General features: G+C 38.9%; 1 protein-coding gene and 1 long non-coding RNA gene across 5 annotated transcripts; one reads left to right on the top strand and one right to left on the bottom strand.

Moving 5' to 3' along the window:
• The first annotated feature begins 10,810 nt into the window (after positions 1 to 10,810).
• On the top strand, positions 10,811 to 16,369 carry LOC134298284 (uncharacterized). 2 transcript variants are annotated; one of them, XR_010005288.1, is made up of 3 exons: positions 10,811 to 12,289; positions 13,160 to 13,494; positions 16,211 to 16,369. It is a non-coding gene; the product is annotated as an uncharacterized LOC134298284 (long non-coding RNA). The 2 variants fall into 2 exon arrangements; XR_010005287.1 differs by lacking the exon at positions 10,811 to 12,289 and having other exon boundaries at positions 12,674 to 13,494.
• A 737-nt stretch (positions 16,370 to 17,106) lies between these two features.
• Positions 17,107 to 235,656, bottom strand: vav3 (vav guanine nucleotide exchange factor 3). Of its 3 annotated transcripts, none has more exons than XM_008109114.3 (28): positions 235,297 to 235,656; positions 188,884 to 189,000; positions 155,492 to 155,550; positions 154,292 to 154,357; positions 152,046 to 152,154; positions 150,469 to 150,561; positions 149,250 to 149,318; positions 144,864 to 144,967; positions 141,488 to 141,587; positions 140,789 to 140,884; positions 134,580 to 134,648; positions 133,947 to 134,033; positions 132,596 to 132,681; positions 128,954 to 129,086; positions 127,087 to 127,196; positions 90,843 to 90,944; positions 87,851 to 87,951; positions 80,317 to 80,339; positions 77,037 to 77,082; positions 56,070 to 56,206; positions 53,372 to 53,437; positions 46,867 to 46,901; positions 45,277 to 45,393; positions 43,503 to 43,590; positions 36,361 to 36,490; positions 31,469 to 31,552; positions 22,786 to 22,937; positions 17,107 to 19,679 (listed from the first exon to the last, which is right to left on the bottom strand). In XM_008109114.3, the coding sequence occupies exons 1-28, from the start codon at positions 235,498 to 235,500 to the stop codon at positions 19,638 to 19,640; spliced, it is 2,625 nt and encodes an 874-aa protein (XP_008107321.1). In that variant the 5' UTR covers positions 235,501 to 235,656; the 3' UTR covers positions 17,107 to 19,637. The 3 variants fall into 3 exon arrangements, with proteins under 3 accessions (XP_008107321.1, XP_062834008.1, XP_003220125.1); XM_062977938.1 differs by having other exon boundaries at positions 31,469 to 31,510; XM_003220077.4 differs by lacking the exon at positions 31,469 to 31,552 and having other exon boundaries at positions 235,297 to 235,645.
• Between the last annotated feature and the right edge of the window lie 8,137 nt (positions 235,657 to 243,793).

Here is a 243,793-nt window from a genome sequence, read left to right as displayed (position 1 = left end):
TCAGTGGCACAACTTACATAGCTATGCTACATTATGTATAGTCTAGACATACTTCTAATGACAGAGCTTTCACCTTTAAAAACATTTGTAAATCCTTCTCTTAGTATGTCTGTTTACAACTATTCTATCCTGGTGTTTGTGTGGGTACTAGATAACTAACCTCATCCAAAAACAGAAATGTACTTTTCCACACAAAAAATCTGACTGATGAGCATTTCTTTTGTGAAGCACGGCCAAGGGTGAAATCTAGATGCCCCAAAGACTAACTCTCCTCAGTCTTTGTTCAGCTAAATGAGATCAACTGCACTTTCTTTATATAAACATCTTTCTCATTGAATCAAAACTATTTATAGATATGATATCATATATCACATACAGTTGGATCTTGTCTGCCTTCCATGAACTTTCTCTTCCCTGTCACCCCTGCCAGATAGCTACAGAATTTCAGGAGAAATCCTGATTACTATGGACACCTTGTGCTGACATCAGCAAAAACACCCATACAAGGAAGAAAGAGTGATTGTATGGCCTTTTAGAATATAAAAACCCGTCTCCTTTCACTTGTGTTGCCAAGCACAGGGAAAAGCAGATGGTGGCAGGAACCAACGTGAACAGTAGATCCACATAGGATCTGTCCACATCAGAGTTTTTCCTGAACTCCTTAGTACAAGATGAAACTTATTTAACTTGGTTTATCCCATGATAAGAAGCAGAAGCCTTTGGACATCATGTAGATGACCAGGAGCAACTTCTCAGACACATCAGGTTTTGGGGCTTATTTAGATGAACCTTTCCTTTCCAGTCCTTTCAAGCATTCAAACTTATCTCTATTGATAATGTAATTGCATTTGATTATTCATGCAACCTACTACTAACACTCAGGCATTTCAGTTTCAGAGACTAAGACTGAGACTAAGGTTCCACGCAGGCCTTTAACAGCACCCTAAGAAACCCGATTGAGTGTGGGTTAAAATCCACACACCTCCCACAAAAACCCGTGCTTTTTTGGGGAGGGGTGTCTAGATGCCCTGCTGGACCTTCCAACAAGGCACCCAGACACCAAACAAAATCCTCCAGAAAAGGTCTAAAATTAAAAATTATTCACCCGCCTGCCACAGTCCTCCTGGCACATCATTTCTAGGCCCTTTAATTGTTAGGCCTTTTCTGGGGGATTTTAGGAGGCAGTGGGTATTGTCTTGGGTTTTCCGGTCTCCAGCAGTCCAGAAATCCCGAGACAGTTGTGTGGATTGGACCCGGGCATCACGTGACACGATCCCCAGGCCCAATCCACACAGGGACCACACCTGGAAAGACCTGGATCTTATGAAAGATCCAGGTCTTTCCTCATGTCAAATTAATTTGAGACAAAGCAGGGTTTTCTGTTTTGTCCCAAATTAATTTGGCTTTACTGGAGACGTTGTTTGAATGCCTCTGGTAAAACCACAGGATCTCCCGCATTATGAACCCTGTTTGGAGGGGCCCTTAATGTTAGCAAGCACAACACCAGAATTCAATGCAGCCTGTAACAATGCAAATGGCATAGGATGTAAAATATTACCCCCCCAGCTTCTTCAACAGTATGGTGATTAACCTCCATCAAAATTTCATACAATCATATAATTGTGGAGCTGAAAGGATCTTCAAGGACCATCTAATCGAGCCGGCTGCCAGTGCAGGAATCAACAGCTAAATCAATCTTGATAAGCAGTCATGGAAAATTTGTTTACAACCATCCAATGAAAGAAGGCCTCCCAAATGAATTTATTCCATTCTCAAACATGTCTTCAGTTTTACACCAGTCAAAAAAAGTAATAATGCAATCCAAAGTTAGTGGTTTTATTGCTTGATAAAATCTGTCAAACATGTCTTCGGTTTTACACTAGTCAAAAAAGTAAACTTTGATAAAGCAATCCAAAGACAGTGGTTTTATTGCTTGATAAAGGTTGCTCTTTCTAGTGCCAGGAACAAAAAGCCCTCAAAGCTACCCTATTAAAACAGTAGTAATTCAAAACAGTATTTACAAATATAAAACTTAATTCTAAGAATAAAAACATAACAAAGAATAAAAACATAACAAGCGTCTTCCCATTTCCCTTATGAAAAGACCAATTGGTAATAATTGATCAACAGCCCCAAACATGTTTAAACAAAAAGCCCTTTGCCTTCTGCCAGAAGGGGTCAATCTAATCACCTGTGGAAAAGGTATGTCTGTGGGGATGATTGGGAAAAGACAATCCCACAATGATCAGGCAGACTCATTGCATGAGTTAGAGGCTTTTAGACAGTAAGGTGTTGAGTCGTCTAGGCCCTAATAAATCATAATCATCTCTTTGAATTGTGTCTTGAAATAGACTGCCAGCCAATGAAGTTGGGGAGTTATAGCTTCATTGCAACCAGCCACAGACAGCAATTTGTACACAGCATTTTGGGCCCTCTGAAATTTCCAAACATTTTCTGCATGCAGCTCTACAGTCATACAGTTCAAATAAGATCTAATCAAGCCATGTGTCATTATAACCTGACACCTCTAGAATGAATACAGCTGGTGCAGTATTTTTAAGTCGCAAACCCATTATTGGCTTACTTACTATATGGTCAATTATATTTAAAGCCATTGAGAAGTCTAGAAGAACCAACAGCTCACAGTATCCAGATCATAATGTACGGCATCTACCAAAGTCACAAGAGTTGTCTTTATCCCTGAAACAAGATAAAATCTATATATATATATAAGAGTGATGGCATCAGGGCAGCGGACAAAACAATAAAACTACAGACCCCCCAACCTCGAAATTTGACAACACAACCCATCGTCCATGGCTCTAGGTTGATACAACAAAAAGAAAAGAAAAATAAAGTCCTAATTAGAGGGAGAGCAATAATTGTTTTTATCCAATTGCTGCCAGTTTAGAGGGCTAATCTCTGCCCACTTGGTCTCCTAGTAACCTATTCAGCCCAGGAGACAGGCACAAGAGTTTGGAGAGACCTCTAAGGGCCATCCAGCCCAACCCTTTCTACTATGCAGCAGGACACAATCCAAGCATTCACAACACATGCAAAACGTATAAATACTATACAATACTACACAGGGACATAGACCCCCACTCTACCGTCACCACTTTCACAGTACACAAACAACCAAATGCATACTCAACATAAAGACAACCATACAACAGACATTCAATACCACCACTACCTCAACAATTTCTCACCAACACCACCAGACAATGCCACAGCAACGTGTGGCCGGGCACAGCTAGTGTATCTATATAATTTTCATCCTATCCAAGAACCCATGTAGCTCTAGAACCCTGGTATAAAAAGGGATATTGGAGACTGGCCAGTAATTATTCAGTAATAGTGGAGTTCAGAAAGCAAGTTATCAGGAAAATCTCATGTCAGCCTCTTTTAGGACAGTCTCCTGCTTTGTTGTACTGAGGTATTCACACAGGGCCCTTTCACACAGCCATATAATCCAGAAAATCAAGGCGAATAATCTGCAATATCTGCTTTGACCTGTATTATCTGAGTCACAGTGACATATAATCCAGTTCAATGTGGATTTCATACAGCTGTGTGGAGGGGGCCACAGTCTTGTATGAGCCAAGAAGGACCCTGGTCCAGCACTCCTACAGTGGCTCTCCTCTCCCCAAGGATCCCATCCATATCCTTCAAGCAGCACAGACTAACCTATATACACTAACATAGAATAAGTAGAAGCCAAAGTTACCAGTGTTGGACCTGTATCAACTGCAAAATTTCAAGTCAGAGTACATGTGAGTATATTTGGCTCTGAGGAGTTTCATTTTCCTTTAAAAGGTTCTAATACTGAGAGAGGAATGCAGAAGTTTAGCAAGAGGCACTTTTACTCAACACTAGATCTATGCTGCTGTTTCTTCTACTTATGTTAGAGTAAAGCTAGAATTCCGTTTGGTGAAGCCAGCAGTTCATTAAAGGAGGGTTTGCCAGATGACAATCTGAACATTTTCTCTTTATCTTTAAATACACCTGAATTGGAGGTGAGAAAGTGATAATTTCTTGTGCCTATCCTTTCATTCACACCCATATACCTCCTGTAAAACGATGGAAGACTTCAGATATAATACACAGCATGTGGAGCCAGAGGGCAGATAAAAGAAACAGAAGGGGGGAAATGGCCAATAGAAGTCACAGTTGCCTCATCTCTGGATGTAGCATGAGAGTGAATGAACCTCCAGCTTGGATCCAGTAACTCCATAGATCTTACCAGAGCAAAAGTGTGCACTGTGCGCAGCAGTTGGCAAGCAGACTCAGCCCTCTAAACGATCATAATGCCTAGAAGAATCTATGGCTTCCCATAACAAAATTGGAAAGATGATATTTATTATGGGGTAGACTGAAAATAAAGGAACTAGAAATACTAGTTCCATCGCACCAAAGTAGAGAGGACCCATACTTGCATCTCCAGAAGAAAGCAAAGTCTTCTCCATGAAAAATTTGAGTCCAGCAAGAGGCAGGATTTTTTGGAGTGGAAAGGCAAAAATAAAGCGTGCTCTTCTCAGTACAGTAGAGTCTCACTTATCCAACACTTGCTTATCCAACATTCTGGATTATCCAACGCCTTTTTGTAGTCAATGTTTTCAATACATTGTGATATTTTGGTGCTAAATTCGTAAATACAGTAATTACTACATAGCATTACTGTGTATTGAACTACTTTTTCTGTCAAATTTGTTGTAAATCATGATGTTTTGGTGCTTAATTTGTAAAATCATAACCTAATCTGATGTTTAATAGGCTTTTCCTTAATCTCTCCTTATTATCCAACATATTCACTTATCCAATGTTCTGCCGGCCCGTTTATGTTGGATAAGCGAGACTCTACTGTATATGTTTTATTTTGCCACGGTTCTGCTAGCCATTGTGTATTATACTATGCAACAACAGCAAATCCTCTTCTTTCAAATGTTCCCACAGCTTTAGCACTTCTGGTGACAAAAGTCTTAATTTGAAAAGAGTGAACATAAAGAAGCTATTAAAAGCAAGAACGACCTCATGGAGCTTTTTCCGCTCAAAGTTTGCTTGCCAGCAGCAGTTGTGGCTGTTCCTTGGCAATGCACACATGTTAACATTTAGCACTGCGCTATCTTCAACTGGCATGCATTCCATCAGATAAAAAGCATCCTTGCAAACCGTCCTCCTTTACAGAACCATTATTTATTGAAGATCTTATTGTTAGACAACTAGACAGCCAACAGGGATGTATGCTCGCTTTCCAACAAATACCAAATGCATTGTTAACCATGTTTCTTTCTCTTCTTACTAGAAACAAAAGCCAGAGGAGGTGAACAGTTTGGGAAATTAGAGGTCTGGGTTCTAATGTGACTGGTAGCTGATGCAAGGAGATTTAACCCAAACTTTTTTTTCTTTATTTTAGGGTTTTTTCAGCACCACCAAAGCCTTGCATGGCCACTATAATCTGCAACTGTAACATGACAAAATTTCTACACATTTTCACTATTTTGGTATATAGTTGGTATTTTTCATTCACACCAGTGAAACAGGATCAGATCACTGAAGTAATAAGTATCACAGTAATAATAATGATGATAATAATAATAACTCATATGAATGAATCATATGTGGCCCGAATGATTCATTGGAACTTATGCCACAAGTACCACCTCCCAGCAGCAAAGAACTGGTGGGATCACAAACCTACAAAGATAATAGAAAATGAAAATGCAAAGATACTGTGGGACTTTCAAATCCAGACTGACAAAGTTCTGGAACACAACACACCAGACATCACAGTTGTGGAAAAGAAAAAGGTTTGGATTCTTGATGTCGCCATACCAGGTGACAGTTGCATTGATAAAAACAACAGGAAAAACTCAGCCGCTATCAGGACCTCAAGATCGAACTTCAAAGACTCTGGCAGAAACCAGTACAGGTGGTCCTGGTGGTGATTGGCACACTGGGTGCCATATCAAAATATCTCAGCCGACAAAATCATGATCTGCCAACTGCAAAAGGCCACCCTACTGGGATCTGCGGGCATCATCCGAAAATACATTACACAGTCCTAAACACTTGGGAAGTGTTCAACTTGTGATTTTGTGATACGAAATCCAGCATACCTATCTTGTTTGCTGTGTCAGACTATGTCGTTTTGTCAACAATAATAATAACTTTATTTTTCTATTCTGCCTCCATCTCCCCGCAGGAATTCGGGATGGCTAACAGAGGACCAGGCTCAAAGAACAAATAATGAGCAAAGTAAAAAGCAACAAGTTTTTTTCTCTCTCTCTCTTTTGTTGCAGTAAGGTTGTAATAGCACAAATAATGCAACAAGCACAAACCAAATTACGGCTGGTATCCTGCATTACTGCTATGGATTTGTAATGTAGAGTTAGGAACTTGTAATTGCTCTATATGCCACTATATACATTCACATTCCCCACACTATTGCCATGTTAGTAAATATCTCACTACAAGCCTGTCTTAAACACAAGGAACAGCTTCTGAGTGACAGTTGCACAATCAAATGTAGTGCTTTGGGATGCTATTTCTTTTTGTTTCCCATCCCTGAACTGTAGGGTGACAAGCAGTTCTGAAATGCTCCACTCAACAATTCCCATGCCTGCCTCACCCAAAATGATCCATAGAGTGTGAAATGTTGTTCCCAGTTACCCACAAGACATTGTGTTAATTGTGAGGGTGCGGGTTGGAGCAAGGACATCTTTCTCATGAGGCTGGTGGACTACCAAGCTGGTTTCTTACTTAGTGAAGCCACAACTAATGTTCTCTATGGGTGGTTCCTGGGTGCAGGACTATAAAACAAGGACTGTCTCTCTTTGGACCTCATCAGATGGGTGGGGGAACGTGGGGAGAATCGTCCTCCTTCATTCCCTTCCCTCTTTCCCTAACCTATGCACATCTTTCCCTGTTTTAAGCCAATTGGAGTTGGGTAACACCCAACTACTGAAGACCACATTAGGGCTCTGTGTCCATGTACTGCAGAAATGGAGTCCCATGGAGTCTCAACTGGAGTGCCCTTACGTCATGGGATGGTCTACGTGGGGCTGCTGTGGGGCTCCATTTCCACAGCGCAAGGAAATGGAGTCCTAAAGCCATCTGATGAGGTCCTTTGACCTAGAACATGTCATTCTGTGCTGTCAAAATAAGTGTGATTCCTATATGGAAAAGGTATATTAAGGGGTCATAATGACTAACAAAATAGAAACTGGAAAAAAAATAAAATGTCCACTCCCTGTTTTGCAAAATGTTATTGTTATTGTTGCTGCTGCTGCTGTTGTTGGAGGGGCAGCGTTTGGTGCACTTGCTACTCTAGTGCCAAACTTTTCCTATCCCTACTGTAAAGTCTCCAATTGCCGAACTTTCAAATTATTGATAGCCATTGAAACCACCACTGAGACGAAACAAAGAGCTCTATGTATTCTTTTTTAGCTCTAAGATGTTATGTGTCTAGATTATAATCACCCCATTTCAAATATGCTGGAAAATAGATCATTATTGGAAACTTGATGACTATGATCACCCTTTATTCTATAAAGTGCATTCTGTCAAGTAGTAATGTTCAGATTTGTTTCACAGAAATATCAGCAATCTTAATCATATTTTCCAAAGTGAATTATCCCTGTTGGTTCCTTTTGTTGAGAGCAAACAATGGTTTGTTATGGCTACCGAAACACTCATTTTTAAGCTAAAATTAGTTAAAGCAGAAACACTGTTTTGCTTTAAATTTAATATGGGCATGGTACCGTAATAATTACCTTTCTACTTACTATAAATGTATCTGTATCCATTATTCTAATAATTATTTTAAAAAGTTTTAAAATGAAAAATAATTCTAAAATATATGCAGATGGGAAACCTAGATTTTAAATCAGACATAAATATGATCAGAGATATATATTTTGTAAGTTCTAACATTGTGTACAAATGCCGAAGAACAGAACCCAAGACTGGACATAAACAAGCTGTGGTCCAGGTAAGTCCTAGAAAACTTTCTGTTCATTAACAGCAGCCTGAAAATAGAACTCTATACATAGAAGAGACATTTCTACAAACATCTGGCTGGGCATGCCTTTCCCTTGTTAACACGTCAATTTTCAATGCACCAGGAAACCTAAAATTTGACATATGTGAAAATAAAAAGTATAAAGGGCTTCCCCGCCATATTGGAAGCTGTGGACAAACATTAAATGAAGGAGTCCTATAGGGACTATCACATTATCATCATCACCACCACCACCATCACCATCACCATCATCATTATCATTATTATTTATACTCCACCTTTCTTCCTGTGGGGTCTCAAGGTGTCTAACAGTCCCAAAGCATTTGTGTAATTACATATTTATAGGAACATACCAGAAGGATCACCCTCAGTATTGCATGTTTTCACAAGACAGCAAGATCTCATTTGTTCTATTATCCCACAGCTGTACTTTCAATTTGGGAGATAACTCAGCCTTTCTACAGTCCTCCTCCTCCATAAAATGTTGATCATGATTATTTTAAAAATAACTTTGCACTTTCATTAAAGTTTAGTTTTATAAAAATGTTTATTCTTTTAATTACATGTGATAGAGACATTAACTATAGATGACAGTTCTGCTTTTATGCCAGTTTGGCACCCTCATGCAATAAAATCCTGAAATAGGGACATGGCAAACGGGCACATTTCTATGGAAGGTTTTGTTAGAAAGCCCTCATTAACTGTGAGTGGGTTCCCACGAACATACTGAGGTTGTCACTTAAAATATTGTCCAGAGTCTTTTTGAGGATGTTCATATATTCACACCACAATTATGGTGCTATGCAGACAGTAAATCCTGACCTAATCTTTATAGAGAAGCAGCCATTGTGATCATCTGGGGCCTCCATTGTGACAGAGACAGAGTGTGAAGAACTATGAACGTCTAAGGTTCTTTCAGGCAGGGGGGAATCTTCTTTTTATCTCACCGCTGCCACCAATTTGTAAAGGAGCTATTTATGATTGCCACCAATTGTAAAGAATGCAACCACCAGAGACTCAGGGAGGAGACCTTTTACTTTTTTTCCCTTCTTATTCTTATTCACTATAAATGGTAATGCAACTTGGTTTATAATATATTTGACAGAGGCTTTGATGTTGGAAAAACAAGAACAAGTTTATTCAGGCACAGAGCTTAGTGGTTACAATGTTGTTACTCAGAGAAATTTTATTTAACATTTACAATACTAGAATGAGATGAGTCAAACTCTCTAAAGTGTCACTTCTTTCTCTGCTACTTTTAAACCGCAGTCACCCCTGTGATATACGATCACAGATTCTCTGTTCCTTACCAGGACACAGACTACATTAAATAGGTCACCAAACTTATTTTAAACTGACTCAAAAGGAACAATTGAGTCCCCTTGATCCCATCAACCTAGGATCAATCTTCCCTGTGCCTCATCAGAGCACAGACTGACTCTCTTTTTTAAACTCTGCACTTCTTCAACAAAATGGCAGTTGTATCCGCCTACTTCTCCATGGCAACCAGCCTCTGAGTGCTGAGAGGCAATAACTGTAATAATTACCCTTTTAAAACACAAACACACAATTAAACATAACATCTGTATACCAAAAATTCGTACTTCATTAAACGGAGTTCTCCCTTCAGTGGAGGATCACTTGCACAAGGTGAGTGGGAACATCAAGCAGTTGCTTCCTGATCAACCTGGAAACCGATTCCCATAGAACACAGTGGCTACTGCCCAGTATATATGGACCAAGAGGCTTTCATGGTTCTTATGCAGCCCCTACACTAGGGAATACATAGGGACCATGAATACAAAACAATTACAATTATGTAATTCTATGGTACATATTTGTAACTACCCAACATTATTCCTACCATAGAGTCCTTCTATTGTGATTGTCTACTGCTACTCCATACTAGAGAATAATTGAGGAGTATGTGGATATTGTGGTCTCATATGATGTGTTTCTATAAACACATCAATAGAGGAAGATGGTTGTTTCCACAGCAACCCTATGCCATAACACATGCTTTTGTCATAGAAGGAAAAAAATTGTAGACTGTCATGCATACATTTTGTAGCTCTTAACCTACTGGAGTGTGGCCAATAAAAAAGAACAGGTAGTGATGCTACTATAAGCAAAAAGGGGAAATGCAAGAATTGCAATATCATTGACCTATAAATTGTAATAGAGTGCAGCATTTGACTGGATTTCTTTGTATCATTCACTGGAAAATGAGAGATAAACAAAAGGGGGGCAAAGGTCGGAAAAACAATGACATTTCAAGCTCTCTCAAATACATTATCAAACGTTTTCCCCTTTCAGGCTCAATTCGTCACATTTGAGCTATTTACATCAACTTGCTAAGAATCAAATGTATAGATAAAAGGTTAAAACATTTGAGTATGTAATCTATTTAACCGAGTCTCAATATTTAAGATTGTATTGCTGAGAAGGAAGGAGGGGAGAGAAAGATGAGACTTTGATTTTCTCTAATTTGTCATACTTTTCAGGAGCATTTGAATGACTGTATCAAGAAGGTCTCCGCATTTGGCAAAAATAAATAAATAGCAAATTAACTTTTTTCACTGTGCATATAACTTGTAGGGTGTTGATGAAACCATAGTCGAGATCTGATATGCTCACTGGCAGAAAACCTCTGCCAACATTTTGCCACAATGTTTTCCATTATACCCCTGTACTCAAACTCAACGAACATTGGTGAGCTACAGTTGTAACTCAGCCATGTTTCGCCCACAGTTTTTCAGCCAGGAAGAAAGAGGAGTGACAGCTGCAAAGTACATCAGGATTATGTTCAGATTTCCTCATGTCTTCCTGACCATCAATTGACTATGGAGGTACACTGGATGCTATATGTGGAGATCATTGCTAGCCACAACAATGTTAAACATACACTGAGAATGGCTTATCTGATTGTGTTTTCTATTCTGTGTAAGTGTACAGGTCACAATTCTGCATTGTACCTTTATGTAAGCTTAGCCACACAAAAGATGCTCTACAGAACACTCCTGGTGAATTGCAGTGATGCATATCAGAGCACCAGCAAGAGGGTCTGTTTGCACATTTAATTCTACTGATACACATCAGAAGCTCAAGTCATTGTCCAGATAGGCATCAAGACTGCCTAAGATGTGCCAGCTCCCATGAGGAGTGCTCTAATGTGCAATGGTTGCTTTTCTGGCTTGCATACACAGTAAAATCACAACAACACCTTGCTGAATGCAGACACTGCAAAACCGCTCAGTTCTATTTCCTGTAGACATAAGCCCACTTACACAGATGCAAATTTCAAACTATATTCAAGTCATTTTTTAAAAAGTACTCACATTGGCAGAACATAAGGTAATTTCCACTAAGTACTTTTTAAAGGTGACCTTCTAAGCTCAGCACAGGAGCCAAAAGTTACAACCCCCATATCATTTTCTGTGACTCCCGGAATCTGACCCAACATCAATCTTTTAAACAACCATTTAGTTAACCACAATTTTATTAATTAAACTGTTGTGTTTGCAGTGGTTGATTAATTGTTTAATTTCTAACATCTATGTTTATTCAGTCTGTGTTCAGTCTTAACCATCCAAGCTCACAATAGAACCATTCACACTGTCTTGTTTTTTTGGGAAACTCTTGGTGATAATACAGTATGAGTGGGCACAGGATGACAACTGGAATGATAATAATGACGAGGATACTTTATCATGAGCATCCGCTATGCAGGCTCTGTTGCAGAGTTACAGGAAAGTATTAGAGGAATTGTCTAGGTTTTTGAAATTTGGTACCACAAATAAATGGGATAACAACACCAACCTACCTTTCCCTCTTAATCCAAAGAAGCTTTTATATGTTTTCATTGATTGGTGCTGGTAATGGACTGGATTAAGAAAAGCTGAAAGTAAATCCAGACAAGGCAGAGGTACTTCTTCTCACTAAAATATCAGATAAGAATACCAGAGAGCGGCCTATTGGGATGGGGTCACTGTCTCATTAAACTTATGGTTCACACTTTGGAAATGTTCCTAATTGCTCAATGTTTCAATTTTGTTCAAGTTGAGCCTAGTATATCAATTAGGCCCATATGTGAAGTGTGACATCTAGGTCATAGTGGCACATGCTGCTCTCACATCAGATTACAGGGGATATGGTCCTCGCCAGACCGTGGTTATGTGAATCCATGGATATGTCCAAACAGCATTAAATCGCCTCTTCCAATTCCAGCATATCACAGAGTTGCATTGGAAGATGTTTCTATTCTTGGTAAGGATTTACTAGGTCTTCCAACTCAATTCTATAGTAATTTCCAGGGGAAGTATACAATAGAATCATCTGGATGATCTAGCAAATTCATAGAAAGACTATTGTTCACTTCAGTACAGGTCAGTGAAATTACAGATATGAGTCCCATGGTTATGGAGTTTGAATATTGCAGTACGTTAGACAGACGATGGGGGCTGCCTTGAAGAGATTTCAGAATGTCAGTTGTTTCAGAACAATGCATTCAAGGTGTTGGCCAGACCTATTTACAGCAAATATGTGATTCCCTGGATCAAATTGTTAACACTGGCTGTTTCCAAGCTTTTCCTCAGCATAAATGAAAGTCCTGGTGATTACCTATGTTATCATAATGGTTTTAGGACCAGGTTACGCAAAAGACCACCTGCTCCCTTGTAAATCTGCCTAAGTGTTGAAATCTTCCAGAGAGGCTCTTTTGTCTGTCCTGCTAAAGTCTGATCTGTGTTTGACAGGAATACAAGAATGGCTTGCCCCCAGGCTGCAGGACTCATCGACGGAAACCTGCCCAGCCTCCTTGTCCATGGACTTCCACCAAGCAGAACAATTCCTGTTAATAGAGATGATTGATCATTCAGCTCAATTATTTCCTCTATTAATCTGTATTTAACCTGTATTTTACTTTAACAATGTTATAATTGCCTACCATCTTTATATGTTGTGGTTTAGTTTTTAAATGGCTATATTGTTTATTACGTTACTGTTTTATTGCGGAATTTACTGCTGCTACTTCTGGGAATATTTTTTTAATGGAAAGGTGAAATAAGGGGTGGGGACGAAAAACAGAGAGACTTTCCTGATGGTGACTTCTTTCTTTCTGTTTTCTCCCTTGGACAGGTAAGGCTGACATCCTGTGGCAGCGAGAAACATTACAGTCTATTAACCAAACATCTGCATGCCCTCTCAAATGCGAGTGAGCATGCTAATGACTGCATTATCATTTAAACAAAACACAAAACAGTCTGGAGCAGTGTAAGATGCAATTATTTCCCCTAATTAGATCTGGTGCTGGTTTCAGTCCTGGATGCTGATGAGACAAGTAGAAGAGTAATTGGGAAGATTAAAATGCAGCTACGACTGAATAATCTGCCTCTTTGGCTAACTAGATCATTTTGGAGCATCCGGCAACAAGCATTATAGAGGGAAGAGGAGAAGTCGTATGCTAAATCAAGGTGTGTGGTAAAGGACAAGCACTTTTTGTGAAGGAGATCATTTTAGCAAGTACTGTTTGATATATCACTGTAGGGAAGAGAAGCATTCAGGGAGACAGTACTGTCAAAAGGGGGCTTGGGGGACTTGAACCACTCCAGGTGATACCATCAGAGGAAAGACCGTAATGTCTAAAAATTTTGTGCAGTGTTTCAGCAGAAATTGGTTATATATTTTTATTTAAAATATCCTGTAATTAGATGTAGCCATAATTTTTATGTATACTGCGTCAGTATATCTGCCGGTCTAAAATTTGCTGATCGTTTTAATGTGCATGTGCTCCAATCAAAATTATCATTATTATCCAATTATAATTACACTTTGAATCATGCTTTGAATGTGATTTTCCTGCTTCTTGGCAGGGGGTTGGACTGGATGGCCCGTGATTCAGTGTAATTCAGTCTGCACATGCTACAAATATCTGTTGTTGTTTTCATTGCTGCTTTTAAAAAATAGTTGATTTTCCCAAATTTACAGGTATTTTGGCTATAATAATATGCTGTGGTATGTTAGGATAGAATGCCCATGTGGGGTGACACCAAACCTAATCATACCAAGCTGCACAGGAGATTTTGAAAAAAAATTATATCTTGGTGTCATCATTATCATCACTAACACCTTAAATGAATTGCAATTTTAAAATCTGCATTCTATTGGTATCATTTTAAAAAAAACAACCATTTTTTGTACTATATAATTTGGTTTTGGATGTGTTGTACCACCGCCTTAAGCAGTTGTACACATAGAGCTGCTTTCACAGTGTACAATGTGTACAATATTAAAGGTAACAAATAAATAAATAATATTTTGCAACCACTATTTCCCTTCACACCTAGAAATGATGATGATGATTTTGCAGTCAAAATTATATATCTATAATCAATTGATTACTTATATATGTGCAGAAGGGCAGGCAGGCAGGCAGGTAGACAGATACATATTTCTTGGTAAAGATATACTATAATCAGTAAAATGTGAACTGACAAAGTTACCAAGATTTTTTTTTATTTCCCAAATAACTTCTGAAATAGACAGCAGGCTAGGAGAAGGGAGCGTGTGATTTCACAAATAAGGGTATGATTTAGGATGATCTGCAAGACACTGCATGTCTTCTTGTTCCCAATCTATTTGTAAATATAATTGGCTCTCATTGGGCTCAGATATAATCAAACTATTTTCTGATATCTTAGGGCAAGAAGTTCCACTAGGCCCAGTTACAAGTAGAGCAGTAGACTATAGACTATACTACTTCACATTAAGGTAGCAAAGCATGCATGTCTGGTTACTCCACACACCACAAACAGTGGACTCAATCCTATTGGGTGCTAGGGTAGACCACCACTGAATCGGTTGTATCCTGATGAGCAGAGATAAATATTACATTGTGTTACACTGTTTGTGATAACAGCAAAGAACATTAGATTTGAATCTTTGAATTAGCTGGCATCAGATTGTAGTGATTACTCAAAAAGACTTACTCTTGGAAATTTAATGAATACTTACATGCAATGTTAAATTTTGGGCATTTAAAAATGGTTTATAAATGTTTGCTACTTTAAAAATAATGTTATGTATGTGTTTATATTGATAAACTTTTATTACATTATACTTTAGGGTTGATATCTGGTTGGTTGGTTGCAATGGACTTTGAATGCGATTTCCTGCTTCTTAGCAGGGGGTTGGACTGGATGGCCCATGAGGTCTCTTCCAACTCTACTATTCTATGATTCTATGACCATGGTTGCTAGCAATGAAATATTTAGGATTGTTGTCAGATTTACTGGGTCTACTCTAGTTGAATTTCCCAATGGGATTTTGCCTACTACTGTCAATAAGTGGCATGTGAGCAGCATATACTACTGTAGGTGAGGAAAATTAGTCACAACTGATTGGCTGGCTAGCCTTCTGGCAATTTCATGGCAAAAATGATCATCACCTCTATGTTAAGTCACAATACAAAAGGAAAATGAATGGGGGGCACTCTGGTGGTTTTTTAAATGTAATTAAAGGAACGCAAACCAAATGAGTGAAATAGAATCAGGTATAGGCAAGAGGGAAGAAGGAGTGCATTGGAAGCCATCTTATTAGGACGATGGCCATGAAGCAAAGGCAGTTTAGCTCTTGAAGGCAGATAAAGTACCTGGATACAATGCAGGATTGATTCTTCAGATCTTGTTCAATCATACAAATCTTTGGAAAATATCTATAACATACTAAGTAATCCATTCTTTTTTCTCTGAGTGCCTATCTTTTCATTTCAATAGTCATTATAAGCTCAAGTGTGAAAACAGTTTTGTCATGAGGGAAAAAGGAAAATTTGAGTGCAGGGCAATGAATATGCAGATGGCATATGGAATCAGGGCTGAAGGAAATTTAGGCTACAATTAGTACTTAAACTGCCCAAAATGCCAGCACGTGCAACTCCTGACAGTTTGACAAAGATATGTGTAGCCTTGCCAATGCCAAGCAGGCAAATGTCATTTACCTCATTATTAGAAATCACCCTTAAGCCAACGTCGTAAGTCTTTTTGACAAGAGGAATGGTTGTGCTTCTGACAATGAATAATTTTCATTTATACTTAGTTTTTTTTAAAAAAGAGATAAGACTTTTTCAATTAAAGTAAGTGTGCCTAAATGAGACTCCAGATTATTAACTGAGACAATTATGCCTCTGTGCAGGTACCTGGGTTATCACTTCATGGCCTCCAAAGGATCATTATGAAAGCTGGAAGTTTGTTATATTTCATTGCTGGAGGGATGTTTATACCTGCTGTCTGCAATGTCTGTTGTGATTATGACTGCTGTATGAAGTACAAACTTAGGTCAGTGCCACTTGAACATCCTGCAGTCACTCTTGATCCTTTGAGTGTCCTATTAATTTGTTATCACTTCGCCTTTCTAACTTTTCTCCATGGAGTACTAGATGGCAAGCAAAGGCCATTCCATGCTCTCCTCAATAACACTAACAGGATGAGGGACAAGGTTTTTTTTAATGGATATATACTGTTTCAACTTAATACTGCAACATGTCTTGCTTCTGTGAAGGAGTCACAGGCACAGCATGACTATAATGTGACAGCTCCTCAAATGAGTCAACTCTCATATTAATCCATGACATTGAACAATAAAAAGGCAATCAATATTGGTGGAATCAGCCAAAGGTCAATGAGTTTCATGACCTATCATAATTGAAACCATTTTCTTGGTCAAATGTAACATATTGCTATGGCTAAGTATTGATATATGGATAAGTTAAGGCTGTTGTATAAACATAGCCATCCCTTGATAGTGATGACAGAAGGTGAGCTACCCTTGAGATCAAAGAAAATGGCAGAGATTATTATCTGAGGTACTGCTAACAAGGTTACTGGTGTTTAAAAATGGTGGAGCAGGAAAATAGGATTCTCCATTGACTCCTTGATTGTATTAGGTATGGATCTAGGCAGCACTTATATGTATAAATATAACTCAGCTTTACTACACACAATATAAATTGAGATTTCTGTTTTAAATGTTTTTAGAAATGTGTAATACATTATGAAAGGTAATATTAAAAAAACTCCATACACCAGCCATTAAACAAGAAATTGACCAGTTTATTAATATATTCACATATTTACAAAATATTACACATTAAAGTAGTGCCTCAGCCCACTGCTTGAGGACAAGGTCTGACGGAAAAAGGGGAAAATATATTGCAAGGAGAAAGAAGCAACGGCTCTGGCGTAATAAATCTTTGGCATTTAAAATATCACATGGTGCAGCATTTAACTTACTTAACACAAGGCATGAAACCAAGACAACACACAGCATGGTTCTCACCCAGATCTCTGTCCACATGCAGGGTTCCAGTTCACATAAGGGAGCCCAGTGTGAGCCTTCCCCAGAAAATGATCTACTGATGCATGGGGATTTGGATTGGATTTCCCAATCATAGTCCCAGAGATCCTGCCTAACCCTGACATGGCAGTAAAAGGTGGCTCAACCTTGGACTACTCTCTTTATTTCCTCCTATGCCCCATAGAGCAGGGAAAAAAACACTTTTTTAACATGTAGAAGGAGATGATGCGATGTGGGATCATTGTACATATAGAGCCCGTGAAAACAGCTGCTGAAAGTTACTTCTCTACTACAGATGTTCAACACAAACAGTGTCTCACGGTTACAAACCTTCATGCAACATTTTGAAAGGGGTGAAGTAGGATGCCTGAATAGCAATAGGAAGAGGGGAGGTATTAGGTATGGCTTGACTTCTCCAACTTCCATTAGCTCCTGAGTTGCAAAAATTAACAAACAGTGACTTTGAGTTATCTAAACTATTGATCAAAACGTTTTGCTGAAAGGCTACATTTCTTAATGGTTATTTGAAGTTCTGCTCACATTTAAACACTGATGAGACAGCACAATACATCTGACAGATCTAGAGACGAACCCAACCCATAAAAAACAGGCAATAAGTCCTGACAAAGGAATTTTGCCCACTAATATCAAGCCTACCAGACAAACGTAGTCATTACAGAAAAACCCCACAATGGAATCTTCCCTAAGACTAACATTTAAGGACAGACCATTTTATTAAATATGCACCTAGAACAACATACACATGCCCACGACTGTTTCTATCAAAATGATGTGATCAATAAATTTAATGTTTTTATTTTCAATAAAATCAAAGAGAATCACAAATCCAAACATGCCTATAGAAGACTGTTCCTGAGACCCGCTAGATTCCCTTCCTGTTTTTGTGAGATGTGAGCTTTAGACCGACAAGCTGCTTGCATACTCTTCTTCACTGCTGTTCAAACTCTTGTAAGAAGCTAATATTCTGTGATTCTGTAACATTGTTCAGTATGAAAAAATTGAGGAATGGAATATAAAGTCTCTTAGTGTCCCAGAGATTACAAGGTGCTTCCTAATTTGTCCTGATACTTTGAGAAAGTGAAAATTGCAGGTGAAATTATTTTTGGAAGTGCTTAAAAGAGTAATTGACTTCATTCAGTGATACAAGCCAGAGAAAATTACACTTCATTTCCAGTTAGATGTGCCTGTATCTGCAACATTAGTCATTTGAATTGCATTTTTTATTTAATGACATTACCTTGTTTAAATAACTACACAACATGACTTTATGCAACTAATGGTTCCACTGAGCTGCAAAGGCAACAGGGGACACAGCTTTCACATTAGAAGAAGTTTAGAAATGGCTGGGGAACTGAATAAAATAATGCTCAAGGCTATATATCGATGAAACCATAGCACATCTCCTAAACACACATTCTCCTATTCCTACTGTCCTGTAAGGAATAACCCATATCTGAGACCTTAAATTGTAAATATTTTTTCCCAGGACTCAATCCTATGCTCAGCAACAATTCATCTTTTTAAGGTGGTTCTTTCACAAATCCTTTTAGCAAAATTCTGAGACAAGCCAGTTAAAATTCTCCTTGAACAAACTCTATATTCCTCTGTATCCATACTTCGACACACAGAAATGACATGCAAAAATAATGTTGAGTTAAGCTTAGCCACAGAATTTTTTTAAAAAAAGATTGTAGCCGTGGTGAATGTGCAGTCATTGGCAAGGTTAATTAGTGCTGCTGGGGATTTCATGACAAATAATATTGGCCACATGACTGCTGGAATGCTCAAACACCCCGGTCCCCCAGGCAGTAGTAAGCAACAACAGAGAAAGCTCCTAATGTTAGGTAACAGGACAACCAAACAGGGAGGGAGTGAGAGGGAGAAAAGGGGGTTAGTAAAATGCTACCTATGCTTAGTATTCATTGCAGATGGAATGAAATGAAGCTTTTGTTAAAAAAAAGAAAAACAAGTCTGTTTTTAAGTGATATTTCAGGAAGGTGAGGTTAGAGTTTTGTACTGGTCCCCAGTGATGGCCTGTGGACAGGTTGCTTCTTTGCACAGCTCTGAGTGAGATATTAATCTGTCAACACAAACTTCTTCAGTAATCCCAGTGTTAAGACTTGAGGGTTTCGACAGACAGAAGCGCTGCAGTTCAAATACTTAAGGAGATGAATAATGCGCTGCAGATGGCTGGGTTTCATTGTCCCTGAAGTTTATCATCAAAAGTACCAACTTGATCTGCAAGTCATTCATCCTCTTCTACATAAGTCGATGGAAACCAACCCACCTAAGCAAGAAGAAGAAAAAAAAAAAAGATACATCATTATATTATACCCATATTCCTTTCACTCAGCAGGAGTCTCCATTCAAAGAGGGAATTATTAAGTATGCTGAAAAAGAAGACAACAACTGTGCTAATTTTTGTTACAGAACATACAGCAGCTCCCAAACAAATAGGTTCAAGTTAATGATCCAATTTGAAAAATAAGAACTTGATGTCTAATAGGAATAGCTGATGAGAGTCAGCATGGTGTAATACTATAAATGTCAGACTATGGCTGAATCTACACTGCCATATAATATAGTTTCAAAAGGCAGATTAACTGCATTCAACTGGATTATATGGCAGAGTCATATAACCCAGTTTAATGCAGTTAATATGTATTCTGAAACTGCATTATATGGCAGTGTAGATCCAGCCTATGACTCTGGAGATCAGGGCTGGAATCCTTACTTACTCATGGAAAATCACTAGGTGACTTTGGGCAAGTCACACTCTTCCCGCCTTAGAGGAAGGCAAAGACAAAGCCTCTCTGATCAAATTTTTGCCAAGAAATCCCCATGATAGGTTCACATTCAGGTCATCATAAACCAGAAACAGCTAGAAGACTCCCAACAAGGGCTGTCAGACAAGTTTTAATTAAGAAAGCCAGAATATTTTAATATTTAACTAAGGCAGAGACAAAGGAAAAGTTAGATGGTGTTAGCTGAAACCAACTGTAGCTCTGCAAATTTGGTACTAGTACCACTTTAAATGGGGATTCACATTTTGTATTGCTTCTACATTCCACAAAACAAACAGACAGCCCTTCTTTCCCATAAATCAAACATTAAAGGGCAAGTTTGTCAAGTCTTCTCATGTAATTTTATGTGCCATGATTTTTTCTTCCCTTGGCACCATATAATCACAGGACCCTCATCCTGCAATGGAAGCATCAAGGAGCTCCTCTGCCAAAACCCAGGGCTATTTTAATAATTTTGGCCACAGTATATTCATTCTTCTTTTGTATATACTTTATGAAATGAGTTGTGACATATTGCCTTTACCCAGGCTGACTGCAAAACTCCAACTTCTAGGAAGTCTAACACACATCCTGCCATTGTTCCATCGATTGTTAGCTTCATGGATGATTTTTACTGGGTTTCACAGTGACACCATTAAAGGAGAACTTGTGGCTGGGTTGATGTGTAGGTTCCTTCCTGTGGTATGTGTGGCCTTACTTTAATTCAGACTTCATAGGGAGCCAGATAGGTTTAAAATAACAGGAACATAAGAGGAAATATATTAAATTTAATAATCTATTCTTTAGGCTCCCCAATACCATCAGTAGTTCTCCCGCCTTCCTTAAATCTAAAACTCTGTCTCTATTATCTCTATTAATTTCCTTTCTATGCCAGAGCAACATTCTCTAAGCCTCAGCTTCAAACCCTAATGGAAGGCCTCCAAAAGCAAACCACTGCCTTTTGATATATTCTGTTCCACCACAACCGTTTTTCACAGTCTCCCTGAACTACCTTGAAGCCAAGGCTACTTCATACCAGACCATTTCCAGATCCTATAAATGGGTTCTTTCTGACTCAATGCATAAAGTTGAACTACCCTGTACACTGATATATTGAGAAAACTGGAAGCAACTGGCAACTCTAAATGGCAACATACCCTTTGGCAGTATGCATCTAAAACACACCTTTAGATTGCTTGTACCAAATTATGCTGCAAATAGACAAAAACGCTAATGCAGGCAAACCTAACCCATATTTATTGCATTAGTTTCACCCTTTTTATGACTGGAGGAAACTTACCACAGATATCCATGCTTTTGCAATAACTTTGGATGCATCTACCCTATAGAAATATTGCAGTTTGTAACCACCTTGCTATGGAATCCCATGAGTTGTAGTTCAGCAAGAACCAGCATTCTTTGGCAGAGGAAGCTAAACTCCTTATAAAACTACAACTCCCAGCACTCCATGCTATTTATCCATGGCAGTTAAAGTCGTACTGAACAGCATTAATTCTACAGTGTAGATGCACCCTAAGACTGATTGCTCCAGTGTGCTTTGTGTGGGTTACCCTTAAGGACAGGAAAATCTTATAGCTGAAGCTGTTCATAGCATAGGGGCCCATGTGACTTTGAACCAAATATTCAAAGTCAGCTCATGTCCATTTCTGGAGCTTCAAGGCTGGTAAGGAGTTTTGCTTTCCACACTAACCAAAAGGCAATCTAGTGATCAGATCTGTCAAAGCCTGTCTTAGAGATGGCCTTCTCTGTGGATTCTGCTTCCAAGTGAGAATAGCAATCTAAGGTCCTCACCTCCTGAGCAGGGCAAAAGAATGGGAAATGGAGGGAACTGTCTTACTTTGCTCCCTACTGCCAAGGTCCTCGTTCTGGGATGGCCACCCATCTCAGGTCCTTTACTCGGCTTTCCCCGGTGGCAGACACAGGTTGTTGTTGTCATTATTGTTGTTGTTATTATAATTATATTTATTATATTTATTTATACCCTGCTTTAACTACCCAAAGGGGACTTAAAGCAGCTTGACATAAAAGCATTACTATACAATTTAAATTATACAAATATACAAACACTAAAACAAAATTAAATACAAAAATGCACCGTTAAAATCCATCACAACATATTCAAAATTCAAAAGGTTCAGATGTAAGTGCCGACATTTAGTTTTGTGTTAGATATATATGGAAAATTCAATACAATGTTTTTTAAAAGAGAAAGCGGGAAGTGAGAGTAGCAATTTTGTGGACTAGGAGTTTCACCCCACATGTTCAAGGTGAGTAATAATAATCTCCCTGCTAAGATATAGTGCCACCCTGGCCATATACAGTGATTTGAAGACTTAATAGTTTTTTTAAATGTGTAGAAAATCATTCAGGTTTTAAAAATTCTGTTCTAATTTTTGAAGTCTCTTTCTTTCATTGGTTAAGCACAACTCTGTTTTTTCTAGCTTGGTTAGACATGCTGCCCACCTACTCAGAATAAGCCTTATTGCACTCAGCCAGATTTAACTTCATAAACTAAAAGCACTAGGTCCTGTTTGCAGGCATACTTAGCAGGCTGACAATTTTACAAAGAAAAAGGTGTGGAAAACCTACCCTTCCATTCACTTCACCTCTCCACCAGCCATTGGCACTAATCTTAGTGTAAATTTTAACAACATCTCCTTTGAGTAGTGACAACTCACGCATGTCTCTTGCACAGAAGTCATAGCGGGCAATAGCTATACCAAGGACCTTGGGACTCAGCACTGAAGGAAAACAGAGGAGAGCAACATTATTAGAAGTATTCTAACTGCACATCCATTGACTAACATCAGCATTTTTTTTACTTTGCATATAATGGTACTACAAATGCAAGCAAAGGTATTCTTTAATGTAGAAATGCAAGCTGGCTTTTTGAAAAATTGCAAAGGAAACACATGAGATTCACTAACTGTTATATATTCTTGAATGGATTACTTTTTCCAATAGTAAAACCTAGAAATACCGATTTTTGAAAAAAGTAGACATTTTCATCAATACACATGACAATACTGGCTGTGATCCAAAAAGCTAAAACAAATCAGGAGACAATGCTAATGTCCAGATGCTAATAGGTAGTCACTTGCTTTATTTGTTTTGTAAAAACACCATGCTTTTTAGCCATGTATAGAGTTGGTTTTTCTCAGGTGCTACACTAAAAATACAAATATAATTTTGTTTAATACAAATGTCTCATGAAAGGGTAGGTGCTTCTTTAGTTAAATATTTAGTAGACGTGTTTGACTAAGGAACAATCCATATCAGATATGCATTTTGGGGTTTCTGGGGAAAGTCCTCAATCACAATATTCCTTAAAAAAAGGAGAGTGATTTTAAAATTAAAGGTCTAAATGAAAATTTGAATTTAAAATCCTCAATCTAAAGAGCAATGGGGAAAATATGACAAGTACACTGAGGCAATATTTAGAATAATTGCAGCAGATATCTTTGAGACCAGTTTCAGAGAAACCATTGTTTTCCCTTTTTCAACTTTACCTATTTGAGTATAAATATACAGGGATGATAGTAATAGGCCATTTCCTTAGACCAGTGGTTCCCAACCTGTGGGTCGTGGCCCAGCAGTAGGCCGCAAGAATGAAAATCCGGTCCGCGAACCTCCTTCCTCTTTATTTATTTTATTTTATTTTATTAATTTGATTTCTGCTCCTTTCCATAGAGCCGGCCATTGCATTGGATAGACCACATCAGCTCTAGATTATTAAATATGGTTTTCTGTGGGCAAGCAGATGGCAACTACTGGATGGCATAAGTTCTGTATCAGAAACTATAGCTGATGTAGTCTATCCAATGCAATTTTCTGAATCAGCACCGTAAATAACCAAACCAAATCTAAAGTTGACCAAAAACTGATTTGTAACCCTTTTGGTATTAATGCTAGAGAGTGGGCCCTGGTAAAAGTGGGCTCTGGTAAAAAAAAAGGTTGGGAACCACTGCCTTAGAGAGTGAATTAAATTTCTGTGTAGCTCCCTTATATTATTTTTAAATCCAGCTCTGTTTCTCATCACTTAATTCTAAAACTTTGTTTAGGGTAGTTTTTGCTTCTGCACTGCTCCCATAGGCAATGCAATGTGTTCCCAGTAAGCCAGAAGTTACATCCAGATTCATTTGCGGCCAAACATTGCCAATGAGCACAGACCAGAAATAGCAAACACACCATATCTAAGGCTGTTTTGGCTGTTTGCGCTACATTAGGATTTTTGAAAACTAAAATATTAAAATGGGGGGGGGGGTCTAACAGACTGTTGGAATGGGTCTGGGAACCATAGGCACTCTATGGGGCAGATTTTATCCATCCCTGGTTTAGAGATTATCACTTGTTCCATTTTTCCCAGTTCATATCTGGCTCCTGTTGCCAACACCAGAAGATATTTTGTTTCTTGTAAAGGTCAAACAGGTCCCATCAGAAAGAGCTTTCATCAAGGCATGAAGAACAGGGCTTCATTGTGCACGTGAATGGGATATTAGTAGTCATGAGAGAGATTATGAATCAGCCTAGATTGTAAAGGAATGACAGAAGACACACTATTATAGTCATCTTTGATGTGACAGCATTTTCAAAGAACAGGCCAAAGAACAGACTCTGAACTCTGCTGAGGAATCAAAAATCATGGATAGCATTATCAACATTGCAGTTTTGGGGTTAACTGCCATGCCCTCTTATGATGGCGGGGATTATCCCATAAATAGTCTTGACACCAAAAGTTGGGCCAATTACTGCTGGAGGTGAAATAACATTTAAGAAGCAGCTATTGTTCTCTTGCATCAGCTTTTTCCATTTCTTTTATTTATGGATATATGAGTTATCGGTCAAAATGCCAGAACTGCGATGGAAGAGTTGAGAAACAATGCAATATAAATAAAACAGGTAAAGCAAATATCAAGAAGGAAAGCAATAAAAGAAATATAAAACTTGTGAAAACTAATACAAAACAGAACATATCTAAAAACAGGCATAACGGGGGGTGCATTTGGAAACCATACATACACTGTACAAATACAAGTACTCCTTTTGTAAATTCCTCTGCTTAATTTCAAGTTACCTGTTATTTAAAAAAATAGTTTCTTGTATTTAAGAAATTTAAAAGGGTTGTCTGAAATCTGAAACAAACACACCTTAACAAGAACCACTGCTAAGAGAAGCCCTGCACAACATATGGCTCATAAGCTGGATGCAGCCTACAAAGGGCTTCCCTGCAGCCCACAAAAGGAGTTCCCTGTGGCTGGTCTTTTACAATTGTCAACTTGTGCAGGCTTGGCAAACGACTTCAACAGACTTCAAAGAATCGTTGGCATGTTTCACTTTGCCGCCCCTTTAAGCACAGAGCACGCCGACTCCCATTACAGAACACACTACTACTCTGGCGTGGCTTTGTACTTAAAGGGGCAGCAAAGAGGAGCACTGTTGTAGCCTGGTCAGATTCTGAGTGCTGAGAAGATGAGGATGCTGGGATAGATTAGGAGGCCCCAGAGGAGGATAGAAGTGGCTTGGAGAGTTGTTTTGAAATCTCCTGGCAGTTCCCATGAGACTGGAGAAAGCAATATCCGTTCTCATGAGAATCTACCAGAAGTGCAGGCTGAGAGAAATGTGGGAGACAAATGTTTGTCCAAATCAAGGCGCTTGGAACTACGGAGGCAGAGTATATAACAGAGACAGACTCACTTTTTCCAGAGGCTTGGAGATAAGAAGAGGAAAATCAGGTATTTGAGGAATTATGTAATGGGAGGGATTGAGGCCTTTTAAGTTTTCTGCTGGTACAATCCTTTGTGAGAGCAATGTTGTATTAAGGTGAACAGCTCTCGGTTCCTGGTCCTACATATTTGGATTTATGTATTCAAGTTTCTAAGTTTTGTTTCTGTTTCTAGTTTCATTTGTGGCACAGGTTGCCTGCCTCGGATACATGATATCATGTTTATGGATATATCTGCAGATTGACTCGTGAAGATTGTATTTGAAAGTATTTTGGAATCTTGGCTATTTTGGAAATAACTTTTTGAACTTTGATTCTCCTTCTTAGATTTGCTTATTTTTATATACTCTTCTCTTAATAAACTTTTACTTACTGGATTACCTGCACAGAGTGTGGTTTGTGGTAAAAAGATGTTTCAGGGCTTTAGTGCAACAAGCATGCTGACACCCTGGCAACACTGGAGTGTGTGTGTGTGTGTGTGTGTGTGACGTTTCTCCCTGTGGGATTTCCCGGCCAGCAAACTGGGTGATGCAGTGCATAGGGCAACAGGTTCCCCACATCCCCTGACAGCGGTCGCTAGAGTATTCAATCAGGACTTGTAAGATCAAAGTGTCCACTGAGTTCTGAGTTTTTCTAGGTGACTTTGAACTTATCTATTTATTCCCTCTGATCCACTTTTTTTCTTAAGGTTGTTGTGAAAAGGAATTAGGAGCTCAGGCAAGACAAAGAAACCCATGACCATTCCTACCTAAACACTGGAGCTAGATGTAACTTTTTCAGATAGTCATGAAAAGATGCAAAGATAGGATCAAAATCAGGGAAATTAGGAATGGTGGTGATGATGATAATGCTGGTAGTGATATTAAGGTTATATTTACTACAGCAAAGCTATCCCCATGCAAAAATCGTAGGCATTCTAATCCTGCCTCACTCGTTCTTCATTCAATATGCCTTCAGAGACAGCAAAAATAGCTCTTCCCAATTTAAAGCCAGGATATATATAAGAATGCCATCCAAATGAGAAAAATATATAGACAGCTATGATAAAGATCACCATTTACGTTCCAAAATTGCTGCACATGCTTTTGTGTCAAATTTTATTGTAGACTCATGTGGTACCAAAAGGCAATATTTTACACATTGTGATAGCTTTCCCATAACAGGAGCAGACACTATGCTTTGAAAAAATAATAACTATACACACTTCAGTGACCAAAATTGAAATGCCTAAGATCAAATCATCACATGAAAAATGAAAATCCCTTATTTTTGTCACTATAGTGCCTAATGCATAATCCTATTAAGCAGCTAGTAATATAAATATGCTTATCGGAGTACAAAATATTGGGAGACGAAGGGAATGAATAGAGAGTAAATTTGCTATTTGATATCGGATTACATTCCAGTATGTAAATACTGTCTACCAATGGCCAGAACTGCACATAAAACAAGCCTTTCTGCCAAAGGTGTCAAAACCCACAAATGTCGCTGTGAGTTTTTCAGGCTGTACGGCCATGTTCCAGCTGCATTATCTCTTGACATTTCACCTGAATCTGTGGCTGGCATCTTCAGAGTTTCTGTTGGCAGTGGAGCAAGTGGAGTGTATATATATCTGTCAAATGTCTTGGGTGGGAGAAAGAACTCTTGTCTGTTTCAAGCAAGTGTAAATGCAGTAATTAGCAAGCTTGTATAGCACAGAGTAGCCATGAAGCGGCAAAGTCAATCATTGAGTGTGTCTGCATAGAGGTAGCCTAGAGGCATCCTCTGTTTGGGAAGTGTTCCCCTTTTATCTCGTGAAGAAGGGTGCACCTACTAAGGCAGGAAAAAAGCATCAAGTGTCAAAAAATGGGAACAACAGGCATGTGTATTTTATATGATGTTTTATGATGATTATGTGTTTTAGCTATGTTGTAACCCACCTAGAGCCACGAGGTGAGTCAAGACTCACCTGTATATATATTTATTTATTTACAGTATTTATATTCCGCCTTTCTCACCTTGAAGGGGGCTCAGGGCTGATCACAATGTACACATACTTGGCAAACATTCAATGCCATATTTACATAGAGACAGAGACATAGAGGCAATTTAACATTCTCCAGCTTCCAGCTTACTGAGGGTATGCTCGATTCCGGCCATAGGGAAAGCAGCTGCTTCATCATCCACGGTGACACTGAGTCCTTTATGGCTACTTCCTCATTCCAAATGCTGCTAGATGATTTTTATGGTGTCGTAAATTAGTTAAATTAGCCTCCACACATAAGCGGTACCTAAATTTCCTACTTGATAGATGCAACTATCTTTTGGGTTGATTAGGTCAACAACTAGCAGGACTATTTTTTTAATGGTCAGGTGCTCACTCCGTCACGGGCTGGATTCAAACTCATGACCTCTTGGTTATAGTGATTTATTGCATTAGGCTACTAACCAGCTGCACCACAACCCAGCCTTTTATTATACAGTAGAGTCCCACTTATCCAAGCTAAACGGGCCAGCAGAACCTTGGATAAGCGAATATCTTGGATAATAAGGAGGGATTAAGGAAAAGCCTATTAGACATCAAATTAGGCTATGATTTTACAAATTAAGCACCAAAACATCATGCTATACAACAAATTTGACAGAAAAGGTAGTTCAATATGCAGTAATGTTATGTTGTAATTACTGTATTTACGAATTTAGCACCAAAATATCATGATATATTGAAAATATTGACTACAAAAATGCCTTGGATAATCCAGAACCTTGGATAAGCGAGTCTTGGATAAGTGAGACTCTACTGTATATACAGAGCCTCAGCAACAAGAATGCCTATGCTCATATTGAGAATATAATTTTATTTGAGCGATTCAGCCTCCTATTTCACACTATTGCCAGTGAGATAGTTCTAAGAAGACCGTGTTCAATCTCTCAGAAATATACTGGCCATGCACATTTAATTAAGATGGCAGACGGTCTAATCCATGAATTCATTAAATACTCTTCTACTGTTACTGGTTACTGGACAGAAGAACATCGATTTCTTCACAGATTTCCTTCCATGTATACAGAGGAGCTCTTCTAGTGTGTGAAAAGGACAGGCCCATCAGTAGGCTTTGGCACATTAAGTGGAGTGGGAAAAACAACGCCGCCGCCCAAGGATAAGTCAACCAGGTTTTTCATTTCGGTTTTTTAAGAATTAAAATTTCTAGACTTATGCAGTATATACAGCAGGATATCCAGTGGGTTGAGATCTCCAGTATCCTTCCACCTTGCCATGATGGAGTATTGTTGGAACTAATTTTAAAAAATGGCAGGAACAAAGGTATATCAGTTTGGCCTCTCCTCTATCTCCGGCCTCAGTCAATGCGGGCTTTGCGACATCCTCCTCTGCCTACTTAACAATGTGTTGGCTGAGTAACTATTTTTTTTAACCTACAGTTACTCAGTTTCATTGGTATACATAAGTTTTACAATAATTATGAAAAAAAGGAATTAATGTGGCACTTTAATTGTACAATATGCTCCATATGAATTTGAACTGTGGTTAATTAGTTAATTCTGGTTAGTTTCCTTGTAGTCTCACAATTATTTGATATTTGTTCCAGTTTCCCTAATAATTTGCACAAGTTACACAGTATTTCTATTGATGTAACTACAGTAGGATCTCACTTATCCAACGTTCTGGATTATCCAACACATTTTTGCAGTCAATGTTTTAAATGCATTGTGATATTCTGGTGCTAAATTTGTAAATACAGTAATTACTACATAGCATTAATGTGTAATGAACTACTTTTTCTGTCAAATTTGTTGTATAACATGATGTTTTGGTGCTTAATTTGTAAAATCATGACCTTTTTTGATGTTTAATAGGCTTTTCCTTAATCTCTCCTCATTATCCAACATATTTGCTTATCCAACATTCTGCCGGCCCGTTTATGTTGGATAAGTGAGACTCTACTGTACTCATATTTTTAAAAACATTCTTTAAAAACATATTTTTGGAACAAATGTAGAACTATGTTGTACCTGCAAATAATGAAACGGACTTGTTCATCAGATTTACTCAAACCTGAGAAAAGGTTTTCAACACCTCATTCTTAAATATTTTTGAAATGTTGTAAATTTGCGTTCTCCCACGGACAGTATGAAATCCCTAATTATTCCTGATAAACTCTTAATATATTGCTGAGAAGGGACGGGGGGAAGTCAAGCTAGAATGGGTTTGGTTTTTCTAATCTGTTGTCAGTGTTTTTTTTTTTTAAGATCACAAGGGTTTTTCCACCAACTCAGTATTTTTTAACATAAATGATAGGCTATTCTGGCAGGGATGATGAGTACTGTAGGTTCGCCTTATCCTTTTTACATTTTTACTATCAATGGCTATTTTTTTATGTATGGCATGTTTTCCAGCTTTGGAACTAGAACTGAAGTAGCTGTGATCCTTCAGCCCTTTGAGACTCCAAATCACATTAAACTTGGCTAACAGTCAGAAATTATGACAACTGTAGTACAACATAGTCTATCAGAGCACATATTCCCCATACATGTTCCACTGAACTGTTATACAACACTTGGACTCTAGAACTGCTGAGCTCCACACCTGAATGGACATATATAGCAAGAGTCACATCCATAGAGCTCTCACAGCTCTTAAAGTCAAGAAAAGAAAACTGAGTTCCTCTGAGACATTAAATGGCAAATGTTTATGACATAACAAGAAAAGTGCAAAAGGGAGTAAGGAAAACCATAGAAGTGCATTAGAAAGATGGATAAAATCAACTTGTGGACAACGCGCATGCAAAATGAATTTTTCATTTTTTTTCAGAATGAATGGGTTATCTAGCAGAATGGTGTTGCAATGTGGTTTCATTTAGGGATGGGACGAATATTTGAGTCACAAAAACATGATTTCTCAGTTTTTGAGGCTATTTCCAATCAGAAAACAGAATAATATGATAATTTAAGATCTTCGCATCCATATATTTGATTTAGCTTGGCCTTGGCAAATTTCACTCAAATTCTGAAAGCTTGTTATTGCAGAATCAATGGGAACACCTTATTTATGAACAGTTCTGGCAGAACAGGAGTAAAATTATAGGACAATAAAGTGTTTTAGTGTGATAGACACTTAAGAATGGGCTTCCTCATTTTGAGGGAGATTTATAGTTTACCTTACACTGTACAGTACTGAGAATGCTCTGCTAAAGAGCTCCAGTCTTGTAAGTCAGGGTTTGGACTATAATTAAATATGGCATTCTAAGTTTGGCACCAAACTAGATACCGCAGAATTTTTGTAAGACAGAGCCATGGCAGTAGTATCAAATTGCTTTAGTGGTGCAATGTAGACAAATTCTTGAACATTCTTACATCCATGCAAGAACTGCTCAGAAATGTAAGTGGCTCTCCAAGCTAGAAGAATACAATTCTGTGTTGGGTTAAATTGTGTGCATAGGATATGTATGTGCACAGAATCCGTCCCTTCCCTAGATTGCACTGCACATGGAAAATTTGGATGTGCAAAACAGAAGCATATGGAGAAGTAATATAAAAGCAGTAAAGCAGTACCTGACCAGAAAGGAGTGGAGGAAGGGGGAACAAAGCTGTAGTCTGGAGAAGTTACAAAAGAAAACCCACAGAACAAAGAAGGGGCTTAGAGAAAGAAGGGAAAAAAGAGAGAGAAGCAAAATGACATTGAAATACTGGTTTAAAAAGTAATATCAAAATAGTAATCTTTCAACTTAAGTTTCTGATAATAAGAAGCAAAGTTATCTTGAAGAAATGTGGTAGCAATGGGGGTTTCGCCCCTTCCCCACATTCACAAATCTGTACCTTTGCTCTTGTGTGTGCCTTCAAGTTGCCTATTAATTTATGGCAACCCCATGAATTTCATAGTGTTTTATCTTACCTGAGCAGAAATACAGAGGTTGTACACTTTGATAATTTCAATCCCCCATTTGTTGCTACAAACTCAGGACTAGTGTGTAATGTTGTGCAGAATGAAGCAATTAACTCTCTATCCTGCTGATGGTGTCTCCTATGCTGGTACAGTAACCATTAGAAAGCCAGCATGGTACAACAGTTGGAGTGAAGGGCTGAGATCGTCATTCCTCAATGAAATCAAATGTGCCAGTAACTACCTCTCAGCTATCTCACAGGAAGAAATAGTGGGCAAGAAGGGGAAGCCATGAGTAAAGCCTACATTTTTTGAAAATGGATGGATTCAATTTTGTTGTCTTGGGCTTCTTACATCTGGTGGACTGATCTACAGCCTATAAAGAAGGGCAGAGGGGAATTACAACCACAAGGCATCCCTGTGATGCCAGCAAAATGCAAGGCCTGCAGAGAGCAAACATGTCTAGAACTGCATCTACAAAGCCACATAAATGCTGCCAACTTTTGACAAAAAGGAAGACTGCTCTGTCCAGCAGGAGACATGTCATGAGGCAGTTTTTCTCCTCGCAGTCAATAAAATAATTGGGAGTTTACAATGATAGGAAAAGTGTAAAAATCATATCTAATTAACTCTATTTTCTATTTTGTTTGAATAAGTAAAAAGGTAAAGGTTTCCCCTGACGTTAAGTCTAGTCATGTCTAACTCTGGGGGTTGGTGCTCATCTCCATTTCTAAGCATTGTCCATAGACACCTCCAAGGTCATGTGGCTGGCATGACTGCATGAAGTGCCGTTACCTTTCCGCCGGAGCGGTACCTATTGATCTACTCCCACTGGCATGTTTTCAAACTGCTAGGTTGGCAGAAGCTCGAGCTAACAGCGGCCACTCCCACCGCTCCCGGGGTTTGAACCTGGGACCTTTCGGTCTGCAAGTTCAGCAGCTCAGCGCTTTAACACACTTCGCCACCGGGGCTCCTTTGAATAAGTAAGGGATGGCTAAAACCGCTGTCTTATACTGAAGGTGCTATCCATAGCTTCCTACTTTGTATGAAACAGGAAACCACAGCTGGAGGCTTCCTGATTGTATAATGTGCACTATAAAGCTAGTAACTCTTGTTTTTCTATTGGATGAAACTTCTATTAATTATAGATTTGCCGACGTGATTGTTTGGAGAATGAATGGAGAAGCAAAGGGCATTTGGGCAAGGTGTTTGTTCATAAATCAGCTTACTGAGCAAGGACACAATTTTCTGAATGTGGTCTGTTTGATTGCACCCATCCATAGTAAGATGGTTCAAAATGGGCAGGGTCTCACAACTATAATACTTAAAGGTTCCTTGTGCTTCTATTGACGCAGAATGCAGGACAAGCTTTGGACTTTCTTCTTCCCAAATCAGCCACAAGGTTTGCTACAGCATAATGCCATATCAATTTTGCTGTGGCAGCTACATAATCAAGGGCTGTAGTAAACTTCATTTTGCTACTCCTTGGAACCCTAATCATCATATTAGACAATAATCAAGAACATTTTGAATAAAAACAATTGACCAACAGCTAAGAGCCATCCCGTCGAGTTCAATACAATTTCCACTCTTTTCACCACAGCTGAACAATGGAGACTGGTAGCTCTGATATGACTGGAGCAGTGAACCTGCTCTGAGTGCTACTTTGAACTTTAAACAAGGTATCTGAAGTGCTGAGCCCTGTCTCTGAAACAGGCCCAAACTATTTTCATTGCTCCACTGGCATTAACACCATTAGCCTCCATTTCAGCTGAGGAAGGAAGCCCAGGGAAATCCATTTCCTTTTGACCATTTATGGCACAAAGTTGTTTTGGGGTTATGACTGCGGTTCTTAAGTAAACTCTTGATCAACTCTCTTCTGTTTGTGTGAGGTAAAAGAGACACAAGCAGGTTAATTTCTCTTCTTTTTAAAACCTCCATATAGAGATTGAAGACAAAGAAACAAGAAAATGATGGTTCTTCTAAAAGCACAATAGCCTTGACTCCAGGAAGACAATAGCTCAGGTTTCTTGCCACCTACAGATTTTAACTGATAAATCTGGCAAGGGAATCAAAACCAGGAAGACAGATATTGTATACACGTTGTGGCAGAAAAAGTTAAATACAAGCCATGACAGAACATATCAAATCTTTTCATAGGCAAATAAACCAGAATGGTTCTGATTTCTTGCACAGGTAAGACTATAGAAGAATCTAATCTCCAAAAAAGAGAAGGTTTCCTGGTTAGTTAGGATTTAATAACCATGTGAATATGGGGGGAAATGGCAAACAGTGACTTTGAGGTTTTTAGCTTTTTAATTGATGCAGTATCTTAATAAACTAGGGAGCCTTTCAAGATAGGGAGTAGCGACAGATTATCCATTATTACAGTAAAGTATAAAGATAGAAGTAACCCAGTAACCTAATATCAAACATTATGGACTACAGGTTGCATGTAGTCAGAAATAGGCATTAATTTAATTCAAACTGTGGAGAGAAGTTTAAAAAAAACCCCAGCAGTCATTCATTCCTATTATCCATAACATTGTAGTTTACAATGTTGTTGATGGGAAATGGGGAGGGAGAGAAAAGAGAGGAAAGTCCTGATTGGTGTTCCACTGTCTGCAACCAAACTATTTAACAGCCAGTTTGCTGCATCAATGCACATACTTGTTTGCAGTACTCCTGCAAAGCCATAAAACACAAAAGTTAACTTTAGCTGTACTTATTGCTAAGATAGATGTAGGGATGATATTTGTGTTTACCTCTATCTAAGAATGGTTAGCATTTTTTGTAAAAAAACAACAACAAACAAACCCAAAAACCCAGACAATTTGAGAAAGGTTTGTAATTTGCCTATGAAGTAAAGTGACACAAGAGAAAGGCAAGGGAAAATGTAAATGCAGAGAAGGAAGAGCATGGAAAGAGAAATGCATGAACATTAACTGAAAACAAAATCATTAGAGAATTGGGAAGAGAAAAGGCAAAAACATAGACAAGTCCACAGCACAAGCATACATGTTCAAAAGGAAACAGAAAGAGTGAAAAACATGATGGAAAGAGATTTTAAATTAAGAAATATTAGGATTTATAGTACTAACTCAGTGAGAGCTGTCATATCTGTAAACAAGCACAGGCTAGACGTGTTTTCATATGTGAAGCTTCAGATCTGAGTCTTTCTCTTGCTATTTATGCCATCTGATCCCTTAAAATGCAAGCTGTTGAAATGTAATGCAAACACAACTACTACATTCACATCTCAGTGATGGAAGAATGGGCTGGTTCTCACAGATGAGAGCATGCAAAATGTTCTTCCACAGAAATGACCTTCTAAATGAGAACCAAATGTGTCTGGGGGATAAGAATAGGTGAAGTGATGAAACACTAAAATGAAAGAAAAGTGATCGACCAGTCAACATACAAGCCATGAGTAAATGGAATGTCCTTTCTCAGTGTCTACTAGCTGTTACAGTTTTCAGTGGGTACAGATGGCTGCAAGGATGGTAGTTCTGTTGCAATCTCTACTTACTACAAGGGTAGATTTAGCCCTATTATTCCAAGTTTAAAAGATGGCAGCTTAATCATTTCAACTGAAGACGAAAGAGGGTTGGATGTGTGTGTGTTTGGATCCACCCAAATTATTCATATTCAGGGCTAAACAGATGTATTACAATATTACCCATTTGACATTTTAAAGTCCACTAGAGATTGGAGGTTATAAACTATAAACAGTATTCAGAAGCACTTGCCAAATGGATGCTTAAACCTTTTCCAGTTCCTTTTTTGTTTATTGATACATTGTCTGCACCTCTCTGTCTGACTTTTTTTTTTTTGCATTGTTCAGTGATTATTAAACTTTCTCCACAAAGATCTCCTGCTGAATACACTGGCTGAATCCAGAAAAGAAGTTCTATAGTGGGACCTCCAGATCCATAGGTTCAAGAACCAACATTTCAATCAGTCATTGATTATCATATTATTAAGTGGCGGCGATGTGAAAATGCACATGCTGAAATGACCACATTCATGTCACCACCATTTGATAATATGGGGCATGATCATCCACATTTTTGTATCTGTATGGGTGCTGGAGCTAAATACTCATGGCTCTCTGTACTTGGGAACCTCAACAAGCAGCAGTATAAATGGAATTGCAATGAATCTAAGGTTCTCCACAGCAATTCCACTTTACTGTCTGTTATTTTAAATCAAACCAATAATTCATTTGAATGCCAAATGCAAGATTAGAACTACATGTTTATTAATTCATGCTGCCGAAAACAGCACAACCAATGCAAAATGTCTGTTTACAAATCAATCGCTCACTTACATTTTTAATAGATGTTTGAATGCTGATTTGATTTAAGGACAGGCAGTCAGGAAGTCTAACAAGACCTGTTCATAAACCTGTCAGCAGATCTTGATTCTGCTTAGCTGCAGAAGAAAATCTAGCTAAATGCATTATCATATTAATTGGTTATAAGTCAAAATGCAAAATGGGAAAGGTTTTTAATCTATTGCTGTTCTTTTTGTTATTAGAACGATGGCAAATGGGAATACTCACAGTTGGTGCTTGCTCTGTTACTCCTTTGGTCAAGCAAATTTTCACATTCTTTGTATGGGTATTGAAGAGTTGTATCCAAACTTCTGAAGCCTTCTTTAAGGGAATGATGTTTGTAATACTCCACAAGTTCCTAGCAGAAGATATAGGGAAACAGATAATAAGTTTAATGTCTATTTTCTTTGTACATTGTTTGGTTATAGCAGCTTTAGAAAAGGTAAATTTATTTCACCAGATGTAATGAAATACTACTGGAAAAACAGCAGCATTTCTTTTTATTGTTATTGGATAGATACTTGCTGAAAGTGACATGATTGAACAGAGAATCTGTTCCACATTACAAGAGAATAAATTCATCTGCATGAAACATGTGTGTTTCAGTTACACACAGGTAGCACTGCTTCTTCATTCATTCAAAATGCAATGTTAAAGATACCTGATGTACAGTAGAGTCTTACTTATCCAACACTCGATTTTCCAATGTTCTGGATTATCCAACGCAATCTGCCTTTTTAGTAGTCAATGTTTTTGTAGTCAATGTTTTCAATACATTGTGATGTTTTGGTACTAAATTTGTAAATACAGTAATTACTACGTAGCATTACTGTGTACTGAACTACTTTTTCTGTCAAATTTGTTGTTAAACATTATGTTTTGGTGCTTAATTTGTAAAATCATAACCTAATTTGATGTTTAATAGGCTTTTCCTTAATCCCTCCTTATTATCCAACATATTCGCTTGTCCAATGTTCTGCCGGCCCGTTTATGTTGGATAAGTGAGACTCTACTGCACTTCCAACAACAACAAAAGATAATGCCTAAGCTGTACTATCTATCTTATACCTGGATTAATGAACATTTCTACATAGCCAATTCCATGAAGCAAACTTGCATGTGGAAACATTCCACTTAATGTTTCCACATCAAGTTACATACTGAGAAGGGGCAAAGTATAGTACTTTGAAAGCTGTTCCTAGCATTCCTCTCCATTGGCTAACTGACTAGGACTGCTGAGACTTGCAGTTCAAGAACATCAGGAGGCCCACATGCAGCTCAGCCCTGGATCTTAATTACATTTCAGCTGAAAATTATGTTTATATGATCAGACCACCAGAGCAAGCAGACTTCCATCAGGCAGCTACTGGTGTCAACTCCTTACATTGATTTTTTTTCCAAGTGTTCTATGCTCTTGCTGTTCAATATGCCTGATAACGTGACATTTGTGAATTCTAGCACAAAGTGAGCAGATCTGCACCTATCAAATTAACAGGTGACTGAAGATTTAATCTTCCAGTGGCTTTCATGAATTTCAGATGCCATTATCAGCTTAATATGCATTTAAAAATCTGTCTTTTGAAATAACAATATGTTTTGGAATACAAATTTTGAGAGGAAATAGGCACTGAAATCCTTATTTAAATGCAAATTTTCATGTGGATTGAAAATCAAACATTTATGCAGACTTATGAACAAATATATGCAAAATGAACATGGAAATATATTCTTTCTTCCATCCATAACTGGATGGATCCATTCTGATTAAAATCCTTCCCCTGCTCCTCATTGTTGTTGTTTGATGAATGTGCATCTTCAAGGGGCAATAATACGCACACCCACTTGCACATACAAAGAGAAAAGGTGATGGTTTTTTGAGCCCTAATATTCCTTACCAACAAAGTCCAGAAGTAATAAGCCAATTCCAAATTAAGCTTACGGAAGCTTCTAATTATCTTTGATCCTGTCATATGCTAGAATCTGAATAAATTATCTTTTTATAAACCAATAGTTATTGCTCTAGACATGCATATAATGTTGAAAAATAGACCTAGTAGCGTCTCATTCGCAGAATTCAAAACAAGTGCTTTGAGAATGGCCAGAATTAAGGTAAACATTATCTGTACTTTTGACATTTCACTGTCTTCTCACCTCACTGTTTCCTACAAAGATGTCTAAATAAATTTCATTTGTTAAATTGAACCATGGTCCATGAATATTTACACCAGAATTAAGTTGTTCATTTTTAAGAGGGAACAAAACTGTTTGTTTTCACATGCATTACAAATGGGTTCAAAACAAAATTAGTCCAAGTCTCACTTTAAGTCATCCACTTAAACCATAGATTTCCAAGCCATAATTAACAGTCAAGTATGATCGAAATATATGATTAACAAGTCAAGCACATGATTAAGAAACTCGTTGGGCACAACCTAAAAGCTGGTCATATATAATACATGATCTACAGTAGTCCCTACACTTTTGCTGGGATTAAGGGCACAGGATGCCTACATGAGAAAAAAAACTGTGAATACATTTTTTTTAATCTGAGGAAAACATCTCTAGGAATCTTTGGGTCTTTGTGGGTGACTATATAAATGCTCTATCAGTGTGACTGACTACTACTGTTTTTAGTATAGCTGCTGCTATTCCTCTTCCTCCAAATGTCAAAGCTATCACAACGCAAGCTGCTTTAAGTCTATTTTGTGGAAAGAAAAAGTGGGGTATTAATAAATATAATAATAATTGTTCATGTTTTACCTTAATTTCCAAAATATGCCATTGTGTATTTTCACATTGGTGCAATTATGTGTGCATGCATGATGTCTATTATAAATTCCTTATTTATAAAATGAAAAGAGCAAATTTCAATTCCCCCTTTAAACAAGTCTTTGCTTTTTCCAGTAATACAGCTTGGATCTTTCTCGTGCAACTAGAAATACAGGGTGAATACGTGTCACAAACCCCCATCTCTTCTCTCCTCTCCACTCCTCTCTCTTTTTAAGACAGAAAAAAATTTGCTTGCAAGATTATTTGAAAGTACAGAAGCATCAGGTAACAGCACACCCTTTGCCCACAACATTGACTGGCTCTCAAAGGTGGAGATAAGAAGCTCTTTGTATTTAATCAGATGATATTAAGAGCAGGTCAGAGCAATTTGTCCTGCTGTCTTCGGAAGATGTAACAATGTACTTTCAAAAGCCACATCTAAGTCCAAAGGTGCATGTAATATAAAATGGGATGACAGAACTCAAGTGTCAGAAAATGTCAGAGGATCAATATACTCAGGGATCTTCCGCTGGCATGAGATAATCATAGTCCTTATGTCTTTTCTTCATGTCAGATGCACTTATTATAATTCACTGCTATTGAATTGTCATGCAAAACCAGATAAAGTTGTGACTTCCAGGAGCCCACCTGTACATTTCACAAGAAATGAAAACAACTTGCTCCTGAATACAGATCTTAAATTCTCCTTTGACAGTCAATGTGGGTGAGTAAATGCACATTGTTAAGACCAAGGACATCTGAGTTTCAATCCGCAGTTAACTGTGAAGCTGACTGGAGGCTTATTTACACTGGTTGCTTATTACGGGGCCAGTTAGGAGCAGAGATGCTTCGAACTGGCCTCAGAGGCTACCACACACTCCCTCCCCAAACTGCAGAAGTTGTGGAGTTGACTCTACACGGACCAACTAGGCTGAGATCACTTTGGCCCAACTGGTTGGTCACTTTACTGTCCCTGTCCCTATTGCCAATATTAGGGAAAATAGGGCAGCAGCAGAAGTCTGTGTGAGCAGCAGACCAGTTAGCATTAGACCAAATCACTGCCCGAACTGTAAGGCTGCTTCAGAGTTTCAGCCAAATTTCATAGTATTTTTTTATTTTTCCTTAATGCAGAAAAATGGGTTAACCCAGTTTACCTCACAATAAGGACAGAAGTCCTTAGATATCACAAAGGTAGCCATGAGGGAATCTGTATAGGCTGTTTGGTCCATGTATACAATCCCTAGGTAAGCCTCAGGGGGTTCTGGAGGATAATGGAAAAAACCTTGTAAATCTCCCTGATCAACTTCAAGGAAAGGCAAGGTGAAAACCCTGCTGTTGATCTGATATAAATGTTAATACTACAGAAAGAAAAGAAAAACCCTGTTATATCCAGGCCAAATGCTGATCTAGTCCATTTTAGTCGCCTTCTACATTGCCATATAATCCAGATTATCAAAGAATATTATACACATTATCTGCTTTGAACTGGAATATATGAGTCTACACTGCCATATAATCCAGTTCAAAGCAGATAATCTGAATTTTATATCGCAGTGTAGAAGGGGCCATAGTGCTTCCACAACGTCAATTCGTTCCTGATAAGCAGGATATGAATTGCAGCTACAGTTGCCATATTTGCAGCCACATATTTTGCTTCTGATGCTAGGGGTGATAGTTATCCTGACTTCCATGCCTTTCATGGTTCTAACCGAACATGAACTGGCTGAATCCATCAGAGTTACAGGTCATCAATACGTCTTGGAGCAGTGAGTTCCACTTCTTGGTGAGTTCCACTGGTAATATCTAGTACAACACAATTATTCCAGTTAAAAGTAGTATAACTGTGATGTGTGAAAGAGAACAAATTTACACATTTGTAAGCCTTGCAGCACTCAAAAGATCTTACTCCTAAACAAACAGAGGCTTAGCACATAAAACGTATTGAGTATTTACTAAACAATAGCTATTGTACCCTTTGCAACAACACCTTTGAACTTGATAGCACACAACAACAAAGGATTGGCTGCCAAGTTTAAATTTAACAAGTCAAAGCATTCTGTTATTCAACTAAGTCAGGGACAAAGGACAAGTTAGATGGTGGTTCACCTTAAGGCTACAATAAATCAGAAATAGTTTATAGGCACACGACAAAGAACAAATGGATCATGACCTAATCAAACTTGAAAGTTTGGTCAGTCCTGAGGTTATCAAGTCACGTTTTTAAAGTTTCCCTTGAGCTAGAAAGGACAAAATGAAAACTGGCCAAAACACGGAGGAGCAATCATTATGAAGCTTTAATAAGCGCCTTACTGGTCCACTGGTTAACAATGATGCCTCATTTGGGGACCTCTTACTCCAGATTAGAATATAAATCAAATACTCTGATTCCATAACATTAAAAAATTCAGCAAAATGACAAAAGTCTCCAGATAACTTCACAGAGATTTATTTTAAGACAGCTTTATTCTTAGAAACTTCTTTTAATTCTTAATTCCTTTACATAAGATACGGTGTTTGTCAGATAAACACCTCCTGGCACAACTAAACAGAAACTTCAGAATGTGGTCCTGCATATGACAGCATGGTTAGTATCGATGCCAAAGAGATAAGGGGACAGAAAAATATGCAAGATACAGATTCATAAAACCATGACATTTCTTTCACAAGGAGATAAGAGCATGCTGTCTTTCTTCTCCAAATCTTGATTGTGTAAGTCTAAAGAAATCCTTAAGGAGTCCTCACATACTGAGAGTGGAGGAATTAGGTCCAAATATCAAAGTACAGGCATAACATCCAATTATTCTGCTTTCTCAAGTCACTGCATTTTGAATTTCAAAATGAAAACACGAGCTGACTGTTTATTTACTCTAAAGTTCTATCTCATCAGCAATTCACCCAGTATTTTATTCAGTCATACTAATGTTTATCAAACCAAAATCAATTAGACAGTCCAAGCTTCAGCCCAAAAGTTATTTATAAAACACAAGCATTGCCAAGCTGGGCCAACCTCTAAATGATCATTATGGCTCAGGGCCACTTTAGAAGCAATAACTTTAATGGCAAACATGAAACTTTGGTAACTATTGCCATTTCTTTTTTAAATCTTTATGTCCATCAGCTCCAAGAGCAGGCAGACAAACAGAAACATAACTCACTCAAACTTCCTGCTTGGCCTGGAAGTCCGCACATCTGAGTAAAATAATAACTCAGCAGAAGCAGAAGTGTCAGAAAACCCATTAACTTGCTAGTGAAACAGTGAAAGAAATAGAATATAAATAATTTGAACTAGGAATATAAGAGGGGAATGCCTGCCAAGGGCTATAACAGCTGAAAACAAACATGCAAATACCTAGAAATATGTCTGGACAGTTCATCAAGACACCCATCGCTACGTGTTCATTTGCAGTATTACCAAAAACAAATAAGCAGCAAAAAAAGACTATATGATCCATATCTAGCGTATTTGAGGGTGACTATTTCTGAAGGATTCTGAGCCATATAAATAAAGGAATCTATCCACCTCTAACTCAAAATCAGGCATACTGAATACTGACCTCCAAATATGTTATTTACAAAGCAGGAGAGGGTAAAATGTGGTCACGGGTCACATGTGGTCCTCAGGGCTGTTTCGTGGCCCCACAATCATTTTTATTTTCAAAAACTATCTTTTGTTCTGAAATGTACCAAAATTATTTCCAGGAAGTGTGGAGGCCATTTCCAACATTTTGAGGGTCCCTTTGAACTCCCCAGAGATTAAATCAAAAAACAATTTGCCTCCAAATTCCTCCCAGGGACCAGAAAAGTCTTGAAACATGATCTCAAATCTCCTAGAAGGCATTTACAGAAAAAAAAGTTGATTTTTAGTGAGAGCAGATACTCCCAAGATCTCTGGAAAAATGCAGCCCTCTCGTCTTCCACAGTTGCCAGTTCCTATTATAAAAAGTCTATTTGTGTGCAACTGCCCTTACATAGTGGGATTTTTTTAAATTGATATTTTCCCCCATGGATAACTGTTCTAGTTGGGTGACAGCTTTATCACTTTAATTATTTCTATAATTGTGAATGTATTTATTTATTTATTTATTTATTTCCGATATTTCTACCCCACCCTTCTCCCCGAGGGGACTCAGTGTGTTAAAGAATAACACATTGTAAAGTCACCTTTAGTGTCAACATTTAGCAGCCAATCTGAATAGGATAACTTGAATACAGACAAAGTGCAGAAATTGTTACAGTCTTATAGCCATCTCTCATAATCCTGTAGCCAGTTACTAAGGCAATTAGCCATACAGTCTGACAAATTATTTTAGTCATCACTGCAAAAGTAACTTCCCCCATTTTTAAGCATTGACTCCCACCACATGTTCCCCGGTCACTGATTGTTCTCTGTATGAACTGAACTATTGGTCTGACAGGTACTTGAACTGCTCCAACAACATCCTTTTTGTGTTCTTATGCATCACACTAATAAGAAATATAGATGCTTCAATATAATACTGCTATGATATTTTCCTGTAGAACATCCCTGTAGAGCATCTATAAGCTCAACTTAAAAGAGATCTCAAGGGTGAGAGGAGAAGAAAAAATAAAAACATGCTTACCATTAAACTTCTAAATTTCCTATTTTCTGCAATGTGAAAAAAGCATTCTCTTGTGAAAATCTTGATGTGCTTCACTTCGTTATTGTACCTGTGGGCAACGAATAACTTATGAATACAAATGTATTTTTAATCAGCAAAGATCGATAATTACTTGAGGCCATGCCCCGCCACTAGATGAATAAATTCTTAAAACAAAATATAGATTCTTGCCAATACACTGTTGACACCTAATTAACAAAACACATTTACTAAGGTCTGGCTGAAAACACAGCCTTAATTCAGATTTTAGAAAAGCCCTCCCAGCAAGATGTAATCATGGGATTTCATAATAATGACTGCATTCATGTTCACATTGACAAAACAGATTAGCAAACTTTCTTTTTTTTCAAAAAAAATATTTATAGATAACATGCAATTTAAAGGAAGGTAAAATATGGAGTCAGTTGGTAGTCAAATCAGTTCTAGTTAAAATGCAAATGGAACATTAAATCACCTTATGCTAACCAGCATAAAGTCATTTGTGCCTCAAGTCAGAAAAGCCATTAGTGAAGTTTCTCTAGGGATGACTTGCAGAAAAAAGGATGCCTAAAAGAGAATGGGTGTGATTGTCTTCAAGAAAGAAGTTAACGGATGTGTTAACTGGATTCCTGGGTTAGTTGGATTCAAAAGCTTCTCTGCCAATGCAGCAGCTCCTTCAACACATCAGAAACTAACATCTTCCAGAATTAGTAATTTAAACATTTCTTCCAGCATTAATGATCACTCTTCCACCAGAATATTTCTAACTGTTGAACCAGAAATTTCCAAACAGTTTGTTCCAACACATTAATGTGTCAGCTGCAGTGTGCAGGTGTGTCAGATGAACACACTCATAAATAACAAAAATCTTGGAAATGTATGCTATTATCTTACAAATCTTATTTATAATATATATATATATATATATAAATGAAAGGTTTTCATGAGATACGTGGTGCCCCATAAATCTAATTATTACAGTTAATGCATGTGTCCAAATCTTTTACAAGGGGTTGTCTTAACCTTCGGTTTGCGAGTAAAATGGAATTACTGTGTTGTGAAATAATGAATGTCTAAAACGTATTACCAACATGAAATGTTTGGAAAACTCTGTTAAACTATTATCGCCCCAGGTGTTTTTGATACCCGCTTCCAGAAGTCTCAGCCAACCTAACAGATAGTCAGAAACCTTTGTCCAGAGGAACAAAGATTGAAAACCACTCTAAATCATGTATTTTGTATCTCAGAATGTTGTAGTGGAATGGAGAAGAGGAGAAACTTCCAATTCTTCTGGAACTGGACTTCAATGCAAAGGAATTCTATGTGGCTGGAGAGAGGGGTGTCCAATGCAGCCCCTAGTCCCCAGATCCCTCAAATCCTCAAATTTTAAAATTTTTCCAGTTAAAATTGCCTCTAGGAGGGTATTCAGGTCTGCCTGAATACCCTCTTGAAACAACTGTAATCTTGTGTAGTTAAGACTGGACGTTACAAGAATTCAGTTTTGTCCCCTTCGCATAACGTGAAACCCACACAGAATTAGGAAGTGCCCAAATTGCCTCTCCTCCCCCAATCTGCAATGTCAACCTTCAATTGAATCACTTGTTATATCAAACCATTACAGATAAATATATAAAAAGTGGAAATCTAGGTAAGTGAAACTGACAGAATTTATCATAGCAATTTGTAAACATTTACACATCCATTGCAACAATAACGACATAAAGAAATGTATTTCCAGAAAAAATATCCTACTTACTTAATGCTAATGGCGTATTCTCCTGATTCTTTTGTTCTACAACGCACTAAATACGTGCTATTTACCCGGTTAATAAGTTCAGTTTCTGCTTGAAGCCTTTCCATTGTTCCTGCATACCTGCGAAAAAAGAAAGAAAGTCTCCCGTTATCAATTTCCTTTCCCGCCCTCAGCATGGAGGGTGGGGAAAGGCTTTGCTCTCTTCCAGTGAAGGGAGAGAAGGAAATAACACTGAGTTGCAACTGGGAACCATGGTGTCTTGCCCTTGTTGGAGGATGAGTTGGTCTTGATGGCCACTGGCTCGTTTTATTACACACCAAGGCCAAGTACAAGTTCGTGGCCAAGGTCAAGTCCATGTTCATGCCCTTAAATTGGTTGGTAGATCACACAAAGATTGATTGGTAATATATAATAAAAGTTGCCCATAGTTAACCCACACAGTGTGTTGTCTCATTATTTCACTGGTTGGAGAGCAAACCATCTGCCAAAATGGACACTCAGAACATGAGCTAAAGAAGCAGTATTTTCAGGTGAACAAACTGACACATAATTTTGTGGGGTAACGAGATCATAGTAATGTTTTAAAAAGAAAAATAGTGTCTGATGATGATGTCTTTAGTGTAATGAATAATGTTTCCAGGTTACTCTTACAGTGTTGTCATTTTTGAACATTTTGGAAAAAAGTAACTTAAAAGTAAGACACTGAGTAACTTTTTAAAAACCCACAAAAAAAATCCACACGTTTTTATGTATGGAGACATGTATGACAAAAGACACATTCCAAAAGTAGTATACTGAGTGAGAACAAAGTTTCCTTATTGGTGTAAGAGGTTAAAAAAATAGTGGCTTTCCAAATTTATTTTAAAGTATACATCAAGGCATTTTTAGCAGTACTTTGATCAGAATTTGCCAGGTGTTTTGCAATTCTCTTTCCAACTATACAGTATTTCTTAGTGAAAAGTGGCCAGCAATGTGTACCTTCAATATTGCAACAAGTAAAGAAAATTGGAAGGAATTATAAAAATGAATTATGTGTAAAAATAACTTTTCAAGATTTGCCAAAAGCCTTCTGCATGCATGTTTTAAATTCAACAGCACGATGCACTTATAAGATATTGGTAAAGGTAAAGATTTTCCCTGGCATTAAGTCTAATTGTGTCCAACTCTGGCGGGTGGTGCTCATCTCCATTTCTAAGCTGAAGAGCTGGCATTGTCCAGAAACACCTCTAAGGTCATGTGGCCAACATGACTCCATGGAGTGTTGTTACCTTTCCAGCGGAGTGGTACCTATTATCTACTCACATTTGCATGTTTTTGAATTGTTAGGTTGGCAGAAGCTGGGGCTAACAGCGGGAGCTCATCCCCACTCTCCAGATTGAAACTGTCATCTTCTCAGTCAGCAAGTTCTGCAGCTCAGTGGTTTAACCCGCTGCACCATTAGGGGACCGAAAATATTGGTAGTCCATGTATATTTTCCACTATTACAACAAGTTGACATCAAATAAAAAACTATTTTTACAATTTCCTATCTCAGGCTACCTATTCAGGAGCCAATCAAAACTGAAATTGCCCATGAAGGTTGAAATGACTTACCATGTTTGGGAAGAGTAGTCCACAGGTTTAGGAACCTAAGAAGTAAACAAATAAACAAAAAAGCAGAAAGCAAATTATAATTAAATGTTTACAATTATCACATGCCAGATAAATAGTGGTGTGCTAGATTAGTATTCCCAAACACCAATACATGAAATATCAGCCATCTACATCTTATAAATGAATGATAAAAACACGTACACTACATTATTGTGGGAATCATGCCAAATAGAGGTTATTTCAATCAGGAAAATTACCTCTTAAAACCATATAACAGGTGATCCTGTAGAACAATACGTTTTAAATATTTATTGTAGAAATCTGCATAAACTACTTTTAATAATAGATTTCCCCCTTTACTTCATCACAGCACATAAAATACCACTTTTTAAACATTCACACTTCCACGCAGAGCAGTATTCAACAAAATAAAATTATATCATACAGAACAGACAAAATGTCTTTGAAAAAAAGAGAGATGCACCTTCTCATTATTCTTTTTATCACAGAAACCCCTAGTGGTACTCTTTTTTCTTCAACACATATGCAACTGACACTGACAGGCAATGAAATCAAGTGGAGCTGGGAAACTCAAGAATAAATTTTATTTCACACTAGGGAGAGAGGCTAAGAAGAATTAAGATGCCATTTACAGCTGAAGTCACAAATCTGCACATTTATCGACTGACTACCTCCAATCACTATGAGCACAAATACACAGAATTTGGAGAAACATGCGACTTAAGGTTTACATAAACAGTTCTGAGATGGAATTGGTCCCAACTATTTACATGGTCATCTAATGTTTGCCATACCAGGGCAGCCCAGGAATGTGACATGATGCTTATTGTCCCCTCTCATTCTCCAGGTCATGGCAATCTCTAAGCACGACATGGGTTCTGCCAGTCACTTGTCAGCTGTAGTAACATTGGCCTTAGGATATTAACACTTTGCGATTTAGCCAACACAGTGTTCCCTCACTACTTCGCAGTTCACTTTTCACGGATTTGCTGTTTTGTGGTTTTTCAATAAACTCTAAAAGAATATTATAAATCATAAAATTTTACAATTTAGAGCCTAAGGAAGGGAGGAAGGAGAAGCCAAAGGGAGAGAAAAGGAGCCCAAGAGGCAACGGGAGGAGAAGGAGGCGATTTATCAACACACGATTGGTTGATAAAGACTTAAAATAGTGTATAACTACTAAAATAATTCATAAATATTAAAATAAATATAGTGTTGCTACTTTGTGGATTTTCACTTATTGCAGGTGGTCCTGGAACGTAACCCCCATGATAAGTGAGGGAACATTGTATACAGTTGTTTGTGCCCTCTGTTTTTGAATTTTTCACAACAGCTGGCACAGAACTGATGGCTTTTATTTGAATAATTATTTTGCAATATTTTAATAGTGCATCTATGTATTTGTAACAGAGTGCTCTGAATGCAACTGCATAAGGATAAGGTGTGAATATTATTTAGATTATGTTTACTGAGCCCTTCTACAACACTCTTTCCCTCCAGAACAAAAACAATGTGCAAGGGTAGGTAAGGAGACACCTCCAAAGATTATTTTTGCTCGCCCCCCTGCCCAAAATTATGATAACAAACCACTCTGGTGTTTATAGGGCCAAGCATCCATATGAGTCCATCCCAAACACATGCAAACTGAAAACAAAATGGGCAGGAGGGGAAGTATGTTATCTATATTACTCATTCTTCTTCTGGCCTTTTTGAATGTCTAGGCAAGTAAATGATGGTGCAGGTACAGAATAACTTTTGACTTATTCATAAGACACATCAAAATCTATAATTTGGGCCCCAAACCTGCCCTCAATTTATATATGGGGTAAATGTATACACAGGTACATGCAGTAAGCTAGAAAATTACTTTTTGGGGGCACATTCGCAACTGCAGACAGAAAAATCCTATCACTACTATCTGGGAAAAAGCAAACTATAAATATTCTAGGCCTCAAGACATTTTTCATCCAATATTTACTCATCTTGCATTGTGATAAATGTATTTTATGCTGTTTCTAGGCAGTTTTATATGGACTGGTTGTAAAGGCTGTTATTTGATAATAATAGAAAGCTATGGTGCTTCAAAGAGTTGATGAATGTATTAGTACCTCCAAGTCTTATCGTTTGTCATAAAACAATGTTTATATTTTGCCATTCCAGGTGAATGGTAGTGAAGCATCAATTTATCTTTCTAGTAACAATGTGTCTCTAATATGCTGAGGATTGATGTTTATTCATACTGCAGATTCATGCAACATAACTATGCTCTGATAAGAAAGGAACATATTTCACAGCAACTCACATAATTCATTGGTAACAATCAGTCTTCTTTCAGATATTTTAAATTCCCATCTCTTACTTGAATAAAAAATGTGATTGGCACATTTGACAATTTGTATGTGATATCTGTTGATTGCCCTATGTCATAGCATATGAATTATGTCAATTGTAACCATGAAACATTACAGACTAAATCCAATTCCAAATAGAGAAGTGCTACTAAAACAAATGGAACCTATTAGGTTCCATTGATTTGAATATGTTTACTTCTGTTGGATCTAAAAATGAATTTAGCCTGCTGTACCAAATTTAGGAGGAAACACAAAGAGTGACAGAAGACACATTTGGCTACAAGTTAAACATGCTTGTGTCTAACCTGGATATCAGAAAATTTTGAAGTATTAAATTTTGAATTAAACATTACAATGACTGCATGATCATATTGAACGTATCTGTATTTGGTTTTCAATTACAGTAGAGTCTCACTTATCCAACATAAACGGGCCGGCAGAATGTTGGATAAGCGAATATGTTGGATAATAAGGAGGCATTAAGGAAAAGTCTATTAAGCATCAAATTAGGTTATGATTTCACAAATTAAGCACCAAAGCATCATGTTATACAACAAATTTGACAGAAAAAGTAGTTCAATACTCAGTAATGCTATGTAGTAATTACTGTATTTACGAATTTAGCACCAAAATATCACAATGTTTTGAAAACATTGACTACAAAAATGCGTTGGATAATCCAGAACGTTGGATAAGCGAGTGTTGGATAAGTGAGACTCTACTGTAGTTGCAAAGATCCCATTGAGGTGGAACCATCATATGTCCCATGTCTAATCTAGCCATTTAATCTAGGGCCAATCTGGAGTATTATGTTCTTGAGTGGCCCCAGATCAACTGGAATGGCAGTCACACATATCGAGCCACATCTTCTGCAATGCTGTGTCAATATTCTCTCAGTCCAGCTGGCCTGAGGCCTCATCTGACATGATGGCCCTTGATCTCCATGTCACCCCTGCCACTTTACACTGGCTGCAGGGCTACTGTGCTGAAGTCAAATGAGGTACCCATATGATCAGCAAGGATGGGGCAGAGTGAGTCACTCTTTCTTATTAATGCTCTGTTATGAATTCGTAAGATGCAACCATAACAGCCAGACATTCAAAGAGGGTGCTGTGGCCAGAAGGACTGCAGCAGCTAAATGCACATTTCACTGATCAGAACAGGAAAACTGTGATTGCAACGGTGTACATGTGGACAACAGATCGGACTGAATGGCACTCCTGCAAACTCCAGAGACACACAACTTTGCTTAGTGCAAAGCAAAGGTTTGTTAAGAGCTAAACACTCTAAATACTTAGCTGAAGTCACCATACATCAGCATCAGTTTCAGGATAATGCTTTTTAATTCATGTAGACATGACCATGGGGACAGGAGTTAACCTTCTTCAGCAACATTCTGTTCTCAGTGACAAAACAACTCCTACATAAGGATATCTGAACCTTATGGAAATCTTGGGTTTAACCTTCTGAATACTTCACCTTACACTACCTATTTTATGATGGGACAATTGCAATTAAAGTGGGATATGACACTATAATTGGGTAGTTTAAATGTCTCTTGGCTATTTTTCCACAAGAGACAGACACTTTTAAATATGACTTACAAGTCTGTAATAAGTTCTAAACAACAACAGAACATGTATTTATTCCAGCTTCAAGGTGCCCGCAATGGATTTTCCAAGTTGCAAGTTTGTCCATTTTAGAAGTGACAAACAATGATGGGACATATAGTTGAAAACATTGAGGGAATGGCCATCTCATCACTATGAAAGTCCAGGATCTGAGGATTAGCTATTCAAACTTTCCACAATTTCTGCCAGAAAAATCGGTTCACAAGTGAACTAGGATAGGGGATGAAGAAAGGTGGATGCTGACAATGCGCCAATTGTGTATTTATATGTATATTTTTTATCAATGTTTAATGTATTTAATTTTAATTGATTGAATTGTCTGTAATATTTTTATATTGTGTTTTATTGTAAGCCACCCTGAGTCCCCTATGGGTGAGAAGGGAGAGATACAAGTATTGTAATAAATAAATAAATAAACTTTCCCTTTCCTTTGAAGTAGCAATATAACAGGCTGAGTAACTGTTGTACTACTGGGTAAACCCATGAGCAAGCAAGTGGGAGTAGAAGGTGCAGCTCAACCAGAGATGGGGATAGAGATATCTATTATTCATATATTGTGAAGTTTTTGTTTTGTTTTGTTTTGTTTTTTTAAAAAACCCTTTCCTGTACAATTGTTAACCGAATTCTGTTACAATTGTGAACAGAATTTCCCCTCTGCCAAATACTGTCCTAGCCAAGACTGCTTTTACTTGGCTTTTACAGCTGATCATTCCTGAAGAATGTAGCTGCATTCCATGAGACTTGTTTAGATAAAACGCACACATTGCTTAAACATTTATGCAATTGGAATGTATATAGGGCCTTTCCGAGAAACTAACAATGTGCTTAATTTATAATGCAAATTGATAAAAATGTGTGCTCACACACACACATACAATAGTAGACTTTAGCCAATGGGGGAAAATAGTGCTAATTTAGTAAACCGAATAAATAAATTCATAAGCTATAAAAACTATTTAAAATTGTCTACAACAAAGAACCAAAAAATCTAACAGTTTAGCATGAAGTCAAGGAACAAAATGTGTATGGGATTAACAGAAATGCTATATGAAATCAAAAGTGAGAGATGTTTATACCCCTAGTAGTAATGTGGTCTTTGGTTAAAATAAAGAAGTAAATCTTTGTTTATTTTGTTTTCATATTTAAGAATCAGTGATTTCACACCCTTTCCCCTACTGGACTTGCATTTAACTAGAGATTATGAGTTTGATGCAGGTTTAATCTCGATTTTTAAGACTTTTGTCATATGTAATTCTTTTTGTAATTCTCTCCATTTTGTAAGTCACCTTGTGTCTCACAGTTTGGACAAAAGATGGTGTATTTTAAAAAGGGATGGGTAAGTGAAGAAAAAGAGAAAGATTCTTGTAAATGTGTGAACAATTTTGCATGCTTTGGGGCCTTTTAACAAAAATAATTCTTGCACGAAGTTTTGTGTGAAATTCACAACTTTCTATGCTAAAACACTGGAGTGGTTTTTGCTCCAAAACAATTTTGTGCCAGGAAATTTTTAACAAAATATTTCCACATGCAAAATTATGCAACAAATGACAATTTCCTCAGCATAATGTTTCAAAATCTCATGATATGTTTTTCATCAAAAATAAGAAAATATGCCTAAAATCTCCCTCTAGCACTGTGAAATCTGAACTCTAACGGGAGCGGGGATGTTGTTGAAAAATTTAGTCTTAAATTAGGAAATTGGAACCATTGCCTCTAGAGTCTTGGTCTGACCATGACTGAGCTTCTCATATAGAGTTTTGCTCTTAGACCTGTAATTCCCAACCTGTGGGTCCCCAGTGTTTTGGATTTCAACTTCCAGAAAGCCCAGCCAGTTTACCAGCTGTTAGGAAATGTGGGAGCTAAAGCCCAAAACACCTGGAGGTCCAAAGGCTGGGAACCATTGCCTTAGACCAAACTATGAGCATACACTGCAACCTGATTTACATGTTGATACTCTTAAAATATTCTGAAAGTATGCACAGGAAAGAAATTGAAGAGTTCAAGAAAAGTGAAAGCATGCAGACATACGACACAACAAGCTAAGAACTTTGGTTTAACAGCTTTTGTATTTTTAATATCAATTTCTGGAACCCTTTTTGTGATCTAATCTTTCTCTATAATTCAGTATGACTAGAAAATGTATTAGAATCAGAACATTCCAACATCACTCTTAAGAAAGCAGCCAAGTGCTTGCACAATGAATTTACTATAGACTTAGACTGTATTTAATTTGAAATCTAGTTAGAAAATTTCACTTACTAATTTTGAAGACGCATTTCTTGTGGAAATGTACTTCATAGCTCTAATTTAAATCTAATAGCCAAGAACCTTACAATGACAGATTCCAAAATAACATTAAGAATAGCATTCAAACATGTAAACATTACAAAAATAATGTACATTCCACAAGGCAGGTTTAATACAAATGAATCACACCAGCTCACTGCAAATGTTTTTATGAAGTAATTATACTGACAAACACTATTCTGTAGTTCTACTTACGCATGGGCAAGGTTTTACAGCATCACTTGGAAAGAAACCAAGCTCCCGGGTCACCAAATTTCTACCCTAGAATGACACAAAACTATTTTGTTAGAAAAAAAGTTGTTGTTATGTGTCTTTAAATCAGCGCTAACATATGTCAAGCCATTCATCTTGGTTTGGTTGTTCAGGTTTTCCAGATTTTTTACCATTGTATCCTCTAAGGTTGAGTATGACTTGCTGAAGGTTCTTCGATGGATTTTCATAAATAAGTGGTGATGGTCTTTCATAATCCTAGTCCAACACCAAACCACTGGATTTAAGGATATTGAAACACACACAGAGAGGTCTCATTTAAATGGGTGTTTCTTAAATTCTGTGGTGTAGAAAGAACTGATTGCAGCATTGGACCCTGCCTGATAACAAGGAGAAATAGCCACACTCCATTAAAAACCTGGATTTAGCCATGTACCATTAAAATTGTGCTTCTTTCATACCTCCAAACATATTCAATATATGCTCAACATATAGTGTTCCCTCACTTATTGCGGGGGTTACGTTCCAGGACCACCCGCGAGAAGTGAAAATCTGCGAAGTAGGGACACTATTATTATTTTAATATTTAATATTTATTTACCCCCATTGCTGCTTCTCCTCCTCAATGCTGCCCCCTTGCTTTGTGCCGGTCATGTTGCTCTGGCTACCTCTGCGAGCAAACGAGCGAGGGACGATGGGTGAGAGAGGGTGGACGGCAGCAGACAGCAGCAGCAGGCAACAGGTGGCCAGGCTCCTGTTTCTGCCGCTGCTCCAGCCGGGCCAAGCCGGAAACGTAGAGGACTTGTAAGAGGGGGCAGGACTCATGGAGGACTCTTCCAGGCTCTTGCCGCTGCTGCCGCCCGCCCTCACTCTCTCTCACACACCACCCTCCCTCACTCACTCGCCCACTCACCGGGTGGAGCGGTGTTCCTTCTTCCCTGGCTGCAGGCGCAGAGGCAGCCAGAGCAACATGTCAGGCACAAAGCAAGGGGGCAGCCCTGAGGAGGAGAAGCAGCTATAGGGGTAAATAAATAAATAAATAAATAATTTCCCCGCAAAAGTGCATGTCCATGAAAAGTGAACCATGAAGTAGAGAGGGAACTGTATACTTAAATGTATCAGTTTCTATCTGGTAGTATCCAAAACAATGAGTGCAGCTGTAAATTAATCCCTAAAAACATAAGGCACTCCCTCCGACAAATTAGTACCATCTCTATCAAATCTCACATTCTGAAGAAGCAATCCTGAAGAAGAATGTTAGTTCATGTGCCCTCTGAAAAAAACACAACTGGTATGAGGGGGGGGGGGGGAATCAACTTTCAAGGCTCTTGAATTGACACTTTTTAAGCTTATAAAAATCTCTGAAATCGAAGGATGTCCTGACCTACATTCACAAAATTAGGGCCCATGTAATCAATTAGATTTCTTAAACAGCCATTTTGGAAAAAGTGGTAACTTCTCCCTTTCACAGAAACTGTACTGCTTGCCAGCTGCATTATCAGAGACTCCTTCAAATGCCCTACAGACAACTACCAATTCTCCAGGATCAATGTGAAGCTCATAGATGGCGTATAAAAAAAACCATCCACAAAGAAGAGCTTGAACCTGCATACTCAATGTCTTCATGCAGGGAACATCTTATGGAAGGAATATTTTCAAAGGAGATCAATCCCTCACATTTTTAAAGACTCTGGTCCCAGACAGGATCCATCATATTACTTTTTATCCTGTTGTTAACTGCCACCTAGTTGAGTTCACGTTATGGCAACCCCATGAATTAGAGACCTCAAAGTCAACCTATCATCAACAATCCTATCATCAAGTATTGGGGACGTGGCGTTGTGGTTTCCTTGATCCACCTGGAATGCCATCTTCTCTTTTCCTATTGTTTTCTGTCTACCAAGCATTATTGTATTTTCTAGTGAAGCATGTTTTGTCTCAGGCTAGTCATCTTGGCATCCAGGGAAAAATTCAGGCTTGATTATCAGACTTAATATATTCAGATCTTTCTCACTACCAAAAGATTCCTAGAGGAGATGAAGTGGTCAGCTCATACAAGCACTATGAACATCTAACTTAAATTGGCAGTAAAATGACCTAAGAGAGTCAACTTAGTGTAGCTAAGAATTGGACAAAGACACTGGAGAAGACACTTCAAGACTGATACTGCAGATTTTTTTGCTGTAGAATATATGTAGAAGGTTGATCTGGATCATTATTTTGTAATATAAATTACTAGATCAAGACTATGATGTGAATTATTTGTTAAAGACCTAGACTGACAACATGGAAACAAATGAAAATACAGTGCAAGAAAATCACAGTTATATTACCACAAACTGATCCTCAATATTTCATGAATTTTCTATAAAGGATTATCTAGTCTCAGTAAGTTTTTAGAGGCTGGGCTAGACTCCTTTCAGCTAAATTTGGTTTGTGCTTGGGGTGCAGATAGATCGAAATCTATGTTAAAGACTGAGGTTTCTTTACAAGGGATGTTTATCAAGCTAATTGGCCAGAAGGAGATGCCATTGGCCAAAACCTCTATAGAAATCAACTGCATCAAGTTGTTTTAGTTCCACTCTTCCCAATCTGGAACTATGATGGAGGCATTAGTTCAATATACCAGGAGATCATGAGACTAGGAAGGCTCTTTCAGCTATTTCTGTGTCACATACTTTACCTGCCAAAATAAGCTGTGTGCATCTCCTTTGATGAGTTCAATGATGTCTCCAACCTGGATATGTAGCGGAGGGCCATCGTGTGGACTTGGTTGTGGTACCCCATTATAGTGTCTAATTACTTGCATTTTTGGTAAACCTGAAACCATGAAAAGTAAATATGATTTATGTTTGGTTAGTTTTACAGAATAAAATAGTTGGACATCACATTATGCCATTCAAACATATATATCCCAATCTTCTCAGTGACAACTCTTAGCTGTTTAATCAGAGCTTGGAAAAAATTCTAGAATATTTTTGGTACTGGTCTTGGTAGCAATTGAAGATTTTAGGATTGTACTCCCAAAAAGTAACTTCTGCAAGCTCTTGGAATTCAACAGGCCTACTTTAGAATCTACTCCACCCCAACACAATTCTGCCAGGTATTTTGAGTTTTCTGCTGGTGCTTATTTTGGAACACTTATGCTGTCACTATTATGCCATATATTGTTGTTGGTTTTTAGACTTATTTTTGAATGTGTTATAAGGATTTATTGTTTCACATGTTGTTCCTATCCCAATGACTATTTTATTGAAAAGCAACATATACATGGAAAATACAAGTTGCAAAAATGAAATAAAAAGGACAAAATAATCAAAACATAAAAAACAAAAACATCATCAGGGTTCAGATAATGAAACTTGAGAGGAAAATACATGAAAGCTTTAAACAACCTGACTGCCTCCCCAGCAAATGTTTTAGGGTGGAGAAATGGCTAAACATGTTCCAACAGCTCACTGTACTTGACATATGAACTAACTAATGAAATAAGGGAGACTTCTCTCTCCCTGGACTTCTCTGTATCATTATTATGAGGGTGGGAGATTGCTCAAGAAAACAGTACTTTTCTTTAGGTTGCTGCTTGGTTCATAAAAGCCCAGCATGCACAGTTAAATGGAAAAGAATCAATTTTGTCATCCGCTCATTCCTGTCCTCCTATTAATTCTCTCTTGAGGCACTAGTCAATTTCACCACCATGGATGCTCATCCTTTTTTGAGAGTGTATACAGCTCAGGCCCAGTAAAAATCTATATCTTAAGATTATCGTTCTAATTTTAGAGCAAAAGGAGGGGAAAGAGAAAAGTGACAGATGTGATGAAGTAATGCTTTAGATGCTCATATACAGAAATTCTGCAGGTTTAGCATCAGTCTTATTCGTGTCCTGCCAAAAAGCAAACATGTTCTAGACAATGGGATTCACAAACAATTCTGTATTTCTGATATAATCTTTTGAAAAGAAAATCTCATTTTTCTTAAGTGTTATTGGATTTAAACTGTGATTCAACCTTTCAGTTACACTCAATAAACAAAACAACTCCCCCACAGTACCATCTGCAGTAAGTACAGGATAGACTCTTCAATGAATTATGAAGCTGAAATGGCATCTTCTAACACAGAGACTTACAACCTCAGCAAGTCTGGGGCCAATTTCCTACCTTTGGGGCTCTATGGGAACTATACAGATTGCCTAAAATAAAAGAAACAAAACCAGAAGTGGTTGTAACTTTACTACTGGTTTTGAAAAATAGTGATGTGAAATGTGTAGGGCTATGACCCATTTAAACGTCCTAAAGACTAACAGAAGAGGCAGTTTACCCTTCTTGTCGAGTAATCTGGAATTAGGTCAAAAGCTGTACTGACCCTAAATCTGTACTAATGCAACAGAATTCTTCATACACTCACACATACTTTCTGATTCTTCTGAAATAAACCTTCCCAACAACTTTTATAAGTAAGGAATTTCCTTTCATACAAGGTTATGGTAAGTTATCAAACCATGTCTAATCCTTATTTTGTTTTTTCACGGGTGTCCCTTAAATGCCAACCCCCTTTCTTCCCAAATCACTGGCAACCAAAATCCTGTTATTCATAGATAATATGGGAATGAGACACAAGTCTGCATGTTTCTATACCCTGATCACAGCATCCCAAGTTTGGATGGAGAGGCCTTCAGCACAAAGAGGTGCAACAAAATAATTTTGGAGATAAGGTTGTTAAGAGACTTCAAGAATCATACAAAAATGTACATGCAATCGTTTGGAAGATAGAATTTTTCAAATTATTTCCCTAGAGAATTAACTTAAAACCTAGCACCGCTTTATGCTGTTCCCCATTCAGAGACCAATAGGCATTCATTTTCCACAAAAGTGTTGATTATTTCACCTTTGAAATCAATTGCTCACCCCATTCCCTAGGCTCAGGAGTGATAATCAGATGACTTTTATTCACTTCCTCCATATCCTCAATCTGAATATCAGGTTTAAATGGGCAACAAATGCACATTTGCATCAAGTGTCTGAAACATCTCACTATATTCAGGACAAGTATAGTTTTATCCCACTCTGGATAACATGATGATGCTTAACTGTATACTTCAAATATAAGGTCTTTATGGCTTCATCCTATTCTGGGTAGAAATACTTAATTGGACACTTTTAACAAAGTTAATGAACATGTGAAGTTAAGCACAGAGATAGGTATATATGTGCCCTTCAAGGAGTAAACAGCTGTGTGTCAGTGTGGGTGTGTTACCCTAGCTGGGAACTGCCAGGATTCAGTGTATTATTCATTTAAGAGTTACATGAATACTTGTTCTTGAGTTCACTGCTCCCTGATATGTTAGTTCTATTTTTATATACACATTTTCATATGGAGAAGTAAGAAAACACAGTGCTAGTCCAAAATATAAAGTATGGACATGGGATATGAAAATCTGTCATGGTCCAATTCAGCTAGATTCTCTCCCTTCACCCCCACTCCACTAAGTTCACTTCATCCTAACTGTATAAAATTGCAAAAAAAAAAAAAAAAAAGAAAGAAAGAAAAAAAAGAAAAAAGAAAAAAGAAAAAAGGATATTTTAGTGCACATATGCAAAAAGGACACATTTTTCAGCTGTACATTTTCCCCCCAATTTAATACTTTTGAAAGCTATTTTCCATTAAATATAGCACTTTTGTGCACCACTTTAAATACATTTATTTATACAATCTGTTTTAAGTGTATTACTTTCAGGGCACCCTTTTTAAAATGTAACTGTTTTGTGCAGATTTCAAATACTTAACCTCATTCTGGTTCATGTGAAGGACTAAGAAGTACACAAGACAAAGAAAAACATGAATCAAAAGTAATTTTTAACCATCCTTGTGAACACAGAACTTAATTAACTCGCCTGTCATTTGTGAGAGCTAGGCTGGAATTTGTAGCCTAAACTAAGCCACACTAAAGTGTTCCTTTTTGCTGAACAAAGGAAGGTCACATCAGGTGATGTTTTACCTGAAATGTTGACAGTGTGCGTGCAAGACGTGCAGAGACTCATTTGGAAGTCATTAAAGAACATATGACCAAGGGTGTAAATGCTGAGCGGATGGCAAAAGTTGTTCATGAGTCATTGTCAACCCACCAACCTCCCCTGTGATAAGATCACTGCTTAAAATATTCTACTGAATTCGCCACCGTAATGTGGGGAGTCAAATGAGATGTGACGGCTTTTACAAGAGTAGCTTCTGTTATGATTGTTCATCAGGGGAAAGTGCCCTTTACCTGAACACCACCACAATTTGGACAGCCTTGAAGGTGTCTAAGACTCTCAATTGTTTTTGCTACTGTAAGTGGATTCATTTAGGAACATGGTCCCCTTGGGTAACTAATCAGCAAATAAAAGGCCCAAACATATGGTTTGTCTACATTAGCCGAAAACCCTGGGCAAATAGCTTTTCAAGACAAAATGGGTAAAGATATCACAAATAATTTTTGTAACTGCTTCTACGCACTCTGCAATTCACTTCACAATTTATAATAATGGCTTTTTAAAAGGCTTTAAATTCATGGAGGGTTATAGTATCATTGGTTATTCAGGGTGATCTTATGTTACTTCTAGTATGAGAGTTGACATTCCTCTGTATTTTAAGTCCTGGAGAATGTGAACTGAAAGATGGACTTTCCTCATGTGCTCCTGGTTTTCTATAGCCATCTGACTGGCAACTGTATGATAGCCATGTAATTTGCTTCTTGGAGGATTACTGAACAACTAAGTTCAGTAATTTTCTTCTCACTGTAAGAAAGTTGTCAATAACTGCAGTTTCTGATGAATATTCACAGTTTTTATTCTGTGCAAAATTCACTTGTGATTGTTTTACATCTAAATGTCATTTTCTACATAGGAAACAGCATATTTTTGTGCAGAAAATTCCATTTTTTTTGGACAAAAATGCTGTTTTCTGTCAAAACAATGTCTTAATTATTTTATGAAATAAGTCCTGAACTGCAAAGAGTATTGTCAGACTAAATTTTTTCTGATTACGTTTTCTCAACATGTTTTTGACTTTTTAAACTATATTTTTGAATGTTCTTTCAATTTTTACTATAAGAACAGAATGCTGGATTAGGACAGTGTTTTGATTCACCATGTCTCTTCCTATGGTATTATGTCAGACATTTATTTGTACAGTAAAATGTTAGTGTATATTTTCTTTTTTACATATTTATATTTGTGTGCGTGCATGTAAATTATACAAAATTATATGCACACATACATATATCTATAATTTATATCCCTCCTTTCTCCCCAAGATGGGATCCAAGGCAGACTATATATAACATGAAACAAATAATGTGTGGTATAAACATGTAGAAAACTGCTCCATGTACCATATTCAATCCAGGTTGTGAAAGATGTTCTACAAATATATTTTGGTTGACCTGTTTCATCTTCAAATCCAAGATCATTCAATAACCTCCACTCTCAAAATTGTTAAAGATCCTATAGTAAACAGAACATTTCTGACTCATCCACTTCATGCACCTGAAATTTCATCAAACACAGACATTTGGAAATTGCCTTTATTGATTACAGAAGGAGAACTAGCATTTCTGAAAGTAACATACATTATTAATGATTGTTAAAGTTTCAGGGCTGTGTGTGTGTGTGGGGGGGGGTTGATACTCAGCTTTGTTATGTTAATGAGAAGCCAACTTTCACTATTTTAGTGATGACAGGACCCAGATGTAAGTTATGGTATGGTGACACATTTAGCAAACACCTTTTGCTTATTAATTTATTAAAAAACAGTCATGCTTCATTGTATTAATGCACACTTACTGCACATATTAAATGAACAGGGAACGGAAATTGATTTCATCAGCACCTTTGAGATTTAACAGGTTTTTTCCAGCATGATTTTTTTTTGAGATCCAGCCATTTCTGAGATGCACTGCATGGACTGATATCTATGAAAACTCATGCTGAAGTAGGCCAGCTATTCTTCAAGGTGCTGTTAGTGTACTTTATTTCTAATTGGAAGTCAGTAGTAAACTTCCACAGGGTGAAGCGCCCATCAGAAATCTCTATGCTGCCTCAAAGTGGCCAGGGTTTGCCGCTGCCTCCACTGCATCCCATAAGGGATTTGAGCATCTGCCATTTTCAAATTATACGGGGAATCCTGGAATCAATCCCATTGTGATGTCTCATGGGCCTTGTAGTCCCGTTCCTAGTACTATTGTGGCAGACGAAGAGGAAAACATGGGTTTTCCACCGGTTCAGTCAGAATCGGAGCCCCTGCACCTGGAGGATGTTTGCCCTCAAGAAGTCAGCCAAACAAGCCTTGGGCAGAATTCTCCCCCGTTTTCCCGGAGAGACAATTATAATAGAGATAGAGGGGCGAGGGAGGCTAATCGCCGGTCTCTCAGAATCGCTGCCAGACAATTAGCTGATTAAGTCTGCTTCCCTTGGGAAATTCTAAGGAGTCATGCATCTGGACACAGTTTGGGTTTCACTTCTTGTTCTCCAGGGAAAGTGTTCTGGCGGGAAAACAAGATCCTATATAGGGGTTTTGCCGCAAGGGGAACCTTGCGGAGTCAATTCGTCAGCTTGAGGAGTGAGATCGTGTGTGGACTACGTACCCCAGTTCCCTGTTCTTGGATCGAGTTTTCAGCCTTGTCTTGTTTCACGGATCAAGTTTCCAGCCTAGCCTTGTTTCACGGACTTCTTTGGACTCAGTTTATATTTCTTGTTGCCTCGTTTCAAGTTTGTTCTAGCCAAGATTCAAGCCTATTTTCCAGCCTTGTTGTCAAGCTACCTTGGACTCTAAAGACCCTGTCATTCCCCACACCATTGCTTGGCAAGGTGTGTGTTTCGGTCAAGTGGATTATAACTTTGGACTTTAATATCTTATATTGGACATTATTTACCTGGACTATATTTGACCTTTCCTGAAAGGTCTGCTTCTGAACTATATTCTTCACTTGTTTTTATTGACTTTATATATTCCTTAAATAAAGATATTAGATAGAATCTGGCCTCTGCGCATGGTTATTGGTGTTCTGTAGCCTGGGTCCTGACACCCATGCAGATACCAAGAGCTCTCTGTATGTAAATAAACTTTAAGATACATTGTTTCTTTAAAATCCATATTAACTATTAGAAGAGAAGGGAACAGAATGAAATCAGGGTAAAAATGTATATTAAGATAAGCCAGGAATGGATACATTCATTGATCTCTATGACTTGAACTTCAGCCATTCATGAAAGGTTAATGGTTCATGAAAGAGTACTCATGACGCAACTCTGCTTTTCAAGAGACTGCTTTATCTACTTAGACTGAAGACTGCTAGCCTTGTTAAGCACCTTGTGAGTGCAGAAACTATGAAAGCTAGGAGCAAACATTTAGTGAACACCGTAGCACTAATATCTATTCAAAGAAAAGCTTATAACTGGCAGAAGGTGAAAGGTTGCATTCCACAAGCAAGTGAGACTTGGATCAGAGTCAATTTTCCCCCCATAAATCTAATAGGAATAACTAGATAGACACAGGTTCACAAGATGAACTATGGACAGCACTTAGATTGACTGAAGCCCATGTTTAACTAAACTAATATTTACTCCAGAAATTATTGATGTCCCATTGCCTTCTGTTTTCAACCAGACAAAGGAAACAAAGAAAGGTCATTGCGGCACACACACAATCATACCCCCAAATCTCAGAAGAGTTAACCTTTAACAGTGCAGTTTTGCCAATTAAACAAAAATACTAATTATTTCCAATAATTCCATATAGTTTATTTAAAACCCACAAAGTATTAAATATCTGTATCTTGAATATTAGTATTGTACTGCTTCTATATTTCTGAATACAAGAAAGCATACGTAGGGAAACTTTGTACTGAAAGTCTGGGGCCAAATTTACCATTTCATTTATTATATATGTGTGTAAAGCTTAGGCCCCTTCTACACAGATGTATAAAATCCAGATTATCTACTTTGAACTGGATTATATGGCAGTGTATAATCATTTGGGAGCCTCTCCCTTCAAATGGCACTCTGTGGCTATAAGGTGAAGAGGGGGCAGCCAGGAAGACACAACTCCATCATGTTTCGTCCACCAGCAGTTGGGGTTGAGCCCCAGAACTGATGGAAGGACAAGTGACAACTTATAGGGTCACAATGGCTAGTATGACACTGCTGCAAAATACATTTGCTAAAATACCAAAGTCAAAATATTATCCGAATGTAAGCTATTCAGCTAGAAATGGAAAAGAATAGCACAGGATAATATATTTTGACAAATGGTAGATTTGCGTGAAACCCAAAGGGTGAATCAATAACAAATTGGATAAAGGAACAAAGGAATATAGCAGTGTAGACTCAAATAATCCAGTTCAAAGCAAATAATGTAGATTATCTGCCTTGATATTCTGGATTATATGGCAGTGTAGAAGGGTCCTTAGACACAATCCCAGTGCATTATCTGAGTAAACATTATCTCAAATATTCCTCTAGCACCTGCAACATATAGTAAGATTGAGCAATGTGCCTTAAAAGGCATGTGGAGAAATTTGCATGGAACCGAATATCTTTCTACAAACCAGTATCAAAAATATACCTATTTTAGTAGAGAAAGAAGGAAAACTAAAAAAACTTCTTTTTACATATCACAGTATTTGTTTTCTGTGCATATTTTGAACCATATGCCTTATTCCATTAGCAATATTTACCAGATATGATTCATGTATATATTGTTCTCTTTACACAATTGAAAATTAAAGAATAATTTGCTCCTTGTGCCTTACCAAAAAAAGGTGTGGTTTATCATAACTGACAACATTTTGATAGCAATGGTTGACACATTCTTCAGGCACTAGAAAACCAAGTGAACAGGGCTGAGCCAGCATGTCTTATCTTAAAATAGCCTATAGACAGATTGTTAATTTATACATAAATTAAAAAGAAAAATTGTGCTGATTTCAGTAGAACTTTGAAGTGCATTAGCATTCCATATTTTTTTTCTAATAACAAGATGTAGTTTCCACAAGTCAGTTGCACCGAAAACAGAGGGAAAGCCATATTTTTGCACAAAAAATATCATATTTACTCGAATCTGATGCTCACCTTTTTTTGGCTAAATTACCTTTTCAAAATTAAGATGTGCATTAGAGTCGTGTAACATGGTAATGAGCCAATGCAAAAAGGAATTATAAGCATGCAGCCAATATAATGCACATCTATTTGGCCAAATTACAAAGAGTGAAGTTTTTGCCACTGCACATTACATTCACCATTACATTTGAGTTTCAAGGTTTTGAAAATTGAGATGCTCACTAGATTCGATGGCACATTAAACTCAAATAAATACAAGTAATTCTTTACCCCAAATATCCCAAAATCCAAAGAAGTTCAAAATCTCTTGAAAACTTTTTAAAATATATTTGTTATTTCTTGTGAGAATGAAAAAGAGATAATTGATAACCGTAGCTGGGAGTTGGGAAACAGATCTCTGGGGAGTGCGAATTAAACCTTCTCTCATCCAAAAGCAATCCTCTAAGACTATTGATTCCTCTGTGCTATTAGTGGTAGAGAAACACTAATCTTGATTGGGAACCATTGATGCTGCCAACCCCAGTTAATCTATTCACCATGTTCTGTAATCAGCTTCTCTTTACTGAGATTCTAAGCAGCCTTATGTGCAAAGGCCGGTGACTACTAAGAACATGTTGGATGTGGTACGGGAAGGCAACAGAAGACATTTATTCATTACATTGAGCCATGTGTCATTAATAATTCAATGCTTTATAATGGAATAGCGTATGCTATAATAGCGTATAGCATAAACGTATGCATTTAAAAAGATATAAAATGAAGAAAGATTATGACTTGGGTTGGCTTATAAGAACTCCAAAATCTTTTATTAGTCCTTTACTAGGACCAATAAAAGTATACAAAATTGTTAAAAGGCTTTGAGATTCCCAGATATCTTTAATGGGTAAGATGCTACCAGAGCCAGTGTGGTGTAGTGATTTGAGTCTGGAGGATCATGAAAATACATTGGGTGACCCTGGGAAAGTTTCTCAGCCCTAGTTTGCTTTAGGGTCACCATAAGTTGTAAATGGCTTGAAGGCACCCAACAACACAGATTGTCATAAAAATGGTGAATAGGAAGACAAATGGGAAAATGGTGACTTGTTAAGTCACGAGACCTGTTTTTAGGCCTTATTGGATGCTTGGCAGACCAGTTAACTCCAGGTGCCCTGGAGTCTCATGAACCAAAGTGAGGAGGGATTGACTCTCCAAAATGAGCTTTTAGAAAGGAGGCAATGTTCTTGCTTATTCCAGAAGCCAACCATGGGCAGGACTGCCCGAACAAAGAATCACACAAAAGCTAATTTCCCCTAGTTTTAGAAAACTCAGATTTGTCACCAATCATAGAAGAAATGAGCTGATTATTTAGTTAGTGCATTATGTTAGTGCATTACATTATTATATTATATTATATTATATGTTACAAAGTCTCCTGTTCCGAACTCCAAACCTAGTGGGAGCTGCAGCCAGGCCCCTCTTGCCCTTCCTTGCTTGTTCTGAATGAAATATATTAAAAGTGAATGAGCTCTGTAACACTATAGATCTACAAAGTTGCTTAAGGAAATTCATGCTTCCAGAAGGCTTCCTTAAACGCCAGTGCAAAATTGCTGCCGGGTCTGTATTTTGCTTCTGTTTGTTTTAAAGAAAAAGAAAGAAGCAAGACATTAAAGAAAGAAAAAGAATACCCAGGCTGTGGTGGTTAAGTAACAGGTAAAACCCACATTTAGAGTTCTGGAGAGAGGAACATCCAAGAGCATTGTTATCCAGATAGGAAAAGAAGGAGCACCATATAACTATTAGACTAAAGAGAAAGTCATTCTTTTTACAATCTGGGCAATTGGACCTTGACACACATCAAGAATGACTTCCTCACAGCAATCTACTACCTGAGGAAATTGCTAGCGAGTGAAATTAGCTGAAACTTCCATACTACACAGTGGGCAAAAAAGTCACAAATGAGTTTAATGTTTTAACAATTTTGGGGAAATAAAAATTGAAATATATTACACATAATGTAATTTTATTTCCTATATGTATTTTATATGATGATATGGTATTTTAAATGTTTTTTTTTAAAAAAAAGACTAAATATTAAATATTGAAACCCCTTTGTGACTTTTGCCTCACTCTGTATTTGTCTTCAAGAACAGACTATGTGGGAAAGCATTAAAGTAGTCTAGTTTCAAGTTTGTTTGCCCAAGAGTTGTACTTTTATAGATATGAGAAATTAAACATTAAAAATGTCTGATCCTATGCATTTCAAATAGGGCATACTCTATGTGTAGTAACCTGAGAAACTGGTGAAAAGGAAACAATATTTCTACAATTTCCAAGAAGTTCCTAATAAATTTTGTTACTCCAGTTAAAGATTAATCAAAAAGTAAATATGATTATGTAACATAAAATGTTGACTGTTCTAGAGAAAGTCTTACAAAAAAAAAAAAACCAACACCTTAACATGTTTACTATAAAGCCATGATCCAGGGCAATCCAATAGAGCTTTGATGTCCCAACTACAGTTTTGCATGTGATTTACATAGCAAGAAATAATCAAAGTTGATGTTAATGAAAAAGTTCTGGTGGCACACCCACACAGCTTAAACGGCCAGCCTCAAAATGAGCCCCATTGGGCCAGCTATCTGGCTAGCAATTACTGCCACTATATCTGACCCATTGTCACTCCACAGTGAGAAGTAAGACGACCCCAGTAATCTTGTGTTGCCACTATTAAGTCAGCAGTACATAAGGCCATGGTGGCACAGCAGGTTAAACCACTGAGCTGCTGAACTTGCTGACTGGAAGGTCAGCAGTTCGAATCCACAGGACGGGGTGAGCTCCTGCTGTCAGCCCCAGCTTCTGCCAACCTAGCAGTTCAAAAACATGGAAGTGTGAGTAGATCAACAGGTACCGTCCCAGCATGAAGGTAACAGCACTCCATGCAATAATGACCTAGGAGGTGTCTACGGACAATGCTGGCTCTTTGGCTAAGAAATTGAGATGAGCACCACCCCTCAAAGTTGGATTCAACTAGACTTAATGTCAAGGGAAAACCTTTATCTTATAGGGTGCTGTGAAGCATGGAATAAAGGTTCGAGATAGCTCAAGAAATTCCAGGCTTCTCTGTGCTGATACTAATAATATGACAGCCAAAATAATTTTTATTTATTTACTTCCTTACTTTATTTATTCCTTGCCTTCCTCCATGAGGGGATTCAAGGTGGCTAACAGTCATACACTTTGATTAATTTAAAACAAAACAAATACAGTATTGTGTGTATTAGGTTAAAAACACAGTTCGAATACAATAAAGACAATTAAAATAATTAAAATGCACTTTAAAACACCCAAGCTCTGTCCCCTTCCACAAAATAATCCCGCCCACAGCCTCCCCAGCAGCATGCCCTTTATCCTTCCCCAAATGCCTGCTGGCAGAGGATGGTCTTGACTTGCCTGTGGAAGACCAGCAGAGATGGGGCCATTCTGGTCTCTCTTGGAAGGGAGTTCCACCATCTGGGAGCAGCCACCGAAAAGCCCCCCCTCCCTTGTTCCCATCAAACATGCTCGGGTAGGTAGTGGGACAGAGAGAAGGTCCTCCCCAGTCAATTGTAAATATAAGTGTAAGTTCAAAGATATGGTCCTTCAGATAACATGGACTGGAGCCATATAGGGCTTTGTAGGTCAAAACCGGCACTTTGAATTGTGCCCAGAACCGTGTTGGCAGCCAGTGAAGCTGCTGCAATGGAGGAGTTGTCCGCTCCCTGTAGCCAGCCCCAGTTAGCAGTCTCGCTGCTGCTCTTTGGATTAACTAAAATAAATAGAAGCTCAGGTAAGCATGGGAAGGATAGAAGATGACAATGAGTCCATCTACCTCAGTCAAATTTCTTTTCTTTTCCCAATATAAATTACAACTGGAAGGAATAATTAAGATCAGGGTCTTTTTGCGATGCAAAGAGTTTTTGTTTCCATATGAGAGAAAAACCAAAAATGTAGCTACGCACTACATATTAAAGTTAACATGCAGTTTGGCTCTTACTCTCTAGAACAGGGGTCCCCAAACTAAGGCCCGGGGGCCGGATGCGGCCCTCCAAGGTCATTTACCTGGCCCCCGCCCTCAGTTTTATAATATAATATTTTTATATCAGTTTTAATAATATAATGTATTGTATTTATATATAATATTACACAATATAATTTACAATAATATATAATTACTAGCTGTGCCCGGCCACGCGTTGCTGTGGCAAAGTGGTGGTGGTATTGGTTAAAAATTGTTGTGTAATTTTTATTTGACGTTATTTGTATTTTTTAATTAATTGTATTGTAAGTTATCTTTTTATTTATTATATTTTATTATTTTATTGTATTAATTTTTAGTGTTTTAAATTATTTTTAGTGTTTTTTATTATTTTTATTAGGTTGCTAGGAGACCAAGTTGGAGGAGCTTAGCCTTCTAACTGGCAGCAATTGGGTAAAAGCAATTATTCCTCTCTCTCTAATTAGGACTTTATTTTTCTTTTCTTTTTGTTGTATCAACCTAGAGGCATGGATGATAGGTTGTGTTGTCAAATTTCGAAGTTGGGGGGCCTGTAGTTTTGTTGTTTTGTCCGCTGCCCTGATGTCATCACTCTTTTATATATAGAGATAACACATTGTATATACATATAATATTCATAATATATTGTAATACAATATAATACTAATAATACAATATAGTATTATTAATTATATATTATATTTTACATGTAATATTACTAATAATATTACAATATATTGACATAGTACAATATAGTAATTTATTGCCAGTATTGTACTATGCTAATAATATAATATTGTATGCAAATTTAATTTGTAAGCCACTCTGAGTCCCCTTAGGGGTGAGAAGGGCGGCATATAAATGTAGCAAATAAATAAATAAATAGTTATACAATATAATACAAATAATAATACCATATAATAATATTAACTATATGTGATATATTACATATAATATTACAATATAGTGGTATAGTTCAATATAGTAATATATAATGCTAATATTGTGCTATGCTAATAATATAATATATTGTATGTACATCCAGCTGCTCTGAGTCCCCTTCGGGGTGAGAAGGGTGGGATATAAATGTAGTAAATAAATGTAGTAAATGAATAAATAAATAATCTTAGACTTAGGCTTGCCCAAAGTCTTAAATGACATGAAGGCACACAACAACAACAACAATCCTAATTAACCTGACTATCTCATTGGCCAGAAGCAGACCCACACTTTTTATTGAAATCCTGATAGGTTTATGTTGGTTAAAATTATTTTCATTTTTAAATATTGTATTGGTCTTTCATTGTTATTGTTGTTGTTTTGCACTACAAATAAGATATGTGGACCTTATTTGTTCGTTTTCTTTTTTCAAATAATAATGTGGCCCCTCAACAGTCTGAAGGATTGTGGACTGGCCCTCTGCTTAAAAAGTTTGAGGACCCCTGCTCTAGAACATAATGCAGCTGCCATTCTGCAAAGTTTCATCAGCAAGCAAATTAATGAAGCAGTTTTTTTTCTTTCTCTCAATGAGAGATAGGATCATTTAGCCTTCAGTAGTTTTATAAAGGCTTCCTAAGCCTTTGTGGAAGCTGTACTTTGAAGTAGCAGTTAAATTACTATTGAGTTAAATGAATGAGTCAGCTTTTGGAGGGAAAAATCCCTTTTGATTTATGCTAAAATTCAGTATCAGTATCATCATCATTGCAGTAATCATACCTCTGAGAATGCTTCTAATAATTAAAAATAGTCATGATCATTTCAGAAAATTACTGACAAGGGGCAAAACTAAACATTGGATCAGAGTTTTGAATGGGAGATTGAATTCAATCAAAGTCATTGATAGCCTCAAGGAAATTAATCTTCTTGAGCCAACCCTATCAACTAATCTATATGTTCAAACGAATTGTGTGATACTTTTTCTCATAATCTGCCATTTGTTGTTGTTGTATGCCTTCAAATCATTTCTGACATGGCAACTTTAGTCAAACCTATCACAAAGTTTTCTTGGGCTGAGAGATGTGAGAAATGAATTCTGGTCACAGTCCTACCCTCAAACCACTGCACGACACTGGCTCACATATTAGAACTCAAATCAGGGTCTAAAATGAAAATTTCAAAGAATGACAAAGAATAGGTGTTCCTTCTTCTGGAAACTTATGGAAAGGGCATTTTACTATGCATTGGTCTGCATAGTAAAATCTCTTCAGCGACAGTACAAAACATCTAAATGGCAAATTTCTACACTAGGAGAAACATTTTGAAAATGTAAATCACAGCTCTGAATCACTTATATTTAAATGAATTGGGTGGTGGAAATGGTTGTGGGTATGACACAACACAGAACTGATTTAGGGAAACTCTACAACCAAACAAGCAACAACAACAAGATAAAGGGGGGGGGGGGGGTAAGAGAGGCAAAGCTTCAAAACAACACATCACAATGAGTCTGACCATCTGACCATCTTGACAAGGAGGTAATTGAGAAAGTTAGCACTTATTTACAAGATAGACAAATACAAAGTTTTTATCAGACCTAAACTATTTACTTTTTTTGGATGCTAGCCTCTGGAATCCCTAAAGTGTCATGATCATGGAGATTCTGGGATTTGCAGTACAAACCATAATCAAGCTTATAGTAGACCCTGAAGTTGCTGTCATTATATGACTGCCAACACACTCTATTTACAGGAGTGGAATAACAACAACAACAACAACAACAACAACAACAACTTTATTTTTACATCCTGCCTCCAGGCCAGCTAACATGGGGCCAAGCCTAAATAATCACAATAAAACAGAATAAAATACATACATAAATACAACATCATAAACAAAAAACATATTAAGACAAAGCAAAACATTTGTACACAATAACATAGCAATAAGGGCTCGGGCTGTGGCGCAGGCTGGAGAGCAGCTGCAATGAATCACTGCAATGAATCACTCTGACCAGGAGGTCATGGGTTCGAGGCCCGCTCAGAGCCTATGTTTGTTTGTCTTTGTTCTATGTTAAAAGGCATTGAATGTTTGCCTATATGTGTAATATGATCCGCCCTGAGTCCCCTTCGGGGTGAGAAGGGCGGAATATAAATGCTGTAAATAAATAAATAAATAAATAAATAAATAAATAAATAAGATAAAATTGAAAGGCCACTATTTAAAAGCAGAACAAGATTAACCTCAAAACAAACTGGGCCAAAGTGCAAGGAGTGTATATTGTAAACCTGAAGGATGAGAAAATACTGCAGTATTTAATGGAAGAAATTGGAGTTGGGATAGGCGGTGAAATTATTACCAGTTAATGGAACAGTGTAAAAATGTGTCGGGCAAAGTGATTGTCAATGAGGTGGAACCTATCATTGGGATCAATTATTTGAAGGTGTACTGGAAAAGCCAAGTTTAAATCTTTCTTGAAGGCTGACAGGATGGGTGCCTGCCTGATTTCACTGTGAAGGGAATTCCAGAGCCGAGGGGCCACCACGGAGAAGTCCCACTCCCTCGTCCCCACAAGTCGTACTTGTGATGGAGGCGGGAGCAAGAGAAGCACTCCCCCCCCCCAAGGATCGAAGCGATCACACAGGTTCATAGGGGGAAAGGTGATCATGAAGGTAGACTGGTCCCAAATCGAATTGGGGGGGGGGGGAGAGAAAAACCAGTAAAACTATTTTTCACCAGTAACAGAGCAGGTCATTTGGTGCTATAGAACTCATACACATCTAAGCAATAAGGGGATTCCCAATAATCTAAGCAATAAGGGGATTTTCTCACCATGTGCTTGCCTGGTTGTAAAGTAGAATGAAACAATCTTTTTTGGGAGGGGTGAGATATTTTGGTCTGCTTCTCTATCTATCAGCTAGAGTCCTCCCAAGGTATTTTACTGTTCTGGAGCAGAAAATGATCCCCTCTCTATGGCTCACCAATACAAGACAATGCCATATGGTAACAAATACACTCATTGTGACAAGGAGCAACATAGAACAGCAAGAAACTGCTGCCCGAGGCAGTAAAAGCAATGGTTTTGAGTACTCTATTGTTTTGTCAGGTTTAAATCCAAGCAGTTGTAAACATAAAATTATAAGTTGAGAACAAGATAAACATTCCAAGTACATTTCCATATGCCTTTGAAGTATCCTGGCTAAACTGGACCACTTTGACCCTACAAGTCACAAGCAATAGACGATTTTTAAGAAGTTAGTTGTAGGCATGAGACATGCTGACTCTTGTCCTTCAACTCAAAGTCAATGCATTCTTTTGGGGAGAGGCACTGTTCCTGGCACCTCTGCTACAATTTAATCTTTGCTTCCAAGTATTAAACGAAGAGGATTAATGGGAAAAAGAATATCAGATGGGGAAACCACAGAGCTAGCTAACTGCTGCTGTTGAGTCATCTAACCTGGCATCTAGTTACCATAGCTGGCCATACAAACGATAACTTCTAACCCGTAGGGCTCAATCTTATTAAGAGAGACAATCTAACTGTTCAGTTTGAAGCTTGTTGGTTCAGTTGTTATTTTTTTACAAGCCTTCTCAGCCAGTTTCATTGTGGGACATAAGCTACATGAACCATATGAATAATGAGAGCTATAAAAACAAATTCTGGAACAGAACATGGGTTGCATCATGAATAATTATTGGCCTGGGCCTGTGCAGTCAAATTCCCGTTGTGCCTGGCAGCATGAATTCTGTCAAGAGATAGAATTACTCTTTTGGCATCAGTCAATGAAAGGGAAAACAGGCTAGGCTGAAAGGAAAGAGTAAGTTATGTTCTCAAGAACTGTAGCTCACCTCTGTAAGAGAGACAGGCATACAAGAAAATACTAATGGGGTGGCACTGCAGCTTCTGAAGAGGCAACCTTGATCTCAGCGCACACAAATGATTTTAGAAAATTGTGGAAGCAATTTAGAATGGAAGTCATGACAACCCAATGCATGGTACACTTTGATAGCTATCCAATATATGTTAGAATAAAATCACTCCACCTCTCTGGCCAACTTTGAAACTAATCTGGGAACACATCTGGAAGAAGCTAAGCCCAAACTTGATCCTCTTGTCTATACCATGCAATAAGATTTTAGCATTACATGCCAGGTCGGCTATCCAGGAGTATAATTTTAATTTTGGAACTTAATATCAGATCATTCATGTAAATAAATGATCAAACCTCCAGAATTCCCAGAGCTGGGAAAAGAAGTCAAAGGAGAGATGAGATCTATTTCTATTACTAGATTTATCGCATTCCCTTCCCTTAGCCCTTCTGCCCTCCTTTCTCATTCTGACACACCCAATTGCTGCCTGAACATACTTTGGCAGTCCTCCAATGTTCCATCAAAGACATATCAAGACAGCTCAAGTATATCTGAAAATCAGAGTTCCAAGAGATACAGAAAACAAACGTTCAAAGGTTATAATGCTTTACCCCCACGATGAGGAAGAATCAGAATCTCCTATGATACCTCTTAGGAGAAGAGGCTAAAGCCATTCAAATACATAACTACTATAGCACTGTGATTTAATTTTCAGTGCTGAATAAAAGTCTTAACAACTGACATTTGCTCTTTTAAGAGAATTTGACCTGTTGCCCACTGTCACTTCGTACCGCAAACCTGACTGAATTGGGGAAGTCGTCATTGTTAACGATTTGAAAAGATGGGAAATCCAGTCATTGATATATTCTTCCTCAACCCATTAAACCTACTGTGTCTTCAGCACAACCCACACCATTAAAGGTTTAACTAGGATAACTCTGGAGACCATATTTCACTTTCCTGGGGATACTTTATTTCCTAATCTCTGTAGCATAATAACTTAAATCTCTTTGGCATGAAAACTAATGTTGGAGCACAATGAAGCAATATTTCACTAAAGGCAACAGCTTTATTTCTTCCAATACATTTCATACAGTGACAGTTTTAAGGGAGTGTCTAGTTTAAAAAACTTTCAACTATTTGCATTATAGCTCCCACATAACTAAGCAGGATTATAGTTCATAAACCTCTTTTCTCTAAAGATATTTCTAAGTGCTTAGTTGCAGGCTGCAACCCTATTTTCAAATAAAATGCAGCTTCTTAAGTTGCATGTTAAGCTCTTACATTTGGAAACATTAACCAACTCATAGCTTGTCTGAACCCCTTTCTAGTGAAGTGTGAGGAAAAAGGACACACGCACTCACAAAGCACTTGTTAAACAATAACTTCCAAGTGGCATTTTTAAAAACAATCCTGTATTACAGAAAAGAAAAGAAGTCTTGGAGTATTGTGTGGTTTCCAGGCTGTATGGCCGTGTTCTAGTGACATTTTCTCCTGATGTTTTGCCTGCATCTGTGGCTGGCATCTTCAAAGAATTTTCGGAGCATCCTCTGAAAATGCCAGTCACAGATGCAAGTGAAACATCAGGAGAAAATGCTACTAGATCATGGCCATACAGCCTAAAAACTGCACAACACCCCAGTGATTTTGGCTGTGAAAGCCTTTGACAATATAACAAAAAGAAGTTTTGTGTGTTATATTTATATACACAAAGGACTTGAACTATGCTGCCTCTGAAGCACAAATATAGTGCGGAGGTTGTGAGGAGGGTGAGAAAGGGATTATGTATTTGTCTTCCTACACAAACATAATTTCCCACATCACTGAGGGCTAGAGTTTCAAAACACAACCTGCCCACATGTTGCTCAGATGGGATATGCACCATTATACCAGATATCCCCCAGTCTTTGTGTGTGTGTGTGTGTGTCCTTTCACATATACACTTGGCAATTATGACTTCAAAGTAGCAACTTATTAGTCATAATTATGTATTCAAAATTAAGTACACACTACTTCAAATGCAAACCTCAGGATTACAGCTACTATTAGACTCTAGAAAAACAGCAATGGTTGAGAACAGGTACTCTGTCTTGCAAGATTAAACTCCAAGGTTGCTGCAGTGAAGCAGCAAACACTGAGGGAGGAGTTAATCAAAAGCCCAGAGGCTTCTAGATATGTAAACAAAGTTTATGAGTACGACTTATAAAAACAAAGCTCCAACGTACACAGGGAGTTCAGCTTGTCATATGACTGTACCCTTGAAAATATGGTCAAGAAAGTGATTAGCAGGTCTGACAGGTTCTTTCAGCCTCAGCTGTAGAATTCAGCAAGACTGAAACACTTCCCATCTTGTGAGAAAAGGCCCTCTTACTAAAATGATCAGAACTGAAAACAGGAGGTTCACTACCTCAATACTACTACTAGGAGAAATGCACTAACAGTTAGGGATGAAAATAATATTTGAAAATATTTGGGAAATGATTTTTAAAAATCCCAACATGTTTGTCAACTGTTGAGAAACACCAATAAGAATCTTTAGTTCTGTGAAAATTTCACACTTGCGTATTTTGTACACAAAACAGCATTTTCCGTCAAGGAAACAACATTTTCTTTGCATATAATAATATCTAAATGCAGAAATAGCAATTCCTATGTGGAAAATGTTGTCTTCTGCACAGAGAATGCACAGGTAATTAATACTAAATAAAATTCACACTTAGTGGATTTGCTTAGAAAACAGTGTTTTCTGTGCAAGAAAATGACAGGAATTAATATTGTGGTGCTGAAATATTATTGTGCACAGAGAAAATATGTTTTTCTATGAAGAAAAAGCTGTTTTCTACTCAAAATGACAATGGGCAAATTTTGCACAGAATAATTGTGAAGTATTGTGAATAATTTATTAAAACTCCATGCTTTGGACCCTTTCTTGCAGCAGAAAGAAAAATGTTGAAATTGCGGATTGCTGATTTTGAAAAGAAACAGTTTGAAGAATTACATCCCTACTTTTTTCATGTCAGGAGTGACTTGAGAAACTGCAAGTCGCTTCGATGTGAGAGAATTGGCCGTCTGCAAGGACGTTGCTCAGGGGATGCCCGGATGGTTGATGTTTTACTATCCTGTGGGAGGCTTCTCTCATGTCTCCACATGGGGAGCTAGAACTGACAGACAGAAGCTCACCCCTCTCCCCAGATTCGAACTGCTGACCTTTTGGTCAGCAGTCCTGCCAGCACAAGTGTTTAATCTTTGCACCACCGGGGGTTCCAACATCCCTACTAAAATCAAGAGAAAGCACTGAACCTGTTTCCATCGTCACAACAGACAAGCTGCCATCCATGGTAGAGTAAATGTATACTACAGCTAGCCATGGCTGATCTGAATTAAATTAGTTGCCTCCACATATAGGAAATTGCAACTATAACAGTACCTACAAACAACTTTGCTTGTCGTAGTAAGAGATGACTTACAATGATGGTTAGAAACAACTGGGTAGCATATAGTTATTTGCTATGTCTGTGGCATCAGAGCATAGCAGATTTTTCAATCAAAAAGCAAGCCAACGCTCATCCATGTATTGTCAGATAGTTTGTAAGTTAGATTTTTTGGCTGGCAGTATGAAGGTGTTCCAATTTCCCCAATGAAAGAAGTGGTGCAAATGAAAATTTAGTCATGGAAGTTCAACCTGTTATTGTCCTGTAGAAACTCAAGAAATTCAATGATAAAAAAGGGTGAAACAAACCTGGATCCATGTGCCTAGAGCTCTTTCGAAGTCCATTCGGTCGTTTCTGTGTATTGGAAAAAAGAACACATTAGCAGACTTGTTTCAAATCCCTCTTTTGTCAAGTTATGGCCCACTTACAAATATGATTGTACTTCTCGCAGCTCACTTTGGAGAACAGACTATAAAAATTCACTCCTTTAACTATAACTCCGTTAACAGTCCATGCTTAAAGCATGTTTTTGCCTCAAGCAAAGTTCAAATGGTGCTCCTCCTCTCCTCAATTCTGGAGAGCCTTGTTGCAACCCCCTGACATAGATTTCAGCCTACATATAAACACCTAACCCTGGCACTGCCTGAAGCTGGCCATATCACCCAACTAACTGGCAAGGAAAGCCTGGCTTTCTAGATGCTTCAAAAATCCATATAATGTTTTGATATGTGTAAAATCATGGAACAGCAATTACATCCTAAGTTCACCACATGTAAAGGCCTAATTTCTCATCTCACAGAGGGGATTCTCATCAACAAAAGGTCACTCTGGCTTCACTTTGTTTAAACAGTAAGGATCAAGAGTTGGTATCAAAAAAAGCATGTGAGGAAACTGTTTTGTTTTGATTGTGCATGGCACATATAACAATGAACTACCCGGGTGGTGATATCCTGGAGAATAGGAAAGTAAAATCCCAGCACAACTAGTTTTGACAGGCCTGCTGGCTACTTGGAAAGATAACCAGCATATTTCTAAGGAGAAAGAGGAGAATATAACACTCAGGTAGTTACCTTCATATTTGATTCCACTAAAAACTGTTCAAGCTTTTAATCTGCATACAGCTAAAGCTATTTCATGCCTTAAAAGGAAAGTCTGTTTTTTATTTGCACTGTAAATTTTATAGTAAGAGCCACAGAAAAGCAAATGGTATCACAATAAAAGGTAATTCCTGCATCCCTCTTAAGTTTCTTGGGGAAAATGGAAGAAAATGGACAGCAATTCCAAAAAGAGGGTCCTTGCTATTTTACATGTTATGTGACATAAGACTCTGTGTGTACATGTTTCTATCCCTATTTCTCTGGCTTGATTTTTCCATTGTCAATAAGGAACACCATTCCAATTACACCACTATATATAATGGAACTTCAGCATCCAATTTGTTTTTGATATCTGGAGGGGAGGAATCCTAGAACCAAACCCCAGTGGACATCTACAGCCCATTGTATAGTCTTAGATTGTAGAGCAGTGGTTCTCAACCTGTGGGTCCCCAGATGTTTTTGGTCTTCAACTCTCAGAAATCCTGACAGCTTGTAAACTGGCTGGGATTTCTGGGAGTTGTTGGCCAAAACGTCTGGGAACCCACAAGTTGAGAACCACTGTTGTAGAGCATGGGTGGAACTATATATTTTGAGACTGTAGAGCAGATATAGTTGGACTGTAATTCCCAGCTGTGCAGGTCAACTTAGCAAATGCTGAGGAATGCTAGCTGCAGCCTAATATCAGAAGAACAGCATAATTCTCAATCCTGCCGTACATAGATCATCTAGTTTTTAAAATAATTTTCTAAAGAAATATATTTATGAACAGGAACCAGTCTGTAACACATTAATACAAAAGTTTCCTGAATCTTCGTAATCAAAGTATCACATAGTTGAAGAAATGAGTGTCCCAATACAAAATGACTCATGCATTTGTGATTTTTATAGTTTATTAATGATTAACTGGTTAACAAGTTATCTAAGAAGTAGGAATTCCCGAAAGCAGTCAACCAGCGTATGTCACCTCCATGAAATTCTCACCACCATTCACTTTTTTTGCATAACATTGTATTTTTCCATCTTCTGTGTATTATCTCTCTAAATATGTCACACTGCTTTACAGAGCATGGATAATGGTGTGCAAAACAGGGAAACTATATTTTTCTAAAAAGGAAAAAGTTTTTCTAGTTTAAAATTTCTAAGAACTATCTCTTGGTGCCCAGTCACTACTGTATATATTCGTGTATAAGACTGGAAATCTTAGTCAAATAATCAAACCAGAGAAATGTGTCCACAAAGCAATGTACTATACCTTAACTTATATACATAACAAAGGAACCATCTCTTCTCTGAGTAGAGTGGTGAAAAGCAAGACCCCAGTCTGTCCTGGGAGGATCTAAAAGAAGCACTGACCTACCCATCCTTTATTCTCTCTGCCATGGTGGTATTTTTGGCATCTTTAATCCCTGGATGGAAAAATGGCAGTGGCAATGGCTAGAGGTGGCTAGCCATATCAAAATCTGTAATTTTGTCCCAAAACCTCACCTCAATTTATATGTGATGTCAACTTATGCACAAGTATATATGTCAATTGCCAATACAAAAAGAAATTCCCTGTGTTACCACTTCAAAATATATTGCAAAATAATGCTGTAAAGGGGGAAAACCATGCTTTCAACCAAACTCTAAAGTTCCTAGTATGCATGAAGGATATTCCAAAAATGGTTAGGACATGAAATAATAGACAGTTAAGTAATACAGGCCAAACGGCCTTTTCTTTTAATGCAACTTTTTCTTTTTCAGCATTAAATAAAAAGCTATTTGAGACTGAGGCCAGCAAATCTAACCTTGGTTTGCTTTCTATCACACTGTCAAGATAATGTCCTAAGACTAACACCATCTCACTGAATAAGTACCCATTTACTGTTACCATCCAAACACTACATTAAGGGCTATGAGAAGGACTTGGGTTCTTAAATCAACATTTGGCAGTGGGCTGTTTTAACTCAGCACCCAGATTAAGAACTGCTGGATTCTATTCATATAAAGTCTAACACATTAGATCCAATTAAAGATATGTAGACCAATAGTAATTCCTTCACTGAATCATGGGTTAGCCCATAAACATGAATTTAAAAAGTAATTTGCTTAATTTTCCTGTACATTTTCTATTAATGCCTTTGCCAACTATGAAATTTGAAGAAAACTATAATAATCCCCTGGAATTTATTTTAAAATTGGAACATGATCCAATTTAGCCCATTTAATCCTTATTGCTTTTGATGTGGAAGCTATGGGTGCTAGACTTAATTTCCTCCTTACAGAAATCAATGGGACTTAAAAGTGTTGAATCTTTTACCTCTTCTTTCCCTTTGTAATCCATGTTTGTCAAAGCAATTCAACCGTGAAAGCATGAACGGCTTCACAGATCACAGCAATGACTACTAAAAGAAAGGGTACCATCTTCATTGTACTAACACATAGCACAATGTCTCAAAAATAGTCATTTTGCATCAAATCTGAAGTTAAGTCTCAAAAAAGGTACACTTACCTCATGCTTCAGGGTCCCGTGTTCTGGAACAAATGTAAAAGTTGGCATGGTTAGTGACTGAACAATCGCTCCGTTCAACAGTAAGCCCTTGCTCTCTGATATGGTGAGAGTACACGGAACTGCTTTGTTTTGCTAGCTGATACCTGTTTTATGCTCCAGTAGCCTGGGGCTCAGCTAGTTGTTTTGCAAACTATGTTCTCTTAATTTTATTGGCTCAAGCTGAGAAGCGGAAAAGCTATAAGAAACTTCAGGTTTCTGCTTACTTCTGTGTCATATAGCTTTCTAATGATCCTTTATAAAGGTACATGCAAGATGTTTTGGATCCTAAACTTTCTGAAACAGTGTGAAGTCAGTGAGACCCCAGAAAGGCAATACCCAGAATTTATATTGCATTGCAATTTAAATCTAGTGTACAATACCAAAGATTGTAGTTTCTCTTCTGCTATCTATCTATCTATCTATCTATCTATCTATCTATCTATCATCTATCTGGAATGTGTTAGGTTAGAGAACCAAAAAAATCTATGTGGATTCTGCATTCTGATGTGGTTTTTAATTTATACATTTTATATGCTGTTCAGACAAAGAAAATATATATTATAATGTAAACTGCTGTAACTTTTGTTAAAGTGCAAAAAAGACTTAGCTGAAGCCAATTCACATCTGCACAATAGTGATCTGTACTTGTGAATCATAGGTCCTATGCCACAGACAGGATTTTTACAGTGCTTCACATTACATTATATCAGAGTCAGTAGCCTTGGTCCAAAGAACAGCACAAATTGTTCTGTACCCTGAAGGAAGAGCTAATGCAACTGGAGTGGATACAGTATAAAATTGCAACATAGAATGTTTAAGTACAAGTCCTCACTGATCCATAAAAGCAGATGACCTTTGGTCACCCAGTCTCTCTTAGATTGACCTACTTTGGAAATGCACTGTAAGCATAAAGTGAAATGCAAGAGGAGCAGGTATGTCCCCCTAAGCTTGTTTGTTGAAAGATGGGAAATAAATGCAACTAACGAGTAATAAAAGAATATATTTGGACATAGTTTCTCTGCTAAGCAGAGTTATAAAACCAGATTGTGCCATAGAAGAGGAAGGAAAGACTTTGGATGTCAAGAATGGAACAACAACTGTCAAAGAATCCAATGGTAAGAAACCAAACATGAGCCACATAGAGGTGAATCGGCCACAATTTCAGCATGATTGTATGTTTTTTATACTTCTATATTCATAACACAGAAGATGAAATTAAAATTTGATTTTTATGGTGCCCATTTAAAGATGGGGGGGGGGGGGGCTAAACAATGTTTAGCCAAAGTACAGGAGAGATTAGGTTAAGAGGTAAAAAGCACATGTTAAAAAGGTGTGCTTAAAACATGATTCAGCCTGAAAAAAGTGCATCTTTTATCCCTGCAGTCACGCAAAGCACGTACTTTCCTTCCCTCACTCCTGTGTAGACTGCTCCAGCACACAGTATGCTTTTTAAAAGCTGATCAGCTGGTTGGGTTGTCAGATGGAAGCTTTTTTTTATACCACTGTTATGTGCTGCACCTCATATGCGCACATGTAAATCTGTGCTTATATTAAGATATTTGCATGTGTGCATATACGGTTCAGCACATAACGGAGTAATTTTTTTTAAAAAAACTTCCACTGGATGTCCCCCATCCTCCCTCCATTTTGATCCACTACAGAGGAAGTCTATGAGGATAGTAGGAGACAATGTCCTGGAATTTACAGGTCTGTGTGTGGACCTGCTGTCAGGTCCTAGGGCATTTTGACTCAGTTCTGAAAGGCAGATTTTGGCACAGTATGAAACCGCCCCAAAACTCCAGGAAATAAGGGTTAAAATTTCCTCTTAACCACAGAAAACTACAGGGCAAGTCAAACACCATCTAAGAGGAAGGCAATGTCAAATGTTCTTTGAATAAATTCTGCCAAGTAAACTGAATTATAAGGTCTCCTTAAGTTGGAATCAAGGTGAAGACTTTATAACAATAAGTACCTGTAGTTTAGTGTTTGGAAATTGTTCAAAAATATTATTCTTAAAGGAAGCAATGAGACATTTGAGCAATTTTCTTCTCATGGTGAGGATGTCTTCAAAAACTGTAGTTTTCATGTATAGTAATTTAAGACATGTGCAAAATTCACTTATGATTGTTTTGCACAGAAAACTGCATTTTTATTTGCAGGGAACAATTGCTTTATGTGCAGAAAATGCTACTTTGTGGTTGTTTTGGACAGAAAGCTGCATTTTTCTTTTCAGGGAATAATTGCTTTAGGTGCCAAAAACACTACTTTGTGCAAATGTTACTATGCCCCCATTCTTTGCCTCTATTGTGCAAATAGACAAATACTACAAAATGCAACAGAAAAAGCTTGTTGAGGCTTGTGAAGGCTCTGAGGATGAGGACCAGGATTTTCTGGTTGAGCCTGGTGTTTCTGTGGGGAGAAGCAAACATGTTTTTTGAGACAAAGAGAATATTTTGGGTAGATCTGTTATTGGGGAAACAGTCAATGATTCTCATGAGAATCTGCCAGAGACTGACTCTGAAAGGAACATGGAGGAGACAGGGGGGTTACAGATAACCTAGTGTTTACAGATCAGAAGAGACAAATCCAGTGTTCCCAGAGACTGAAAGATAAACAAAGAGAACCTAAGTGTGAGAAAGAGTGATGTCATGGGTAAGAGAGAGTATTCTTAAGGAATTGGAGTCAACGTTCATTGGGGAGATCAATGTTGGATTTTCATGTGTCAAGTTGCCCATCTTGGGAGCTCTGAGTAAAGAGTTCTGTTCTTGAGTCTGAATCTTATTTTCCTGTTCCATGCTTCCTGTTTAGATTATAAATCTTGCTTCAAGTTTCAAGCCTTTGGGGTTGTAGTAAATTCAAGTATGAAGCCTTTGGTTTATGATCATGTTCATGCTTCCAAGCTTTTGGATATAATTCTAGTTTAAGTGCAACAAACCTTAGATTACAGTTTCTTGTTTTTGCCTAGGGTGATTTTCGGAATTCCTGTTCAGAGTTGGTCATTGCATTTTTGTTAAGCTCCTGGAAATCTAGCTCATGGAAGTATTTTGAAACTGTTTGCATATTAGATACTCTTTTCTTAATAAACTTACTGGGCCGTAACAAAGCCAGTCCTGTTAGGCAAGAGGAACTCCTGCTATGTTCAAATGAGAGCTTAGTTTGCAAACAACATATTTGGGAATTGAGCCCTAATACTCTCTTCTTGAAAGATGATGGGCCATGCTAGCCTACTACTATTTGACATAAATGAAACAAAAGGCTAGGGAAGAAACTAAAAAATAATCATGAGTAATCTGGACACTCCTATGGGCAAAGTTCAACATGGTATTTTATAAAAATGTGTACTCAACATTTCATATTATCCATGGCATAAATGGGCCAACCCTCCAGTTTGTTTGAATAGCTTATCATGAAATGACCATCAAGTCATACCATTTGGCATAAGAAAAAATGCAATGCATATGCTGACTCTACTGATTTCAAGAAAAGTTCCCAGGTGTTTTTTTAGTCCAGCATTTTGCCTCAGAGAAAACTGAAGCACTCAATTTCTAATCATAGCCAGCTACTACAGAGCTTCATTTTAAATGGATTATAAATAGATTTTCTAATGTAGTGCAACACAAACAGCAGGATACTCTTTAAAGCTCATCTTCCGGTTGTTAGAAATGCCCAGACATTGGATAATACTGCAGATCTAAAATGCTAACCAAGCTGAAGAGCTAATTAAGAAACAGTGTGATGAAGAGACAACAATAAGTTAGAGTTCCTATATGGTTAGGCGATGTGTAGCTTGTCTTAACCTGGATGACAAGCCATATATTCAGAAATTCATTTCTACACAATTATTAAAAAGAGCAGGCACCCTGTCCCTCTTTGAGTTCAGTCACCCTATTATATGTTAGCAGATTCTTCCCATATCCTTTTGAGGATATCATAATTAAGCCATTTCTGTTCAACTGCTAGAGGCAGAGATCACACACAGACAACTTCATGGATTAATGAATTGAATAAATTATCATTTTATAACATCAAAGATGTAGGGTGTTCTTTTCTAGTTTTTATTTTAAACCCCTGGCCTGATTTTCTAAAATTAGAAATGCTGTGCTGTTTTAAATGACCTAATCATGAACATGAATGCATTGGTTTATTCTCTTTTTTTCCTTTTCAATTCCTCTGTGGAAAATATGGCAGTTTTCCAAGTCTCTCATACAATCTGGGTAAGAATTAAAGTCCCAAAAGAGCTCCAAATAATACCACGCCTTTGAAATATTAATTTCAAACAAGATTTCCAATTCTTTGCAAAAGAATGGCACATAACTATACTCAAAATTTTCTTATGGCCCCATGTAAGCCGCCCCGAGTCCCTTCGGGGAGATGGGGCGGGGTATAAAAATAAAATTATTATTATTATTATTATTATTATTATTATTATTATTGCAGAACAGACAACCTGTGGTGGTTATCCAGTTTTTACTTCAAATTTATATTGCGTGTGCATGGGCGACATGCCTCCAGCTGACAGCACCAAGAAAGATACAAACACAGGATTGGGATAAGAAATGTCCACAACTTGTTTACTGATTACAGGAACAAGGGTTGGTAAGCATGCATGGGTCCTGGATCATGGATCGGGGAGCCCGCTGCTGACCAATACTGCTATCCTCGCCAGGGTGCGGATGACACCAAATTGGGCCATAGAGACCGCTGCACCGCTGGAAACACTGAAAACTCCCCCCTCCTACCAATGGGGGGGGGGAGTAAGCAAGCCAGATCCAGGGCCCATGGCACACGCTAACCAGGAGTTGTGACAATGAACAGCAAACTGGAAACACAAACATAATGCTGGGTGAGAGGGAGAAACAACTGAAGCAGGCCCAGTGCCTGCATTGGCCAAGGGCAGCCTTAAAAAGGCTGTCCCGGCCCTGGCCAATCAGGTGGCAAGGCCTGGCCTACTGCCGATTGGCCAGTTGGCCAAGTGGTGGGAACCTTTCCCGCCACACAGGGGTCTTCTGGGAAGAAGAAGCCCCCTGCAGGCACCATGTTGGGAAGGGGATGCCCAGCACCGCAACAGACCTTGCCTGGTAAGTCGGGCAAGGCATTTTGTGTTGGTTTACAATATCCAGCATCCCTACTCAGTATAGCCCAATGGTGCAGAATACTGGAGTTGTGATGCATCTGAAAGGTCACAAATTATAGCACAGTTTATTTTTTTTTCCTATTTAAGGATTTGTTGCAAAATAGAATCTGAATAAATGATTTGAAATGATTTTGAAAATAGATGGTGGCTAGATGGTTAACAAAACATGGCTATCTCTCTATACATTCATCCAGCTAGTAGAGCTCAGTTTAGTAAGCTATGATTTGCCTTTATAACTAGGTCTAAGAAATTAAATGAGTACTGACCATGCTTAGTTGGTCTGCATTGTAAAAACATTACATCAGACCTTAAAAAGCAAACCTAGAAACAGGAGCCCATCATATGAATTGATTTATTGCACTGTGATTCCATTTTAACTGCCATGGCAACATTTTATGGAATCCCGGAGTTTGTAGTTTGAGAAGGCACTTGAATCCTCCGGCTGAGAATTCCAAAAACTCCTCTCTAAACTTCAAATGCCATGTTACCATGGGATGGAACCACTGCAGTTAAGGTGGGATTGTAACATTATAATTTTCTAGTGTAGATGGGCTCCAGGATTTGAGATTGTTGTGGACTTCAGTTTACAACTTGAGATCTGGACAAATTAAGGTGGCAAACCTAGTTGTAAAAAATATACATTTGTGCTTGTTGTTATGAATCTTTTCTGAAAGTGAACACATAAGGACCAGTGCTTACTTGGACCTCAGGAATGTAAAGGGAATATTTCCAATATTACCCACTGGAAGAGGTAGAACCTATATTTTGTTTAGGTCAGATTGTTGGCTTTTCTGTGGGGAGGGGAACCACTTTGGATATGAAAACAGCCTCACTATCCCAAAGTACAAGTGTTCACATACTGGGTGGCCTATACATCACACAACAACTCATCCAAAGATAATATCCTTTTAAGGGAAAGTGATGACAAGGTCCCGTGATGACAGTAATCTCAAAACTCAGATATAGAATAAATTATGGTATTTTAGCTCCCAGACTAGACAATACATTAAAGTCATGCATTTCTAATGTCTAATTCCCCCTGTGGTTTATTTCTTACTCTGAATTTTCATCTCTGTTCCTTTTGTTCTACTGATATGAATCACCTCCCAAACAATGTATACGCTATTTCTCTTATACACTTTAACTGACAACCTTGACTTATTCTATGCACCTTACTGTACAAACTAGGGTTTCTACATTTTGGGAGATACTGTCTTAGATTTTGTTCTGTAGAGCATCAAAAAGATATCAAATGCTTTAGAAATTAGTAGCTACAGTATAATGGTGTTAAATGTTTTAAAGCTGCATTCAGAGTATTTTCCTTTTTTACTTTCAGAATCCTAAATGTCTTTGGTCCCCACAACATTAGAGTTCACTTCCTACTATATGGGCTTTCCAGTGCATTAAGACTATCTGGTGGGACATTATTCAAGTACTTTACTATCTTGAAGCAATACTAATTACCTCTTAATAGGGACTTTTTGTTAGTAGTTCCATCTTGGTCTTTAGACATTTGTCATCTTGCTTTTGTGTAGTAGATTTCATGGCCTATTTCATGTTACTGTTCCTATCTTACAACTTCAATATATTGTGCTGAATTTAGAAACAGATTCTGTGTATGAGTTTTATATAACATATGAGATTTTATGAATAAAAGCTGCCTGAGGCATCTCTGATAAAATGACCACTTTCCCAAACAACTTTTGGAACAGTCAACAGCAATAGAAACTGTTCTTAAATAAACTAAAGGCTGAGCAACAATTAACCATGTTAGATAATGATGAAGAAAGGCTAGAGTAACAGGACTCTTGTTGAACGAGTGTGTGGATTGAGTCAATGAGACACTTAGAGGAAACACCAAAGCTATAGGTCTGTCCCACCATTGTTCTCAGTGAGTGGCATTCAGGTGTACTATCTTGACTAATAACTACTGACACCTTCATTTTCCATATTAACTAACTCAAAGAGCTTAAGAATGCCTATTGGAATTTTTGACTAAGGTAGCTTTGAACAAGGACATCTAGTGTCCCTTAGTTTCAGAAATAGTTTATTATTAAGTATGAAAAATTGTGAAGAAAAACTGCTTTTCAGCAAACATATAACTAAAAAAAATAAGTTCCTCCAAGTGTGCAGAACTACTAATGCTGTTCTTTGGATCTCCTTCACAATTTTATATTGCAACAAATTTGCAAAAGTCATGATGACTTCAACATTCAGATAGAATTGTGCTTATAAATGACCCCTGTAATAGTGTTGGTGACACAATGAAAATGAATTGGAGAGAAATTAAGTCTTAATTCTATCTGGCAAATGTTCATAGCCTAATTAAAAGTGGTATCCCAAACAATAAATATGACTTACCACCGAAATTAGCCCTGCCACAATGCTCTAGTCTTCCCAGACATTCTTTGTGGACTCCAGCTCCACATTTTGAACATAAATAGCCTTGATAGAATGTTCCCCTGTAATAAGCATTCAATAATGGGAAAATTAGAGGATCAACATTTTGTGTACAACGAAGTATCAAGGGAAACACATTCCCCAGTGACCACTCTGACTATTTTTAGTTCCGAGTCAGACTTTATTGCAGAATATACAAGTAAAACTCTCCCTAAACAGCTCGGCAATGCTTCTGAATAGGAGACATGTAGTACCATTACTGAAAGAATGGCCTGGGTGCCTATGAGTTGCTCAGCCAGTATATAAAACCTTAAAAAATCTTACAGAGTTTGAATAATAGAGATGTCACCTTTTCCTTTACAGACCTGTTCAGACCCTGGATGTTTCTTGTAGTGACCTCTACTCAACAGTTGTGCAGAATAGGACTTTTACTGAGGCCAAGGCCAGCTCTACTAGTAGATATTAAGGATCTGAGGGCCATCCACGTATACAGGCACCTAAATCTGAGGCTGCTCTGAATTAAACCAGTCCCAGATTGTGCTGAAGTGTTTGCACTTCTCTGCTGCCAAACTAAGGAGCCCTGACTGTCCAATTGGGCTGAACCAAGTGAAGCCCGATATGACCATCATTATTACCTTTTACATCCTTTGCCACCACAGTGATGGCCATGGACCTCAGGAGAGCCCCTGGTCTTTTCTGGGTGCCTATGCTGGTGTCAACAAATGCAGCTTCATGACTTGAAGACAGAAGGGGGTGGCGAAGAAGGAGAGCAATCCTCTTCCCTGCTCTAAGTCAAAAAGGTGCCCATGTTCAATGAAAACAACGCTACATGTGGATGTATGAATATCCACATGGATTATTCAGGGTATATCACTCTGCTCCTTTATTAAGGAAAGGCACAGCTGCATTGTGAGGCACAAAAAAGACAAAGAATGAGTCTAGTGATGCAGAGGAATAGCAACAGCTCAATTCACTTCTTGTTGAATCCTGTTGTCTGAGATGCATGCCTCACCATGCCGTAACTGCAGGGCCAGTTCTGGTATTAGCTCCCAAACTCTCAGCTCTGGTTATCAGATTTCTGAATTACTTTCAGCAACCGAACATATTACAATATAAATACATTTTTGAAAGTGCAATAAATCTTTCAGGGGCAATGAAGAAAGAAGAAAAGGTTTACACAAGACAAAAATAACTTTATGGCTCATTAACAATAAAGGCTTCTCAATGTTTGGAGGGATATCCAACTGAGTATCGCATTCAGTAATAGCCACATGTTGGCTCAAATTGTTCAAGAAATGAAGTTCAATGGCTTTTCATTTGTATTGCTTTTAACCAACAGAAATCTTATCATGGAAAGTTAACCTTACAATCACCTCGCATTCACAGAAGATTCTCTGCATTCTCATCTTAATACAATTCACAAGAGAGGAATTTCTTTTGGATGTCTTAAGGAGCTATAAAGAAAGACTGTGGCTGACTATAGTAAACCAACTGTCAAAATATTAACTCCAGTACTGCCATGTAAAACCTTTTAAATGTAGAAACTGAAAGAAACAGAGGGAAACAAATATTTGGATCCCACTAAGTTATTCATGCACTGAAAACTGAGTTATAATTTATTACCATCTGTAGAACAAGCCATTCCTGAAGCTCAAGAATAACTTGACTCTTTAAAAGTTCAAAATGAGTCACAATAATTCACAGACTTTTGTGATTATACAACTCATATCACTTATTTGGGTATCAGACTCAGTGAGAATAATTATATCCATCACTATATTTCTTAAAGTTTTATAAAAGCTTTATTTTCTAAATAATACTTTTTTCAAATTATGTGGGATATCTTATCTCTATGAAAACATGAGAGGAATGCCAGGAGTTATTAAATATGACTGAATTGTTTTTAATACTAATGATGTTTAATACTGATTAGTATTTATATTTTAAATTGTATGGTAATGCTTTTACTGTTAGCCACTTTCAGTCCATAAGGAGACTCAAAGCGGCTAACATTAAAAGCATTACAATACAATTTAAAATATAAATACTAAAACAGTATTAAACATCATTAGTATTAAAAACAATTCATATTTTAATAACTCCTAGCATTCCTCCCAGCAGGATATAAATAAACATAATAATAATAATAATAATAATAATAATAATAAGAAGAAGAAGAAGAAGAAGAAGAAGAAGAAGAAGAGGAAGAAGAAACCAGTGCAGGTGGTCCCGGTGGTGATGGGCACATTAGGTGCCGTGCCAAAAGATCTCAGCTGGCATTTGGAAACAATAGACATTGACAAAATTACAATCTGCCAACTGCAAAAGGCCACCCTGCTGGGATCTGCGCGCATCATCCGAAAATACATCACACAGTCCTAGACACTTGGGAAGTGTTCGACTTGTAATTTTGTGATATGAAATCCAGCATATCTATCTTGTTTGCTGTGTCATAATAAAATAATAATAATAATAATAATAATAATAATAATAATAATAATAATAATGTTACACAAACTAAATTTCTTCCATTGGCCATAGCTAGACTAATGTAATTTATCCTGCGGCAGAACTGTCCACTTTGCAACAAATAATTAATCGCATATATGTTAACCATGTGAAAAACAGATGAAGAGGAGACATTTGGGTAGACAAGATGGAAGCAGAGGTTTTCTGTTGCAACTCTTTGACCTGGACACATTTTCTTTTGCTGAGACTCTAATCTCACTTTGCGATCAACTGGTATAAAACCAGAGAGGGAAACAGTCTCTGACCTTCTTTTCCCTCAGTTGAAAATTCTACATCTCTTACCAAACATGTAGTTCAAGCACTGTAACTACATTTGAATTTCTCATCCTGCCAGTTTTAAATATGACACATTTTTAAATATGCAATATAATAGTTCTTCCAGATTTTAGTGTCATTCTTACTATTCATCCCATTTCACACTCACCTCAGAAGCATCTGACAGACTTTGCAGGATGTGACACGAGTAAAAGTATGCATTTTGAAGTCATGGGTACTTGTTTCAGAATAATGTGGCCTTATGTTGGATCTTAAAAAAAAACAACAAATGCTTTTGTTAGCACAATAACAATAAATATTTAAAGACTAGAGCAGGGGCCCCCAAACTTTTTAAACAGGGGGCCAGTTCACGGTCCCTCAGACCATTGGAGGGTCGGACTATAGCTGGAAAAAAAAATATAAATAAATTCCTATGCACACTGCACATCTCTTATTTTGAAGTAAAAAAACCCAAACAGGAACAAATACAGCCTCAATGTTAATCATAATCATAATCATAATAAAAATAATAGAAAGGGTTGGATGCATCACACAGCCCTAAACGCTTGGGAACTTGTGATTTTGTGATACGAAATCCAGCATGTATATCTTGTTTGCTGTGTTATACTGTGTCTTTGTGTCAATAATAATAATAATAATAATAATAATAATAATAATGAGGATTGGAAGAGACAACTTGGGCCATTTAGTCCAGCCCCCTTCTGCCTTTGTGCACCAAAAGCACCAGCAAAGCACCCCCTTGATAATTAATTATTAATTAAATAATAATTAAAATACCATTATAAACAAGAAAAGCTCGGGAAGGCACGCACCAGGCGAGGGAGGTGGTGGGGGCTGGATAAATGGCTTCGATGGGCCGTATGTGGCCGCTGGGCATTAGTTTGGGGACCCCTGGACTAGAGCCTAAATTGGTAAAAAGCCTTTGTGGTGTACTCAGACCTCACTTGGCCATGAAAACCCAACGGATGATCTTAAGCAAAATACGTATAGCAGTCACCCCATACTAAAATCTTCCTGAAACAAGCAACATCTTGTCTTCTTGTGCACATAAAGTTAACAAATGTTTGTATTGCACCAATGACCTCATCAGATGGGCCAAATTTGGCAGTGTAATCTTCACTTTTGCCATGGAGCCCACCAGCTCCCATCCCATGATGTACATCTACTTCCGGTGGGACTCCGTGGCACAGCTGAAGAGGAACTGGTGTACAACAATGCAGCAACATGGGGGGGGGGGGGGGCGGGCTATGGACACTTCCTCCCATGGGATGGGTAAGGGGTTAAGTCAGGTGATGTGGGGAATAGGGTGACAGGTTCCCCCTGATGGGCACAGCCAGATTTGGCATGATCTGTGGCAATTCCGGCAGATAATGTGATGAGGTCCCAAGACTGCTATAGCTAGATGTCAAGAGTTTTAATTATAAACAGTCCATGAACAATCTATCCTCACACTACTCCGTTCTTTTTGCCCCTTGTGAACCTTTCATATTATCAGGTCATGATTTTGGTGCTTGCCATAATCAGTAATTTTCTACTCCATAATGTTTAACATTATAAGAAGGACATCATGAAACTTTTTGTCTGTCAAAAAAGCATGTCGCAAAAAAACAAAAATTATAATAATGAGGGTATTTTTTATATTGCAGGTTAAATATCTCTATTTATTTATTTACTACATTTATATCCCACCCTTCTCACCCCTAAAGCCCCTAACTCAGAACGGCTTTAAAATAATATTTACATACAGTGTATTATATCACTAGCACAGCACAACACTAGCACTATATACCAACATATTGCACCATACCACTATGCTGTAATATTACCAGTAATATTACATGTACTAAATAATATATAATTAATATTATTATATTGTATTATTATTAGTATTATATTGCTTATGTAAAATGCTTGGGACCGGAAATGTTTTGAATTTAGAATATGCATATGCATAATGACATCTTGGAGATGGGACCCAAGTCTAAACTCAAAATTCATTTTACATTTCATATACATGCAATACACATAATATGAAGGCAAGTTTATTCACACTATACATCTGATATCATTTAAATATCCCTTGTTCCTCTTAAGTCAAATTAAGGCCAATTGCATTTCAGTAGTTTATTGGTTTATCAAACAAGAATTTTAAAAACCCACAGAAATTTTATCAGTTACTTGTCATTTGCTCCTTTACAGATTTTCTAGAAAAAGCTATATTTGCTGAAACTGTCATCTGTGAACAGACTTGTCTAAATAAGCAATTTGAGATGAACACAGCAGCTGCTAATGGAACACATTACCCTTACGTGTGTGACCTACATGTGCAATTTTTAGAATGCCAACATTGATTTCTAGTCACAGTAAAGTGCAATTTGTGTCACAATGTGGTACATTTATTTTATAGTTTTGTGTTTAGCCTTTATCATATTAACAAGTAAAACAGAAATATTAAAAAGTATAAAACTTATAAATAGTTCACAGAAAATTAATTTTCTCCTATGCTTGTTAGGCACATGTTTTGCATTTACTCCAGTTAGAAAATTTAGAATGAGAAGAAGGAAAACAAATAGATATACCTTTGTATTCAACTCAGAGCCGGCCCTAGATAATTTTCAAGTGTAAGCGAACAGAATTTTGGTGCCCCCTCCCGAATTTTGCCATCCCCCCCCCCCGAATTTTGCCACCCCCCCAAAAAACCGAATAGCTCAAAAATAAAAGTATAGCAGAGTCTCACTTATCCAACGTTCTGGATTATCCAACACATTTTTGTAGTCAATGTTTTCAATATATCGTGATATTTTGGTGCTAAATTCGTAAATACAGTAATTACTACATAGCATTACTGCGTATTGAACTACTTTTTTCTGTCAAATTTGTTGTATAACATGATGTTTTGGTGCTTAATTTGTAAAATCATAACCTAAATTGATTTTTAATAGGCTTTTCCTTAATCCCTCCTTATTATCCAAGATATTCGCTTATCCAAGCTTCTGCCGGCCTGTTTATGTTGGATAAGTGAGACTCTACTGTATTGCTACATTCACACTTGCCTCAAACAGACAAGAACTCTTTCTCCCACCCTGGACATTATTCCACAGATAAATAAACCCCACTTGCCTTTCTTCCTGAATCCTACAGACCAGAAGTAGGGAACTTTATTTTTTGATTTTATTTTATTTTTACATTTTCCCCCTTTTTATTTTTTCTCTTTTTCTTTTGTCTTTTGGCATTGCCATTTAAATATTTTAAAAGAAGAAGAAGAAGAAGTGGTTTGATAAAGCTATATGAAGTTATCTGAACCAACTCTGTACCCACATATTCAACCATCAATAGCTTGAAAATATTTTTTCAATCCAAAAGGACATCATTTCACTAACCCACTGGAGACATGATAGTTACCTTTATGCAGGATGACTTGAAAGAAAAGAAGAGGAGAGACTTGAGAGAGAAAAAAGGACCTGTCCTAACAGATGACTATCCAGCCTCTGCTTTAAAAAAGCACCAGATAGGCAGATAAGCAGACTCCCAGGCAAGGAGATACAATTAAAACCCTCCCGACAGATGGCCATCCAGCCTCTGCTTTAAAAAAACACCAGATAAGCAAACTTCCCCAGATTCCCAAGCAAGGAGATACAATTAGAACCCTCCCAATAGATGGCCATCCAGCCTCTGCTTTAAAAAAGCACCAGATAAGCAGATAAGCAGACTCCCAGGCAAGGAGATACAATTAGACCCCTCCCAATAGATGGCCATCCAGCCTCTGCTTTAAAAAAGCACCAGATAAACAGATAAGAATACTCCCAGGCAAGGAGATACAATTAGAATCCTCCCAATAGATGGCCATCCAGCCTCTGCTTTAAAATAGCACCAGATAAGCAGATAAGCAGACTCCCAGGCAAGGAGATACAATTAGAACCCTCCCAATAGATGGCCATCCAGCCTCTGCTTTAAAAAAGCACCAGATAAGCAGATAAACAGACTCCCAGGCAAGGAGATACAATTAGAACCCTCCCAATAGATGGCCATCCAGCCTCTGCTTTAAAAAAAGCACCAGATAAGCAGATAAGCATACTCCCAGGCAAGGAGATACAATTAGAACCCTCCCAATAGATGGCCATCCAGCCTCTGCTTTAAAAAAAGCACCAGATAAGCAGATAAGCATACTCCCAGGCAAGGAGATACAATTAGAACCCTCCCAATAGATGGCCATCCAGCCTCTGCTTTAAAAAAAGCACCAGATAAGCAGATAAGCATACTCCCAGGCAAGGAGATACAATTAGAACCCTCCCAATAGATGGCCATCCAGCCTCTGCTTTAAAAAAAGCACCAGATAAGCAGATAAGCATACTCCCAGGCAAGGAGATACAATTAGAACCCTCCCAATAGATGGCCATCCAGCCTCTGCTTTAAAAAAAGCACCAGATAAGCAGATAAGCATACTCCCAGGCAAGGAGATACAATTAGAACCCTCCCAATAGATGGCCATCCAGCCTCTGCTTTAAAAAAAGCACCAGATAAGCAGATAAGCATACTCCCAGGCAAGGAGATACAATTAGAACCCTCCCAATAGATGGCCATCCAGCCTCTGCTTTAAAAAAAAGCACCAGATAAGCAGATAAGCATACTCCCAGGCAAGGAGATACAATTAGAACCCTCCCAATAGATGGCCATCCAGCCTCTGCTTTAAAAAAAGCACCAGATAAGCAGATAAGCAGACTCCCAGGCAAGGAGATACAATTAGAATCCTCCCAATAGATGGCCATCCAGCCTCTGCTTTAAAATAGCACCAGATAAGCAGATAAGCAGACTCCCAGGCAAGGAGATACAATTAGAACCCTCCCAATAGATGGCCATCCAGCCTCTGCTTTAAAAAAAGCACCAGATAAGCAGATAAGCATACTCCCAGGCAAGGAGATACAATTAGAACCCTCCCAATAGATGGCCATCCAGCCTCTGCTTTAAAAAAAGCACCAGATAAGCAGATAAGCATACTCCCAGGCAAGGAGATACAATTAGAACCCTCCCAATAGATGGCCATCCAGCCTCTGCTTTAAAAAAAGCACCAGATAAGCAGATAAGCATACTCCCAGGCAAGGAGATACAATTAGAACCCTCCCAATAGATGGCCATCCAGCCTCTGCTTTAAAAAAAGCACCAGATAAGCAGATAAGCAGACTCCCAGGCAAGGAGATACAATTAGAATCCTCCCAATAGATGGCCATCCAGCCTCTGCTTTAAAATAGCACGAGATAAGCAGATAAGCATACTCCCAGGCAAGGAGATACAATTAGAACCCTCCCAATAGATGGCCATCCAGCCTCTGCTTTAAAAAAAGCACCAGATAAGCAGATAAGCATACTCCCAGGCAAGGAGATACAATTAGAACCCTCCCAATAGATGGCCATCCAGCCTCTGCTTTAAAAAAGCACCAGATAAACAGATAAGAATACTCCCAGGCAAGGAGATACAATTAGAATCCTCCCAATAGATGGCCATCCAGCCTCTGCTTTAAAAAAGCACCAGATAAGCAGATAAGCAGACTCCCAGGCAAGGAGATACAATTAGAACCCTCCCAATAGATGGCCATCCAGCCTCTGCTTTAAAAAAGCACCAGATAAGTAGATAAGCAGACTCCCAGGCAAGGAGATACAATTCTCTATAGATGGCCATCCAACTTCTTTCTCCCACTCTGGACCTTCTACAGATATATAAACCCCACTTACTTAGCTTCCAACAGACCTCAAAACCTCTGAGGATGCCTGCCACAGGCCCCTGAGGGCGAGCGAAGGGCCTGGAGGCCGGGAGAAGGCCCCGTTGGGTGGATCCAGGCCTCGGAGGCCGGGAGAAGGCCCAGGAGGGCGGATCCAGGCCTCAGAGTTTGGAGAGAGAGAGAGAGAGAGAGGGGGGGGAGAGAGGAGAGAGAAGGGAAGAAAAAGCCATGCCTGCCGCTGCCAAACATGGAAGGCTTCAACTGAGGCCTATCGCATTAGCCGTCGACGGAGCCAGTGGTCCCCGCGGGGGGGGGGGGGGGGCGCTCAATGGCGCCCCTGGGGACCTGCGCCCCAAGCGGGGGCTTCATTGGCCTCCATATTGAACCGGCACTGATTCAACTCTTTTGGGGGGCCTACAACATTGTATATGAGATCAGTGGAAGAACAGCTTAGGTTCAACTCAGAGTAGAAGTATGCCAGTGTGGCATTCTCTTAGGTAAAAGCCTGAAGTATTAAATCTTGCAAGAGAAATATGCATTTTTTAAGTTTAAAACTTTTTAAAATCTCTCACAACAGCAGAAATGTTCCGGCACATTTCAGCAAAATCAAATTATCAATAGCAAAATGCCCTCCACCATGTGCCTAGATCACAGTAGGACAGGCAGGCCTGTAGCGAGGGGGGGGGGTTAGGGGTTCAACCCCCCCCCCCCCCGATGTTTTTCAGGTTATAAAAAAAAACCTGGTTTACTCATGAATTTTAACTGGTTAACCAAATCCCCATGCTAAATCTATGAGACGCAAAACATTAAGAGTCCCTCCAGTCACTATCTCAAGCAGATATTGACAGGTTTGTAGCGGGGGTGGGGGGTGCTAGGGGTTCAACCCCCCCCCCAAATTTTCAACCCCCCCCCCCCCCCCGAAATTTTTTTCTGGCTAAGGCCCTGAGGACAGGTATGGGCAAACTAAGGCCCGGGGGCGGATGTGGCTCCCCGGGTGCTTATCTCAGGCCCTACTCATTTTCTCTGTCTTCTCACTATAAAGACACTGTGGTCTGCCACATCCTATGCAGAAAGACTGGGGGGGGAGGCACGCAGCAGTTCAGAGTCCTCTGGAGCACTCTCAGCCACTACATGTCTCGCCCTCCTACCGGCATAAGGACGGTGCAAGCGGCCCTGTCCTTATGCCAATAGAAAGGCCTGATGAAGGCATGCAGCAGCTAAAAGCCCTCCGGAGGACTCTTGGCCATCATGTGTATCATCCTTCTCCATGCATAATGCCAAGAGAACAGCCCGAAGACCAGGGGAAGAGAATCAGGGCAGTCACCGCATGTCTCATTTTCCTTCCAGCATAAGGACGGGGCAAACAGCTTCATCCTTAGATGAGGAGGACAACTTGAAGATGACCCGGGCCCTGACCTGACCTGCCCTGCCCCCTCCCAGTCCTGCCCCCTCCCAGGCCGTCTCCCTCCTGGGCCCATCCCACCCAGCATGTTACTGGCCACCCTCCTTCCCAGTCCAGCCCTCTCAACCAGGCCCACAATGCGGCCCCAATACAAAAAAAAGTTTTCCCATGCCTCGTCTAGGTGTCACTATAAATCTAGATGTCACTGAAGTAGTAAACCTATGTCTCAGATAACTTCAGAGTAATAATGAAAATGAATTCTTTGGAGATTAAAAATGTAAACTTCTCTCTTAAACTTGAGTCCTCTTTGTCTGAAATGAACTACAAGGTTTGTGTTTGCAAGACTATCTTCAGCAAACATATAGGTCTAAATCCAATTGCTAGTGATAACCAGTGCATATTCACTGATTGAAGGAGTGAATAACTCAGCAGTACTTTGAATCAAGTATCTCTTTGATTTAGTTAATCTTCACAAGCTGGAAGTAGCAACAGGTATTAGGTTAAAGTGCACATGTCTATCTGAAATACATGACTATCAGTTATTTCAATATGAAATTTCTCCTGGTGAGAAATTCTGTTTTATTTCTGCATATTGCCATATTTCTGGATGGCAAGATGGATAGATGGTATCTTTGCAGTGACTGGCTTGACCTTGAAGAAGTTGTGGGTGGCTGTGTGTGTGTGAATGCGATTTCCTGCTTCTTGGCAGGGGGTTGGACTGTATGGTCCATGAGGTCTCTTCCAACTTTACTATTCTATGATTCTATGATTCTATTATTCTAACGGCTGACAGTGAGCTCTGGTGTGGGCTGGTCCATGAGGTCACTAAGAGTCGGAAGTGACTGAACAAATAAACAACAATTCCTGCATTTGTTGAGTTTCTTATTGTAAAAAAGGTAAAGGTTTCCCCTGACGTTAAGTCCAGTCATGTCTGACTCTGGGAGTTGGTGCTCATCTCCATTTCTAAGCCGAAGAGCCGGCGTTGTCCGTAGACACCTCCAAGGTCATGTGGCCAGCATGACTGCATGGAGCACCGTTACCTTCCCACCGGAGTGGTACCTATTGATCTACTCACATTGGCATGTTTTCGAACTGCTAGGTTGGCAGAAGCTGGAGCTAACAGCGGGCACTCATTCCGCTCCCGGGATTTGAACCTGCGGCCTTTCGGTCTGCAAGTTCAGCAGCTCAGTGCTTTTTTCTTATTGTAGAGTCCAGTTTTCTCCAAATGCAAGACTCAAACTAGCTCACACAAAATAGATTTAAAATAATCATGGATGAAAAACAACTATTATAAGGGAGTGGGGAGCTATCCCAGAAATAAAATAAAACAATACAAATTTAAAACAGTTTATATTTAAAATAACAAGAATAAAACACAATCATTCTCTCTTAAAATGATCTTCTCAAGCAACTAGCTAATAGCTCAAACCAGCCTGAATTTTAAGAATAGTCTTTGCTAGGGAGATGAGAGAAGCCTCACACAGGATGGTAAAACATCCAGCCGTCCCCTGGGCAACATCTTTGCAGACGTCAAATTCTCTCACGCCAGAAGTGACTTTGCAGTTTCTCAAGTCACTCCTGACATGAAAAAAAGCAGAAGGGGAGTAAATGATTGGAACAATCTAGTGTCTTGAATTAATATCCAAGAAAACCCAAGCAGAAGAAACAAAAAGGTACCAAAGGCTGGGGGATCACCAGTGGACTCAGGTTTCCATTTTACCTCTTCACTACGGTTGACATTGACTGGGCAGGGCAGGCAAAATCAACTGAACCTTGTTCATACAGGACTTACTGCAAGCTTAATTACTGCATAAAAGAAGATGGACTCTATGACTGTGCTTGAAGACTCAAGATGAATACAGAGAAGAAAACAAAATTTGCCCACCTACCCACCCTTTTTCCTACAAAAGGAAGAAGGAAAATCCTTATCAAAACAATATAATGCTGCATTAAGCATGGATTTGAAAACTCCTTTCCTCATTTCAATATTTGCTCAGGCATTATGCATTGTGTCACAGTAGCTTATACAGTCAAATTATATGTCACATCTGATGAGATTGAAATAATGTGATTTGAAGCAAAAGAGTAAGATGTGTCAAATCATAAATCTATCCAAGTATTACTTCCCATTGGGAGGGCTTTTTGGAAATGTTCCTCCATTTCAATATTTTTTCCTATGTCATTTTCACTAATTAACTTTTCAACATTTCAAATACTTTCTAAGCCAAAATTCTTAGGAAGGGTAACTATTAGAACTTCAGCTAATTTGGTTAGTGGATATAAGAGAATGATGGAAATGGGGTAGGGGAAAATCACCTATTCTAATATGCATACATGTCCTAAATGACCTGAGGCTGAAGATGTCAAGTGTCACCATCCAGCAGCACTATGCACTGATGCTCAAGGAAACAAAAAAACCCACATATCAGTGACACTTACTGTATGATACTCATTATACATGTTACAATGCTGCAATCATCAAGTGTTGAACTAATATGTGTGGATGATACATCACCAAAGATCAAAGCTACTGTAAATACCTTCTAATGGACTACGCAAACACAAACCATAGATAAGAGAATTGCCTGCTTAAATGCAGTGGCATCTAGTTGTTCAATATTAGTAGTGCTGCAAATTTGCTTTGAGATTATTTAATTATTTGAATATTTAGATCTTACTCTATATACAAAGAACTCAAAGTGGCATACAATAAAACCAATAAGAGCAGAAACAAGAACAATTATTTAACCAGACATAGAAATATTTGACATTTGAAACATACATCTCTTATAACTAGTTAAAACACTTTAAGACAATTTAATACTATGCACATGCACAGATTTTAGTTCCAACTAAACTATTATTTGTTTGTTTGTTTGTTTGTTAACCGCATTTGTAGTCCGCCTTTCTCCATCCCGAAGGGGACCCAAAGCAGCTTACACAGGCACTTGTTCAATGCCTACAGGAAACATATCTGACATACATTTAAAATATCATAGAATTAAAATACAAACAATAACATTAAAAACTTGACAATCAATTAAAATCATGCCATCCGAGAGACATAGTCCAAGCCGTTCCATGATCATTGCACAAATATACATGTATTATTTCACTACGTTCTTATCCAAAGGCTTGATCCCAGAGCTAGGACTTCACTTTCTTTCTGAAGGCTAGGAGGGAAGGGGCAATCTTATATCGCTAGGGAGGGAGTTCCACAGTTCCACACAACTATATATCAATATGCCAATCACCAAAACCTTGATCTCCCTAAGATGTTCAAACCCATTAGATGTCCATATAATGTTGTTACCTTTTTGCCAGTCAGCATTTTGGGATAATTCTTTTGCATTACTTGTGGGGTGGAGGGGCTTATCTGTTATGCATGAATTAGTGCATAACATGATTAGTGCATATTAGTGCTTATCTGTTAATGCACTAATATTTGTAGCCTGAAATGAGCCCTTAGGATATTGCAATAAAAATGTAAATTGCTATGTTGAACAGGAGAAAAATAATGTTTCTGAAGAGGAAAACCATTTGATGTCTTAACCACCCTACCTGAGGTAATGTATAAGTTTAGAAATGTATTATCATGAAGACTTAGGGCTCATCTACACCTACAAAATATCCCAGGGCAATGTTCCTAATTGTTCCAGAAGTGTCCCCACTGGACTATCACTTTAACTTTCTTGTCCACTTTCCCACTGCTGGATGGCCCCGATCTCCAGGTGAGCTCCTGGCCAATGTGGGATGCCTTTGCTGACAGCTGGTGAAGGCCAAGATCTCTGTAGCAGTCTGTTGTGGCAATGGGGATGAGGGCATCACAGGTCCAATATATCCACTATTTCTCTGTGTTTCCAAACCCAGAAAAAGGTGACATGAAAGCAGACCAATTAGCATGGAAGCCAGTCATGCTCACCACACCCAAAGTGAAAGGCTGTTCCAGAGTTTCAGTGAAACTTCCAGTCCACTTTGGATTTTAGGGCCAATGTTGACAAGTTCTTGGATAAAGGTGCAGTTTCAGTAACAGCAAAAATATATAAAAAGGAGGATAGAGGTGTGATGTTGAAAGAAGCACATGGTTTAACTAGAAATTGACAGAGGTGCTTCCTGTGTGATGCAGGTTAGTAAATTATTATTCTTCTTTCAAGATAGAAAGCCATGGAACATGACAGAAAGAAAACGCTACCGTCTACTCCCTGCCCACCACTCCCCTAGTGTGATGAGCTCCTAAGTTCCTGGGCACCAGGATAAAATATAGTAACATTTTTGTAAAACTGGAGGCCCTTCCACACAGCTGAATAACATCCCACATTATCTGCTTTGAACTGGAATATATGGCAGTGTGGACTCAAATAGCCCAGTTCAAAGCAGATATTATGGGATTTTCTGCCTTGATATTCTGAGTTATATGACTGTGTAGAAGGGCCTTAGGAAATCAGTTTGGTTGCCAAACCTGATTGATCCTTTTAATTCAGAGTGCGGCCTACTGATATCACCAAAGAATATGGTTCCACATGTTGTCAAATGTATGCTTGTTCTGCACTGTTAGCATTTACAAAGAGATTAAACCAGGAAGGAGCAGTGCTATCATATGTAACAGTCTGTCATTATGCTCACCTCTCAAGCACCTCATCCAAATACTTCAGTATTTGATAGTTTGTCCAAGGAGGATATATTAGAAAAAAGTTGTGGAGGAGAGTACAATGGATTTTCATTCTTTTGGGAGGTATGACATTAAAATTCTCTTCTTCCCTGTAAAAGGTCAAATTGCTAAATATAAGGGAGAGGGGGAGTCCATCTCTCTACATCAAAAGATGTACAGTATGAAAAACCACAGTATTTCAGTTAAAATGATTGCTAGACAAAGACATTTACCTTTCCTGAATGTCAACATACAAAATTTGTTTAAATAAATTTGGGTCTGATGTGAACAAGGGTTTCTGAAAACGGGATGGTATAAAATAAAGAAAACAAAATCTTGCACAAGCATCCCTTATGTTAGGCCATTAGTTTCAAGCTAAAATCATACCAAGGCTGACTGGTATGAGCAACTGAAAGCCCTACATTTTGTCCTCGATAATCAACAATTGGATTTTAGAGCTACAATTACCAAATAAAGATACTATGGCAGTGTAGCTTTGATAGGTTCTATAGATTAAAGGTTCCTGTGACCATAAGGCTACAGTGAGAGAAATACCAGTATCTTTTCTTTTTAGGTAAGGCATTTGGTTTGCAGTTCCGTAGTTTATTGTTCAGGCTTCAACTGACATTACTTTTTAAAATAACATTTACTACTACTGTGTGACCATATACAAAAAAGAGCCCACATTACAAGTTCAAGGCCAGTCTTGGAGAATAAATCCTAATCCCCGAAACAAAGGCATGAAGAGACAGACAACCTTTCAAGGATAATACAGACAATCTTTCAAATGTATCAACAAACATTTGCTACCTATAAAGGAAAATAATCTTCTTCTCCCTCCTGTAGACTGTTATATAAGAAATGTGTGCCTTAGGGAGTGGGAAAAAAACATTACTACTATTATGGGCAAATTGTAAACTATCTTGGGTCCCATGTCAGATTGTTACAGGTCAAATTATTCAGTTGCCAACTATGTGACCTGAGAATATACCTTTAGAGTACAAAAATGTGATTCAGTGCTTCCTATAGAGTAAAAGATGTAATACAGGAAGCTGTGTTTAGGTATCTGTTGAAAATTGGGATCACTTTAAGACTGGGAAAAATGTTTATTGGAATGTAGACAAAAGAAGAGATGAGGACACCAGAGCTTCTAGTCTCATCCTGTGAGACATGAGTAGAATGATCTATTACAACCCTATGTATGTACCCAGTAGATAGAATAACCCTTCTAGTGCTGGATGATTCAACCAAAAATGGCAGGCAATGAGAAAACGTCTATGGTGCACTGACTGGAATCATATATCTTTGTTTTGATTAGGTAAGTATAAACAAGAAATAGTGAACACCTTTGTTTTGACTGGATACATGATAATCTGGCCAAAACTAAGGACAGAATAAAAGCACTGAGCAATTTTGATAAAGCATTTGATCAGACTGTCTTAGTAGCACGTATCAAATGAGGACTATTGCTGTCTCAGACAATCACAGTGTTTCTGATATGCTAACAGACTAATAAATTATCCTAATATGCTGGTATATGCTGGCACTGGTAAGGCTATGTTAACACAGATAGATATATCTCATTCGGTTTGTAATGAATGCCTACTAATATGCATATAATGTAATGTTAAGATGTAACACTAATCAAGGAAATAACCTTGAATGTCTTTTTAGATATGTGCAAGGCTTCAACAGATGGTTATGGAAATGATATAAGGCATACAATTATGTGCACATGAAACCTTTATGGCATATATGAACAAAACCTTAATAGACACTAGGGCAAATATGAAATAATCTGATGGGGTTCATGATCGCAATTGATAAATGACTAAATTTTAGTGTTTAAGATGATAATGCTGCACTATGTGATCTGAAAAAGTCTGTTAAAGAAAGAGAAAAGCTCAAGTTTTATAAAAGTCTCTATGAAAGTCTTATATCCTAATGGTTATATGATGCTATATAAAGCAAGTATGATGTCCTACATGCAATTCAATGTAATGAAGCTCACTGCCAAGATTTTGTTATGACTATGTTTTTCCCTGAATGGATAATAGGATAATATATATGTTGTATATCTAGAAGTGCATATATTAAGTTGCCTAAAAGCATACCATGAAGCTTGTTAATTTCCCATACAAATATCCTGAGATTCCAATTATTAAATATGTTTAAGCAGAATGTGGATATCTGGTCAATCCGCCATCATGATTGGGCTGCTCAGGTGACTATGTTGATATTTCAAATAACAACCAGAGCACTTTTGACAGAATCAATAACCAAACATGCCATTGTGGATGAATGGTAACAACTTATGCATGCCATTTCCTTTAAATCCTAGGATTTATTTTTATACTTATCAAATTAAGGAACAAATTCATTAGCACCATTCAATGGACTAAATTATTTCATTTCCTGATCCTAATGAAGGTGAATTAATCTGTCAATTTCTAACAGTCAACATTAACAAACTGATTTTCAAAAACAACATTCCAAACTCCGTTGCAGCCAAAGAGAAGGCCAAGTCCAACTTAGTAATGCCTGCTTGCCTTGCTGCCTCCCTCGAGATGGCTCTTTTTTGAACTTTGGGACTGGGTAATTTACTATTTATAGTACTTAACTGAGGCAGAATACTTTAATGCTCCACAGTTGTTCTGAGGGGAATGTTAAAGAGGTTTTGTTTCTGATATTTATGATATGTTTTATTCCAATTCCTAGTTCCAATCAATGGTCACTAGGCTTATGGACTCATAGTCACCTTTGACCTAAAATACATTCCTCTCTCTATTAATGTTTCCACTGAAAAATTTGCAGTGAGCAGCCATGCACACTCCTTTCCCCGCTAAACTAATGCTTCCTCAACAGCTACTCAATACTGGTCAAGTTTCAAGCAATTAAAACCCATGCACATTCTCACCTTTTTGCATCAGGGCCACTGCCGAGTCATTGCTTAAACCCATTACAAACATTTCAATTAAATCTTGAAAAATTGCTTTCCTAGGGCACTTAATTAACAGCTCACCTCCTCCCATCCAGATGCCAAGTAATTTCAATTTAATTAATTTCCTCAACAATAAAAGGAGAAAAACTATGTATATAAAGGAGAAAATACCTTTCCACCTAAAATTCCAGCGATAAGGGATATGTTCTTGCATTATTGTGGGGTGGGAGTGTTGGTTTTACAAAAAATGTGGCTAAACTTTAGTCCAAATGGATACAACAAATATTGTACAGGCAAAGTTAGGTCTAGTCAAAACAAACTATAGATCACATAAGGAAACTATTCCTGGAACATATCACATCAAACAATACATGGAAGAACAATATGAATATACATATCACATTAACAAATGTCAGCATCCTAGGACACTACAGGGCACTGGAATCACAGAGCTTGCCAGATCCCATCAGATGATATAGAGCTACTTCCAGTGGTGCATTGTGGAGGACTCCCATGTTCTCATAGGAAAAAATGGGGCGAGCGTGGGGGAAGCCAGGTGGAGACACTTGCCCCTGTGGGATGGGTAAGAGGACAATGTGGACAATGTGGGACATGGGGTGACAGGTTCCCAGGCTGCCCAACAGATTTTCCACACTGCTGGCTATCACCCACCATTTGGACCTCAACGTTTTGAGGTTATGTCTTAGGTCCCATCTACACTGTCATACAAAATCCAGATTATCTACTTTGAACTTGATTGTATGGCATTGTAGACTCATATAATCCAGTTTAAAGCAGATAATCTGAATTATCTGCTTTGATAAACTGGATTATATGGCAGCGTAGGTGCACCTACATTGCAGAATTCATGCAATTTGACACCACTTTAGCTGCCATGGCTCAGTGCTATGGAAGTTTTACACCATCTTCATCCTTCTCTGGCCAAGGGTCCTGGTGCCTCACCAAACCACAGATCCCAGTATTCCATAGCATTGAACCATGGCAGCTAAAGTGGTGTCAAACTGCATTAATTCTAGAGAGCAATTCCCGCATTGATATTACATACTCTAGACCAGAACATCTAGACAAGATAACTAGGTAACAACATGAACAATGTTCATACAAATTCTGGTACAAAATTTGAAATATTTGATACTTATAACATAATGGTGTGATTTCTTTTCCATTGAAAAACAGACCAGAGTAGTTATATGCAAAATATGGAGAGTAGTCATAGCCAAAATGCAATTAAATTTTGGTTTAGATTCTGCAATAGTCCAGTCAGTAGTAAATTTAGGCATTTAAATTTATAATGGGGCTGGCTGCTGGACACGCAGGTAGAAGACTGCAATGTAAAATCAGTCATATCCCAAATGGGATAGTTTGCTCAAAAACCTTTTGGAGTCAGAAATGTAAAGACATCAACAGGGGAAGCATGTGGGCAAAAGTACTATTTTACTGATGAAAAGGAAGAATGGTATGTGCCCATTATGGAAAAAAAATAGAAATGGACAACCAACAGTATTCAGTAAGCATTATACTAAGGCAAATATAAAGAGAGACATCTTGAACTCTGTGATTAATTGATTCTCATTTTTTCCCTTTCCTTCTTTTCTTTCTTTTGGCAACTGAGGCCCCATCTATGCTGTCACATATGCAGTTTGAACTGCATTATAATGGTCAGTGTAGACTCATATAATGTAGATTGAACTGCATTGAACTAGATTATGTGAGTCTGCATTGTCATATAATCCAGCTCAATGCAATTGACTGAAACTGCATTATATGGCAGTGTAGGCAGGTAAAGATAAAGGTTTCCCCTGACGTTAAGTCCAGTCATGTCCGACTCTGGGGGTTGGTGCTCATCTCCATTTCTAAGCTGAAGAGCTGGCGTTGTCCACAGATACCTCCAAGGTCATGTGGCCGGCATGACCGCATGGAGCGCTGTTACCTTCCCGCCGGAGTGGTACCTATTGATTTACTCACATTTGCATGTTTTCGAACTGCTAGGTTGGAAGAAGCTGGGGTTAACAGCGGGCGCTCATTCCGCTACCCGGATTCAAACCTGCAAACTTTTGGTCCACAAGTTCAGCAGCTCAGCACTTTAACACGCTGCGCCACCAGGGCCCCCATGGCAGTGTAGATGGGACCTGATTTTTCATGGAGGTAACTCACACCCATAATACCTGAACACCCAAAATGCTTAACAGAGATACTTACATATCATGAGCTCTGATGTTTGACCTAAATTGAGAGGAGCAATGAATCCTGCCCATTCATTTCAAAGAGTCTGTCCTAACAGCCAGTAAATTTTAATATAGCCCTATAATGTTTGGATGACACAATCCAAATGTCAGTTCCAGAGAGTGTCTGCTGTTTGACAGTCATCTGTTCTCACAAAGAAAAATGGCTGGCAAATTTTCTATTAATTACCATTATTTAGACAAACCAAGAGAAAGTATGTTGACGAAGATGCACACCAAACAGTTATTTCTTCATTTTTTCCACCAAATAAATGTTCTCCTTCTGTTTCTCTCTGGCATAAATTCTTTATTTGTTTAGAACTTTCTAGCTGTAGCACAGAAAATAATCTTTGAAGAACAGCATTTAGTGAATTAATCAATCAATCAAGTCTCCATATGTTAATACTCATACATCCCAGATTTGTCACATCAAAGGATATCTAGCAGAAAGGCTTGTTGCCTAATTAAATTAACTGTATCACAAGTAAACTGCGCTTTTGATCAAGAGAATGCAATTTACTTCTAAGACTTTGCTAGGAAATTTGCTTATTTGATCATTGGGTGCCTGCCCTTTTAGAGATTAAAGGATTTAATCTTGCTCGCTTTCTGGATATGTAGTGCATTGTTTCAATCATACTAATGACCATGCTTTATACTCTTTCTTCCCATGGAGGAACAATTCTGGTTCACAATGATTTATTCATGTAACTATATATGGCCTGTAATAACTGGGAGATATGAAGGCACCATTTTTCATTCACACCAATCCTCTGCCGGATAAAGACCTCATCAAACGGCATCCAACTTGTTCTTGACAGGATGTTAAATAACTGGCTTTTTAACCCCACATTAGGCAACTATGGTTCTGCAAGTTACCTTCCCTATTACCAGACTGCAGTTACATTTGGACTTATCAAAAGGATAACCACACACTGTGCTCTGCATATGCATTACAATATACTCCAAATTTTGTTCAATGCAGAGATGAAATGCTAACCAATAAAAACCCGAACTTGCCAGGCCAGTTATGTTTTGTTTAAAAAAATTGATTGAACTTGCATAGAAGAGAGTGTTGTTTTTGGATTTATGAGACAGACCTAATTTTAGCCCCTCATCCAGACTAGATGTAGTCAACAGTTCTTGATCAAAAGGGAGCAGAAATTCAAGTGAATCAACAAATTCTGTTTAACTCTTTCATATATGGTGAATTTATCAAATCAGAATCCACCTATTACCACCACTCTACCATAGGCTGCTTTCTCATTCACAATGGCATGCTACAGGTAGTATGAACCTGGAGAAAGATGGACAAAAGCATGGTTTCATTTTACTTTTGGTATACTTATCTTTTCCAGACCAGACTACTGTAAGGAATTTGACATAATTATTCCTTTCAAGACAGTATTGTGAAAAATTCAGTTACCTAACAGTGGTAGGACAATTTGATCATGTGTACATGCTTTCAAGTCACATGTCAACTTATGGTGACTAAATGTATAGGATTTTTTTAAGGTTGTTTTGCCAATTCCTCCATTTAAAATATAGCCACAGCATCTGGTATTCATCTGCAAATTCCCATCTGAGTACTAGCAGCACAAACTCCTGCTTAGGTCAGATGAGATATGGTTCCTTTAGACCACTGGTTCCCAACCTGTGGATGAAAATCCAGTCCACGAACCTCCTTCCTCTTTATTTTATTATATTAATTTTATTTTCTGCTCCTTTCCACAGAGCTGACATTGCATTGGATAGACCACATCAGCTCTAGATTATTAAATATGTTTTTTCCGCGGGCAAGCAGATGGCAACTACTGGATGGCATATGTTCTGTATCAGAAGTTAGAACTGATGTGGTCTATCCAATGTAATTTTCTGAATCAGCACCCCAAACAACCAAACTGAATCTAAAGTTGATGAAAAACTGATTTGTAACCCTTTTGGTACTAATGTTGGAGAGTGGCCCCTCGTCAAAGTGGGCCCTGGTCAAGTGGGCCCGGTCAAAAAAAGGTTGGTAACCACTGCTTTAGACCCAAATATATTTGATAGTGAGCCCACCCTGTCTAAACTTCTCTAATTCACATGTTCCAAACCAAAACATATCACTATTGTCACCATCATCATCCTACTTTCCTTGCTTAAAAGAAACTCATTGCAGAAAACACATTAGGATAAAATAGTCAAACCAATTGTACAATGCACTTCTACTGAAAATTTCATGTTAGAGCATAATGCTTAAGAAAATGTCTGTGCATGTATCAATATAAACCAACTCATTGAATTAGTAAACATTGCTTGAAAAATGTTCATATGTAGATATTAGATAATATGAGGCAGGACATTTAAAACATACATACGGAAATGAGAAAAATAACAAACCAAAACCATTAAGTTCATCTATTCTTAGTTAAGATTTCAAATAATTATTTAGTAAGTCAATCCAAATAACACTCTGTAACACAATTTTTGTTCCTAGGTTATAAATGTCATTTCCTAATTGGTTCTGTCATAAAAACATGGAAAGAGTTTATAAAAATCTTGCAGCACAATTTGCAATAGTTTTTCAATGAATATCTCATCAAATCTCAACCAATTCAACATAGTTTGTGGCAGCCACAAAAATGAAGTTTCTGGAGTGTAACAATTACTTTCAAAGTAAGTACCATACAATCAAACAGAAATAACACTTTCAAACCAGGAACATTTTTTTCAAATTTTATTACATAGTGTAATGAGTAAGGACTTGGTAAGATCATCCAAATAATTTGAACAATAAATTATTGAACAAACAATAATTTTCCCATCAATTTCAAATCACCTCTAGAAAGGCCCTGCTTTATGGAATGAAGGTATCAAATCCATGGTCTGTCAAAAATTATGCCAAGGAATACCAAGTTCTAATCATTTATATAAAACTGGTAAAATTTCAAGTGCAATCCCAATGGCAGGCCACATCTGTATCATCTACTTACAGTAACTGGAAGGCTGGCCACCAGGTGAACTGTCAGCCAAAAATAGCAACAATGAGAGTATGAAATAGATCACAGATCGTTAGTATATCCATGGTACTTTAATCTAGTTTCATGCTCATACTGCATTTTCAAGTGGAAGAGTATTAGCTCACACTGAATAACAGCAAGACCTAAATCTGATCTACTGTTGATGAAGTGAAATGTAGGTCATAAAAGGTCATGCTAGAAATGTCTTTTTCCCCAGTTCCTTTGAAAGATGCTAATGAATTCCTCTATCTGAAACAGACTAATGAAGTTGAATATCAAACAACAGCAGTGTTCTCTGGCATGAAGCAAAGGCTAATAAAGACCGCTACGAGTTGAGAAACCCTTATACAAAATGATTGGTACCAGAAGTACTTTGGATTTTTTGGGGAATATCTGTATTTGCATATACTTAACTAATTAGATATCTTTCAGATGGGACCCAAGTCTGAACACAACATTCATATATTGTTATGATTGAGCCTCATGGCTCTGTTACTGACAGACGTGGGCGTAAGACTCCTCGAGAGTCAGATACTCTCGAGGAGCGAGAGAGAAAAAGACTGCGAGACATATTTGCAGCACCATCTGACGAGGAATCTTTCGAAGGGTTTACGGAGAGAATGGAGGAGGGGCTGGTTAGCTCAGAGGAGGATGAGATGGATTGGACTCGGGTAAGGGAGGAATTGGGTGCCACTGGCCATGATGGGACAGAAGATGAATGGGGACCTTCAGGATTAGACCCATGGCTTAGCTGGAGGGATGGGACGGGATCCACAGCTGGAGATGCTGTTAGGCGTAGTCAGAGGTGTTCCAGCTCTGACGAGGAAAGTGATGAGGAAACGCCCGGGTTAAGGAGGACAGCTGACAGTGATGAAGATTTGTAACTGGCATAAAATGGGGCTTGGGAGCAATTGCAAATTGCGTCGGGCAAGGTAATCTGGGCAAACGCTTGGGATCCGTGTGTGTGTGGGACGCTTCCCTGAAGACTTGTGTACTTTCCTGTGCTGAGACGTAAGTTGATTGGAATCCAGGGTCAGACGGCGGGAGGGATTGTGTGGGCATTTGTTTGTGCAAACCTGTGCTTACTCTTATTAGCTTGACCTTCCGTCGTCTTTCTGACGGACGCCATCTCCTGCTTTGAGAACCCGGACTGAACTGACCACGGCTTGTCTTCCCCCCTTCTTGGACTTGGAAAAACTACAAACGTCTGCTTCTGGCTTTGATCTACGGAACGGAACTGGTCTACTCTACTTCTACAATCCTTGGCTGAATTGCTCGTGTTGGAGATCCTGTCTACTGTGTGTGTGTGGGAGCGACGCAAGTTACTCTAAGCACAGTGCTGGCAGCAGAGAGGAATCTGCTGCCAATTAGTTGCATTCTTTGTATCTTTTGTTCCTTGGTTTTCGTTCTGTTAATACCTAGGCTGAAGCAAGCAGTTTGTTTTTACCCGGATTAAACTCCGGTTTAATCCGGTTTATCTTTTGAACATTTACTTTTGTCCCTTTTTGCTCCTAAAGGCAAAAACTGCCTGGCCCTTGTGTTTTTACGGGCATTTTTGAGTTCTGTAATCTAATAAACTCTGTTACTTTGAATCTTGTGGCGTTCTGTCCTTGACAGATTGCCCGACGCCCATAAAAAGTTTATTGCAGCAATAAACCCGTCAGGAAGACGATGGATGAGTTAAGAGCCAAAGTAGACCAATTGCAAACGGCCTTTACCGTAAGCCAAACAGCTTTTGCTGTGAAAGGACATGTTTTGACTCCTGAACGCTTTGACGGAACCAGGTGCAAGTTGCCAACCTTTTTGGCACAAGTGGAGCTTTATTTTTCTCAGCTCAGTGCTCATGCTTTTCCTACTGACACTAGTAAGGTGGCTTTTATTTTGAGTTTGTTGACCGGTCCCGCAGGACAATGGGCCACTAATTTAATTTTGGGAAATGACCCAGTCAAGGACAATTTGAATAATTTCAAAAAGTTGTTAACTGATACTTTTGGGGATCCTCTCCGCACGGAGAACGCTGGGTGGGCTCTGTATCGGTTGAAACAGGGAAAGGGGACTGTTTTGGATTACTTAAATAAGTTTAACCTGTATCGCCACCAGCTGGATTGGGGGGAAAATGCATTCATGCTTTTATTTACTGCCGGGTTAAGTGATATGCTCCAGGATGAATTAGCACGCTTGGAGCCGGCTGAAAGCTGGGACGCCTTAGTAGCTAAGGTGCTGCGTTTAGACGCAAGGTTCGAGGCTCGTAAACACTCAAAAGCAATGTGTGCGCCACCCATGCACGTAACCAGGGCACCTGTGGTGATGGGGGAAGAGCCCATGGAGCTTGGGGTCTTTAAAAAACTGTCTACAGAGGAAAAGAGCCGTAGGAGGCAGCTGGGCTTGTGTTTGTACTGTGGGAATGCTGGGCATTTTGCCAAAAATTGTAATGTGAAACCTTCCCAGCTTTCGGGAAAAGGCCAGCCCTAGTGCGACGTGAGTCCAACGCACTAGGGCTCCTCAAGCAGTCAACTGAGGGGAGGAAGCATGTTTTCGTACCCATTACATTATCTGTTGGGGGAAGGGAACTTGTTTCTACTCTGGCACTGCTGGACTCAGGAGCTACGGTCTCCTATGTAGATATTGAGTTTGCTAAGAAGCATGGCATTCCTAGAGTGCGCAAGGCATGCGACGTGTGGGTGGAGGGAGCAGATGGGAGACTGCTGGAGACTGGGGTGGTTAACCAGGAAACCTCAGCAGTAACGTGGGAGGTGCAGGGAGTAACGGGAACGTTTGTGTGGGATATTACGAGCTTGCCTAGATATGATGTGATCCTGGGGATGGATTGGCTAGCTGTAGTAAACCCACAAGTGGATTGGGCAACACGTAAAGTGGTCTTAAAGAGGCAGGATTGTTGCACTCTAAACGTTACTCATGCTGATATGGAGGGAGTGCCTGCTGAGTATGGGGAGTTCTCTGATGTATTTTGTAAAAGAGAAGCGGACAAATTACCACCGCACAGGCCATATGATTGCGCCATCAAGTTGGCAGAAGGTGCGAAACTGCCAGCAGGGAGGCTGTATGCCTTGACTGTACCGGAAAGGCAAGCTTTGCGGGAGTTTCTAGATGAAAATTTAGCCAAGGGGTTTATTCGCCCATCTAGTTCTCCAACTGCGGCACCAGTATTCTTTGTAGCCAAAAAGACTGGGGAACTTAGGCTGGTCTGCGACTATCGGATCCTAAACAAATACACCATTCGGGATAGGTACCCGCTCCCTTTAATCTCGGAACTGTTATCAAGGGTGCAAGGGGCTAAGGTCTTTACCAAGCTTGACCTGCGGGGGGCCTATAACTTAATCCGTATACGGGAAGGGGATGAATGGAAGACGGCATTTAACACGTGTTTCGGATGCCACGAGTTCCGAGTCATGCCTTTTGGGCTTTGTAATGCTCCTGCGGTCTTCCAGAGGTTCATGAACGATGTGTTCAGGGACCTAATTGACCAATTTTTAGTGATTTATTTGGATGATATCTTGATTTTTTCTAAGGACGAGAAAGAACATCGTCAACATGTCAAGCAGGTTCTGCACCGACTGCGGGCTAATGGGCTTTTCGCCAAGGCTTCCAAGTGCGTCTTTCATGTGCCTGAAGTGGAGTTCCTAGGTCATGTAGTGTCAGGTAGGGAACTTAAAATGGACCCACATAAGGTTGACGCCGTCAACTCATGGCATGAGCTGAAGACTAAGAAGGATGTACAAAGGTTCTTAGGTTTTGCTAATTACTACCGGGAGTTTATTCCGAATTTTGCAAAGCTCACGGTACCTTTGACGCAGCTTCTGCGCAAGAAACAGCCATTTGTGTGGGGGCGGGAAGCTCACGAGGCGTTTCTACAACTTAAGTCTAGTTTTCAATCGGACAACATACTAACCCATCCTGATGTTGACAAACCGTTCGTGGTAGAAGCGGACGCTTCTAGCTACGCGTTGGGGGCTGTATTGTCTCAGAAGGATTCCTCAGGGACCTTGCGTCCCTGTGGATTTTACTCGCGGCAACTAACACCCTTCGAGCAGAACTATACCATATGGGAGAAGGAGTTGTTGGCGATTAAGGTGGCGTTTGAGGTGTGGCGGCACTGGCTTGAAGGGGCACGGCACCAGATCGTGGTCAGATCTGATCACAAGAACTTAGAGCACTTGCAAACAGCAAAGAAGTTAAACCAGCGTCAAATCCGATGGGCTTTGTTTTTCTCCAGGTTTAACTTCAAGGTGCAGTTCGTAGAGGGGAAGGCAAACTTGCGGGCCGATGCTTTATCCCGCAAGCCGGAGTTTAAGACCAATGAGCAGGTTGTATGTCAGACCATCTTGCCTACTGCCTCTCTGTGTGTTGTAGATAATGAGCTCGGGTTACATGACCAGATCCTTGAGGCTCAGAGGGATGATGTGTGGACACAGGAGCAACTGATGCTGCTCTCAGCAGGTAACCGTACCATACTGCCGCATCTACAAGATCAAGACGGAGTATTGGTACGCAGGGGGCAGGTCTACGTACCAGTGGGGGCCCTCAGGTTGGAGGTGATTAGAGCCCACCATGACGAACCCATGGCTGGGCACTTTGGCAGATTCAAGACCGTGCAGCTCATTACCAGGAGCTATTGGTGGCCAAAGATGCGGCAAGACATTCTGCGCTTTTGTGACAGCTGCGCCGTTTGCCAGCAGAGTAAGACGCCTGTTGGGCGCCCTAGAGGGTTGTTGTCGTCTTTACCTGTTCCGGACAGGCCATGGCAAATCATTTCCATGGATTTCATTTCAGATTTGCCTAAGTCTGGGGGTTATACTTGTATTTGGGTGGTGGTGGATTTATTTAGTAAACTGGCTCATTTTATTCCTTGTTCAACCATTCCGGCGGCCCCTACGTTGGCCTTACTATTTACTAAGCACATCTATCGTTTGCACGGAGCACCCGAGGTGATTATTTCAGATAGGGCTCCGCAATTTGTGTCACGCTTTTGGAAACATTTCCATGAGTGCTTGGGGACTAAGTTAAACGTTTCTTCAGCCTTTCATCCGCAAACAGATGGACAGTCGGAACGGGTTAATGGGCTCTTAGAGCAATATCTGCGTTGTTTTTGTTTAGATCAACCCACGGCTTGGGTGAAGTGGTTACCGGTGGCGGAATTTGCTTACAACAATGCGGTGCACACGTCTAGTCAGCATACGCCATTTGAGCTAACTTATGGTTTTCACCCACGGGGAGGTGTGGCGCCGTCGACCAATGTGGTCTCTTCGGACCCTGTGTACCGCTCTACGGAAATGGCTGCATTGCATGATGTTGCCCGTCGCTTACTGCTGGAAGCTAAGGCAACGCAGAAGACTCAGGCTGACCGCCACAGGCAGGCAGGGGAGGAGTTGGAAGAAGGGGATTTGGTGTGGTTATCTTCCAAACATATTAAACAGGCTGGGGGAAAGTTTGCGCCTCGGTATTTGGGTCCCTTTCCTATCGTTAAAAAGATTTCTTCCGTTGCGTTTCGTTTGCGTTTACCGTCTAGTTTAAAGGTCCATCCAGTCTTTCATCGTTCGCTGTTGAAACTTGATACCTCTAGTCGTCGTGGTGCTATAGCGGAGGGTATCACTGCCACTTCTCCGCCATCGGGGGAGGAGGCCTTTGTGAGAGGGGATAGTGTTATGATTGAGCCTCATGGCTCTGTTACTGACAGACGTGGGCGTAAGACTCCTCGAGAGTCAGATACTCTCGAGGAGCGAGAGAGAAAAAGACTGCGAGACATATTTGCAGCACCATCTGACGAGGAATCTTTCGAAGGGTTTACGGAGAGAATGGAGGAGGGGCTGGTTAGCTCAGAGGAGGATGAGATGGATTGGACTCGGGTAAGGGAGGAATTGGGTGCCACTGGCCATGATGGGACAGAAGATGAATGGGGACCTTCAGGATTAGACCCATGGCTTAGCTGGAGGGATGGGACGGGATCCACAGCTGGAGATGCTGTTAGGCGTAGTCAGAGGTGTTCCAGCTCTGACGAGGAAAGTGATGAGGAAACGCCCGGGTTAAGGAGGACAGCTGACAGTGATGAAGATTTGTAACTGGCATAAAATGGGGCTTGGGAGCAATTGCAAATTGCGTCGGGCAAGGTAATCTGGGCAAACGCTTGGGATCCGTGTGTGTGTGGGACGCTTCCCTGAAGACTTGTGTACTTTCCTGTGCTGAGACGTAAGTTGATTGGAATCCAGGGTCAGACGGCGGGAGGGATTGTGTGGGCATTTGTTTGTGCAAACCTGTGCTTACTCTTATTAGCTTGACCTTCCGTCGTCTTTCTGACGGACGCCATCTCCTGCTTTGAGAACCCGGACTGAACTGACCACGGCTTGTCTTCCCCCCTTCTTGGACTTGGAAAAACTACAAACGTCTGCTTCTGGCTTTGATCTACGGAACGGAACTGGTCTACTCTACTTCTACAATCCTTGGCTGAATTGCTCGTGTTGGAGATCCTGTCTACTGTGTGTGTGTGGGAGCGACGCAAGTTACTCTAAGCACAGTGCTGGCAGCAGAGAGGAATCTGCTGCCAATTAGTTGCATTCTTTGTATCTTTTGTTCCTTGGTTTTCGTTCTGTTAATACCTAGGCTGAAGCAAGCAGTTTGTTTTTACCCGGATTAAACTCCGGTTTAATCCGGTTTATCTTTTGAACATTTACTTTTGTCCCTTTTTGCTCCTAAAGGCAAAAACTGCCTGGCCCTTGTGTTTTTACGGGCATTTTTGAGTTCTGTAATCTAATAAACTCTGTTACTTTGAATCTTGTGGCGTTCTGTCCTTGACATATATGTTTCATTTACCCATATATATATATATATAGAGAGAGAGAGAGAGAGAGAGAGAGAGAGATAGCTTGAAGTTAATTTTATACAATATTTTGTAATATTTTTTCACATTGAACAAGATTTGTGTGCATTGAATACAGAAAGCAAAGGTTTAAATATCTCAGTCACCCATGTGGGCAATTTTGGAGTATTTGGGGTTCAAATTTCCAAATAAGGGATGCTCAACCTTTATTTTAAAAGATGCCTGCACATACCTACACAGCCACAGAAATTTCAAACAAAGCAGTTTAGGGAACAGGAGAGACAATGAGTTAATGCCATGCTTCAGAAGTTCATGCATGTTACCACCCCAACACCAGAAAGGAAAAGCAAGTTCTCTTTTTTTTATTTCTTCCAAACTGATTTTTATTTAAAATTGTTAACCACCATGCCAAAAAATGAATCCTTGTTTCATTCCTTCTCATGTGCATGCTTTCCTTAATCTGTACCCAGTTCACAATATAACTCTCTCTAGGAACTAAAGAAAGGCATTATCTACAATTCACAATATTTTATTATCAATTATTTTAGAGATCGCTTGCACAAAAGTGACAGCTCATCTTTTGAATAAGCTAATAGGCACAACTACATTTCACCATGATAAAAGCTAGCATAAATGCGCCTCTGTTGTAGTGATAAACATGAAGTGCTTCCTCATGCTGTTCAGAGAATTCTGCACAGATCTTAGGTTTTTAAGAGGCCTCGATATTAACATTAATAGCTTTAAGTTAATATCTTAGTAGTCAATACATCAAATCTCAACATCAGAAGATGTTGCTATGCATGTGCGTTCTCCAGATTGTGTCAACTTGAACCCGATTTGTTAGTCAAACATGAAGAGAAATGAATGAAAAACAAATGGAACAAAGCAAATTAGAATTGAAGTTTTCTTGGGAAGAATATCAAGCACATAGTATAGCTCCAACCCTTAAACTACATCAGTATGGGTAGCATTGTCCAGTGGCCCTTCTACACTGACCCAAAACTCAGGTCTGATCTAGTGTCTTTCGGAGGCGGGAGGGAGTCCCTCTTGCACTGATGCACCACACATCTTTAATGAAGAAAGGGCCTAAATACAATAAAAGTATCACATCTTACATGGTTTTGGAAGCTAAGTATGATAGTATTCTCATGGGAAGCTGCCAACAAAGCTAAGTAGGATAGCACTTGCATGGGAGGCTCCCAATGAAGGACAAGTGCTGTAGGCTATATTTCAGAAGAAGTTAACTGGCTAAACCACTTCTGAGTACTTGCCTTAACAAACACTAAGAAATTCATGGTCTCCATAAGCCAGCAGGAGACTTAGAGGCACCTGTACACATAAGATGAAGAAAAAGTGAGACCATCCATGAAAAATTGGATTAAAATCTGCTAAGAGATGCATTTGAAAATGAAGCTGTGCAAGTTATTGCAATTGTATTTTCTTCTGCGTGTCACTCAAAGATGCTTGACTGTGTGAAGATACAAAAATGTTTGTCTTTATTTTTAATGGCTTGGAAGAAAATTTGAATAACAAGTGGAAAATTATACTTATGGAAAAAATTACACAGAAGGGATTCAGGAAGATTTCAAGAAATCACAAAAAGACCCTAAGGAAATTAGAAAACCAGTCATTGTAACTGATAAAAATAAACTTGTGGGTGTTTAAGATATTGCACAGTGGACTGAAAGAGAAAGCATATGAAGTCAAGTGCATGCTGAGTTTATACTTTGATAAATTCCAGCTCAAGCATCAGAGTATTTCAAGCAAAGCTACCTGAACGTAATTGTGAACAACTCCATGAAGCCATCTGTTCACTGCACAGCAGAGAATGCATATGCATTCATGTATCTATAGACAGCATTGTCCAAAAAAAATAGTGCCAACAAATCAATTACTTTGCATCCTTAATTTCCACATTTCCTTGCTCTTTGGATTCTCTCAACATAGATAACAGAATGAAAATACCAAGAATTGTTATTCCAATTCTATTGTATGCCTGCAAAAGTGGACCATCTACAAACATCATTCTCAATTTCTGGAAAGATTCCATCAGCATTGCCTTCGGATAATCCTGCAAATCTCTTGGGAAGACAAGTGGACAAATGTAAGTGTTCTAGACCAGTGTTTCTCAAACTCTGCTCCTCCAGGTGTTTTGGACTTCAGCTCCCAGAGATCACAGCCAGGTCATCAGCTGTTAGGAACTGTGGGAGCTAAAGTCCAAAACATCTGAAGGAGCAGAGTTTGAGAAACACTGTTTTAGAGGAAGCAAAAGCCACCAGCATTGAAATGATGTTTCTCCATCATCAACTTCTCTGCACTGGTTATGTTGCCCAAATATCTGATCACCATCTCCCAAAGCAGTTACTTTACTCTCAATTGAAGAATGGAAAATGGACAAACAAAAGAGATTTATAGATGGGTTTAAAGCTAACTGTAAAAAATGTGATATAAATAAGAACTGGGAAGCTCTTGCAATCAAGCATTGTAAGTGGAGGTCAGCTCTGTTATTAATGGTGCTATTAATTTTGAAGAGACATGAATATGAGGTGTAAAGCCTTGTTGTGACCACCTCCCATCTGGAAATATATTTCCTCATTCTGAAAGACCATGTGGATCCAAAATAAGTCTTCACAGTCACTTGCAAACCTGCCACCAAGACTCTATCCTTAAAAGACAATCAGGAGAAAAGAGAACTTCCCCCTTTCTTACGCCAATCAGTCCATATCCCATCAGTGTCACTCCAGGTGGCCACTATAACAAGAACAAGTGGGGGAGAGATAGTAAATGTGTTTCTCAGTTACCCAAGAACAAGGGCAATATGGAGGAGGAGGGGTTGTGTAAACAATTGTGGTTGGTTCTATCTCTGAACCGCCCAAACTGTTTACTTGGGTCCAAAGTCACGGTTTGCTCTGTATTCCGGGGAAAATTCAAAACAACCCATGATTTTGGTTAATGCAGTTCAAGGCTGTGTAAGCAGCATTGGTCCATATTAACCCAGATCCAGTCTGGTATACTCTGGTATACTCTACTGATGGGTCTATGGACCGTAATAAATATTGTGGTTGTTGTTGAATGGTGCCACTATACAATGGATTAAAAAAACGGTTAAAAAGTCTCTAATCACATTTTTGCTAATGTGGAAACATGGTCCAGTTAATGGCGCAACACTGGAAGCGATCTGGGATTCCTGTGGTGTACCAAGCTGCCTGTTAAGATAAATGTCTCTCTTCACCGAACATGTCACAAAATGTAGCAACACCACATTTTTATGCCATATTGTCCTAGTTTGTTTGCTATATACGACTGGAATGGGCATTTATCTCAACATTTAACCATCTGCTCATCAATGGTTACATGCAAAAACTGCAGTTTCCAAAGCTGCATAATGAATATAGATCACATGTCCCAAAAGGCAACCAATTGATCAGTGACTCCAAGTATCACTCTTATTTCTTTGTTGTCAAGCCTTAAATGCCTTGTGCTCACAAAGTATCTTCAATCTTATCACTGTGGCAGCACTATGAGACTGGATGCCACTGTTCTTCCAAGGTTACACTGGCAACATCGGTGGCGCAATGGGTTAAACCCTTGTGCCAGCAGGACTGCTGACTTGAAGTTTGGGTTGCTGACCTGAGGTTTGAATCCAACCCGGGGAGAGCATGGGTGAGCTCCCTCTGTCAGCTCTAGCTCCATGCGGGGAAATGAGAGAAGCCTCCCTCAAGGATGGTAAATACATCAAAACATCGGAGTCCCCTGGGCAACGTCCTTGCAGATGGCCAATTCTATAATATCAGAAGCGACTTGCAGTTTCTCAAGTTGCTCCTGACATGGAAAAAAAACTGGTACATCTACATTGTATCAGTTTGACACCACTTTAATTGTCATGGCTAAATGCAATGTGGAAATTGTAGTTTTACAAGGCATTTATAATCTTATCTGCCAAATAGTGCTGGTCACAGCAATTAAAGTAGTGTCATTAATTCAGCAGTGTAGATGCACCCCATTTTGTCCATAATACATCCCTGTAGCAGCAGTAGGCCAATGTATGTCTTCAGCTCAGTGCAGTCAAAAGATTTCATGTTTTGGCTTTGGGAAGGTTCCTTTCATCCCTAACTTTATGATATGCTGTGCATCTCTATTTGTTTCACAGATAATGTAAATGATGTCTTGAGAAGCAGCTCAAAGGTTTCTATCACAGGTTTGTCTGTGTCCCTTCAGTGTTCCTGGATTGTGCTGCTGACTGCTTGTACTTATTATCACCACCTGCACAATGCAGAAAACATCAAACTAATATGAAAATCTATGCAAACAGATATTGATTTATTCTCCAGTGAAGTTTATCCCTGCCAAGGAATTCTGGATGCCACCAAAACTTCAGAGCTAAAGCTAAGTATCATGTTAATCAACAATAGGTTGCACATATAAGAGATGGGGTTTCAAGTGAGAGTTGCTGTCTGGTATGTCTTTCTTTGGGCAGGGTAAGCATTTCCTTCTCTTTTGAGCTTAACTTCTCTCAGTCATGTTTTGAACAAAAAATGGCATGCCCATATATGTTACGTTGAGTGAGACTTAACCATTTATTTATTTATTTATTTATTACAACATTTATATCCCGCCCTTCTCACCCGAGAGGGGACTCAGGGCGGCTTACAATAAACACACATATAAAAATTATACAATACACTATAAATCAGATTAAATATTATTAACTTACATCAACATTCATAAAACATTCTAAAATACAAATGGACATGTTCAAGTTCAAAAGACTGGGTCTGTCAATTGAATTCTGGTGTACATAATAATAATTGGCGCTGCTGATGCTTATATGAGAATGGCAATGGTACAAGAGATTTTTAGTGAGATTTTGTCCCAGTTGTATCTTGTTTAGGGTAGTAGGGTAGTAGGTCTAGGAGAAGATTATACATGGCAAGTGACCAAAACCCAATGATATTTTTCTATCTGTCCAGGTGCCTATGCTGTAAAATGGCCACATTACAGATCAGATTCTATCTAAAATTGGCAACAAAATGACCCCAGGGAACAAAAATGTCATATCTAATTGAAAGAAGTTTAAACACAAAGTCATATAATGACATGAGGGATTTAAAGCTCAAAAGACAGGCTCTTGGGAAGGTGGTGAGACTGTTTCTGTATGGATGGAAAAAATATTTGCTATTATTTTTTCAGCTGAAAAATGGGCTTCTTAGCAGTTAGCAAACCCCACTGGGAAAAGTAATTGATCAGTGAATAATATGTGCATTTTTTTTCAGAGTATTTAATTCTGGGGGGGGGGGGCTGCCTGTTTTTATCCACAGATCAGTTCTTCAATCTCACTTAAGGCTGTGTGAATCAGAGGAGAATTGTAGAATGTTCTCCCACAATAAAAAGAAAACTACCACAATTACATGTTTTCACATAACAAGGATGAAATAGGCAAGGCTGTACATCCCTACTTTACTCAGTGCTTCCATTTGTGTTAGCACAGCCCAGTGCATTGGAGGTAAGAATTACATCAGTGCTTAGCTGTCTGCTTAAAACTGCATACACCATTTACTCATAAATATGGAAGACTTGCAAGGAAAGACTTGCAGAGCAAGCCCAACTTCACAGACAGTGTAAGTAACTGTCTGTAGAATTGTTGCTCAAAATCTGCTGAATGCCCTTCAGGGTGGTTGTTTCTCTTCCATATTGCTTAGGATGCCAAAACTCGTGCCAAAACCTGTGCCTAAATGGGTTAAAATAACCAGCTTTGGCACTGGTTCTCGTCCTCACTCACTTCCATAACCCTGGGATTTCCCTCCCGGGGTGGCTACATGTTTATTTATTTATTTACATGTTATCCCAATTGAAATCCAGATAGCATGAAGTCACCTCGAAGCTGTCGATTTACTCCCTAAAACTTATTGGAAAGGATCTCTAGCTGCCATGCAGCCTTTCCTCGCATCCTCATGGTCGAGAAAATGATGGCTGAGATGGAAGGGGTGAAAAGGAAAATCCATCCCACCCACCCATCCACCCCCCGGTATCCTCAGGCATCATTTTCTCACACCATGAGAATGCGAGGAGAGGCTGCATGGCGGCTAGGGACCCTTTTCAGTAAGTTTTAGGGGTAAATCAGGGGCTGGGGAGGGGGCAAGGCACCCTCCTGCACCTTTGGCTCCAGGAGCCCAAAGGTGCTGGATGGCTGTGGAGATTGTCCCTAGGAAAATGTGTGACGCATCCCCACAGGCCCAGCACCCCATTAGACCCGGATCTTTCATAAAGATCTGAATCTAATGAAGTGTTTAATTAATATGGAATAAATCAGGGAAACCTTGGTTTACTCTGCATTAATTTGCCTTTACTGAGAATGTCATTTGAATGCTTCTGTTAAAACCGAGACAAGTCTTCAAATAGCATTTTATTTTCCTGTTTCTGAAAAGTATCAAAGATGGGGAGGAGGGGGGGAATCTAACTCTTCCTAGCCCGTGGTACAAAATTCACTCTCCTATATCAATTTCCCCATCACCTCCAAACCCTCAACAGAACACAAGGCACACCACAAGCCAGTCTTTGAACAATGTGATACTTCATTTCTGGTATTAAAATTACATATCTATAACTATAAAATGCAGTAAAACACTAGTTACTCCACAAGAGGAGTGATAGTAACAGTAAGAATGTAATGTAATACAGTTATACCTCTGTAAGAAGTTAATTAGAAGTTACTAGTAAATTTGAAAATCCTACACATAGAATCACAGAGTTGGAAGAGACCACAAGAGACATCCAGTCTAACCCCCTGCCATGTCAGAACACACATTCAAGCACTTCTGACAGATGGCCATCCAGCATCACTTCCTGGTAAACCTATTTGGCTGCTGTGTAAGGTAAGGTGGGCTGCTATGTAACCATCTTAGAAATTACTTCTACCAAGCCAGAAATGCTAACTTTTGTCAGGTGCTACCTAGAGCAAATACACAGATTGCCACAAAATGCCAGGGCTTCATACGGCTGCCAATCATGAAGAAGAGTATTTGGTTGTGATACCATTTGGCGGTGAGGAGAAGAAACCCATTAGGAATGCATTGGCTGAGACCACTAATCTAATTTCCAATCCTGAAACTAGGCCAAAAGCGAACCCACACAAAAGTCAAATGCATTAAGCTACTAAGCCACCAATTCCCTTGATCCCATTCAGTTGTGATAATCATCAACAACAAATCACCTTTACCAAAGGACAGCTATGAGTGGTGTTGCTTGTTGGCTGACACCCAACACTTTTACAAGGCTATGCAGTTTTAACAGTTGACAGCCTACGTGCAGGGAAGCAGTCAACTGAAAGGCATTAAAAGCACTAATGTCTTCATCAAACCCGCAGCAGACGCTAAACATATCTCTCGGATGATGAATTGTTGGTTCAGTTGAAATGTACCCAATGCACTTGCTGTGTCATTTGAGCCGCACAATGTATTAAAGATTCGAGTGGAAATAATCAAGCTTTGACTGTCTCCTTTTCGAAAACAGATGAGAAAATGCTAGATTTTGAAACAGAAACTCTTAGGCATGCAGAAACACTTTACAACACACCACAAGACAGAATTGGGAAGTCACCAATACACAGTAGAGATTAGGATCCTGTCTACATTTTAACACACACCCTTAAAAAAAACCCCAGACTCACTTTGAATGATAGGTTCGCAATCTCCACAAAATGCAGAGCTTTCCAGCAAACCCAGGGGAGCGTAGTTTTAAACTGTCTTTGCCCAAATTTGTTCAAAAATGCAGGAAACTCAGGGGATTGCTGGAAACACAGAGTATCCCACAGCTTTGGGGCAGTCTGGACAGTTGGATCAGGTCTGATTTGGTCCAATCAGCTATCCAGAGTGGACACCAGTGCCATCACCCTTTCCCTGAGTTCATCAATGCAGGAAAAAGGGATGGATTGTACCTGTGTTGCCACTACTGTCACTCCTAGATTATAAAACTCCTGGACGTTGTGAGCATATCACAACAGCAAGTTTGGGTTTTGATGGGCCACACTTAGGTGTCCCAAAGGCCACATGCAGCCTTATTTTGTCTACCCCTGATTTAAATGACTTAAGCATTCAAAATTATACAACTGCAAATTATACTTATGAAAACTATATCATTATACACATTCTGATTATTAAGCTGGTACATTTTACTTCTTAATAAAATCTTAATATAATGTAACAAAGAATGGTGAATGGAACTGGGCAGTCTCCAACTATGACATGATCAAGATCAGGAGCAGTTGCTGTATTGAAAATGGAGCTGACAGATTATTTTTAAAAATCTTATGTGAAAGATTTTTACATAGAATCATAGAGTTGGAAGAAACCACAGGGGTCCAACCCCCTGCCATGTAGGGAAACAGAATCAGAACATCCTCCACAGATGGCCATCCAGTGTCTGTTTAAAAACATATGATGCAATATCAGCATGCTGTAGATGGGTGTGTGATTATGTATAATTTCAGGTTGGGAGAGAGATGAAGTTTGGGAAAATGACACTTCTAACTAAAATGTATCTGTTAAAATGGGTAGTGTTTTGAGTAACATTTCTATATTCTGGATGAATGGAAAAGAAATAGTTAAGAGCGGAGCCAGAAGAAGGGATCTACATTTTCCACATGATACAATGGTAGGTGAGCCGCTACAGAGATTTCTTGGCAAGGTTAGTTCTGCTATTTATTATCTTTCACTTCAACAAAATTGAAAATCATCCATTTTATATTGGAACATGCTTCCCCCGCCACACAACACAGGGCTACAGATATACCGTATATTTTGATTTCCATGTGAATCATACACTGATTTTGGTACAAATTTTAAAGATGCTATCCAACATGTTGGGCCATTTTTGAAAATAGTCTTCCATATCTTAGACAACTCTATTAAAGATTTCACTGAAATCCAGAGCCCCCAGTGGCATGAAGGCCATCAACTGCCATTGCTACTGAGTTGTACTTATTTATTTTGCACTACATTGCCTTCCTCGGAAATCGTAGAAATGACATGAGGACCCCAAGAGAGAGAGGGTTAATTATATTTTGCTTGCTGAAACAAAGGAAATAGATACAAAATAGCATCACTTCAAAATACATCACAGCTGTGTTGTGTTTCTTTGAAAGGATTCTGTGATACATAAATGCTTTTTGTTGTGTTAAAGAGGGAGCGAGGAATCAAATCTTTGATGCAAAATGTAATAAACCAGGAAACCTGATCCATACACCACATAATAAATTAGTTAGAAGCCACAAGGAAAAGAGCCAACATCCCCATCTCCCTTAGTCATACATTTTAGTTTACCAAGGCAATGATAGCAAAATCAGCCACAATTATGTTAAATATTTATTGCTAAACCCATTAATATTTTCCCTAGATACCACAGCACTTCAGAGAAAAGCAATACATGAAAACATAGCTTAGAGCTCCCTCTTCCTGTCTTTGAACGAATATCATGTCTGCCCTGTAGATAACCTGCTGCAAGTATGCATTTCTGAAATTACTTTGACAGTGCAAACAGCTATTTTAACAAACAATATTGAAGCACTGTTGGATTAATTTGGTCAGCAAAACTATTCCTGTCTGCCCTGCAGGAGTACTCACAGTGCCATTTCAAATTGCTCGAGCCACTTTTTCTTCAGGTCTTTTGTTTTGCAGTACAGTTCCAGCCCATTTTGTCCTTGTATGTGGATGAGGTAGAAGCCATAAGACCACTGTTGAAATGACAATGAATTTCAAAATTATCTTATCAAGACCTCACATACAGCAGAGCTGCAAAACGTTGATGACAAAATATTTTTAATACATGATCACCAATGCCTAGCAAAAAAAACCAAAAAAAAAAAACTACTTAATGGAGCAGTTGAAGAACCTTGAATATAACTTGCTACCTTGTCACATGCACCACCGGAATCACCACGGATTGCCAGCAGCACCTGCCCAGGAGGCGTGGGGACCTTTCGCCTTGTGCCTCACACCGTTCCAGCTTCCTCCCTCCCTCATCACATGGGAGAAAGCATCTGCTGGCTGGCTTGCCCCATTGAGGGTAATATAACACGGGCAGCCTCTTGTGTTGCTGGCGGCAGCTTCTTTTCAGTTGTGCCACAGCTTTGTGCCAGAGCTGCCCCAGAAGCATTTCTGTTACATGTAGTGGGAACTGGGGAGGGGGGCCTCAATGGCAAAGCTGTGGCACAGAAATTTGTGGAGTTGCCACCAAAATTTGCCACATATGATGAGGTCATTAGTGTCTTTGGACCTCATCACTTGAAAGTGGGGAAAATCGAAGGGAACTGTCTTCTTTTGTTTCATACCATCAAGGTCGCTTACATCACTGTCTTCAGGGATGACAGCCATCCAACCTCCTTTGTCCTCCTTTCCTCACTTCTATCTGGCTTCTAACTAACATCTCTCTGGCTTCTATCATTGGGAGTGGGGTAGCATCCCACTCCTAAAAACACAGTCTTCCCTATGTTTCCCTGCTCAGCCACAACAGAATATCATGGGCAATCACCGGAAGTGGCCTTGCGTCATGTGATGACCTCCATGGGACTTCATTTCAGCAGCACAGAGAAACAGAGAGAAGACTGCTTGGAATGAAGTATGATCATTAAGTGGAATAAGATGTAGAATTAATGACCTGGATCTAATTGCTAATCCTAGCTAATTGTATCTGCTGAATCAATTGTTGAATAAAAAGTTACATTTATGTAAATCTCACTGCTTCAGTGGACCTACTCTATTTGAGAATGGCAACTGGATTTAGGCCATGACTACATGTTTTCAGATTTCTGTTCAGATCATTTCTGAATGTTACACATAATAACAATAACTTTATTTTTATACCCCACCTCCATCTGCCCAAAGGGACTCGGGGCGGCTTACATGTGGCCAAGCCCAGGTAGTTACAGTCATTGTAAATAAAACATATTAAGTAAAATACAAATCCCTGTAGAACATAATAAAATAACAATCACATCAAAATAACACAAATAGTTAAAAACCTGAGCAAGCTCATAAAAGCGAACTGGGCCAATGAAAGTGCATAAAGTGAGGATTGTAAACTAGAAAATGATGAAGGTAACCCAACTGCAATAATTGGTAAGGGGCTTGGGATGAGATAAACATAGGAGCTATTTCCAGCTGAAAGGAGTAGAATAAAGTGCAACAGATATGGTATTGATCACAAAGACGAGCCCTGTCACGAGAGCGAGGAATCATTCACCAAAGGCCTGCTGGCAAAGGCAGGTTTTTAGGCTCTTCCTAAAAATTAGGAGGGTAGATGCTTGTCTAATCTCCCTAGGGAGTGAGTTCTACAGCCGGGGAGCTACCACATATGCAAATCCCCTATAAAAAATGAAGTAACAAAGGAAATTTTTGCTTAAATAAATTTGGAGGTGAAAGCTTTCAAAAACTTTGAAGACTACAAAGAGCTATGGACTTCAGTGTTCTCAGAGAAGGAAATCTTCCTTACCTTTTTATTCTCTTTATCTGTGGTGGGATTGTTGGTTATTTTGTATTCCTGAAGATCAATGATGTCTTTCATTTCATAATTATCACCCCGCCGTTTGCAAACAATTACAGCCAGGTCAAAGAGAAAGATATGCCTAGGGAAAAAAAAGAAAACTATAACAAGTTGCATGAATATGGGACCTGCAAACCAAAATATTATCTCAGAAAATTTCAGTTGCAGTATGTCTGAATTTTCCTAATAAAAGTTAGACTTTAAATTTGAGTTTTCATCCAGTTTTGAAAAACAGGTTGTGAATTGCCACGGAAATGCTTTTCTGTACCATTCAATGTATGATTATTCAGAACTAATTCCTCTCTGCCCAATAGGTTTTACTGTCTAGAAAGTGTGTTGAAGACTTCACCCTTACATATATATGAAGTCACATGATGATTTGATGTTTGAAAACTGTCAAGTATCAAATGCCATCAGATGTCAATCATGTATTATTGCCAGTCTTACAAAAGCAGTTGTCAGATTTGAAATACCATTGCACATCAGTTGTCAACTACTAAATATCATTGCATGACTACTATTAAATACAGTCAAATATTAAATATCATCATTGCATGCCAAGTGCGAAAACTGCAAAGAGGAACTTAAAATGAAGGCAAGAGTGTTTCTTGCTACTTTGCCCTGTCCTGACTCTCCTTTTCAAACCCAAACTCAACCTGACTCTCCTTTTCAAACCCAAACTCAACCTCAAGCACCACCACTAAAGGAGGGTGTGCTCTGGCTCTGGCTCATAGATTCAGAAATGAGCAACCACAGCGGTTGAGGAAAGGAAGACCGTTCCCAAGTGACTTTCATTCCCTGGGAAAGAACATATTTTCATCAATGGCTATTTCTCCAAGCCCAGCCAAGCTGCATAAACATGAGGAAAAAAGAAAGAAAAGAAAAGGGGTAGAACATGAAAATGTTTCTGGTTTTCTGCTACTCCTTATCTGATGCAGCTCAAACTTCACTTTGTTTTGGTATTTGGTTTCTTTAAGTATGTTGTTGTTTCTTGCTGTGTGCCTTCAAGTTGTTTTTAGGCTTGAGAAATTTGGCCAAAAAGCATGCCATTTTTGGTTTCTTGTTTGGAAAACCACTCATTCTGTTTACCACGAAGTTACTCGAATTGGGAGGAGGGTTGCCATTTTCATTCGGCAAAGATTCAGCCCGTTGGCTGCAATGGGAAACTTTAGAGGCTCAATCCTCAGTCATTTTAAGGCCTATCTACCAATTTTTTAGAATTATTTTTTTACCACAATATTTTTTAAAATAAGATAAATTACAAGACAGGGTTCTGGAAATTAAAGTTTCCGGTTGTGTTCATTCCAAGACCATCAGAGCATGGACACAACCAGGTGTTTTATTGGGTGAGAAACAGAGAGAGAGAGAGAGAGAGAGAGAGAGAGAGAGAGAGAGAGAGAGAGAGAAACTTCAACTCCCATCATGCCCCAAGATGAGACTTTTCAATGCCTGGCCCATGAAAGCGAATTCCCAGAAGAGCCCTCTCTGGAGGAAGAGCCTAGGGAATATTTCCAGAAGAAATGGAAGCTGCTGCCACTGCCGAGGAAAAAGAAAAGACGCTGCTATTAATCTCATCTTCTCCAGGAGCCTCCGCAGCAGACACCTGCCTGAGATATATTGCAGAGTTAACTCCATCCTCTCCAGTAGCCGAAAAATCCTGCTCTCTTGATTTGTTTTGGCCAGCTTCCCGGTTCCCTACCCCCTCCCCAATCCTGCTTTCAGGGGATATACAAAGTGAACCACTGAATTTTACAAATCACTTTAGTTCAAAGTGATCTGGGCCCAACCCTAGTTGTTTCCAGCTTATGGTGAATCTAAGATGATCCTATCACAGGATTTTCTGGGGCTGGGAATGTGTGGCTCTAGCAAGGTTTTCATGGCCAAGCAGGGAACTAAACCCTGGGGCTACAGTGTATAATGCAGTTTGAAGGCAGCATCAGAGGACAGTGTTTAAATGATTAGTGTTGTGAACACACACACCATTATGCATTAAAGGCTTAAACTATGGCCCCTTCTACACTGCCGTATAAAATCCAGATTATCTTCTTCAAACTAGATTATATGGCAGTGTAGACTCACATAATCCACTTCAAAGCTGATAATGTGGATTATCTGCTTTGATACTCTGGATTATATGACAGTGTAGAAGGGGCTTTAGATAACCAAAGTGGGGGATACACCAAAACAGTGCCCTTAAAGTGCATTAATGTGCTTTAGTGTAAACAACATCACATGGCAAAAGTGATTAAGCGATGAGTGTTCTGGAGATCCATACATACACATTGCAATGAAGGAAAGGTAAAAAAAAAAAAAAAAAGATTCCTCTGCAGCTGTGAAACCATGAATATTGCAAGTTTTGGAACCAGTTCCAGGCCAGCCTCTGTGGTGCATATAAGTACCACCCAGGCCTTGAACGGGTTCCAGAACTTCACATATAATTATCCACAAAGTGAACTCGCTGAGATGGATTGACATGTCATCAGTATATACATGACAACCAGTTCTGCCTCTTTTGCAATCCAATGCAGCTAATATGTAAACATTCAAATCCAGGGCTTGGGTATGGTAGTAGACTAAATAAGAAGAAACAAGCTGAGACTCATCCAAAGATGACAGAGAATGCTGCTGGTGGGTGTTTTGCCTACAGATATTATTTGCATTTAGCTTACTATGCAGTGAGATCTATTATCCCACAAAATTTGAGTCCACATTATATCCACTGACATTAGAAGCTCAAGTATCATTAGAAACTCAAATGATGGTGCTTGGAACAGCTTCCAAAGAGACAGTCACCTGCAATCAATTTATTCAGCCACGTTTTTAAGATTATATGTTAATGGTTTCATCTATGCTTGAAGACAGTTTTGTGATATTTTAATTATTTTCTGTGTTTCATTATTATTTATAAATATTTATAAATATTATGGGCATTTTATGTTTTGTTCTGTAAGCCATCAGGTGAACATCTGTTGATAAACATCCATATAAGAAATTATAGGCTGCGGAACATAATCTACCAAATGCTTTCTAATATTGTTAGATCTGAAATACTAATATTACATACTACAGTCTGAGGCTAAAGTAAGGCTTCTAGATACTAAAAGAAATTCCAAAACAAAATCCACAAAGAGAATATTAGTAGGGGAGAATCCACATCAATAAAATATGATCCTGTTGTCCCCCAAAAGGAGACTCACATTTTATCATTCCCTTCAGGGGACACATGAACTGCAAGGAACAAGAACAGCAGTTACTTCAAAGAGACTAATCCTCGGAAATGTGTGTAGCATGATTATTCCCAAGGCAGGAGAGCAGATAGCAATTCCTCAGCAAAAGACACTTTTCCCTTGAGGGGTCATGCCCTTTTAAAGAAAATGTATTTCCCACTCCTCCAGTGGCACTTTTTTGCTATGTAAAAACAAACCATACACAATCCTAATACATTTCAGTTTTATATGAAATAGAGAGATCAATAAATAATGTGAAGCAAATTGTGAAGTAAACTATTGCATGAACATGGGGGCTTGCAAGATTTTATCCAGTATAAAATGTCACCCGTTACATTAAAATGAAAATTCAGACAGTTCTCACCTATCTTGCCTCGCCCGTTTGTCCAAAGTTGTTATCCTTATTTCCCCATCACCCTGTGGTCTTCCATAGAGTAAAAGCGACTGGTTCTGAAAATTTAGAAATAACATTTATTACTGTATATACTCATGTATAAGTCTAAACATGTTATTTTTTGGATGCATGCTGCAAGTCGCCTTCTTCTGAGAAAAACTTATAATATCACAAAGGACTACCACCTCACCCTTCATAGGAAATCTGCTACATAACAGGAGCCTTTTTGTTGAATTCCAGGGCCGGAGAAGCGGATGGCGAAAAGAGAAGAACGGCCCACCTCAGGGGAGCATGCTTGCTCCATCAGTGTTTAACATTTAGATACAGTATACTGGTGTGGTGCAATATGCTGGTATATAGTGCTAGTGTTGTGCTGTGCTAGTGATATAATACACTGTATGTAAATATTATTTGTAAGCCGCTCTGAGTCCCCTTCGGGGTGAGAAGGGCGGGATATAAATGCAGTAAATAAATAAATAAAATTTCACAAATGATCAGCCACTGTCAGAAGGGACAGAGAGTTTCATCTATGCTGACAATTGTGCCATCACCGCCCAAGCAGGGAACTTTGAAATGGTTGAACAGAAGCTCTCCAAAGGTTTAGGTGCTCTTACTGCCAATTACAGGGAAAACCAGCTGATTCCTAATCCATCTAAAACACAGACATGTGCTTTTCACCTTAAGAACAGACAAGCATCTTGAGCTCTGAGGATTACCCGGGAAGGAATCCCACTGGAACATTGCAGCACACCAAAATACTTGGGGAGTTATCCTAGATCGTGCTCTGACCTACAAGAAGCACTGCTGAATATCAAGCAAAAAGTGGGTGCTAGAAACAATATCATGCAAAAGCTGACTGAAACAACCTGAGGATCACAGCCAGATACAGTGAAGACATCTGCCCTTTCGTTTTCCTACTCTGCTGCTGAATATGCATGCCCAGTGTGGAACATATCTAACCACGTTAAAACAGTGGATGTGGCTCTTAATGAGCTATGCCGCAATATCACAGGATGTCTATGCCCCACACCACTGGAGAAATTATACTGTTTAGCCAGCATTGCACCACCTGACATCTGCCAGGAAGGAGCAGGCGATGTTGAAAAGACCAAGGTAGTGACATCTCCAGCCCATTTTATACATAATATTGGAACTATTTTGTTCATGACACAAAGTTTGGTTACACAGATCTATCAGAAAGTAAAGATGTCATGACCTCAGCCACAATTTTTCATTTTGGAGTATTCTAGATTTTGGACTTCTAAATAAGGGATATCAAACCTATACAAAGATCAACATATAGCGCAGGATGAAAACATACCATATTCTCTATTGAGGATTGAAACTGTCTAATTTCACGGAGAGTTTCGTTGTCTCTCTTCACTTCATTTACATACTGTGCAAGATCCTAAACACAGAGGAAATAAAGAAATCTGAAATACAGTAGAACAATCATAGTTTTTTTTTATACTTCATTAATAAAACAGATCATCAGAAGCCCTTTGCATGCTATGGTAGAAGCAATTACGCATACAAATACATGCAGTGGGCAACTCCTGGGTAAAGTGCAGCCATACAGATATTACCAGAGTGTAACTTCAGCATTCTTCCTCAATGGCTATGCTGGCCAGAAACTCATGGGAACTGTAATGCCAAAACATCTAAAAAATATGTTTGCCGCCACTGTTATGAACATATAACCACCATGTTACTTTTTTTTTTTGGACTATATCTCCCAGAATCTATCAGCCAGTATGGCCAGTGTCATGACTCCTTGACTAACATTCCTGTGATCTAGCCACAGGTGACTAAATTGCTCACAAACTGGGATGTTCTCTTTTTGAGGGAGACAAAACTTTCAAAAGAAAGATCTCAGAAAGATTCTATTGACCCCCCCCCCTCCCAAACAGATGTATCCCTGGTTTATTCACCAATAAAGGTAAGTTATACCTACCTTCATAGCATCTAGTGCAAGTTTCAGATTTGCCTTCTCAGTAAGGTCACTAGTGTGTTTTACCAGCTCCTATAATGCAGTATAAATCATTAATTATTCAACAACAGCTATGTACCCTTAAAGAAAGCTTATATTTATCCCCTTCCTAACCTAAGAAGAATTATCAAATACATTACAATGTTTTAAAACAAATGCATTTTTTTCTGGAGACAAACATTAGGAATATTTATTTAGTACTGTGTGTGTGTGTGTGTGTGTGTGTGTGTGTGTGTGTGTGTATATATATATATATATATATATATATATATATATATGAAAATGTAATGTGCATTTTTCCCCATGGAGTAAACAACAAAACCACTGAACCAAATCACACCAAATTTGGCCACAAAAGACATAGTCATTCAATCTCTGCCTTTCAATAAAAAAATCCCTAGATAAATAGTCCAAATTACAGAGGATGCGGAAAAGCCTTCCCCCCCCCCCCCCGGCTGCCAGTCAGAAAGGTAGGGCCTTCTGCCTTTAGCCCCCCCCCCCCCGTGCGTTTAGGCCCCACCTCATTCGTATCCTAGCAACTCCCACAGGACAGGCAGAGTGCACTTAGGCCTCATCCACACTGCCTATAAAATACAGATTATCTGGTTTGAACTGGATTATATGGCAGTGTAGATTCAAAGCCCTTCCACAAAGCTATATAACTCAGAATGCCAAAGCATATAATCCACAGTATCTGCTTGGAACTGGATTATCTTGCATCCACACTGCCATATAATCCAGTTCGGTGTGGATTTTATACAGCTGTGTAGAAGGGGCCTTGTATAATACAGTTCTAAGAAGATAATATAAGGTTATAAATACAATATATAATAATTACTGTGATATAATAATAAGAGCAATATAATCTCTAAAATCAGCACAGTGAATAAAGAGCAACACTGTAAACAGGGAAATTGGAAATTCCAAGAAGGAAACAATCAGGGCCAGCTAACACCTCCCAACCAAAAATTCCACAAGGTAGAAAGCAGCAAGGCTATTCAATGCTATTCAACCTGGCCAACCAAGATTTCCCCTATGTAAAAGACCCCCAGGCTTTGAAGCCATGATGCTACTCCGCCCCATTCAACCTGGCCTAGCAAGGATGCCCTATGTAGAAAGCGGCCAGGCTTTTAAGCTGCAAGACTATTCAGTGAAATTCAAGCTGGTCAAAGAAACCAAGTAGCCAGGCTTCAAAGCAGCTCTTTGATTGAGGGTGCTACTCCAGCTCGCCAAACAAGGATACATTGTATATGCACATAATATTAATAATATTATTTTATAATACAATAGAATACTAATAATACAATATAATAATATTAATGATAAATTATATATTACATGTAATATTATTAATAATATCACAATATATAGATATAGTACAATATGGTAATTTATTGCCAGTATTGTGCTATGCTAATAATATGATATTGTGTGTAAGTTTAATTTGTAAGCCGCTCTGAGTCCCCTTCGGGGTGAGAAGGGCGGGATATAAATGTATTTATTAAATAAATAAATAAATAAATAATTCCCCTAGGTATAACACAGCCAGACATTGAAGCTGCAAGGCTATTCAGTGCAATTTAACCAGACCAACAAAGGATTAACCTGTAGAAGGCAACCAGTCTTTGAAGCAGCGATACCACTCTGAACTGTTGAAGCTGACCAACGAAAGATTCCTCTAGGTAGCAAGCAGTCAGGCTTTGAAGCAGTGAGGCTATTCTTTGCAAGTCTAGCAGCCCAAAAAACCATTCCCCTAGAACGCAAGTACCCAGCCTTCCAAGCAGCAAGCCTACTCCTTTGTATTCCAGCTCACCAAACAAGGATTCCCATATGAAGAAAACGGCCAGGCTTTGAGGCGGCAAGGCTATTCACTGCTATTCCACCTGGCCAAAAAAGCATTCCCATAAGCCACAGCAACGTGTGGCCGGGCACAGTTAGTATATTATAAATATATAAAAAGAGGAATATTATATATATTGAAACATAATAGATATGATTTAATTTGTTCCACTATTCAAGGATAGTATCAAGAAGATTGGTCCCTTGTCTCACCATTTCCAAGGTTCAAAAGGAGTCTCAAAAAGAACCTTCTTGAAGACTAAGATTTCAAATTTACCCATCAGCTTTTGTATTTCCCAAGCTCTAACACATTCTCCCTGACCAGAACTGTAATATTTACAGATTCTTGTAACACTTCTCCACATTACTGGGTGAGAGACAGAGCGATTGTTTTTAAATGGGATTCCTTTAAAAAAAAAAAAACACTTCTATTCTCAAATGAAAGGAAAAAATGTAGGATTTTAGAAAGGAATTTCTTCATAAAAATCTCCTCTTAAAATTCAAGCCATAATTAGGACTAATGACAAATATTTCAAGTGGTAAAAAGGTAAAGGTAATGGTTTTCCCCCTGACATTAAGTCTAGTCGAGTCTGACTGTGGGTTGGTGCTCATCTCCATTTCTAAACCGAAGAGCTGATGTTGTCTGTAGATACCTCCTAGGTCATGTGGCCAGCATGGCTGCATGGACTGCTATTACCTTCCCACCAGAGTGGTACCTATTGATCTACTCACATCTGCATGTTTTCAAACTGCTAGGTTAGCAGAAGCTGGGGCTAATAGCAAGAGCTCACCCCGCTTCCCAGATTTGAACCGCCGACCTTTTAGTCAGCAAGTTCAGCATCTCAGCAGTTTAACCCGGTGTGCCACCAGAAGTTCCACTTCAAGTGGTACTGAACAATATTTTAGAAAAAACTATGAAAAATTTCTAAAGATTCTGGAAGGATAATTATATGAAGTTGTATGATCTAGGTTAAATTTGCCCACTGGAGTGCACTTTACAGACATATCCAAACATTCGCATTAGTAGTGACTAGACATAACAAGTCATTATAACCTTGTCCCAACGATTCCACTGGGGTCAAAATTCAACTAATTTCAGTGTAGTCCTATTCTTGGGAATAAGCCCTATTAAAATAGTGAGATTTACATTTGGGCAGACATCCACAGGACTGCTTTGCTAGGTTAGCTCCAACCCATTCTTTTAATCCTGTTCTTTGGAATTGCACAATGAGCCTCTTCCAAATTTTTGCAGTTAGTTTTGCTTCAAGGTGTGTTGCAAATAACCTTGGATTGCTGGTAGCTGTTAACTACATGACACACCTTACTAGACACACCTGAGGTGGTGATGAATAAGTAATATACTTTGGGATGCAGCCAACATAAAAGGTTGAAATCTGAACCTTTGGAGCTGACTGCGAGTATTCCAAGGGCATGCTACAGCCTTGGAGAAACTGGTATTCTTCTAAAGGCTAGTACTTGCCTGTGTTTTCTCCCCTTCCAATGTATGTAAACAGACACTACAAATATACTCCAGTAATCTTCTAGGAATTTGCCCAAGAAAAGTCTTTAAAAATAAAAGTTCCACCATACGATTTATTTTCAGTTTTCTCTAGAGAACTTCCCTGGAGTCACAATATTGGCAATCTCAACCTCAGCTCATTACAGGAAACATGATATACAGAAGAGAGCCTACAGCCCGGCATAAGCAAAATACAACTTCTTGCATAGGTAGAAGCTCTCTTTTAAAATGACGTTTTATAAGCATCAGCAGGGCTGACAGTCTAATGGAGTAATATATATCTTTGCAACTGAACTAATGAGTCCCCTAGCACAGCTATCAAACGATATTTATAAGACTCCCTAGTCTTATTACAGGACTAACTGTACAGGAGTTGCAAACACCATGGGTTTTAATGGAAAGTGTTGCAAATAAATAAGGCTTTATTATAATTCTGGCACCGAACAAAAATAGAAAATGGTTTCATCAATGTCTTGCTTTGAAAAGTGGTGCTTTTACACTACACAATTAGAGCGTTATGTTTCCACTTTAAGGGCCAGAGGTGCCTCCTGTGGCATCTTGGCATTTGTAATTTAGAAAGTAGGATATAGAGTTAACAACCAGAGAAGTCCAGTGCCTCACCGAACGCCCAAATTCCACAGGAAGCAGGCTTGACAGTTAACATGGAATCATGGTGCTGCAAGTGTATAGTGTGTGAAAGGGCCTATGTATGGGAATGTCAAATGGGCAAGGTACAGCCCTGAGGCCACTCCAAATGTATTTTAGTAACCCTCAAGTCCTCCAGATTCTGGTAAAAATATTCTAGTAAAAAAAGGAGAATTTCTTACCCCAAAAGCTACTAGGAATGGAAATCCCAGTTTCATATAGTTTGCAAGACCCCTCTGACATTTATTAATATTTTTAAATACCAGAGAAAACATGGGGAAATTCACCTTTAAATGGGATTTTGGGAGGTTCACGTGGCTCCTGTGACAGAAAATCTACAGCTGTAGACCTGTCTCTACCTTAAAAGCATCATCATGACTTGGAATCAAGTCATGAATATATCAGACTTAGCAAATGAACTACCATGCATTGTGAAATCTTGACCAAAAGGTTTGGACTACATGGTTTATAACCTTCCAGACAAGGACCCTTCTTCTGTGATTCAGGTTACTGGATATTCCCTGGGATACACTGGTAAGCATAGGTAACATGTGAAAGCTAGTGTAACATATGAGTGCCATGAGGCTTGGAGATTTGACTATTGGACTATGGCTCTGGAGACCAAGGTTCGGATTCCTTCTCAAACCATGGAAACCCACCAGGTGGCCTTAGGTAACCTCTCAGCCCTGGTGACTTCTGAGCCTGGGAGGAAGGCATGGGAAACCATCTCTGAACAAATCTTGCCAAGAAACCCAAGAGACAGCTTCACCGTAGTGTTGCCATAAGGCAGAAACAATCTGAAAGTATGCAACAACAATATGTGACAATCTCCACCTGCTCAAAGCTAGCCTAGACATTTCATTCATCAAAGAATCCAAGGTTCTCAGGGCATGTTTCCTATCCCATGCCAGGTGAGTAATTTAATGCACACTCAAGTGCCAGCATGAGTCAGGGCTGTGAGGTGTATATTTCATTGCTGTGGATTATGTGTGGGAAAGCTCACTATGTGATGGTTTGACTTGCTCAGTGTTTCATATTAAAATAATACAGTATCTAGACCAGAGGATTGGAAAAGTTTTGAACCACTATTGTCAAAATTATATAGCCAGTGTGAACACCGAGATCCAATATTTTCCCCCCAAAAACAGGAAACTAGCCTAGAAAAAGCATTTTAAAACAAGTTTTCAACATAGGTTTTATTTTGAAATTTGTTCTTGGAAACATAGCACTGACAATGTCCAGCTTATTCAGATGCAATATGCGAAGGTGATATGCAGAATGGAGGGTGGGGCCACTGATCTACATCAGCTCATATAGTAGAATAACAAGGGACTTGCATTAAAGTTGGCAGGTTTTCTAAAAATTGATACAGGACAGTAAGGCAAACATAAAAGGTTGCTTAAGCCTCACATAAGAAGTGTCTCTTGGGAGGCTTGAAGCAACCTTATATGTTTGCCTTACCATCTTGTGTCAGGTTTCAGAAAACCTGTCAACTTTAGTGCAAGAAGGATCTCTTGTGAGATCTCAGGATTCTCACAATTTTTCAAATCTTATAGAAACCCATAGAAATCTTAAAATGGAAGGACAGCCATTAAGAGATGAAAACTTTAATCTGCTGCTTGGTGTCAGCCTGGCCAAATGGAGGTACCATGTAGCTACAATCCCAGCAAACTGACCTCTGACTTTGGGTATGTAAGGACCACGTATGTATTAGATACTTGGGGTTGGTCTGGAAGATGTGCCGCTGGCGTTTGCTCTCATGTAATAGATTTGGGGCACCCATATCAGTTCGGTATGGGACAAAATGTTAGAACATTACATACAGGATGCCCAATATATCACTAACATTGATCCCAAGAGACAACCTCTCTGAATTTGGAATCGGTTTTTTAAAAATTGTTGCTGTAGTAAATGGTATGCATTCATCTATCAGAGTGGTCAAGTCCACAAACTTTAAAGAATGAATATTAAAATTAAAGAAGAAGTACCAAGGAAAGGGGTTTAAACTGGTCAAGGACTTGACACATGTCATATGTTTCCACAAAAAAATCTTCACCATAAAACATCCATAGAAAGTGGGAATTTGCGGGCATCCTAGCAACGTGAGCTATATAAGCTGAGGTATGATAGAAACAACAGACAGATGTGGTCTGTAAGTAAAGATAAGTACCTGAAGGAGTAGATGGTATTTCAGGACTCGCTGCATTGGAACTACAAGAAGATCCCTCAGTGTAAACTTTCCATTATTTGCTCTTTTGGAACATTCCTTAATGAAGGGAAAAAGCAGAGAGTTCCATGTGATGTTGGTATAATCCATACAGCAATATAACATTTTTAAAATATTCACAGGCATTCAAATTAATTCAAACTACTAGGGAAGCTCAGTCTTTATGCAAAATGAGATGGAAATGCAAAGCTCTGTGGTGAGAGAATAGACTGGATCTCATCCCACCTGTATCTCACAACATACTTCTCTACAACAGTCTTCTAGAAACTGAAACCCATGACAGAGAGCTGATCTGCAGACTTGGTGTGCTCTGAAAACACAATAGCAGTGCTGGAGATGGCAGGTTGCCTTGTCTTTAATAGAAGAGCTTTCAAACATGACTTCCTCCACCTGCAGTCTGAAATGTTACAAGTCACTCTATCATCCAAAGTTTCGTAAAGTTACTTTTTTGGGGACTCCAATTCCTGGAAGCCACTGGCCAACATAATCAGTATTCCCAGGGGTTCTATGCATATTAGTCTAAAACTGTACCTCTTCTACGTACCTTTAAGTCCCAGATTGTTCTACCACTGCATTTTGTATCAAGTGTTGCACCCATTGTAAGTTGTAAAAATAATAAGTCAAAAATCAAAATATTAATACCTCTAGTTTCAGCTTAACATCTTCTTTTGTCTTGGAGATATTGTCTAAACAAGATATGGCCATCTCTACTTGGCTGCAGTATAGCCCATAAATAACCAATCTAGAAAAAGACAAGAAAAGGTGAGTAAATAACTTGTCTATTTGATTACCATACTTATAATCATTTCACATTTGCTCCAGCTCACATGCAAGGCCTTCTCTTATTATTGGACATATTAAGAAACTTCTAAGACTTAAAAATTGCTGTTTACTGCCCCAGAAAAATTCCTTTCGCTTTTATAATGGCATGTAGTTTTCCCTTTTAGGGATATGTAAGTAAGTCTCCAAAGGCATTAAATTCAAAGTTGCATCTAAAACATCTCAATTCATGCAAAAGTATGTGCTTTTATTTAATGCCTACTTTTATTACCCTTAAAAATATAACTGCAAGGCCTCCTCTTTTTTGACAGATAAAGTCTTATTAGTATTTGTTATATTAATGGATAGACTTCAAAGGATGCGATGAATAATGCTCAGCATTTTAGGATGAATACCACCTTAATTATATTTAGTCCCTTCTTTCTGGAATAGCATGTGCGGTGTGCCCAGTTGCCAGCTTGTCAAGTGTATATTGTATGAACATTTAAGACAAGATAATATTTGCTTTAAAAAATCAAACAAATACCAATAGCCATAAAGAGCAGACAGGATTTACTTTGATGGATTTTAATAATCTACAGAAAAGAGAGTACAATCATTTCAAATCCTTTCAAATAGTCTGGAAATCACAACAATAATTTTACTAGACTCCATCATCAATTCTCCATCTGACTAAAGGTCTAGAGACAATCGTGAGGGCACATAAATAAACTGGAGTATTGAAATAAGCTTTTCAATTTTCTTGAAAATGGTGCAGCGCTCTTAGAAAAAGGCATGAAGTTTCTTTTCATTATTTGATAGAGTATTTTTAACATGTGGCCCATTACTGCTATCCATTCCAGCTCTGAAAAGACAATTCACAGTTATTTGGGAATGGAATGGTGAAACAAACTCGTAATTTAAAAAAAGTTGAAAATTTCTGCCAAAACACTTTAGAAAAAATAAAAATTTCTAACGAATTAGAAATGTAATTTTTCTAACTTTTTCCCCATTTAGTTTTTTAGAGATAAATAGAAAGTGAACAGAGATTGAGACAGAGATATCTTTGTAATGCCTTTATTACTGAGGATGGAGGGGTTTTTTGTAATTTCACTATGCTCATTTTAATATTATAGTACTTCCAAGTTTTGAAAATTAATTGCTGTTGTATTCCTTAACCTCATCATCATTAACCTCATCTTCATTTCTTTTTTTCTGTAATGGGATTAAAAATTATTAAGAGTACTACAGATTAAAACCATGCAAAAATAATAATTAAAATCAATATAGAAGTTATTTTTTTTTAAAAATCTATAGATTGTATAAAAAATGCAGGAGCCTCAATTATTATGCAAGCCCATCCAATTTCTACCTATTGCTAAGTCTTTCAAAATGATTATGTGGTTTTCTTTAGCTGGAAGCCTACGGCATCATTCCTTTTAGAAAAATAGGGATCTAGATTGTGTGTGAAAAATACATTACACAAATGGTCCTAGAATGGATCCTTTGTATAATATCAACAAAAAAGCACATCATGCCCTTCCCATTCAGTTTCGAAAAGCATGATGGTAATAATGTTTTAACTTGCCAGTGAAAGGAGAGCAAGGTCTCACAAATTTGGTGGGCACAAGGGACTTCCAAAGTCTGGAAGCAACTGTCAAGAAGGTCCTTTCTCTCTTGTTCCCACCAAATGAGCTTGAGAAGGTAGCAAAACAAAGTGAAGAATCTCCCTCAAAGATCTTAAAAGCTCAAACAAGCTCACGTAGAAAGATAAAGTCCTTCAAATGAATCACTTCACAATGCAAGTGGGAAATATTTACCACTTTATCACACAGGGCCTTTTTAGCATCCTCAAATGCTTCCACCAGTCCAGTGATGGATGGGCATGCTGCCCATCACACGACATCACTGGACTTTCGGCAGAAGCCCCACCTACAACCAGAGTGGAAGCGCCGTAGGAAGCTTTCCTCCAAACACGGAGGCCTGCCCATGTTGTGCTGGGTTCATTGGATCCATGTGGCTTCAGTGATGTGATGGGGGAAAATGTCACCACAACAAAGCAGAATGTGGGGCAACATACAACCTTATTATACGGGACTCCCCCCCCCCATGCTGTTTTGCCAGCAAGTGTGGAGAAACAGCAGCACATGGGGTGACAGACTCACACCATGCGCCACTCTGGCATGGTGACGCTTCCCTCATCACCGAACTAAGCCTTCCCATGTTTATGAGGAAGCGTCCTAAGATGTTTCCACACTGGTTGGGGATGGGGCTTCTGCCTGAAGGTGAGGGATGTCATGTGATAGGCTGCGTGCCCATCCATCCCTCAACTGGGGCAAAAGCATCTTATGATGCTAAAGATTCCTCATGTGATGTGGTCCATAGTTGCCCCTCATCTCTGCCATTTCACCACTGGCAAAACGGTACATGGGGAGGTATCCCGTGTGATGAAGTCCTTATATAACTGCATTTGTACAATAACATTATAAACTCATGGAAAACTGCTATCGGAAACTCAATTTATGAAATATTGATGTATTAACTACCTTAAGAGAGAGGGGGGAGAGAGGAGTTTTTATTCTGTTTTCAGAATTCAGGGCTCTTTTGGAAAGTAGAATTAATATCTACCTTACATTATATCGTGGTTCAATCATAAAATATCTATCCTTCAAGTTCCTTCAGAAATATGAGTTTATGATCCAAATATTGAGGATCCCCTCCATTTCCTGTTTATAAATATAGATATAAACTTTAGAAGGTTAGCATATCAGATAAAGCTCCATAAAACCAATTTTTCCTGGTCCACATGAAGAAGCCAAATGAATACTAGCTGAAAACTTTTCCTGATTATCCAAGGTCAAGAGAAGAGGATGTTTGTGCAGATAATATTTGGGATATGACCAATTAGTGAATATGTGCATTATTGCACACTGAAATACCAAGATGTGTCTTGGCTTATAAAAAAAATATAGGGTTAGCACTTGCTAAAAGAGTGCAGTTTAAAACATTGTGCCAGGGGTGAACAAAAAGGATTCAGCATTATGTTTCCATAACATAATGTCATATGAAATTCTGTCAACACATTTTTAAAGAATTACACATGGTATTCTAAGCTTATACTAAGAATTCAGTAATTTTTCTCGAAAAGCACACCACACAAACTAAGGGGTAAAGAAACACAACCAGTTCATGTGCAAAGGAATATTAATGGTTCACATTATTAGCAACATGTATTTTTAGAGCAACAATGCAACATTACCTTTCTTTATAGCAAATAAAAACTTGATACAGGTTCTGGTCACTTTTGTTTCCAATGGCCTCATGAATGTCATGTGTTAAATTTCTATGAATTTTCACCAAATCCTGAAATAAAAGAATAGCCTATAAAACTTGCTTAATGAAGCTTGTGCTATCCTGCACATTCACTACTTTCAAAAGATTAAACCATAAAATTGCTGGCTGACTGGCTGTCTTACAGTAGAAATAATTACTAGATCAAAGCTACTGCTTCCATGGGTGTTGAAATGAGGGTTCACAATGTAAACTCCGCATAACTGCATTATGTCTTTTGATCTTAAAGAAGGTGTTGTGCTGTCAGCCTGAGGCTGGCAACATATTAGTTAAATACATAGGTGTAAGCTAACCTTATATCTAGGTATATCTATTTGTAGTCTTTGCAGATGTTGGTGTTCCCTTCTACCTCCCACAGAGACCAAAACCTGGTGTGTGTGTGTCCCACAACTACTGTAAAGCACCCCCATGGCCATATTTCCTGGAAAGGAGTAAATGCAGAAGCATCTGGCTGTATCCCCACAGTAAGGTACAAGATGATTATGTTAGCTACTGAGATTTCCAAAATAACTTGGTAGACCTCAACAGATAACAATAATGCTATATCTGGTTATGGGGACCTAATAAGATATATCTTCTACTGCCCTATTCTCTATCAGACATGGCTATACAAGAGGCTTTAGCACTCTGGAGTAGGTCCAAAGGATGGCAAATATCTCAACATAGCAAAGTGGTGCATTCAGAACCACTATCTTTCATGGAGTCAGGAAAGATTACAACCCAGATATAGGTTCATTAATCAGTTCATTAAGCCTAAGCTACAATCTTCTAAAAATAGAAATTAACAACAATTCCCCCTGGTAAGGTATATGTTCTCAATTAGCCTCAGTTTATTTGGTAAAATTAAAATACTTTAAGGCAAGAAAACATGTTAGATCTGGTGCTTCACACATTCATAATGAAAGTTTGCACTGTAGGTTCAGATATATGTGTCCATGTCAGATGGAAAGAGCTGAAGAAAATAATACATGTCCATTCAACACAGTGCAGTCCCTTCCGTCCAGGTACTAAGATAGCTCTTACTGTTTTAGAGATTTAATTATTGCTTATTCAAATTTCAAAACTTTGGCAAAATTTGTTTTGCAAATTACACTAAACAGCTTAAAAGCAATATGTGGGACAATGAACTGCAATTCTTAATGCATTCCTCAAGAAACAGGAGATGCTGAGACAAGCAGAGTGCAAATGGGATAAGCATTATATCTTGCAATGTGCTTATTACACATTTTCCAGGTGGCTCCTGAAACACACAGTTGCATACTCACAAAATCAGAAGATGTATGGAGGAAGAGTTATATGCCACAGGCCTCCATTATACAAACATTTATGCTTAAGTTCTCCTGTGACCAAAGATAAACTCTGGAACGCAGAGCTCCTCAAAGAGTAATAAGCTTGGAACTGAAGCTCAAAGGAGGTTTCATATGTTAGACGTGCCTAAAGATTTTCATCACTTGCTACATTTTATCATTTGCTTTTATTAATTCCTACTGCACCAAAATGTGACAGACTTCACAGCTTAGATCAGTAGTTTCCAACTTGTGGGTCCCCAGGTGTTTTGGCCTACAACTTCCAGAAATCCCAACCAGTTTACCAGCTGTTAGGATTTCTGGGAGTTGAAGACCCAAACATCTAGGGACCCACAAGTTGAGAACCACTAGCTTAGAGGTACAAATTAAAGAGAAGGAAGGACATGATTTGCAGAGCTGGCCTTTATTATAACCGTAGTGAGATGCCTGACTTTAGTGGCAAGTCATCTGACACAGTATATTTATATGTTCCCTGACCACTGACCACTCTAAAGAGCTCCTACTTGTTATCAGTAAATGTTTGGTTTTTATACCTATTTTATATACCCCGGTGGCGAAGTGTGTTAAAGCGTTGAGCTGCTGAACTTGAAGACTGAAAGGTCCCAGGTTCAAACTCTGGGAGCGGCGGGAGCGGCCGCTGTTAGCTCCAGCTTCTGCCAACCTAGCAGTTCGAAAACATGCCAATATGAGTAGATCAATAGGTACCACTCTGGCGGGAAGGTAACGGCGCTCCATGCAGTCATGCCGGCCACATGACAGAGGTGTCTACGGACAACGCCGGCTCTTTGGCTTAGAAATGGAGATGAGCACCAACCCCCAGAGTCAGACATGACTGGACTTAACATCAGGGGAAACCTTTACCTTTATATATTTACTAGCTGTGCCCAGCCACGCGTTGCTGTGGCGAAGTCTGGTGTTCTGGGAAATAAAGTATTGAGGAATTGGTGGTAGTTAAGGTCAAGGGTAAAGGTTTTCCCCTGACATTAAGTCCAGTCGTGTCTGACTCTGGGGGTTGGTGCTCATCTCCATTTCTAAGCCGAAGAGCCGGCGTTGTCCGTAGACTCCTCCAAGGTCATGTGGGATGACTACATGGAGCGGCGTTACCTTCCCGCCGGAGCAGTACCTATTGATGCACTCACATTTACATGTTTTCGAACTTCTGGGTTGGCAGAAGCTGGGGCTAACAGTGGGGGCTCACGATATATTGAAAGCATTGACTACAAAAATGCATTAGATAATCCAGAACGTTGGATAAGCGAGTGTTGGATAAGTGAGACTCTACTGTAAATACTACATAGCATTACTGCGCATGGAACTACCTTTTCTGTCAAATTTGTTGTATAATATGATGTTTTGGTGCTTAATTTGTATAACGATTACCTAATTTGATGTTTAATTGGCTTTTCCTGAATCCCTTCTTATTATCCAACATATTCACTTATCCTGCCGGCCTGTTTACGTTGGATAAGTGAGACTCTACTGTATATTTCTAATCTTATATTATCTGCTCAGAACTGGATTATATGAGGCTCCTTCTTCACAGCTGTATAAAATGCACACTGAAGTGGATTATATGGCAGTGTGGAGTCAAGATAATCCAGTACAAAGCAGAAAATATAAGATTATAAATGGGTTATATAGCTGTGTGGAAGGGCCTTGAGTCTACACTGCCATATAATCCAGTGCAAATTAGATAATCTGTGGAAGAAGCCTAAGTGAGGCCTAAATCTGCCTGTCCCCTAACTGAAACCTGGCTGTCCGTTGGTTGCTAGGCAACCAAGTGGGCAGAGATTAGCCCTCTAAACTGGCAGCAATTGGATAAAAAAAATTATTGCTCTCCCTCTAATTAGGACTTTATTTTTCTTTTCTTTTTGTTGTATCAACCTTGAGGCGTGGATGATGGGTTGTGTTGTCAAATTTTGAGGTTGGGGGGCCTGTACTTTTGTTGTTTTGTGAATCGCCGTGATGCCATCACTCTTTTATATATATAGATATTGCCAGGGTAATACAAAAATATCTCAGGCCAGAAGGGATCCTAAGTGGAACAATTTAAGAAGCTCTAGATATCATTTTCCCTTTAGGCTGCCATTCGTTATAAGTCTTTCTTTTTTTAATGTCTAAGGGCCTAAATAGGTAGAAGTGATTTGGTCCTGTCTAGACCTTGAGAGGACCTGGAAGAATGAACAGGACTAGATATACACCACACTAGGATTCTAACCACAATTGTATCCTTCAGACACATACAACTGCATTGAGAAGAAAATACTGGCAGCTATTTCCAGGCAAGACTGGAACAAACCTTTCATGAAACCTGGAAAGTGCTATCTCCAGTTATGTTATGTGTTGTGTGTCAGTTCAAAAATTTGCTTTATTTAGACCACCAGATAAAGTGTAACCTGCTTAAGGAAACTAAAAGAGCAATTCAAAATGCAAAGAGAATATGATGCTGGAACTGGGAGGTGTATAGTATTATCCCTCAATCTTTCTGCACAGTAACTTTCCACACTTATTTGCAAATCATTCTGGGAGTCCATCACAGCTGAAAAGCAAGACAAATGTAATGAATCTATTGACTGAAAGTGTCTCTCTGGAGCACTCTTTAATCATACCAGCCTCACAACCGAAAACACATTTCACATATGTCAACTGAACATGTTCCAATAATCAACAGTAGCCCAAAAAAGACCTCTGCCTACTCATGCATCACCCTGCTTTCCCGACTGAGCTGGTTGAAAGACACTTTCTAAACTTTCATCAGATTGTAGTCAGCACCAAACAAGTGAGCAGACAAGCAGGACAACATAAGACTGACAGTTTAGCCAGTTTTCATTTCGCTCAGCCCATTTGTCTCTTTAAAATGTGGAAGTCAGACAAGTGCCTCAGTGTCTTCAGCCTGAATCTTTAAGTACTGTATTTGTATACATCTGCCCCACACTATGTGTAAGAACCCATGCTCATGCTTTTTCAAGTCATTAGTCATTACATACGGGAATGTTGATGAACACTGTCTCAAATTCTGATGTTGTGAGAAACCTCTTTAGTGGAACCATAAAAAACTGGAAGAAAAAAAAGAACATAAATATGATTTGCATAACTGTCATCCATCTGTGCTTTCAGTGTCTGTATCCCAGTTACATTATTTATTTATTTATTTATTTATTTACAACATTTTTACCCCGCCTTTCTCACCCAAGGGGACCTTTGAGGCTTTGCATAAGAAGTCACAAGTGATATCAACAGTATTTTTTAGAAAACTGACAACAGTGTGTTAGAATTTAAGATACAACCGAATACCTATCTCTTTTGGCATAATTTTTCATTATGAATTTTAAATTCACGCGCTACTTCTATTGCAATCATATGTTAAAATTAAACACATACAATTAAAATACACATTTTAATATGTGTATTTTATAGAAATATGTTTTGTTTTATGCTTTTATTGAATGTATTTTATTATTACGATGTATTTTAACTGCGTTGCACCCCGCAGGTAATAAATAAAAATATATTATTGTTGTTGTAGTGGTTGTTATTGCTGTCACTAATCTGCAATAGAAGTTAATAATAATAATGATAATATTTTATTTTTATACCCCACCTTTATCGCCCTGATCTACATATTATATTTACAAGCAGGAACAATGGTTGTTGCCAAAAAGATGAGTAGTAGAATAGTTGCTATATTTATTATGATTTTTTAAAAAGAATTGTAGCAAACACTCTTAAAGTCACAAGTACAGATTGAATATCCCTTATCTGGAATTCTGGAATCTGAAATACTCCAAAATCCAAAATCAGATGCATGGAAAGCTGAGCAAGTGACATCTTTGCTTTCTGATAATTCATAGATACAACACTTGCTACATATACAAAATCATTAAAATTGTGTATAAATGACCTTCAGGCTATGTCTGTAAGGCATATATGAAACATAAATTAATGTCATGCTTAGAGTTAGATCCCATCTCAAAAAATTCTCATTATGTATATATAAATATTCCAAAATAAAATAACACAAAATATGGATCATTTTTGGTTCAAAGCATTTTGGATAAGGGATATTCATTCTATATTTTAACATTTCATGATGCAGTCATCTCCATACCTAAGACTAAGCTACACATTCTGATCCATTCCATTTTGAACTCTCACCCCCCCCCCACCCTCATGGTTACTGTTCATCATTTTATTAAGCCACTTTACCTTTTCAATAGATTCTAATGTTTCGGTGTACTTCTCTTCAGTCTGTTTTATTTCAGAAAGGCAGCAGCTTCTTATGTCATTTTCAGGACATTTCTGCAAAGTCAACAAATTGTCATTTGTAGCTGAAATGAATATTGAACATATTCCTACTGTTATTACTTTACAGCTAATCAAATGTTATGCCATCAGTCTTATTAACTGAACAATAGGAGAAAGGAAAGTTAGGAAAGGGGACAACACAGAGAACTGTTATCCAGAACCTATTTACACTTTATATAAGACCTTCTGCCACATGACTGGTGTAGCTGGCACTATGAGAAATAAATGGTGAATGAACTACAATGTTTTGGTGAGGAAGGATTCTCAGATTCTACATAAATCTGACAGTGCATCAATTCAAATAATAGGAAGAAACATAGTCATTTATTCAGTGTCTACTCTCTGGATATCATGAGGCCCAAGAGATGGCTATGCATGAAAGGGTCTTCTCTGTTGTGCCGCTCCAAATTTTGAAACATCTTATCAGAAACGTCCAATGCATATCTACATTGTTGTAATTCTGGTAAGTAAAGGTAAAGGTTTCCCTTTGATATTAAGTCTAGTCGAGTCCGACTCTGGGGGGTGGTATACATCATTTTAAAACTGAAGAGCCAGTGTTGTCTGTAGATGCCTCCAAGGTCATGTGGTCGGTATGACTGCATGGAGCACTGTTATCTTCCAGCCAAAATGCTACCTAATGATCTACTCACATTTGCATGTTTTTGAACTGCTAGGTTGGCAGAAGCTGGGGCTAACAACAGGAGCTCACCCCGTCCCATGGATTTGAACCACTGACAATAAGTTCTATAGCTTAGCGGTTTAACCTGCTGCACCATCATGGCCACAAGTAATTCTGGTATCAGACAAAAACTCTTTTAGTATTTTCCTATGCATTTAAAACACATTTTCAAAGCAGCTCTCTATAACATTAAATTAGGAAAGGTTAAAACACCCAAAATACTTTCAGAAGAAAGGGAGATATACATTCTATAAATAAATTACATAAAATAAAATAACTGATTTTAACCTAGGCCATTGATTTTGTTGAAGTTATGCTATATCATATTCGTATGGGGTGTTATTACATTTTCACCTGTTTTTAATGTTATCTTAAGCTGCTCTGAGAACATTGGATTGATGTTTACTAAACAAATTAACTCCAACATCTGTACATGGAGACATTTTTGAGAAAAGAAAAACTACCTAAAGGAATTGATTCTAAAGATAAAAGTACAGTCCCAAAAGATAGGGAAAAATCATAAACTAATGCTAGTTATGAAAGGAATGATAATCTTATTATTATTGATCTATTTTTTAATTTTCCAAACTTTTTTATACAATAAGGTATTGAAAACTATCAAAGGAATCACCCGTCCCAAGTTAAGCACCTCTGAGCCCCATTGCCTTCAGTGGGATAGAATTAAGTAAGTGCTTAACACACCAATTGAAATCAATTTTGCTTGGATAGTGGCTTAAGTGTCTTTAGTACCACTATTTTTTTAGGATTCTGTCCCAACGTCAATAACTGTGAATCATACAGGCTGATGGGCAGCTTCTGCTTTCATTAGGTCTTCATAAACTTCTCCGCCTTCATCTTCCCCATAAACACAATCATAAAGATCTTCATCTTCATCTACACCAGTTTCACTGTAATACAAGAACAGACCATAACATTAAGTATAGGAGTTGGAAGCCATTTTGATGGTAACAATGTAAGCACAGTACTCCTGTGCTTGAAAACATGTCCAGTAAGGGAAGATTACAAGCGAAGTAGGGACGCTACATATTTATACTTTATTTTAGTAGTTATATACTCTTTTAAGTCTTTATCAACCAATCGTGTGTTGATAAATCTCCTCCTCCTCCTCCCGTTGCCTCTTGGGCTCCTTTTCTTTCCCTTCAGTTTCTCCTTCCTCCCTTCCTTAGGCTGTGAATTGTAATTTTTTATGATTTATAATATTCTTTTAGAGTTTATTGAAAAACCGCAAAACAGCGAATCCGCAAAAAGCAAAACATGAAGTAGTGAGGGAACACACCCATTGGCACACATCAGATGTAATGCAGAGGCATTCCTCTCTCAGACTCAGCTTAGATTCCCAGAGTAGCTTAATATTATTATAATACCCATTGGCACACATCAGCTGTAATGGGAAAGCAGCCCTGTAAGTACCTACTTATTGTTACGGGGCAGAAACGAAAGGAAAACAAAAGCAAGCACAATGATTGTGTGGCTTTTATTTTCGTGTCGCCTCTCGTTTCCTTCAAAAATGTCATCATTCGTTTTGTGTAGATGAACAGTCAAAACAAAATGATAGCATGAAGGAAACAAAGGAAAAATTTCACGCACATCTCTAATAACCAGCACTAAATTGTACTTGGAAACAAACTGGCAGCCAGTGGAGCTTCTGCAACAGGAGGCTTATCTGCTCCCTGTAGCTAGTCCCAGTTAGCAACCTGGCTGCAGCTCTTTGGAACAACTGAAGTTTCTGAACACCCTTCAAATGCATCCCCACATACAATATGTTACAGTTATCCAGATGGATGTAACTAAGGCATGTACCACTGTGGCCAGATACAGCTTCTCAAGGAATGGGCATAGTTGGCACACAATTTTTAATGGTGCAAAGGCCACCACAGGTACCTGGGCCTCCAAGTTCAGCACTGAGTCCAGGAGGACCCCCAAACTGCGGACATGTGTCTTCAGGAGGAATGTGACTCCATCTAGCACAGGCTGGATCCCTATTCCCTTTCTGCCTTTCAATTGACCAGGCGAACCTCTGTCTTCTCTGAATTAAGTTTCAGTGGATTTCCTGAATAATAAGGCTGACAAAAAGTTGAGTATCCTAACTTCAAACACAAGCTCAGAATAAGAAAAGCTATGAGGAGGAAAGCATGAAGTGAAAGATACAAAGTCACTCTGAGAAAATTTGGAATGTATGATCATCAAAAAGGTGAGGAAAAGCACCTGCTCTTCTGCATCTACATTGTCAGCAAATTTGATCCTTCCCACCTCGTTCAGTGGATAGATAAGTCAGATCTACCACCATTAGAAGACTACTTATCAATACCCATCACATTTACCATCACTACCAAAGCTACTCCATGACACGAAAGTTGTCTTGGTAAAAATGTAATGTCTTGGTAAATATGTAAAGTGTGCATCTCAAACATTTAAATGTTAGGTTCTATACAAAAATAAAATCTGGAATTACTCATATGATTGAAGAAGAAACAGTAGAGGTAAATGTAATTTCTTTGAACAAAACAAAATTAGAAAGAAATCCTATATCCATTATGGAAAGGGGGCTTCAAAGTTTCCAGACATGTGTTGATATCTAAATATAGAAACTCATGTCAGGTCAAATTCTAAGCATATTTAAAACTAGGCTACAACAACCTCAGGGGAACTCAGCGAAATAAACTGCATCATTCCTTCAGTTACCATGTCTTTAAAAACGTCTTGTTCATAGCTTTCCTACATCTTAGGTCTTCTGATTAGCTTCAAAACATAATTTCAGTTGCTTAACTTTTTGCAAACCAAACTGAGAAATTTCACTTCATTCAGAGAAATCAATAATTCTGGATTTTATGTGAGCTTTCAAACATTTTGAACACATGATGGAATCTTTCTTTATCATGGGTTTCACAGCCTATACAATGCAGAACATCATGTTCATCAGATTTATATGATTTCAAAATAGAAGTTCTAAAAGAACAGAATATTCTATCATCTTATTTATATACAGTGGACAGAGCTTACATATTATACACATTTAAAACCTACTCTAGTAAATCTGGGAGACCTTTGTATATGTCTTCATCATTCACACTCTCTTCTGTAGGAAACGGCCTATAGAGAGAAGAGAGAAAAGTAAATATTTGCCATAAATATCATGAAGCTACAAGTTTATTTTTTCCCAAGATGTGCTAGAAACATACAAAGTGAGGAAACATTTATTTATTTATTGCTCGCCTCTCCTCATGGCCCGAAGCGGGTTACAAAACAATTAAAATACATAAGCACAGCAAAAACTCTACAAATACACACACTAAAATGTACCTCCATAAAAGTTACACAACAAAACATATCTCTACAAAATACATACTAAAACACACAAAACAGAGATCAAACAAAGGACACTTAAAATTCATGTTTAAATACTGTCTGGGTAGCCTGCTGGAAGAGATAGGTCTTTACATGATTTAAAAATTCCAACAGCTAATTTAACTGTCGGAGTTCTTCCGGCAGGTCGTTCCACAGTTGTGGGGCAGCTGATGAAAAGGTCCTCTGGGTGGTAGTTGCCAGTTCGGTTCTGGCCAGTTGGAGCAGATGCCCCCCCCCCCCCCGAAGACCAAAGTGTGTGTATATTTACACTGTGAGACTGCATGCCTAGCTGCAGGTATTCAACAGAATATTTAGATCTCTACACATCCAAAATATTCTATGTGTATTCAATAGAGTCAATATATTAACATAGTAAGAGTTACAGCCTAAGGACACAGTGTTGTACCAGGCACACGGAAAACCTCTCAGGAATCTGAATGAGCTCTTAGGATCTTATCATAAAGGCCCATGGATTCGCCCTGAATCCATTGGCCCCTGGTGGGGGGCATGGAGAAGCTGCTGTTCCACACTCCACATTGCCTGCCTTACCTTGCCCCTCATCCCATGGGGGGAAGTGTCTCAGCATGGCTTCCCCCCATTGCAGGGAAGGCAACAAGGAATACATATATGTGTGTCTGTGTGTGTGTCTGTGTGTGTGTGTGTGTGTGTATTTTGCAACTGAACATGAGAAGTTGTTGATACAGATTATATTGCTTCTTGGTTCTTTCATCCTTTTGTTTTTGTTTTTTTACAACAAAGCTGCAGATATTAGGATAAATCTACCTGTAGTTTATTTGCACAGCTGGTATTTTTCATAAAACCTAGTGGTAATGTAGCTAAAAATCAAAGCCAAAAACACAATCTGCAAGACATTTGTACCTTATTCCAGTGGCTAATGCAACAGATGTGCGAGAAAGCTTGGATAATGTTTCTATAACCTGCAGGAAGATAGGAAAATACTGAAATGTAAAAACTTAAACACGCTTGGACAAAATTGCAATAACATCTTAATACTTCTGCAACATTTTAATATTTTTGTACAATGCATTTTTAAACTCCCAATCCCACTATTTTGAAATGAAACCGACAGGGTGCAGTTTGTCCATCCCTGCACTAGACAGTAACACTTGTACAAGCACCTTGCCTTCATCTCCTCTCACTTTGCTGCCTTCTTATGCATGCTGTTCTGAATATGTTTGGTTTAGACATTTTGCATAATTGCAAAATAAGGTTGGGTACAGTTTTTAATGTAATAACAATTTGTAACATTTAACAAAGAATATGCGAACAAAATTGATAAGAGAGCAACTGAGGAAACAATATAGTTTCTCACATTTGTTACAGATAAAATAACATGATACCAGGCCTATTATAAGGAGAACAAACTGGACAGACTCTGAAAATGAAAGAGGGAAAAAAATTCTAGTTGACTTCATCACCAAAAGAGGGAGCTAAAGGACAAACCATAATTTCAGTGTCAAGCTGCTTCTCAATACACATTTTTCAATAATTTAAAACAGTAAGCCTCTCCTTATGGTTTACGTTTTTTTAAGATATGTATATCAAGATCAATATGCAAGAAACTACTGGAAGAGAAAAGAGACAAAATACAGTTTTGAGGAGCAAGAAAAATAAAATAATAATGTATTGAAAGCTCACAGTTTTAATAGGCTTGTGTCTGTATTCATTTAAAATATTAATCTACTATGATGCTCTGCTATGAAATTAATTCTGCCAGTGGGAGAAGTCACAGCATGTTCCAATTAATCACAGTGATCTAAATATCTTGTTAATCTCAACTAGAATCAACTGAATTTATCTATATCTTGACTCTTTACAACAGTGATTCCCAACCTGTGGATCCCCAAATCTTTTGGCCTTCAACTCCCAGAAATCCTAACAGCCAGTAAACTGGCTGAGATTTCTGGGAGCTGTAGGCCAAAACACCTTGGGGACCTATAGGTTGAGGACCACTGCTTTACATCCACTGTGTCTACCGGTCTACTCAATTTCATCCCATACTAACTTTCACTTGTTAGGCTAAAAAAGGATGGCTATGCAGACTAGACAAGCCAATAATTGGCAAGTATTCATATAATTAAAACATTTTGAATTTGTTTACTTATCAACTTCAAACAAATCGTATTTAATTATTATTTTTTGCAGCCCATTTTTAATACACCACCAAAGCATGCTGGAATATAATGCAAATTAAAGAAATTTTGAGATCTCACATTGGGACATATGTATAGCATTTGGCAATGTCCATAAAAATACTCTCTTAATGTTAACTGTTAATGTTAATGTTAACTCCCCAACCTACGTTTTAAGCAGCACGACCTCTCAACCAACAAAGCCACATTCATGTTGTTGGAAAGGAGGGGAAACAGCAAAGATGGTCAGTTATTTTTTGTATATGCAGATACATGTACAAGACAGTCAAGATGTAGATAAATGTAGGCACGGCTGGTGGGGACGAGAGACAGGGCCTTCTCGGTGGTGGCTCTCCGGCTGTGGAACTCCCTCCCCAGTGACATTCGGCAGGCCCCATCCCTTTTGGGATTCAGAAAAAAACTGAAGACCTGGCTATGTACGCAGGCATTTGAAGAATAAGCATGTGTTGGCTTAGACTCGGTCTGAATTACGGCTCTTGTATAACGTCTGGTGGATGAATGGCATAAGCACTTTGCATTGTTTTAAACTTTGTATATTGTATTTTATGACTATTTTATGACTATTTTATGATTGTTTTAACTGTTTTAATCATTTTAGTTTATTGTATATCCGTGTAACGGCATCAATTGCCACTTGTAAGCCGCCCTGAGTCCCCTCGGGTGAGAAGGGCAGGGTATAAATAATTGAAATAAATAATAAATAAATAAAATAAATCTACAGGGACCTCAGGACATCTCTCCAGGTGTTGTCCTTGCAGCATGTAAAGCTAAAGGGAAGTAACTAAATGCATCTTCACTGACATCCCTGCTCTCCAAAAAAAACATAAACAGCCATTTTAGGGGAGGACTGTGCTACTTTTTTTTTTCGTGTCAGGAGCAACCGGAGTTGCTTCTGGAGTGAGAGAATTGGCCGTCTGCAAGGACGTTGCCCAGGGGATGCCCGGATGTTTTGATGTTTTTACCATCCTTGTGGGAGGCTTCTCTCATGTCCCCGCATGGAGCTGGAGCTGATAGAGGGAGCTCATCCACACTCTCCCCAGGTGGGATTCGAACCTGGCAGCTTTCAGGTCAGCAACCCAACCTTCAAGTCACTTAGTCCACTACGCCATCTGGGGGCTCCACTGTGCTACTCACAAGATGGGTTTGGTGAGATATGGGTTATTGTGTGGTAAGAAAAATATTCTGATCTTCGCAAAAAACAAAAGAATGAATTGGTGATTGACACATTGGGTGCCGTGCCAAAAGATCTCAGCCAGCATTTGGAAACAGCAGACATTGACAAAATTACGATCTGCCAACTGCAAAAGGCCACCTTACTGGGATCTGCTCACATTATCCGAAAATAAATCACACAGTCCTAGACACTTGGGAAGTGTTCGACTTGTGATTTTGTGATACGAAATCCAGCATATTTATCTTGTTTGCTGTGTCATACAATGTTGTTGTGTCAATAATAATAATAATAATAATAATAATAATAATAATAAATGTTATTTCTTGCCCACCTCTCCTCACAGCTCGAGGCAGGTTACAACTTTATAAAACACACATTAACCTAAAAACATTCTTTAGAATAAACATATTAAAACATGTGCAAGTCCAACAAAATTCTAACCTAGGCCAACACAATTTGTTATCAGGATGCCTAACTAGATCTACATCAGGAGAACAAATATGCACAAAGATTCTCCAAAAGGAATTCAAGTTTTATCTGCTGAAATGTAGCCTAGAAATGTAAAATATATTTGTTCTACCTTTGTATATATATAAAAATGTCAACAGTTTTCTTTTCCTGCTAGGCAAAAGTAGTAAGTGTTTGGGCATTTCTCCCTGATTTTTCATATTTCAGAACTTTTTGCAAAAAAAAATCCATCCCACAAAAAGAAGTATTTAAAAACTCCTTGTTGCATGCACAAAATGACTATTTGTATAATGTGAGCTTTGCCATTTAAGTGCAAAAAATGTGTTTTGTGTAAGAAAATCAATTTCTCAAATGCAAAAATGATGTTTTGGGTGCAAAAATCATTTTGCTCATACCGTTCATTTTTGTGCTCATTTTCTTCCCAAATAAACTACTAAGATGCAAACAACCTTGCATAAGTTGTCCACTGTTTTGATAAAATGGATTGATCTGTTGAGGCAATTTTTCTCAAAACAAAAAATGTGTAAGTACAGTTGGCCCTCCACATTTGCTGGGATTAGGGGGACAGAACCCAACAAAAGTGGAAAATCAATGAATAAAAAACCAATAGGTCCTCCAGTGCAACTCTATAATCAATTTCTGATGGAGATTCTTAGGGAAACAATATTAATTAAATCAACAAATAATAAAACCCACAAAAAATAAACCCACAATTGTAGAGGGCAGACTGTGTTCTCTGCATCCCTACTAGAGAGAGTTGATAAACAAAGATTTATAAAAGGGCCAATTTGGTAAATTCGACAGACTTCTCTAGCTTATAACACCCAGTCATCCCAAGCCAACTTGGCCAAAGTTTATGGATAGATCCATCTCAATCAAGTTCCCACTGAGATCTGCTTGATGTTAGTGGCATTAATCTCAACGAATGGGAAGGTACACAGGGAAGAAATTTCTTTATTAGATACCCGATTTCCAACCTACAGAGCGTTTTAAAATAAGCACCTCTCATTTATTCTGGAAATTAACTGGCAACAACTACAGCTTTTATAGCTGTGATGTAATGCACTCCATGGTATTGACCCCCGCAGGAATACAATCTGTTCTATACAAAAATAGCTACTATTTTTGGATTCCAATTTGAAAAACAAAACCAAACCAAGAAAGCGGCCATGTGATCCATGAATCAATGCAAAATTTGAGGTTAAGTAATGCTTTCAATAGATTGCTAAAGTGTCACTAATGTGCCATGGGAGGGAATTCCAGCTTCTTCTCAAATCTGTAATTTTGAACCATCATGTATGTCATAGAACTCAAACACTCACAATGCTTGGGACATTTCAGTAATCCATAAATTAATTAACTCTGAATTTCATTTCTGGACTCTTTTCAGGGTTAGCTGTATGTACAGCATATTGTGGTAGCGAAGCTGAGTTTACCAAACATGGTAAACTTGTTTCCTTGTTTTCTGGAAGATATGCAGCCAGCTGGTAAAAGGCACTCCTGGGAAGCATCCACACAGGAGCATTTTACTGAGCAGAACTGTGCTATTTCATGAACAGATGGAAGTGAACTAATAAATGAGATTCTACACAACCAAAGAAATCACACTTTGTTTTCCACCTTAAAGGAACCAGTCTGATCTTGAAAGCTAAGCGAAGTCAATGCTGGTTAGTTCTTGGATGGGAAATTGCTAAGAAATATCAGGTTCTGTAGGCTATGGATCCTATCATGCAAGGCTGGGAAAACAGAATTTCAGCAGAATAGAATCTTTGGCTGGTACTTATCATATGATATCATCCATCGTGCTGCTTTACCTTTCTTTGGTAAGTGTAGCATATTTTTTCAGTGACAAGTAAATCTGCCAATGACTTGATATTGCTTCCTTCCCATTTCTGTGACATAGGTCCCATAGGTTCAGTTCTAACAAGCCAACCATCACAAGGGATCAGTGGGTATAATTCCCCTCCCCATCACTATGCAGAAGCAGGATGTTTTCCTTTTCTCCCGTCCCTCTATTTGTTTCTTTTTTATAATAAAATTTAAAAATAGTAAAAACCAAAAGCATACTGAAAGGGCACAGGGAAGGAAGGAGAAATTTGGGAGGCTGTGAGGAAGACAGATTATGGAACTATACATTTTCAGAGCAGAGCAGTTTCACTCATGCAGAAAAGTGCACGAATGAATTTTTTTGAAACCATAGCAAAACCACTTCTGCATATTCCTTGCCTAAGAAAATCTTACAAAATGGATGGGTATCAGAAGTCAATATGAACTTGAAAGCTTGAGACAGGACACATTTTGAAACTTGAAACAGGGCACATGTTTATGCGCCAGAAGATGTCAACCACACCAGTAAATCAAGCCAATCTTAGGAATCATGAAAACTCCACTGGTACCTGTACTTTCACACCCACTTTGGCATTCATGCTAAACTTTTCTAAAATCAAGAAGCAAACTTGTTAGAGTCTCCACAAACCAATGTAGCTATGAACAGATCCAAATTGAGCGATGACAACTTATGTCTTTCTTTATGATTCCTTTGTCTCTCTCATTCTCATTCTCCCCCTCTCTCTTCTCCTTTCTATTTCACCTACTAATCCATTAATTCCTTCTCACCCTTGCTAACCCTTCCTCGCACATTTACACTCAGGAGGCAAAGAACCTTTTCAAAATAATACTTATTATTTTTATTATTATTATCATCGTTATTTCTACATCATCTTTCTTCCCATGGGGACTCAAGAGGACTCACAATTATGTGACACAATGCAATAAATATTTAAAAAATCAAATAGAAAATTAAAAACAAATTTAAAAACAATTAAATATTGTGCCATGGATATAAGTTAAAATACAGTTAAGATACAATAAACATACGAGTACAATTAAAATTGCATTGAAAATTAAATATCCTCCCCAACTCCCACCACAACTTCCCCAGCAGCTTGCCGGTTTGAATCTGGGGAGCGGGATGAGCTCCTGTCTATCAGCTCCAGCTTCCCATGTGGGAAGATGAGAGAAATCTCCCACAGGATGGTAAAACATCAGGGCATCTCCTGGGCAATGTCCTTGCAGATGGCCAATTCTCTCACACAAGAAGCAACTTGCAGTTTCTCAAATTGCTCTAGACACCAAAAAAAATGGGGAGAGGATGATGTGCTCCTCATTCTCCCCCAAATACCTGCTGGCACAGAGATGGCTTAACTTGCTTTCAAAAGGCAAGTAGGAATGGGGCCCTCTTGGTCTCTCTTGATAGGGACTCCCAAAGACTGGGAGCAGCCACCAAAAAGGGCCTCTCCCTTGTTCTCATCAAATGTGTTTGAGATGTGGATAAATTAGACCATGGATACAGAAAACATTTGTGTTCTGATAATTTTGTAAACTCTCCCAGGATTGCATTTCCCTTCTAAATGATTTTTCAGAAGGATTTCTCTCACTTCTTGTCGTTTCACCCTGTTCTTAACTATGAGTCGTTTGTATGTCAAATGTTTGTAATTTGGGGGCTGCCTGTATAAGTTATGTGGGAAAATATTTTGCAAAATGTTTTGCTTTTGAGGTTATAGATTTTGTTTTGGTTAAAAGGTTTAACATATGGTTTTGGGGCAAATACTATGCAGACAAAAAAGATTTTGTGCAAAAAATTTTTTGTAAAATTCAATGTATTAAATAATATATATAATATTATCTAAGAAAACCTTTTGCCATCACTTCTGATAAGGAAAAAAAGCACACATCTCTGTGTTCTTGTGCAGGGATAAAGAATCTCTTGCTAACTTACTTTTTGTTACATTTTGTCAGACCCCGGCAGCAGGGCACCAAGAACCATACACTGAGGCCAATCTCTATCTAATATCTTTATTAAGGAAATGTATAAAAGCAATAAAAACAAGTGAAAAATATAGTTCAGAAGCAGACCTTTCAAATGAGGTCAAATATAGTCCAAAAATGTATTGTCCAATAAATGATATTAGAGTTCAAAGTTTTTATCCAATACCGAAACACACACTATTGCCAAGCAATAGTGTGGGGAAATGTCTGAGTCTCAGGAGTCCTAGGTAGCTTGACAACAAGGCTGGAAACAAGGCTGGAAACAAGGCTGGATACAAGGCTGGATACAAGGCTGGATACAAGGCAAACAGTGATTCTTAGAACAAGGTCTGTGGTTAAAAGCAAAGCGAGGCAAGACTTGAATACTTAATCCGGGAAGCAAGGAACTGGGGTTACGAAGTCCACACACGATCTTACTCCTGAAGCTGCTCTGTTGACTCCGCAAAGATTCTCCCGCGTCAGGCACCTATATTGGGGTCTCATTTTCCCGCCAACAACCTCTTTCCCTAGAGAACGGGAAGCGAAACCCAACTTTGTCCAGATGCAAGACTCCTTAGAATTTCCCAAGGGAAGCAGGTCTAATCAGCCTGTTGTTTGGCAGCAATCCGTAAACTCCTGCGATTCTGTTCCCTGACTCCTCTGTCAGCACAGTAGGATTCTTTTCTAGGGAACGGAGGCGAGGAATGTCCAAGGTCTGTTTTACTGAATTCTTGGGGACAAACATCAACATCCGGCAGGTGAAAGGCTCTTGTTGAACCGGCGAAAACCCCATGTTTTCGTCTTCATCTGCCACGATGGCACTAGGAGCAGGACTACAAGGCCCATGAGGCAGCACACATTTTTTGATGAAGACAAGGAGATATTTCCTACAATCCTAGTGTTATACCCAGTTTTCACCAGTAGCCATTCTTTTGTTTTTGGGTGGTTTTAGATTTTATTAGTTTCAAATTTAAAATATAGGAAGAAGAAACAAATGCAACAACAATGACCAATATGTACACATCACACTGTATTTCTTGAAATTACATTGTATTTATACTTGTAATACCTCATTAAGTTATTACTCAGAATAGAAAGTATCTGAAAAACCCATCCTTAGAAATATAGCCTTCTTTGTTATTTGAAAGCAAGGCATGAGGTATTTGGATGTCATAAGCAGTGTGATGGCTACATGAAGCCTATCAGCCACAGGTTACCAACAGAAATTGTTTTTGGAGAAAGAGAATTTGTGCACAAACACAGCTTCCTAAATCCCCCAACCAGTGTGGCCAATAGCTTTGCTGGCTGGAGATTCTGGAACCTGCAACCCAAAATACATGATGATTTGTAACCATGGTTTCATTTATCCACATCTGATTAAAGATATCCTCTCTAGGCATCTTCCAGGTCCTGCAGAGCAAAACTATAGTATTCCAGCTCTGGAAGTAAGTAATTAAATAAGTAAGTAAAACCTTATTTATATACTGCCCTCTCTCCCCGAAGGAATTCATGGCAGTTTACAAGCATAAAAACAGCAACATACATTACAAGCAACACAATACACACATTATTAAACAAAATTCAAGACCTATACAACTCATAAAACAGTGAAGACCATAAGAAACAATCACAACCATCAGAGGGAACAAGAATACATATTTAGATGGGTTGACATGGACCGTTATTAGGGATAGATGATCCTTGTGCAGCATGTTTACGGGCCAGGAGTCAGTGGTACACCAGAGAAAATTATTCAAAGACCTGCTGAAACCACCAGGTTTTCGACTCCTTGCAAAAGGACGACAGAGTAGGGGCTTTCCTAATCTTCTTTGGCAGGAGATTCCAGAACCGGGGGGGGGGGGCACTACCAAGAAGGCCTACTCCCTTGTCCCCACCAGTCACGCTTGGTACGAAGGTGGGAGCGAGAGAAGGGCCTTCCCGGACAATCTTAGGGCCCGCGCCGATTCATAGGGGGAGATGCAATCAGAGATAGGCAGGGCCCTAGCCATATAGGGCTTTATAGGTCAATACCTGCACCTTGAATTGGGCCTGGCAGTTTATCAGCAGTCAGTGGAGCTGCTTTAATAGGGGCATTGTATGCTCCCTATAACCAGCTCTGGTTAGAAACCTGACTGCCGATCTTTGAACAAGTTGGAGTTTCTGGACCGTCTTCATGGGCAGCCCCATGTAGAGAGCATTGCAGTAATCCAGTCTAGATGTAACTAAGGCATAGACCACCGTGGCCAAATCAGACTTCTCGAGGTATGGTCGCAGCTGGCGCAGAAGTTTTAATGGTGCAAAGGCCCTCCCAGCTACCGCTAACACCTGAGCCTCAAGCGTCAGCAATGAGTCCAGAAGGACCCCCAGACTGCGGACCTGTGTTCTCAGGGGGAGTGCAACCCCATCGAGCACAGGTTGCTACCCAATTGGTCCCACGACTGACCAGGAGGGCCTCTGTCTTCTCTGGATTAAGCTTCAACTTGTTAGCCCTCATCTACTTCATCACAGCTGTCAGGCACTGGTTTAGGATCTGAGCCGCTTCCTTGGAGTTCGGTGGAAAAGAGTAGTAGAGTTGGGTGCCATCTGTGTAGAGATGGCACCACACTCCAAAACTCCAGATGACCTCACACAGCAGTTTCATGTAGATGTTGAAAAACATGGGGGATAGAATGGAACCTGGCGGGACCCCACAGGTCAAAGGCCAGGGGTCCGAGCAGGTATCCCCTAGCTTCACCAACTGGGTGTGATCCCTCAGGAAGGAGAAGAGCCACTGCAAAGCAATGCCCCCAAGACCCATTCCCAAGAGCTGCCCCAGAAGAATACCATGGTCGATGGTATCGAACGCCACTGAAATGTCCAAGAGAACCAGTAGGCATGTACTCCCCCTATCTAGCTCTCTGAGGAGGTCATCCACCAAGGTGACCAAAGCCATCTCAGTCCCGTGACCAGGCCTGAAACCAGACTGCGACGAATCTAGATAATTGGTCTCAACCAAGAATTCCTGGAGCTGGGAGGTGACCACACTCTCCAAGACCTTGCCCAAAAATGGGAGGTTGGAGATTGGTAAGTAGTTGTTTAATAGAGTCCTTTATTTCAACAGGGTTCACTGTTATCCATAGATGCATGTATCTAGACAAAATCTAATAATAATAATAATAATAATAATAATAATAATAATAATAATCTTTATTTATACCTCTCCACCATCTCCCTGTGGGGAATCAGGGCGGCTTACATGGGGCAAAAGCCCAAACAACATAATTGAACAAAATAAACAACAACATAAACACAATTCACAGTATAACAAGATAAAAACAGTAATACGACACCGAACGAGAATATTCTAACAGTTAATAATGTCAGTCAGCCACCAGACACAGTTCTATCATCTACATAGTTGGAGAAACTGAAGCAGCAACGCAAGAATAAAATGATGAATTAAAGTGCATAGATTACAAGGACCTAATAAAATGCAAGATAGAATTATAATACCATCTGGGGCTGATTATTTAATTACTGTATCACCAAAGGCCAACTGAAACATCCAAGTCTTTAGTTGTTTCCTGAAGGAGGATAAAAAGGGAGCTAACCTATGTCTAAGAAAACATCCCTGTGAATCTGAGGTTTGTGACGTATATTCCATTTTGGTCTCTGCTTTATGGATATATTTTATATTTGAGCATGATATTTACATGAGGATATTACAACACAGCAATTATTTGAAACAATATATACACAGTTACTGCAGATATTCTTTTGGTATATTCCAAATTCTGTCTTTAGAAGTAGTGAAAGTCCCCTACCCATCTTTTGCTAGCTCTCTCTAGTCTTCATTATTATCTTCTGCCACTAAATATAACTCCCTCCTCCCAATGATTCCATCAGATTTCTCTATCAACAAATCAAGAAATCACAACCCAGAGAGAACTGCTAGAATGAACAGTACTGCTTGTTCCAATACTAGAAAATATCAATTTTACTAGAAATATTCATGTTCATAGGATTTCCAAGGCACTTAAAGTGGTCAGGCTAAAGGCCCTAAATGTGAGCCCATAAGAATGACCTCTAGGGGCGGTGATATTACAGGAGTGATATTTAGACATGGTGTTTTGTAGCCACAAAAGTATTTAGCGCTAGTGCAGTTTACACTGAATGCATTATTCTCTCACATTCATATATACACACACCAAAACACAACAAAGAAACTGAAACAAACCTTCATTTTTCAACAAACATTTTGAAATAATTGGTCAGTCTCTTGACTGCTAAATAGGCTCAACAGAAACCCCACATTAAATTTTTCAGTGTTAAAGATATGAAGATGGAATGATTAGTCATCGGGATTTTTGCTCCAGAACAATAACACAGAAGATGCCAGAATTAGTCAAGAAAAAAACCCTGCACATCCTGGGAGGCAAGCCACGTCATCCATTAAGGTCTATTTATACATCACAGTATCTTTATCTGATGTTATAAAAAAAACTCAGGCAAGTTTGGATATGACATTTTTAAAAGGCAAGGTACAGAAAGTTGGCTCTGGAGAGATGTCTGGCATTTTGGTGCATATCTGACTCATGCATTTGAGGAACCTCTAGAAAGAATTAAGGCAGCTGCACCGAGCAGCAACAGTTTTACTTGACGTCAGTTTCATTCTCTCATGAACTATTTCACCCTCTAATTTCTCTCTAAAACATTTCTTACATCTTCAGCCTTTTTGCAAGAGAAACTGCAAGTAGTTTCATAATCATATTTGGAAAATGCTTAATTGCATTTTTAAAATTGCCCAGAAAATATTTTTTAGGTTCTCCAGAAACTGAATTAACTGCTTCACATGAAAGTTTATTTCATTCATTGCAATTAGGGGTGGGGTGCAGGGGGGGAGGGATAAACAATTATAGGAAAATACATTGCATGTAAAAGCAATCCATGAAACCATTAATCATCAAGTTATACAATATGTTAATTGCACATATTTGTAGATGTAAAAGTGAAGTGTTATCCGTGAAAAAGCCTTGTCCGTGAAAAAGCTGAACCAAACCCATCCTGAATGATCTTCATGTGGATCTATGTGGGATATAACAGTGGGATATAATTCTTCCCCTCTGCTAGAATTTTAACTTAGGAGCAAAATAACACAATTAAGGTAGTCTTGTCATACAAATAATTGCACTTAGCTGAAGTTGGCATATCTAATTCTATACCTTGCACCCTGATTACCAAAGAAAAAGGAGTGAGACTATACCACTCTTTCTCTTCCTCAGATACAACGACACAGACAGTGGTTTTGAAGTCAATGATCATAATAACTATTGTATTAATGACTTTGTTCTTTGGACAACAATTGATGTTTTCAAGTATAGTACTCATTAGTCTTGTGCATTTCTATGGAATCACTGCTAATTTCTATTTGTACCATTCGTATGGCCCCGTTTCCATCTGCCGCTTACAGAAACCTGCGTCTGTAAGAATGGGATTTTCTATCCAAGGTTTGAAAAAAGCAAAGATTCTTTGGGCTTTGGGTGGCAAAGCACCAGAGACTGCTAGCCAGGGCCTACAGTCATGAGGGCTCGGTGCTCAGCTGTAGGTCATGCAAGCCTACAAGTGTTGAGCGCTCAATGGCTCATAGACCCGGCTTGTTCTCGGAGGGTTGTACTGTTCCATGCCATCCAAATGGATGAAATGGTACAAAATCACAAAAGAAACCGATGAAACAGGATTCAGGCCCTACTCTAGTATTCATGTTTCAATTACTTTCTACAATATTATTCGTTGTATCTATAATGAAATGACTTTCATACATATTTAAAAATGTTCTTAGAACCTAATTTTTTAAAATATAAACTTTTAAGGTTCATAGGATTCTTTTATGTTGGACTTTCATTTATATCACCTTTTCAACAGTAAGATGAATGATTTCCTCCAACTGTTCTTGGGAAAAAATAGTTTCCAGCATTCTTCACCTTTGATTATGCTGCCAGTGCCTCCATTTGCTAAGATCTGTTGTTGCTGTTATTGTTGTTATATGCTACCCTTTTCCCCAATTCAGGATCAAGACAGCTTGCAGCATTGAAAGCAAGCATAGCAAAAAAATCACAAAATAGAAAAATTAAAAAGTATTTAAATTAATTTAAAAACTTAAACCAGTGAAAATGAAAATCATTTTCAAATAAAAATCCAGCACAATATAGAGGCCTTACTCCCTTACCAAAAAAAGAATTACATTGGAAAGCTACATGATATCAGAGCTGAGCAATTGCCAAGGGGGATATCCCTTCAGTGGGTAACAACACTGGGTTTTGGCACAGCAGAAGTGACATAATTTCACTTACATTCATTATTTTATTCATTTCATTATTATTATTATTATTATTATTATTATTATTATTATTATTATTATTTTGTTTAAGGAGAATTGGGAGATTGGAAGGCTCTGGAGAAATAAAGCTCAATCAGTACCTTTGCAAATGGTTTGGGATGTTTTTGGCCAGTTTTCAGATAATAAATCATGCAATATGTTGTGAATTTTTGGGTGATTTGGGGACTTAGAAGCTCTAGGGGCCACATTTTCCCAAGCCTCCTCTAAATGAATTCATTAAAAGCAGATATAGCCTCAATGGCAAATTAGACTTGAATAAATGTGGGTATGTTTCCTCACCAAACCTGGTTGGTGGTGAGTTTTTTCTCTTTAAAAAAAAAAGATTCCTTTTTTTAACTGTGATCTTTCAAGGTGAGACTTCCACCACATCCTGTTTTATAAAACACTCATTGCTTGTTTGCCTATAAATCTAAGTCTCCTCAGAAGCATGTTAAAATTAGTTTGAAAAACAATCTCCTCAGGCTCCAGTGCCTAATTATATAAAGACACAGCATAAACAAAGAAAAAGAGTAGCAGAAGACAGTTAACTTGAGTCAGATGTGATAGGCCTCCCAGGAATATGCTGGATAAAGGGCACTCATTATGCAGAATACTTATTATTGACTGGGTATATAATTTCAGGATTTGATAAAGGTTTTTCAACCATTTATTCACTCCAGCAGGGGATTTAGGACTACACTGATCTGAGATGAATGGTTGACAAGGTGATAATGTTGATCTATCCTGCTCTAGATCAGAAAGAGTCTTCCAAAGTCCTTCAGAGGACTTCTGTCATCAAAACCTATGCAGACATCCAGTACAGTTCCTGTTACAGTGACATCTTGTATGTAGACTATTGGATGCAGTTCTTCAGCCAGAAGACAGATCAAATGCTCGGTCTCTGACAAGCAAACGGAATCCATAACCATAACACTAATGATTATTGAGCTTTAATTGAGATTGGCAGTTTCAGTTCAGAGCACGGTGGCAGAATAGTTGTATAAGCCCATCACGGCTGGTAATTAACTGATGCTACTAGCATTGTCCAGGAAACCTTTTGTAATAGTAATTAGTGGAGCATGAACCAAACTGGTAGGGTAATTTAATGCAGTTCACATCACAATTATAGTACAACGGGGTTTAACATGTAACAAAGATTATTATAACAATAAAGTTTAATTTAATGACTGTAAAACTATGGAATAGTTCATACCAATGAAGATAATTTATTTTAAAGAGAAATCTGGTTCATGTCACCTTTGGGAATTCAAAGTGAAAGAACCACTAACACCAGTATTTTATATTAAAGTAAGATCTCGCATACTCCTGGACCTCCTTTAGAAAGATGAAACCATAGGTAATAGGAAATTCTATTGAAATTAATAATTTCTGGCTAAAGCGTATCACAGATTCATGCCAAAGGACCCAGAAAATGCCTAGAGATAACACTCCTCTACCTCTTCCTCCAGCACAATCTAATAAATTAAAACTTTAAACAAACCACACACACACACAATGAAAAAAATATCAGATGCAGAATCAATTAAACATAAACCAGTGTAAAAGATTACAATGCCTGGGAAAGAAGTAACCTGTAACCCAGCAACCCAACTATAATGTCAATGTCAAACAAGATTTTATGTGACGGGCATCACTGAGATGGAATGCCACCATTGTGTCTCTATATAATGTATCTCCCTTGTAAAAGAGCAAAAAGGACTTCCTCTGATGATCTTAAGACAAAAGTATGTGCCTTAAGGAAATGTTTTACCATCTTCTCCAAAAGCAAAACACCAAATTCCTGCACACTCATTATGTGAATTATCAAACATTATTACGCCAAGTAACTACAGAGTGCCACTTTAATGGTGCTATCATTGAATACAAGTTTTGGCCGGGTTTTAAACACCTGTTGATGGAATTATATACATACAGGGGAGGCTAAAAATACACACTGATTTTTAAAGTTGAAATATGTCATCCTCTACACCAGTGGTTCTCAACCTGTGCTTCCCCAGATGTTTGGCCTTCAACTCCCAGAAATCCTAACAGCTGGTAAACTGGCTGGGGTTTCAGGAAGTTGTAGGCCAAAAATGCCCGGGGACCCCAGGTTGAGAACCACTGCTCTACACACATTTAATTCAGAACTGAAATTTCTTCTTACTGCACAAATCACAATGATATTGCTTTAAAGAGATGGCAAAATGAAGGCATTGCCTGCTATTTAAGAATTCTACCTCTATCCTGAAATATTCCATCACTTCACAAATATCTAGCATTCCAGAAAGTTAAAACTTGTTCACCATTTCTATTTGCTGTATTTTGAAGTCTCTTAGTAACTTTGACTACCCGTTTTCTTTATTTCTGAATGTCCAAATGATGTTCTAAGTTACTACAATGCTAGATATGTAGGGAGTAAAATAGAATTTTCAGAATTCTTATTTGGACAGGGAAATGCCCTATTTCTGACCTTCACCATTGGTTGTAGTCTCCCACTCTGGTAGCCTGACAATTAGATAAATAAGAGAAAAATGAAAGAAAAGCCATCTGAGGCAGCATTCTTGCCCCTTCAATGTAGCAGGGAATAGAAACCTTGGACAAAGAGGGAGCACAAAGGGCTGCACAAGTCACAGAAGAAAAGTCTTTCTGTGGAAAGGGAAAGCATATACTAGAGTCTTGGATATCAAAACAACTGACAGTAACCCAATTTAGGGATGGGAAAAATTCGACTAGAGGGTGTTATAGAGATATGGATCTCATGTAACTTTAAGCTTCAACAAGTCATGGAATTGGAAAAGATCCCATGAAACTGGATGAAGGTACCAATCCACCCTACAAGCCTAAACCTTGAGCCACAGATGTTCCTTCCAAACATGGTTACAAGAACAGAGTCGTGTCCACCTTCACACATCTGGCTCTCATTTTCAACTGTGGAGGTAATAGTCATTTTCAGAGAGAATGAATGCAATTGAAAATTTGGGTTTGGAAGGTAAAGGAGGACAGCATTTGTTTTTTCATTCCACTGCTTTACAAAAGCTCATTTTCCTCTATGATTTTTTATGATTAAGACCTCAAATCCCATATCCAGCTTGGAAAACCTAGTCTCCCCTGAAGCATAAATGCCTCCTTGAAAGCAAAGATGATCCTGCATTCCCAGGAGACTTCAAAATCCCAAATGGTTTTGTTTTGGGTCATGACACTAGACTCATACTTGGGGAAATAAAATTACAAATTGTAATAGGTTCCATTTGTTTTGTGGTGTAGCAAGCCATACAGCAACAGGGAAAAGATCCGCCATCCATTTTTAAAATGACAATTCAAACTAAGGCCCTCATCACACTAGAGCTTGGATCCACTTTAAATTCACTTTAGGGAGGGGCCTTTAAACAGCTCAGCCAGACAGGTTCTGGGCCTCACCAAATAACAAACCCCAGAATTCTGCAGGGGGCAGAAACTGGATTTATGCTCTAGTGTGATGAGGCAGTAGGATTGTACAAAAACACACAGCTAAGAATAGCTTGAAGCAAAGCATGTTATCAAATACCTAACAAAGCTATTTTTGTCCATATTGTCAGGAAGAAGATGATTCTTCAAGGTCAAAGAGTAATCTCTCCACTTCTATCTATCTTTGTAGATTTTAAATGTGAATTAGAGCCATTGGCTCTTCACTGAGAGCAGCCAATAGTATAAATACTGGCATGAGAGGGGAGGGAGAGGAGAAATATCGAAAGACATAGGTGGAAGATAAATGTGGAATCAACAATATTAAGAAAATTAAGACAACAACATTCTGCATGTATTTCGAAGTGGTGACTGATTTTGATATTATTATACCTGTGTTTACAATAAAAAACATTAATAAAAACTGGCATGAAAGGGAGGTAAATATATTTTAAGCCAGGGCTAATAATCTGCTAGTGAATAGTTAGCCTCAGATCATCAAAAATCTCACAGTTTGTCTTCTAGAACATATTCTGCCCAAGTATGTGCATGATGTATCAACACAAATAAATATCTGGGCATTCAATTATCTGATTCAAATAAGAAATTCTACCAATAGGAGATAAGGCAGACTCTAGTTTATTTAAAATATGGCAGTTTTGAAATTGCCCAAATTCTATTAATTATTGAATATAATAATTCCTAGGGACACATTTCAGATTAATCATAATATAAGTAAACTGATAAAATATATTTCAAAAGATTTAAAGAGATGGAAAAGTTTAAAGAATAATATATGGAGTAAAATAAGTCTTATACTGACAGTCCTTTATATTACTTATAACTTGCAAGTATTTTCAGAAATTTGACTCATACACCGGTTCCAAATTGACTTTATGGGAGTAATCCAGTTTTTAAAATGAATAAGGGACCACATTTATAAAATAGCAAATTTACACTTGATCATGGAAAATTACTCATTGACTTTTTTCAGCTTCAATGAAAAGCAAAATTAAGTATCCTTTGTACAAATCTTGCCCTCTCCCCCAAAAACTCCATGATAGGCTTGCCTTGGAGTCACCATAAATTGGAAAAAGAACTTGAAGACACACAACAGCAATGATGGTAGACAAAGTGCAACCCATGGAATGTATATAGCTTCTCAAATACCTCCTGTGCCCATTCAGGTTATACCTCTTCTGGAAGTCGAACATCAAAGCGAGAAGTTCTTATCTCATTGCTTCTGGTTTTTATTCCCCTTCTTCCCAATATTTTCAGCACTTTTGGTCCCTTTTCATAGAATTATAGAGTTGGAAGAAACCACCCAGGCCATCCAGTCCAACCTGCTACCATGCAAGAAAAACATCATGAAAGTACCCCCGACAGATAGCTTCCACCACAATCCGAGGAAGAGTTCCACTGTTGTTTGATGGTCAGGAAGTTCTTCCTAATGTTCAGGTAGAATCTCCTTTCCTATCATTTGAATCCATTGATCCAAGTCCTAGTCTCCAGGGCATCAGAAAACAACTCTGCTCCTTCTTTCTTATGACAGTCTTTCAAATATTTAAATATCACTCATGTTTCCTCTCAACCTTCTCTTCAGCAGGCTAACATACCCAGTTCTTTAAGCCCCTTTGCCACAATATGTCCTTTCCATGCCTTCTTGCCCTGGATTAGACCACAGCTATTTTAATCCCCTTCGTCATGACCTGTTCTCCCTTTGAAACCTGCTACTTTTAACACTTCTTTCAGTAGAATCCATTTTCTACTTTTAACACTCCTTTCATAGTTAAAATCATAGGTTTGGGCACCAATGCAATAAGAGCACTTATAAAAGTATGTTCAAATTTAAGGCAAAATTATAAGGTTACTATACACTGTTCCTGAACTTTCATAGTCACTAGAACTTTTCATAATTGGTAAAAAAGGAACAAAAAAGATAAAAAGCTAGCAATAGCACAATTTCAATAGCCTAGGTTACTATGAAGGAGAAAATGCAGCAAAAGCAAAATGATTATGTCTTACAATGATGCTATCCCTTAGGACTGCATTCATTTCAAAAACTACTGTTCCAGGCTTATGCAGAAAGATTTTGTAAAAGAAGTGAAGCATAGGATACCGTCCATAAGAATGCCCATTCCTCCATGTCACTGACAAAAATCAACACAGGCAAAAGAGCTCATCCCACATGTTTTTAAGCACTTTTCCCCATTTCCAGGTGCATCAAGAGCTTAGAAGACTGTTTCTCCCCATCTCTTGTCCTCCATTCCCGTTTCAATGGTGACCTACATTTGATTTTTTAACAAACATGGCACGTGCACTTCTCTTCTGTAATGACACAGGCGACCGATATTCCCCCAGGTTATTTCCAAAGTTTGGTGAAAGCTGAATCAGAACGCACAGGATTACTTAGCTAATGTCAATTTCCTCTAATCCAACATGCACAGCAGGCGCCAGTGGAGTTCTGCTAATGCATTTTCCACAAATTAGAAACTGTTTTTACCTCTCAAGGTGTTACATAACCCAGGACGTGGACATCTGAGGACATCTGCTAACTCCCCCACTGCTTTCCTAAACAATTTGCCTGGTGAATGAATTTAACTTAAATACATACTGTCATCTTGTCCAATTCAAATAAACAAATTGTCCTAAATCATTGCAGTCAAACACAGCATGGTTTTAATCTGTTTTGCTTAATCTTACTAAACATGCATTTGGCACTAAAGAGCATCATATGTTAGTTTCACAGTGGTGCTATTTATTTAATGGTTTTAGATTTTCAATGTCAAGCACAGGTTCTCTAAGTATTTAAAGATTGAGCTTCCATAATTATTGACCCCTTCTCCTAGTGTTCCTGAACCCTGGACATACCTTGGACCTCGACTTAACAGATTCTTATTCAACCTTGTATTCTGGACATTCTACTATTTAGCTTATGGCCCTAGAGCTGGTGGGTCACAGGTTGTGCAGGCCTCCTTTAACATAACAGGATTTGTCAAAACATATGATCACTCCTCTGGACTTCTCAGATTCCTTTGAAACAAACTGGGCTCTAAACTGGTTTGGGGATAATATTGGATCACTTCCTTTTCTGTCGGTTTCCTGCAAGAACAAAATATTAGATTGTAGATGCACTACTTTATGTTAATAGAATCTGCAAGCACACAATATATTGAAAACCAGGTGGGCAAAGAATATGGAAGACTTTTAGAGAAAGTAATTACAGATTCCACAAACACATCTTACAAACACATGGAATCATATAAAGGTTCTTATGAAATCACAAAGAACCAATCAATCATGATGGCAGGTAAACACAGCATCAAGTTAAATCTCTAAGATGGCAATGAAGCAATGAAGTACCTTCACCAAGTGAGAGGTGAAGCAAAGCCATTGAGCCAGACTGAGAAGATGCCATCCATCTTCTGCCCAGCCAAGTGTAGTAATCTTTCATGTAGGTCTGGCTGAGTTGTGATTAGCCTTTTTGTTCTTTTTCTAGTCAAGTTGCCACAGTAAATCTGGCTGCTTTGTATTGGGCTAAGATGGAGTAAATCTTTTTCCTGTGTTTCTCTTTCCAGTTCTCTGGGAACTGTAACATCTAGGACTTCACAGATGCCTATCCTGCTACATTCCTTTTTTCCCCTCTTCCCCTCCCTTCTTTTTATGCCGAAAGAGCTAACACAGCAGCTTCTTTGAAAACTACTTTAAGAAACACAGCGTTACTTTGAGGAAAACTGATGCTTCTTTTTAACATTATAAATGCTTGTCTACATGCCTTCTGCTCTCCCCATGCTAACTTCATTTTATCTGGAAAACAAATATATATTTAAATGCCATAGGATTCATGTATTTATATAATGCCTTTTAAATATTTAAAACCTGTGCCTGTAATGTGCAATTGGCTGATGACATCTGGCCCTTTATATACATGTGTTTTTCAAGAAAGAAAAATGTGTGCGGGTGTACCCCAGCAGTTCATAGATACTCTTGAAAACAAGCTCAAAGTCCATCCAACACTCTTTGCCATCTGCTCTCTCTGCTGGATCACACGGTCCTGCTGCGTCACAGACAGGATATCCGTTGCATTGAACAGTTGACAGAATGGTTAAAATGACAATGCACTTCATGACCCTCACTTAACAGTTCCATTCTTTCCTTCCTTTTTTGCCAGAGTTTGCTTCATCTCTTTTGTCTGAGATGGCAACAGCAACTGTTTATGTAGAAGCAAAATGCAAGGTTTCACAGAATCACCCTATTCCCCACTTCCTGGAGTAGTTGCTATGTTCCAAAATTGACATTTTAACACATTTTGTCATACCGTAAGATAAGCAATCAAAACATCTTCTGGGAGTACAGTATGTTGTACAATGCCATATACTGGCTTTCTTGTGTATTCTGTGCTTTACTTGACCCTTTAGCACAGTGGTTCTCAACCTGTGGGTTTCCAGGTGTTTTGGCCTACAACTCTCAGAAATCTTGGCCAGTTTACCAGATGTTCAGATTTGTGGGCCAAAACATCTGGGGACCCACAGGTTGAGAACGACTGCTTTAGCATAAAGTGGAAATACTACGAGAAATGTGCATTTTAATTTTCTGCATTTCAAAATGTTCAAATAAATTAATCTGTGCAGAAATACACTATTTTTACATAAACATCTTATTTGGATTATTTAGATACCTCTCTTCAGCCAAAAGACTCCCATACAAATTAATTTCCTGGAATAACTGCTTCTCCTTTTCATGGTGTTTGGAAACACATACGGATTTTTGACACAGATTTGCTGTTTCCTTAACATACAAAAGCAAGCAATTTTGATAAACAAAATCCATAACAAATAGTTGCTTACCTGTAACTGTGGTTCTCTGAGTGGTCATCTGTGAAATCCGCACATGTGGTAGTTAGTTGCACGTGTGCAGCTAGTTCGGAACCTTTAACAGCTGTTTTCAATTAGAGGGCTATGGCCCCGCCCCTCCTCCCCAGAGGGTATATATATGGCTTGCGTGGCCATAGCCGCAGTTCCTCCGCCGTGTAACGGCAGAGTCCCCAGGCATGACAAACAGCGGGGAGGAAGGGCGGGGATGTGCGGATTTCACAGATGACCCCTCAGAGAACCACAGTTACAGGTAAGCAACTATTTGTTCTCTCACGTGGTCTCTGTGAAAACCGCACATGTGGTAGATTAACAAGCTACTCACCGAGGCAGGTGGGTGTCATGCCACCGCTGAAAAAAGGACTGCTCGTCCGAAGGCTGCATGGCGTTTCGATAGAATGTCCAGTTTGTAGTGTTTAACAAATGTTAATGGTGTGGACCAAATTGCTGCTTTGCATATGTCCTCCAAAGGGACACCATGGTTGAAGGCTATCGAAGTTGCCACTGCTCGTGTAGAATGCCCTTTGATATGCATGGGGGGGTCCTTCCCCGCCATCTGGTAGGCTAGACGGATGGTGGCAACCACCCATCCCGAGAGTCGTTGTGGAGATACAGGGGAGCCTCTAGTGTCCTTACGGTATTTGAGAAATAGTTTGGATGAAGAACGAAAAGGTTTGGTTCTGTTTAGGTAAAAGGAAAGTGCTCTCCGTACGTCCAAAAGATGAAGGGAGCGTTCTAATGGTGTGGTCGGTGTTTGAAAAAAGGCTGGTAAAATAATATCCTGTGAGATGTGAAAAAGAGATGCTCTCTTGGGCAGGAAGGATAAATCAAGTCTCATTACTATTTTATCTGGGTGAAAGCGGATATATGGTTCATCTGAACGGAGAGCACAGAGTTCGCTGGCCCTATGACCCGAAGTTACAGCTACGAGAAAGACTGTTTTCCATGTGACATATGAGAGATCTACTGTTGCCATTGGCTCGAAAGGCGGTTTCATGAGTGCGGAGAGCACAAGGTCAAGATGCCATGCTGGTGGTGGAGGGGCATGGGGAGGGTTGATATTTTTGAAGCCTTGCAGAAAAAGCTGTACCATGGGGTCTTGGAAGCAAGAAGAGTGACCATGTCGTCTTCTGTATGCGGTGATTGCGGCAAGGTAGCAGCGGATGGATGAGAGTGAGAGGCCAGCGGCTGCGAGGGAGGCGAGGTATTCGAAGAGGACAGAGGTAGGTGCTAATAATGGGTCTGCTCCATGAAGGTGGGCAAAGGAAGAGAATTTCAGCCACTTCGATTCATAGGAGCGTCGGGTAGATGGCCTATGGGCTGCAAGTATACTGTCCATTACTGCTTGAGAGAGAGGTCTCCGTGTATCTTCCAAGCTGTGAGGCGGAGGCGATCTATGTCTGGGTGGCGTAGACGACCTTGGTTGGCTGTGAGGAGGTCTCGGCGACGTGGAAGAGTGACATAGTTGCCCTTTGCCATGGTTGACAGAAGCGGAAACCAAGGTTGGCGGGGCCACCAAGGTGCGAGTAGGATACAATTGGCTTTGTCGCTGTATACTTTGGCGATCACCTTGATTAGAAGAGGTACCGGAGGAAAGATGTAGAGGAAAGGACCGTTCCAATTGAAGAGGAAAGCATCGCCCAAACAGTTCGTCAGGTTTGGTGGGGATGCCCGGGCACAGTAAAGACGGCATTTGGTGTTGAGTGATGATGCAAAAAGGTCGATTTGAGGTTGGCCCCATTTGTTGAATAGCTGTAGAGCTTGGGTCAGATGAAGGGACCACTCATGCGTAGCTAGTGTGGCCCTGCTGAGATGGTCAGCCAAGATGTTCTGTTGGCCCGGTAGATGTATGGCTATGAGAAAGATGTTGTGATCGATGCACCAGTCCCAGATTGCTAGTGTGATGTCCAGGAGGGTCTTGGACCGGGTACCTCCTTGTTTGTTGATGTACCACATCACCGTTGTGTTGTCGGTGCAGACTTGAACTGTAGTATTGGATAGTATGTCCTGAAACGCCCGCAAGCCCTTGAAGAGAGCCAAGAGTTCGAGGACATTGATGTGGTGTGTTATTTCTGTAGAGGTCCAATGGCCGTGGGTTGCAAGGTTTCCTGAGAATGCTCCCCATCCAGTGAGGGAGGCATCTGTTGTGATGGTGGTGGATGGGTCGCTTGGGCGGAATGGAACGCCCACGCAAATGTTGTTGCGATGAGTCCACCATTGAAGGGAGTGGCGGACGTGACTTGGGAGTGAGAGTTTGGTGTGTGGAGAGTCCTTTACAGGGTCGAAGGCCTTGATAAACCATCCCGTAAATCCAGGGTAGCAAACCAGGCGCCTTTCGGTATTAGGGGTAAAATTGTGGTTATTGTCACCATTCTAAATTTCCGAGAAGTGATATAAAAATTAAGGGGTCGCAAATCAAGGACTGGGCGTTGGTCTCCATCTTTTTTTGGGACCAAGAAATAACGAGAAAAAAATGAAAATGGAAAAAAGGAAGGGTGTAAGGGTACAATTGCCCCTTTTTCGAGTAGGGTACTAATCTCCTGGCAAAGGACAGGGGATGGGGTTGTGGATCTGATGTAGCCTGTCCTTGGCTGTGTGTGAAATTCAATAACATAACCATGTGATACTACATTAAGCACCCACTTATCTGTGGTAATATGGTGCCATTGATGTGCAAAGTGTGCTAAACGTGAACCAAAATAAACAGGAGGCTGGTGATCAGTGGAGGGAGGAGTAACAGGGTGGTGAACGTGTGCCTTTAACTCAGTGAGGGGAAATGGGTTTGGAGGTGAACAGGGGGAAGGTTTGTTAAAAACGACCCCGTGATCTAGGTTGGTACCGTCCCCTGCCCTGTTGGCGAGAGCGAGTAGATGCTGGCTGTCTCGAAGGGGGGGGTTGGGATGGTTGCGGCAGTTGTCTGGTATTGGAACCATAGGGCCTGCGCTGGTAAGATGAGTATGGGGTCCATCTATTCCTGGGAGGGTAGTTACCAGAAGAAGTAAAGCCGTAGCTATGAGTTGTCTTTTTCATCTCCTGAGTACTCTTTAATTGGCCATCAGTGTCCGGGTGGAACAGGGCATCATCATGGACTGGTAAACTCTCCGCAGTATCTCTGCCCTCCTCAGAGAGTGTGGAAGCTCGAAGCCATGCATGTCTACGAATAGCTGTCGCCGTTGCAAACATGCGACCTGCGGTATCCGCTGTATGTTTCGCCATCTCCTTTTGGGCTCTTGCAAGGGCAAGGGCTTCATGGTGGCATGCCGTAGCAAAGGAGCGGTGTTGCGGAGGCAGCATGTCGAGGTATGGACCGACCTTCTTCCATAAGTAATCTTGGTAGGAAGCCATATAGGCCCCATAGTGAGCAAGCCTAGTCACGAATCCAGCGGTGAGGTGAACCTTTTTGCCCAATCCCTCCAGTTTCCTGCCTTCCTTGTCAGCTGGGGTAGGGCATGACTTGGAGGAGCGTCTACCCTGAGTGACCTTTATTGCTAAAGAATTGGGCTTAGGTGGTCTTGCTGCCCAAAGGTTGGAGGTAAGGTCAATCCTATAGAGGCTGTCGCATCTCCTTGAAACCGGTGGGACAGCAAAAGGAGGGGTATCTGGGGTTCTGGCCAGTTGTAGGAGGTATGGTAAAGGAGGAAGAACCATAGCAGGGGTTGGAGTTTGTTGTTGTTCTGAAGGAAACAACGGGTCCTCTATAGGCTTCTGTGGGTTGGGTATTGGTAATGCTAAAGCCCGCGAGAGTCTCGTGATAAGGGCTGAAAATGTTAACATTTCTTCGGGTGGTGCGGGGTCTGACGGTGGTGGCCCCGCTTGGTCGCCCTCAGATATGTAAGATTCTGAGTCGGAGGCAGAGAGGTATTGTGGTGGCTCTTCATGTTGGTATGAAGGTTGTGTCATGGGTGGGGCGTCTTGTGGAGATAGCAAGGGTGGTTGAGCTCGATTAAAGGCTGCGACTGGGCCAAAAAAATATTCTCTACCACCAGGAGACCGGTGAATAAGGTCTTCATGTAGTGGAGGGAGTGCACTGTGCATAGGTGGTTCACTCCATGTAGAGCGACGAGGAGGAGATTGGAAGAGGTCATGAGAATAGGAGGCAGTCTTTGGTGAAAGGAGGCGCTGAGCAGGAGAGATTCTTTCAGGCGACGGGATGGTAGGAAGGGAGGTGGTTGCCTGGCCCTCCTCCGCATTGTGAGCCCTGCGTGCCTCGGTCCCGAGAGCACGGGCCCGTGTGTCCAGCCTCATCGGGGTGGAGAGGCTTTGTTGAGACAACGGTGCAGGGGGATTGGCTGACTCCTTTGGGAGCAGGGCCGTTTCCTCACCCCGAGAAGGTGTTGCGTTCGGAGGCTGGGGTTGCCCCGCCTCCTGGCTAAGTTGACGCCCTGGTGTGGGCGGAATTGGCGACGGCGCCGCCCTCGGAGCGGTGAAAAGTGAGTGAGAGAGAGACTGGCTGGAGGAGGCGGAGCGATGCTTCTTTCGCTTTTTCTTCTTCTCCTTCTCCTTTTCCCCGCCAGCATGCTCCCTGGTTGTGGAGGAGGAACGGCTGCGTTTAGCTGCTGCTGACGGCGTTGGAGGGAGAGACTGAGGCGGGAGACAAAGAGAGCGTCCTGGCGTTGGAGGTGCCGAGGGGTTTGCTTGAGCTGCCTGAGGAGGGAGGAGCGCTCGCTCGTAAAGGAGTGCTTTAAGTCTTGTTTCTCTATTTTTCCGCGCCTGGGGTGTGAAGGCCCGGCAGGCAGAGCAACAGGCTGTGGAGTGAGCCTCTCCTAGGCAAAGAAGGCATTTGTCGTGCCTGTCGGTGTCCGGGAGCTTTCCTCCACACGACAGGCATTTTTTGAAAATTGGAGTCGCCATGTTTGGCAGAAGGGGAACGAGGTAAGTAAGGGAAGGAAAGGGAGTTACAGGAGGTTCCTATAGACTGCTGCTTACACGGCGGAAAAAAAAGGAACTGCGGCTATGGCCACGCAAGCCATATATATACCCTCTGGGGAGGAGGGGCGGGGCCATAGCCCTCTAATTGAAAACAGCTGTTAAAGGTTCCGAACTAGCTGCACACGTGCAACTAACTACCACATGTGCGGTTTTCACAGAGACCACGTGAGAGAACAATCCAGGAAAAATGTACTTGTGTTCGTAAAACACAGATTCATAGAATCAACTGTTCCTTTTGTGCCAAAAGTACATTTTCCAGAAAGCAATACTGTTGCTACAAACATGTAGATATCTTGTTCCTGTTTTTACAGAACAATTTTACAGAGGAGAAAAACTATGCCAGTGTTGCCGCTTCTTCATTAACCAAGGTATTGTATTTGGGGGTTCTTTGAATGCGGTTTTCCTGCTTCTTGGCAGGGAGTTGGGATGGATGGCCCACGAGGTCTCTTCCAACTCTATGATTCTATGATTCTTGCAATTGTGGACCACACCAGAATGTGAGCAAGACATGTATTAGCAGTTCCACTCTCAGTTTAAAACAACAGAAGCTATTAAATAAAACGGGGTTTGGAGCCATGAGATATATAGTATAATTTCAAGACAGAGGAATGAGGAAAGAAAGCAGAAAGAAATCAAAAGTGTAAGAGCGAGTTAACTCCAAAATAAAAATTATATTTGTTCCTAATGTTCCAAATTGCCATATGTTTCTTCGAATCTATCTTTTGACACGAACTAAATTTAACATTAATCTTGTTGTTGGATATCTTCAGGCAACTCTATCACAGGATTTTCTTGGAAAGATTAGAGGAAGTTTTGCTTTCGCCCTCTAAGGCCGAGAGACTGTGACTTGGCCAAGTTCACTCAATGGGTTTTCTGTATTGAGCAGGAATTCAAACCCAACTCTCTGTAGTCATAGTTCAATACCAAAACCACTATGCTATGAGTTTCTAATACTTTAGTAGTATTGAAATTATCAGAAAGCACTTTCATGGAATTGAATCGTTAGTAATGTTATCACAGAATAAAGAACACTGCCAGCCTTTTCAATTGGCTGGGATTGCCAGAATAACACAGCAATGAGTAGCAATTAAAGAATGTGAGAGGAAATTGAACTATAGCAGCAGAAGAAAGACAGTAGAAGCAATGGCACTGACATGTTTGTATTTCCCCACATAGTTTGAAAAATGAGAATATTTGATTCAGCCTTCTGCTTCTGACCTTGCTTTGATTGTTATCATAGATTCAAATAGTACGTTTAGGGTAGTTTTTGTAAAAAAAAAAAAACCCCTACACTCTCAGATTTTGCCATCTGGTGTTTGAGACCAATGAAAGACCCCAAATAAATATTAGACTATGACTATTTCATCCTAACTTGTATGGACAAATCTTTTCCTCACTGCAGGAGAAGCAAGTATTACTGTGCAATTTTTGGACTGCTTTAGTATACAGTCAAGTATTGGGGGGTATCCTGTTTGGAAGTGTATTTTGTGGTATAGAAATGACTACATTGAGGGCAAGACCCACATTTTTAAAATGAACCCTCTGCTTCCAGAAACAAAATAATCGTATGTGTAAAAACCAACAAATTTAAATTAGCAGTCCTTGTATGTATTTCTTGAATATCCTTGATCGTTTTGCCTAACAATAGACAGGCATGGCTTGACATTGTAGTAATAAATTAATTATCAGAAAAATAGGCAATGGGACTATTTTGATGTTGCTTAAAATATTCAGAAATGTTTGTGAAGCTTCACATTCCAGAGCAGCTTCAAATTCATCTATGCCAATGATAGGGGACTTTTTCATCTTAGGAGCTAATGAAAATCTTGGACAGAGGTGAAGCCACAAATTATGGACTCATTATACAAGCTTAGTTTAGTTTATTTAATGCTTAGATCATAGGTCTTTCACATATAGGACAAACGAATAAATACATAAAACCAGATTATTAATGTAATAAGAAATACACCATTAAAATGCTATATAAATAATTGAAATGCTCTATAAATCAATGGACGGACTTATATACAAAACCCACATTTGAATAGCAAACAGTTTGCAAGAAACAGCATTTTCTGCACAAAAATAATACACTGCCCAGAAATATTACTTCTTGCACATGAAATCTTGTTTCTTGTACAAAACATGCTGTTTTCTATGCTAGTGTAAATTTCACACAGTACAGGACCTCAGTTAGCATTTTGTGCACAGAAAATAACATTTCAGTGCGGTAGGTTTTTTTTACCAGTTTCCTTGACAGAAAATGCTGTTTTCTGTGAAAAAATACAATCTGGGAGTATTTTGCAGAGTAAGTTCAAGACAGTGAGTAGGGTTTGAAAACAATAGTGTTTTTAAAGACCTTTCTTGTTGTGGAAAGAATTTTTAATGTATGCTGCCTTACAAGCAGGAATAGCAAAACAATTTGGGTAATGGAAAATTAGTGTCCTGTACAGAATTCTAAATAAATCCATTGCCTTGGCAACCTTTTTTTTTTTTTTTTTTTGAATGGGGGAGTATACTTTACTTCAAGATCAAGAAGGCAACACAACATATCACAAATCTTGCAAAACAGGAAATAGTTTTTACTTATGTTTTGTCATTAATTTTTTGGGTATGAGTCTATTTGAGACAGTGAACTCATGTCCACAATAGCTGATGCAGCAGGTTTGCTACTTTAAGATTATTTTCCTATAAAATTTAATATTTGAAATAGCAATACATATAAATGTAATTAACGGATGGGATGAAGATGCATATGTTATCTCTATTAAGCAAGGGAGTCATGTGTGGGCAGGCAATTATACTGAAAAAAATCTGTAGACAGACAAGTTCTCCCTTTAGAGCAGTCATTGTACACTTTTTGTGCATACACAGCATCTCTGCTCAACAAAACCAATATTTCACCCTGAATATTGAAAACTTTTCATGAAGTAAGAAATTACAAACTGGAAAAACATTCAGTCCTTTGAAATAATAGATGAAGAGTTCATTCTTTGTATAATCAGACTCCAGCTCTTGAGTAAAAAATAAGCTATAAATATGTACTTGAAAGCTCCAATTTAAAAAAAATCTCTACCTTGTCTTCATATGGAATAGTAAAAAATGACAATGCAGACTCTGTAACCACACTTACATCTGTTGCTGGAATTTACTGGTGCTCAGGGAATGATTCTCAGAAGAACCATATAATGCTATAGCTACCATTTGCCACCTGTGAGTTCTACTATCACAGCCCATAAAAAGCCATTAACAACTTCCCTAGAAGTCGACAGGAGGAAGAAAATCAAAGTTAAATCTTTCTTTTCATGTAGAGACATGAAGCTCTAGATGTCTTTTTTCTTTATGTTATTGTTTGTAAGAAAACAGGATCTTAGGCTGGGAAAAACATGATACTTTCATCGCTTCACTTGTCAACCATTATTCTGTTTCTTCGAGAAACAATCACAAGTCACTTGATTAAAGCAATTCTCAGTAAAGACAAAACTTCTGACTGCTTTGAGTTAGAAAAACATTCATGGATGCATCCAGACTAAGCAAATTTTATTGTTTGTTGGTTGGTTGGTTTGCATTACTTGCAGGCAAGAAAAATACATTTGAGTTGTTGGTGGCTCTTGGACCAAAAGGTGAGACATTCAAACTATCATTCTGGAATGAGGACACACACATACAACTACTCTAACAACATGCCATTGCTTGTTCAAGCATCCTTACGTTTTAGAGCCAGATTTTCTTTTCCAATCTTTCCCCCTCAGAAAATCTTTGTCCTAATTTTGCCATGCTAGGACTTTCATGGATGAATTCCTTTAACACTGTATCCATATTTCATAGGTACATTAGAGAGGGGTATTAGAAAGCAGTAATTCCCAATTCCATTCATGAGCACCAGCAACTCCAACAGGCAGCTACACATGTGATATATGTAAGGCCTGTGGGCTGAATTCAGCCTTCCACGTGATGCAACCTGGTAGCCTCTGCTAAGCAATTACAATGCTTTTGACACAAAATAAAAAGCAATTACTAGTGAGGAAGAGGAGGGTGGTGGCTGCAGGACTGGTAGGGCTCTGGGATGAGGTTGGCCAATGGACCATGCTGCTGAAGCTCCTGCAGAGCTTTTCTTCTAGGACTCTCCTCTGCCTTGTGAATTTTATTTTCCCCTTGAAAGATTCTACTGAGGATTTGTTTCTCCTTTTCTTGTGCCAGCCATCCTTGTTTCTCCTTCCTCTCTCTTACCAGTGTCTCTTCCACCTTGATCCCTCCTGCAACTGTTCATGTTTACACTGGCAAGGCTTCTGGGCCCCAAATATTAGGTGCCTTCAAGCAGGGATGGAGTCTGCTCTTTCACCGGTTTCCATCCTTGGTTGAGAAGAAAAGCTTCTTAACCAAGATTTCTGTCTATAAGTCCTTCCGTTATTATTGTTGGAGGCTTCAGGATCTTGCCAAAAGAAATGACAATTGTAAAGGAATGGAAATGTTATGGCCACATGTATTATGGGAAAGAAGAGAATGTGTATAGAGCGCAAAGAAATGGGGAGGGGGCTTTTCAGTATGCCTTTTATATACTCTTTTCTTTCCCACATATGCATGGCCCTAACATTTCCATTCCTTTATAAGGTGCAGCAATTGCTCCCTGGCCTTCTCTGTACCATCCTCTGCCTCTTTGTGTAACCACATTGTCTTTTTCCCCTGTGTATGTGCCTTCAAGTCACCTGGATCTTGTTGCATTCTGTTTTGTGTTTGTTGTTATTTTCAGAAAATGATCAATGGATGAGGATGGTAAGTGATATGGTTATTTAACAATATGTTAATATGTTATGTCATATTGCCTCCCCAAATGATTTAATTATGCAATCTTACAATTACACAGTCCTTTGGAGGCAACATAAGGCTGATGTGGCCCTTGGTGAAAATGAATTATATCATTAGCAATGGTATGCATAGCTCAGTGAATTTAGAAATGTCCCAAGCAAAAGGATGATCAAACGACATGGTCCATTCATTTTAAAAAGCAAGTATCTTGTGGATATAACAGACCTCACTGCAGTGAGAGGAAGATGATGGGGGAATGACTGGGGGGGGGGGGGGGGTAAGGACAGTAGGAGAAATAAACAAAACGGAAGGTAGCAATAGCACGTAGCAGCTATGTGGACAGTATTGTTGAGTCAGTTCCAAATGTCAATCAAATAGACGGAGCCAAGAGTGGAGTACTTTATTTACTCATGTCCTTAAAGATGTCTCTAAAGTTTTTAAGGTACATCATCCGACACTAGGGGTGTAACCATTTGGGGAGGCAATATGAGGGCATTGTCCCACAAATAAGAATTTCCCCTGCATTTTTCCTTTACTCCACAAATTTTGAGAATTATTCACATTCAAAACTCTTATTTTTGCTGAGTTCACATTGTCCTCTTCCTTTGACCATTTTCTTTTGATACCTAAACTTTTTCTATTTCTAAATGCTCAGTGTTTAAGTTTTAAGTTAATATGACACTAGAAATATGATGACAGGAGAAAAAATCATTTACTGATAGAATTCTTATTGGGAGGACAATATAGCTCCCACATAGCTACACCACATGTTACCCACTATCAGAAGACAGCAAAGAATAAAATAACATCTAAAGATCCCAAAGGGGAAAAAGGGATTGAGAAACATCTGCTAGCAAGACACCATGTCTCAAGTTGCTAGTTGTTCAAAAGCATAGCCATTCACATATAGCAGCTAATGGGCTACATTTGACTTAAAGAACTGTAATTCCTTTATAATAATATCTGAAAGGTTAACTGAAGTAGGCTAATGTGTGCTGCATTTTTATATATCCATGAATTGTTGTATTCTTCCAACTCAAAAATTCAAAGGTGTGTTTGATAAAGTCCAGTTACCTAAAAGAACAGTCCATGAATTTTTAATAATGATTTGTTCAGCCAATTAGACATTGCAGTAAAAATAAGAGTTGCTTTGCTTGTCCCACCCTGCTTTCCCTTCCCCTTCAAAAGCTAGGAGTGCAGAATATGGACTTCCCCCTTCTCATGAAACAGAAAAATGATTTCATAGAGCATGGGGCCGAGAAATATTTCAACAGAAGATAGTGCTTACAAAGCTTCACTTTTGGCTTCTTCTTTTTTTGGAAAAAAGTGGGGAGAAAAGAAATGAAGTTCTGGTTGCAAACGCACTTCCTCTTCCCTGGGAATGAGGTTAGTATGTCCACATTATTTCTAAGACACATGACACCAAAGAAAAAGACGTTGGTGTTTCCTCCCCCCCCCCCCCCCCCACTGCTATAGCTATGACTCCCTGAAGAGCCAACAACATTTTTTAATGCAAAAGAAAAAAAATAGTTTTTTTTCTCAAAAAATTATGGAGCCTCTTAAACATTTTGATAAGAGTTCTATTTGAGGTATAACCCAATTTCTCAAACTATGCTCCTCCAGATGTTTTGGACTTCAGCTCCCACAATTCCTAATAGCTGGTAAACTGACTGGGATTTCTGGGAATTGAAGTCCAAAAACACCTGGGAGAGCACAATTTGAGAACCATTGCTATAACCAATCTGTTGTCCAGCAACCTCAAATAATAACAAAAGAGCAAGAGGTTGTTTTTGTTGTGTTGTCCAAGTCATTTCTGACTTATGGCAATGCCACTAAGGCGATCCTTATCACAGATTTTTCTAGGACTGAGTGTGTGACTTGACCAAAATCATCCAATAGGTTTCCAGGGACAAATAGAAAATCAGAGTTATAGTCCAACACTCTACTACTCCACATGGGCTCTTGACACAGAAATGAATCAAATTATTTCAAATACCATGGTATTTGTGAAACACATCTTCCTGTGGAGAAATCCAGGTGTAGAATTCCAGCAGATATACAATGTTAAATTGATAATGGACTCATTTCCTTTTTGCACCACCTTTTCATGGCCCTTGGTGACATTTCCCCAGTAAAAGATACATTTATCAATAATAACTAACAATAACAAAAACATGATTAATCATTTCTATAATAATTTTAAACAATCACAGACATTATTGTTGACAAGTAATATTGTAAAATACCTTTCCAAAATCGCGAACATCAAACAGGTCAAATGCTTCAAAAAGTTCACTCTTCTTCATCCCAAACGTTTCACAACAGGCTGAAAGGAATGTTCTGATATTCTTCAAACAGAGAAACTAGAAAGAAAAGAAAAAATACTATCATTGTGCTATCCAATCATTTGAACAAACTGGTAGCTATCTATGAATATGAATATTTATGTCAGAAAGATTTGTGACATTAAGATTTCTCAGGGAACAAATTATCTGTATTTTAAAAGTTGGTAGAACTAAACACTTTAGGTCCCAAGCATTTTGGATAAAGGATACTAAACTTATATCATTACCTAAGCTAATTGTAATCACCCATTTATCCATCTAGTAATCAGGGTACACATTTTTTCCACAGATGATTATCCAAAATGGAAAATGAAGAAAGAGAAAAATCAAAGAATAAATTCTAATTACAATGATTTCCACATAAGACAAATTTCCATCAGGTTCACAGAAGTGAGAAAGGCAATACAGGGGGAGCCCAAGATAGTTTGAAAATATATTTTCACACACACACATATATAATTTGGATATAAGAACATCTAAATGACTTATATTCAATATTTAAGATATAGTACAGTGGACCCTCAGTACCTGATGGAATTTGGTTCCAGGATCCTCCATGGAAACCAAGGGCCTCTTCACATAGAGATCCAGAAGCCAGGGGACAGTGGGGCACAGTGGGGGAAACTGTAGGGCAGTGCCCAGCTTTGTCACCTTAGTGTTGGTCATGGCTGCCATCTCATGATGTTTCCTGGTTGTCCCCGGCTTCCTCCCATGCTGTCCCTGGCTTCTTCAATGAGGAGATGGGTAGTCACCCATATCCTCAGGCCCCCCTCTTAGTATGCTGCCAACATGCTGCCAGGATGGAGTCCAACGGAGCCCCACAGGAAGTAGCCCTGCATCATATAATGGGCTATGGCAGACTCTGTCCCAGCAGAATGTCGGTAGCATGCTAGGACAGGGAGGGAAATGTCTGATGAAGTCACAAATCCATGGATGCTCATGGCTTCCCTTATATAAAAAGTCAAAATCAAAGTTTGTTTTTAAAAGTATTTTCAATATGTGGATGGTTTAATCTGTAGATTTAGAATTCATGAATATGGAAAATTATCTGTACAATTAGACTGGTGATCTAGCTTTTGTCATATACCTACCTTAAAATGGTATAGGGAACGTACTGTTGGTAGTGTTCACGGCCACCCAGTCCTGAACATTCAGAAGGGTGGACATAAAGACTTCCATGCAATTAATGCATTGTAAAGTAAGTTTGAAAAGGCCAAAAATGTAACAATACATAAGCTAAAATGCTTTAGGCCCCCATGAGGTGTTGGTGCTGAAAAATTAGTTATGCAACATTTAAAAGGAGCTTTTGTGCACAAGTACACCAAAATAGTTAATTAGAATCCTCATTAAACAGTTTCTGCAAATATACACATAGTGCGTACAGATGAAAAATCACCACAAATGCATATTGCAGAAGAAGAATGGACTGTAATTACACCCCTAAGGATTAGGCAATTATGATTTTACAGTTAGTTATGCAGAAATGAGAACCTGCATGCAATGTTTAATCTGGCAAATGACAATTTTATAACTATTCCCCTCTCCTTCCCAGAACTTAATTTCAAGCAAAGCTACTGCTCTGGAAAATGTATGTTTCCAATAGCTAAAGAAATTACCAGAGGCGGATAAAGTATTTTACTACAGAATTTCCTGCCTCCTACATTCTTAACAGGACATCTGTGTCAGTTTTCTCAGCTTTCCTACCCTTCACTTTTAGGTTTTTTTTTTCTTTCTGGACTGTAGTCAGTCCTTCACATTGACTAGGGTTAGGGGCACAAGATCCCTATTGAAGAGAAAAATTACAAATTAAGAAATTGTTGAACTCAGAGAATATCTCTCCAGGAATTTCTAGTCTTCCAGCATGACTAGCATCACTTTTTGCTGGAAGCTGACCACAGAATCACATTGGAGGACCTAGAGAGGTGTGGTCTCTGGAAATCTCAAAGTGCTCCACCATGACTGGAGCAAGTTGAAAAATAATATTTTTCATCAAATCCATGAATAATCAAATCTGCAAAAGTCAAAATCGCAAATGGAACACTTTTCTCCTAAGTAAAATAATGTAGGAAAATCTATGCTACCATTCCATGCACTTTCAACTGCATAGCCCAGATTTCAGAGATGAAAACCAGGACATGTGTGGATAAGCACCATCAGAGTGCGGTCAAAATGGCAAACATTATTAATGAGGAAGAACAGACAAGCTAGGAGAGGCCACAGGAACTTGCTTTTGCCTGAGCCTATGGGATAGAACAAGATTCCACCTCCTCTCTTGTTGACTGCATTGAGTGCAGACTAGTACTTTGGCACGTTGAACTCAGTTTCCAACAACTGATATACTAAAGGAAAATGAAAAAAGTTGAGAGAAAGTGAAACATTTTAAAAGCCACTGAACAAATGGGATGACAGAAGATTAATCAGATCTCTCCCTACCAAACAACTATGGTTGGAGTAAATGTTACTATACCTCTCCAAATAGACACCAGCCACAAATATAAACCCAGGACAAAAACAGCATAACCCACATATTAGATGAAACCACAAACCAACAAGCAACCAATGCAGAAAAACCTTAATAGTCTTTAAATGTTCCCATTCCTCTTCTTACACAAATACATATACCACACGACATCTCTAAAGCATAAAGATTCTACCCTAAGACAGCAGTTTTCACCCTTAATGAGGATCCTTAACATATTTGTTCCTGAGAAAATCCGGAAATTCAAAGCAATTTACTGAAGAAACATTACAATTTTCAGGAAATCATTTTCGAGGACTTCCTTTGTTATGAACCATACTTTTTTAACTTTAGCCCATTAGAACCTGAATGAATTCAAGCTGAATTTAAGAAAGGTTTATGGGCTGCAAATTATGTCAATATGAAGACCTGCCTATAAAGTGGGGAAGGGGGACACAAAATGAAATGATTACTGTTCTCCTGTATTACAACTCAGTGAGAAAATGTTTCCCTGATAGGAAGAACCCCAAGGTCCAGTCATCTGAGTTTAAATCCCCCACTCCAGCCACTGAGGAGACTCCAGAATTGACCCCTGACATGGATAAGTAGGCAAAGACCACAACTTCCATCAGGCCTAACGGCATCTCTTTTTTTGCCAGTCCAGGAAAAATCTGACAACAAAAGCGGAACAACTAACTCTCTTCAAGAAATATTTGTTTCTTCCCCCACAATACTTCCTCTTGCAGATTCTGTAAAGAGTAAGTCATCTTGAGAAGCAACTGCATTAATCACAAATGTTCTTTATGTAAGATAATTTAGACAAAACAAACCAGCAGTGGTAGTTTTAGTACAGTCTTGATACAGAGGACCAGTGATGAAGACAAGCTGTTTAAAGATGCATTGCTCGCTTGTATCAATTATAACCTAGCCAGCACCTTTCACCGCCTGCCCATTGATGAACTTAACGCATATCAAAACAATAGAAGCTCTAGAAAAGTATATTCTTAAACCATAAACCCACAAACCCTCCATGTATTCCCAATTGCAAGTTTCTGGGAAGAGTAGTCCAAAACAGTAAGTTTTCAAAGCTCTGTGAATATCTGTCCCACAATGAGGGGAATCTGAACATGGAAATAATTTCTGCAGCAACATCCTTCAACTAGAAAGATATACAATTGTCCCCCCAATCATCCCTCCATAGTTGCACCTTTGATTTTTGTGGATTCGATTATTCACAGATTTAATTAAAGTCTTTTCTCAAGAAATTTCTAGTTACACCTGTGCAATCCCACAGCTAGCTTTCAGCAGATGTCCACAAGTCATGCTGAAAGACCTAGAAATCCCTAGAATAGTGTTGTCTTGGCTAGAAAACACATACAATTTCTTTATTTGTTGGCTTTTCACTTTCACGGGAATTCCCAGAAGACATAGAGGCCTGGCTGTTATATGTTCTTAATATTTTACTATAAATACATGAACTAGGAGATTAATTTGTGGCAAAATAAAACTGTCTCCAGACAAGCAAGTACAGGTTTGTTCTTGGGTTGTTGTTGTTGTTGTTGTTTTGTAAACTGGAAAGATGTCTGTTCCTTTTTTTGTTGCTTTACACTCTCTCTTCTTGTTGGCTGACAAGTATGCTAAGGACTACTAACTTAAGTTTGTGTAGTTTTCAGCAGCCAGTGAAAAACAGTCAACTTTTGTACCTATGGAAACTATATAGCATATCACCGACTTTTTCATGTCTCCTCTCTGCATAAGTGAGAGACTCAATGTGTGACACAACACATCATATCCCTTAAGAGTGCCTTCAGGAGCATAAAACCAGCCATTTGTCAACATTTGTCAATCCTGCTTCCATTTAAAAGAGGGGCACATCTTTAGTTACAACGCAGAAAAGTAATTCTTTTAAAGTAACAAGCCTCTTGACAATAGGATGAAATCACACTGTTTGCCTGAAAGCACACTTAGCGTGTTTGGTTTCAGATTGAATGGCTCAATGGCCATCCATTTTATCTTTCAAACAGATTAAAAGACGACTCTCTTAACAGTTAACCTAACCCGATTAACAGAACAGATCTGCTATTTATCTTTCTTTACAAAAACAGCAAAGGACCTTTATTTTCTTTGCTGTTTTAAGGGAAACAGAAAATAAACTTGAGGAACGACAACCTTGAAAGAGTAAAATATGTTGCAAGAATTAACCTATTCCTGCTGTTATTAGCCATACATGGCTCAGAATTGTGAGGATCATTTTTGTATCTGATTATATTTAACCTTTACTGACCCTAATGACTTTTTTACAGCTCAGCTTCCTGACTGTTATATTTTTTAAGTCTTCCATTAAAGTCATCAGCAATCAACTTTAGCGTAATCTAGATGACTTCAACACATAAATAAAAGGGGATAAAGGCAGGGGGGAGTGGTAACTTCAAAACCAATTCTATAAGGCTATTTCAGTTGAATTTATTACACTGGGATGACCTTGGACAGTTGTATTTTTTTCTAATGATGTTTATTAAAAGCAGTATGATCAGATCTCTGAAATGCATTATGCTCCCAGTTGACCGTGGGCCGAGCATGGTGGTAGCCACATGCATCAGGCTGGACCCTCTGTGATGGCACGTTGATCTCCAAAGGGCCCAGTTGGGCCAGGACTACATTGGTCCCATCGAACTATCCGTGTCATCATCAATATTCCTCACTGGCCATAGAGTTGCCTGCAAGTGCCTGGCTGTTACAGTCATATCTGCTGAGGTCATAACAAGATACCTGCACAACCAGAAAGGAGCAGATAGAGTGACCAAAAACTGTCTCATAGGGCACCACTGTAGTCTAAAAAAGGCTTTCTCTAGTCCAGTGGTTCTCAACATGTGAGTCCCCAGGTGCTTTGGCTACAACTCCCAGAAATCCCAGCCAGTTTACCAGCTGTCTGGAACGGAAACAGCATTAAGTGAAAGTGGATCTCTTGTCTAGATACCCAAAGAATCATCCCACATTCTGTTTTCCAAAGACAACTAATTGCAATAGTTTTTCATAGGACTGTGAAGATGTTTTAGGCTGGAAAATCAATAATAATGTCCCACAGCATGGACTTTGGAAGAATCTAGTACTCACTTTCCTACCTGCGGTATCTGGCCATGGGCTACAGAAGAGCACACAGATTAGATGTTTATTCAATATGGCACATCCCAGTGAGCATCGACACAGGAAATGTAAAGTACCCTACTACACTGAGTACTAGCGCAAAGCAGCTAATCGGAAATGAAACTGGCAAGAGTTTGCAGCTGCTGACAGGCAAAAGACATATCTGAACCACACATAAAATGGAATCAAGTGCAGAATGATGGAACGCGCCACAAAGGCACAGAAAGGAAGCATTGCTTTTCTTTTTTTCACATCAAAATAAACAGCTTTTAAAGCCTAAATAAGAGACAACTGAAAAGCATCAAATTTCACCATTTTTTACTGACAAACTTCCAAAGTAATGCAAACACTATCTATAACCAAAAATTCATCAAAACCGAGTACATGGATAGAAAGCTTTTTTAAAAATAGGACTCCTGCATGATGACAGGGATATAATCCTGCAGTGACTGCTTGTGGCTTCCTTATTCAGAGGAGAAATTAATCTGTTCTATATTTTAGACCAAACTTTAAAAGGACAGCCAAGTTTATCAACCTATTTTTGGGGTATAAAGTTTAGCATATTTGAAAGATTATTTAAATTTTAGATGAAAGCTCTGAGCAGACTTACTAACATAAAAGACACCAACTGGATGGCCCACAAGGTCTATTCCAACTCTATGATTCTATGAGTCTATGCCCATAAATGCCTCTGATTTCAATGAGGATAAAATTACTGTGCTCAAAATTTTGACAATCTAAGAAAATAAAGGATTATTCCACATTTGAACCAGTAATGGTGCCATGAGCCAAATGTCACCTACCAGGAATATATGATGGTCCAACATATTTTCAGTAAACCACTACATGCTTGAGGACAAAATTCAGTTTAATTGGGTGCATGCTGTTAATGCACAGTTAATAACAGCATTTGTATAGTCTGAGCATGCTTGAGATTTATCCATTCCCTGTACCTATGGTGTTTTGCACCCAACTCCTAATGTTCACCCATTTATACATTCCAAGGTTTTAGCCATCCAAAGAGGTTGCTATTGTTGCTGCCATAAACATCATCCTCTTCATCACTGACTACATTTATGCTGGTAGAAACATATAGGCCATACTGAATTCAAAAACAGCCAATAACATAATGCAATAATAACCATCGCAACCAAAGATTTGAAAAACTGAAATGCATGTAGTGACATCAGCTGAACATGAGATGTACTTTTCCAGTCAGGTGTCCTGATCAAAAAACCATGTGATTAGAAAATTATTAAGACAAAGAAACTAAAAATATGAACTGGGAAATCCCTGGTTCTTTGTTTGTAGTGCTCACTTGTCCAATTTTAGATGTACTAGCCTCCTAATTTGACTTAATTTAAACTGCATAGGAAATAGATATGCAATATTTATGTTTTCATAGAAAGGAAAAGAAGGGTCATGTGCGACTTTAAAATATTTTGTTTTTAGAGTTCACCATTTCCCCTAGAAGTCATTTCTAATTCTCTTTTTTCTGTAGGCAAAATAGATTAAATTAGTTCTGCTCTGCCGGCAATAATTGTCACCACATTCAATAAAAATAGCTGGAAGCACTCTGAATGAACAAAACAGATAGCAATGAAGCCTTAATTCACCAGCTACCCAATGGCCCTACAGAAATCCACAGGAAGAAAGGAAAAGGAAGGAAGCCTATTGTTAGAATACTTGCATTGTTAGTTGCGTGAATTAGTCCTCTTTTATGCAGTGCAAGAAGTGTGTGTACAAAGTTAGAGAAGGAGATTCTAAAACATTTACTTAAGAGGAGCAAATGTTTCTGTCATTCTTCACTATTAGTAGTCCATTTAAAAAAACAGATTTTTTTTCAATAGAAGCATGTCTTAGTCATTCAGTATGCATAATTTATTGGGGGGGGGGGGGGTTTAGCAAACACCAGACTTCAGTACTTTGGAATACTAATTTCCACTATTCTGACATAGATCATATCAAGGAAGTTATAGATATAACCATACAAAATTTAGCATTGTTTTAGGAGAAAAGCATAGTGACAGGGGAACAGTTTCAGGCAAAAATCTCTCCTGAAATCAGATTCAGAGAGGAAATTTTCAAGTCAAGGTACATGTTTAATCACTCTGAATATATCCACTGTTCTACTATAGTTAGCTTTCCACATTTACCATATATACTTGAGTATAAGCTGACCCTAATATAAGCAGAGGCACCTAATTTTACCACAAAAAACTGGGGAAACTTATTGACTCGAGTATAAGCCGAGGGTGGAAAATGCAGCAGCTACTGGTAAATTTGAAAATGAAAATAGATCCCAATGAAATTATATTGAGGCATCAGTAGGTTAAACATTTTTGAATATTTACCATATTTAAAAAAAAAAGTAAATTAGCACTGTAAGTGGAAAAGTAAGGTCAACAAAAACAATATGGTACTGACAATAACTTAATAATAATAATAATAATAATAATAATAATAATAATAATAATAATAATAATGGGATCTGCACGCATCATCCAAAAATACATCACACAGTCCTAGACACTTGGGACGTGTTCGACTTGTGATTTTGTGATATGAAATCCAGCATATCTATCTTGTTTGCTGTGTCATACTTATAATAATAATAATAATAATAATAACAACAACAACAATAACAACAACAATAGCAGCAGCAACTATCTCCCCATGGGGACTCAAGCCAGCTTCCAACATAGTAACAAGCAAACATTCAATGCCTACATAAACAATGCAGAGCTAGATATAGATCTATAATTATATATACTAATTTCACATATGCATTTCCCCCTGAAATTTTTGCAAATCCTTTCTCTCTATGCATTTTCCTCCTGCAATATTTGCAAGCCCTATATATTGATGTTTATATCTATCTAGAAATCTGTGTGGGTGTGCATTTCCCCCCTGCAATATTTACAAGCCCTGTATATTTATATTCATATCTATCTATTTAGACATCTCTCTGTATATAAATAATTATATCTGTATAGGATTTGCAAAGACTTGCAAACATATGAGAGGGAAATTCATATATAAAATTAATGTAGATTGATACAAATATAAAGGTACATAGGAACTGCAAAGGCTTGCAGAGAGAAATGCTTATATATCTGTAGCAGAGATTAACAAATTTTTCAGGGGAAAATGCTTTTATAAGATTAATGGATATATATATATATATATATATATATATATATATATATATATTCTTCCTGACTTGCAAGGTCTTCTTTCCCTTGACAAAACATTCCCTTGGTTAAGAGCGAGGAAGGCTTTGGAAAAGTAAACACTGATAAGGGAGGGTAAGATGAGAGATAAATATATTATATATTGCAAGCAACAACCTCCAGGCTCTGCTGCCGGCTTGACCTTGATCTGGGGGAGGCTTTTTCAGCTCATAAAAAGGGCAGAAAAACTCGGCATATATACGAGTATATACGGTAATTGGGTTAGGGGTAAGGAATCCAATGAAAGTGAAAAAATGTGAATAAAGAAATGTCTATCTAGGAAACACCTCACTAGGAATTTCTAGATCTTCCAGCATGACTCTATGGTCAATTTCTATTGAAAGCTGAAAACAGAACTGCATTGAAGAACCTAGAGATACCTAGAGAGATGTTCTTTCTAGAAATCTCTAGGTCCTCCAGCATGGCAGGAGGAAGTTGACCATAGAGTCACATTAGGGGACCTAGAGATTTCTAGAGATAATATTTTAATCAAATCTACAAACAGTTAAAATGACAAACGAGTAGAGACAACTCTATGTCCCCTGAAGCAAAAAGGGTTAAAACAACACAGATTTACCCTTTCACTTTCAATGCATGCATTGCTACATCCTTTCGGTGAGTAAGTATACATCAGGATTTTCTGATGAATTTGCATCACAGTTGATGTATCAACTGAAGCATCAATATGAGCCCTCACTGTCTGATAAAAGAGGACAATGACAGTCTAAGAGGCAAATCTTACAACTTCATGCGAAATTATGTTGTGGATTACTATTAACACACACAACCCAAATATTCTGAAGAACAGAGCCAATTGTGCATCCACTGCCTATCCTCAAAACACTGAACCCCATCTATAAGAAGTGCATATGTGCAATGATTATTGGATTACGATTGTGGATGGCATGGTTTTAATAGTGAATGTATGTTATAAATGTTTTAATGTGCATTAGTTTTAATTTTAGTATTTATTTTAATTATATGTTGTTTTAAGGCATTGAATTGTTGCCTATATGTAAAGCTACCTTGAGTCTCCTTCAGGGTTGAGAAGGGTGGCATATAAGTATGGTAAATAAAATAAATAAATAAGCCTGGAAACAGATGGTTACAGATGATCAAGTTACACCAATTCTACTTGAAACAGGACTAATGCCTGTTGGAGGTGTGAAGACAGAAATTACCCTCAGAATTCTCCAGATATACCAGTGGAAGAGGATGCAGTATAGGACCAATAGGAAAGGAGCATAGGAAGAAACTGATTTCGATCCTGACAAGTGAATTTGAACTCAATTGGACTATTTTTCCCAAAGCAGATATATTCACAATGTGTTCCAAAACCCATGCATTTTCCTTTCAAAATATAGATTAAAAGAAAAGTATTCCATCTACAGAAACAGTAGGAATCTCCTCTTCCAAACATAGTAACTCTGATATACCATCCATGCATTTTGACTCTTACATCACTCCAAAAACACTAACAAAAACACATGGAAATATATCCATGGGTTCCCAAAGGATATATTCTTGGAACAAATCAACATGGTCAGCCTTCTACAGCTCTTTTTCAAGGACATTTGCCCTTACCAACACCTTAAAAAAGACAGCAGTGCTTCTTCTTTTCACTTGATCTCTTTCTTATTCCCTGCATTTCATTTTAGAATGCAGTTCTAGAAAATTGACTCCTATTTGAAGGTAGGACAAAAGAAAGACATCCCATGAAAAAGTTCAGTAGCATATCAGGCCACTTTCTATAATAAAAACAAAAAAAACCCTTTTTGAGAGATTGTTAGCAGTTAACTTATGAAGTTACCTTACATAAATTGTCAAACAGCTCAAGCTCAGGTTCAGATTTGGCATTTCCACTCTACTCAAGCAACTGGTCTGAACAGCCCTCTTGTACACAGCTAGATTTCAGATTGTTTCTGTCTTGCAGATACCTTAAGGCAGAGCTTTCCAAACCTTTCATAATGGTCACATGCTTGTTAAGCATGCATAATTCATGACACAGTAATTCAGTTTTATTTCCAAACCGGAAGTTAAACTAACCCCCTTATAAGAGATATGTTATGAACACATTAATAAACTGTAACAATGTAAATAAATCGTAGCATGGTGAAACAACCTATCTCATGAAAACCTTTCATTTTTATTTTTTGAAATATATAATTTATTGCTTATTTCACATAGACTCAGAGGTTTCTTTTTATGTTCATGCAACAGACCTACACACTCCAGCTGACACATGAATGTGTCGCGACAAAGTTTAGAAAACTCTGTCTTAAAGGTTTTCTGGCAAAATGCAAATTCTGCTTTCCAGAATAGTCCAATGCTCAACCCATTACAACATGCTGACTTGTTCTCTAAACCCTATCTAAATCTGTTATTCAATTTGGTAAAGGGAGATTTTCTTTTTAAAGGCCACTGTGAAATGAAATCAACCACCAGACAGATTCCATCTGTAAATTTTCAGCCATGGCAGGAGTTGAAAATCAATTGCCAATGGATACATATGGTATTAAATATCTACAGCTGTGAGCCTGCCCACATTTCCCTGAGAGTAAGCCTTGCCAAGCCCAGTGGCCCTTTACGTTTGAGTAGGAAGGATTGTGCTGTGCATTTTTTACACTTCACAGCATTCTTTGGGGATTAGAGGTGGACATTATTGAGCTCATCGATCTCTGCCTCTCTGCCTTTGCGCCAGCTGCCAATCCGCTTTGCATCAAATGCAGTAACAGAAGAACAGCTGACATGTTTCTGGTATCAGTGGGAGAGGAAGGAAGCCAGAGAAACGGCTGCTCTTTTGATTACTTAAGACGACACTAGCAGCTACGGGCTGAAAGCAGCTGAAACGTTCTGTATCAGAGCGTCCAATCTCAGTATGCTCAGGGCTCCTTTTACGTCTCGTCTGTCCCACTGGTTGCATGCATCAAAAACAATGAAATAAAAGTTAGCACCTGAGGTTCTGTGTCAGTTGTATTTCCATTATAATTTATTCCCAGCCTACAGCAGGCCTCCTCCGTTTTCCAAGCCGCCTCTCCTTTTATCTGATTTGCTGATATAAACCAAGCACCTAATGTTCTGACAGGAAGGCAAAAAGTTATTCGGCTTTGGGTGAAGACATTTTAATGCAGGTTAGGACACGAATGAGTTCCTGGGAGCATGCACTGTTGTCAAGTACTAGAAGGTGGAAAACAAAAACATAGAACTAGCCAGAAATGCTCTGACATCTTTTAAATGAGAAAGCTCCTGCTCATAATTGGTGACAAATCCTGCAAACACTTCATGGAAGGCATGAAGCATGGGGTCAGAGACAAATCCCTGCCTCGAAGAAGTTTCCATTTTAAAACAAACAGGAATGAGACAACAGAAGAATGGTGGGGTATAGATGGAATCGTGATGACAAATGATATAAGTTTTACAAGAGTTTTAGTTACAGTTAAGAGTGAAGTTTAAGAAAAAAATCACCTGATTATGCATTCAAATGATGTTCCCAAGAGTTTCCCGTCAGAAAGGCTTTTTGAGCATTGAAGCCTTTTTTACACATTGGGATAAAACATGAGGGGGACTAAAGTGAATTATAGGTTATTCTGCTTTTTTATTTCTGTATCATACCCACTTGTCAAATGACACTTTTGACCTCTAATTCAATTGTCAGTAATATTAGCCTAAACTAAAAACACTATGGATCCTGCCTCAGAATAGATATTGCTATCAAGTAACTTTTGAGAGTTACTTTCAGTAAATGATATTTTCTATATTTGTCTCTTTCTGCTTCCAATGGAGGTGAGGAGATGGGTCCCTACATATTGGTATTCTTGATACCTGTTTCTGAACATACAAAGAGAGGTTAGAGAGAGAACAAGTGACATACAAAATACTCGAAGTCCCATTCAATAATACAGTATTCTCTTTTTGCTAGTTCTTTTAAGACATTTCCTTTGAAGAGATTCCCTGGTTTCTTTTATCTACCAAATAAATAGATAAGTAAAGGTAAATGTTTTCTCCTGACATTAAGTCTAGTCATGTACGACTATGGGGATTGGTGCCAATCTCCATTTTTAAGCCGAAGAGCCGATGTTGTCTATAGACACCTCCAAGGTCATGTGGCCGGCATGATTGCATGGAGCACTGTTACCTTCCCACCAGAGTGGTGCATATTGATCTACTCACATTTGCATGTTTTCGAACTGCTAGCTTGGCAGAACCTGGGGCTAACAGCGGGAGCTCATCCCGCTCCCCGGATTGGTCAGCAAGTTCAACATCTCCGCGATTTAACCTGCTGCACCACCAAGGGCTCCAAAATAAATAAATAAATAAAATAGATACTGTATCATTTTCTAACTACTAAGGCTTCAGCTCAAGTTCAAGCAATTCCTTGGCCTGGATAGGATTGCAGCTACTGAAGGTGGTCACTGGCCTTCCAAAACAGCTTTTTGTAAAAGCTCTATTTTCCCAGCTCAGATGTGTTCCAATTCCCAGCATATCTTTCTGGCTCAGGTCTTAGTTTGAACCTAACAACCACTTATGCCACAAACTTTCAGTTGCTTAGTGAGTATACTGTCATGAATTCCTATCAGGAAGCTACATTCCCACTGCATCGGGGAAAGTCAAGAAGCATAGATCAAGCAAGGATGGCCAAACCTTACCACAACTTTAACAGAAAGAACTGCAATAAAATTGATTTTAGACTTAATCCCATGGCACAAGTAAACTGTTTAGGATTGTGGGCTTCTCCCTTAAACTACGCAACATCCTGTTTGGAAATTAAATGGATGATTTTCCGACCCTCATCACACCTTCTCTTTTTCTCCATTTTCTTTAGGGTTTATCCATTTGATTTACCATCACACAGATTTGTTTCTTCCCAGTGTCGCTCCAGGATTTTGATTACTTATCTTTTTTAAAAAGACATCACCCTGGATTACTAGGAAGTGTTTTTAAATTAACCCTGATCTTTCCCCAAGTCTCTGCATTGGGATTGCTAGAAGTGGTTTAAAATTAACCCTGATCTTTCCCCAAGCCTCTGCATCGGCTATCTTAGGGGAAATGGGCATTTCGGCTCCTCCCTCACATGTCTTCGTTTTATTTACATTATTTTATTATAAGTGGGCAACAGAGATTAACATCACACAAGGAAATTGGCCATTTTGCCCATCTCTATGTGAGGAATTGAAAAAGATGTTAATTGCCAATCGACTTGGGAATCATTGGGAAAACACACACTTTAAAAATGGCAAAATACCTGGTAAGAGTTGGCGTTATGTGATGGGTTCCATCTGTTATAGTGTCTTAAATGTGTAGAAACTCTGATTTTATAGCTTGTGATGAAGTCATAGATTTAGCCTGTAAACAGACTGAACATGGTCCCATCTACATGAACCATTTAATGCAGTTTCACAGTGGTTTCGGTGTGCAGATGGTAACATCCTGGAACCAGCTTGAGGCCGGGATGGTAACTGCACAACCACAGAGCACTTGATGCACACTAAAAATTCTCTTTCACACATTTTTGTGGGAATTTGTTGTCTGATCACCACAGTTTGGCTAGCTCTGAACTGCTTTAAATGGTGACTGTAGACTGAGCCTAAGACATCATATAAAGGGAGCACAAAACAAGTGAATGCACAAGTACCTTTTTGATATCACCAATGCATAACCTTTTGAACCTACTGAATTCAATTGGATTTACTCCCAGATATGTGCACCCAAAACTGCAGTGTGACTCACAAATAAGTGACTTTGGAAAGTGGGATTATTATGGAAACACTAATTTTCTGTCACTGTGGGAAGCCTGGAGACTCGAGCAAACAGCCTTGTTGCCTAGACTTAATTCAAGCCTCGTCAATCTTATTGATCTTAAATAAAAGGGAAGATCCATAGTGACTTTATTTTTAATCAGTGTATTAGAATGATTTCAACCCAGAAAGAGAATACAGCTATGTCAAAATTGTGCTGAACATCCCACCAGCACTTTTAGATCACTGCAAATCACCTTGAGTACTTTGTGGAAATGAATGAAGAAATTGTATAAATGAATACACATTATCACCCACTCACATGTTTACACATAAAGGATTTTTTAGAAAACCTAATCAAGCAGAGCATCAGGCTGCTAATCACCACACATTTTTCCTATAAAGATTAATTTCTGCAATAAACAGATGGTGTTTTCATTGCTTCTATGGCAGTCCTGGAAAGAACTGAAGCGCAAATTTAGCAAGTCAGAAGTTAGAAGCCAAAAAATATCATTATTCTACAGCACAACTAGAACACGGGAGTACATGTCATACACACAGAGTTTTTCCAGAATATGTCTGGTTTATACAATATATAAAACAGATGCTGTTTTCAGAGATAAAATATGTATTCTGCTCACAATTGCCATTTTCCCAACTGCAATCTGAATAATTTATCATCTTGGAAATAGGAAAGGCATGAAGAGAACAGGTTGGAACAAAGTTTCCTGACGTTACTTCATATAATCCAAGACAATGCTGTAGGTGGACGAAATAAAGACTAGCTTTTCGTATGACAGCATATTGACAAACAACATGCCTTGTTCAGTCCACACACAAAACTAACAGAATGTGCCATAATAAATCTTTGGCAAAAACTCAATGAAGAAGTTTGGGAGTTTCATTTCCTTTTTTGATTTCCATGCCATACAAATCCAGAATATTGCTTTTTAAAAAAAAAAAACAATGGTTAGTCTGCAGTTGTGTTGTTTAAACTAACTATAGCTAGGAATAACCAACATTCTGGCAAACTGAGCACAAATCCACATTTTCTATTGACACTATTTTGGAGTTATTTTTGTCATTTTGTCTTAAACCACTATGAGCCGTGTTTTTTGATAGTGTAGACCTGTCCTACTTCCCTCATCTTGTCTCCTTTCCCTTCTCCCATCCAACAATAACTTGTGTTAAAATAACTTCTGCAGATTCAAAAAAGATAAAATAATGATGCTTCATGCTTTCTGCAACAACTATGGACCTCATCAGACACAAGGTTCCACCTATTTTTACACACTTTAAGAACATTTTAAAGACCAAGTCTCATGGAGCCCATCATACCACACAAAACAACGTCCGCCAATTGCCTGTGGGTCTCCATCTTAAAAATGTGTTTAAACTGTGTAGAAACTGAGGGTTTTGCAGTAAGGGAGTAATCGTCTTCAGAGCTCCCAATTCACACAAAAATAGCTGAAGGTGCTTATTTTAATGTGGATTGGGATCTGTCATATTCCCACACTTTATATCATTGCAGTAACATTAAAAGAGTGGGTGTTCCTGTGTGCAGTCTCAAAATGTGCCTTGATGCACCTTTCCTTGCCATTAAACCTCTTGCAGATGAATAGTGTTATTTAACAGAAATGTTGAATGTTAGACTACTAGGCCTAATGAAAAAGAATGAAGCTGTGACAATGGCAGAGCCAAGGGGTAAAAAAGAAATTCAGGGAGAGTGAACCATCAGTTCTTGTCAAGAAAGAAAGAAAGAAAGAAAGAAAGAAAGAAAGAAAGAAAGAAAGAAAGAAAGAGAGAGAGAGAGAGAGAGAGAGAGAGAGAGAGAGAGAGAGAGAGAGAGAGAGAGAGAGAGAGAGAGAAGAAAGAAAGAAAGAAAGAAAGAAAGAAAGAAAGAAAGAAAGAAAGAAAGAAAGAAAGAGAGAAAGGCAGGCAGGCAGGCAGGCAGGCAGGCAGGCAGGCAGGCAGGCAGAAAGAAAGAAAGAAAGAAAGAAAGAAAGAAAGAAAGAAAGGAAGGAAGGAAGAAAGGAAGGAGAGAAAAGCAGGCAAGGCAGGCAGGCCGGCCAGCTGGCCAGCAGTGTAACATAAGGTACAACATGACATTAATGGGATGATTTCGAGGCATAGTGGTTTGAACATTGGACTACAAATCCCCTCTTGGCCATGAAATGCCACTGGGTGACCTTGAGCAAGAGTTGCCACACGTCAAAAATGACTTGAAAGCACATAACAACCACAATAATAATTATTATGGGTAAAATATAGCCAGTAAGACTGATACCGCTGTGCACAACAATAACTTTATAAATCTAAATTAAATTCCAGTGCATTCAGCAAGTATTTCAGACTTTCCTTCTCAGAGGCACACATCACACTGCAGGAAGTAAGAAAAAAAGTAAATGTTCACTTCAAAGAACTTGACTTTCTTTCAAAACAACAGGAAAACATGACATCCTAAAAAGAAGAGAGGATGACAAATAATTCAATCAAAGAAATGATTTGTGTTCTGGGCATAACTCAGTTCTTAAACTCTTCAAAACATGTGTGTAAGATGTGAAATCAACAATCTGCAATTGTCCCTTGGTTATTATGTCAGCACTCTCCAGTCTCCAGTGCTGTTGACTCCTACATAAGCACTGTTCCATCTAAACAGAGAAGGGAATGGTGGCCTTCTAGATGTATAATATTGTGAAAGATTTTGTGGGATGTAATTCAACATCTGGAAGGCCAATGTTGCACATAACGATACTATAGAGCAAATCCTTTAATTTCCAGTCACACCCAGAATTCCCCAAAACTTCTTATCCTCCTACTTTCAATGATCTCCCAGTAATCAGAGGCATACATCCAGGTGCAATTTTTCACAGCTTCAGATTATCACTTCCAGACAATCTTCTCTTGCTTTAAAATTTTCCTTGAGGAAAAATTTCACTGGCAATTCACAAAAGACTAAGTATATGACTTCCTACCACACTGTCCCAAATTCTGATCTAGACAACAGATTGTCAGTTGCTGCAGTCATTCAAATCAAATTGTCACCATCTTTATTCCAGAACAACACATGACGAAAGTACATTGCTCATCTTTCCTATATGGCTATTCACATAATGCTATGATGTGCCTCCCAATGAAGCCCTGGTTTCCATTAGGTCTAGCATGACTTAGAAATAAATTCCACTTGAACTCTGCCAAGATAAATGTTTGGCAAGTGAGACTCAACAAGTCATTTAAAAATAAATTAAGATGTATGGAAAAGTAATTTCTCAATTTTAAGCAGTCAGCCATTATACTTCCAAAGTATCTTGATCTACTAGAAGATGATATCACATTTCTGAGCAGATGGCTCCTGATGCCTATCTGAATTACAAAGAAATTGGTTCCGGCTAACAACAAGAACTGTTTTTGTACCTCCAACTCTGTTTTCCTTCAATTTGATTATGGTTACTAGAACAGATAGCCATTAAAATATTTATCTAGCTACATTTACTGCGAGTGTTTCTTGTGTCTATGGGTGAGCATCTCCATTTCAGACTATTTACCACAATTGATGTGTATTTATGTTTGTGTCCTATCACAAGATGACTTACCCTGCTAAAAATTCTAGGAAGAATAATTTTATGCCTTTGCCTTCATTCTGCTGCAGAATTTTGACATGAGATTAAAATCATCTGGAAAAACAGCTTTGTCTTCCTAGAATACACTGCTAATGTTCTAATTAATGATGATCCAGAGCGGATCAGTTTCTCATAGAAAAATAAAGAAATACAATTTCTTATTCGCCTGGGAGTATGTGATCTGACTAAAGATATTACATTTCCTGGTCTGCTCTGGAAACTGTCGTTTCAAAAGTTCATAGCTGCACAAGCACAATGGAGAGGAAAGGAGACACATTAAAAGCAGTAGCACCACTAAGGGGCTGTGGAGTGTGTAAACTGCACCAGGTAACATTATCAGAGGAAGTGAAACCAAATTGAATGTCTACAATTTTTTTGCACTACAGCTTTCTCTCAGGGGTGGTGAAGAATGGAGCCAACACTGCTGCCCTCACCATCTGCTAAGGAATTCTTGGCATCAGAGAATGGGAAGCAAGCTGGTCACTAGAGCAATGACATTGGCCGCAGCAGCAGCAGTAGCAGCAGCTTCAATGAAAACTTGGCTAGGTGAGTGGAGAAGGCAGAAATAGGAAAGAAAAGGCTGGACATACCTTAAGTTACCACACCAGGTGACTCCCAACCTTAGTGACACGAATGATTAAAAGTCCTGAGTGTTGGACTTTGGACTCTGGGATCTCCTATTGAATTGTTTGTGGTGCTGAAACAAAGCTAGTGCCTTTTCTTTCTAACCAACTTCTCATTTTTCACCTTCAAGCAGACAGATTTTAAAAAGTGAAAATCCCAACTGAGTGCCTTGATTTCTTATAACTTTTGACCCCAGGGAGAATGTCTATTTACTGTAGAATATTCGCAATGTACAACAGAAGTCCCTGTGAGTGCAGAAACAAGAAATCCAGACAAGTGGAGCACTCCATGGAATAACAGAGTTGGAAAAGGCTACTTCAGACCAACCCCATTCTGTCATTCAAGAATAAACAACTAAAGCACTCCCAAAATATGTCCATCCAAACACTGTTTAAAAAACCGTCACCTTCTGAGACTGCCCATTTTACTGCTGAATGGCTCTCAAAGTAAACAAGTGTTTCCTGCTGTTTTGGTGGAATCTCTTTTCTTGTAATTTCCCTGGATTTTTTTAAATGCCTAGTAGCCTCATGATGTCACTATGCTTCCTTCCTTGAAAGTATTTACATAGTACCAGTATGTTCAGCTTGCAGTAAGATACTAATATGTGTCCCCCCCCCCACACACACACACACGCGCATACATTAGTGACTTCTTAGTTGTCGCCTCAGTCAGGATGTCTGCTTTTTTCTTCTTCAAAATGAAATATGACTTGGTTTTAATAAGATATACACTGCAATAATAAAAAAGAGAAGAAACCCAAAAAACAAATACTCAAACCCCATATCCAACAATCATTATTTTATCCATCTCTCACACACCCATATACAAATTAAACATTGACTTCTTGCCCTACCATTCAAAAACACCTACATAACACTACAGTAAACTTCCCATTACTACCTATCCTATATACTATATAATTCTAGAGATGTTAGACAAAAAAACCCTCAAAAAACCTGGATATCCATGAGTCAATGTGAGTAGTGTATCTTAACTCTTATCAAAACAGGAGCCATCCAATCTCTGAACAAAATGGCGAAAGGCAAGAACTTTGTCCTCCCCAGGAAAACCTAAAAGAAATACTGAGCCCTAGCAATTTTTTCTTCCATAATGTACAATAGGAAGTCCTTTTTATTTCGCTTACTACTGAGTCTTATGAGAATTTATGCATAGATAATTTTTTAAGTTTCTTGAGTTCTGAATTATGATTTTTGTTTTATTATTGTGGATTATTAAAGCGACGTTATTGGAAACAACACTGTTGGCAAACAACATTTCTTCATCTCAATTTTAAGAAATAGTTCAGAGTTGCAGTGATGCATAAACCAAGGCTCACAAACCCCAAGCCTGGTGTCCTCCAGATGTGGTAGACTACAACCTTCAAAAAACTTCAGCAAGGAGATGAGTTAGCTGAGGATTTATGATGGTTGTAATCCAGCACATCTGGAGCCTAGAAAAGGCTAGACAAACCTAGTAATTTCAGGACACCCTTACTAAGAAGAACATTGTACAGCTAGCCTGGAATGTACCGGGTTGTAGAAAACTGAGCATCTGGATAACATCTGGTTTTTCTACTTCTTCCTTCCAACTCCACAGTCTTTTAACATTTTTACCAAGCCACATCATTCCAATCTGCAGGCACAAAACCTCCAAGGATCTTTTGTTGGTCTATAACAGCTCCTCTTTCTTTTCTTTATGACAGCTCTGTAGTACTCTGACTACTTCTCTCTTTGTATCACCAACCTCATTATTCAGAGGAAACTAAGTACAGGGAAAAGCATATCCATGAAACATGCAGCTATACGAAGATAAGAAAGCTACTGGAGCAGAAAATGCATATTGCATAAATTAATGAGTACCACAAGGAATCCATGAAGCCAAATTGACACCAGCTTTGATGTAGTCATGTTCTGGTTTGCTGCTTTAAAATGTGCACAAACAATGTTACCAGCAGTTCTTCAGTTCCTCAAACTACTCATCTGCTTTAACATCCATGATGTGCTCCTATCAGCCGACACTGCTCTCAATTGCAAATCAGCATTCCAGTTCTGTTACAGCTTTAATCTCTCTTAATCAATTTCCCAAGGTCTGTTGTATTGTATGAAGCTGTAGGCGCCTTCTGAAAAGCAGACACCACACCAAGAGGATTATTTACCCTATATATTCATGTAAAAGTCTAGAAATTTTAGTCAAAAATAAATCCAAAAAACCTGGGTCAACTTATCCATGGGTCAATGCAAGTACTGTGCATTAACTCTTAGAAAGGGAAAGAACCATCCCCTTCTCAAAGTAGAATGGAAAAATATTTTAATTTAACATTTGGAAAAAAATTGTTTACCCTTCATACTGCTTTACATTTTTAAGAAACGTTTTCTTTCTGGAATGTCTCTGGCACTCACATTCTTATATTAAATTTTAATTGGCCCTCGGGTAACTAAAGGTTGGACCACACTGACATACTCAATTAAAGCCACATCCTCCAAGGTCATATGCACCATGTTTTAAGCACATCTACCACCATGACTTTCTGTATATGAACATAAAAAATCATCTGTATGAATTTACAAGCAGAAGGCCACATGAACTGTCTTTTTTAAAGTCTCTTTGAGCTCATGTATTTTCAACAGTAGATTATATGAGTCTCCTTTCTACCAGGTAGAGGATGCTATTAAATCGACTAGGACCTGTTATCGAACCCAAGCTTATTGCACAACAAGCAGGTTTCAGACCAGGGAAAAACTGTACAGGTCAAATTCTTCATCTGACTGAACATATCGAGGAAGGCTATGAGAAAGGATGCATTACGGGAACAGTCTTTGTGGACCTTACGGCAGCCTATGACACGGTGCAACATAGAAAAATGCTGCATAAAGTCTACCATATCACCCGGGACTTTGGCTTTACAAAAACTGTCCAGATCCTCTTAGAAAACCGCAGCTTCTATGTGGAGTTTCAGGGCCAGAAAAGCAGATGGAGGAGGCAAAAGAATGGTTTACCCCAAGGCAGAGTTCTTGCACCAACCTTATTTAATATCTTCACGAACGATCAGCCACAACCACCACTCACAAAGAGCTTTATATATGCTGATGACCTTGGCCTCACAACACAAGCAAATGATTTTGAAACAGTTGAAAAGCAACTCACCAATGCCTTGAAAGATATCTCCAGCTACTACAAAGATAACCACTTGAAGCCTAACCCTGCCAAGACACAAGTGTGTGCTTTCCACCTACATAACCGCGAAGCCAACAGGAAACTGAAAGTTACTTGGGAAGGCCAAGAGCTCGAACACTGTTTCCATCCTAAATACCTTGGTGTCACCTTAGATCGAACACTAACATATAGGAAACACTGCATGAACACCAAGCACAAAGTAGCTGCACGCAACAACATCCTGCGGAAACTGACTGGCAGCGCATGGGGTGCAGACCCACAAGTAATAAGAACATCAGCCCTGGCCTTGTCTTTCTCAACTGCAGAGTACGCCTGTCCTGTTTGGCACAAGTCTGCCCATGCAAAGCAGGTGGCCATAGCACTGAATGAAACATGCAGAATCATCACGGGATGCCTTAAACCTACACCTGTTGATAAACTCTACAAGTTAGCTGGCATTGCCCCTCCTGACGTGCGACGGGAAGTTGCTGCTAACGGTGAGAGAAAAAAGATTGAACATTGTGAAAGCCACCCACTGCATGGCTATCACCCTCCTCCCACCAGACTCAAATCAAGGAAGGGCTTCATGAGAACCACCACTCCTCTTGATGTTCCTCCAGCAACAGCAAGGGTGTCCCTCTGGGCAGCTAAACCTGGCAATTCTAACTGGATGGCCCCCCAAGAGGGTCTTCCTCCAGAGACAAACCAAGAATGGGCAACTTGGAAGTCCCTGAACAGACTCAGAAGTGGAGGGGGCAGATCAAAAGACAACTTGGCAAGGTGGCACTACCTGGAGGAATCCTCCACCTTGTGTGACTGTGGAGCTGAACAAACAACTCAGCACATGTATGCTTGCCCACAATGCCCTGCCTCATGTACGGAGGAGGAGTTGTTTAAAGCTACAGACAATGCGGTTGCTGTTGCCCACTTTTGGTCCAAAACTATTTAGTTGCTTGTGATTTCTTGTTTTTCTTTTCTTTTTTTATTTCCATTATTTGAAATGTATTTGTTGTACAATGCTTTTGACACGAAATAAATAACCAGGTAGACTGTCAGTAAAACTTGACCTGTCACTTAGTTGGTTTGAGCTCTTTGGTTCAATAACCTTCAGACTTTATCTCTGAACCTAGGCAAAACAGCCCTACCTGTGTGTGCACACACTGACACACATATAGTTAATTCTAAAATCAGATTGCAGATGATGTGTATTGAAAATATTGTGAAAGCTCTGAAACAGTTTTATTCATTTTTAATACTGAAAAGCTTCATTCTGTGCCAGCAGGCATACAAGGTTTAAATGGAATACAGATTGTGAGATAAGTACAAATGACCCTTTTAAAAGTCAGTAACTTACTTCAGTCTCCCAAATAGGTTAGTGTCAAAATGGCAAACTCAGTCTTTATATATAGTAATTCACTTTAAATACATTTTCTCAGTCATTATTACAATAATGTCTTAAAGTACATAACTGATTTCTTAACCACACAAAAGCCAATTCACTTTCTGGGTTTTTCAAAACTTGACAAATGAAAGCCAGGTTCAATTCAAAACCCTGTTAAATTACAAAATATCCTGGATGACTGTTGGCAAACATCTCAGACCAGCCTTCTTCAAGAAAGCAGTAAAAATGGGTTTAAACAATTAGTATTTTAAAAATTAAGATTAACACAATAATTATTCACACCAGAAACCCACATTTTTAAAACCAAGATTGATTGATTCATTGATCAGTTTTATGTGTTGCATTTCTCCCAGAGTGGAACTCAAGGGAGCTTCCACAAACAAAATTGGTATCACCATGCAGAGCTCATCTAGATTGATCGAATAAAGCATGACTCGTCATCATACACATCCTTGAGTTTTCTGGCTTCCCAGTTGTTTCTGCCTCCAAATATTGCCACCTCTACATCACTCTTGAATGAGACTGTTATAGCAATTTTTGGATCTGCATTTCAACTCTCCCAAAGGTTTTGGGTCAGGGGAGTCAGTTTGTTGAGGTGGTGCTATGCTCTGAAAGACAAATAACCTCCTCTGTGATTTAAAAATTGCAGCATTGTTTTGCTATAGTTAAAAAGTGCCGTTTCACTGATGCACTACCATTATAAAGTTTTTTAAAAACATAGATGTTTTCCCACTGTGTCTGAATTTTTATAAAACTTACTTGAGGATGACAATAAATGCTGAAGTTGGTTCTACGAAACTACAAAAACATATTCTAGGACAAAAGGAAAATCATTTGGATATCTTTTAAAGCTCTATCTATAGGAGCTTGCAGAGTGGAAATGAAGAGGAAAAGGACATTTCAAATACTGTCACAAAGAACAGTAAATCATAAGATTCCATGACACAGTTTTTCCAATAGCAAGAAAGCAAAGAAAGAAGATGAGAGAAACAAACAAAGACACAGTTAAACTACAGAAATCTGACACTTCAAAAATAAAACATTGCTTATATTTTCAATGTTCTATACCAGGGGTCCTCAAACTTTTAAAGCAGAGGGCCGGTCCACAATCCTTCAGACTGCGGAGGGGCCGAATTATCATTTGGAAAAAAAAATCCTATGCACACTGCACATATCTTATTTGTAGTGCAAAACAACAACAATAACAATGAAAGACCAATACAATATTTAAAAATGAAAATAATTTTAACCAACATAAACCTATCAGGATTTCAATAGGAAGTGTGGGCCTGCTTCTGGCCAATGAGATAGTCAGGTTAATTAGGATTGTTGTTATTGTGTGTCTTTAAGTCAGTTCAGACTTTGGGTGAGCCTAAGTCCAAAATTATTTATTTATTCATTTACTACATTTATATCCCACCCTTCTGACCCCGAAGGGAACTCAGAGCAGCTGTATGTACATACAATATATTATATTATTAGCATAGCACAATATTAGCATTATATATTACTACATTGAACTATACCACTCTACTGTAATATTATATGTAATATATAACATATAATTAATATTATTATATGGTACTATTATTAGTATTATATTGTATAAAATGATAATATTATTATCAATATCATATATATATACACACACACACACACACACACACACACAATATATATTATATTATTATAACTGATATAAAAATATTATATTATAAATTAGGGCGGGGGGCAGGTAAATGACCTTGGAGGGCCGCATCCGGCCCCCGGGCCTTAGTTTGGGGACCACTGTTCAATACCAAAAGTTCTTTAAAAAAAATACAGAAAGGTAACCTGAAAACTTAGCATACACATTAACACATTTAAAGTTTCCTCTCTCCTCAGTGTCATTATAGGGAGTTCCCAAGTTATGAACGAGATAGATTTTGTAGGGGTTTTTTTTATTTGAATTTGTTTGTGAAGTCGAAACAGGTACTTTTAAAAGTGTACCTGTTATATCTTTCTCTTCATGTGTTCTACAGTCTTTATATGTGATCTACAGTCTTCTTTCCTCCCACTTCATTCCATGAATCAAATATTTGAAGTCAGAGGTTAAATTCAAGATCTTTTTAAAATTTCCTATAGTATATTAACTACATCTTCACCTACTAGTAAAGCTTTGCCTTCACTAAATTCTTTGCCAATCAGCTTCAATTAGCATGTTCACACAGACAAGCAGGGACATGTAAGTGTCCTGGCATCATGACAAGAGTCGACATGACAGCCAAGGTCCGGCTGTCTCAATTTATCTTTGCTTAATGCACATGAAACTTCAACACTGTTGTTTTTCTCTCCTTTCAAAGCTTCACTTGAAGATCAGAAAGGAACTATACTTTACTAGGCATATTTATGCATTTTTGGCACATCTTCACTCAATGTTTCTTCTCCTCTCTTGTACACCCAGCCCTTCCACTAATGTCCTTCTCCAGCAATGTTTCCTTCAATCTCTTCCACCTCAAAGAGATGTGGTTTCAAATATATTCCCACAACAGTACTGTCAAATATATTCCCACAACAGTACTATTTCCACTCAAAACCTGTGTAATAATTTAAAATGTTTCACTGCTGTACAAGATGAGTGCACAAGATAGATCAAAACGTCACTAAGCCATGCACAATACATAGCAAAACTAAAATGAAGATAGTACTAAGGCTCGAGATCTGATTCATCAACTATTTTATATAGTTGATCGAACATCTTGGAGAGATAGATATATATAGTTATTGTTTTAGAATGCAGCTTTAGGTAGCTACTTTGATTGATTGATTGATTTATTGTGTCAGAAGCGAACCAAGGGTACAGTTGTAATGTATTTGAAAACACAAAGAAAGTAAAAAACTTGGCATTATACTAAATGTCCTTTGACCAGTAGCTAGCCACTTGGAGTGCCTCTGGTGTTGATATAAGAAGGTACTCCATTGTGCATGTGGCAGGGCTTAGACTGCACTGTAGTAGGTGGTCTGTGGTTTGCTCTACTCCACACTCGCATGTTGTGGACTTCAGTTTATAGCCCCATTTCTTAAGGTTGGCTCTGCACCTCGTGCTGCCAGAGTCGCCCAGTCTTCTGTGTGCCCAGGAGGGAGTCTCTCATTCGGTATCAGCCATGGGTCAAACCTACTTCAATCAAACCTGATATTCAGACTAAAGATGACATCTTGAACATATAGATGTAAGATTCAGGTTGAGAGGAGAACTTTAGTTTTTATCCGAGAATTGTTGGTTTGGTTCCATTTTTGCATAGGATGACGTGAAATAAATTTAAAGTATTGTAAGTATTATAAATCATAAGCAAAATGATCAAGATCAATGCCAGATAAATTTGCTAATATATTTTTTTCATTATATGACAAGAGAGGTTGCTACTGCCCAGCCTTCAACGACTGTATTTCACACATATACAATTGGTGTAGTCTCTCTTTCTGAAACTAGTATCCACTCAAATGTCTACAGAACAGAAGTACTTGTAGTAAGTGTTCCGTGAGAAGACTCTGCCCCATCCCATATACTATTTTAGTAGAAGTAAAAGCTCGACACTCCTTAGTTGTCACTCCACTGCAATCTGTCTTCTCTTCATTTTTTCTCTTTTCCACTTTTTCCTTCTTGACTTCTTTTTTCTCCACTTGCTAATTTTCCTAGATGTTAACTCTCTGCACTAACTTTCACTCTCTTTACCTCCGTCTGCTTACCAAATAGCATGATTGTGTGTGTGTATACCATAATTCAGGGGCCCCCAAACTTTTTAAACAGGGGGCCAGTTCACGATCCTTCGGACCATTGGAGGGTCGAACTATAGTTGGCCACCGAGCAATAAATAATAATAATAATAATAATAATAATAATAACAACAACAATAATAATAATAAAAAGAGGGTTGGAAGAGACCCTTTGGGCCATTGAGTCCAATCCCCCTCTGCCTTTGTGCACCGAAAGCACAAACAAAGCACCCCTGACAGATGGCCACCCAGAATCAATGTTAATAATAATAATAATAAAGAGGGTTAGAAGAGACCCCTTGTGCCATTTAGTCCAACCCCCTTCTGCCTTTGTGCACCAAAAGCACTAGCAAAGTATCCCTGACAGATGGCCACCTAGACTCAATGTTAATAATAATAATAATAATAATAATAATAATAATAATAATAATAATAAAGAGGGTTGGAAGAGACCCCTTGAGCCATTTAGTCCAATCCCCTTCTGCCTTTGTGCACCAAAAGCACAAGCAAAGCACCCCTGACAGATGGCCGCCCAGCCTCAATGTTAATAATAATAATAATAATAATAATAATAATAATAATAATAATAATCAGTGCAGGTGGTCCCGGTGATGATTGTCACATTGGGTGCTGTGCCAAAAGATCTCAGCCGGCATTTGGAAACAATAGACATTGACAAAATTACGATCTGCCAACTGCAAAAGGCCACCCTGCTAGGATCTGCGCGCATCATCTGAAAATACATCACACAGTCCTAGACACTTGGGAAGTGTTCGACTTGTGATTTTGTGATATGAAATCCAGCATATCTATCTTGTTTGCTGTGTCATAATAAAATAATAATAATAATATTAATAATATTAATAATATTAATAATAATAATAATAATAATAATAATAATAATAATAATAATAATAATAATAATGGTTGTAAGAGAAGAAGAGACCCCTTGGGTAATTTATCCCAACCCCCTTCTGCCCTTGTGCTGTGGGGGCCGGATAAATGGCTTTGATGGGCCGCATCTGGCCCCCGGGCCTTAGTTTGGGGACCCCTGCTTTAATTGTTCAAATATTGTGGAAACCTTTTGGAGGAAAGCAGCACTGGAACTGATAAGAAGCTTTCTAGAAAAATAAACTTCAAAGGCTTCTCTGAAGCTTTGTCTTGCATAAATAGAGATGATTTATGCATCTTAAATACAAAATAACCCTCAGGTGCACATCTTTCAGCTCCCCCGCCCCCCCCCCCCCCCATATCCATGCCAAGTTTAACGTCTTTATGTTTCATGGGCTTTGAGCTCCAGTGGAGAAATTCATACACACAAGTGCAAATGCAAATTAAAACAGCAGATGTGGTGGTAGACCACTGCCTCCACAGAAACACTTCAGACTGAAGAAGGTAAACACCATGTGACAGAACTCTCCTTCACAAAGTGGAATTCTTATGTAGAACAGGTTTGTATGCCAGGGAAAAGCCTAGAACAATTATCCTTAATTTCTACAGTGCACAAAATTTTTGGAGATATAAAGTAATATTCTGAAATTCAATTCCATCTGTCATACAAGTTGGGACACACACAAGCATCAGTGACAGTCAGTGGTTCCCATGTCAGTGGGATAGTGGATACAATTCTTTATTAGGTTCAGCACCTTGGAGAATTCACTGAAAACTAGCCAAACCCTGAAATGCCCTTTTCAAATAGCAGACACCTGCCAACGTTTAAAGGTTTGTCACCTCAGTGCTATTTGTAGGAACTCAAGTTTAAGTCAGCTGTAAAGGCTTAACTAACTAAAGGTTTAACAGGTGGTGAATTGTAGTCCTCCAGATTTTACTGGAATGCAGCATCCATTCACTCTAAATAGCATTGCAATGGTGACAACTGAAGGGAGCTACAGTTCAATGTCATCTGGAAAACCACATGCTCTTCATCTATTCACTAAGAACAAGGAACATAATCATTTTGCCAATGTTTGATTTTCAAGAAGGGAATGAAAAAAGCCTGGATAAGAGCCATCAAATTCTTTTCCCCATATGCCATATGAGCAATTTGGCTTTTTAATGATGTCAAATATTATTGAACAAACAGAGAAAAATAATAGGCCCTCAACGGGGATGCTTTCAAAGCTACTGGGACAAGTATTGCTAAACCATACATCCATTATTCAGAATTGCAAACTACAATTCCAAAAGGTCTCTATGCCCTTGTTCAAAAGGATTGTATTTCTGTTCTTCATAATATTCCCCAGTTTCCCATGAAAGAGGTTTGGATACAAACATTATTGCAGCTTTATGTATTTTCTCCAATTTGGCTAATTTTTTAAAAGATTGTTAATCTTTGGAGAATAGGGAGTTTCTGTAATATACATCAGCCATACAAGAAATGAATTGTGAAGTACACATACACTTCTGAAAGTAGAAATAGCCTCCTCAATTACTTTCTATACTGGTCTTTAGCTAATATTATTTTATCCAATTCAGCTTATGGTTCTTTTCAAAGATACTTAACCACATCAAACAAACTTGTTACCCATCAAGCAAATTAATTTTTTTTTTCAAATTACTACTGCTTAAAATCTTGAAGCCAAAAAGAATTCCAGAGTTAGTATGGAAGCACAATTCCGTGCCTCAAGGGTAATACATATAATTATATTCTAAACTAAGTCCACTGCCCGCTTCAAATTTAAACCTAAGGAGTTTACAAAGCCATCAGGTAAACATAATGTAACTTTCCTGTTTAGAAATCAGACAGTTCTAACAGACCTCTTTGAAAACAATGTTTCAAAACCACTTTGCTAACTGGCCAGGCTAAAAGTGTTAAAACACTGAGGCTATTTTCCAAAACAGAAGTGGGTGGAAGATAAGTCTGGAAAGTACTGTGTGAATGGCATTAGGGCTAGTCCCAACTTTTCAAGATGAGCAGAAACAAAACCACTGGTACTATTATAGCCATAGAATTATGAACACTAGGTATCAACACAGGTGATTTTTTTTTGTATAGGAAAACCGTGATATCAATTGAACTCTACACTCCTAGTTGCAGAATTAATTCTAAAAAGATATCTTTTGCACCACATCCCAGCTAGGAAGATAGGGGTGAGGTGTTTCTATTAAAAACCTATATATGTATGTATGTATGTATGTATGTATGTATGTATGTAAACCTGAAGTCTGTCTTACACCTATTGTAATGAAGGCAAATAACTAATCACCTGGAGTAAGTATAAAATGCTCCAAAGTAATTAAAGGCAATCTAGAGCTTCCACTTTTTGGTAGTTTAACTAAGAATTTTATAAGCTATAAAATGAACTTCATCCCTTAAAGTGAGTTTTTTGAACCTATGCAAGAGTGAGCCTTTGCTTTCAACTTCATGCCTGAATATACTTTCTTCATATATCCTTTCCCCACAAGCATTATTTGTGAGTATGATTCTGTAATTATTTTTAAGGAACCAACGGATTTGAAGTGGTTAATTTACATTTTTTTTCATGTCAGGAGCAACCAGAGTTGCTTCTGGAGTGAGAGAATTGGCCATCTGCAAGGACGTTGCCCAGGGGACGCCCGGATGTTTTGATGTTTTAACCATCCTTTGGGAGGCTTCTCTCATGTCCCCGCATGGAGCTGGAGCTGATAGAGGGAGCTCATCCACACTCTCCCCAGGTGGGATTCGAACCTGGCAGCTTTCAGGTCAGCAACCCAACCTTCAAGTCACTTAGTCCACTACGCCATCTGGGGGCTCGTTAATTTACATGCATGGACAGTCATGTTAATAAGACATTTTGTAATGTGATATCTTCTTGAACTGGTCTCAAAGGTTGTCCTGACTGTTCTCCAGTATATTATACAACTGGTAACATTCCTTCACACTTCCCCGAAAGCAGGGGAAATGGCAAGTTTTTATATATTTTCAGGGTCTACAAGGAATAAGTTACAAATAACAAATTACAAATTACATATAACTGAATATATAAATACTACATTACATTACAATGGAGTGAAGAACAACAACCTCACTCTTTGTGTAGAATACTGATAACGTTAGTTACTTTTACAATTAAGAAGGTATGACTTCACTAAGCAAAGGATGATATGGTCAAGCAGGGTCCAATTTTTCCAGACCAAAGTAATCCAGTAGGACAAAGAAAATGAAGGTGAGGGACTGGAGTTCTGGTCATATCAGCTCTTTTCAGCATAGTAGGAAGTGATGACAGCAGGAGTTACAATTTGAAAACATCTGGAGATTCCCAAGTTCTCTATCTATCTATAAGTGATCCCTCATGGCTGAGTGTGATTGTCTTCAAAGGGTAGAGTCTTAGAGGTGGGTCAGTGACTATAAGTGACTGTAGAGACCTGTTCTGATCCACATGGTCTTTTGCAGTGAGAACATACATTTTCAGGTGCAAGGCAGACATGACAAGGGTTTGCTTGACATGCCTTCTTCTTGCCACATTTCCCCCTTTTGCCCTCTATTTGTGCCTCTTCAAAATCCACAGCATTGTTGACAATAGCTGACCTCCAGTTACAATACTTGAGGGACAGGGCTTCCCAGTTTTCAGTATTTATTCCACTTTTTGTTAGCTTTAAGGCCTCTTTAAATCTCTTTAGTTGTCCACCGACATTCCGTTTTCCATTCTTAAGCTGAGCATAAAGTAACTGCTTTGGGAGACAGTGATCGGGCATTCAGACACATGGCCAATCCAGCAAAGTTGATGGCGGAAAATCATCACTTCAGTGCTGATAGTCTTTGCTTCTTCCAGAATGCTGTTTGTCCACCAGTCTTCCAAAGAGATTTGCAGGATTTTTCAGAGGCAACACTTATGGAATCTTTCCAGAAGTTGAGAATTTGTAAATGGTCCATGTTTTGCAGGCATACAATAGAGTTGAAAGAACAAAAGCAGCTTGATATCCCTATGAATGTCCCAATCCTCAAACACTTTCAGCTTCATTTGAAAAAATGCTGCATTCACAGAGCTCAGACAGTGTTTGTATTCCCAGATTCCAGCTTATCTAAACTAAACATCATCTTAGAGTTTGCTCCATTGGAATTTACCTTAAGTTACCTTCACCATAATACATATTTTGTCATTCATGGGTGCATTAGATCATGCTTTCATTCACACAAGTTTATTTTGGAGCTTTGTACAAGCAAGCAATTCTTCTAGAAAACTACCTTCGTCCAAGTTTCCAATATAGTCAATGTACCTCAGAATACATTCAAAGACATAATTTGACCTGAGGAAATCAGGACATCATTCTGTGAAATACAGCACACAAACTTCGGAAGTTGGCCACCTTCCAAAGTCACTGAAATAAACTGGAAAATTCAATTTCCTCTTTCACAGTGGTGATTGGCAATTTAGAAGGAAAATAATGCATTCCCTCATTAAATTTTACATACGGTCCACAAAATCAGAATTAATTATTAAAACTATTCAGGATGCAAATGCTTCATCTCTGAGAAAAAAAATATGTTGGAATACAGCACACGCCAATGTAACACAAGCAAGGCCTGGAAGACAGCACAGGGACAGAATTTGGGTGATGCCCAAAAATTGACATTAAAATTAAACTTGTGACAGGCAACTGCAAAGACTTGGCATAAATTTGCCACACTAACAGCTTGATGCCATCTGTGTATACTTAGAAGTTAGTCAAGTGTATCCAACAGGAGTTACTTCCAGGTAAATAGATATATAGTGCACTCAATATATATGTGTGTGTGTGGGGGGGGGGGGTGTGTGTGTACGTTTCACTGGGACTATGATCTTGAAAAAGTTATACTAGAATCCACAAAGCATAATAGCTGGCCATGTCAGTTGAAGAATTTTAGGATTTACACCCAGGCGAATGTACATAGTGCACTCAAAAATACTATGTCCTATTGAACTCTGTGGTACTCAAATCTTGATATGTTATACTTTGGATTATAGAACCCAGAATCGTCAGTCAGCATGACAGTTGGTCATGTCAGTTGAAGAATTCTAAAGAGCTGTAATAAAAAAATATGTTTTCAGATATGGATTACATGCAGAAGAATTTTTTTTCGTGTTAGGAGTGACTTGAGAAACTGAAAGTAGCTTCTGATGTGAGATAACTGGCCGTCTGCAAGGACGTTGCCCAGGAGATGCCCGGATGTTTGATGTTTTACCATCCTGTGGGAGGCTTCTCTCATGGCCCCGCATGGGGAGCTAGAGGTGACAGAGGGAGCTCACCCTGCTCTCCCGGATTTGAACCTTTCAGTCAGCAGTCCTGCCAACACAAGGGTTTAACCTGTTGTGCTATCTGGGGGCTCCAGTGCAGAAGGTTAAAGCCTGCATCAGGCCCGTAGCCAGGATTTTGGTTTGGGAGGGGCTGGGATTTTGGTTCGGGGGGGGGGGGGCTGAGTCTGAGTGAGAGGATTTGCCCTAGCAAACCTTTTATATCGTTATTCCAATATCCCCATGCATATTAGATTAGATCATGATATGAATAAACATAACAGTTTAAATAATAAATATAAGATCTTCTCGTGGACCACCCTGGGAATTTCGGGGGGGAGCTGAAGCCCCTCAAGCCCCCCCCCCCCCCCAGGCTACATGCCTGGCCTGCATATATAATTTCATGCACAAAAAATAGCTAGGTCTGGGAACCAAAAATGCATATAACGCTTACCATATTCATATGAAGCAAAAAATAATTACAGCTGCTTTGAGTAAGCTGTCATTGAGCAAAATGTATGCCTAAAGGTGCTTTGTTTTTTTAAAAAAATAAAACAGAAACCAATGTCTTAGCATTTCTTACTAATAATGCCTGAAGTATTATTTTCTTAGCAGATTATGAAGGCTAGGACATTATTTACTGGGTGGCAACCATTCTAGTACATTATCCAATCAAGATCTTTAAACGCTGCCTTTCCACAAACTTTGCCAAGCATATCAAAGCACTTAAACTTTTCAGGAGGATTTCTAAAACAGTTCATTTATGCAAAGCCTTGCTAAGTGGCCATGGCTATGCCAAAAAGGAGATAATAATTATGTGAAGTGCAAATGGGATCTGTCAACTCCAAACCCTGAATCTAAGTCTTATAAATATTATTAAGTTCTAATGAAAGAAAGCGGACTACGGACTTCTGAGAACATATTTCCTTCTGAGATATATTTGCATAGACAGGCAAACTTAATATTTTAAACCATATTTATTGTCTTTACTTTTTTGATTTTCAGATTTTCTTGCTTGAAATGAACATTGTTGCCATGTCATTTCTATAAGCATTACAACTGTTGCAACAACTGTCTAAACCACAATAAAAATCATATTCTTGAAACAGAATTTAAGTAGCCCATCTGAGTAGTTTTGCATTTAAAATGAAGGGTAATTATTCTCACCACCAATATCAAATCCTTGAAAAGTTTTGCCATCAGTTTTTCAGTTATCCCTAAATAGGATTGGGTGAAGGGTGGATTTGGGCTGAATGTGAAGGAGATTGGCTGCTGTTGCTATATTATTAAGCTAATGTTGTTTCAGCATTTACGTTTATTCCAAAGCCATATACGGTAATGAACACTCTATGTTACCTTGCTATGCCTAATTATTAAACTTTGAAAACATGCATCTTAGGAGACAAAGATGATACACTTTATGAAATAATTCTGGGTATAGGTATGCTATTATTCTGGAGAATTGTTCCCATCTTTCCTGCAGAGAAGTGCATTCCCTGCAGCGGACAAATGAAGAGGGGCAAAACACTACTAGGGGAGATGAAACCTGAGATATGGGGGGAAATTCATTACCTAATTCAACAGACTCTGTCTTCAAATAAGTTACTGGCAACCTTGGAGCCATTTCAACACTGTTAAGTATCTTGCTTTGGATTTCACAAGCTGTCACGACCCAGGCTGCAGAGCACCAATAACCATACACAGAGGCCAGAATCTATCTAATATCTTTATTAAGGGAATATATAAAGTTAATAAAAGCAAGTATAGGAAATAGTTCAGAAGTAGACCTTTCAGGGAAGGTCAAAATTAGTCCAAAGAAACAATGTCCAATATGAAATATTAAGGTCCAAAGTTGTAATCCAATAACCGAAACACTCACTTTGCCAAGCAAAGTGAGGGGAGATGACAAGGTCCTTTAGTCCATGAAACTTGAGCAAGGCTAGGAAGTAACTTGATTCTTGGAACACAAGGCTTGAAACAAGGCAACAAGAAACGAGGAGCAAGAACAAGATCCGTGGTAATTACTTGGCAAGGTCCGGGAAGCTAGGCAAGATCCGGGGAGTAAACAAGGCTGGGAGCGGAGGCTTGGAAACAGGAACGAGGCTTGGAAGCGGGAGTAGCGCTGTCCACACACACTACTCCAGTAGCTGACGAATTGACTCCGCAAGATTCCTAAAGCGCAAGGAACCTAAATAGGGTCTCGTTTTCCCACCAAAGAACACTTCTCTGGGGAATCAGAACCGAAAGTCAATCTCTGTGCCCAGATGTATGACTCCCTAAAATTTCTCATGGAAGCAGGCTTAATCATCTGAATGCTTTGCTGCGATTCTCAGGCTTCTGCGATTAGCCTGCTGAACTCCTTTTTGTTGTTGATAATAATTACGGCGAGAAAATGGGGGAGATTTTGACTCAGGGCTTGTTTGGCAGATTTCTGGAAGACAAACCTCCTGCAGGTGCAAGGGCTCCAATTCTGGCTGGGAAAGTTCCCTTTCTGGCTGAAATGGTGGAAAACCCAAGTTTTCCTCTTCATCCGTCACAACAGCACTAGGAACGAGACTACATGGCCCATGAGTCATCACACAAGCATGTAAATCTCTGAAGAGAAACTAGGACAGAAATATATAAGATCCTGAAGTGAAAAGACATATCACTACATTCTAAGGCAGTGGCTCTCAACCTGTAGGTCCCCACGTGTTTTGGCCTACAACTCCCAGAAATCCCAGCCAGTTTACCAAATGTCAGGGTTTCTGGGAGTTAAAAACCAAAACATCTGGGGACCCACAGATTGAGAACCACTGCACTAGGGTCTTCAAATGGCAAACAGTACTTTAAAGCCAAAAGCTCCCATTCACTGATGCTCCCTTTTACCCCAACACGGCTCTCCATTCTCTGGGAATCATACAAAAACACCAGGAGAAAGCCCCATGTGGTGCACAAAGTTATTCTTTGTACATTAGAGATGGTGCTGTCTACTTGCATGTCAGTCTGGCCCACAATCAATATTAAGTCTGGATTTTCAAAAATGCAGCTCGCATTATACTAATGATACAAATGAGGACATTAAAAACAGTTGTGTATGGTGCACTTCAGTACAACACTTTAGTACATTCACTGTGATTAAGGACTGCTCATTGTGTTCATTTAAGTCAGAGGGATGATGGAAGTTGCTATCCAGAACATCAAAAAGGTCAAAGGTTCTCCATCATCTGCCAATCTAGGGCAAGATTCCAAGTAACCATACAATACAACTACCCTATTCGTGGAGACACATTCCTTAGTACAATTTATGGATATCCTAAGGGGGACATATCACAGAGTCTTCCAGACAAGCTATATTAAAATGGATTTATCTCTGCCTTTCTCTGAGGCTAAGAGAGTATGATTTGCCTAAGGTCACCGATTGTGTTTCTGAGAAAGTCGAACCATAGTCTCAAAAGTTGTATTCCAACACTCAAACCACTAATCCATGCCGAGGGGGTAGTAAATGAGAAGCAAAGGGATAAAGCGTTCACAATACAACAGAGAAGTTCAAAGGCTTTGCATAAAGAGTAACTATTGCTGTTGTTATCATCATCATCATTGTAAAAAAAGTCTTTTTTTGCAGTTTTCAGCAGACTAAAAACTTAAGAGCCAGAAATTGATATACCCTTATATGTGACTAAATATCAGCTAAGCAATTCATGGTGAATGTAGAATTCTCTAATGGCAAAAATATCTGTACTCAGTGTAGATAATAAAGTTTTAACTGAAGGAATATGAACAGTAGGAATAAAGTGGATTACAGTTTAACATTCCAATCTATTGCTATGGTACTAACCTAAGTTGACCACCCCTAAAACTGCAGTCCTACATAAACTTACTTCCATTAGGGTCAGATTAAGGCTTTTGCTTTTAAACAAAGTTTTCCCTGTCCCCTAGCTATTCCCCATAAAGAAGCCAATCAGACTGGCAGCTCCGAAATGGCAACAAGAAAGCATCTGCTGCTCCACCTGATGGTGCCAAGGTAAATTAATGGACTCAGGGCAGGCCATGTAGAAGACACAGCTCTCTTTCTTCTTCCACTTCTGCTCTTTATCCAATAGCAACCTATTGCTTAAGACAGCTGCCACACTCTTCAAAACAATGCTGAAATCAGAGTCCTATTTCTCAGGGAGTGTTCAGAATTGCACTGCCCATCTACTGAAACCAATGGGAAAGGGCCACTGTGTGACTGCATATTCTATTGCCTCCAATAGCATTCAGAAATAGCCCTATCCACATCACCAAGGAGGTCAAGCAAGCTTGGCTAATTCTATGTTTTCCATTGTGGCACTTCAACATCAGAACTTCTGACGTATCTTAACAGGCTTTTCCGGCAGATTTAGATTTTTTTCCCCCAAAGCTATATCACAAGCAATGGGAAAGAATAACAAATAATCAATCTGCGAGAGTTGTGCATGAACAACCATTCTCTCCCCCGACCCCAGATTTGATTCTGTAACATGGCTTCAACATAATTCTGAATTATGACAACCCTATCATATGCTGGGTTCAGGGTTTTAGTTTTGTTTTTGTAAGACTGATTCAGAAAAGGTTGCTATCCTTTTCCTTTGAGGCTGAGAAAATGTGACTTGGCCAAGATCACTTTTCCCCACAACTGAGCAAGGATTTGAACCCCGGTCCCGTGAAGTCCCAGTCCAACATTCAGACCACATTGGCTCACCTTCACCCACTGATGCACTTCTTTCTTACATCTGAGAAGCAATGGGTGGGGTGATATTCCCCACTATGAATCAATCCCTCCCTGTCTCAGCGGCGGAAATCCATGACATCCTACATGCCCCGGGGACACCCTCCGGAAACCCTATAATTGCTTTCTTAATCATCACTAACGTTAGGTGACACAGCATCAAAAATAACTGGTGCTACATTGTGGCTGTGGTGAGTCTGTGGAACTCCCTTCCAAGGAAAGCTAGGCAGGTGTCCTCCCTGTTGTCCTTCCTGCCAGCAGGCAAAGCCTGTTTTTTTTTTTAATTATTCAAAGCAGGCTTTAAGCAGCTGTGGCTGCTGAGGAAAGGGGAGGAAATGGGCTGATACACCTTTAACACTGCTTGTACTTCAGCTTCTATCATTGTACATCCAAGACAGTCATACCGTATATACTCAAGTATAAGCTGACCCGAATATAAGCCAAGGCACCTAATTTTACCACAAAAATTGGAGAAACGTATTGACTCGAGTATAAGACGAGGGTGGGAAATGCAGCAGCTACTGATAAATTTCAAAAATAAAAATAGATATTGATAAAGTAACATTATTTGAGGCATCAGTAGGCTAAATTTTATTGTGTGTGTATATGTGTGTGTGTGTGTATATATATATATATATATATATATATATATATATATATATATATATATATATAAACTAATTTAAGATAATAATAAGACTTTAATAAGATAAGACTGTCCAACTCTGATTACCTATATATTTGAGTATAAGCTGACCTGAATACAGTATAAGCCGGCCAGGACCTCACTCGAGTATAAGCCAAGGGGAGTTTTTTCAGCCCTGAAAAGGACTGAAAAACTAGGCTTATACTCGAATATATAAGGTAATTTGTTTTGTATTTGTGCTGGCTTTTAAACCATGAACAAGTTTAAGCCCCAGTTTAGGGGGGAAATGGCAAGATATATATTTATATCTACCCCCTCTCTTTTGTTTGGTGTGTTTAATAATAATAATAATAATAATAATAATAATAAACTTTATTTTTATATCCCACCCCATCTCCCTGAAGGGACTTGGGGCGGCTCACAAAAGGGACAAGCCTGAACAACGACACAACATATTTGACAAAACTTAAAATATTACAACGAAACACAAAATAAAATAATAGACAATACATTAAAATCCAAGCAGATAAAATCAGAGTAATTAAAAGCGAACCAGCAGGGACAGGTTTCATAAAGTGCTAGATTATGGAAATGAGTAACAGTGATAAAGTGCCGTACAGTTTTATAAACATAAAGAAGTATTCTGATGACAACTCTATTGGGCCTATTCATATATTTTTTTTAAAACTGTTAAACACCCCAAACAAAAGAGAGGGGGGGGAGAGAGAGAGAGAAGACCACTAAGCCTATATCTCATGTAGCACTTTGTTCAAACTTCAGGCAACTGAACTAAGATATCTTTTGTCCCTTTCTTGCACAGATATGGGGAAATTCACTCCCCAAATTATGGAGCCCCCGGTGGTGCAATGGGTTAAACCTTTGTGACAGCAGGATTGTTGACTTGATGGTTGGGTTGCTGATCTGAAGGTTGCCATTTCGAATCCAATCCAGAGAGAGTGTGGATGAGCTTCCTCTGTCAGCTCCAGCTCCTCATGTGGGGACATGAGAGAAGCCTCCCACAAGGATGGTAAAAACATCAAAATATCTGGGCGTCCCCTAGGCAACATCTTTGCAGACGGCCAATTCTCTCATACCAGAAGCGACTTGAAGTTTATCAAGTCGCTCCTGACACGGAAAAAAAAACCCTCCCCAAATTACTTTCAACTGCATCCTTTATTCTTTAAGCATCCTAGTGGGCACCCTAAGCAGCCCAATGGAAGCTCTTTCAAGCCTACCATTTGAGATCAGTGCAACAGAAGTGTCATCATTCTGGCTGAACTGGGCTGATTACTTTGTATAGGTCAAATGGTTTCCTAATGCCTCCGCCTCATCCACACACATAATCTACAAAGCCCTCTGCAATACAATGCCCCATTCAAGGTACCAGAGCACAATTCCCTGCCACACAGCAATGATATCCCATTGCCTTTCTTGCCGTCAATTTTCTCTAAAGACCACATAATGCACAAAAATGCTCTTAGCTCCTTTCTGAATTTCTCTATTTTTTTTTGCCAAGAGAAAAAAGTGGGCACGTGTTTCTACATCTGCCAATGAAACCTTCACGGGATGAAAAGAACAGAACCCTCATCTTTTCTTCTTTTTTTTAGGTTCGGGGCTCTTTTTATCCATTCCTGTGTCTGTTGCAATTACAGATAACCGGAATGGAGGCTGTCAACTTCCTATATGCTTGTTTTAGATGACAGAGTTCCTCTTTCGTTTTGTTCCTTCTTCTTTTTTATTTGTGAACTGCTGAGCCAAACTGATCAGGGCGGACTTAGGAAAACAAGTTTCTCAAAAGTCCAGGAAATAACCCACACACTTTTGCTTGCAAAATAATACTATCTAATTATATCTATATCATAAAAGTTCATATGTATGTATGAATATATCTACTGTATATTTGTATATATTTTCCCACATCCAGAGAGCCCTATGTTTCTCTTATCTACAACGGATCTGGTCCAAACTTGGCACATAGTATTTATAAATACTGGAAGGGTTTGGGAGGAAATGACCCATGTCGTTGGGAATTATAGTTCACCCATAATCAAAAGACACTCCGGACCCAACTGAGGATGGATCGGGAACAAATTTGGCATACATAACCATCAAGGCCAACTTTAAACACTGATTCAAAGTGTTATTTCCTGTTTCATTGTGCGGTACTTACTTTGAAAGCAGTTGTTCTACTCCAGAAACCCTGTTTTTGTGGCTGCCACAAACTACGTTGAGTTTGGTGGAGACTCGATGAGAAATTCATTGAAAAACTGTAGCAAAATGTGTTGCAGGATGTCCCTCAAAAACAAAGTTTTTGCAGTTTAATACATTTTTCCAATTCTTTTATGACAGGACCAATTAGGAAATGGCATTTATAACCCAGGAACAAAAATCGTGTTACATAGTGTCTTTATCATTACAAAATCCCTAACCCGGGCATTGGAGGGTACCTAAACTAGTGTTATATTTTATTATTATATTTATTTATACCCCGCTTTATCTTCCCCAAAGGGGACTCAAAGTGGCTTAACATAAAAGCATCAACATAACCATTTAAAATATACAAATATACAAACATGAAAACAGGATTAAATATAAACAGTGTTTTTTTTAATTCCCAGTTAAACATAATTAAAATAAATTCATAATTAAATGTGAGTATATATATAAACATAAAACAACATAATCGGGATGTAAAACTGTATCCTTGACAGGCTGTTCCTACAAAGTACCAAACATCAAGAGAGAGAAAATAACAATGGGACGAATTAAAATCAAAATATTGTTATTACTGATGGGGGGGGGGGGTGTCTGTCAGTCCTGTTGGTTTATTTAGTTCCAGACCTAATTGATCTCAGTATGCTGATGACACCCAAATATATTTCACCATGCCTTCAAAAACAGCTTCAACTAAGGGTAGTGTATCTCCACTGAATGAATGCCTGGAGCAGTTAATGGGCTGGCTGAGGAAAAACAAATTGAAACTGAATCCAGACAAAACAGAGGTGCTTACTATCAAGGGTCCTCATCTGGGGATAGAAGTGTGTCAACCAGTTCTGGATGGAGTTACACTCCCCTGAAGGACTGTACTTGCAGCTTGGGAGTACTCCTGGATCTGTCTCTCCAAATGTCAGCCTAGGTAGATGTGATGGTCAAGAGTGCTTACTATCAGCTTTGGTTGATCTGCCAGCTGAACACCTTCCTAGATTTGGAGGACCTGGTAGTGCACACACTGGTAACATCAAGGTTGGACTTCTGCAAAGCACTTTACATTGGGCTACCATTGTACTAAGTTTGGAAACTTCAGTTAGTTCAAAATACAGCAGTTTGATTGGTTACAGGAACATCTAGGAGTGAGCATATCACACCTATGCTAAAGTCACTCCACTGGCTGCCAATTAGTTTCCAGGCAAAGTACAAAGTGTTGGCTTTGATCTTTAAAGCCCTACATGATTTGGGTCCAGATTACCTAAAGGATCTCCTTCTACCACACAATCCGCCCTGCACACTTCAGTCTTCTGGGGGACATCTGCTCCAACCAGCCAGGACCTGACTGGCAACCACCACCCAGAGGACCTTTTCATTGGCCACCCCATGACTGTGGAAGAACTCTGACAACTAAAGGAGCTGTTGGAATTAAAAACCATGTAAAGACCAATCTCTTCCAGCAGGCCTATCCAGATAGTCTTTAAACATGAATTTTAATCCTTTGTTTCAATCAAGGAACATGAAAGGCACAGCAGACTTCTCAAGCAGAGAAGTCAGCCACAGCAGAGCATTTGATGAACCAACCTGGAGACCGCATATTATTTGAGAACACAGAAATGCTGGATCACTCTAACAACCACCACGTCACACTATGTAGAGAAGCCACTGAAATTCACAAGGATGTGGATAATTTCAACAGAAAGGAGGAAAGCATGAAAATGAACAAAATCTGGCTACCAGTATTTCAAAAAACCTCTAAAATCAGTACAGTAAATAAAGAACAACACTCAGAAAACAGGAGAATTCCAGACATGAAACAATCAGAGCCAGCTAACACCTCCTAAAAAAGGATTCCCCCAGGCAGGAATCACCCAGGCCTTGAAACTGCAAGGCTTTTCAATGCTAATCAAGATGATTAATTGCAACATTGACACTTGCCTCCAACAGACAAGAGTTCTTTCTCCCACTCTGGACCTTCCACAGATATATAAACCTCCCTTTCCTATTTTCCAACAGACCTAACAACATCTGAGGATGCCTGCCATAGATGAAGGCGAAATGTCAGGAGAAAATGCTTCTGGAAGATGGCCATGCAACCCATCTAAAAATCTATTTTTGCACACTGGCCTACAGAGAGAAGATTATTAATTTATCATTGATTCCATCCTGAATGATGATGTTGTCAAGAATTACCTTAATTTATAGGAGAGCCACATTTTTATACTTCAATACTTTATACTATATACAGATTTTAACTTCTGAAGGTGTTAGTTATGAGGCCTGACTATCTGATTGTATGTTTGGCTAAGGTTGCTTGATTCGGTGATTTTAACTGTTTATTTAACTCTTAATTTTAATGGTTTGCTCTGTTCGTTTATTCTGTTATTTGCACATGGCATTGAACGTTTGCCACTTTATTTTATTTTTGGAAGCCACCCTAGGTCCCCTAGGGGAGAGAGGGTGAGTTAAAAATAAAGTTGTTGTTATTATTATTATTATTATTATTATTATTAAAGTTATTATTTTAATCGTGTCAGAAGAGACTTGAGAACATACAGCAAGTTGCTTCTGGTGTGAGAAAACCAATCATCCAGAGCACTGTTGCTCAACCTGAGGGTCAGGACCCCTGGGAGGGTTGCAAGGGGGTATCAGAGGGGTCACCAAAGACCATCAGAAAATATATATTAATTCACAGTGCTCTCTGGAGGTAGGTGAACTACATCTCCCCTAAATCACTATCAATTCCAAATCCCCCCAGTATTTTCTGTTGGTCATGAGGGGTCTGTGTGGGAAGTTTGGCCTAATTCTATTGTTGGTGGGGTTCAAGGGGCTCTTTGATTGTAGGTGAAGTATAAATCCCAGCTACTACAACTCCCAAATGTCAAGGTCTATTTCCCGCAAACTCCCCCAGTGTTCACATTCGGGCATATTGAGTATTTGTGGAAAGTTTGGTCTATATCCACAGTACTCTCTGGGTCTACAACTCCAAAACTCAAGGCCAATGCCCACCAAATCCTTCCAGTATTTTCTGTTGGTCATGGGTGTCCTATGTGTGCCAAGTTTAATTCAATTCCATCACTGGAGTTCAGAATGCTCTTTGATTGTGGGTGACCTATAAATCCCAGCAATTACAACTTCCAAATGCAAAATCAATTCCCCCCCCCCACCCAATACCAACCCCACCAGTATTCAAATTTAGGTGTATCAGGTATTTGTGCCAAATTTGGGCCAGTGAATGAAAACACATCCTGCATATCAACAATAACAACAACAACAACAACAACAACAAAACTTTATTTGTATACTGCTCTATCTCCCGAGAAGGGACTCAGGGTGGTTTCCAGCAGGGCCGTAGCCAGAAAAAAAATTCGGGAGGGGTTTTGAAAATTTGGGGGGGGGGGGTTGAACCCCTAGCACCCCCCCCCCTCGGCTACAAACCTGTCAATATCTGCTTGAGATAGTGCCTGGAGGGACTCTTAATGTTTTGCGTCTCATAGACTTAGCATGGGGATTTGGTTAACCAGTTAAAATTCATGAGTAAACCAGGGTTTTTTTTATAACCTGAAAAATTTCGGGGTGGGGTTTGAACCCCTAACCCCCCCCCCCCTCGCTACAGGCCTGGTTTCCAGCATATCAGATATTTACATTACGCTTCATAACAGTAGCAAAATTACAGTTATGAAATAGCAACGAAAATAATTCTATGGTTGGGGGGGTCACCACAACATGAGGAAGTGCATTAAGGCATCGCAGCATTTGGAAGGTTGAGAACTAAGACCCTTCTCTGCCCTTTATCCACTCCCTGGCCCTATGATACTCTGATGCTCAAGTTTTACCTATCCCTTATAACTGAACTTGTCTACTTTGAAGTCCTGTTTACTGGTATTTGAATCCTTGATGGAGTATATTGATTTGGATGTGGAATCTTATTTATGTTTTTAATAGAATTGTTTTGTCTTAGGATGTTGTTTATTATATTTACTATGTTTAACTTTGTTGTATGGTGTTTTTTTGATAACTGAATGCTTTTTATGTTCATGTTGGAAACCACCCTGAGTCCTCTTGAGGAGGTGGAGCGGTATATAAATAATTTTTTAAATTATTATTATTATTATTATTATTATTATTATTATTACAACTGGTCTACAGAGACGTTGGCAGGGGGTTAGACTGGATGGCCCATGAGGTCTCTTCCAACTCTATTATTCTATGATTCTGTGTTGCCCAGGGGATGCCTGGATGTGTCACCATCCGCTGGGGGGTTTCTCTCGTGTCCCTGCAAGCTAGAGCTGACAGACGGGAGCTCACCCTATCTCGCGAGTTCAAAACAGCAACCTTCAGGTCAACTTTTCGGTCAGCAGTCCAGCCAGCATAAGGGTTTAACCCAGAGGTCCCCAAACTACGGCCCGCAGGCCACATGTGGCCCATCGAAGCGATTCATCTGCCCCACCCCACGGCACAAAGACAGAAGGGGGTTAAGGCTAAATGACTCAAGGGGTCTCTTCTTCTCTTCCAACCCTCTTTATTATTATTATTATTATTATTATTATTATTATTAACATTGAGGCTGGGAGGCCATTTGTCAGGGGTGCTTTGCTTGTGCTTTTGGTGCACAAAGCTAGAAGGGGGTTGGACTCAATGGCCCAAGGAGTCTCTTCCAACCATCTTTATTATTATTATTAACACTGAGGCTGGGAGGCCATTTGTCAGGGGTGCTTTGCTTGTGCTTTTGGTGCACAAAGGTAGAAGGGGGTTGGACTCAATGGCCCAAGGAGTCTCTTCCAACCATCTTTATTATTATTATTATTATTATTATTATTATTATTAACATTGAGGCCGGGAGGCCATCTGTCAGGGCTGCTTTGCTTGTGCTTTTGCTGCACAAAGGTTGAAGGGGGTTGGACTCAATGGCCCAAGGTGTCTCTTCCAATTATTATTATTATTATTATTATTATTATTATTATTGCTCGGTGGACAATTATAGTCCGGCCCTCCAATGATCTGAGGGATCGTGAACTGGCCCCCTGTTTTAAAAGTTTGGGGACCCCTGGTTTAACCCATTGTGCCACCCCGGCTCCAGTTATCACTATGATTATTATGATCTCCTTCTTTCCCAAAGAGCTGCCAGCTTCCCCAGCTCCCAAGAGACCTCCAACCTTTGTTCTTTCCAAGCCATCTCTCCCGGGGACACATTGAAAGCCTCTCCGAGCGCGTCTGGCAACTCTTGGCCCGATTCAAAAGACATCCTCCCCGGAGTGAAAGGTGGCTCGCCTCCCGAGAGCCCAGAGGCCACGGCAAAGTGACCTCCTGCATTGGAACAAAGGCATTAAGGAGGCGAGGGAGAACGTGGGACGAGGCGGAGAGATAGATGGAGAGGGAGAGCAAGAGCATGGAGGGTCAAGGCGAGGAGCCGGACTTTACCTGGGACATCTGCGGCCTCAGGTTGATCTCCTTGAGGTTGATGGAGCGCGGGCGCAGGTTGTTGAGGAGCTGGCAGAGCAGGACGCCATCGCGGAGGGTCTGGGCCAGGTCGAACACCTGCGCCGCCTCCCAGGTCACCCGGTGGTTCGGGGGCAGCACCCGGCACTGGATGAGCCAGTGGGCGCACTGCTTCCACGGCTCCATGCGCCCCGCTGGCTGCCCACAACTCCGCTGGCCGCCTCCACCGATCGCGCTCCCTCTTCTGCCTTGGCTTCCTCTCTCTCTCTCTCTCTATCCGCTCAGAAGAAGAGCAGCCGCGGAAAGGCAGCCAGCCAGCGAGCTTGCGCGCACCCGCCTTCCTTTCCTGCCTCGGGAGCGCGCGCGGAAAGAAGCAGCAGCCGCGAAGGCAAGAGCGCGCCCTTTTCTCCTCAGGCGTCTGCCTTTGCTTCTCCTGCCCCAGAGAGAGTTGCTGAGGGGAAAACAAACACCCCTAAGACGCAGCAAGAACCCCTCTGCCCAAAGTCAATGGCTCTGTACAACTCCCTGCTGCTACTACTACCAACAGTGTTGTCTTCTATCAACACAGAGCGCTGCTTCTAAAACTCCTAAGTCCCAACCCTTTCCTCAGTGAGTTGCTGTGAGTTTTCCGGGATGTCTGGCCATGATCCAGAAGCATTCTCTCCTGACGTTTCGCCCACATCATCAGAGGTTGGGAGGTTTGTTGGAAATTAAGCAAGTCAGGTTTTTTTCTATGTATTTATAAAAGAACCAATTAGGAAATAATATTCATAACCCAGGAACAAAAATCGAGTTATTTATTTATTTATTTACAATATTTATATTCCACCCTTCTCACCCCGAAGGGGACTCAGGGCGGATTACAATGAACACATATATGGCAAACATTCAATGCCAACAGACAAACAACATTCAGTTTTAGACAGACACAGAGGCATTTTTAACATCTTTCCAGCTTCACGATTCCGTAATGATTAGTGTAATCATTGTAAAGAATCTATAAAATACATACAGTATATGAATATGCACTAATAAGTTTAAGAAGCCCTCAAAAGAGCAGAAACACCTTTACAATTGATTTATCTGAGGTGTGACAGATAAGTAACCTGGAAAGGTCAACTGGACACTAAAATGGACATTAAAATGGACACTGAAGATCTGGAAAATAAAACTTCTCAAGAGGACAATAGGAAGTTATCCCTTTTTTAAATTGTATTTTTTCTAATTTTTATTTATTTATTTATTTAGGGTTTTTTCTTGGTTTTTTCTTTTTTTTCTTTTTCTTTTCTTTTTTCTACCACATTTCTTAATCTTCTATGCTTTTTTCACTAACTTATCCCCTTCGCTTACTCAATTATCTCCCCCATGGTATTGTCTTCCTCGCTTTTGTTGTATTTTAACACTTGAAAAGCAATAAAAATTATATAATAAGCCCTGGCACAGAGGGCATCACCACTATATAATGAATGTAGTTTGACAGCCCTTGAACTGCCATGGCTCCATGCTGTGGAAATAGGGGAGTTGTAGTTTGACCAGGTATTTAGCCTTCTCTGCCAAAGAATGCTGATGCCTTGTTAAACTACAAACTTTAATGAATGATGTCAGTCTGCTGTGAGTGGGATTTTGGGGGCTGTCTAGTTTTCAAATGTATTTTCCCTTTTTTTATTTATATCTAGCTTGGGTACCTGGCGGTTGTTCCTATCTCTAAAAGCTCAGTTTTTTCAGGATTTATACAACATTATTTCTTTCCATCCCTCCTTCAAGTTCCCTGTGCAACTTCCTTATTCTTTCTCAATCCTGGCTCAAACGAGTTATTTACTCTTTATTTAAAACTAGCCTGGGTCCCTGGCGATGCCTGGGTTATTTGAAAAGGGCCTTGTTTGTTTTTGGATGTTAGGTAATAGCAGTTTGATCATATGTCATGCTATGTCTTAGAGAAAAACTCAGTCTTTCCTATTGTTTTTTAATTAATGCTCCCATTAGAAAATGCATAAGGATGTGGGTGAACTACAGTTCCCAAAAATCTTGGGTCAGTTCTCTGCAAACTTCACTAGTATTCACAGTTGGCCATGTTGGGTCTGTGTGCCAAGTTTGGTCGAGATCCCTCATCTGCTGGATTCAGTATTCTCTGAATACAGGTGAACTATACGTCTCTGATGCTAAGGTCAATCACCCGCAAAGCCTGCCAGTATTACAGTTGGCCATGATGGATCTGTGTGCCAAGTTAGTTCCAGGTCTATTGTTGGTGCAGTTCAGAGTGTTCTTAGATTGCAGGTGAACTATACATCCCAGTCCCTACAACTCCTATAAATCATGGTGAATTCTCCCCAAACCTCTCTCTTTTGTATGTTCAGTTGCTGTGTGCCATAGGAAAGAGTAGAAAAGGGTTAAGGGAGAGGGAGAGGGTGGGATCATGCAAATCGAAACAGAAAGGAACACTGGGATATGCTCGCTGTAACCTGCAATGTCCTTGGAGAGAGTGACTTGGTGGCTTCTCAACAGTGAAGCCTGTTTGTGGAGGCTGGAGGCTGTCTGTGTGAATAGACATCCGTGCCAGATACACAATACAGATTTTCACTTTTATTATGTATATAGATTTTTATTCAGAAACACAACAAAAAGCAAAGATATAAACCATAAGACAAAAACAGTAGAAATACATTTTCTTAATATAAAAACATACTACTACTACTACAACCACTAGAACTTCCCCACACACTAACTATTAACTGCATACATATCTAAATTACCTAGTCAAAGGGTTTTACATTCTCTGCCTGATATCTTTATTTTCTCAATTGTCCACACTTATTAAAAGAAGGCAAACCATATAGCCTTTCCCATAAAATGATACTCTTCTAGTTAAAAAAAAAAAACAGTAACAGAGGTTTTACCTCATCTTTGCTGAAGAAACTTAATAAGCCCCTAGAATTTCCCTTTAATCCACATCATGAGTTGTCCATTTCCACTAATTCACACATTTTGTTTTCAAAAGTATTTTTAATTGTATTTTAACTGTTATACTCATGATGCAAATATGTGTTTTATTATGTTCATATGCATATGTATTTGTTTCATTTTAATTTATATTGTGTCACAACACTCTTAGCTGCCTTGAGCCCCTATGGGAAGAAAAGCGGAGAAAAATAAAGTAAGCAAATCAATACATTTCCCAGGATTCTATAGCACTGGTAGTTCAAGTAGTGTCAAACTGCATTTGTTTTACAGCATAGATGCAGTCAAGAAATGCCTTCTGCTAACAGGTTTGTACTGTATAGCATAATTATCATACTACACCAGAGCTCTCCAAACATTTAATGCTGGTGATACACTTTTTAGAGATGCATCATTTTGTGACACAGTAATGCAGTTTTACTAGCAAACCGGATGTTATACCAACGCCTTACTAGAGATTCAGACACATACATAAATTACAATAAAGAAATGTATGGGGACACAACATAGTTAATGACAACCTTTCATTTCTATTTTTTAAACTATATGATGTATTGCTCATTTCAATTAGACTCAAAGGTTACTCATTAACATTGTGTGACATATTTATATACAGCAGCTGACACACCAATGTGTCGTGACACAGTTTGGACCACTCTGGACTACATTGTTAATGTACTGTTATTCCACTTAAACTTCTATGGCTGCCTCCAGGACTATGGCCGAGTCTTGGAATTTGCAGTTTAGGGAGGTGGCCTTTAAATTCTCAGCCAAGGAGATCCTGAACTCACTACACTGTAAACACCTGAATTCCACAGGAGGCTGCCATAGCAGTTAAAGTGGAATAACAGTGCTTTAACAGTGTAGTGTGGTAGTGATAGGTTACAGCTCCATTGTGAAATTGAAGCAGTTTGACACCACTTTAACTGTCATGGCTCAGCGACATGACTTGAGCCCAGATCAATTTTTAGCAGTTTCCTTCGGCCAACCCATCTCTTTTCATTTGTTCAGGAGCCAATAATGGCAAGAGGCCAGCCATCACAGATTCCCGTCCACAATTGAACCATGTGGCAGCCGATCCCAGCTCCTCCTCCCCTATTTGGCACCACAGTTTAATCTTTTTGATTTTCCTTTTTTAGTGCTTTTTATTTAGTGGGACTGACTAGAAGTTGGGGGTGTGCAGGAACAGGTGGGGGGGCTTGGGAGAGTCACCCTTTTAACTTTTTTCTCCTTCCCTTCCTCCTTCAAATGCTTCTAAAAATAATTATTATTATTAATCATAGCAAACAAAAAACCCTCATTCTCTGAAAACCACCTTCTAGTTACCTCTCCTCTAGAGCAGAAAGTAGAAACAGCTCTAAGGAAGGATCAAACCTGGTGACTGAAGTGTGCCCACTCCAGATAGAGCCTGCAGTAGTGCAAAAAGAAAGGTTTTTAAAGGAAGCCCTGGGAGATAGCTCCAGGTCAATTGCTCTTTTTTCCCTGGGAAGTGTGAAGCCTCCTTAAATGCCTTGGAAAAAGAGCACAAGCACTTGCAGCCTGTCTCCTCTAGAGTAGAAATAAACAGCTTTAACAAAGCATTAAATCCAGTCTCCTCCTCTACAGACAGAAGGGAATGGATCGCAGAAAGGGTGTTATCTTAACTGTGATTCTTTTAATCCAGGTCTTAATGAAGGATATGGAAGGTGAGCCTGTGTGAAGTCCCTCCCCCCCCCCCAATAATGGGCTGGATAGGGTGCTTTCTTGACCCTGTTGATGACACCAAGGCTCCCTTGAATGGAAAAAGGAAAGGGTCCTAGGAATGGTGCTTTCTTAACCCTGTTACTAACACCCAGGCTCCCTTGAAGACAAAAAAGGAAAGGGTGCCAGGAATGGAAAGGGGAGCCTCATAAGTTTCCCATTGTTGCCAATGGGCTGGATCTGGCCACATTTTTTTGGCTACAGACTGAAAATGGCTATCTGGCTGCCTACCTGTTTTTGGGAGTCATTCGAAAACTGATACGGGGGTCCACCGGTATCCGGCCAGCAGAAATTGATCAAGGTTTAGCCGAAATGCACGTGCCTACTATGGAATCATGGCAGCTGTAGTTTCACAAGGTCCTTAGCCTTCTCTTCCATAGCACTGAACCATGGCACTTAATGTCATGTCAAACTGTATTCTACAATTCAAAAGATACATCCCGAATACTTTCTAGATGCATTCAGCAAGCTTCTCACTATATTTGCTTCTTACGCTACATCCTCCTCTGCTGAGCCTGTCATTATGGCACTAAGATTATAGGACTGACAAACTGGGTATAAATATATACTTTGATCTGAGTATCCATGGATTTTGGTATGAAATGGGGGGAGGGGTACCAGGAACCAAACCCCAACAGATACCAAGGTCCCACTGCATTCTGTGAAATGGTGTTTTATTGCATTATTGGTGTTATTAATGGTGTTTTTGTACACATTATTTATTTGATATAGTAGTTATTGAAATGTTTATTTCATTCAATATTGTTATTGTTGCATTTTCCTCAGCTTAAAAGACACAGTATGCTCTGGATTTCCTTGTATTCAGTCAAAAGATTGGGGAACCGAGTCTGAGTTAGTCCCAATCCATCAGAACTCAAAGAATGACTGGCAATGAGCCAACAGGTATAGATCTTCTACCCATCCATTTACTATCCATGGTGTGATAAAGGGCCTTTGATGATTCTGAAGTTAATTGTTTGAACACTGAAAAACACTATTTTGAGGGTTCTAGAAAGCTCCTTCTTAATGATCCAGGGTCTTATCATTTCATACATGTTGTTGTCTGAGATGGAGACGCAAATGGTACCTTGAACACTTAGTTTGACGATACATAATACCCAAGGCTCAGGCAAAATATATTGACACATTAAGTAGAAAATAAGTTTTCCAAATATTTCTCACCCTTCCTGGCAGTAAAAAAATTCAATCATAATCAATTTAAACCTAAATCCAATTACTAGAGTCAACTAAAATTGGCTCACTGAAACAGTTGCTGATGGATACATCCATACTTATGTAAACTGCACTGGTTCAACTATTGTTTGAGACTAATAGTTGGATTTAGTCCTGGATGACTAATAGTTTGCTGCACTTTCATGACACATTTCAAGTCTGCTGCCTGAAGGAGCCACCTCACTCCGCCAAATGGCACCGACAGCCCTGACCTGATGTTCTCAGGCAACTGGAATGCATGTATGAATCAGTCCTAAACCTTCCCCAATATCTTCAGTCTAGTTGCTTCAGATTTTACACACATTATGCACATTTAGAGAAAGGAACACACTCCCATGTAAGAGAAAAAACGAAGATCAAACAGCAAGGCTTTTTTGTTTTGTTTCGTTTTTTGCTGATGCATGTACATTTCAAAGCAATTGTTTGCAGATATATGTGTAACTAAAGAATCAAATGTGGGTTTTACACTGTGGTGTAGGTTTCACATTTCATAATATGTGGGTTTCACATTGATTGTTAACTGGAATTGCCTTCCACTGACATTTTTTTTACCATGCAACACAACCCTCGTGAGGGGGATGCATCTACACTGTAGAATTAAAGCAGTTTGACACCATTTTAACTGCCAGGGTTCAATGCTGTGGAATCATAAGTGTTTTAGTTTTACAAGATCATCAGTCCTATCTTCGATAACATTGAGCCATGGCAGTCAGTGTTGTGTCAAACTGCATTAATTCTACAGTATAGATGCATCCTGACTACTTTCTGTTTATGTTCAGAGGGCATCTCACCAAATTTGATTCTTACATCACATGTTCCTCTGTTAAGTCTGTACATTATGAGATAAGAGATTACTGGACTAACAAACTGGGCATAAATCCAATTATCTTGCATGGGATTAACAGGAAAGATTTAGGAACATACTCTGTTGCTACTCTTTCATTTTTCAAATTTTCCTGAAACCAAATTTGAGAAGTGATATGTATATAATTTAGATAAACAGACCAGGCCAAGAAAATACTCCTGCCCTGTCTCTACCCATCATATTGCTTAGCATCGTACAATATTGAAATTATTTTGGCATCTAAGGCGTAAAATCCCAGGAGAATCTCACTTGCTTCCTGGCCATAACATAAGTGCAATCATGATAAAAAGTAATGATTTGCTTCCTTTTTATAACACACAAATGCTGGCTCGGTAAACAGTTTCCAAATGCCTAATGGTAGTGCCAGGCCTGAAATAACAATTTATCTAGATTTGATAGTGTGAAGGATCCTGAAAAAAAGAAAAATGAATATAAGCAGAGATAGTCAGGAATGTTGGAACCGTATAGAAAAAGATGGGGGGGACATTTTTTGAAAAATTGAAAAACCCAGTGGGTTTTCATGGCTGAGTGAGGAATCCGAGTAATATTCCAATGTTCAAAACTCCATATCACACTGTCACTGTATGTTTATAACTATAAGCATGTTATAGACAACCTCAAATGAAATATGGACAAACTTAGAGCACTTCAAACAAAGGTTTCAAAATCCAGTCACTTTTTTTTCAAAATTAATTTGTCCTTTCTTTGTGGTAACAAAAAGCAACTATAACAGATGTCGAGAAATAACTATTTAAATTGATACCTGCTTTTACAGCAGTAATTCTTAAATGTGTGGATTAAAAACAATCTCAATGTCTTATTTTCTAATTTACAAGAAGCAGCAAGATTGTATGATCCAACAACGTTTATGTTTATTTAGGAATTTTAAAGGATTATTCAAGTTATTTCTATGCATCCAAAGAAAAATAAACGAGAACATGCATGGTTTTGGGAGTGACTGCTCCAACTAGTCTCGTGGGTTCATTTGCTCACTCCATTTATACTCTTTTTATTTATACACACTTTTTGGTTAATTTTATCATCACAATTAACATGTGAAGCAAAGTAATCTGAGGTCATAGGAACCATGGCTCACATGCTAAATTTATGCAGAATTTCATGACTCAGTGGTTCTGTTCTAAGGCTCTTATGCTTTTCCTTCTGGATGACCAGAAGTTTTAAAGTAAGGTAGAGTTTTACCATTTTCAGATAAAGTTCAGAGAATGACTTAGAACAAGAATGCTGCCAGGAGAAAATAGTAGCATTCTGTTTAATTACTTTAGCATGCATACATGGCTTAAGGCGCTTGAGTTTTCAGATATAATTATGATACCCGTCCTGTGAATATTTAGAAATCTGCTATGTTATGGTACATAGTTCACACTACTTGTGCTTATGTTTGAGAACATACAATGAAATAATCTACCTGCCTGCATTGTCTGAAGAAAGTTTATAGGCCTTGTGGAAGCTGAAGCTGAATAGTGGGAGATTTAAGACAGACAGGTAAAAGGAAGTACTGTATTACCCCCTTATCCATGGACTCAGTATCCAGTTTCACTTACCCAAAAATATTGTACTCAAAAGTGTTTGAGGGCTTGTGGTATGATTTTATAATAGTCATTCAACCCAAGCATACCACAGAACAGCACTGGAGAACCTAGAGTGAACCACATATTGAAGTGTTTG

This window comes from Anolis carolinensis, chromosome 4, assembly GCF_035594765.1.
Source record: "Anolis carolinensis isolate JA03-04 chromosome 4, rAnoCar3.1.pri, whole genome shotgun sequence".
Classification (NCBI taxonomy): Eukaryota; Metazoa; Chordata; class Lepidosauria; order Squamata; family Dactyloidae; genus Anolis; species Anolis carolinensis.
Note: the sequence above shows the minus strand (reverse complement) of the source record. Positions and strands in the feature narration are given on the sequence as shown.

Excerpts from the sequence above, each read along its gene's own strand:
- vav3 (XM_008109114.3), bottom strand. The coding sequence starts at position 235,500 with ATGGAGCCGTGGAAGCAGTGCGCCCACTGGCTCATCCAGTGCCGGGTG. Across the intron at positions 22,938-31,468 it reads CTCCACTCCTTTCTGGTCAG|TGCTGAGTCCCAAGGTCCTT; the intron begins GTACTGCTTTAC and ends GTTTTCCTTCAG. Across the intron at positions 19,680-22,785 it reads GAGGTGAAGTGAATGGAAGG|GTGGGTTGGTTTCCATCGAC; the intron begins GTAGGTTTTCCA and ends CTTCTTGCTTAG.